The sequence below is a fragment of the Taudactylus pleione genome, unplaced genomic scaffold (genome assembly GCF_031769625.1).
Source record: "Taudactylus pleione unplaced genomic scaffold, aTauple2 ptg000021l, whole genome shotgun sequence".
In the NCBI taxonomy this organism is placed as follows: domain Eukaryota; kingdom Metazoa; phylum Chordata; class Amphibia; order Anura; family Myobatrachidae; genus Taudactylus; species Taudactylus pleione.
In genome coordinates, this window is record NW_028284423.1 from 18,751,421 (window position 1) to 19,039,778 (window position 288,358).

Consider the following 288,358-nt stretch of genomic DNA (forward strand, 5'->3'; position numbering starts at 1 on the left):
AACACAGAAAATAATTTTTTTTTAGGTTTGGACTGGAGTGTACTTTCGGGGGTTACAGCACCCTTAACGGTCAAGCCAGCCGGCCCTTTACTTATGACACAGGCGCACGCTTGGCACTACTTTGTTGATGCACGTGCGGCTACTGCGCACACAATTCACAAACACAGAAAATAATTTTTTTTTGGTTTGGACTGGAGTGTACTTTCGGGGGTTACAGCACCCTTTAACGGTCAAGCCAGCCGGCCCTTTACTTATGACACAGGCGCACGCTTGGCACTACTTTGTTGATGCACGTGCGGCTACTGCGCACACAATTCACAAACACAGAAAATAATTTTTTTTTAGGTTTGGACTGGAGTGTACTTTCGGGGGTTACAGCACCCTTAACGGTCAAGCCAGCCGGCCCTTTACTTATGACACAGGCGCACGCTTGGCACTACTTTGTTGATGCACGTGCGGCTACTGCGCACACAATTCACAAACACAGAAAATAATTTTTTTTTTGGTTTGGACTGGAGTGTACTTTCGGGGGTTACAGCACCCTTAACGGTCAAGCCAGCCGGCCCTTTACTTATGACACAGGCGCACGCTTGGCACTACTTTGTTGATGCACGTGCGGCTACTGCGCACACAATTCACAAACACAGAAAATAATTTTTTTTTTGGTTTGGACTGGAGTGTACTTTCGGGGGTTACAGCACCCTTAACGGTCAAGCCAGCCGGCCCTTTACTTATGACACAGGCGAACGCTTGACACTACTTTGTTGATGCACGTGCGGCTACTGCGCACACAATTCACAAACACAGAAAATAATTTTTTTTTGGTTTGGACTGGAGTGTACTTTCAGGGGTTACAGCACCCTTTAACGGTCAAGCCAGCCGGCCCTTTACTTATGACACAGGCGCACGCTTGGCACTACTTTGTTGATGCACGTGCGGCTACTGCGCACACAATTCACAAACACAGAAAATAATTTTTTTTTGGTTTGGACTGGAGTGTACTTTCGGGGGTTACAGCACCCTTTAACGGTCAAGCCAGCCGGCCCTTTACTTATGACACAGGGGCACTCTTGGCACTACTTTGTTGATGCACGTGCGGCTACTGCGCACACAATTCACAAACACAGAAAATAATTTTTTTTTAGGTTTGGACTGGAGTGTACTTTCGGGGGTTACAGCACCCTTAACGGTCAAGCCAGCCGGCCCTTTACTTATGACACAGGCGCACGCTTGGCACTACTTTGTTGATGCACGTGCGGCTACTGCGCACACAATTCACAAACACAGAAAATAATTTTTTTTTGGTTTGGACTGGAGTGTACTTTCGGGGGTTACAGCACCCTTTAACCGTCAAGCCAGCCGGCCCTTTACTTATGACACAGGCGCACGCTTGGCACTACTTTGTTGATGCACGTGCGGCTACTGCGCACACAATTCACAAACACAGAAAATAATTTTTTTTTAGGTTTGGACTGGAGTGTACTTTCGGGGGTTACAGCACCCTTAACGGTCAAGCCAGCCGGCCCTTTACTTATGACACAGGCGCACGCTTGGCACTACTTTGTTGATGCACGTGCGGCTACTGCGCACACAATTCACAAACACAGAAAATAATTTTTTTTTTGGTTTGGACTGGAGTGTACTTTTGGGGGTTACAGCACCCTTAACGGTCAAGCCAGCCGGCCCTTTACTTATGACACAGGCGCACGCTTGGCACTACTTTGTTGATGCACGTGCGGCTACTGCGCACACAATTCACAAACACAGAAAATAATTTTTTTTTTGGTTTGGACTGGAGTGTACTTTCGGGGGTTACAGCACCCTTAACGGTCAAGCCAGCCGGCCCTTTACTTATGACACAGGCGCACGCTTGGCACTACTTTGTTGATGCACGTGCGGCTACTGCGCACACAATTCACAAACACAGAAAATATATTATTTTTTTAGCACTTGGGGGGAGCACCCCTGATGGACAGAGCACCCCCTGGACAACACTACAGCACCCCTTTAGGACTGGGACACTGCACAGGACTTTGGAGTGGACACAGCCCCTATGGAGAACTGACTGCACAACACAGTCCAGCCAGCCCCTATGGACTTTGAAGTAGTGGACACAGCCCCTATTAACAACAGCAGCACAGCACAACACAGCCAGCCCCTATGGACTTTGAAGTAGTGGACAACAGCAGCACTACACTACACTACACTACACAGCACTAACTCCCACCCTCCCTCTTCACTGTCCACAGCCGAGTGAGAAAATGGCGCCGACGCGGGTACCTTATATAGGATCCAAAACCCGCGAGACTCGGAAGGCGGGATGATGACGTTTTGCCTCGATGTCAGATCCGAGTCAGGCGGGAAAAGTCGAGCCTGACTCGGATCGGACTCGGATCGGGGGGGCTCGGGGGGGTTCGGATTTCAGAAATCCGAACCCGCTCACCCCTAATTTATATATATTATTAATAATTTGGAGTTGTGCACCTGAGATTTGTCTGTTTCTGTGCCTGCAATTAGTCTCATCAGGTTGCACCTCCCATCATATATATGGTCAGGTTGTGCAGTCCAGAAATCTTTCCCACCTGAATACATGATAAGTAAGTCATGTTTGATATTTTACTGATCTGCACTCTTTCAACAGCATTTTGATATTGTCAGTGTGAAGATCGCAACATGCATTCTCAACTTATGGACTGCAGAGACTTAAAGCACCGAAATGTACATTATATGACCAACTGTTAGGATGTGCATGAACAGGAAACCAGAGACCACCAGTTGTTAGAGGCTGGACTGTGTCTATTTGAATCATCTTGTTAAATGCTCTGCAACAGATGCATCCTCCTGGGAACCAATGGCATCAGCGGCAAGCCTCTCTATTGTGTTGTCTGTTTCTGTGAGAGTATAAACGTGTGTGTTGTGACCCCAGTCTGAGTCTTCTTGCTGAATGCTGATAGACCGGGGGTTTCTTGCTGAAGCCTACATCTGGCCCAGTGCACTGCGTATGTATAACTGTACTTGGGTCTGTATAATTTCTTTGCGCTAAGATTATATGAGGATCACAGCGTGTAACTGACTGTACTTTTACTTGAATAATACTTTGTGCTTGGGAACCACAGGTTCTAGGTCTGGGTCTTTATTTACTGTATGACTGCGTGCGCAAAATAGCGTCATCCTTAGAGGTTTATAGGCAGGATATGAGAAGGTATAGGCAGTGGTATTTAGAGGTTCAAAGTCAATATCCTTAGTTGCTGGCTCATAGTGAAGTCACTTACCTACTCACACGATACATATGGTTATCGATATCTCACCAACGGGTGGAGTGGCCACATGCAGGGTTTACCTGCAACCGCTCGGTGCTGAGAAATCGCTACCCGTTTTCGTGTGAGCCAGGGACGCTGACTAGAATCCAGGGACAAGAGAGGAAAAAGTTTGTTTTCCTTTGTTGATAGAACCTTATGTTTAGAGGGGTGCCGCAGTATTGAGCACGCAGCTGAGTCGCAGTTGTGCACACAGTCAAGACGCGTTTTTGTGTACGCAGCTAAAGGTTGTCATACGGTTGTGTGGTAGTCGCATTATTGTGTATGCGACTGGTCGCACAATAGCGTATACGTACTTCCGGTTGTGCTGCCAAATGTTTAAACAAAGCCATTAAGTTTACATTATCAGTTGTTGCTAAATATCTGGGTTAACGTGTATTTTTCTGCACAGGAAAAAAGTGTGTAACTGTGTGTATTTGTTTAGGGTGTAACACGGGACCTAAATGTTAAGGGTATCATAGGACCCTTGAGTGCTAGGTGCAGGAGTTGACCTAGTGACTCAGTAGCAGCTTACCGTTTACTTTACACATGGCAGGTGTATGGTTTGTTATTTTTGTTAGGGTTCGGCCCCCAGCGTGATTATAGCGTTCAGTAATCAATGTGTGTGATCTGTTAGGCTTATTTGAACACTATAATTGAACCGCATAATCTTGGCTAGATTGTGATTGTGAGCTGGTGGGAGAGTGGACGAAATCAACTGGAACAAAAAGGGTACTTTGATGCCCCCTAGCAGTTGAGAAGTAGTCAAAAAGGGATTGCTGAGCGGAAGCGGCCTTTGCTTCCATAGGTGAGTGGAGGCGTCTAGCGGTCCTCCATAAGGTTTGCGAATACGCCTTTTTTCCAAGACATTCGCAGGTAAGTGAAAGTATCTTGACTGTCTTTCACCAGTTTAAATCTTTATTGAAAAACGTAGTAGTTGTCTCAGAATGGGAGCCACGCAAACAGTAGAGATGTTAGACAATGATGTGCTGCTAATGGAAGCGCCGTTTGGATCGGCCAGTCGTATTATGCATACTAAGTACGGTACTTATGTAATAAGGTATTGTGATGTATGGTTTAAAATAATGATGAAGAGTGTTAGACCGTTTCCCAGAATTGGTAGTTTTGATAAAGATGTATTAGATAATGTCCGGGATCACATCAGTCTGATGTGCTCCCGAGAGAAAAAGGTCAAATATTATGAATGTTTAAAGTTGTGGCAGCATGAAGGGGATGCGTGGCTTAAAAATGCGCAAGCGACGCAAACTAGCGTTGCGAGCGCATTGCCAGAAAATACACCCGAGGTGCTAAATTGCAATGCATGCGAGCCACAAAATGGCGCAACATGCGGCAAGGTAGCATTGCGGAAGGTATTGCCAACAGTTCACGTGCACCACCTCCACCTTATGTGGATGGAGGTGCAAGTACAGTTATCAAAAATACCCATAAAAATGTAACAAGCAATTTGTACCCTCTCTTAAGCAACTATAAAGAAAATGTTCATGAAGTGGATGATGAGCCTATTGTAATATCTGCCATTTCCCATGCTGTACAAATGATAGATGCTATGCCACGACAATCACAAGTGGTGCCGCCATCTCCATCGGTAACAGCAAGGGAAATGCTAACACCCTCTGCACACGTAGAGGAAGTTGTTAATACCATACGTAACAGCAGCAGATTAAACCCCCAGCCAGGTAACAAGGTCAAAGGTAGAAGCGCTACCGGTCTGCATCCCATTCGGACAATAACTGTTCCGAATGGAAATGCAGATGCGAACGGTGTAGTGCCCACGAGGGAAGTGGTAATGCATTGTCCTTGGACAAGAGCAGAACTAAATTCCATCATAAATGATTTCCCCAATCCCAAAAAGGAACTAGCCAAATGTCAAAGATTTTTGAGGAATTTGGGTAGTTCTCATGAGCCAACTAATAAAGATTGGTGTGTGGTGTTAAGGGCCTGTCTACCACGCAATATCGACGTGACAAAATTTATCACGGATTGTTTATTGGATGGTGACGTTCCCTTAACAGACCAAGTAAACCAAGGTAACATTTCCCACATTGTAACTCAATAACTGGAACAAAATTTTCACCATAAAGCAATAGGAGAGTGAATCTGCAGAAGATTATTGCGACCGGGCTCTGCAGGCTATCACCCAGTATACTGGGATAGAAGATATTAAAGATAGCACTCACCACAGGGGAATGATAGTCACGGTACTCATGGACGGTCTTAAAGAAAACTTAAAGACTCGGGTTCAGACCTCACAACCTGGCTGGAGGGGAGTCACAATAGATACCCTCATAGAATCTGCCATAGAACATGATAAGAACATCTCAAAGTAGAGAGAGACCCAGAGCGAAAAACTAATGGCTGTCAGTATCCAGGCTCTGGAAGGAATGACGGTAACATCACAGCCAGCAGACACACTTGCATCTACACACACACTTACACCTGAACAGTTATATGCCCTCATTAATCCAACGCAACAGCAAACACAGCTCTATTCTACTAATCCTACACATCCACAGGTCCCATACTACTCACAAACTTCATACCCCCCACAATACCCTTATCCTCCATTTCCCTACTCATATCCATCACCTTTTCCCCCTGCTCAAACCTCACAACAACCCGTGTCTTCATCTGATCCACGAACATGTTTTAATTGTAACCAGCAAGGACATTTAATTAGAAACAGCAGAGTAAAAAGGGTAGGACCCTCAAATCAGGGAAAACCTGCATATCCCCATAAGGGATATGCACAAAGGCCAGCAAATATCCAGCAAGCACCAGCTCCAATTGTGGCCGTTAATGCTTTATTGGAGAATTTTAGCCAACGCTAGGGGTCAGATCATACCTGTAGTCTACAGATAGTCAGGTTAACGGGAAGTACTAGGGAAGAACCGGTCATGATGGTTGATGTAGCTGGTACTGAATATCCTTTTCTTGTAGACACAGGGGCGACCAGGTCAGTGATAAAATCTCCCGTTAATTTACAGGTGACCAACCAGACAGTACCAACAATGGGTGTAACAGGTAAAGTGGAACATTATCCTTTAACAAAGTCCACAGAGGTTACTATTGGGCCGTTGCATACCAGGCATTCTTTTCTTTTGGCTGCTGCGGCTCCTACTAACCTGCTGGGCAGAGACTTGTTATGTAAGATGGGATGTGTTATATATTGCACCCCTGATGGTGTATTTTTAGATATCCCTGAGAGATTTGCGCACGAGGTGCGGGATATGTTAGACACTCCCCAAAGGATAATGTATCACTCTACCAGTTTAAATGAAAATCCATCCCAAGGAAGATCAAATGTTGTCCCAAATTCCAGATTCCCTTTGGACTAAGGATGGACAGGACACTGGATTAATGGCAAACGTAAGCCCCGTAATGGTAAATTTAAAAGGCGGTAGGCAAGCTCCAAAAATTCCTCAGTACCCACTAAAACAGGAGGTAGAATTAGGGGTTTTCCAATAATTGAGCGATTATTACAACAGGGAATTTTAGTTCGTACAGCTAGTGCAGCCAACAGTCCCATCTTTCCGGTGAAGAAGAGTGGTGGGAGGGGTTATAGGCTGGTATAGCATTAGAGGTGTTAATAAGGTAGTAGACAGCGAATTCCCCGTAGTGCCAAATCCAGCTGTCATTCTTATGCAGATCCCTCCAAACGCAACCCATTTCACTGTCATTGACCTCTGTTCTGCTCTCTTCTCTGTGCCTCTCCACCCTGACTGTCAGTATTTATTCGCATTTACATACAGAGGTGTACAATATACATGGACACTGTTGCCCCAAGGTTTCATAGACAGCCCCAGTATCTTCTCCCAGGCCTTGCACGACTGTTTACAATCTTTTCAACCTGCCAATGGATCTGTTCTAATTCAATATGTGGATGATTTATTGCTATGTTCTGATTCGTTTATGTCATGTTTGAATGATACTAAACTTTTGTTGCTTCATCTCTCGCAGACAGGACACAAGGTTGCTAAGGACAAACTACAGCCGTGCCAATCCAGAGTAACATTTTTGGGACACTGCCTAACCCAGGGGTTACGACATCTCACAAATGATAGAATCCAGGCCATACAGAACATGACACTGCCGCAGAATCAACAGCAAATTCGTACCTTCTTGGGAATGTGTGGATACTGTAGAATGTGGATCCCAGGTTTTTCTATTTTGGCCTTGCCTTTGCAGGACTTAGGGCCTGATTCAGAGCCGGTCGCTATTTGCGGTCGTTCGTTCCAAAAAAAGGGGTGGCTATTCAAATGAACCGTTCGCTCTTTGCGGTCTGTTCACACCTCTATGTCTGAACAAGTGAACAAAACTTGCGGTCGTTTTTTGGATAACTACGCCCCCTGGCTGCTCGGATCCTACGTCATGTCTGCTATTTATTAGATTAATCGAGTACATCGACCAGCATATGAACTGCTCGCTATTCTTGTGGTTGGTTTTTGCTACCACAAATTTGCGAGCAGTTCTGACTATAAAATAACCCAGTGACGTGGTCAGTGACGCTGCTGTATTAATTATGCACACCCATAAAACGCCCGTTTTGACCTTTAAGCACGCCTGCGTTCTGATCTCCACTCCCCGTTTTCAAGCACCTTCCCCTGTTACCACCCACATACGCCTCCTCCTGTCACTCATATTAGCAGGCATTCGCTATTTAGCGAACAAACGAGTTTCTGCCGCACTGACTGGTTCGCGCATGCGTATTACGATCCGTACGCATGCGCAGTTGGGCAAACATCGCTCGGAACGAACAAGCGGCCGCTTACTAGCGGCTCTGAATCAGGCCCCTAGTCTCTTCCTCAAAGCCCGATCGTGTCATACACACAGAGGAATCAGAGCAGGCTTTCCTTAATCTTAAGGATAGTCTGACAAAAGCAGCTGCATTGGGAATACCTGATTATGAAAAACCTTTTGATTTGTATTGTACGGAAGCCGATGGTTGTGCTGCAGGTGTCCTTACACAAGAACATCGTGATGCCAGTAGGCCCGTAGCATACTACAGTTCCCAATTGGACACTGTGGCGAGATCACTCCCCACCTGTTTGAGAAGTGTAGCAGCTACCGCTTTATTGGTGAGTAAAAGTGAGGACGTAGTATTGGGTTGTGATATGATTGTATACACTCCCCATGCTGTATCTGCTCTGCTGAACTCTGCTCAAACCAGACATGTCTCTTCGGCTAGGTTTACCAAATGGGAACTAGCTCTAATCGTACCTGCAAACATCACTGTTAAACGTTGCAGCACGCTGAATCCAGCAACGTATTTACCATATGTACAACATGATGTACAACGGGTGGAAGGAGACGAGTTGCTGGCGGAGGGTGAGTTCTGCGGATATAATGATACACACGATTGTATGGAATATCTGAATCAGACCTTTACTGCTAGACCTGACATACATGACACACCTTTAGAGAAGGTAGATGTGACTTTTTACATGGATGGGAGTAGTCATAGACAAACAGACACAGGTGAGTTATGTACAGGTTATGCTGTTGTAAATGACACAGACATCATAGAAGCTAAACCTCTTGGTCCTCCTAACTTAGCCCAGGTGGCAGAGTTAGTAGCACTAACAAGAGCGTGTGAATTGGCAGCAGGCAAATCTGCTAACATTTACACTGACTCTCAGTATGCGTTCGGGGTGGTGCACGATTTCGGGGCTCTATTTCGTCTGAGAAATTTTATTACAGCAGCAGGCACACCAGTTGCACATTCCCGACACATAAAACATCTTTTAGAAGCAATCCAACTGCCCAAAGCGGTGGCAGTAATTAAGTGTAAAGCCCATACATGTGAGGATGATCCGATGTCACAGGGCAACAATAGAGCCGATGAAGCTGAAAAATGTTTTCTCCAACTGAACAAATTATGTCTTTTCAAACAATTGATATGCTGAAATTAATTGAGATGCAAAATTTGTGTTCAATCCAGGAAAAGTCCAATGTGTGTTCAATCTGGAAGTCTAAGGGATGTGGGCAAGAGTCCTCCAGGTTCTGGAGGGACGGACAAGGTAAGCCAGTAGCCCCCAAGGCATATTACCCCAGCCTGGCTGAAGCAGCACACGGTCTGACTCATCTGGGAAAGCAAGGTATGTGCAAGTTGGTGAGAGCATACTGGTGCGCACCAAGTTTTTCTTCACAAGCAGAAACGATAGCAATGTCCTGCCTGACCTGCTTGAGGAAGAACATAGGGAAAGCGATCCCTACTGAACCGTCCCACATTCCACCGACTGATGAACCTTTCCAGGTGATACAAATTGATTTCATCCAATTACCACCCTTCAGGAATCTTAAGTATGTATTAGTGTGCACTGATGTATTTTCTAATTGGGTTGAGGCCTACCCAGCGGCCACTAATACTGCTGCATTTACTGCCAAGAAAAGAGTTCAGGAATTTGTATGCAGATATGGTATCCCTAAAATTATTGAGAGTGACAGGGGTACCCATTTCACAGGTGATGTTTTTCAAAATATGTGTAAACTGATGGGTATTAATAGTCGACTTCACACCCCCTACTGACCGCAGGCCAGCGCCAAGGTAGAGAGGATGAACGGGACTATTAAAAATAAGTTAAGTAAAATCATGGCAGAGACTGGACTAGGATGGCCAGAAGCGTTACCATTGGTCCTGCAAAGCATAAGGACCATTCCTAGACCCCCTCTAAATCTGCCCCCCTTTGAAACACTGTTTGGTAGACAACCCCATTTGATTATAAGTCCACAGGAAGACTTGAAGGGTAACAATGAGGTAATTGTAAAGTATCTTATATCAATAAGTAAACAGTTAAAACAGCAACAGCAGAAACTGAAATTGTTGTCCCATGATATGCCTGAAACTAACTGTCATGATGTTGAACCAGAAGAATATGTTATGATCAGAAATTTCTTGCGTTCAGGTTGTTTGACTGATCGGTGGGAAAGTCCATACCAGGTGCTGCTGACAAGTACTACATCTTTGAAGGTGGCTGAGAGAGATACCTGGGTCCATTCCACTCACTGCAAAAAGGTAATTCAACCGGTGGAGAAACAAGTCGGAGACAAGGCTGATAGCGTGGACCTGTCGCTCGCGAACTTGTTATGGGAGGATTGAAAAGGTTGTAGTGAGATACCTGAACTAAAAGAAATCTGCAGGTCTTGTTGTGGCAATGGACGGGCCTGCTGTGTTTATTTTCATGTTCTCTTTTAGAGTGTTCACCATCCTGGTCGGTTCGGGAATGTCCGGTTTCTGTGAAAGGGGACCGATTGTGGAGAGGGGAGTTGATGGCAGTGCTGATGGAGTGGAGTCAGAAGGAGTGCAGTGCCAATCAGGGAAGTGTCTGATCAATCTTAGTACTGTTATTGTTAAGAGAGCTGTTATTCCGGATACTAGTTATGACCCTCACATATGTTGAAATGCTTGGTATACATAAAAACACACCATCACCATATCTTCACACGCAATTTGAACACAGAGGCAAACAAAATATGATACCTGGTGACGTGCATAAAGCCACTCAGTTAATTAGTGAGACAACTGGTTTTCAAGTTTTAGTCGCATTGGATTCCACCAGGATCGCTCGGGGTACATTAAATTTAGGTATATTCAGGAACTTGCTAAATTAATTGATAATATCACCGAGATGTACGATGACACATTCAGGTATACAGGGAGAGAATTGCAAGCGTATAAGAAAGAACTGGTGCAACACAGGCTACTGTTAAATTATTTTACTGTTGTTACTGGAGGGTATTGCGTAACGTTGGCCACCCAATTTGGAGTAAAATGTTGCACCTATGTCACTAATGATACCAGCGACCCCAAGGAGGTGATAGACTAAAAGATGGATGAAATTCTGCAGCTAAAATGGGAATTTCGTAAGAACCATAATGCTTCATTGGCTGAAGTAGGGGAGAAGATAGAAGGATGGGTTTCATGGCTGAACCCAGTAAAATGGTTCTCAGGTCTAGGGGAATGGGTCCAGGAAGTGATCGCCAGCATAGGCAAATTCTTAATCCTTATACTGATTGTCATCATAATAATTGGCCTATGTGTCCGGTGTGTTCCTACTGTGTTGAAGTGTGGAAAATGTAAAAATAGAGTAAAATGAAAGAACAAAATTATGATGGTGGTCAATAATGGCAATATGAATACGGAGGTAAATATAGAACTGCATTACAACCCTGAACTAGGAAATACTATCATTTAATGTATTATATTTAGACATGCATAGAATGTATTATTGAAATGTTATTTTTAAAACACCTCAGATAATGTAAAGTCTCAAATTCCCCTTCAAGACTGCCTTTATAGGATTGGTGTATCCCCACACCTTTCACATGATCTTCCAAGATCTGCAGTGTGCGTATAATAGTAGTTTTATGTCCCCACTCAGAGACACATTATTGGTGGATTAAGAACCACCTTGTGCCATCCCATAATAACACTAAATAATATATAAATGTAAGCCTAAATTAATTTTTTTTAAATCAGATTATGATAGCATGTTGTTCGCTATCAAAGGGTGGACTGTCGAAGCTGGATAATTGGCTGAGACAAGATCAGCTTAAAATTAGATTGTAAAGACGCCATCTTGCGACTGGCTGCAAGACGCCATTTTAGAAAATGAGATCGCAAGATGCCATTTTGCGAATGGCCGCCCAAGCACCATTTTAAGTAAACTCACACTTAACTACATATGGCGACATTACTATTAGCATTATGCGATTGCATCTTTCACCATTTCTCATACACACATTAATATGCACAATTGCGCTGTTAACTAGTCGCATATTAGCGAATGCATAAGATCCTGTATGAAAATGCTGTTTATTAGCTTCATGCGCACGCATCTGCCCCAAGTTAACTAGCGTCTTTCTATCAAACCCCACATACTTATACGGTACATATTCACATAAAAGGTCTCATAAGCTTTAAAGTATAAGATTCAAGTTTGTTCATTTATTATAATTGCTGTGAAATAAAGGTTATTTAGTAGCTAAGGTTTAATACATGATAAGTAAGTCATGTTTGATATTTTACAGATCTGCACTCTTTCAACAGCATTTTTATATCATCAGTGTGAAGATCGCAACATGCATTCTCAACTTATGGACTGCAGAGACTTAAAGCACCGAAATGTACATTATATGACCAACTGTTAGGATGTGCATGAACAGGAAACCAGAGACCACCAGTTGTTAGAGGCTGGACTGTGTCTATTTGAATCAACTTGTTAAATGCTCTGCAACAGATGCATCCTCCTGGGAACCAATGGCATCAGCGACAAGCCTCTCTATTGTGTTGTCTGTTTCTGTGAGAGTATAAACATGTGTGTTGTGACCCCAATCTGAGTCTTCTTGCTGAATGCTGATAGACGGGGGGTTTCTTGCTGAAGCTTACATCTGGCCCAGAGCGCTGCCTATGTATAACTGTACTTGGGTCTGTATAATTTCTTTGCGCTAAGATTATATGAGGATCACAGCGTGTAACTGACTGTACTTTTACTTGAATAATACTTTGTGCTTTGGAACCACAGGTTCTAGGTCTGGTCTTAATTTTCTGTATGACTGCGTACGCAAAATAGCGTCATCCTTAGAGGTTTATAGGCAGGATATGAGAAGGTATAGGCAGGGGTATTTAGAGGTTCAAAGTCAATATCCTTAATGGGCACTACTAGGTGTATGTGTGGGGGAGGGGGGAGTGGTATGTAAAAGATGGGCATCACCAGGAGTGTGCACGGGGGGATGCAGTACATGGGCACTAATAGGTATGTGGGTGAAGTGGGGGATACAGGAATCGACACTATCAGGAGTGTGAGGTGGATATACTGTAGGAGATGGGCATTACCAGGAGTTTGAGGGGAATACAGGAGATGGGCATTAGAAGGAGTGCAGTGGGGAGAGTGTAGGAGTTGAGCACAACTAGGAATGTGTGAAGCACTGAGGTCCAGTGGCGTATCTATAATGGGTGCAGTGTGTGCGGGGCGCACACAGGCTCCCGGGTCCAGGGGGCCCAGCACCGCACACCCTGCACCCATATTATTTTAAACTTAACCTGTCCGGACATTTTTTCGGTGTTCTGCGAATGCGCCGTAGACTCCGAGCACACTCTAGTGCCCGCAGTCTACTAATGCTTTGGTGGCTGGCCAGCCGCATCAGTCGGCTGTCGGCCACCTGGAAGAGAGGAGGGGGCCTTGCACAGGGAGTGCACACGGGCCCCCTCCTCTCTTAAGATGCCCCTGCTAAGGTCATGGGTACAATTTCCACCATGGCCCTAAATGGTGTGGTATATTGTCCCTGTGCTTGCGTGGTTTCCTCTGGGTACTCCGATTTCCTCCCACAATCCAAAAATATACTGGTTTCTAATAATAAAAAAAATGAATCCTAGTGTGTACGTGTGCGTGTGCTTAGGGAAGACTAGATGGGCCAAGTGGTTCTTATCTGCTGTCAAATTCTATGTTTCTATTACATCACCCTCCATGTTTTTCTCATCCTCTGTTATTCTGGGGGTAAATGTATTAATGTGTTTTATTTTTTCCTGTAGGGGGGAAATGTATTTGTTTTTTTTTCCCTTGAGGGGCTAATGTGTGTGTTTTTTCCTGTGGTTGCTAATGTGTTATGTTTTTTCCTGTCGGGGGCCAATGTTTGTCTTTTCTTATTGGGGCCAATGTGTTTGTTTGTTTTTTGCATCATGCATCCTGATAATGTTCGTACAGAGTCACAGTACAGGATCGGACGCATGCACGAAGTAGTGTATTAGAAATGTGCTTTGTGTACTGTACTTGGGTGGTTACTGGGGGTTGGCTAATCAAATGCAGATGTAACAGAGTGTAGGTGTTATTAGAGTGACACAGGCATGTTGTTGATAGTGGTTGAGACATGAATGACGCTGTAACTTACGTCAACAGTGCAACTGATGGGGGGGTTAAAAACGCACAAAGCATGATTGCAGCATCTGTAGACATTAAAAGTGGCTGTCTCAGTCCTGCACATTCAGACATATGGATATACACCAGGGAAGGGCTCTGTAGCAGCATTAGCATTAAGTCGCCTACGCAACTGCAGCAAAAGACGCAAGGAAAGCCACCACTACATCCAACTCAGAAAATGTCCTTCCCTCCCTCCGCCACCTCCCTCTTGACAAACCCCGCCCCCTCAACAGACCCCTCCTCCATTAGGGCTGCTTTAAGAGATTTCTCGGGCTGTTTTCCACCCCAATCCGCCCCTGCCTACAGTGAACACTAATCTAATCTAATCTTCTACAACTGCTAGACTAGGGCTTTGGAAAATGCCTTCCCCTTTCTTTGTGTATGACCTACACCAGTGCCAGCTTTACCCATAGATATCTGCCCAATCTGTCTGGTGGGAAAGAAAATCTGGTCCATTTTCCAGCTTCTGGGAGTAAATTTTTATTGCTATTTGCTCCCATACATTCCCAGATTTTCTGTCCCACTACACAAATTGGACAGATACATCTATAGGTGTGTACACAGCTTAACAGAACCAACGCAATACCAAGGGCCAAATGTAATAGGGTGAGAGTTTAGAAAATGTGAGAGAAAACTCTCACATTTTTAAACCCAGCCAATGTAATAAAGTCACAAAACATGCAAACTTGCATGTTCTTCAGACTCAAAAAACTCTCAACATTTAAACTCTCATCCAGGTGTTTCCTGTTTTGAAAATAAAACTCAATCAATGTATTAGTGTGAGAGTTTTACTGCTAAACTCTCACTTTTTCTAAACTCTCACCCTATTACATTTAGCCCCATGTTTGACTCCTCTGCAGGATGTGCTCTGTTGTATGTATTTTAATAGAAAATGATGTGCACTTGTCTGTTGTTCTAATATTAATTTTATATGCAAGAGCATAGACTAAGAAGTGGGAGGGGTCAGGAATAGTAAGGGGAGGAGTCTATGCCAGGAGCAAGATGCTGAAGCAAGGTGGGCCTGTGTGCTCTTTAAATGCCAGGGCCTATTTTTACTCCCAGTCCGGCCCTGGTTCAGACAGATTGGGATGTGACAAGAGGAAATTATAGGTGTCTGTCACAGAGTATTTAAGCACATTATCTGTGAAAAGAGAGGCACATAAACCAGTATTAGTGATCTATAGTCATCTGCTGACTTCTACCGATGTTTATATACCATAAATAGAGTAGTTAATTATCATACTCCAGTGTGTATAATATGCGATCTGTGGTTCAGACAGATTTGGAGGTGACAAGAGGGAATTATAAGTGTCTGTCAGAGTATTTAAGATGTATATAATGTGTCACACAGAGGCAGTGACAAAAAATCTTTGAGATGATATCAAAAAGTATTGAACAATGCCTCAGCATGACGCATATACTATAGAACACCGTCCATCATTGCCAGCGTTCAAACACACATAGTACATTCAATGTTAGTATTGAGCATTAATTTGAATTAATGAGATTGAGGAATCAGCAGGGAAAAACATGTATATTACAAAAAATGATAATGGGAGTAAGAGATAAGGTATCACAAAAATAAAGAAAAGCTACTCCCTTGTAACACATCTAACGGGCAGCTGCTGCTTGCTGTTTGACACATACACATAATACAGCAGGTGAGCGTACCCCCCAGGCGGTCATAGGATGTAAATGAGTGTCACGGGCATCTGCTTTTGTGACGTAGGTCTTAGTGGGCTCTGTTAATACAGCGCAGAGCCCTCCCAGGCCACCGACTCAATGAGAGTGTCCCAGGAAATTACAATAGTATAGAAATAAAGTATAGAAAGATACAAAAATATATAAAAAATGCCTATCTTAAATCAGCAGTGTATGCTGCTGCTCTCCATCTGCTAAATATATTATTGGTGGAGAGTGAGCGGTACATGCTGTATTTGACATGAGAAGGAAGTTTATAGCAGGTGGGGTGTAGTGTTCCAGGGATATTGGGGAGACCCTGATGCCACAGTGCATTGCAGGGTACTCTCCCCCACTCGTCCTGGCCAAAAAACACCCACCTGTGAATGATATCTGGAGTGGTCAACGGAATCTGCATCCAGGAATCCCATTTAAAAATCAGATGCTGGTGTAATGCAAGGAAATGTCAGGTAGTGGTATTCCCATAAATACCACTGAAGAAGCATTACAGCGAAACGGCCGTCTGGACTACAGGCACCAGCTGTGCACGAGCTGGTGGCCCAGACTGAGCAGTAGCACTACCTGACATTTCCCTGCATTACACCAGCATCTGATTTTTAAACAGGATTCCCGGACGCAGATTCCGGTGACCACACACAGACCCTATACAGTAAAAGTTTAATACACACATACCTCACTCACACATACTTACCTGCTGCCAGATGTTCCCATGAAGAAATACTTGAGGAATGACCTGCACATACACCGCTAACCGGCTCCCGACTGTTCAGTGAGAACTGTCTGGAGCCACCAGCCAATCAGCAACCGCTCTATAGTTAGTGGCTGCTGAATGGCTCCGGCTCCTGACAGTTCCCACGTGGGCTGGTCAGTGGCCGTACTACAGTTAGGGGGCGCTGATTTTACTGTATACGGTGTGTGTACTGTCTTTATGTAACTTTATTTTACAGTGGAGGTAGGGGTGCCGGCCGCCTGCTGGCACTTGTAGTTCCATAAGTGCAAAAGGGCAGGCATGCTGGCACCTGTAGTTCCACTGTAAAATACAATAGTTTACTTTGATTGACCACTTTTTTACCCCTGTACCCACAGCACAGGGGTGCGGGGAAGAGCCCCGTGGTTCAGACCAAGCCTGGGGTTTTGGGAGAGGGGAGACCTTGTTTTTTGGGGGTCCTCACTTCCCTGAGATCCCCTGCTTGGCCTGAGCAACTTGGGGTGAGAATGCTTTGGCCCTGGAGACCCGGTAATAGGGTCTCCGGGCTGTGGTATTACACCCCGGTCGTTTGGGGTTTGATGCTTGTTTTAATTATAAGGGGACCGCTACACATTTTTTCCCCCCTATAATTAAAACCAGGACTGGCCCTGCAGCCTGGTGCTGGTACCTAAATTACGGTGGAACCCTTCTCATTTTCTTCCCCATAATTTTAGGTACCTGGACTGGCTGACAAGTCCAGGGCTGGTTAGGCTTTTGGGGAGGGACCCTACGTCATTTTTTAAAATATATTTTAACCCATTTTTTATAGTTACAACACACAAGTAGCTTACACATATCTCACTGATATGTGCATGCTGCTTGTTCAGGTGAGTTTGGCAGAGAGAACACTGCAATCTCGGGTGAGTAATCTCATCTAAACTCGCAAATAGGGGGAGAAATCTCGATCTGATTCACCATCGGAAAACTCACTTTCAGCTAAACTCACTTCTTAGTAAATTTGCGAGTTGTTAAAGGGTAAACTCACCCAAGTTTCGGTGAAGCAAAGTGAGTTTAAAAAATAAAAGCTCGACCAAACTCGATTCTTAGTAAATTTACCCCCAGGAAGGGAGAATGGATTGCTGATAAACATATCCTAAAATACCTAAAGGGTATAAGGGCCTGATTCAGAGCCGGACGCTATTTGCGCTCGCTCGTTCAGAAAAAGGGGCCGGCTATTTAAATTGAGCGCTCGCTCTTTGCGGTCTGTTGACGCCTCTATGTCTGAGTGAGCGAACGAAACATGCGTTCGCTATTTTGTAAAGACGCCCCCTGGCCGCTCGCATCCTACGTCATCTCCGCTATTTATTAGATTAATCGAGTGAATCGAAAGGCGTCTGAACTGCTCGCAGTGCTTGTGGTTGGATTTTCCTACCGCAATCATGCGAACAGTTAAGGCTAAGAAACAACCAAGTGACGTGGTCGATGACGCTGCTTTGTTAATTATGCACACCCTTAAAACGCCCGTTTTGACCGTTTGACACGCCTGTGTTCGGATCTCCACTCCCCGTTTTCAAGCACCTTCCCCTGTTACCACCCACAAACGCCTCATCCTGTCACTCAAATTAGCAGGCACTCACTATTTTGCAAACACACGTTTTCTGACCGCACTGACTGGTTGCCGCATGCGCATTACGACCCATACGCATGTGCAAATGTGCGAACATCGCTTGGAGCAAACGAGCGGCTCTGAATCAGGCCCTAAGTTCCTTGAAATTAAAGTTTGCAAAAACTGGAAGTTTGGATCTACAAGCTCACTGTGACGAGGATTAGGGATCACATGACGATGATACACACATACCTCATCTGAGTCTTCATACATCTCACATGTACGGTATCATTTATCCATCTGTCATCTGATGACACATTGTGCCCAGTTGTGCTTTCTTACACCGGATCCGCCTAACTCTAATCCCAAAACAAGGTAAAATGTCATCCTCCTGCTGTTGGATTCTCACGGGTTTTAGATTCTATAAAGGTACCCGTCATCAGTGCCATTTCACTCTGGCTGTGGAGAGTGAAGTGACCAGACGTGATGTGTCTGTCCAGTGGGTCTGTCCAGGGGTGCTGTGTCTGTCCAGGGCAGGGGCTGTAATCTCCATCAAGGGGTAGTGTCTGCTGTGACCATCCAGGGGCTGCTGTCTCCTTCCAGGGTCAGTGGCTACTGTGTCCATCCAGGGGCTGCTGTGTCCATCCAGGACAGGGTCTACTTCGTCCATTCAGGGGCTGCTGTGTCCATTTAGGAGCAGTGGCTGCTGTGTTCATCCAGGAGCTGCTGTGTCCATCCAGGGGCAGTGGCTGCTGTGTCCATCCAGGGGCTGCTGTGTCCATCCAGGGCAGGGGCTGCTGTATTCATCCAGGGGTAGCTGTGTCCATCAAGGGCAGGGGTTGCTGTGTCCATCCAGGGGTTTGCTGTGTCCATCCAGGGGTTGCTGTGTCTATCCAGGGGCAGGTGCTGCTGTGTCCATCCAGGGATGCTCTGTCTGTCAGTGTAAAAAAAAAATAAAAGCTAATAAAAGCTAAATAATATAATTTTTTGTGCTGTACCCCAATGTACTATATTATTTTTTTACTGTGTTGCTGCCAGTTAGACCGCAGTGTAATATTCATACACATATTGTGACACTAAGTCGTAGCACAGTGTAATATTCTTAAATGTATTGTGACACTGTAAGTGTAACTGCAGTGTAATATACACGTATTGTGACACTAAATGGAAACGCAGTGTAATATTCAACACGTATTGTGACACTGTAAGGGATAGCGCAGTGTATTCATAAAAATTATTGAGACACTAAGTGGAAATGCAGTGTAATATTCAACACAAATTGTGAGTCACTGTAAGTGGTAGCGCAGTGTATTCATAAAAAATATTGTGACACTAAGTGGAAACGCAGTGTAATATTCAACATGTATTGTGAGTCACTGTAAGGGATAGCGCAGTGTATTCATAAAAATTATCAAGAAACTAAGTGGAAATGCAGTGTAATATTTAACATGTATTTTGACACTAAGTGGTAGCGCAGTGTACTCATAAAAAATATTGACACTAAGTGTAACTGCAATGTAATAAATACATATTGTGACACTAAGTGGAAATGCAGTGTAATATTCAACACGTATTGTGACACCATAAGGAATAGCACAGTGTATTCATAAAAATTATTGAGACACTGTAAGTGTAACCACAGTGTAATATATACATATTGTGACACTAAGTGGAAACATAGTGTAATATTCAACACATATTGTGACACTGTAAGGAATAGCGCAGTGTATTCATAAAAATTATTGAGACACTGTAGGTGGAAATGCAGTGTAATATTTAACATGTATTTTGACACTAAGTGGTAGCGCAGTCTAATCATAAAAAATATTTTGACACCAAGTGGAAATGCAGTGTAACATTCAACATGTATTGTGAGTCACTGTAAGTGGTAGAGCACTGTATTCATAAAATTATTGTGACACTGCAAGTGGTAGCGCAGTGTATTCATCAAAAATATTGTCACAGGAACCACATACTAGTGCTGGAGCCAGTGCCACCAGTCATGTAGATACTTGTCTGTCTAAGTCATCTACTAAAGCCGATGCCCAAGGGCATACAGGGCTTAAGGCAGGGCATCTAAAATCAAAGAACCCATCTTTTACAGTGGTAAAGAAAAAAACATCAAAAGGAAAGTTAGCTGAAGAAAGACATAAAATTGACATTATGCCTTTCACCACACAGTGGCAAGGAAAGGCTAAGGCCTTGGCTTTTATTTATGACTTGTAGTTCTGCCTCTTATGATGATGTAAGCCCTTCTCCCTGGAGACATTTCATAAAAATTAAACTTGCTAAGGCACAAAAAGCAACTTGCGCTGAGGAATGTCACAAATCCCAGAGGAGAGTCTAAGTGTTTCGGCGGGTGCCTGACCTTTGCAATACTGTACTCAAAGAGTAGCCTGCTTGTGGGGATGAGCAGAACAAGTCAGTATACTGACAAAAAATTTGAGGATGCTTCTGTGGACATGCAACAGGATGAGGAGGATATTTGTGTAGCTGACCCTAATAAGGATGTTGATGATGGGGATGCTGATGAAGAGGATGTTGTTGATGAGGATGCTGTTTGTGTAAATCAGGCCCCAGTGGAAACAGTTGTTGCCCGTGATAAGAAAAAGCCCATTGTCATGCCTGGGCATAAAACAGAGCCATTTTTACAGTCTACACAGTAGAAAGCACTGATGTCACAGTGATATTATTGCAGCCTATGCAGTAGAAAGCACTGAGGTCAAAGAGCTATTATTGCAGCCTATGTAGCAAGTACTGTCACATAGCCATTATTGCAGCCTACACAGCAGAAAGCACTGATGTCACACAGCAATTATTGCAGCCTATACAGCAAGTACTAATGTCGTAGAGCCATTTTTACAGCCTACACAGTAGAAAGCACTGATGTCACAGAGCCATTATTGCAGCAAGCACTGATGTCACAGAGCCATTATTGCAGCCTACATAGTAGAAACTACTGAGGTCACTCAGCCATTATTGCAGCCTACACAGTAGAAAGCACTGATGTCACAGAGCCATTATTGCAGCCTACACAGTAGAAAGCACTGATGTCACAGAGCCATTATTGCAGCCTACACAGTAGAAACTACTGAGGTCACTCAGCCATTTTTACAGCCTACACAGTAGAAAGCACTGATGTCACAGAGCCATTATTGCAGCCTACACAGTAGAAAGCACTGATGTCACAGAGCCATTATTGCAGCCTATGCAGCAAGTACTGATGTCACAGAGCCATTATTGCAGCCTACACAGTAGAAAGCACTGATGTCACAGAGCCATTATTGCAGCCTACACAGTAGAAAGTACTGAGGTCACAGAGCAATTATTACAGTCTACACTGTAGAAAGCACTGATGTCACAGAGCAATTATTGCAGCCTATACAGGAAGTACTGATGTCACAGAGCGATTATTGCAGCCTGCACAGTAGAAAGCACTGATGTCACAGAGCCATTATTGCAGCCTACACAGTAGAAACCACTGATGTCACAGAGGCATTATTTCAATCAATACAGTAGTAAGCATGGATGTCATGGAATTAGCAGATAGAGATGCAGCATATTTAGAGCTCAGTCTAGTTATAGTATCTAAGACCTACCACTATTATACTAATATATAAGTGAATAAAAAAAGTACTCACATAATATGATTATAAAAAGACTCCCTGAAACTCCTTTTTACCAATAAATTAAAACTAAATCTATTTCTTTGGCATAATAAAGAGAGAATAAAATATAAAAACTCTAATACACAACTATAACTGCTCATTTGACCCCAGTGCTGAATGACATTCACTTTAATTGACTGGGAGGGCTACTAGCTACTCTGTCAAAAAGTAGCTATTGTAGCATGGGAAACTGCTTGTGATTTTAGTAAAAGTCATCACGATGAAGTTGTGCAATTTAATATGTGCATTAACACTTAAAATTGCACTCGAAGGCTCCAATGCTGCAATGGCGGAAGCATCTCTGCCTCTTGAATGATTGACAGATGCACAGTGTCTTTAGTCACTCCCTCTAGAACTCCCCTTTAACATTAATGGGCATCTTGCAGGTGATGGGCATTGACAGGCCAATTGATTGAAAAGTCCTGCTTTAACAGTAGGGAGAATCACTGTGATGGACCATTGGATTCTTTGGGGATTTTGACTGTAACGGAGTGATGCCGCAAAAAACATTAAGAAGAACTTTGAATTTTGTGTCATCTGTACTGCACAAAAAAGAACATTTTTAGTTTAAGGTGGAGTTACCCTTTAAAGAGAAAGACCAACATGAGTAGGGCATATACTCTGCTTTTCCTTTAGATAAGAGGTTCCTAAACGCACCCCGACAGTTCATGTTTTAGAGTTCTCCGTGGTTGAGCACAGGTGGTTAAATCAAATTGATTGAGGTACTAATTAAGTCACCTGTAGTCAAGCATGGGTATCCTTAAAACCTGCACTGTTAGGGTGCCTTGAGGATCGAGTTGGAGAACCTCTGCCTTAGATAATTATATATATAGTGCAAATTACATTTTGAATTGATATACTAATATTAAATCACCAACATTATGAAAAGCATGTAATTGGATGTTTATTATAAATGTAACTATTACATATAACCATAAATAATATTATCCATAAATGGCTACAGTTGTTTTCATTCTAGTATATATCTCTTGGAACTTCTGGTCACTTTTTTTTTTTACAATGTTTGAACTGTCAGCACAGTTGCCAAACCTCAGGAGACAACCTAAGACACACTAGAATTAGACACTCCTGCAGAGTGGGGGGGATGCATCTGTACTTGGTAGGGGCGGTGAGCCTTCATAGCCACAATCATTAATACTAGTATAAAACACCTTGAGTTGAATACAAATCTCAGCATTTGTAAAAGGGACAGTATAAAAAGTGAGTTGTTTAACTATAGAATTAATTCCAATATTAGCCCAGAACTACAAGACTGTAACAAATAATGGTATAATGCTCTTAATTCCAAACAATAAGCACATGGCACTAAATGCCAATCATGGGGTTAAACACTGTGAGGCCTATTGACATTAACTGTCAACAGTACTGAGACAATGCTACTGAGATGTACCTGGCATTAGTTAGGCAGTTTATTTTTCTCACATAACACTGTTTTGGGCGACAGAGTGGCGTCCGGTTATTTCAAGTTGTTGTGCTGACATACTGCAGTGATGCTGAAGGCAGCGAGTCTGAGAAAATCTCATTAATCATTTTAAATTAAATCCAACCTTCCTGTCTCGCAGTGGCAAGAAGAAAGCTAACATTTGCAATTACAACTTCCCTGCAAGAAAGTTGTGTGCCCTTTTTTATTTTTGCTCTTCGGTTTAATTGGAAAAGGGGGGAAAATCATTGAGATTTGAAAAAACAAACAATTGCCAGGATATAAATTACATAGAAAAATGAATGAGACGATCACGTTTCCCTTCTGGAGAGAAAACCTTTGCTCCTAGATGAACATTTCCTCCCCTCTCAATTCAAAAAGTAACTGCAGGTATCAAATTTCTACTTCTGCAGTTATCAAACTATTTCAGCGAACTGCGGTCAAAGTGGTTTGTATAAACGTACAGTAACTACAATGGGTATTTTCTTGCAGGAAACTTTTTCCTTCTTCTTTCAACTCAGAAGTTAATTTACTTTGAAAGTGTTTAAAAGAGAAAAATAAAAGAATCAGCATTCAGTCATGCTGAGATTGTGCTTTTCTTGCCCAAGAATCCTGAAATTCCACCTTCTGTCAAACTGAAAGTATAATATACCCATGGGAGAAGCAGGAAATCTTCTGGGCCTGTCCTTTGTCTGCGTAATTGTATTTGTGAGATTGTAAAAGGACAATTATAAAGTGAGCCGAGAAGACTATATTAGAATCCACAAAGTCACTCTATAAATGTAGCTAGAGATTCCAAAATAACAAGATACTGTATATATGCAGCACCCCAAAGCCCCCCTGCACACACACACACAAATAGTTTTATAATATAAAAATGCAATCAATTCATTACCTGTTAAATATTTTTTTTTAATCATATTTAAGAAATAGATATTTTTTTACTAGTATCCACTGGCTTCAAAATCCTTATTATAAATGGAACATATCACAATATGCAAAAATATAAGGAGGCACCTCCCAATTATAGGACTATGAGCCTGATTCTAGGGTGGAAGTAAAGCAAAAAAGAGAAAGTAAAGCCGGGTATCCTCCAATCAATCAATAATTGTATGATCTGCTGGATAATTGTATAGTGTGTATGCAGGAGCGTTAGCCGATAAATGGCACCAAATGCTCCTGCATGGGTCGAAAAGGGATCTGATGTCATACTTGACAGTCTACTTCCCCGACCTCCCAATCCCATTGCTTGGTCTGTAATTGCTTGGTCTGTAAAGGTGCCCAATGTTCTGATAATTGATCAGTGTGTACAGGTGCACATTGAGCCAATGATTGCTCTGTCAGGTCAGTGTTTATCGGATCTGCAGAATTTACTTGCCCCCTCAATACTCCTTCTTTTCTGGCTCCATTGCCATCTTTTGCCCTCACCTCCCATGCAATGTGTGTGATAGGTGGCCCACTGACCTCTCCCTGCTTCCCATGTTGATACTACCTTGCCAGTTAGCTCCTGCCAGTGCAAAAGGGGTCCCATGCATTATTTACTCTCCAATTATTAAAAATCCCCTAAACCCTTTACATGTTGACTTAAAACTGTATTTCCCTCCCTCTCCCCTAATGTCTCTTCTCCATTTATAGAGGCAGATCCTCTTTTCCAACCCCCATCCCCCCAGGTTTGTCGGTTTCCTGCCCCTTCCCCTGGAGTTCACCATTCACCATTAACTACTTTTCTAGTAGTTATTTCAGACAATCAGGTTGCTGATCATATGACTCTTCATGACCCCTCTTTAAATCCCGAGGGTTTTCTGGACACTAGCTGACCAAGTTCTTCGTCCTGCGCCCTTTCCCGACGCACTGGGGCAGGTGGCGATCTCGCCCTTTCACTGATCATTTTCTCCCTGTTCCCCCAGGTTAGTTGGCAGCCAGCACACAGCCCTTACCCTCTTCTTCATGCTCACTGGTTTTCCCTCTGGTCAGAGCTTAGCAGGTAATGCACTCGGTGGCTCAGATCCTAGGTCTGGTCCATCTTACAGTGCTACAGTTGTGCATTGCTCCATTAAAGATTAGACTGCAAAAGATTCTCCAGTGGACCTTGGGTCTCATTCAGACCCGCTCGCAAGCAGGTCGATGTTGAGGCCCTGCACACGTGCAGCGGCCGCACTGCGCGTGCGCAAGCTCTGGAGCGAGAAATTCTCTTGCTCTGGGGCTCACTACAAAAGGGGCGGCTGTCAATGGTGATCGACAGCTCACAGCGTTTTGTAGGCGGGGTGGGGGGGTTGCTGGCCAAATGGAGGCGTTCCCAAAAGAGCACCTGCCGTTTGGGGGCGGCCCCACTGACATCACAAGTGATGTCAGTGGTAAGCTTCTGGCTCTATTAGAGCCGAAAGCTCACTGTGGTTTGCAGCAGACAAGACCCTACCACAAGGGTCTTGTCGCAAGCCCTGATGGTCGCAATGATCTTGACCATCGCGACCATCAACCTGGCCGCTCGCTAAAGCTGTGGGTGGTCACCCACAGCTTAGCGAATGGCCTGGAGGCCAGCTCATTACAGAGAAGCGGCCGACCTCATTCAGAGCGAGCACTCGCATTTTGCGAGCGAGAGGCTCTGAATGAGGTCCCTTGTGTATGTAACTGTCCTGGCTGGTCCTCTTTTGGGTGAGTTGAATCTGCTGAAGAGCACAGTGCAGTTTCTGGGTCAATTTTCAGCAGCAATTCTTCTGGGAAGGCTTAGGAAAATATTGTTTTTGTTAATGCAGCAACTGCGAGTGAAATGTTAGAGGTCACTCTAAAGGGTCCACCAAAGGTATAGTGACAGCAGAGGGTGGGGTGATGGGAGATGGTTCACTGCACTAATACTGCTATTTTTAGGGATGTGCACAGCATTGATGTTTGCTGCTACTGATGAGACCAAAAAAGTATTGGAGGCTTCAATGACAATAGACATTACAGGTTAGGAATTGTAGTGAAGTTAATTGAATTGTCTGTTGAGGAACTTTATTTTTGTAGCATTAATTGGATTTATGGGCAAGTGTACAATTCAATATACTGAAATACATGTTCATGGCAAAAGGGAATACTTGGTGTCAGTAAGATGAGACATTTAGAAAAAAAAACAGGAGTTTTATTCATTTTGGATTCAAGGATGTTGAAGTTTGGTTGGAAGTAAATCTGCATCGGAGCCCTCTGCTGGATGTTGAACATAATAGGAAACTGGTCAGACAGGGTAGACAAAGAGCCACCATCATGGTCCTGGGAAAGTGTTTTGCATTTATAAATAATGCAGGAAGGAGCGAAGTGTTGATATTGTCACTTCTGCATGCTTCTCTGACTGGAGACTGATCAAAGTTTCAGCTGGGACATTTACTATTAAACTTGCTCAGCTGGCTGTCCATTGTCAGACCTTTGTCCGGAATTTCGGGGCTGCTGTCCATCTGACTGAATTGGATACTTCACACTCTAGTGTTTGGAATCTTTCCATGTGCTGTGCTACAGATTTCTTCTCACACTCCCGGGTGTCCTGCTCCAGTGCTCTGTATTTCTCTGTGCGCTCTATTCATCTCTTTTCTGTTTGCCGGGTTCTAGAGTCCTAATCAAACACGTGTATACTCCTGAATTTCTGCAGTGCCTATGTATATTGTTCTCCAGTATTCCATGTTGCACCATTCCCTGCTAGGCTCCTGAGTTGTAATTAAAGAACTGTGAGTCTGCACCTGTATTCTTGAGGTGCCTCTGTGTACTGCATTCCAAGTTGCATCACTCTATGCTGTGTTCTAGTGATACTCAAAACACCTGTGCCTATACTTCTGCATTCTAAACTTCTCCATATTATGTTGTGTTCTTGGAATTTTATTATACACTAGTATGCAGTACTTCAGTACTCAGTGTATTCTACTCAGTCCCCTCAGCCACACCTCATATCTCCCCACTATCTCTCTTCCATTTCCATATAGTCACACCTGTAGCTTGCAAGGGAGGATGATAAAACATAACTTCTGTTGATTACATATAATAATTATTATTATTATTGACCCATCATAGATACAAAAACACACATGGAATGACACTCAACAAACCTTTACTCATTTAGACATTTAGGCATGGTATATTTTCATGTTTGTCCCATTACATACTCACCAGTTTACTAGAATTTGCACTCCAATTAAACCCATCCACAGTGACATCTAGGCATTATATACTTTTACTGGTACATCCTGTTACAGGACAACTGGTCCATTGCATAAAGCACTCCATCCTGGGATACCACAAGCAACCTCCAGGAAAACTTGCAGCATTATGAACTGACATTACTTGTCTCTATTCATTATGCAAGCATGTCTGTTGACACAACAGAATGAAATTTGTTTTCATTCAAGGACCACTCCACCATATGTGAGTGAAGGGGGCTTGACCTAAAGACATTGAATTTGCAACTGACAGTACAAGAACAGGACCAGACTCACCTTAAAGGGAGCCATCCAATCAATCCAAAAGAGGTATGCAAACTGGAAGTTCCACCGGACCGACAGAGCGTCTACCAGAAGAGCCTCTGTGTCTCTTGTTCTTGACCCGTACACAAGCAGCTTGTTGTGTCGAGAGGCCATAAGGTCTATCTCTGGAAGGCCCCACTTGTTCACCAGGAGTTGAAACACCTCCTGGTGAAGAGACCATTCTCCTGGATGCACGTCTTGACGGCTGAGAAAGTCTGCTTCCCAGTTGAGGACTCCTGGTATGAACACTGCAGAGATGGCAGGGAGATTGCCCTCCGCCCAGGCCAGAATGCGGGACACTTCTGTCAGTGGCGCCTGACTTCTTGTCCCTCCTTGTCGGTTGATGTAAGCCACCGTGGTGGCGTTGTCCGACTGCACCTGCACGGGCTTTCTGTGGAGAACGTGTCTTGCTTGCTGAAGAGCTTTGAATACTGCCCGAAGTTCCAAGATGTTTATTGGAAGCGCAGATTCTGCTGGTGTCCACCTGTCATGGAACAAGTGTGGACCCATCACTGCTCCCCAGCCTCGGAGACTGGCGCCCATTGTCAAAAGGACCCAGTTCGCCACCCAAAAGGGGCATCCCGTTTAGGTGAGCAGTCTGTAGCCACCAGGCCAGAGACAGACGTACCTCTGGAGAAAGCACCATGGTCTGTGTCTTTATCCGATGGGGCAAACCATTCGATCTGGAGAGGAGCAATTTCTGCAGACGTCTGGAGTGAAACTTGGCATATTCCGCCATGTTGAACATTAACACCATGGAGCCCAGTAACCTCATCACTGAATGGACACTCGGCGGCTCTAAAGGCAACAGCGTACCTTTGCCTGTAATGCAGAGATATTTTCTTCCGTCACAAATATCCTCTGTTGTTGTGAGTCCAACAGGGCTCAGAGATGGAGCATCCTCTGTGAGGGAACCAGGGAGGACTTCTTACAGTTTATCAACCAGCCGTGATTCTGCAACACAGATATTGTCAGTTACAGATAGCGCTGAAGTATCTCTGGAGACCCGACTATCAACAGAAGGTCATCCAGAAAGGGCAACAAGCGGACCCTCTGCATCTGCAGGTGGGCTGCCATGACTTTGGTAAACACTCGAGGCGCTGTGGCCAGACCAAAGGGCAGAGCCTGCAACTGGAAATGGTGGTAGAGTATTGCAAACCTGAGGAATTGCTGGTGCGCTAAGATAGCCGAGTCACATGACTCTCTACTGAATGAGGAAGTAAAGTTAAACTCCGGAATATTACTTATAGATCACGGTCACGTGACCTATTCTGATCACGTGAACTGGATCTCAGAAACCGGAGATACTCTTATCAATTGATTTGAGGTAATTTCCTGTAATAATCTATTAAATTTATGGAATATTAGAACATAACTTAGTAGTCTTGCCTTACATATATTGCTCTATGGGTATATATATATATATATATATATATATATATACCATTAATGAGACCTGGAATACATGCTCCTGAGAAAGCTGGACTTTATTATACCAGTGAAACGCGTTGAGCAAGTTTGCCATCTCTGGACCTGAAACCAATCATCCACCTTGGCATACCTATATGGACCCTGGAATTACCACGTTATATTGGCGGCCATAAAGATCCTTATTCTGTGCAAGTATCTACTGCTAAAGGACTGTGTGATGTTCTGATTCTCGGAATCGGTAACCCTTTGCTGCTTATGGAAATATATGGACATGCTTTAAAGACTAAGCCAATATCTGATGCCATGAAGTTATTATAAAACTCTAACAACCAACAGGTTCATTGAGACTGAGCTTTATTAATAATACATCTATGGTCTAATACATTTTTAATGTGCTTTTTATTGGAAACATAGGTTTTATGTGCTAATAAATGTTGAAATTTTGAATATTAACTGTCCATTTTGCATTTAGTATTCTAGCGCTGGTTGCACCTATATACAGTCAGGTGCATAAATATTGGGACATTGACAGAATTTTCATATTTTGGCCTCTATTCACCACCACAATGGCTTTGAAATGAAACAAGATGTGCTTTAACTGCAGACTTTCAGATTTAATTTGAGGGTAATTACATCCAAATCAGGTGAAAGGTGTAGGAATTACAATGGTTTCTATATGTGCCTCCCACTTTTTAAGGGCCAAAAGTAATGGGACTATCAACTCAAAAGCTATTATTTCATGGACAGGTGTGGGCTATTCCCTCATTATTTCATTATCAATTAAGCAGGTAAAAGGTCTGGAGTTGATTCTAGGTGTGACATTTGGATTTGGAATCAGTTGCTGTCGACTCTCAATATGAGATCCAAAGAGCTGTCACTATCAGTGAAGCAAGCCATCATTAGGCTGAAAAATCAAAACAAACCCATCAGAGAGATAGCAAAAACATTAGGTGTGGCCAAATCAACTGTTTGGAACATTATTAAAAAGAAAGAACGCACCGGAGAGCTCAGCAACACCAAAAGACCCAGAAGACCATGGAAAACAACTGTGTTGGATGACAGAAGAATTATTTCCCTGGTGAAGAAAAACCCCTTCACAACAGTTGGCCAAATCAAGAACACTCTCCAGGAGGTAGGTGTATATGTGTCAAAGTCAACAATCAAGAGAAGACTTCACAAGAGTGAATATAGAGGGTTCACCACAAGATGCAAACCATTGGTGAGCCACAAAAACAGGAAGACCAGATTAGAGTTTGCCAAACAACATCTAAAAAAGCCATTACAGTTCTGGAACAACATCCTATGGACAGATGAGACAAAGATCAACTTGTACCAGAGTGATGGGAAGAGAAGAGTATTGAGAAGGAAAGTAACTGCTCATGATCCAAAACATACCACCTCATCAGTGAAGCATGGTGGTGGTAGTGTCATGGCGTGGGCATGTATGGCTGCCAATGGAACTGGTTCCCTTGTATTTATTGATGATATGACTGCTGACAAAAGCAGCAGAATGAATTCTGAAGTGTTTCGGGCAATATTATATGCTCATATTCAGTCAAATGCTTCAGAACTCATTGGACGGCGCTTCACAGTGCAGATGGACAATGACCTGAAGCATACTGCAAAAGCAACCAAAGAGTTTTTTAAGGCTAAAAAGTGGAATTGTATGCAATGACCAAGTCAATCTCCTGACCTGAATCCAATTGAGCATGCATTTCACTTGATGAAGACAAAACTGAAGGGAAAATGCCCCAAGAACAAGCAGGAACTGAAGACATTTGCAGTAGAGGCCTGGCAGAGCATCACCAGGGATGAAACCAGGCGTCTGGTGATGTCTGGAACGCATAGACTTCACGCTGGAATTGCCTGCAAAGGATTTGCAACAAAGTATTAAAAAGTAAAAGTTAGATTTAGGATTGTTTAGTTTATCCCATTACTTTTGACCCCTTAAAAAGTGTGAGGCACATATAGAAACAGTTGTAATTCCTACACCGTTCACCTGATTTGGATGTAATTACCCTCAATTTAAATCTGAAAGTCTGCAGTTAAAACACATCTTGTTTGTTTCATTTCAAAGCCATTGTGGTGGTGAATAGAGGCCAAAATATGAAAATTCTGTCAATGTCCCAATATTTATGCACCTGACTGTATATTTGTCTTTACTGTTAGGGGTTGACCCCCCCTTACCAGCAGCTCTTATAACAGCTCTCTTTGTTATATTAAGCTATTTCACATCTTGATGACTATCTATGCTGGCCAGCTCATCTTCTGCAGCTAAGCTGCCTTAAACTAACTTCAGGGTCTGTCACAGCCCCCCTCTGAAAAATGGTGATCCGACTCAGAGCCGGGCACCTACGAAACAGATTTGCCTTGGCTCGGGGGCGGGGTATAGAAGAGGGACCCCAGTGCATCCTTGGAGACTGAAAACTTAACTCTCTGGTGCCCGATGTCTGCCGCCATCACCTATACCCCAAGGTATCCTGTGGATACCCTATGGACCCTGAAGTAGAAAAATTCTATTCAGTTGCAGTGTGGTGTCCTAAATTTTGCCTCTCAAAATGAACATGATCAGCACCATGTACAATAGAATCCTACAGGGAATTCTAAAATTCATTGCATCTGGTCTAGAAGATGGTTGCAGCAGGCTTATATATGCTGGCTGGAAAGCACCCCACTCCAAAGTTGAGCTGGTGTGTTGTTTGCATTCATCATATTTAGATGCGAGTTCTACCAGCGCAAATAGACGATTTTAACACCAAACCAATGCATGCATTATCCAGTAATTTGTAGTGCAAAAACCTAAACTGCCAGTGATGTGAGAAGCATGTTTAAGACCCATACATTGCCAGCGATTTGGGCTATCCGACTGTGAAAAAAAAAAAACCCTTCATTACTCTTTTTAGAATCTACATCTACTATTCAGAATCATGTTTGATCCTCTGGGACATTTACAACAACATACATGTACCTTTAACATTGAATGCTTCCTACAGTGATTTTTAAATATATGCAAAACTTAGGATAATAAAAGGCCTGAACTAGCACTAAGGAATAACCCCTGTTTAACTGGCCAGTATGCATACAAGATCATTTAAGAAAAAAAAAAGTCAATAAAGAGAAAATACTATGACAGAGATAATTTTTGCCAAATAAACAACAACAGAGAAGATTGTTGCATATGCTTGACAGATGATCATATACTAGAATAGTCTTATGTACAGATGTGTCCTACCTCATCTAGACTCAATACGTCAAGTGGCACAATATGCCAGTCGCGAGTGAGCTGCCAGGTCCAGTGCATCTCTTTTAGCTACGGGCGTCTTTTTTTTTTGCCGAAAATGCATCCTAGTCGCGCCACGATGCAAATAGGAAGCACAAGGAGACTTCACTGATTAATTTGATATGTGACACTTGAATATTGTATACGAAGCACAATGGAACTTGGCATGTAAAAAGGCTGTGACTGCTGCATCGTAGCACTTTGTACATCGTATACAGACTCAGAGACTTAGTCGCACACAGATATACAAAGTGTTGCAAATCAAATTAGTCAGCACAGTCTTCTGGTGCATCCTAGCCACATTGCGACTAATGATGTATACACACGGTCAGATTTTTCTTCAGATCTGAATAAGAGATTTAAAAAAATCGTTCATATCTGAAGGAAAATCTGACAAATCTGTCAGATGAACGATTTGAACGATGCGCGTTCCCGATGGTCAGAAAACGATATCTGACATCTGATGTGTTTGCAGTCAGACTTGGATGATTCCATTCATTTTAATGCAGTCAAAAATCGTTCATCTGACAGATCTGACAAATCTGACCGTGTGTATGCTCCATAAGACGCATTTTCAGGACAAAGAAGAAAAAAAAAAAAAAAAAAAAGATACCCCTGGCGCTAGCAGAGTAGTATGGGAGATAACGCACCAAGAGGGGCTGTTTGGCGTGACTGCAGCAATGATGTAGAAGGACATATCTAAGTATAATTTTACCAAAATATTGATATTTGCAATTTGCTGTTGACATTATATATCAAGGTACATTATTGTTTGTATGTGTTCTATTTTACTATTAAAAATCATTCAACCAAACTACAAAAATCAGGAGTCACAAAAACTTTAGTTAAAATACTTTACATATTTAATATTTATATTATTATAAATCTCTTTAGTTTAGTATGTACAAATTACAAGATATTTTTAAAAAACAAAATAATGCGTTGGTAAACTCTTTTAAAATACAAAATTTAGTGTTTAGATCCAACACCCTGAAGAAGGCCTACATTGTAAGGTCAGTTTAACAGTCATAAATGGCTAAGTCAGTCTAATGGCACGGCTATGTGCAAAACATGATACGCAAAACTATTAACAAAATAATAATTCTGCAGGAATTCCACTTTTCCAAGGTAGATTGCTAAGAAAGGACAGAACACACCATTAGATTGTAGGCAGAGGTTAGAATGACCAGCACTATCTTAACCCCCTTATTTGCCAACTGGGACAATGTTTTGGGGAGATGTAGTTACTAATGTAGAACATGGAGACTGCGTTTCTAGACAGCAACGTGGCCGACAAGATAAATGTTGTCATAAAGATGCCCTACAAATTCTTCACTAATGTTCTGAGCAGCACGACGTGTGTTTCTGATAAACTCTCTCTTTGACATTTTGTTCTTCACATGAGGACTGGCGAGGTCGATGGAAAGCAGAATCAAAGAATAGCACAGGACATACACTGCATCTAAACAAAAACATAAAAGAAAAAAACTAACATTAATTAAAAAACAAACAAAAAAAAACCATTGGCAAAAAAAAAAAAATGCTTGAACAATGCAGATCATAAATAATGTGACTGACAACATATACTTTAAATATTAAGAATTGACAGTGTATTTTGCTTGAGTACACACAATTGTAATGATAATGCAACAGGCCCCAACCACCTGCATATCACTGATTATTATTATTATTTTTTTTTTTTTAAATGATCAAATGCTTAAGAGAATTGCTAAATATTAAATGATTTTTGGAAATCATAAAAACTACCAATTAAGATACATAAATATGTTTTATAATGAAGACATTTTGAAGCACTAAACTGCACAGAAATCCTTATGTATATGCTATGGCAATAATAATAATTAGTAGAAGCTCTCTCTAGGTTTCTTTAAGCAGGTATAAGGTATTGGTAATATATTTCTTATTTTGCCCCACAAATCTTTACTAAAGAAGTATGCATAGAAGTGTATAAAAGTTTTGCTATTCTCCCAACAACAAAATGCAAACTTCTAGTACAAGATATTCAGCTGTCACCCCGTGCAATGCTAAATAAAGCTGGACTTTCCTGTTCCTGTTATTAAGCGTTATAAATCATGTTGGAGAAGCCGCTTCATTTGGAACTTGTCAAAAAAAAAAAAAAGACAGACATCTGTGTCAAACTATGACAAAAGACCACAATAAAATGAGAAGAGTTTTTTTTAGGGACATATAATCAAACTGGGAATTGTGACTGCTACTGGGGACTATATTAAAAGGTAACTTCAAATTTAGCTCCATGAAAATGTTAAATTAATGTACACACATTTCAATTAGCTGTACAATATTAGTAATGTGTATACTCTGAAATACACTGTATGTTAGGTATTGCATTGTGATGGTTCTGATCTCAGCTGTTGCTAGGACTTCAGCTATGGAGTGGAGGTTGGGTGTGATTAGGAAAGGCAAGACCCCATTTATCATTTTGCAAGAGCCTCAAGGTTTCAGATTGCACCATTGGTTTGGCCATTTCTAACTAACAAGCAAGGCTTAGAATTATTAATACTACAGGAGCACACTTCGGAAATGGGAGAAAGCAAACATTTGGCCTACAAAAAAGCACATACACAAAGACAAGCAAATATATACATGGACACTGAGCAACACCAAGAAAATAATGGTACGTAAAGTGTAATTTCTTGCAGTACAGTCTGGTAGTACCAGGAACATTGCAGCTTACACAAATGTCCTAAAAAACTAAAATCTACACAACATGGATAGGATAGCTTCAAAACATGAATAAATGGGTGCCACGTTTGGCATAGTAACAGAGGATGATCTTTGGAATGTGCTGGTCTCTAGTTTACAACTAATATTTTTTACATTTGACATTTTGCCTACTCCATATGTTTTCACTTTTATTCAAAATCAACTTGGTCTGTACCTGCCCCCACAGCTGCTGTAACACAATGACTCACAATTCAATAAACAGATTGAAAAACCAAACACAATGACCTCAGAATAATAAGAATATAAACAGCTTTATTTTCTTTAGTTCTAAAACAAACTTAATTTATTGTTGGGGAAATATAGAGGAAAGTCTGCAGTTAAAACCTTATATTTATTACAGGCTAGAAACAAACTTTAAGATATTAAATACTCTAATTTTATTTCAACTGAAGGGAATGATATGTACCTATTCTCTGGTATTCATGGCTAGAAAAAAAAATACATAGATAAATTATATAAATACATGGAAGATCCACACATCAGAAAAGGTCCAGAATTGTCGGAATAACCAGTTTATTTCCACTGTAACACATATGAGCATTAGTCTAAATTACGTTCCTTCTTTCCATTAAATGTAACACCAAAGAATGCACTGGGACTGTACAATCATCTACAAGAAGGTTATAACCCTCAACACTTGGTATTTCTTCTTCTTACCAGGGCTAAGGCCAAGGTCTCGTGCTAGAGTAGGGTTACAAGCACAAAATCGGTGAGAGAATTTCGTAATGAGTGTTTCGAGGTATTCACCGCGTTCTTCTGGTGCATGTATATGTCGGAAAAAGTCTCTCAGTGCATTTGGAAGAAACTGATTGCTGAAGTTGTGCAGTGTCACTAGATCATCCAATACATCTCGCCTAAAAAAAAATAAAAATATATTTATAAGTTGAATATGCTTTCTGGATATAAAACCAAAAGCGTTAAAAAAAAAAAAAAAAAATACACTATAGCTATTTTACGAAAATAGAGAACATGTGACTCCAGAACATTTCATCTCGCCATGCTGTAGGACATTACAGTATTTTGCACATAAATAATTATCACCACACCTTGCATCTATGCTCAAGATATGTAACCATTTGTTTTCTCTAATTATTCCCTTTAATATCCTCTATTTGTTGAGAGCATTGCAGCCTTGAAACAGATCAAAACCACAGAGAAGGCCTACTATTCATCAAATCTATAGACCTACACTCAACACATTTTCATTAGGTCATTCAAAAGTTCACCTGGTAAAAACTGAACATAAACAAACAAAGACTGACTTTGTATTTTTGGTATGCCTGCCCCAAACATATCAATACTTCATGCTAATATATAAAATAAATACATGATCATAGGGTCCATAATAAGCCCATGATTAAATTTTGCTATATGAAATTAATAAATATACATAATGATATAAAAACTAATGATGTGCAAATCGATCAGAGTGGCTTCTTTGCTCCGGCGTACGTGGACTTTCCACAAATCCAGGTGTGTTGTTTTCAGCTGAACTATTATGTATTTTTTACATTACACTTCGTAAAACAGTATGGTTCCTTAGGGTAATATTTAACATATTCAGAAGTCATATTATTTGTCATTTATTTCTGTAAAGAACAGATAAAGACACTTCTAAAACCCAATTTCATATCCCATGTCTCATCACACCTATCTTATAGATATCTATTTCAGTTGGGAGCGCAGTCTACAACCTTTCTCCTCTTCAAACAATTTTAAAATGTACCGCTTGATTAAACTCTTACTTGCCAGAAACAGATAGTAACTGTTCTTATAATGCCTTCTTGTTTATCCATAGGTAAATAAATGCCATGGAAACCCTGCTTGTTTGTAAGACTCCCACCACTGCCCTAAGTAAGTTTCAGCATGCTACAGTCCTACACAGTTCTTAAAGATTTTCAATTAAGCACAGGCTGACTATAGGCCGTATTCAATTAGAGGCGAAAAGCCGCAAACAGCGAAAAAGTTTCGCCTATTGCGGCTTTTCGCCTGGTAGGAACTTATCTCCAAATTCAATTCCAGACGGAATTCGCCTAAGCAGAAACTCAATGCAATGTAATAGGCAAAAAAGTTTCTCCTAAGAATAGCAGGTGAAAAGAAGTGCAAAATCTTTATTTTGGGGTGCACGTGGGGAAACTACCCAGATCCTTTGGCACAGTCTCCCAAAGGACAAATCTTGCAATAAAAAAAAAAAAGAAAAGAAAAAACCTAAGAACACCCGAAAAAAGTACTTTCATTTTTGGGGCGAAAAAGTAAAAAGTGGGGGGACAAGTATAAAAACTAGCGAAATAGACTTCTTGGGGGTCTGCAAGGATGGGTCAGGTGTTTTTAGGATTGCAGGTGCATGCCGCAGATGCGTTTTTGACGGTTTTTAAGAATTCACTTTAGAGACATAAAAATATGCTCGCACCCATTTTCAAGTACACCAAATTTGACTGGACTACTTTTGTTTTCGCCAAAAAAACACTGCTTTATGCCATTCTTCACCACTTATGCAAAGACGCTAATAAGAAGCAATTTAAACAACCGAAGTACACCAAACACTTTTAATATGGCTATTAGTACACATCTACATTGATTCCCTATGTTAGTGCATCTTTTTTTGGGGTACAGACAGATTTCCCCACTTCTGACAGTACTTTCTGCCTGTTCCGCTTTCGCCGTTTTCGTGTGTTCAGGAATTGAATATGGCGAAAAGCGGGGATATGCACGAAAAGTTTTCACCTCTGAAACAGGCGAAGGATGCAGAAAGTCGGACAGGTGAAACTTGTCCGACTTTTCGCCTCTAATTGAATACAGGCCTATGTGGTAAATGTAGTAACCTGCACGATACAGGCATCAGCGAGATCCCGGCGAGGGCCAATCATTAAATGGCAATAATTTAGTGATGGCATTCAATTGTTGCAAAGCTCCAGCCCTATTCCTTAGGTTTATTAATGAGATCTACAGGGAAATACTTATCAGTTTGTGGTTGTCTATTTAGATGTTAATGCTCATCTTTTCTAACAACCTTCAGTCTCATTGGTAGCACATAACCAAAGTTTTGCCCAATCTTTAGGCTGTCTATATTGTATGTAAACTTTAGACACGTCTTTGAACACACTTTTTAGAGTATATTGAGTCAGCCTCAGGTCTCCAGATGGATCCAGAGAAAATAGACATGATCATCAAATAGACAGTGCTTTCTTGGGAATTATTATTGGCAATTTATTAAAGATTACTTCACTTCAGTCGCTCCCATTCTGGTTATGATGCGAAGTAGCTTCAGAAAACTAAACTTTGGGATGTTGCTACTTTGCACCAATATATCGGCAACTGGATGCTACCTCTTCTTTCTTCTTAGAAGTTGATGCTTCTTTTGTTGGGATAGGGGTAGTATTGTCCTTAAGAGCCCTTTCTTGAAAGTGCCATCTCTGCGGGTACTATTCCAAAAACAATTAGCCTGCTGAGAGGAACGAGTCTATAGGTGACAAGAAACTTGTGGAAAGTCCATCACTAAAATTGGTGTTAATGTCACAAATTGCTATCAACCGGCATGTACATACCAAGGCTGATGCTGGTACCTGGTTTTTTGCCCCCTTGTTTATTTTCCAGATCAAGGATATGGTAGGATGTTCACTCTGACGATATCACAGTCCACTCTATAGTGGCAATCATGCAGTATCTTGGGGCTTTTATTGCTGTGGTCATTTGACTACTGAGAAACAGTATGGTGCCAGGATTACATTGGGACCCTACTTAAACTGCTTTCTGACTGCAAGAAAGCAGCCAGAGAATTTACTCTCCCAAGTCTCCAGAACTTCCAGGTCTCCAGAACTTCGGGTTTGCCATCCTTACATATTACTGTGTATTGACAGGCCTGACCTGCTACTGACTTCTCTCTGGACTCTCCTCACTACTTTGGTTCACTCTCTATATACCACACCTTGGTCATCTAACTATTCTCATCTACATGCAACATCAGCCTTCAGAAGTTTTCCAAGAGACATGGTATAGATTAGAAAATAGCAGAGGACCTAGGACTGAGCCTATTGGAACTCCACCTGATAGAGGAAGTGAAGAGGAGGTGGATTCTGAGAAAAGAACACTGACAGATAGTATGAGAAGCAGGATAGGACTGTATTCTGAAGACCTAATGATTGTAGTGTTTGTATAAGAAAAGAGTGGTCAACAGTTTTGAGTGCAGCAGAGAAATCTAGAAAAATAAGAAGCGAGTAACTGCCTTTAGACTTCGCAGTGATCAAATCATTCATTACCTTAGTCAGTTCAGTCTCGAGAATGTTGGGAACGAAAACCTTTACTGAAGTGGGAGAAAGTGTGTGAGGAGGGTGAAGGCAAGTCTCATGTAGCTTGGAGGGGCACAGAAGAGGAGAGATGGGACGGCATTTTGAGAGAGAGTTTGGGACAGAATTCTGTTTTTGTTTTCCAGACTCAGACTAATCACTGCATGCTTCAATAGTGATAGGAAAATACCAGTAGAGAGCGATTAAAGATTTTAGTTAAGTTTAGGATGAGCTCTGCCGTTTTGTAAGGGTATAAGGGTCAAGAGAAGAGGTAGAAGAGTAGGAGTAGGAGAAGAGTGTAGATACTTCATCATTTGCGGGATCAAATGAAGAGAAGGTGCCGGAGGGTTCAGGGAAGGAATTGTGCATGCTGTTGAAGAGTATATTGCCCCTGCAAACTGCCACCGGCTGTTTTACCGCTGCCCGCTCACTGTTTGCAGCTGCCAGGCCCAATCGCAGCTGTCAGCAGAGCTCAGATCATGGATGCTGTGCAGCGGCAGTAGCCACTGGAAGAGTCTTTGCTCAGCTGGCAGCAGGTCCCCCAGCCTTGCCTCCACCAAACCTCCACTGGCCCTAGGCGGGCTTGGATGCCCCTAGGCATTTCAAATACACTAGTCATTTGCTTAGTTTGTCTATGCCTAGGGCCGGCTCTGGATTAGGCTGCAGGAAACGTGGGTTGGGGGACAGTTAGGGGTTATGTCTAGTATACTTACCTTCGGGCTTCGTGATTCTGACAGCTGGGATGCCGCCGTCTGTATTGTGACAACCGGCATCCCGTACCCAACCTAATGATACATACGAAAGGAAAGTCACCCCCCCACCCCTCGTCTATTTCTTCCTTCTATAGAATGTAAATTACAATGAGGCCCTTATTAAATAAAATTATCCTGTGAACATTTAACATATAGCCAACATTATGGCTCTGCATTAATACACTTTTATAAAATAGAAAAAAAAAAAAACACCACAGATTCTACACACAAGTTTTCATAATAAAATCTGCACTTCAAAATTATTTATTTATTATTATTTATGCATTTATTTTTGTTTAAATGTAAGTGTAGGAGTAATGGAAGCAAGACAAGAAATACCATTTTTATATTGTGACAACTTGCCGCATCAATTTGGGGGATTTGTGTTTATTGATGCCAGTATGGGTGAGATGTGGGCATTATAACTACAGTACTAAGAGGGCAAATTGTTTGAAATATAGGATGGGGGAGATTGTACACTTTGGAGGTGTGAGAGTGGGTCTCTCCCACATTCTGAGGAAAGGATTAACCTCTCTGTAGCCAGGGAGGAACCACACCCTTACCTCAATTAAGACCAGCTAAGGTATAAAAACCTGGTAAGTTTAATTAGTTAGTGGAAATGTGAGGGAGAGGTTGCACCTTTAGCAGCTCTCTCTATGCTGGACAGTCTGAACCATGACTGTGCTGGGAATACTCTGCTCATTTGAACTGTTATCTCATGTAAGCTGAATTATTGTTTCTGAACTGGGTTTGCCTTATGTAAGAAGCGATTACACTGACTGTCTTTTCAAAACTGGAATAAAAAGCTTACTTGTTTGCATCATCCCAGTCTCCCACTGGTCATCCGAACTTACCCGCTACATTGTGGTGTTAGAAGTGGGATAAAGTGGGTCATGTGCCAAGGATCCTAAAGAGACCACCATGGAAGCAGTTTTATAACAAATGTTGGACTTCTTTAAACAGCAGCAAGCAGTGGTTACTGCACCAGTACTTCCCAAATAGCAAGCCTCAGATGATGTGGAGGCCTTTCTTACCACTTTTGAAAGGGTTGCTACCTTGCAAGCATGGCCCAAAGATTCCTGGGCCATATGGATTGCCCGTCTGCTAATGGGGGAGGCCCAAGCTGCATACGCAGTCCTCTCCCTGGAAGGTTCAAAAATATATGACCAAGTGAAGGCTGCCATAACAGATCGGTTTGGCCTCTATCCAGAAGCGTACCGGCGGAAATTCAGGTCTTGATGGAAGGCCATGCGTCCTGGCCCAGAAACTGGCCAACCTCGCAGTTAAATGGCTGCAGCCGGACCTACATAATTCCGCCTGGCTGGTAGAGTTGGTTACTCTCTAACAGCTTGTTGCACTTCTCCCTGCCAAAATTGCTCACTAGGTCCAGCTGCTTAGAGTTGAGAATTTGAATTCCGCTGTCTGGCTAATGGAAAAAGCCTTTCTGGCGCAGGATGGTATGGAGAACCTTTCTTCTTTAATTATGCTGGAGTTCCCCCATCTGTCTCAACATTGGACGTTGTCTCAGGATAAGGTGCCCCCACATATGGATTCAGATAGGCACCAGTACCCCTTGCAGATGATGGCTCCGGGGGAAATTAAGGCCCACAGCTTCGCCCTTCTCTTAACGTAAAGAGGGTTTTCGTCCCAGAAGTCGTTCTATGGGGAAGGTGATGGCCGTCCATTTTTCAGAAGATGGCGGTCCAGAGTTGAGGACTTCCCCAATAAGTCCAACACAAGTGTGTTCCTCATGTGGCCAAGGTGGGCATGAAGAATGGGCGTGTCCACAGATGGATAGTTCTTTTTCTGGTGTCTTTACAGCTATAGAGATCTGCCCTCTTGCACCTAAAATACAGGTATGTGTGCAAGTCAGTAATAGACTGGGCTTTGTGGACTCTGGATGGATCTGCTACTACCCTGATACAAAGGGATTTGTGGTCCCCAGAGGTGTTGTTGCCCCACAATCTAGTCCGCATCTGTTGTGTGCATGAAGATGTTCGGGCTTTCCCTGTTGCCATGGTCCCTTTGATGATCAGGGGAAAGACTGCCAAACTACGTGTGGGTGTGTGTCCTTGGTTACCAGCCCCTGTGCTAATAGGTCGTAACTGGCCTCACTTCTGGGCTCGTTTGGCTGGAGGAACAGGAGTCTGCAACAACCCTTGAAGAGACATTCCCCTTCACCCCTGATTTGTTTCTGTCTCGGGTAAAGGCTCCTAAATCTAAGAAACAAAAGGAGAAGGGATCATAGAGACTTGCTTGCTTGTGATGTTTTGTTGGGACAAAAGGTCTATTCCCATAATGCTACTGCTCGCAATGTGCCTGTAAACACTGATGTTCCTGTTCAATTCTGATGAACCTGTCATAACTAATGTGCCTATGTATGCTGATGTCCATGGTAATGCTGAGAGGTCTAGGAACACTGATGTGTCTAGCAGCCCACCTATTCCTTGCTTTGGTTGGGCGGCTTCAGGGCATCGCATTATAAACACATTTTCCTTTTTGCACTTTTAGCACCCTCTATTGTTTGTTTAATATATATGTATTATTATTAAACCTCTATTTTTCACCTTCTTAGATAAGAGCAGCTGCTGCTGCATATATATCTTATACTTTCTTACACTTCACCTTCTCTCAGAGTGAAGCCCTGGGGTGGCTCAGCTGGGCCTGTTTGGGGGTGTCTTGCGTTCTGGATTTCAACCCCAGTATGTTAGGGACCTACCCTCAGAGGTTACCTGGGCGCGGTGGGTAGGCCCATAACCATGGCCATGATTATGCTAAAACCTCTATGTATTACAAAATTCTGTTGCATAATGTATTAGGAGTTGTGCACCTGTACTTTTTCTTCTTGTGTTTGCAACAATAGTCTCCACAGGTAGCACCTCCCATTAAATATATTCAGGGTGTGCAGTCTAGGGCCCCCTTTTCTATATACCTTCTTGGGTTTAGCAGGCTATTACAGGAGGTTTTTGCTTCAATTTTGTACCTTAGTGGCTCCCCTAACAGATCGTTTGAAAAATTCTGCTCCAAATAAACTTGAGTGGTCTAGGGACTGTAAGTCTGCGTTCACCAAAATTAAACATCTTTTGTGTAAAGGCCCGGTTTTAAAAAGTATCCAGACTTTACCAAGCCTTTTGTCGTACAAACAATACACCTCAGATGTGGGCTTGGGGGCAGTTTTGTGTCAGGAGTTTGATGGCATTAAACACCCTATTCTATATCTTAGTAGAAAGTTGTTCCCATGAGAGACTAGGTATTCTCTAAGGGAAAAAGAATGCCTTGCTATAAAATGGGCTCTTGAGTCATTGAGATATTATCTTTGTGGGGCCAGGCTTACTGTGGCTACTGATCATGAACCGTTAACATGGTTACAGTCTATGAAAAATGTTAACCTAGACTGACAAGGTGGTACCTGGCTCTCCAGCTTTTTTCTTTTGAAGTCCGACACAGACCTGGACATCTACTTATGAATGCTGATTTTTTTTGTCCTGAACTGGGCTGGAGAGTCGGGCTTCCGCCGCGGGCAATTTAGGTTCGCCCTTTAAAGGTGGAGTTAAGTGACAGACTGAGTCTCTCCCACATTGAGGAAAGGCTTAACCGGTTAACCTCCCTGTAGCCAGGGAGGAACGACACTCTTACTTCAATTAAGACCAGCTACGGTATAAAAACCTGGTAGGTTTAGTTAGTTAGTGGAAATGTGAGGCAGAGGTTGCACCTTTAGCAGCTCTCTCTATGCTGGACAATCTGAACCATGACTGTGCTGGGAATATTCAGCTTGTTGAACTGCCGTCTCATTATTGTTCCTGAATTGTGTTTGCCTTATGTAAGAAGTCATTACACTGACACTGCCTTTTCAAACCTGGAATAAAAAGCTTACTTGTTTGCATAATCTCAGTCTCCCATTAGTCGTTTGAACTTACCTGCTATAGGGGGCGAATTCATTTATTGGGTGCCTTAACTAATGGGCGCCCAATGGACCAATTCAATTGATGGTCCGTTTGGGCACCCGTGCCTCGTGAGCGCACCTGAAAGCTTCGGGTTTAGCAGCACAAAGCGGCAAAACCTGTCTAAAGTACAGCTTTGGACACTCAACTCCCGTTACGGCTAGCAAAGTGCCGACTTCTCACAAATTTCTGTTCGCCACCTCAGGAGGTGGTCAGCAGAAATTAGTCTACTCACGGCTATGTGCGCCTGAACGAAGCAACAAATGAACTGCTCTGTTAGGCGCCCATTGGTTACGGCGCACAATAGAAAAATGGAATCGCCCCCTGTGAGTGCCCTCCCACATCTACTCAATCTAGCTTGCAGATGGTACAAAACGCAGCTGCCTGGCTTTTAACCAATCAGCCCCGTTCCAGCCACATAACACCCACTTTCTCCTCCCTTCACTGGCTGCCTGTCAGATGGCGAATTGTTTTCAAGATTGGATTACTAACTTACAAAGCCCTACATGACCATGGCCCAAGGTACTTAAAGCAGCTTCTGATTCCTTACCGTCCCACTCGATTACTGCGATCCGTTGACGAAGGACTATTAACAGTACCTAGATTCTCCAGGAATTAGTCTGGGGGTCGAGCTTTCAGCTTTGGTGCTCCAACCTTATGGAACGCACTTCCCCGCACAGTTTGAGAGGCCTCCACTCTAGAATCCTTCAAAAATAGACTCAAGAGACTTACCTATTCACCCAAGCATTTCACTAATGTCCCTTGTTTAAGCTTATTTTGTATGTTGTACTGTAAAGGCAAATGTAGAGCACTTTGAGTCCTTTAGGAGAAAAGCACTATATAAATAAACTTATTATTATTATTATCATCATCATCATCATCATCTAGTATTGTTCCAGTGCAGGTTTATATTCTAACTACTAAGGGCCACATCTTTTGAAAGAGGGCACAATCCTCTTTCAAATAAGGGTATCCCTGAGGTTTTTGAAGCTAGGATTGGGAAAATATTATCCCCATCCCTGGACATAATGATTTCTGGAGTGCAAGGATGTTTTCTGATCACACATGATCACCAAAGATTAAATTCTCTGGGTTCACACATTAATGCTCTCCTCCCTATTTCCTGGTTTTTAAAAATTTCTGAAGTGGTTTGGAAGGGTAGAGCTTTATGACTTTATCACTACCCCAGCCCCCTACTAGTTCTGAGCAACAGCAACTAAAAGGGAGAATGGGATGGGGGGTATGCAGTGCTTCAGATGCGTCACACTAAAAGGTGCCCACACACATACCGACTTTTCATCCAATTTGGCTGATTTCGACGAATCGTGACGACAGATCATGTAAAAAATGGCCAAATCGTGAGTTTCTACTCTTGATCACGATGCCGATGTGCGTCCCCGCTCGTCGTACCTCGCATCTTCAGATCTGCCGTGCTGTAGGGCAGATTAGCCAATCTAGGATACAATGCACTGGCTACAAGATAGATCTTAAGTCAGATTGAACATTTTTAACTCCAAGTCGTGACCACGACTGCCTGGGGAGAGTTCAGGGGAAATCGTGTACATCGGCTGATTGGGAGCAAGTCGGTATGTGTGTGGGCACCATTACCCTTACCATTGAAGGGGTTACAGAAACACTGGACGTGAAATGTAAGCTATTTTTAATTGTTTACTATTACATAGAACCACTTAAAAAATAAAATAAAACCACAGAAACAAAAGACTGAGAAACATTATACACTACGCTTACCTTTCATCAAGATATATCCTCAGTTTTTTCCAGTTGAGAGTTCTGGTAAAAAAGATAAACTTTGCTATTTCTTTTGGTGCATCATCTAGCATACCCCTGGATAAAAAATATTCAATTCCCTGAAACAAAACAAAAGACCATTGAAATTTGGCACAAAAATGTTACAATTTGCTTTTATTTTGAAAATTTAGAATTTTTATTTTATAGCTGTATGGTTAGCTATATTAATCCCACTCACACAACAACATGATGTTTAAAAACACATCAAGTACAAGGTGCGACACTACTACTCCGGATATCACTGATGTACGGTCACTACTAGGAACCATTTTGTTAACACACTTGTGGGGAAAAAAAAAAAAACACACACCATGCATAGTTTACATGAAGAAGCTGAATGCTTCTGCATGTAAATAGCAACATCATCTGATGATGAACAAAAAAAACAACATGCAAGTGTAGCGGGTTAGATTTAACCACTTAACTGACAATTTATTTTTTTCTAAATGCTGCTCAGAAATTTTCAGGGTTTTTTTATGAGTGAATTAGGTGAAGAACATCTATTTCGACTTATCCAAAATGATTTCATCAAAAAAATAAAGTTTTTTTTTTTTTTTTAAATATTTGTAAAAAATCGTTTTTTGAAACATCAGACCACCACCTTCAGAACATCGGAAACATTGCCAGTTTTCATTTCACAGCAGCTTCAGGCACCAAGTGTACTTGGGGGTAAGGGGAGGTTACTTTACCTTTTCCCAGCGACTGCTAATCTCCGCAGCTGCTGGGTGGGGGATCCTGTTGTGCTGACCGATCAGCAGTGATCGGCAGCACAGCAGACACTGGGAGAGAGTGCAGGCAAGCAGAGGGGCCGGAAGGTCCCGCTGAGAGCAGCAGCTGCGGGAGGATTTTCTTCCTGCAGTCACCCACACTGTTCATATGACTGGTATAATATTGCGGAAAAATGCGACCATGCCAGGCAAGTGTTTAAATGAACAATGCTCTCCATGCTTAGTTAATTTTTTAACATTGTTTGCGGCCTGAAATAATGGTCACTATCAGATATTCGATTGACTGCTATCAGCTCGTATTTGCAGTCACCTGGCAAACAAAAGCCCCAATATCACACAGATGCTCACCGTAAGGTCCAGACACCTGGATCTGTCAAACTGAAACCAGAAATGTGTATGGCCAAACTGTAAAGAGGACCCCATCAGTCGATGTGTCAGACTCTGACAGTGTGTGACCAGCTTAGAACTATATATTTACATTGTCATACAAATGGGAGGCCACATAGCATTACAAGAAGCTACACCAACTGTAGGACTACACTTATGCAAAAGCTTCGGGCGAGACAGCATTTGCCTTAGTTAATGCATGGAAACTAACAAAGATAGAACAAACTTTCACTTTTGTAGTACACACTACGGCAACTGGAAATCTTTGCAATGTAACATGCTCTGCTTTTCATGTGCTATGTAAAAAATGTCCTGTAATAAAAGGCTTATTATTTTACCTCATGTGGGTTAGCATTAAAGGTTAGACTTCCTTCATCCAGTCGCATATAGAGATTTCTAAAAGAAAATCCTGGCGGATGCCTTTTTTTGTATATGGAACAATGTCCCCAAGTAGATCTGCATAATCTAAACATAAGGAAAGATAGCATATTGTTATGCGTACTGTAGTTTGTACTTTTATCATAGGAAATCTGAGACATATAGGTATTATATCTGTGACATATAGGCATTTAAAAAATAAATTACACTCATTTACATTTATTCACAACTCACTGTAGTGCTGGATATTAGGTTTGCCATTATTTGGTAAAAATCATGTATTATGTATTTAGCAAATATTAGAAATGTGTACATTGTATCATTTAGCATATTCTGAGTTGATAAGCTTAGAATGGGACCTTTTCAAGATGTTCTGTAATACCTGTAGCTTTAAATTGTGATCACCAATTTACTAATGTATTCTGTACATTACAGTTGCATGGTGATCTCTACTGTTTCTATAGTTGTTGACAGATATGCTTAAACATACTTTCATGAAAGTCTTCATTGTATACTTTTAGATGACATTATTAACTAAAGCTTGGTGAATCCAATTTCAATATAAGTGGAAATGGTCCAGAATTGCAGGCAATTATTCAAAACCTCAATAGATCAAAATCAAGAAGATACTGAACTACAGTACTTAAATATTGCTACAGGAAATGAAGATATAACACTGCCAAATACAAACGTAATACAAAATAAAAACACATCACACACACTAATAATACACACCAGGGAATAGGGATTCTAGTGGCTGTTCCACTCTAACATTATAATTGGAAGTGTATCAAAACAGATGTTAGAATATGGTACACAGCGTTCATTTGGATTAATAATAGTTTGGATTTACCATCAATACATGAAAGGTGATTAGAAATTGGATACTTTTTTCTGTAACATTAGTATTTAAATGCCTGACACAACAAAAAGTACAGTAAAATATCCTTTGTTCTTTTTTCTCTATGCTCTACACTTTAACAGTAAGCATTGGCACAAAGTTAAATCAAAAAGGTTAATTGTAATATTTAAAAGGTAGGCTATTAAAACACACTGCCATTCCAATACAGCTCAGTTGGAAGACAAGCACCACATACAAAAGGTAATGTCCTTCTGACAGAACAGAAATGTAGGCTTCTTGCAAATGGGTGTTCAAATCAGGTGTTTAATATGCGTTCTTGTAGACTTTAACACGCTAGGAGGTAGATAATACAAAAAAATATTGTAATAGCCTTTTACACTCACAGTTCCTGACAAGTACTCATTGCACGCCAATTTCATCATTGTACAATACGTACCATGGAATATTATGGGAACAACTATTGATTGAACCTCTTTTCAAAAAAGATGGCAGAGGAGCCTGTATATACATATAGAATGGTTGACAAAGGGGTACGTACTGCCAAAAACGTTGCTGTTATTCTGCTTAAATAAACATTATTGAGTATTTGAATCTACTTGTGGAGTGCCATATTTCCTTTACTTCTATGTCATTTACCTCTGGTGCCCAATCTGATGCATTGGAATTTTAAAGAGCCCAACCTCCTACATTTGTGTGTGTATAATATAGTACGGTATCAGAACCTTGCATATCATCCAGCCTTTATACATTAACCTGGCATGCAGGCGGCTGAATTAGAGAAGATCCAGCTGTTCAGCCCCCTCGGCCAAGCAGAGGAATCACTTAGACCATTACAGAATGTCGACACGGTCTAAAGATAACGGCACACACAGGCAGGTGGTCATCTTTCGACCATGTTGTTATAAACAGGTCTTCTTATAATATAATGTTCTGATCAAGTTTCATATCAACATCAAACAGGTCATTAAAGGATGGGTTAACTCTGTAGACAGACATGTTCCAAAATGTCTATTATAGTAAGAGCAAGGACAGAACAGTATTGCAGCAGGACAGGTCACTGCAAAACTGTGATCAAACAAGGTCTGACAAAGAATATTATAAATCTTACAAGCAGCACTCCGTCCCTTCAGTAATCCACGACTTTAATGAGGCAGCAAAGCCTTTCAAAAAGGAAAAGGCCAGGTTAGTGTGTGAGAAAGGGAATGGAGCTAATGCATCCTTCTTTGGGAAACAATCCTCTCTGAACCTGCGTGCTTACACACTGCGCATGATCTGGGACTGAGCGCACACAAGTATGAGCTGTAAAAAGTAGTACGCAATTCAAGGACATTGCCACTCCACTGAAGTGTTGTAACTGGGCTGTAATGGATCAGTCTCACTTATACAAAGTTCAGAGAGGACTTGTCAATGCAAATGCAGGCTATGCAGAGGTGGATGTAAGCACAAGTCAGCCTGCTTGGAGGCATATCTTTTGCACCTAACATAGGGTAGGAGCAAGTAGGAACTTATAAGGATTATTAGGTTTATTTCAAAGTAATCATATATTTGCACCAGGCATCTATTATAGAAAAACCAATGCTGTTTGGAATTCTCATTTGCTAGGTAATCATATATTTGCACCAGGCATCTATTATAGAAAAACCAATGCTGTTTGGAATTCTCATTTGCTAGGTATACTGTCTTTAATATCTGTAAAATCCAGAGTAACTTTAAATGTAAATATCTAGTCAGATCTTATCTCCTAGCTTCATGGGATGCTGTTTTGGCTCTGCTTGTTTGTATTAGAATTTTATGACTTGTTTCTGGTGTGGATGAGGGTATTGAGGGTGGGTGTAATCAGTGACTACACATGTTATGCTTAACTATATAATCAGTAGGTTACAAGGCTTTAGGCTTGTACAAGGCTTCTAGGTTTATTTCAAAGTGGGTTTTTTTCTAAGTGGGACTACATGTACAGCATAACTTAAAGAGTTAGTCAGGAGTTAAGCAGGAGGAAGACAGGAGGACGACATTTTAAAAGAACTCTCTATAACTTGGAAAAAGCAAAGGATCTTCTGAGCTTCTGGAAACCCTGCTACTCAGCCGCCAGCTTCCATTATAACCTGGACACACCTTTTGCCAACACCCTGCTTCATCACTGTAAGCAACTACCTGCTTACTGAACATTTAATACTTGTATGTTTGTGTTTCTTCTCTACATTGTTTAAATCATTCCAATACCACTGTCAATTTATCTTTATACCACTGTAGTACCTACCATTGTTTCACACGTATACCTTTTTCTTTATATATATATATATATATATATATATATATATATATAATTCATACTTTAGACTAATTCTCAAGTCTTGCTACTTTAACAGCTCTAAACTCTTTTTTTGGTTATAATATACTATTGTAGTTGTGCCTTTACATCTTCCTGCACTGTTCTTCCTTTTATCTGATTTTGACCTTTGACCTGTACTGCTCCCTCATCTCACACTCATTACTACTACTGACTCCCCCCCCCCGACTGCCTCATCTACACGATGTCTCTTTTCTTCTACTCCTCCCTCACTCAGCTGCTACATTATTTTCTCCTCTACCACCAGTTTTCACCTCTTTACTCCATCCATAGTCCCCTCTACATTCTCCCCCTCCTCTGTCTCTCTTCATCACATATTAGTCTCTCAACTGCATCTCCCACAACTCCAGTATTATTCACTACTCTTCCACCATGGTCCTGCTGCACCACCACTAAACCCTGCACCCTCTCTTTTCTCCAAGATACTTATCCTTCTCCCCCCCCACACCACACTAAACCTCCACCTTACCCATCACCTGCTGTCACCCTTCCTCATTCAGAAGCCAGCCACATAACCCCACACTCCTTACCCCCCTTCTCTAGATCAATATCACCTCCACACTACATCAACAATAATAATCTCATTCTCCTCTCGCCTCTTAACTCTATCCCTCTCTCCTGTTCCTTCTGGAAAGCCAGTTTTGTCTATAATAAACTGGTCCCTGTTCATGAGCACTTCATCTGTAATGCCTTGATTCTCCTTGCCATCACCAAACCCTGGGTTTACCCCTCTGACACCACTGCTCCAGCAAAATTCCTCAATCACTTGGCTTCCTGGCTTTTAATCTTCAACTGGGCCCTCAAGACCCATTTCTTCCTCAATGCTTTCCAGTGCTCATCCTAACCCACTACTCTATGCTCCTTCCTCACTATCTAGCCCATCTGTGTCACCCCTGTTTGTCTGACCCTCCCCTCAGAATGTAAGCTCTCACGAGCAGGGCCCTCTTTCCTCACGTGCTTCTTCTTGCCTTACTTTTACTTTCATTTACAATGGTGCCTAAAACTGCTTACTGACACCCTGCTGCTTATTTAGGTGTTATACAGCATTGTTTATAAATCATGTGCTTGTCCTGCATTGTCTGTACTGTTAATAACTGTTGTCTTGTGTGCTCATTTGTTTTTGTACTTTGTAAGGCGCTGCGGAACCCTTGTGGCGCCATATAAATAAAGGATAATAATAATAATAATAATAATATTATTAATAAGTGTACACATAAGGGGTAGGTGCATCACAGGATGCGTACAACTCTGCATACTGGGGAATAGACGCATTTGTTCCACTGAACGAAGATATTACACAAAGCTTTATATAGTATTACATTTTATTTCATTAGCGAACAGTGTCCTGCTATCTTCTGTACCATTGAACGTTCCAGTGGTGTGTTCATTACATACTTAATTTGTATCCAAATAAATTCACTAAAGCATGTGTAATAAAAATAATAATCCTTCAGGACGGTTATATTACAAAATGTACATTTTCTCTTGTTACCAGTAAATTTATCCTAATGCAGTGGTTCCCAAATAGCTATACCCATAAAAGGATTAGATGCACCTTCATTGCTTTTGTCAAAACTGGATTATTGGCTGAGACAAGATCAGTTTAAAATTGAAGCGTGCGCGACGCCATCTTGCAAAAGGCAGCTAGACTCCATTTTAGAAACAAGAATCTGCAAGACACCATTTTGTGACCAGCGTCACGTCAAGTTACAACTCAGGAGCTAAGAACAGATGGCAATGTTTTTGTTAATCTACCAAGGACAACTGGAAGAACAAGCTTTCTGAGTAAAAGTAAATAAAATAGACAATGGGTATTTTTACATACAAATTGGGAATCCCTGGATGCAGACAAAGTATAGTTGTGGCAATTGTAATATAATCCAGGCATTGATCTACACAATTGGATTTGTCTGAATCCTAAACAGGTCTTAGCCCCACACACAGACAGGATGGCCCCAACTTCACAGCTTGAGATGATAACACAGTGTCCTTTGAACACAGGAAAGGTGGGGGCCTGCTGACAGAGGGCATGTGGAACTATCTGGCTCAGCATGTCACACTGCTAAAGTGCACCCATCTTCATACACACATTAATACGTCTTTATATCAAACCCGAATACTCACACATTACATATTCACACATAAGGTTTAATAAGCTTTAAAGTGTATGATTTAAGTTGGTTCAGTTAGTTTAAATGCTGAGAAATAAAGATATTTGATAACTAAGGTATTATACATGCTAAACAAGTCATGTTTGGAGTTGTACTGATGCATACTCTTTTTACAGTATTCCAGTGTTATCGGTGGGGAGATCGCATCATGCATTCTCGAGTTATGGATCGCAGAGCCTACGGTGGGGAGATCGCATCATGCATTCTCAAGTTATGGATCGCAGAGCCTACAAGCAACAAAATGTATATTTTAGGAACAGCTGTTAGGATGTTGCAGGGGGCGTGAAGAGGAAGATCCCCAGCTGTTAGAGGCAGTCTATTTGAACTAGCCTGTTAAATGTGCTGTAACAGATGCTTATCCCCTGGGAACCAATGACACCAGCAACAAACTTCCCTATTGTCCTGTTTATTCTGGGTGGGTATAAATATGTGTGCACGAACGCTGGTTCTCAGTATTCGTGCTGAACGCTGTATGACTAGGGGTCTCTTGCTGATGCCTATATCCGGGTCCGGAAGCGCCTGCGTATGTATACTGTACTTGGGTCTGTATAATTTTCCTTTTGCGCCTAAATTGTGTCTTGATCAATTGCGTGTAACTGTCTGAACTTTTACCTGAATAACACTTGTGCTTTGGAACCACAGATTCCACGTCTAACTCTTTATTTATGGTATGACTGCGTACGCAAAATTAGCGTCGTCCTTAGAGGTTTATAGGTAGGATTTTAGAAGGTACAGGCAGGGGTATATAGAGGTTCAATTTTAATATCATCACTTTTTAGCATGGTGAAGTTTTTTTGCAATAGAATAGATCACTCTCATTGCTCAAATGTAAAGTTAAACTCCATGTTTTATGAATTTGGGATCCCTGTATTTATTGATTAACAGTTATTTATATAGCGCACACATATTCTGCAGCGCTTTACAGAGAATATTTGGCTATTCACATCGGTCCCTACCTCAGTGGACCTTGCAGTCTATTACATATACATGTACACACTTTTTTTTTGGGGAGCCAATGAACCTACCAGTATATTTTTGGATTGTGGGAGAAAACCGGAGTACTCAGAGGAAACCCACACAAGCACAGGTAGAATATACAAACTCCACACAGTTAGGGCCGTGGTGGGGAATCTAACAAACCACCTCTGTGCTGTATGTTCACTGTGTTAGGCCTAACCCAGTGGCTGATTCAGGAGGGATGATAGGGCAAAGTGATGTAATATAGCCAGCCCCCTTTTCCATTCTGATTGGTGGATGACTAGTACCATCTACCAATCCGTGTTATATGGTGGCCGACTGCTGCAAGGCTGTGCTGGACAATAGGGCAGAGAATGGTACCCAGCTGCTTTGATGTGCTTAAAACATAATCAGAGCGGTCAGGCAGGATCCTCTCGCCTGCCAGTTATGATGAATCCGCAATTAAAATACAAAAGGTGGTCAGTTTGGTTGAACTGAACTGATCAACCAAAATCTAAGCATGTTCAAACATCTGGAGAACTGGAAAACCACCCACATTTATAGCAACAAAAATATATAGTTTCCCTACTATGCAAGAACAATATTAAAACAGTTTTATTTAGCGTTCCCGCTAGGCTGTTTTAGCGGGGCGCGGCGCCCTGCCCTCCTTCTTGAGGGCAAAACGCACCCTGCCCTCCAGGAGGAGGGCAAAAAGCGCCCTGCCCTCACAGCCTGTGGGTGCCGTTCTCACCCGCGGGACGTAGTGTCCCGCGGGTGGAGAAACAAGCGGTGTCCCGGTCACCGCCGGAGAATAGATGCCGGGCGCATGCGCCCGGCTTCTATTCTCCCTTTCTGCAGCGCTTGGGGGCTGCCCGGCATGTCCATAAGCGCCGGGCACGCCCCCAAGTATGATGAAAAGGAGACGCGTCTAATAGACACGCCCCCTTTTCATGACCACGCCCCCTTTTCGGGCACGCGCGCATAAGGTTGCCCTCTCTAGCTCCGGCGCCCTGCCTGCCGCCAGAGCTAGAGTGAACACTAATTATTATAATAAAAAAGTAGTACTAAATACAATCTGTCCTTATTGATGCAAATAAACAAGAGTTTTGACAATTGTGGGCCCTAAAATAAATGCTTCCAGCTTCTGCACAAAATGTAGTATCATTCTTCCCAGCGACATTTCTTGAATTCTTAAATGGAAATCTTACATATATTGTGGCATTTAAGCCACATCTGATTCCAATCATTCAAGTTTCACATCAACCACTTTTGGTAATCCGAGTAGTGGGCTAAAATCATAGCGAGCACTTCAATGTTGCTGCTTTTTGGCTGACATAATTGACCTTTGACGTACACCTCAGATATTATGTGCCCTCTTCTGTGTATGTTGAGAATACAGTTTCCCACTGTTCTTACACATGATCCTACCTCTGTTCCCAAATAGCAGCAAACCACAAACCTCTCTGGAGAGTCTATTGCTCTCAGTTTTCATGAAATCAGTACCATGCGTTTATTACAAAAAATAATAGAAGGAAGAAATAGAAGAGACAGATTAAAAAAAAAAACACGTGCTAAAAAGACACTGGTTATATATATGTTGGCTTTACATTTTTTGTAAGGAATTTCACTGCGGAAAGGCTTGACATGTTAAGATTCAATTGAACACTAAACAAATCAGTAACATAGAACTTGCATTACCTCTACAGATATCGGAAAGAACTACATGATTGAAATACATTGAACTGCTTCATTGATTATTACATATCAATGTATTTAATGACAATCACATTGAGGGACGCTGGTGGGATAGCTGCAGTCTAATAAAAATCTCTGGAACTTAAACGTCAAATCGTTCATGTCTAACCTCTTGGCCATTTCCCATAGATGTAGGATCACCTTTCCCCTGGCTACTTAGAAGGTCAACCTGCTTCTATGTATGTTCAACGACTATCAATTCAACAACATTTTGCTAAACCTTTGCAGTTACTGATGACATCAGCCAATACTCGCACATAAGAATTAAAAAAAAAAAAAAAGAGTCAGAAGTTGAAGTACTGTACTAATATTATATTTATGGTTTATTTAAAACGAAAACAAAACCAGCAACGTTGGTATTCTTTCAAAAGGGTGTGAAACTGCAAAACGTTACTCATTTACCTCCATTATACGGAAGTTAACAGCAGTCACTGTATGCAGTTTAGAAAAAAAGTGTGCCAACATGCTTCATGACATTGATCCTATACGTAGAAAACAGTCTAACATTTACTAGCTTTCGGCTTAATAAATCTACTACATAAAAGCGAAAATTTGTCCTTCTGTCTTTCTATACAAATCCACAGTTTACAAGCCAAGATCGTGAAATTTTATATACATGAGCATATTAAAACACGGCGGAGGCATCTAAAAAAAAAATTTGAAATCAAAATGACTGTTCATTTTTAATTAATTAAAAAACACAATTTTTGCATAGCATTCGCCCTCTACAGGTCAGGTACGGAATTAGAAATGGATTTCGCTTATCTACTATTTTTTCTTTTCTGTCTCTACTATCTACTATATAAAAGCGAACATTTTTCCTTCTGTCCTTCTACACAAATCCACAGTTTACAAGCCAAAATCTCTCATGATTCTACACCTAACACACCAAAGAAGAATAAAAGCATTGTCCTGTTTGGTTTATTATTATATGCATACATTCTTCTTGGGCCATCTGTAAGGTCAATAATAGTAATATTAAATCTTTTTTTGTTTAATTTCATAATTTGATTTTATAACATGCATTTTGCTACATACTAAGGAATTATGGAATTTTATTCTGTAGCATATAATCTAAGTTTCTGAACATCATTTACTATGGCTCTCGCGTGGAGTTTACAGTACCTTTTAAATGCTGTATGAATTTATAACCACTATTGATATTAAGCCAGGCTTATTAGGAGTCTGAATATGGTAAAACTTGCTATATGCATCCATGAGGAGGAGAGATCCAAGATGGCAACTATACTGGGATGCAAAAACGCAGCTCTGCAGCACAAATTTTTATTTATACTTGCTCATGTAAGAGTTTACACAACTAGATGGTGTCAACAGTGGCGACCAAACTCTACCTCCTTGGTTGCTGGACCGCACTATGGAACGCACAGAGGCTACTTCCGGTTCATTCCTTTGTTAGCCCCGGAAGGGTAAAACCGATTGGATGAATCTTATACACCGTGGAGACCCTGAATGCCGGAACCAGCTGCCCAAGGAACTGGAAGTGGTTGCTGTGCATTTCATAGTGCGATCCAGCAACCTGGAAGTACACAGTCATCCTGGTATCAGAGCAACAGAAGCTCTTGGCCATGTTTACACTGTACATCCGACAAATTTTGAATGCTTCTATCTCCGAAGTTACAGGTCCTACTTCCTTCGGAACCTTAGGACTATGTATGGGGAAGTTTGTCACACTTTTCGTAAGGCCTGCCTAAGGAGAGGTTTGTTGGAGGATTATGTGTAAACAAACATTCTTAAAATCCCGGGCAACGCCGGGTACTGCAGCTAGTAAATAAATAAAAAAAATGTAAATAATGAAAAAAAAAAAAAAAAAAACCACGACAGCTTCCATATGCAGAATACTAAAAACAAGTTAAACATTTTCTATTTCAATTGTTATTCAACAGATGTGTTGGACAACTGGTCCAGATGTAGACCTCAGCCAAATGTGCACAACAGTTTCTACTACAGATGTGTTCACATACACCTATACTCAAAGTTGCAAAGCATATTTTAATAAAAAGTTGCATGGTGCGGCCAAGTTGCTAAATCCAGGGCTATTTGGCGCACCACGGACGTCGCACCACGCAACTTTATCTTAAAATATGCATCTTAATCAGTGACTATTTCTTTGCAACAAAAAGTACTAATCCTAAATACACTATAAGCATATTCAAATATAAAATTCTGGGTGAAAAAAAAAAAAAAAAAAGGCAAAAGATAGAGATCAGATACAATTGAACCGCACCATGGCTCATGCCATACATTGTTACGCTTAACCTGCGATTTTAAACCAATTCGTTTATGAACCTACTACACTAAGGCGTGATTCTACTCATTTGGGCACCCCTAGCTTCCGTCCAAAGTTCGCGTCCAGCTCGGAGGATGCATTTATGGCAGCCCCGTATAAAGTAGGGCTTTGGGGCTGGATACGAGTGCCTGGCACCTAGCACGGGTTATGTGACTAGGAAGCAAAATTCAGGAAAAAGTACCCAAGCACAGGAATCACGACCCGAGTCGTAGCATTAACGTCACACCAAGCATCTCTAGCCATATGGCATGAAAAGGATAGGTGTATGAGGATACATCTGCAAATGTACATAATTTATATGGATATGCCCATGGGAAAAATATAGCAGTAGAAATTTTTTTTTACATATAGCGAAATTGGTTAGACTCAAGTATTCTTTAAGTTGGGTATTGTGCCTTTCTAATTGCATGTATCTGTCAACAAGAAAAGATTGGGAGAGCTGGAATAAGAAGTGTTCATTCATACTGGCCAAAATAAGAGGTAAATAAATTAATAATTAAAGTAGTACACAAAAATGCAATCAATCTTGGTAAGTTTAGTTAACATGATATTTTGTTTTGATTTATGTTTGCTTACAACAGATTTTAAGGGCTCCAAAAGTGATTTCAGAATTTCAATTACTTGTAAGGATAAGAGGGAAGTTCATTCAAGTGTAGATCTAGGCACATAAGAACGATGATACTAAAGCCAAGGTTAATGGAGTTGTAAAAAGAATTATATAGACAGCAGTTCATAAGTGAAGGTCATTGAACTGGTAGAGCTTAAGTGTAAGCCACACACGTTATCTTCCTGGAAACACTGTGCAATTTACACTGTCCAATGTAATATTAATGGATCATTACGGATTTTATCCACTGAACTAGTACATTTTGTGATAAATATAGGAGTAAAATTAAAGCAAAAACTAAAAACATGTAATCACATTGGTGAGAAAGTGACACAAAAGGCCGAAGCTGAGCGAGTAAGCAGAGATTAAAAGGAAACATTTGGGATAGTACTCTCCAATCACACTATATGAAAGCATTTACAGAAATATCCGTAAAGCAGCTTTACATTTCTATATAGAGCTAAGAGGGTATAGAAGTCCAATCAAACGTGTTTCATGTCTGCAGAGACAAAAGGTAAAATATAGAGTTGTACATAGCAAGCAGCCATATACATTTGCTTCATTTTCTAAAACCACATTGAAAAACAAAACAAAACAAAAAAACACACCAAAAAAACCAAAGGGCTGTTGGATTGTGATGGATTGCTATGTGCTATGGCGCTTTTCTCCCTTGCCGCAGTTGTCATGAATGTCCCCTACTCTCAGGGCAGCAGTAGCACTGCAAGCTAAATTGCATGATGATTGCTTGTTGCTAACCCTCATAAGATTCCGCTTCCGGGACTCCACTCACTTCTTCGTGTATAGACCGTTTCTTTATACTTCTAAGGAACGGAAGTTTTAGTATGACGTAAGGAACAAAGGCACAAGTCTTGTATATGGGTTCCAAATATAGGAAGATTGGTGATGCTCTGTCCACTGTACCTGCAGTATTTCTAATTACTTATCAACAAAACCCTGCCAACTTGCTCTACCATACACGGATTATGGTTGCTGATTAATTTTAACTAAGTATCCATGATTCCTAGTTTTACATTCATTCACTGGACGGTTAAAAAATATACATAGAGATGTGTCCACATACATCTAGCCTCCTTGCACGTTAAACAGCCCTTGTGACTTTTTCCCTTAAAATGTGTCTTATTCACAAAGTTTATGCTAATTAAAATGATATGCGGCATGTCTATATTCTGTATGCAACTGCATCTGCATGCATCACTGTCACAGCCGCTGATACTGTCACGTTGCATTTCGAAGTGGTAACATACACAAGTATTTTAAACAAATTATTTTTCTTTTTACTTTTGTACCACTGATTACAGGACAGTATCAGCAGAAATGTTTCTTGGTAACACCCAGCCTGTCAGGAACACTAATATCATACAACCCTGCCAGAAAGGGAGTGTGTGGTGAGTGCTGTAGTAAATACCATCAGCCATAGGAATACAGTCTATTCATTTGTGCAAAAATTTTTATTAGTTATAGAATAGTTTACTATATGCAAACTCATATGCTACAGTTTAACTTCCCCATTCCCACTGTGACTCAATTGTTTATATATAAAAAAACTTACCCTTGCCAAAGCAATTCATCATTAGCCAGGTCTTGCCATACACACGATGCCAGGCACAAGTCAGTTGCATTGAGATAGGATAAAATAGTAAGGCTTAGCTCTGGTGGCAGCATTTCAAGATTAATAAATCCTTGTTCATCCTTTGCTTTTCTAGCTTTCAGTAGCTGATAGAGGTCTATGCCGCCCTGTGTGTGTCTTCGATAGTTCATATTGTTGTCATTATCTGCGGACAGGTAGCTCTGTTCAATATATCCTTGTTGAAATTGCTGGTTTCTTGCGACTCTCCAAAGACCTTGACCCATCTGTGAATCCTGCTGAATGCAAATGTAAAGGAACATTAGTACAATTACAAACATGTACTAGATTTGTTTCTTGATCAATTTAAAAAGAGAGAAACATTCAATAAGTGATCAAACAAGGCTTCATTTTTACAAAGCATAACTAGATATGCCAAAATACTGCATGAGTTACATATATGAAAATTATTGCTTTAAATTGCTTCAAGTCTATTGGACAGCCGAAATTCCAATGTTGTAGTTAATAGGCAGCACCTGGATCTTGATCATTTTGATTTTAGCAGACTGATTTATTTTATCTTGATGTCAAAACAGAATTTATACCTACAGTATTAGTATAAGTTTAGCTATCATCAACCTGCAGTAAGTGTCAGTCAATTCAATGAATCTAAAAATATACACCAACCTCCTAATGACAAGTACAAACATTCTTTCACTCAAAGCCCTCACCCAATCCTCTCCCATTTACATCTCACTTCGCTCAACAAATGCATGCCGCCTCTATTGCCAACTGATTACTTCCTCCCACTTCCGCCATCCAGATTTTGCCTGTGCTGCTCCCTACCTCTGGAATTCTCTCACTCTCCTTATCAAACTCTAAACCTCTCTACAAATCTTCAAATGGGCTCTCAAGACCCACTACTTCTTCACAGCCTTCCAGCTCTCATCCTAACCAGCTGCTCCATGCTCTTTCCTCACTGTCTACCCCATCTGTGTCACCCGTCTGTCTGCCCCTCCCCTTTAGAATGTAGGCTCTCACGAGCAGGGCCCTATTCCCTCACGTGCTTCTTGCTCATACCATAGTCTACTCCCAACTACCCACAATGGCACCTAACACCTGGTTGCTAATGCCCTGCTGCTTATTTGAGCGTTATGATCGCCATTGCAGCAATGTTTATAAACTATGTTCTTATCCTGTATTGTTTTGTACTGTAAGTCGCTGTTTTCTTGTCTGCTCATTTGTTTATGTACTTTGTAAGGCGCTGCGGAACCATATAAAGGATAATAATAATAATAATAATAATTATTATTATAAAGCAGCCCTGGGGCTTTAGTACTTCTTGACACAGCCAAGGCTTTCGATTCAGACTTTGAGCCTGATTCCGAGATGGACGCAATGCTGATAATTTTGTAGTTGGCCAATGTTTATTCTACTGCAGAAGCACCCGAGTCGCACTGCACATGTTGCGTGATGGATTTAAGATGGCAGTCGAAGGGTGGAATTTGTCGCAGATTGATTGAGGTAACGGGGGTGCTGAGTTGAACGCAGGCATGTCATGACAGTTTCATCGTAACAAAGGACATTCTGAGCAGCCACAGAGTTGCTTAGAGGATTGAGAGTGCGTCTTTGTACGCAAGCGCTGGACCAGAGACGCAGCCGATGGGAGTCTTTGTACAAATCCCTGTGACACTAGCTTATCTGGTCATGTCCGCTATGTAAAAAGACGCAGTAGTGACGGGATTTGCAACCACTTCTGAATCAGGCCCTTTATCTCTGCTCTTTGTTGAAGTTGTGTGGATAAAGGCTGTCCTTTATAACCTGGGTCAAAACTTTGAAACTCACTCAAAAGGCACATGTAGTAGTTAATGAATGGATCTCTGTGCCTAACGCTTTACCAAAGGCACCAGTCAAGGATGCCCAACATCCCCCCTTTTATATCCACTAGCTAATTAATTCTAAACTGCAATGACTAGGAAATCACCTAGTAGAATTGGACTTTAAAGCACCAGTACTAAAAAACAAACAAACAAAAAAAAAACACCAGCACATGCTGATGAAACGGTGTTCTTTAGCTCAACAATCCTGGACTTTCCCCATCTGAGATTCATTGGTGTAAAAGTAATGGAGATAAATTCCATATACTGTCCTTCCAATTAAAACTTCTGACTGTATGCAGTGAAGAGTACAACAAACCTCACAGTCAGTTGCTCATTGGACATACATAGAAATAAGAATTTCAGATCTCAAAGATGTGTCAGGTGCATAAATATTGGGACATTGACATAATTTTCATATTTTGGCCTCTATTCACCACCACAATGGCTTTGTAATGAAACAAACAAGATGTGCTTTAACTACAGACTTTCAGATTTAATTTGAGGGTAATTACAACCAAATCAGGTGAACGGTGTAGGAATTACAACGGTTTCTATATGTGCCTCCCACTTTTTAAGGGGCCAAAAGTAATGGAACTATCAACTGAAAAGCTATTTCATGGACAGGTGTTGGCTATTCCCTCGTTATTTCATTATCAATTAAGCAAGTAAAAGAGCTGGAGTTGATTCTAGGTGTGACATTTGCATTTGGAATCAGTTGCTGTCGACTCTCAATATGAGATCCAAAGAGCTGTCACTATCAGTGAAGCAAGCCATCATTAGGCTGAAAAATCAAAACAAACCTATCAGAGAGATAGCAAAACATTAGGTGTGGCCAAATCAACTGTTTGGAACATTCTTAAAAAGAAAGAATGCACCGGAGAGCTCAGCAACACCAAAAGACCCAGAAGACCACGGAAAACAACTGTGGTGGATGACAGAAGAATTATTTCCCAGGTGAAGAAAAATCCCTTCACAACAGTTGGCCAAATCAAGAACACTCTCCAGGAGGTAGGTGAATATGTGTCAAAGTCAACAATCAAGAGAAGACTTCACAAGAGTGAATATAGAGGGGTCACCACAAGATGTAAACCATTGGTGAGCCTCAAAAACAGGACCAGATTAGTTTGCCAAACAACATCTAAAAAAGCCATTACAGTTCTGGAACAACATCCTATGGACAGATGAGACAAAGATCAACTTGTACCAGAGTGATGGGAAGAGAAGAGTATGGAGAAGGAAAGTAACTGCTCATGATCCAAAACATACCACCTCACCTCATTAGTGAAGCATGGTGGTGGTAGTGTCATGGCCTGGGCATGTATGGCTGCCAATGGAACTGGTTCCCTTGTATTTTTTAATGATGTGACTGCTGACAAAATCAGCAGAATGAATTCTGAAGTGTTTTTGGGCAATATTATATGCTCATATTCAGTCAAATGCTTCAGAACTCATTGGACAGCGCTTCACAGTGCAGATGGACAATGACCTGAAGCATACTGCAAAAGCAACCAAAGAGTTTTTTAAGGCTAAAAAGTGGAATGTTATGCAATGGCCAAGTCAATCCCCTGACCTGAATGCGATTGAGCATGCATTTCACTTGATGAAGACAAAACTGAAGGGAAAATGCCCCAAGAACAAGCAGGAACTGAAGACATTTGCAGTAGAGGCCTGGCAGAGCATCACCAGGGATGAAACCCAGCGTCTGGTGATGTCTATGCATTCCAGACTTCAGGCTGTAATTGCCTGCAAAGGATTTGCAACAAAGTATTAAAAAGTGATAGTTAGATTTAGGATTGTTTAGTTTGTCCCATTACTTTTGGCCCCTTAAAAAGTGGGAGGCACATATAGAAACCGTTGTAATTCCTACACCTGATTTGGATGTAATTACCCTCAAATTAAATCTGAAAGTCTGCAGTTAAAGCACATCTTGTTTGTCTCATTTCAAAGCCTTTGTGGTGGTGAATAGAGGCCAAAATATGAAAATTCTGTCAATGTCCCAATATTTATGCACCTGACTGTACATCTATCCTCCGTGCACTACAAGCTGTGTTACACATAACGCATGAGCGATGTGTGACTCTGTAGTGCTGCACGTCTTTTGTTGCGACTTTTTAACCTTCAAATGCCTCTTGTTCGCACAGGAATGCAAATAAAACGCACAAGCAGCTTCTGCTGCTTAAAATTATATGCTGTATGCCTATATTCTGTGTGCAACTGCGGGTGTATCTGCATGCGAATGCTACGTTAGGGTCAGCGGCTGTAAAAAGTCGTACCAAAAAAGACACTCAGCGGTATCGAGTCACGCCATGGCATGGCGCGACTAGAAGGGCTGTTTAACATGCAAGGGGGCTAGATGTATTTGGACACATTTCTATACTCTACAGAGCCTACTAAATGTTTCCATGACACTATAAATTCAATACAGACCATCATAACAAATATCATAATTTTTAAGGGCTGTGCTATAACCCAATTTTGGGATGCCCCAAATTACAAGGCTTTGAGAAGCAGGTTTTCCATTTTGTAAAAGATGATGCTTATCAGGCATAGGCAACATGTAGCACTCTAGCTGCTGTGAAGCTACATGTTCAAGTATGCAGTCAGTTTTGTAATTCCAGGATTCTAGATTGAAAAAAAAAAAAAATCCCAATCCCGGGATACCCTGGATTGAATTGTACAAAGATATCCTTTCTTCCACTCTACTGCCCTTTTACCTTCCAACCTCCGTGCTTTTAATCCTGTTATACTCGGGATTTAATTATTATAATTCTGGGGATTTTTAGGACTCAAAAACATCCGGAAATTGGCTTCCCCAGTCTTGACTCTGAGGGATGCAGCATATTTACATATATTAAAGAGCAATTCCAAAACCGAAAATCTGGAGCTGGGTAGAATGCCACGTTTTAACCCATCTCCATAGTTTACTTGCCTGTAGTCCAGCAGTTATGAGATACAATGGTTCCTGCTTCATAGTGTTGGGAACCAACAAAATGCTACCTGTTAGACTGTTAGCAATGTGTAAGAACCAGGAGAGCAGTTGGGGGCAGGATGTTTGGAACCTAACATTCTTTGTGAACACTGCTCCACAGGTAGTAAAACTTTGGGGAGAGGGCTCTGACTACATCAAGTTAACGAAGAAAACGCCCTTCTTGTGGAGCCCAACAACAGTCTAAATCTGCAATCACAATATCCTGATTAATATAAGTAGGAGACACTGCCCTTGCACTATGTGTTCTGGTAGAAAGAAAGGGTGAACCAAATACCTCTGAATGAGATGACCAGTACCTGGGGTGAAGACCATGTCTGCTACCCCAGTTGTCTATGACTGAAATGAAAACTGCCATGACGGTTGGAACATATTTCTGCAGGTTTCTCTCATGGTGAGAGGACTCTCTTCCCCCCCCCCACCTGGTGGTTTCGATATGCCACTACCATGGCATTGTCTGACTGGTATCCTCTTACTAAATGCCCCCATACATCTGTGATGAAGTGGGGCAATTTTGAGTTTTACAGATGATCGTCCCCCAAAAAACCCCAGCATAAATGTATGATCAAAAAGTGATCATAATCACTAAATCAGGTTGTCCAACATGTTAAATTTCACTGATCAATGGGTGCTGTAGATTGTTAATGTACGGAGATGATCAGCCAATTTGCAAACTGTTACTAGTAAAATGAGAAGCCTTTTAAAATTGGCAGATCAGTGATTTGCTGGAAATGGTGTGGAAATCATTGAAAAATATCTGTAATGTACAGGTACAGATTGGTGGATTAGAGAATGTTTAAATCAGGGGTGAGGGGGAAATCACAATCTGGGAATTGCTTTTTTTTTTTTTTTTTTTAAGATTGCTGATGTATGGGAACCTTCAGGCATAAAACATCACATTTATCTTCAATACATTAAAAAGAAATCTTGATTTCTCCGGGACCAACAAACCCGACGAACAAACCTGAAGCCTGACTGTTCCCCAGTTACAAAGCTGGCATCTACTGTCACCAGCATCCAATCCAAACTGTTGAAGGGCTGCCCAAAATGAAGGATATTTACCCACAACCACCAAAAGGAGTGAGTGACATACTTGTGTCGAAAGACTGAAGATCTCACTGCACAGAAGATAGTGAAGTTTGTTCCATTACAATATGATTTGGAAATGGAACTCATTTGAAATAAACTGTACAAACTGGACCGCCTCAAAGATCAATGCCATCTTTTCCAAGTCTATCATGCGAAAATCAGACATCTGTTAATAAGCAAGGTCTCTCTTGTCCTTCTGCAGATACATTTGGGATCCATGCGGTGTCCACAACATGGGTCTGAAGCAAAGATGGGCAAGGTAAGAAATTAAACCATGGCCCTTTATGAACACTTGCAATAAAACCAAATAGAAGTGACATAAATTAGTAATCCCCAAGACAAGATAGCTATATTAGGCTTCCCACATCATATGTTCCCTGATGTCCATAGACACACCTGAGACATGAATAGTATTGATGGAATTCAAATTCAGAAAGACGAAGAGGAAGAGACTGGAGTAAAACTTAAATTTTCGGTACTGGAATGACAACCCTTGAGGGTAAGGACTGAGGGCCTGATGCAGACGTGGACTCAGTGGCGTTGTTTACGCAGTTGTGGGATTATCTGTGGTCTGCAAATGCATCAGAGTCTCACTGCACGTGTCGACTTTCATCACCGCCCACGGTTGCAGTGGGAATTTGCCCGCAGTGTGATTGACAGTCAGGGAGCATTTGGGGGAGGTAACAGGGGAGTGGCGGCTCAAACGCAGGTGTGTCACGACTGTTTTCAGGGCTCATTTCAGCCTGTGACTACGGTCCCATGCGCAGTACAAATAGTGGTGGCATCTCAGTTCCCACAGCCATTCTGCACGACCATAGGGTTACTCAGAAGAAGATTATCGACTGATCTGCAACCGATGCGATGTCAGCTGCTGCATACAAATTTACAGCAGAGGTGGCATTAGCGTCCATCTTTGAATCAGGCCCTGAATGACATCCCACATAGCAAAATGGGTTACCTTGTCCTGTGGTGAAAAACTGTCTGGGAGGGAAGTCCCTGTGACATATCTCCACATACATCTATCCTCCATGCGCTTCAAGTCGCGCCACACATAACTCGGGAGCTCTGTGTGCCTTGGTAGTGCAACTTTTTACCTGCAAATGCGTCTTATTTCCACAGTGACACGAATAGATATCATTTTAATCAGCAGAAGCTGCTTGTGCTATGTGTCATGCCTATGTTCTCTGCATCTGTGGGTGTATCTGTATGAAACGCTACTTTACAGTGTCAGTGGCTATAACACTGTAACGTAGCGTTTTGCATGCACCACATCCACAGTGGTTAAAAAGGGACAGATTTTGACCTATTCCAAGTTTTGAGAATCAGCAGACACTCCAGTTTGTGTAAAGAAGAGCGATCTGCAAGTACCATGACAAAATTGTGAACTCAAGCTGGATCCTCCTGGGGCTGCCATGAAACCATATTGTACTGGCCAATCAAATTCCTGGGATTTAGACACCAGCTGAACAATATGAGCAATGGAGACAATTATGGACCTGGCTCAGCTTGATTCAGCTAGCACAGATGTAGCACACGCTGGCATGGGCGACAACTCATCTGCAGGCTGCACAAATGGATGCAGCACCTAGTTGTCCCACTACCAATTTAGACTGACAGCTGGAGCAGATAGCACCTTAAGGGCCATATTCAATTAGAGGCGAAAAGTCCGGGGCCAGACTTTTCACCATCATCGCACGTTTTCCTGGGAATAAAGTATCGGGCGCGTGCCCGCGTATCCCCGCATTCAATTAGGATTCAGCGAAAACGGGACCCGGCAGAAAGGGAAGTAGCGAAAAGTCCTGTCACTTTTTGGGGAAATCAGCCTGTCACCCCCCAAAAGATGTACTAACATGGGGGATCACTATGGGTACCCCCGAAAAGCCCTGCTAAAGGCATTTAGGGTTTTTAAACGGTGTCGGCAGGTGCTTAAATGCATCTTTAACAAAGTGGTGAAGAATATCATTTATCAATTTAAAAAAAAAAAAAAGAAAACAACTAGTCCCATCAAATTTGGGGTACATGAATATGGATGCAAGCATATTTTTAAGTCCCTAAAGTGAACTTTTAAAAATAATTAAAAATCCACCTGCCGCAACCAACCGCATTCTAAAAAACACCTGCCGCATACTTGGGGATCCCCCCTGAGTCGATTTCGCTAGTTTATAAGTCTGTCCCCCAACTTTTTTTTTTTTGCCCCCAAAATTCAAGTAAATTGTTTGGGGTATCCTGTTGAACATTTTTTTTTTTTTTTTTTTTTTTTTTTACACAGAATACCTTTAGGGGACATTGCAAGGGGTGCAGGTACTTTTTTTTTTCTACTTTGTACCCCCAAAACACCAATTCTGCACTTTTTATCGCCACCTAATCATTGGTGAAAAGTTATCCCCAATTTTTGCCAAAGACTTTTCGCACCTGTGAAAAGTCTTTGAAATTGATTATGGGGAAAAGTAAAAATGGCGAAAATTACATCATCAGTGATTAATTATCGCCAATAATGGCTTTTCGCACCCTAAATGAATATGGCCCTTAATATGAATTTGGATTCCCCCTTCCCAGCCTGAGATCAGAAAAATAGCAGACAGCCACGGAACAAAAGAACACAAATCAGAAAAATTAAAGCAAACATACAAAACAACCCACACACAGCCCAGTAAATCTGAGGAAACAAACAACTAATTCGCAGAAAACAAAAAACAGTGTGTTAAGGAAAAACCCAAATGTTTACTATCTGCTATGCCTTGTTTTCTGGATATGACAAGGTCCTTTACGGGTCTAAAAGGGACCTACCCACTAGCAGCCATGAAAACGACTGCACGATTACGACATTGTAATCGTGCAGTCGTTTAGCAGTCTGTGATGAGCCTGCACTGAACGAGCAGTCGTTCAGTACAGGCTCATCCATCATCTGCAAACATTAAATAGATATGGACCACAGAGAAATGACTGGTCCATGCTTCTCAGAGTCTGCATTGAGTTCATACTGCAGGAAATGCTTGAAGTGAAGTATAAATATTTAAAGAATGTGTTCCAGAATGTAAACATTGAAGAATACTCAGTTCAAGAAAAAGTCTTTGAAGAGTCATACCCTTGTTTAAAACCGACATTGTATTAGATTCCAGAATATATTTCAGATTTAATAAAAATACTAATGTTAAGATTATGCCTCTAGCCCTGCAGCCACTAAATGACCCTGATCTGCATTAGCAACAATCATTACTCTACAGGTAGATAGGACAGCCTGTTATTGCACTATAATAGGTGTTGTCATGGCTTCAGAATATATTAGCCAATGTTTTACTTTAACCATGCAAATTTCCAGTTGGACAAACAGAAGGTTACATGCAGGGGTTTTACAAGGGTCACTAAAAAAGCTGGAATAAGTAGGAGGGCATTGAGACATATTTGCATAAGCAGAAATGTATTCTACTCCCACTTATTTTGCGATTTGGAAAATACCTTTATTGTCCTTTGTGTATTCACAGTTTATGAAAACATACAATACTTACCATAGAACTACTTCTCTATGTCTACTGTATGTAAAAAGTCCCGAAAACATTTATGTGGTGCATTGTCCTCGAAATAATTTGTAATGTATTATTTATTTTATGCTTGCAGTCTCTGGATTTCATGCAGTCAGATTTGGTACAGCAGGGTTAAGAAGTTTGCCGAGTGTGTGAAAACATTGGTCAATGTATTTCTGGGGCACATACAACTGGATGTGTATTGTCTCACAAACTGGTTGTTTTGGGACTAATCCATATGAGCAGTATGTAGTTAATGCAAATGCTAACTATCAATAGATGAACTAACTTTAGATAGAAATTGGAGTTTAGCTGCTGAATAACGTAAGTGTGTGACTGTAATTTCTATACATGTGCATTCTTCATTTTATATTTATTAATTCTACCCAAGAATCCTTCTGGGCTTTTTCGATTTCTCTGGTGCTTTCCTTAACAGAGATGTATAAAATGCAGATTATGTTTAATCCAAGCCCTCTGCAGTACAAATACGTGTAAGATGTTTATAAGGGTAGACGAGTGTGCTAAATATAGATCACAGGCAATTTGATCTTACAGAATTACCGCGTTAGTAGCCTTGGCTGGCACTTTTAGTTGTGAGACACTGTGCAGACCTCACTGTCCCATACATTTGTGACAGCCGAGAGAGGTGAAATGAGGTAGAGACCGTTTACATTTGAACAAGAGTACAATGTTGTTTAGATGGTAGGGGAAAAAAAAAAAAAAAAGAGGTACAGTAAACAGATGCAATTACCATGGTGAACAAAGAGTGAACTAGACTGAAAGCTAACAGAACTAAAAGCTACAGGCTGGGGTTCTACAAATATTTAATATCATTGAAGCAGATTCAGAGCCTTTGATAGGAAATGTTCTATAGCCACCATTGTCGGACTTTGTATTTGCAGTCCAGTTTATATCAAAAATACATATATTTGGCGTGCCCCAAAATAAACCAGATTTAGAGTAAAGTGTTCCAATCCTTTGGATATAGAGAAGATGGCTATTGTGTGGTATGCAAGCATTATTATTTAGGTAAAAAAAACAAACAAAAAAAAACTAATTTAAGCATGAAAGTAGGGGGTATATATAGCACCCCTTGTCTCCATATGTCCACATTGTAAAATTACCACCACCTCCCCCCTAGTTGTAATAGAACACCTATTGGTTTTACCCACTCATGCCATGTGCATAGGTTCCCACTGATGAATAGCGCCCGCTGACCAAAGTGGCAATAAGCTCCCTTTGTCAATAGATTTGTCTACTCCTCAGTGGTAATATTTCACTTTGAGGCATTTACCCAACCATCCTCTCAGTGGGCATAAATACCAGCAGTGGACAAAGATCACTCATGACGCAGAGCGCTGAGCATGTGGACTAAGCGGTTTTCTGCAATTGAATTTAACTTTGCTATCCGGCGCATGCCTGGAGGAGGAAATCCGTTCTACCTTCTGCACATGATTTTGTTTTAAAACATCGGGGGATGGAGGATATTAAGTCAGTAAAAGATAATTTGGCTGTGGTCGCCATTTACTTTTATTTTCCTTTAATAAAGAAAGTTCTGCAGAATATAGATTTTTCTGTACAGCATTTAGTTACGGTCTTATTTTGTCCTGACTAGTAATGTAAATTTTTAATTTTTTTTTGGGGGGGGGGGGATGTTAGGGGCAGGGGCTTGAAACCTGGGCTGAGCTAGACATAATATTTAACTGATTAAAAGTCATGTAAAACAGAAATAAACTCTCTCACCCGATCTACCGTAATGCCAAATATACTAGCATCCTTTGCCTTTTTGTTCTTGCATAACCGCAATGCAATATGATCAGACTATGGGAGTAATATAATAGGGTACGAGTTTATAAAAGTGCACATTTTCCTGCGATTTTGGTATAAGATTTACAGCATAGACTTTTTTGAATGGAAAACCAGGTTTATTTTCCTTTTAAATAAATCTGACACTTTTATGATACAGAAAAAGTTTAAAATAAATAAATAAATTTGACACTTTAGATTTTGAGGTAAATTCACCTTTCAAAAAACAACAACTTGTACTCCATTAGATTTCACCGGTCAGGTAGGGGATGCCGGCGCTTGTGATCCCGACAGGGTTAGGATACAGACACCCGTCGATCGGTATTTCACCCCTTCTCCCACCCCTCCTTCGTGCCCAAATCTAACTTCCCCCTCCCCGCACCCTAAACCTATCCCTCCCCCCTAGTGCCTAACCCTCCACCTAACCCCACTACTTACCTTCGAGATGCTGGCGGTTGGCATGCCAGCATTGTAAGTGCTGGCATCCACTTTGCTGGGATATTGACCACATCCCAGATTCCACCATATAACTGTACAATTCTACTGCGTGCAAGTTTGTGTGTTGCCGTCTTATGGGGAAAGCAGTGATTGAAAGCGCAGAGAGGGACTGATATAGTTGGTCTCAGCAAGACCACCGTCCTCTTTCATAGTACATTTGGTTATTTAAACATTGAGATAAATGTTATCACCACAACTGCACACTATACTGAAACAAGTTTTTTTTTTTTTTTCCAGTTTTCACAGATTATAAAACAGACACGCACACACACACAGTAGTGTCAAATAAGGATTTGTATAAATTGTTTGTGTCTTAAAATAATATATATCTTTTATTGAAATCACTTATACCTCACTTAGCACCAGAGGCACAGTTGGAAGTAAATCAGTTGTATTTTGTGATGATGTGACTGTATGTGTACGCTTATACCTCCTTCTGCTACATGGGAAGTTTCTGTCCTCCCTGAGCTCACCTTAGGACAGCTGCGCTACGGTTTGACAGGTGTACCGCCCCAGCCAGAATCCCCACCTGCCACGGTCGGCAGAGTGGGTCACGTGCCAGCCGGGTGAAGGGCCGGGCTACTGGAGCCAGAAGAGAGCCTGCTCAGGCCCCTCCCTTCCCCCCGCGTGTAGTCATCACGGTCAACTAGCACCTGCTCTATACTAGGTGCAAAACATATGCCACTAAAAAGGTGAATTTTCATTCCATAGGAAGCATTTGTGTAAATGCGCCCTCACAGAATTTTGTCTAACCCTAAGTCACCCCCCGGGTGCCCTAAAACTAACCCCCACGCGGCTGTCCGCTCGCGATGCCCGGCATCCCTTCGATCGGGATGCCGGGCGCCGGCGTCGGGTAAATGTCAGGCGTCTACATCTAGACACCCGGCATTTCACCCTCGCCGGGATATGACAGTCGGGAAGCCGGCTGTCGGTATTAAGGCAGCCAGCTTCCAGATTGTATACCTTCTATACTGCTCACAAGTTTGAGATAAACTTTCCATACACATTTTACTGTATACATTTGAAACTGCATGGTTCCTCCTGTGTTCTGATATTTACAGGCTACATCCTTATGGCAATAATACTCCACTGCATCAACAGGGGAATCGCCACCACATCAGATAAGCCTGCTACTATTTATTCACATGCTGGTGACTATTAACGGCACCTATTATAAAAATGACACCATTTTGCAGTTTGTCATAATATTTTTACTTCTTACTTTTGGATGTGGCTGGCAGCAAAAGGAGACAGAGATGAATGAAAGTCAGATTTTCATACACTTATGCACCGGAGCCGAGCATACAAATCAACGAGCGATTCAGAGTTGTAAATAACTCAGTCGAATCTCCAGTTGTGGTTGAAGGGGTGTTACAGGACGTTTGAACATATGCAAAGTTCAGCAAGGACGTGGAAAGTTGCAGGTATGGGAAGATACGTCGGTTTTCAGATAAATTTCTAGCACCAAGGGTAAGGTTGGTGCAAGTGTGCACTGATAATGATAACGGCTACGAAACCAAGTGTTTGGATAGGGGTAGTGCGGCAACATTGGTTCATACAGGTGCAAACTCACAATTCTACATGCGTACACAACTGCATTCAACTCCAGGGTTTCTACTATTGTTTGTATCCTCCTCCCAGGTATAGTAACAGCAGTTATGGGCGATCCACCTTCTGCTGTTGTTGGCTTCTCTTCTTGCTGGACTGTGAAGTCCTGCAAGAAGTAGTTTTATACAGTATACAACAACAACAACACACACACACACACACACACACTATAGTGATGCCTGAAAGTTTGTTAGCCCTTCAGAAAGTTCTATATTGCTGCTGAAATTTGGCCTAAAACTGCCTTTTCACACAAGTCCTAAAAGTAGATAAGGAGAACCAAATCAAACAAAGGAGACAGAAAAATTAGACATGTTCATTTTTTTTATTGAGGAAAATGATCCAATATAACTTATCTTTCAGTTTTAGGCCAAATTTCATCTGAAATGTAGAAAACTCTGAAGGGTTCACAAACTTTCAACCACCACTGAATATACACACATACATGCATGTATGTATATAGGGACACATGGGGGAGGGGTTGCTATTACTAAGAGGGTGGGTACTTATGGACACTGGTGGGAGGGAGGGATCTGCCACTGGGGATCCCTTTCCACTAGGGAGGCAGGGAAAATACCAGCGAGGACCTACTGCCCTTGGGGAATCTGTTAACACTTGGGCAGTGGGAGGTACAATTACAATGGCAGCCTATAGAGATGGTGGTATGAAAGATTCCACAAAAATATTTTTTTCAATAAAATCTTTAAATACATTTTCAATCCATTCTAAATTTAATTAAACAAGAAAATGAAAAAATAAACAATTTTTAAACTTGGAAGGGGGGGAAATTAGCCAGTTCAGTGGTTAAAGCAAGGTTTGTCTTTAATAATATTGCCCCTTTAAATCCAGTGGCCAAAACCACCAAAAATGCAATGAAAAACATTAATGCAATGAAAAACTTTTCTTGACAACTGTATACCTGTCAATCCAAAGTCAACTTACTTCAAATGGCATGTAATGTTGCAGCTCCTCAACACGTGTTCATGCTCTTTTGATGGTCTACCGACACTGACCAATCACCATGACTTTCATTCTAAGCTCTAAAAGAAAAACAAACACACTTCATAAACAGAACTGCACACTGAAAGTGTAACCCAGACACAATAAAAGCAAAAGATTTAAAAGCTGTAGAAATAAAAAATTATTATAAATTCAAACTGTTATATTACATATGATCATACATGAAAATGAGCAAGTGTGAGTAGAGGCATGAAGGCACCGAGTCATTCTCTAATAAGTCTAAAGGTAAAACATTATGGACCCGATTCGGAGTCAGATGCAAAGCTGCTGCAAGAGCCACACTCACTACTTTATGCTAATACGAGTGTCCATACGGCTTCATGTACTGATTTCAGTCCACGGCCATCATCATTAGTATCGGCACTTACACCTACGCCATGCTAGGTGCAAAAGATCCGCCAGAAACAGGCATCCCGACAGCATACGTGCGATCATAATACCACGGAACTCTGGCTACATGCCCACGACACGGATCTCTTCTGTACGTTCGCATGGTAGGCCCAGTTACCACCCTGAAAAGCTCATTTCAAGGACAAAGACAACTGGTGGCACATGGAGCCTCTGCCAAGGTGAGTATGCATGGTATAGTGCATGTGCACGCCATCTATTCAGAGAGGGGAGAGCTTGGGGGCAGTTCAGCATGCTGGGCACGCCCCCAATAGTGATGAAAAGGGGACGTGTCTTAAAGACATGGCTCCATTCCTTGTGGCCACGCCCCCTTTTCTACAGTCCAGCCCCCTACCCCACGCCGGACCTAGAGTGATCACTAAATAATTAAAGATGATATCGCCAGATGAGTCTGCTTTTGGACTTACATGCAAATCAGAATCAGATCCTATGTAGGAAAGATTTAAATAAATAGGCTGCATTACTTTGATTCAAAGTAAAAGCAACATGATTCATTTACAACGTCTTCATGAAATAAAATGCCTATGTTACAACTCCACAGAAAAGGTATAATATCACGTAATTGGGTGTTTTACTGACTGAACTCCTCAATCTCAATGACAACAATGCAATAAATACAGATGGGAGCATGTAACTATTGAACCAAACATTTGACACTCGCTGCTCTACAATAAGTAAAAGAGAAATGGTATATGGGGGAACTTTTACTTCTGTGTACACAAGTATTTAGTATGCCTGGTGTCGGTTTTCTTGGTCTTGTTATACTGATGTATGACGGATAGGGGTAAATTTACTAAGCGCTGGTTTTTGTTGGTATTTCCCAGTAGTTTCGCAAACCCCAGATTTACTATAGAGAATCCAGTTTAAATGCTTGGACAACAGTTATTATTTTAGGGCTATATAAACGTTGCCTACATCATAAAAATTACCAATTAATGTTGCTGCTTTAATATAATCATTAACAAATATTACTCTTTAATGAGTTAATATTTTCCTCCCTATAATATTAATAAAATAATATTTCTCCAAAAAGTCCAATCAATGTTTTTGGCTTCCTTATTCAATACATAATTGTTACCTTTTATAAAAGTGTATTGTGATTCCTCTCCTGGAGAGCCAGATAAATGCAGTGAGTTTTTTTTTTAACGATACACCAGCAGTTTGGTCAATTGTAACCACAATGACCACAGCTTTCAAACCCCTTCAAAACCACTGAACAACGAATTGAGTGGTTTTCATGCTTCAAACTGCCTGCAAAGTCCATTGGTTTCAATCTCCCAGCAAACCTGCCACTTAGCAAATTTCCCCCCAGGTACTGTATCAGCGAATATCAACATCAGCCAGACATCACGAGCCTTAATCATGTTCTCCAGACATTTGAAGTGTACACATACCATTGGGCCTTGGGGTTAAAATGAAAGGGCAAGGTCAAGTTATTTTTATTCATGAAGGGAAAGAAGGCTCAATGCTTAAATTCTAAACCACGAGGAGTTTGTGTTTGCACTGGCATTTTTACTTGCACCAAAAAAAAAACACAAGAGCAATGCCAGTTGCGGTGCATACACACACACACAACGATTTTGTTACCAACGATTTTATGAACGATTTTCTGTCAGATTTTTTAAAGTGTAATGAACGATTTTTTTGAACTACAAACGATTTTTGCATATTCCCTTAATGAAAATTGTTGAGTTGACAAGTCTGAATGGACTACAAACGTGACCGTACATGAACGATTTGACTCAGAAAGTGAACGATTTTTTCAAACGATTATCGTTAAACGATATCGTTTAACGATAATTGTTCAAAAAATCATTGTGTGTGTATGCAGCTTTACCCTGCTTCAATAATATTTTCCTACTTATACTTCACATCAAAAGAATGATGGTTCAGGCAACATACCAACTGGCGGTAAGCTGCATATAATTAAGTAAAAACATGAATGAAATTGCATGGGTGACGTGTTTTCATTCACATTTTAACGATCTTCAGTTATTTTACCTGTGGACAGAACCCACAAAACGAACAGAAATTCAATGCCAGTAAAATGTGAGTGGGTATAGTAACATTAACAAATACTGATTTATATTGCCATGCCTATTTCCATTCACTATACAAGACAAGAGCACATCAGAGGATATGAATATTTAGGGTTTAAGGGGCCTATGTATCAAAGCTTGAGGATAGATAAAATTGTGAGAAAAAGTATTAACCAATCAGCTCCTAACTGTCATTTTTAAAACACAGCCTATAAAATGAAATTTAAGTTAGAAGCAGATTGGTTGGTGATTTATATCTCACATCAAGCTTTGATACATATGCCCCTATGTCAGTGTTGGCTAACCTTGACACTCCAGCTGTTATGGAACTACAGAACCCAGCATGCACTGCTACAGTTTTGCTATTAGGGCATGCTAAAACTGTGGCAGGGCATGCTGGGATATATAGTTCCACAACAGCTGGAGTGTCAAGGTTAGCCAACACTGCCCTATGTGTTTATTATGATAAGTTAACAGCTCACAGTGATCTATGTAAAGAGGTATTGGGTCTAATGCTGGCCATACAGCAGCACGATTGGCTGATTTCGACGAGTCGTACGATGAATCGTGTAGCAATCGTATATTTTTTTTAGTAGGATACGATCAGATGCGCACTCCCGCAGCTCCTAAAACGGATTGTATGATCAGATGTACAGCCCATATTATCCATCGTATCGTGTGCAGATCGTACTGTGTATTTTGTCCATGCGATGATGCATCGTGCATCCATTCATGTCATTTCAATGACTTTTCCCTGATGAGCGTGTGAGGCACACAATCGATCGTACAACAGATCATGTGCAGAGAAAAACAACAAATGGTTCCGTCGGGACTGCCAGGAAGCTCCGGGGAATCGTGAGGTGAATCTGATCTTATGCTGGTCGTGCAGGTGTATGGCCAGCATAAGAAAACCTAGAAAAGAGTCAGTGCTACTTTACAAAACCTTATACTGTAAGAGATACTACACATTTGCTTTCTGTTTTGCATCTTATCAGGTAACTCACATTCCTTTTATTTATTTTTGTCCCAAAGGTCAAGGTTTATTGTACAATGACTCCTTTTTATAGGCAGATACATGTCAGCAAGAGCTGTAGGTAGATAACGTAATTAACTACATATTTCTATATGTCAATAACCTAGGTATCCTTGCATAGTGGTATTGAGTAGTCGTATTGTCCAGATCTATGCGACCATTTGTTATTGTTCTTTTTATATCTTTGATGCCACAAGGCAGAGCTTCGCCATTCATAAACAAATGACAAGGCACAATGTGGGCTTAATTCAGAGTTACGAGCATAATAAAAAAGGAGCAAATAAGGAACGATTTGCATCTGAAACAATCCCTGTTGCAAAAGCATATTGATTTTGCATGCAGAGAATACAGCAAACAAATACTGGGTTGCTTTGTTTTTACACTGAAAAAACACTGAAATTTAGATTTAAGCTAGGACATGCTATTATCTACACTGATGGGTGAATTTACCAAAGGTCCATTGAAAACAGATAATCGGTGGGCTTTCCAAACACAAAATCTGCATACTTATCATCTGAAGGTAAATTTAGTCAATATAATCCATTGCGTATGATAAATGGTGCTCAAGCCAATCAGCTCCAAACTGTCATTTTCCAAACATAAGTCAGTTGGGAGCTAATTGGCTGGAGCACCATTATCATGCGCAGCGAGTTTTGTCATTCGTGAATGATATAACTCATTGATAAATGAGGCCCATAATCAAAGAAATTGTATCTACGGCTGTACCTTATGTTTATTTTATTGGTCTGCTGAACATAAACTTCACAGCAAAAAGCGAGATTCAACCGAATTGATTATACACTGTATATTAAATAAAAAATTGTTATAGGTTTTAGCAGAAATATTGGTGTTCCAATGTAAAAATGTAATCGAGAATGTATAAGCCGTTGAAGCATTCCTTAAAATCTTTACTGTGCAAAATACAGAAGATGATATTTTTTCCCATTATTTCATTAACCTACATTGAGCACAATCCATGTGGACAGCCTGTGTGCCATTAATCCATACCAGGATTTACAGTACATAAGCCTCTACTTAGATGAAGACTAGAGACAAACAAGCCTTCTCTCTCTGTGCTATGTGTTTCAGCCAATAGGCACAGGGCTACCTTTCATGTGGAAAAAATGCCTCAACACATTTCAGATAGTGGAATCATTTGCTTATTAAATATTGCACAAGTAGTGTCCTACTTTAAAAAGGTTTTCCAAGTTCAACCTTATTTGTATGTACACAATTTACTGTAACAGTTACTAAATTGTTTTGTCTTCTTTCCTTTTATTTTTTTCCCCACCCAAAACTTTATAATTACAGCAGCTTTATATTTTTTTTTGCTGTCCTTGAATATGGATAAAATTGTTCTGGGGATGAGAACATCCAATGGACACAGATGAGGAAAGCTGGGTACACACTATATGATGGATGTACCCAGCACTGGCACAACGGGATGAACAGATATAACGCGATGGCCGTACGTACTACAACTACATGGTCCGGTGTATGACTGCGTAATATATAGTTCCATGCTGCATTTAGCGGCATGGCGTCATTCATTGCATCGCTCCATCTGCTGTGCAGCACAACATACGGGACGATGCAATGAACGACCGGCGTGCACGTGTGATCCGATGTACATACTATATGATCCATGTGATATATCATTCTGATCCGCGTCGGAGCAGAGTATTGCAAGACAGATTGCATAGTGTGTATCCAGCTTAAGTCATGTACAAGGGAATGCAACATTTGGGGGGCAATTCAACAAAGTGAACCGCTTCCGAAACTTTGCAACCAGTATCTTCGCTAAGTTTCACCCCATAAATATGCGAGGTAAAATTACACAACACTGAAGAAAAGCAGAGAAATAAAGCAATACATTTCAGTGAAAACTGATAAAGGGAGCATATAGAAACATTAAACTCTACATTACCTAAAAGGAAGCCTATTTAATAGCTTGACATCAGATGTCACCGCCTCTAGGAGTATAGCATTGTTGCTTAACAGCTACGTACTTTTCTCATATCATTACTTAAGTGTTACAGTAAAGATATGTTGGGCCAAAAGGCAGCAGACGTGAGTAATACTAATATTAAAAAAAAAAAAAAAGTCAGTGGCAACAGTCCCACTTCAGACTACCCCTAGTAAATGGACACCTACGGTTCTAAAGGTCCCAACAAAGACGCCAAGTAATAAATCTGGTGTACTCATTACAGCTGAAGGAGTGTTCCTAGAGAATGACCTAGATTTAAGGAATGCTGAATGTAATGCAGGCGTCACATGGTCTATGCTATCATACCTACAAAAATGTAAAACTATGATGATATGAAAGAAAGGAATGATAACAATGACCTTCTGCACCAAATTATAAATAGATATTTTTCTCCAATGCCTGCAGAGGACAACAGCAAATTAGGAATTAGTCTTAGGTCTAAAATTAAATTATTCACTTATTTAAACACTGTCCAAGTGTATGTAAGCATTCATTAGTGCATGCAATTCAGGACCAGTTTCCACCTGAGGTTACTACAGAGCAGGAATAAATAGCGACAGGCCAAGTGATAACATAGTAGCCATCAGTCCATCATTTCTGAGGACTGTGCTGGATTTTTAAATGTTTGTTACTAGAGAAATCCATCCCTAGAAATTATCCTAAATTTTAATATTAGACTAGTTTACAGTTAAAACGCTCTTTTTCTATATATGATGCGTCATTCTTACCAAGTGTTCTTATTAAAGCTTTAATATATTATGTAAAATGAGTATTCCAAATACAAAAAGCATTCTGAGAAATACAGTGAAAATGGGGGATTGTAGCGTTTCACTGTTTATTAAAACAACTTAGAACATAACATGGGTGTATGAGGACATTAAAATGACCATGATTTACATGTCAAGTAAAATAAAAATGTAAGTCAGAGCAAGAGCTTTAAATACACTTTTTATCGAATGCCAGCACTATCAGCTTTCCTTTACATAAAGAAAAAAAAAAACACCAACACCACCCAGACCAACAAAGAACCCGCTTTGAACTACAGAGGAAGCAGCATACAAGAACTCTTTGAAATCACAGCTTTTACAACTGCCCTGCTGGCCAACACAATGAAGCCAATAATTCTGTGCTCCAGCTTTAAAACAGGGTTTGAAAATGTATCCAAAAATGATTAGCCAGTAATTTCGGAGAGAAAAATGACCCTCCTGTGCTGCCTGTGAGGTGCAATCCCAGGACAGTTGGGTAGCAGCATTGAGAACAGTTTTAAATTGACCAAATCTCTCCTGTGAGTTCCACAGTCTCACAGCAAATCAGAGTGTATCCCTCACCTGTGCCAGGAGCACCTCCGGTAGACTAGGCCTGACAAAATCCATTTGCCAGGTCACCACGGTGACTAGGATATACACCTTGGTAGTTACATTTTGCCAAACTCCAGATTAGAAGCCTAGCGGCATTGAGAAAATTACAGTTTTTTATGGAAACCATTACAAAGAGGAAGGAAGGAAGGAAGAATCATTACATAAAATTAAATAGACAGTGTAACAAACCAATGATATGGGGCAGGTAAGTTCCTTTACATAAAAGGGTTAAAATATACAGTTCTAAGGAGGAGTAAGCCATTTAAATTAAAGAAAATAAATACAGTAGAAATGGTTATATAGAACGCAAAGACCCCATTAAAAGTGGAATACTTGAAAAATGTACATAATATGCCATCATGTAACTTTTATGGGTGAATTATGATTCTGAATGTAAAATAGAAATTTCATGCTTTTTCTGTACTTATTCAGGCTTAACCAATTAACTGGCTCGTATTTTCTTCAGGATGTACCCAAAATAGTTTTGTAATAAAAAAAAAAAAAAAAAAGAAAAATGTTGGGGACATATGTAGCTAACAAACTCTACTAAGTTTAAGAAATGCAAAAAAATAAAAATATTAAAATAAAATGTAATATATACATACATATATACAGTCAGGTCCATAAATATTGGGACATTGACAGAATTTTCAGATTTTGGCCTCTATTCACCACCACAATGGCTTTTAAATGAAACAAACAAGATGTGCTTTAACTGCAGACTTTCAGATTTAATTTGAGGGTAATTACATCCAAATCAGGTGAACAGTGTAGGAATTACAACGGTTTCTATATGTGCCTCCCACTTTTTAAGGGGCCAAAAGTAATGGGACTATCAACTCAAAAGCTATTTCATGGACAGGTATGGCCTATTCCCTCGTTATTTCATTATCAATTAAGCAGGTAAAAGGTCTGTAGTTGATACTCGGTGTGACATTTGCATTTGGAATCAGTTGCTGTCAACTCTCAATATGAGATCCAAAGAGCTGTCACTATCAGTGAAGCAAGCCATCATTAGGCTGAAAAATCAAAACAAACCCATCAGAGAGATAGCAAAAACATTAGGTGTGGCCAAATCAACTGTTTGGAACATTCTTAAAAAGAAAGAATGCACGGGAGAGCTCAGCAACACCAAAAAGACCCGGAAAACAACTTTGGTGGATGACAGAAGAATTATTTACAGTTGGCCAAATCAAGAACACTCTCAAGGAGGTAGATGTATATGTGTCAATGTCAACAATCAAGAGAAGACTTCACAAGAGTGAATATAGAGGGTTCACCACAAGATGTAAACCATTGGTGAGCCACAAAAACAGGAAGACCAGATTAGAGTTTGCCAAACAACATCTAAAAAAGCCATTACAGTTCTGGAACAACATCCTATGGATAGATGAGACAAAGATCAACTTGTACCAGAGTGATGCCAAGAGAAGGAAAGGTACTGCTCATGATCCAAAACATACCACCTCATCAGTTAAGCATGGTGGTGGTAGTGTCATGGCGTGGGCATGTATGGCTGCCAATGGAACTGGTTCCCTTGTATTTATTGATGATGTGACTGCTGACAAAAGCAGCAGAATGAATTCTGAAGTGTTTCGGGCAATATTATATGCTCAGAACTCGTTGGACGGCGCTTCACAGTCCAGATGGACAAAGACCCGAAGCATACTGCAAAAGCAACCAAAGAGTTTTTTAACGCTAAAAAGTGGAATGTTATACAATGGCCAAGTCAATCCCCTGACCTGAATCCGATTGAGCATGCATTTCACTTGATGAAGACAAAACTGAAGGGAAAATGCCCCAAGAACAAGCAGGAACTGAAGACATTTGCAGTAGAGGCCTGGCAGAGCATCACCAGGGATGAAACCCAGCGTCTGGTGATATCTATGCGTTCCAGACTTCAGGCTGTAATTGCCTGCAAAGGATTTGCAACAAAGTATTAAAAAGTGAAAGTTAGATTTAGGATTGTTAGTTTGTCCCATTACTTTTGGCCCCTTAAAAAGTGGGAGGCACATATAGAAACCGTTGTAATTCCTACACTGTTCACCTGATTTGGATGTAATTACCCTCAAATTAAATCTGAAAGTCTGCAGGTAAAGCACATCTTGTTTGTTTCATTTCAAAGCCATTGTGGTGGTGAATAGAGGCCGAAATATGAAAATTCTGTCAATGTCCCAATATTTATGGACCTGACAGATATATATACACTTGTGTGTGTGTGTATATATATATATATATATATATATATATATATATACACACACATACATATACACACACACACACACACACACACAAGTGTATTAAAATTGGTCACAAAAATTCCAACGTTTCGGGGCTCTTGGGCTCCTTTATCAAGGTGTGAACAAGTGAAAACGTACCTTATATTGTGTGCAGGAAAAACAGACCGGCCTCGCCGTCTCCGTCCATGCTCCGGCGCTTCCGGGGTCGTGGACTAGTGACGTCACGCGTGTCAGGTTGCCATGGCTACGCGACCCCGGAAGCGCCGGAGCACCTACGGAGACGGAGAGGCCGGTCTGTTTTTCCTGCACGCAGTGGGCAGTCACTTCTTCACTCAATATAAAGTAAAATTTTCACTTCTTTCACACCTTGACAAAAGGAGCCCAAGAGCCCCGAAACGTTGGAAGTTTTGTGACCAATTTGAATACACTTAATTTCATAACATATACACACACACTCATGCGAGAAGGGCCCTCTAGCCTCTTGTGCTTCTCCTTCCTTTATTTTCATCTACTTCTTACTCCCCACTAGGGCACCTAAACACTTGGTTGCTTATGCTCTGTTGCTTATTTGGGTGTTATGGTCACCAATGTAAATTATCCTTGTCCTGCATTGTATTGCACTGCAAGTCACTTTTTTGGTTATGTACTTTGTAAGGTGCTGCAGAACATTTGTGGCGCCATATAAATAAACAATAATAATATATTAGCTGAAGTACACGGTGTTGCCCGGGTTTAAATCTTCAAGTTATTAAGTTTTATTATGTGATGTCGTCCAAATCCATCCAATGTAAGGCCCAGAACTGGCTCCCTGGATCAAAGCTCTTCTCGGCGCATTCCGCCATGAGGTTCAATCGGGACCCCAACCACTCCATTAGGCATCCCAGACCAATTGCCACCCCTCTTCAAAGTTTTCATCCAAGTCTATCCAGTGGAAGGCCCAGAATAGGCTTCCCGACTTAAAGCTCTGGCCAGCGTCCCAATGGGAGGTCCGACCAGGACTTCACCCCCCCCTAGTGTGTCTTCTGGGATCCAATGTTACCACTCTGGAAAATTTTAGTCCAAATCCATCCAGTGGAAGGCCCAGAACAGACTCCCCGAGTCGAAGTTTTGTCCAACAGGACCCTAACCCCCCTAAAACCTGGCCAGGATACAACTGGACCACCTTGCATTGGTTTCATCCCAATCAGTGCAGTGGTGTCTGAATACATAACCAGACAAACAAACAGATCAATAAAATATTATAGCATTATATATATTTCCACTTGAAAGAAGCAGCACACACTTAAAAAATTAATAAAGGATTTCAAGGCACATAAGACTACTTCTTCCAGGACTTTACAGTTCTGCAAGAAGAGAAGCCAGCATCACTGCTGTGGCTCTGCCTGGGAGGAGGCGCAGCTGCAAAGAGCTCAGAGCATCAGACTGTGGGCATCCATATTAGGATCACCGATCACAGTCTGGGTGGCTGCCCTGAACCCCTTGAGGTTGGGCTGCAGAAAGGATCTCAAGGAAAGAGAGTGAGTTCTGACAGTTGTGGGAAAATGGAAAAAAAATCCTCCAGAATACCTAATAAAATGGTATAATAGTTTTGAATGAATGCAGGACCATATTTTTTGGGGGGGAATATCAGAGGAGCAGGATTGTGGTCACTCACTTACAGCGGGTAAAATAAGTATTGAAGACATTATTTTGCTCAGTAAATATATTTGTAATGGGGCTATTGTAATGAAATTTTCACCAAATGTCAACAACAAACCCATGCAATCCACACATACAAAGAAATCAAACCATAGATGTCCATAAATTAAGTTACATGTAATAATGTGAAATGACACAGGGAACAAGTATTGAACACGCTTACTGAAATTTATTTAAAACTTCGTACAAAAGCCTTTGTTGGTAATGACAGCTTCAAGACGCCTCCTGTATAGAGAAACTAGTCGCATGCATTGCTCAGGTGTGATTTTGGCCCATTCTACCACATAAAGTGTCTTCAAATCTTGAGGGTTCCGTGGGTCTCTTCTATGAACTCTGGCCCTGATTCAGAGCCGGACACTCTGACAGAGCGCTCGCTCTGAATCAGGGCGTCTTTTTTTTTATTTTATGCCACCCACAGCTAATGCGAGCGGCCAGGATGATGGTCGCGATGGTCAAGACCATCGCGACCATCTGGCTTGCAACGAGACGCTTGTGGTAGGGTCTCGTGGGCTAGCGACGAGCCCCTTGTGGTAGGGTCTCGTGGCCGCAAGCCCCAGAGAGCTTTCGGCTCTAACAGAGCCGAAAGATCTCCCACCGACATCACTTGTTAAGAGCTGATTGGTTGGTGATTTATAGCTCACAATTTTATCTCTCATCAAGCTTTGATACATAGGCCCCTATATTCTCCCAGTATTTCACAGGCTTGTCCAAATGTTGTGCAGCAAACTTTAAAAAAGCTTCAACATGCTTTTTCTTCAGCAATGGAAGTCTTGCATGGTGAGCGTGCATACAGGCCATGGCGGTTGAGTGTATTACTTATTGTTTTCTTTAAAACAATTGTACTTGCTAATTCCAGGTCTTTCTGAAGTTCTTCACAAGTGGTCCTTGGCTCTTGGACAACTCTTCTGATAATTCTTTTCACTCCTCTGTCAGAAATCTTGCAAGGAGCACCTGGTCGTGGCGTTTATGGTGAAATGATGTTCTTTCCACTTCCGGATTATGGCCCAAACAGTGCTCACTGGAACATTCAGAAGTTTAGAAATTTGTCTGTAACCAATCCCATCAGTATATTTTGCAACAATAAGGTTGCAAAGGTCTTGAGAGCACTCTTTGCTTTTACCCATCATGAGATATTTCTTGTGTGACACCTTGGTAATGAGACACCTTTTTATAGGCTATCAGTTGGACTGAACCAGCTTATGTTAATTGCACTGACAAGGGGCAGGATTGCTTTCTAATTACTGATAGATTTCAGCTGGTGTCTTGGCTTTCCATGCCTTTTTGCACCTCCTTTCTTGATGTGTTCAATACTTTTTCCCTGTGTCATTTCACATTACTTAATTTATGGACATCTATGGTTTGATTTCTTAGCATGTGTGGATTGCATGGGTTGTTGCTGACATTTGGTGAACTTTTCATTACAATAGCCCCATTACAAATATATTTACTGAGAAAAATGTTGATGTGTTCAATACTTATTTTACTCGCTGTATGCAAATTTTATATATGTGAAATACTGATTTAAAATTTATTTTGTAAAATTTACATTTGTATACTCTATAGAAAATATTCTGAGTTATTGTAAACTGTGAAATAGATAACCTCTATCCAAGGTTTAAACATCTCCCTCCTTAGTAATGTCAATATATTTTTTGCTATAGATTAAACAGCAAAAAATAAATATAAAGTATATACAAGAGAAAAAAAAGTTAATATGCCCCTTACAATAAGAGGAATAAAAAAGCTACACATGCCATGTACACAAATACTGTGCATGCCATACCATAAAGGCCATATAGCCAGGAATAGAGCTGGTAGCAGTCACTAGGCTGGAAGGGGGAGATCAGGTGATGGGTGATATATGGGGCTGCTCTTGCTATAGTGTATAACAACTTTGCCGACCCACAGGGCAGTAGTTGATGGCATCTTGGACAGATGTGTTACCCACCCAACGGGGACACACTCCCAGGGCACAGTGCAAGGTAGTAGTGTGACAACTGGCCCGTGTAAGGGGTAACCTATGTGATGTTTACCTCCCAGTATACTCCTGTGTACAGTACAGACAGAAACAACACATAATAAACACAGACACGCGACTTCTTGCAGAGAGATGCAAACTTACACCGATCCCGTCGGCCGATCCCTCCTCTGCTCCCCACTCCCTCTCTCCTCTCTGCTGTCAGCAGCTTCTTTAAGCTCCCACTGGATTTTTTTTTCTCCTTTACACAAAGACACGTGATCGTGATGTCATCCGGCTACGAGAAGGTGGTTGGGTCAAAAGTGTTCGTTCCTCCAAGTCCGCTGTTCACATTGGTTGCTGCTAGTGTCAGGCTGCAGGAAGCCTCTCGCTGTGTTGCCACGGTAACGCTGCCCCAAGCAGCTCTCCATGTTGTTCGTTGTGTGTCATCAGGAGGACTCCGCCTGCTGTCAGTGTACATGCAGGCGCTTCCAGCTCCGCTCTGTGTGACAGGCCACTTTATGCTAGCAGCAGGCAGGGCAGGAAGTAATGTCCTGGTAATAGCAAGGATGTGATGTCAGTGGCTACACACCTTTTTAGTTTGACAGGAGCACTCCCTGTGACTTGAAGGAATCACATCTATTCCATACACCCTATAACTGCATAAAACGAAACCCCAAAACTGAACGTGATAAGCTGACTATATACAGCAACTTTCATCACCTATACTCAGGGCCGGATTAAGGATTGTGGGGGCCCCGGGGCAACTAAATTGTGGGGGCCCACCAAATAAATTGACATCCCACTGTCACTATGCTTCTCAACTTGCCCCACAGTGTAAAGTTAGAATGTTTCACAGAACATAACTCTGACGCTATGATCTTACTTTGCCAGAGTCTGCTTTGCAAAACTATTATTGCTCCTAATGATAAGGGAGTAAGCCCAGGAGGAATCTACATATGTGATGGTGCCACTGTACTGGCTACTACAAATAAATGGGAGGCAACATCCCTGGATAACCTCGTCAGCTATTATGATCAGTAGTAGATATGAGCCAGAGGTTGTTAGATATGAGGCACATGGTAACAACCATTTATTTTTTTTACCACCGGTGAAAGGCATTGTGAAGAGTCTGGCACACACAGACACCAAGGGGATGCCTACCTTATATGGCTATCGCCACTGGAAGTAGTGTGGGGAGGACTACTCATCCCCTGTCTGTCTGGCACCGCGCACTAACCACCGGCCGCTGTCACTCACTGCTGCTGCTCCATAATATTCTGCATGCTCAGCGCATACAGCGCTCAGCGGCTCCCTAGTTCCCTCATGAGCATCACGGACGTGATGTGTCACGTGATGCTGGAGAGGGGATTCTGGAGCCACTGAGCGCTGTATGCCCTGAGCATGCAGTACATAGCCGCAGCAGCTGGGCAGCCCCAGTCTGAGAACAGGTACCGCAGGGCACTTTTAATCGGCAATTGCTGGGACTAACCTTGTGTGGGGGCCCTTCTGTTGTGGGGGCCCCGGGACGACCGCCCCTGTGCCCCCCCCCCTTAATCCGGCCCTACCTATACTTTCCCAACTGAGTTCTTTATAATTTTCCACAAGTGGGGCCATAATGTATTAAATACTAAAAAAGAGATTGAATTATATCGTGAAAGCACAAACATTCTTTAGAACAATGCTTTGCTCAGGTTTCGTGAAAAAGAACAAAAAACACATACAAATTATATACATGGGTCATGGGGCAAAAAGATTTTAAATTTGACCCACCTGTAGTGCAACATGGTTTTATACAAAGGTGCAAAGTAAAGGGGCCCATACACTAGGCCAGTGTTTCCAAACCTTGCTCCTCAAAGCACACTATAATACCCCATTTACACCAGAGCTAAAACCCGGGTTATTGCAGGGTTAACCCAAGTAGCTCTTGGTGTAAAAGGGGACAGGGTTGGATGCCCAGGTGGAGTGACCCGGCAATCCAACCCAGCAGGTAACTTGCAGGGTTTTACACAGGAATGACCGATGAAACCCTGCAGTGTAAATGGTGCGATCCGGGTCACGATGATCTGGATCGTGCCCATGCTTGCCGATTGGCCGGCTTCAGTGGCATTTGGAGATGACGTCATCTTCAAGTGTCCACTTCAGCACCGGAAAAGCCGGGTCACTGCAGACCCGGCACCGGTGTGAACAGCGCCAACTCATAAATATCCTGGGTCAGCGCCGGGGAAATTTCCGGTTCTGAACCGAATTGGAACCCTATTCCAACCTCCACATCAGACCCAGAATTTAGTTATAATAGCAGTATAACAGTCCAGGTTTTAGTGATATCCATGCTTGAGCACGAATGGTTAAATCAAAATAACAGGTACTAATTGAGACACCTGTGCTGAAGTATGGCTATCCTTAAAACCTAGACTGCTGCATACACACTGGCATATATGTTGGCCAATCAATTGATTGGCCAATATATTATATGTCCGTCAGCCAGTGTGTACCAGCGATATGTCTGTGACTGACTTCGTTCATAGACATATCGCGTCCATCGTGCTGCATGTACGGGCGATCAGCTGCCCGCAGCGGGGAAGGGGTCGCAGCACAACCACCAGCCAGCGGGACCTGCGGACAGTAGGAAGGTGATGGTTGCTCAGTGTGTATGAACAACCATCATCTGAAGATCACTTGATCTGCAGATATATCTGCTAGGTGTGTACCCACCTTTAGTGTGCCTTGAGGACCATGGTTGGGAACCCCTGCACTAGGCAACTGTTTGGCCGATCCTGCAATCGGATCCGCCAGTCAGAAATGGCGACTGGTGGCCATCGATGTTCCGCAATCAGACGGAGGATCGGTGAAATTATACATGTTAAATTTCACTGATTTGCAAATCACTATCATATTTTGGAGTCAATCCAATTAGGGGGGAATGGTACGATGTGCCGTTGCAACAGCGTTTAAACGCCGGCAAAGGCATCTCATCTCGCATCCTTCGCTACCCGACCCGAGCCTGGATTCGCATAATTTTGCTCGGAGCCCTATGGGGCTGTGAGCAATATTGGGCAAATCCGGGCTGCCATAAAGTGCGGCCACTGGCGCGATGACTCGCACACGAGATTATCGCACCTAATAGGATTGACCCCTCTGATTGTGATTGGCAAATCAGTGAAATCCAATAGTGGCGATCTGTCGCTTGTGTATGGGGGTCTTAACGTGTTTCATTTTTTTGTTTTGCTTTTTTTTGCTTTGCTCCCAGCTCTGAACCAGCCTCAACAGCGCCGCAGCAGGACGGCAGTGCGCTCTGCGCCCCCTCTCCGTAAGCGCTTACCCCGACGGGTGGAGGGCGGGGATTCCTTTAGCGTTGCTCTGTGCGAGCCTTGTTGCACTCCAGGAGGTCTCTTCCTGCAGACCTCCGAAGCCGGGCAGGCAGCGGCCGGTGACCTTGCATGACTACGGCCATGAGCCTCAATAATCTGTAATTAAAGAACAAGTATTGCAGAGATGTGTTCCCTTAATCATCTAATTTAATTCAATCAATCTGAGTAGCCTAGTGCTGATGTCACAATTTAAGTTTTTTTATAACTTTATTACCAGACATAGAGGGGTATTCAATACCCACATCGGAGATTTTTCAGGGATAAAGTATCGGGCGTGCGCCCACTTTATCCCCGTATTCAATATAAAATCTACGAAAACGGGACCTAGCGAAGTGGGATTTGCGATAAACTACAAAATTTTTATTGAAAAAATTGTAGGACCCCCCTAAAGTTGTAAAAACATGGAGGATCACTATGGGTACCCCCGTTTTAGCCTGCAAATGAAAGTCGGGGATTTAAATAGCCGCAGCAGGTGTTTTTTTCCCGACATTGAAGAAGTGTTGCAGAAGAGCACTTAGGTTATTTTTTGAGTTTTTTTAAGTGGTCCCATCAAATTTGGGGTACATGAAAATGGGTACTAGCATATTTTTATGTCCCTAAAATAAGTTTTTAAAAATTCTGCAACTATGCACCTGCCTCTAATAGCCTATTCTAGAATACACCTGCCGCATACTTGCAGAATAGCCCTGAACCTATTTCCCTATTTTTAAACACTTTTTTCCCATTTTTTTTTTCCATCCCAATTTTTTTATAAATTTTTTGGGGTGTCCCTATTATTTTTTTTTTTTTTTTTTGCACAGTTCTTTTTAAAATGTCATTCCCAGGGGTGCAGGCTATTTTTTTTAAGCCTGCACCCCTAAACCCCAATTCTGCACTTTTTTTCGCCACCTATTCAGTGGTGAAAAGCTATCCCCGTTTTTTTTCAAAGACTTTTCGAACCTGCGAAAAGTCTTTGAAATTGAATACAGTGTAAAACTAAAACCTGCGATAATGACGTCATAGTTGCAATATTAATGCAAAAACTGAGTTTTCGCTCCATATTGAATTCCCCTATGAGTCAGCTGAAACTGAACCTCTCAGGCCCCACAAAGCACCCTAGTTAGAGCACAGGTTTTCAAAGTCGGTCATCAGGACCCCCAAACAGTGCATGAAAAAAATATTTATTTTAAATAAACACTCCCCCACACACTCTCATTCACCACTATTATTCAGTCAGATGCATATAGTCTCCTCTTCATTCTATGTAGGTATCCCAGAATCTTGTCAAACAAAAAAAAAATTGGTCATATACAGTAGACCAGTGATTCTCATACTCGGTTCTCAGGACCCCACACAGTTCACATTTTCTAGGTCACCTAGCAGGTGCACAGGTGTATTAATTACTCACTGACACATTTTAAAAGATCCACAGGTGGAGCTAATTATTTTACTCCTGATTCTGTGAGACCTGGAAAACATGCACTGTTTGGGGTCCTGAGGACCGAATTTGAGAACCTGTGCCCTATGCCAGAGGTTCCCAAACGCGGTCCACAAGGCTCCCCAACAGTTCTGGTTTTAGAGATATCCATGGTTAAGCGCAGGTGACTTAATTAGTACCTCAGTCAATTTGATTAACCTGGATAAATTTACATAATGTGTTAGTATTAGGGATGTTAGGGACCCATCTTATGGGGTTCTCCTTGATGTGGTGGATGGGCAAACATTTTGTCCAAACTTGTACTAAGAACCTCTTATACTCCATTTTAATTGTAGAGTTTATTAGGATTATTTTGACTATCATTGTTCTTAGTACTCAGAGTGTGCACCTGTGTTCTTTGTCCTCAGCATTGTAGCACTTCTTATTATGTTATGTTTTAAATTAGGGGGTGCTGTCCAAGCCCCCTTCCCCTTTCCACTATATTTGCGTATTTTGTACACTTGGAGGCTGAGACTCCTTCTGCTTGGTATTTGCACCCCACCCATCTGCCCTTCTTTATCAAGGCACCAGGGAGGCGTTGAAACACATAGGTGATTAACCAGACTGGCCTCCTCTCACCGACCGGGCAATACCTAATGCTGGGCATACACTATGCAATTATCTGTCAGGTATCTGTCCAATCTGGCTGGTTGGAATGAAAATCTGGTAATGTATGGGAGCAAATAACAATAGAAATTTGCTCCCAAACACTAGAAAACGGACCAGATTTTCCTTCCCACCAGACAGATTGGACAGATATCTGACAGATAATTGTAGACTGTATGCCCAGCAAAAGTCTAGTCCAGACTGCCCCGATGTTGTGCCTCTCTAATTGATGTTGCTGACTTAATGTCTGACTTCCAATTTAATTCTCTGCGCTAATTGTAATGAACAGAAAAAATCGCTAGCAATGAAAATATAATTTAAACAAATTTATTTAATATCAGACATTAGTATAATATATCGATTTTGACCGGTCAAAAGTAAAACAAAATAATATATACACATATACAATAAAATATATAAAAAAGGACATCAAGGTGTCATGTACACTGCAAATGCTATGAAAAATCACAGATAATAGCTTTACTATATCTAGAGGTGGATCCTAAAAAAGAAACTGGTATATACTAGTATTCAATAGTTATAGTCCGCACCTGCAGTGTGACCAGGATGACATACAAATAATGGTATACTCGATAGAATGTCTCTATGTTTCATACATAGTGATTGAATAGGTAGGTTTCCAAAACAAATCACATTAGGTCATGCACTCAGGAGAAAGAGAGGAGAAATAAATTGAACACTGTCACTTCTCCGGGGGAAGGTATCCGGCAACAGTAGTAGATGTTGCTAGTAGGAACCGCTCAAGCTGGGCATAAATGTATTAGAGGGAGGCAATATCTCCAACGGGAGTGTCTGGGGCCGCGACTACCTTGCAAATGTAAGACATCCTGTAGATCGCGTCTGCATCCCCGCCTCAACCTCGGTGTTATATGAGCGTCCAATTAAGCTGTGCGGCGTATAACTCTCCGGATCTCCTGGGATAATGGCAGGTGACTTCAGGTAACAAATATGGGTCCAGTGTCCCAGCTCTGGCGCATTTCGCACTGCTATTTGGGGGCTTTTTCACTTAATGTCTGACTCTTCAGTCAAGAGTCCTCCGAAAGAGACTCATATATAGGGGACTTTTATTGGATCCACGAACATCAGAGGGTACTGCCCCCATCCTCCCTGCACCAAAACTAACAACTCTGGCAATAATTACATTAGCCACTGAAAATCAACAGTTTTCTCTGCAGGGAGAAACTCGCTCTCTGATTGTGGGTTGAGCAAAAACACTGCAAATCCTAAGTACCTGGCGTGCAGTGCATGGAGAACCAACAGGCAGTGTCCCCACAGTGAATATTACGCTCCCCAGCTGTGGGTTGAGCTGTGTCTATAAATTCTGAGGACTCGATATTTTAGTGTGTGGCTGCTATGAAAAGGATTGGTGACAGGAAGCTATTACAGGTACAGCTCCAGACTGCAGCACAATCTCTTGTATGGGAGAGGATTGCCTCTACACATATGTGACTTTATGTGTTACTAATATCATATTATCTGGAGGCTTAAGAACTTTTTATTAATTACTGACAGTGGTTGTATGTTTAAGTAATTACATTTTAACTTATTTATAGCAATAAATACTTCTTTTAGTAAGATACAGTAAACACTTGTTACTTGTACGCATTCCCTGATTCTTAAGCTGCTTTATATATTGTTTCTTTCTTGTTTGGGATTGACTACCCCATACAGCTTTATTGAATCAGGGTGTGTGCTTTAACTCTTAAGCACCTGAGCTTCTATTTTATCTTTTAGAAGCATAGGAGCCACCAGTTATACCAAAACGAGGGTTTGAAATCTGATGCAAAAAAATGCACCAAAAAAGTGTTGTCTCTGAGGAGTTTTGTGTAAAGTTTCGGAGTGTTCTAATGCATTCCTAAGGCAGTGGCCGGATGTGAACTTTCATTCACGTGGGCCCTATTAGAAGTAGTTGTGTGCCGTCTATATCACAGGTTCTCAAACTTGGTCAGGACCCCAAACAAGTGCATGTTTTCCAGATATCCTCACAGAATCAAAAGTGAAATACTTAGCACCACCTGTAGATCTGTTAAAATGAGTGAGTGATAAATACACCTGTGCACCTGCTGGGTGACCTGGAAAACGTGAACTGTGTGGGGTCCTGAGGACCGAGTATGAGAATCACTGGTCTACTGTATATGATCGATTTTTTTTTTTTTTGCCAAGATTCTTGGATACCTACATAGAATGAAGAGGAGACTATCTATATGCATCTGACTGAATAATAAAGTGGTGAATGAGAGTGTGTGGGGGAGTGTTTATTTAACATATATATATATTTTCAGTGTATGTTTGTTATAGATTTTTTTTTCAAAATGTGCATTGCAGGTCCCAGAGGGCCCTGTATGACAGGTAATGCTGGCACCTGTGGTTCTTCAAGTGCAAGCATGAATTTGGCATGGCTAGCTGCGACCTGTAGTACACCAGTACAGAACATTGTTAATTGTACTGTTAAACAATTTTTATTAACCCCACACTGGAAGTGGTACATTTTATTTTTGAATGCCAAATTCCCCTAAGGATTCCAGCCCCGTGCTGACCAGCCTAAAATGCATCTCATGCTGCATAAACACAGTACAACCAAAGATATCCCTGATAGACTTCCCTTCAACTTTCTGTAGTGCAGGGAAAATGATTTTGGGTGTACACAATGATAGATATATCATGAAGTCATGTCTTTACAGGCAAATCTTGACAAAATCGGCCAAGTTGGCCTGCATGTACGGTCGACCATAGATATAGTTAACGTTCATGTGGGAACGCGCATCGTCGGTCGATCGTTCACTGCATAAAAATTAACGATATGAATGATTTATCATTGAACGATATCGTTATCGTTCAGGAAAATCGTCCCGTGTGTATGCAGCATAAGAGACAACTTATTTCTTGGGTTTTTTTGCAGTGGGTTTGTCGTGGGATCAGGGTTTAGAAACATGCAGCAGGTTGAGTTTTGAAGGTCAAATCAACCTTTAATAAATGTAGTGGTTTTGACCATGAACTTGCCGTCAGGTGCATACAATGACCAACTGAGATTAAAGTATACTTGCTGCCATTGTGTAGCAACGCTGCTTTTGAGACTTGAGTGAGTAAAGAGCCTCCACTCATTCACGTTGTGCTCAATGTTGACGTTTTGCATCAGTCCAATAACATCATTCAGTCACTATCTTAAGAGATGTATGGGATTAAATCTTTTTTGTACCAAGCAAGAGTTGCAGGCAACCAATAATAATCCCTTTATAGTAAGCTGTCAAATAATACTAAGGGCCTGATTCAGAATTGTACACTATTACATTCACGATCATGCTCGCATTTTATGTGTGAAAATATACTAATGCCTGCCAAGACTCCCCTTCTGAAATAGTGTGTAACTGTTGCTACAACTGCTTTCCATATCTGCAGATCCACCATCGACGCCATATCAGACATACATCGACTCCTCGAATAAGTCCTGGGCTGAGCAGATTCCAGGGCAACTTTATCTTTAAAAATGGCTCTGATATAGTGGTTCTGCAATCAGGAACACAGCCGTGTTTGCAGGAATACCCATGGAACTCCCATAACACGCCCTCAGACTGGCCTCATTTTGCAAACACCTCCCTGACTCCACCCAGGAATGCCAATGGATCACAGAGGTCTACTCAGGACCTTGGAATTACTGAGAAATTGCTAATGCCGTCTCAAACTACAGCTCATGCGTGCACAGTTAGACATTCCTTGGCGGTTCACGCATGTGCGGTAGCAAAAATCACTCAACTGCGAAAACATCGGCATAGCGTACAACTCTGAAAAAGGGCCTAGGTATATACATGATGGATGAATTAATGGATAGCAAAATTAAATGTTCCTTTTGTAGTATGGCACATGATGGTATTTTCTGTTTTAGTCATTTTACTAAAGTAAGAACCCAAAAAATCCAAAATTGTAAATATTTTTCAAATAGTAAAAAAAAAATTCAATTGGACTTGCCCAGCAAGTCCATGCGGCTATGTCACATGTACAGTAGCTCTGGATACACAGATTTTTGTTTGCAGCAATACAGGATGCGTACAAAAATCCCAAAGTCCATGGCAAGACTGGGCTGCAATATAAGGTGCCGTTACCAGCATTTCCACGCCATTGCAACTTTAACTTGTTTCGCTTATATGAATCTGGCGACCAAGCAGCTAATTGGTAAGCCAATACACACTTATCAATCTATTGTTTGAAATGTCTGGGCTGCCATCACTGGGTGGGGATTTAAATTTTGGCCACCTAATTGAGATGTCAATTTCGTCGGTCCCTGCAGCAAGTGCATAGCTGGGTACACACTAAACGATGTATGTACCCAGTGATCTGACGGACGACCCTCCCCCGCTGACATATGGAACGGCCGATACACATTAGACGATCTAGTGCCTAACATGTCAGCCCCTGCCGCATCCCGCTGCATGGGGTCATCAGCCACATTGTCAGGTTGAGCTCAGCCTGTAGGACCGACCTGATGAGGCTGATGACCCCAGGGAGCGTGCACTGCCAGACATAATAGGTACACACTGCACGATTTGTTGTTCCGATCTGTCGGAATCGGGCAAATCATTCAAGACCTCGCTAATGCTGGCCACACACATGGCGATCTGCACACGATCAGCCGATGTGTACGATTTCTCCTTGAAACTCTTCCCGGCAGCTCTGCAGATGATCTCCACACAATTTGGTGTCCAATCTTCATACAATCTCTCCTGCATGTAGATCTCAAAGAAATAAGCAGCGCTTGTAGCATTCAATTAATAGAGAAAAAAGAATATATTTATTTATATATAAATCAAAATATTGAATATAAAATATATATAATTTTAAGCAAGCTAAAACAGGAGAAATGATTCCCCACATGTAATTAAAAAGTCACAGCCTTTGCATATAATAATTCACTGAAGGGTGAAACAATAAAAGGAGATGAAAAAACACCTGCATATATTCAGTTTCTAATATTCTTATGTTTAGAGTTTATATCGGAACAATTCCAAAGGTAATAATGTCTCTTCTGTTGATAACAAGGATATTTTACTGAATAAAAAATAGAATTTTTGAGCTCCAAACAATGTCCCGGTAATTGGAGAGCAATGGGGGATAAATAAAGCCACTGTACAGCCCCGTATTAGTCCTTTATATAAGGGTAGGTGTCTCACATCCAGGTGGGGGGACAGTCACCTGGGATAAATACCTGTATTGTCCCTGGTGTAGTTATCAGATGGAGCTGGTAGTTGAGAGGCTCAGATTCCAGTGTAGTCGGCTACACTGTACTATAAATATATTCTTTTTTCTCTATTAATTGAATGCTACAAGCGCTGCTTATTTCTTTGAGATCTACATTCTATATATCACCAGGACACTACCTGGATATTGTTTGCAGCAGCTACAGCATCCAGGAATAGAGGAATTTTAGAATACTCTATATAGCGCTACCTTTTTATTGTTTAATCTCTCCTGCATCCAGACTTTCACAGCGCATCGCCTCCTAGATTGTCAGATCTGCCCTACTGCACAGCAGATCTGACGATGCAATGTGCGACCAACGGAAACGCACATCGCATGTGAGGACTCACGATTTACTCAGGATTTTGCCATATTTTACACGACCTGTCGTTCCAATGTGTCGGAATCTGCCAGATCAGGTAAAATATCGCTGTGTGGCCAGCTTAAGTGTGTACCCAGCTAAACGTGCCAATCTGCAGGATAAAATATGAGATATGGTAAGAACTTACCCTTGTTATCTCTATTTCTACGAAGTCCATAGGGTTCCACAGGATACCTTGGGGTATAGGTGATGACGTCAGTCTTCAGGCACCACAGAGTTAAAGTTTTCAGCCTCCCAGGATGCACCTGGGTCCCTCTCCTATACCCCGCCCCCGGGCCAAGGCATCTCAGTTACGTCACAAGCCATAGGCCGGAGGAGGAGAAGAAAGAGAGAGAAGAAAAAAAAAAATCTGGACACTCACAGGAATCACATTCTCACCATAGGGAGACGGAAAAACCGGTGACCAGAATAAAGCCCATCTGCAGTACAGGTGCGACAGGGCGGGAGTCCTGTGGAACCCTATGGACTTCGTAGAAATAGAGATAACAAGGGTAAGTTCTTACCATATCTCATATTTTCTACTTCAGGGTCCATAGGGTATCCACAGGATACCTTGGGGATGTCCCAAAGCAGTATCCTTTAAGGGTGGGGACGCTCCTGTGCTGAGAGGAGAATCCGCCGCCCGAAGGAAGCATCCTGAGAGGCAAAGATGTCAAAAGCGTAATACCTCACAAAGGTATTGACAGAAGACTACGTAGCAGCCTTGCAGATCTGAACTGCAGAGGCACCACGTCTAGCTGCAAATGAAGGACCCACAGACCTAGTGGAATGAGCCCTCACCAAGGAGGGAACTGGAAGACCTTCATGATGATAAGCTTCTGAAATTGCCATACGAATACAGCCTGCCAAAGTCTACTTTGAAGCAGGCCAACCCTTTTTACGGAAGCCATAGAGGACAAACAAGGCGTCCGACTTCCTAAAAGAAGAAGTGCGGTCAACATAAATTCTCAATGCCCGCACAACATCCCAAGTGGCGTCACCCACTGAAAGTCCAGGTGAATTGAAAGCCGGCACAACAATTTCTTCATTGATGTGAAAACTGGATACCACTTCGGGAAGGAATCCCGGACGAGTGCGAAGCACCGCCCTATTCCTATGAAAAATCAGAAAAGGGGGTCTACAAGAGAGAACCCCTGAATCCGAAATCCGTCTGGCCGAGGCAATGGCCAGAAGGAATATGGTTTCAGCTGTAAGCCATTTAAAGTCCACTGAGTCCAGTGGTTCAAACGGCGGCCCCTAGAGAACTCTCAGGACCACAGCCCAATTCCAAGGCGCCACCGGTGGAACAAAAGGTGGCTGAATGCGAAGAACATCTCGCATAAAGGTGTGCACATCAGAGAGCGCAGCAATCCTACGATGAAACCAGACTGACAGGGCAGACACCTGCACTTTCAGAGAAGCCAGGCGAAGCCCATGATCCAGTCCAGCCTGTAGGAAAGCCAACACCCTAGACAGGCGGAACTCCCTAAGGGAATACCCTCTAGGTCTACACCACCGGAAGAAAGTATGCCACACACGATGGTAGATTCTTGCCGAGGAAGGTTTACGAGCTCTTAGTATGGTTTGCACCACGGAGCTAGAAAAACCCTCTGGACCTTAGCGTGACCGTTTCAACAGCCACACCGAGTCAGGTCCGGGTGAAGACAAGGACCCTATGACAGCAGATTCGGTCGTAATGGTAACCTCAGAGGAACGTCTACTGACAGACTCTAGAGGTCGGAGAACCAGTGCCGTCTGGGCCACTCGGAAGCTATCAACAGTAGCGTACCTCCTTCTTGATTTGAATTTCCGTAATACCCGCGGAAGAAGGGAAAACGGAGAGAAAAGGTAGGCAAACTGGAACGTCTACTAGACGGACAGGGCATACACCAGAGACGCCTTTTCGTCTCATGTTCGAGACCCGTACACCGGCAACTTGTTGTTGTGCCGGGACGCCATGAGGTCTATCTCTGGAAGACCCCACTTGTCCACCAGACTCCGAAAGACGTCCTGGTATAAAGACCACTCTCCCGGTTCCTCCTTGCTGGTTTAAATAGGCCACCGTGGTGGCGTTGTCCGACGGGACCCTGGAGAACCGGCTGTGCCCGCTGGAGAGCTCTTGACACCGCATGGAGCTCCAAAATGTTTATTGGAAGCCCCGCTACCGCCCGAGTCCACCTGCCCTGAAACAAGTGTGGACCCGTGACAGCTCCCCAGCACCGGAGACTGGCGTCTGTTGTTAACAAGACCCAGTTCGCCACCCAGAACGGGCGACCCTTGTTGAGGTGGGTCGTCTACAAACACCAGGTTAGAGACAGGCGAACATCCGGAGTGAGCCCCATCGTCTGGGACTTGAGACACTGAGGCAATCCATTCCATCTGGACCGGATCAATAGCAGCAGAGGTTTGGAGTGACATTGGGCGTACTCCACCATGTCGAATACCGACACCATTGAGCCCAATAACCTCTTTGCCAAGTGTATCGACACTCGACGACACTGCAGACAACTGCGCACCCTCAACTACAAAGCAAGGATCTTTGCCTCCGTCACAAAGATCCACTGCTGCCTGGAGTCCAATAAGGCCCCGAGGTGCAGGATCCTCTGAGACGGGGTGAGAGTGGACCTCTGCCAGTTTGTCAACCAGCCGTGACCTTGCAGTACCGCAATCGTCAGATCCAGATGGTGTAAAAGAAGCTCTGGAGACCCCGCTATCAACAGGAGGTCGTCCAGATAAGGCAACAGTCGGACTCCCTGCGTCCGCAGGAGAGCCGCCATGACCTTGGTGAATACCCGTGGAGCAGTCACCAGGCCAAAAGGCAGTGCCCGGAACTGGAAATGTTCGTTGCAGATTGCCAATTTGAGGAACTGCTGATGGCGCAAAAGAATAGGGACATGCAGGTAAGCGTCCTGGATGTCCAATGACACCATGTAGTCCCCAGGTTCCAGTGCCAGAATAATGGACCGCAGGGTCTCCATCAGAAACAGAGGCACCCTCAAGGACTTACTGAGGGCCTTTAGGTTTAGTATTGAACGGTAAGACCCATTGGGTTTCTGCACCAAAAATAGAATGGAATAGAAACCCAGGCCCCTCTGGGAAATTGGAACATGCACTGCGACCAGCACCGGGCGAACTAAAGCAGGCGCACCCCACTTTGGGGTCCCCCAAAAGGAGGCCTGGACCGTCAGGCCGCAGGTTTGTTATCTGACCTAGGAGCCGGACGTCTGGTACTCCAGACCTGTTTCTTGGGCTTGGACAATTTCTTGGCCCCAGCCTGCCGTGGAAAGGACTGTACTTTAGGCCTACCTTGGGCCCTGTGAGGCCAAAAGGACGACCCACCAGCACTAGAAGGAATCGTAGCAGTCAGAAGACATGCAGATTTTGCTGCTGCCAACGTAACTACAATTTTGTCCAGATCTGGACCAAATAGTACCTGTCCAGACCTTCTAATCCCTTTTTGGAATCCGCGTCCGCTTTCCAAGAACGCAACCATAAGGTGCGACGAGCAGCCACAGCTGCAGAGGAGATCCTAGAGGTGAGCATACAAATATCTAAAGCCGCTTCATTAATGTAAGTGGCCGAGTCTCGGAGATTGCCCACCAACTCGGTCTGTTCAGCCGAACAGTCAGAGTCCAAAGACGCCTCCAAATTATCCGCCCAGCGCTCCATAGCTCTGGCTACCCAACACACGGCCAGAGCCGGTCTGGATGCTTCCCTGCAAGGGAATAAACGGATTTGAGGCAGATCTCCACCTTGCGGTCAGTGACATCCTTCAAGGATGACATCGAAGGCATAGGCAACGTGGCACTTTTGACTAGGCGTGTGACATGTGAATCCACTTGCGTAGGGGATTCCCGCTTAGAAAAATAATTGACCGCAAACGGATAAGCCACGGCTAAGCGTCTCTGGGGCTGAAACCGTTTACCTGGATTTTTCCACGCCTCCTCTAAATGATCCACTAATTGATCAGAAAGAGGGAAAACCGTAGCCTCACCCTTAATATCCTTAAAAAGGCATATATGAATGTGGGCACCAAAGGATCAATATCCTCAATAACTAAAGCCGAGCGGACCGCTCGAATAAGACCAGGGATATACACCTTGGACTTAGCGTCCGGCTCTTTGGTACGGAGAGGTTCTTGGTCAGATAGATCCAGAATCTCCCCATGATCTGACGTCTCATTGTCATCCCCATAAGGAGCAGATAAAGACGCCACCGGCCGTTATGAGGCCGCAACACAGACTCCCCCTGTAAAACATCGGACAATTGCTGAACCGATGTAGTTAAGAGTATTAACCCACGCAGGCTCCGGAGAAACCTGGGAAGGGACAGGGAGACTGTGGGGTACCATCAATTGTCTCGGGAACTCCCACATGGGTGACGACACCACTGACTGCTGGGACAAACCCGTCTGGGTAAACGCAGGTGGCGGAGCTAGCTGGCCCACAAGGGTTGTAAGCGCCTTAGCGAAACAAGCCCAGGGAGCTTCCTGTACCGGGACCATAATCGGCCGTGACAGTGCCAGGCACTGGGGGCATAACCCCTCCGCGTTACCCTCCCCCTCCGCTATTGGTACCTTACATTTAGTACACATGAGCTGGAGAGGAAAATCAGTCTCAGACATGATGGTAAGTATGTGACACTCACACCTATACGTATTGGTATAGTGTGAATAACACCCTGCACACTGCGCACCGCAAGGGCTTTGAGCAGAGCAAGATCAGGGACAGTAATAAAGCTGACAGTAGAAAGTGAAAGTACAGACAGCAGGCTAGCAGTTCAGTCACATACAATGCAGAAGAAACAAATCCCTGCACTATTAGCGCTGATTCTCAACTACTCAGACCCTCAGGCTGGTAGGACTCAGCGCTGCATACACTGACCTGTGACAAACAGAGGAGAGGTATGCTGGGGGACCCAGACCGCAATGCCACCGCTCACAGGCTTCCAGCAGTGTTCACCATGCTTTAAAGATGGCCACCGAGGAGCAGAAGATGAAGGAGGCCGGCCTGGGGAGGACAGCTGACACACTGTGGCCAATCAGGCAGAGCAGAGAGGCTGTGTGCAGCAGGGGAGGCGCCGGCTGTGAGACAGGGAAAGCGCTCTCCCCTGGCATGCATTTAACCCCTGGGACGCCGCAGCGCATGCCGCTCAGCAGCGGCCCGCTGTCCCAGGGGGTAGTGGAAGCGCAGGTTGGTCGCCTGGCTCCACGCTGCAGCCAGTCCCCAGGGAGCCCCCTGCCTGGGGACTCAGGACCATGTGACCAGCGGGGACCCACCGCGGGACCCCGCTGCTTACCTGCATCCCCTTGGATCCGGCCATGGTCCAAAACATCTGGGGACACCGCTAGCCGTGACCCCAGATGTCTACCAGTATCCCCGGATCAGTACCGGCGTTCTGGTACCGGCGGGGTGTAGGGGAGACGGCATGGACGTCAGTACTGACTGTCCATGCTGTACTCCCAGATGTGCAGCCAGCGCTGCCTTTAAAAGAAACTTCAGGGGCTCTTCATAGCCCCCCTCTGCACAGTGCCTCCGACTCCGGCCAGGCACCGACGAAACTGAGATGCCTTGGCCCGGGGGCGGGGTATAGGAGAGGGACCCAGATGCATCCTGGGAGGCTGAAAACTTTAACTCTGTGGTGCCTGAAGACTGACGTCATCACCTATACCCCAAGGTATCCTGTGGATACCCTATGGACCCTGAAGTAGAAATTGGCTGTTCTGCAGGGCCAATGCGATATGTCTGTGAACAACGTAGTTCAGACGGGATCTCGACGGTCAAAATCCTGGCACTGGCATCCCAACAGGGTGAGGATACCGACACCTGTCAGTAGGTATCCTAAACCAGCCTTATCGGTGCCTGAACCTAACTCCCTCACCCCAAAACCTAACCTCCTCCACTACTTACCTTCGGGATTCCAGCGCCAGCTTCCCGTGTTGGAACACTGACCATATCCCTTCAGAAACATACCTTCTCTACACAAGTACAGGTACACTATATAATGTATTGTTTGTCGGCTGTTTGAATGACACCTGACATAGGGCCTGATTCAGAGCCACTCGTAAGCAGCAGCTCGTTCGCTCCGAGCGATGTTTGCCCAACTGCGCATGCGTACGGATCGTAATATGCATGCGCCAACCAGTCAGTGCAGCCGAAATTCATGTGCTCGCAAAATAGCAAATGCCTGCTAATTTGAGTGGCAGGATGAGGCGTATGTGGGTGGTAACAGGGGAAGGTGCTTGAAAACGGGGAGTGGAGATCCGATCGCAGGCGTGCTTAAAGGTCAAAACGGGCGTTTTATGGGTGTGCATATTTAAAACAGCAGCGTCATTGACCACGTCACTGGGTTATTTTTTAGCCAGAACTGCTCGCAAAATTGTGGTAGCAAAAACCAACCACAAGAATAGCGAGCAGTTCATACGCTGGTCAATGTGCTCGATTAATCTAATAAATAGCGTACATGACGTAGAATGCGAGCGGCCAGGGGGCGTAGTTTCCCAAAAAACGACCGCAAGTTTTGTTCACTCGTTCAGACCTAGAGGCGTGACAGACCGCAAAGAGCGAACGGTTCATTTGAATAGCCACCCCTATTTTCTGGACGAGCGAGCGCAAATAGCGACCAGCTCTGAATCAGGCCCATAGTGTGTACCCAGCAGTAAATGGAGTAAAATACAAATATATTATTTTTGGAGAAAATCTGCAGCAATGTGGAAATTTTTTTCTGACCCAGTAACATCTGGCCATGGGAAGCCTAATTCATGACTGCTAGTGACAGAGCCACACTGGCTATTATACATGGCTGACTCAGGCAGGGAAGGGGCTGCACACAGAGACAGGCGGCACCGGCTCCGAGCCACCAGCAAGAAGAAGAACGAATGATTGATTGATTGAATGGCGCCCAACGGTCAAATATCCAGCAACCACTCCTCCCAACTGTCGCTGTATCTCTAACCAATCGCAGCACTTCTTTCACATCCAAGCAGTGCTGGAGTTTGCTGTGAAATGGATAGTTATTGGTAGTTCATGGACAGGTTTCTGATTGGCTGTGAGCGGTGCGGGGGGTGGGTGAAGCACAGCGCTGATTCTTCCGATACAGGCAGAGAGAATACAGTGGCAGCTTACTAGTAATAATACAGGCCGGGGTCAGCAGCAGGTAAGTCCTGATCGATGTCAGCAGTATTATATTCTGCTGGGCTCCAGCAAGCAAGAATTGTCCAGGCGTAGTAGATACGAACATGCTGGGACTTGTAGTTCCATCACTTTGTTGTGTGACTAGCTGTGCCTTCCTGCAGGCTTTGTTGCTGCAGGGTGACGGTGACGCTGCCATCACAGTGCATGGTGCACACCTGTAGATGTGCTGTACACCTGAAGGATGTATTAGGACCTTTTCTATCATGTGTCCTGCAGAAATATCTGCAGCGCCCAAGTGTCCAGGGATGCGCAGCTAACATCTGTCTGGCTCTGCATAGACAGTGTACACACCTTAAGGGTGCCTCGAACTGAGAAAGTCTGGGAACCACTGCACTAGAGCTGAGCTTAATGAACAAGCAATCCAAACTATAATCAAAGATGGATAAAAAAAAAAAAAAAAAAAAAAAACTTTACAATAAAATGTATGGCTGGTATCACTATGTACCATTACCATGGAGAGTTTACAGTTATCTCAACTGCTACATTTCCATGTAGTAGAGATCGATTGGTCCCTTTCTTATGCTGGGTACACATTAGACGATCACTGATAGTGGCCGATGGGACGAACGATGTAATGATTCACCGGTCGCCGTTACACACAGAACGATTATCTGCAGATATATCTGTCAGGTTTGTACCCATCATACCACTTCTAACAATATTTCTGCTAGAATCATTTTTGTTTTGATTAACGCACCTCTTCGCCCATGTTCTGCTAATCTGAGGAATATAAAAATTGTAGCGTTTACACTGGAGCTGGCAGCCCACGCAGCAGGGACAGCACTGTCCCTGCTGTTGGGGATAGGGCATCGCCAGGATGAAGCTGTCGATAGCAACAGCGGGCGGAACGGTCAGGCGAACTGACCGTTCATACATTGCCCAAGCTATAGCAGCGCCGATAATGACAGGGGCGCACAATGCCCCTGTCATTTACCGCCAAACCCCGCGATCGGCACTTCTTACATCTCCCCCAATGTCACATGTAAGTTGGGTGTTTAAATATCTAAGAATGATTTTTATTTTTTTTCAGGAACTTTTTTTTCTCAAAAAAAAAAGTGAAATAAGAAACCATGACCACCGGGGATGTTAAAGGTGTTGTCCGAAAAATAGAACAAAGACTAAGATTGCTCAATTATCCAAGAGATGTGGACTATTCAGGGTCAGTTACTTTCATTAATGGTAACACTTCTTCCAGAAAACTTGTTGAATTTGCTTTTCTGCACAGTAAAGCAGAGGTGGACATTTAATATTGTGGTTGGGTAATCCCGACGCTGGCATCCAGACAGGATTAGAATACCGACACTTTGTTGGTCACTATCCCATCCCTCTACCTACCTTAATCCTCCCTCCCTGGTGCCTGACCTTAACCTCCCCCCCCAGTGCCTACACTTAACCTCTCCCTTCCTGCACCACAAATCTAACCCTCCCCCCCTCCCCTTCTTGTACCTAACCCTAACTCTCCCCCTAGTGCCTAACCCTCCCCCCAACCCTGCTACTTACCTTCGGGATTCTAGCGGATGGGATGCCGGCTCAGGGATTCTGACAAGTGTCGGGATTCCGGTGTCGGCATTCTGACCACTAGAATCCCAGCGGTCAGGATATTGACCGCATGCCATAATATTGAATTGAGTAATTATTTCTGCAGTGGAGCAGTAGGCTGTTATTTTTAAGATGGGTAACCACATCTATATTTGTATGTTTTTTTTCGTTGCGTGCCAAATGATTACCTTCATGATAATAACACTTCTCCATGGACGAAAAGTGAGGCAATAGAGTTTCATCATGGCAAATTAAACATTAATTTAAACTGCCACAAATGTCAACAATCTATGACATTATTTATTAAAAATAATAATTATAAATCCATCTATACTGGCATTTTAACATTTCCGTATTTGAGATGTTTCACTCTACAACACAAAACTAACACAAAAAGATATATCTACTTCCATTAACCAAAAAAACTAACGTTCCATTAAAAATGACTTAACTCTGTGTGTTTTAGAATTATATCATTTTATTGCATCAAATTTATTTCTAAAAAAAATATATATTTTTTTTTAAAAGGTGTTTATTTTTGATTTTCAAAAATCAATTGACTGGTATCTTTTAAGTTCATTTATTTACTGTATTTATTAATTCTGACATTGTTTCTTCTTTATTATTTACCTATAGGTTGGTCAAGGGAGATCCTGCAGCATCATTGCCTATTATCAGCTACACATTCACTTCTTATTCAACATACATTGCAGAGATCTTAGTTTCTTTGGAAATTGAACTTGCTGGAAAGAGTGATTCAAGATTCATTGATGCGGTTTACAAGGTAAAATTATTTTCTTCAATAGCTTAGTACAGTGGTTCTCAAACTCTGTCCTCAGGACACCACACAGTTCACATTTCCAGGTCACCGATCAGGTGCACAGGTGTACTCATTACTCACTGATACATTTTAAATAAAATTCACAGGTGGAGCTAATTATTTCACTTGTGATTCTGTGAGGAGTCCTGGAAAACATGCACTGTTTGGGGACCTGATGACCGAGTTTGAGAACCTGTGGCTTAGCAAAATGTCAGCTTGCTCTCTTAATATCATGATCAAACTAGCTAAAGCAGGACATTATTTTTGACAGGCTCTTCGTAACAACCATCCCTAAGTAACATACGTAAGTTTATGCGCCCCTGCTCGTGTTACATGTTTCACTGAAAATGAGAATAGTTGCACATCCGCAAGATACAAAGTTAAACAACACAAAATTCTATTTACATTTGACATTAATGTTAATACTTATTTTTCTTTTTTTACCTGGTGGACTGTATAAGATGTCAATCAAGCAAAGCTATAATAATTATGTAGTGGAATAAATACTCTGACCCTTCTAACCTATACTCTTAACAACCAAGCAGCTGACTGAAGACGTGAAAATAATGATAATTGAATGTACAAAGCAGCTAAAGGCTTCCAAGTTGGAATTTCATTGTCAGAAACTTCATTAAGAAATAGAAATAAAGGGGATCTGTTGAAGTCCAGGCAAGATCTGGAAGACCAAGAAAAATCTCTACGATTAATCTGGGTATATATTCAAAGCAGACGCTGCATATTACTGCAAGAGCCCTGCACAAAGCTTTAGCTGACACCAGAGTAGTCCTCTACCATACTGTGTTGCTTACAGAAATATCTTCTTGGGAGAGTTGTCTGATGAAAACCTTTCCTGCAACCTCAACAAAAAAAGGCAACATCTGTAGTATGCAAAACAATAATTAGAAAACCCCGAAACCCTTTGAGAACTGCGTGCTGTGGACTGGTGAAAAATGAAACTCTGGCCACCACTACAAAAGATCCATTTGGCAAAGAAATTGAGGACCCCTTAGAAGAAATGCGTGGGATAGATCTGTTATTCTTTGGGTTGTGTGGGACAGGACATATTGTCTGTGAGGAAGTAAGAATGAATCCTGCTCTTGTCAGCAAATCTAAAAAGCTGCTGTGCAAGAGTCAGGGAAGAAACTGGTGCTCAAAATAGGTTGGATATTTCCCCAAGATAATTATTTTAAACATCAACCATGGAATACTTACTGAAATGATACATTAAGGTTTTGGAATGACCTCAACAGTCCCCAGATTTAAATATCTATTGGGACCTCAAACATGCTGTCTGTGCATGAAGAACTAAATAGTTTTCAGAAGGGCTCTACAACAGAGTGAGCAAAAGTTCTTAAAGCAAGGGGGTGTCACTACGTACTCACTGACCAAGTGATCAAACTTCGTACAAATGGTTTTATTTTTTTAGTATATTATTTTAATTAAATAGTAATTTTTGAATTAAAGGAAGTGATGCTGAGGTTGACTTATGCTTGGCAGAACGTACCTTGCATATTTCAAAACTGCTCATGTTGTATAACAAAGTGTACACAAATACAGATGATGCACCGTCGTACCCATGTTGTTCTCATCTCCACTGTCGACTTAAGGAGAGTGATTGGGTTGTAATGGGGTTTTCTCACATAGGCAAAATGTAAACAGTGGTGCAAGTGCCTGATGATGATGATTATCACACTAAGCATGTGAATAGGGGTGTGGGCCCTGCAAATATCTGTGCACATAATGCTGCAGCAATTATGGCCGACTTGTGTTTAACTCTGTTGACCGATGGATTTAAAGTGGGAGTAGAAATAATGGCTAAACCAGCCTGGTTCTGCATTTATTTCTGTTGCCTCTTTAAATTTACATTTAACATTTACGTAGCAGCAGCTTTTGTAAGACTCCGCTTCTTGCCGGGGTTGGACTGAAAATTGAAAGCAACATTCAGTGTAAAGCCCATGGTACTTTACACTGACTGAGAGTTCCGCTTCAAATTCCCAGCTCCTTCTAACTGCCGAGAAGTGGCGGCTTACAAAAGCCACAGGTTCTTAAATATATGCCAATGTCTTTTATATTTTAATTTATATGACAGCTGTAATATTGAGTGCAACAAAACATTCATATGGATCAGTGTTGAAATGACTAGTATTGTGTTTATATAGTCAAAAAAAATATATATGTGTGTACAGATGAAGCCTCAATACGCCATGTGGTGCGAGATGCTTGGTTCGAGTGAGCCGCCATGTCCTGTGTGACTCTGTTAGTGCCAAGCGTCTTTTTTTGTGTGTCTTTTGCATCTGTTTCTCCTGAAACTGCGTACTTGTCGCAATGCAATTAAGATACACCACAAGATTGCAATGATCCACATCGACGTGGATTTGTATCTTTGCTCCGCCCAGACGTGTTTTGTCACTCTATGACTTCATCACTGATGATGTGTCTGTATCTCTCTATATAATATTTTTACACAGAGTTCGGAAAGTCCCTTTGCAGTGACTCTGTGTGACAGTCCATGATTTTAATAGGGGAGCCACACAAACTGCCAGTGAGTCCTGGCCGGCGATATTTGGGATGGCAGTTGGTGTGGCTACCCTATTTGAATTTTAGACTGTGTTGCAGCCCCACCTCTGGAGCCCCTACTGTTTGTCACACACTAGTCACTCAGCTTTCTGCAAGATCCTTGTCAGCAATAGATCTATAAAGCATAACAACAAACACAAAGCAGGAAAGAGCTCATAGGGAGGTAGTTATAATCCAACAGTGAAATGATAACTCATATTGTGAGTACTTTTAGAGTAATTAAAGCAGGCTTATCTGATTGCTCCAAATTAATTGTGGTCATCACAGCAATGGAATCAATGGCATATAAGCAAACTCCACTAGTTTAAACTGTTGCAGCAGGTCAAGACCCAAGAGGAAGAAGAGATAGAATACACTTCACAACAACACTCAGATAGTGGGAGCTCAAGTTGTGATGCAAATTCCAATGTGCTCAATGGCAGGATAACAACCGTAAACAACCAACGCGTTTCGTATAACGCTTCTTAAGGGATGTGGTTCAATTGCAGCAAAATAAGATAGGCCTGCTTTCATTATTCTAAAACCTGTTAGTGTATTAGAAATATTTTACCTACATAAACACTTTTATACACTAAACCTGCTTTATGACTTAATTTTTACATAAAAATTATTTTAACATTAACAAATGCATAGCTAAAAGTTTTTTTTTTTTTTTTCATCATGATACCATAATGTAATCTGTACTCAAGACATTATGACTGACCATTGAGCCGCTGAAGGTGACAGCTGTCCGACGCACAGAAGGTTTCTTTATTGTCATCAGGAAGTAATTTACATGAACTATTGAATCTGAAGGGAAACTTTGTGTGGTACATATTATTTGGCAAGTAAAGAGGATTTCATGCTGATTGTTATGATTTTCAAAAACATTTTGAGAATAAAAGTAAAAAAAAACAACTTCTAAAAATGTGTCAGGAAAAAATAATCTGGTTAAAAATGGTCTCATGCATTTTTTCTTTGCACCAATTTTAATATTTTGCCACCCCCATATGTTTTATGTGATCTTCTTTGCTGGAAGATATTAGATAAATCATTATTATGTACATATGCCTACTCTGTTTTCTTGCTTATTGACATTGAAATGTCCATTTTGAAACTTTGATTCTGCAGGTTCTCAGAGATGTATTTCATTACAAACCCGTATTAACAAAGCAGCAGTTTCTTCAGTGTGCCTTTTCTGAGAGGAAGATACAGACAGTTTGTGACATTATCGATTGTGTACTGAAAAAACACAAGGAAATTACAAGTCAGAACAAGGTATGACATGCAATATTTGTCTTCTTTGCTTTTACAGATGCTCCTTGCTTAACGACCGAGTTCCGAACCTATGACCAGGTCGTTAAATGTATCGGTTGCTAAGTGAGGTCGTATAGTGTGGTCGGGAAGCCGCAGGACCCGGGGCAGAGAGTGACGTGTGCCTCAACTCCTCCGAGACCGTGCCACATCCCCATCCGTTCTTTTCCTCTTGGCAGGCAGGATCTTCTGTGTGTCCCGCGGCACAGCAACGCCCCCTCTCTCGCGGCAGGGTCTGTCCTTTTATGTTTTTTTTGTATCCTGCATCTATTTTGGAACTGCAGTGCAAGCCACAGTTAGCTGGTCAGAGGGCGAGTCGTAAGTCCGAGCAGTTGCTAAATAGGTAGGTCGTTAAGTGGGGAGCATCTGGAAAATTATTTTCTAGATTTAAAGGTTTTTCATGCAACAATTAAACCTAAAAAATCCTAAAAAAAAAAGCAATTTTACCAAAAAAACAAAGCAGTAAGTTATACATGAGCTAAAATGTATAACACACAGACATACTCAGTACACCTCACCGTTAATTCAAACATCTTACCAGCCAATCAAAACAAAAAAACATCCAGTGAATGGTAGTTCTGTGCACAATACGTCTTGTTAATCAGAGAAGATAAATTAAATTACAAAAATGATTCAAGCTGACAGGTAAGTGACAGTGACTGAAATAACCATGCATTACAACAGTGGTATGCAGAAGACCATCTCTAAATGCACAGCGTGTTGATCCTTGAAGTGGATGGGTTATAGCTGCAGAAGACCACACTGGGTTCCACTCCTGTGTGCTGAAATGAGGCTCACCAAAACTGGGCAATTAATGATTGGAAACACATTGCCTGGTCTGTCGAATCTCCATTTCTACTGCAACATGCAGATTGTAGTGTCAGAATTTGATGTAAACAACATGTATCCATAGATCCATCCTGTTCTGGGTGGTGGTGTAAGAAATATCTTTTGGTGCACACAGTACCAACTGAACATTATGTGGCCATGTGCATCACTTTATGGCCACGGTCTACCTATCTTCCAATGACTACTTCAATCAATATAAAGCATCTCAGAAAGCACACGGCATCTCATGCTGGTTTCACAAACATGATAATGAGTTCAGTGTACTCCAATGGCCTCCTCAGTCAGCTCTCCTAAATCCAAAAGAAGACCTTTGAAAAGTGCTGGAACGTCAAATACACAGCATGACAAATATTGAAACGTAAACCAGAACCTCACCTTGTATCCATGCCACAAAGATTGCAGGCTGTTCTGGTTGCAAAGGGAAGGTTCTACTCAGCACTGGAACGATGTACCTAATGTTATTAGTACTAGTTATTTATATAGTGCATACACATTCTGCAGCACTTTACAGAGACTATTTAGTCATTCACACCAGTGGAGCTTAAAATCTATGTTCCCTACCACATGCACACATACACTAGGGTTGTTTTTTTTGCTGGGAGCCAGTTAACCTACCAGTATATTTTTGGATGGTGAGAGGAAACCGGCGTACCTAGAGGAAAGCCATGCAAGCATGGGAAGAATATACAAACGCCACACAGTTAGGTCGGTGGTGGTTATCGCACCCAAGACCTCAGTGCTGTGAGGCAGTAATGCTAACCATTACACCATACGTTCTGCCCAGTAAAGTTGTCTTGATTTTGTGTGTGTGTGTTTGTATAGATATCTGTAATTTGAGTTAAATCGGTAACGGCGCAAAGATCAGGAATTTTACAACCTACAGATATAGAATAGAAGATTCACCTTACTTCTCAAATTAATTCTTTAACTTTAATGTAATGTAGTTTGGTGTTTCTCCTGAAGAGATGTTCTTCTTACATAAGATTCATTTCACCATAAATAAAAAAAGAACAATAAAAATTGCAAACAGAGTAGTATTGTAAAAGGGTTATGTTTACTAAAGTGTGGCTTTTTAGAAGTGGAGATGTTGCCCATAGCAACCAGAATCTTCTTAAATGTATCTAGCACCTTCAGGTAGAATCTGATTTGGTTGCAATGAGCAACATCTCTACTTGTAAAAACCTGCACTTTAGAAAATGTACCCCAAAGTCTCAATACAATGTCCACATTATCTGTTATTTAAATAGGAAACAGTGTGTAGTTCCCATCAACAATTCCAGATGAAAGAAATAGCCACCAACACTGAAATGATTTTTAAGCAATTGATGGAATGATATATCTGTATCACATTGGTATGTGTGTACACACAATATGTCTATGAATGACATATTGCATGTAGCACATCGATGCATGTGTATACGGGTGAAAAACCGACCGCCTATACAATGGCTGCAGGGATCGCCTACACTGACATCATAACTGGGCGGGCAAATTGGTATGCCCACCCAGTGGTGATGTCTGGCCAAACATATAGACCAGCTGATAAGTAAGTGTGTATAGCTTAATAAAATCGACGACTTGGTCAGCATTACTAGAAACATGAATGTGGAAAGCTGTCCTCTCACAAGATCACTCATTTCTTATCCTTATGGGACATTCCATTATAGTCATGTTGATTTTTTCCTTCTTGTTCTCCTCCTTTTAACTGCATGGGAAAAGGGAGAGTAAAATCTAATGCAACATTGTTTGACTGTACACAGAATTTATTCAGACAAAATAGCACCCACATATGAATAGATAAAACCGTAGCAATAAATCAACCATAAGTTTAGTCCTTCCCCTTGTATGTCAGTTTGAGTAATTAGTACATTGGATTAAATAAGTTTTGGAAGCTCTTGTCCATGATCAAATCCAGATAGATCTTAGTTTTCCCGCTAGACTGCGGGCAGGGTAGGGCGCTGATGGTGCCGGCAAGAAGCCTCTGCGTGTGCCGAAAGGGGATGTGGTCGGTCGGGGAGGGGGCGTGTCCTAGTGACAAGCACCCAATTTGTCACACTTGGGGGCGTGCCCAGCACTTACAGTGGTACTGGGCTTCCCCCAAGCTCTCCCCTCATGATGAATAGATGCCGTGCACATGCGCACAGCGCCTATTCAGCCAGCTGTGATTGTTTACTGCAACTTTTCCCATCCGCGTGACACTGCGGCCCGCAGGTGGGGAAACCTCAGGGCAGGCTGTCTTAACGAGGTGCCGGTTAAGGGGCAGGGTGCATGTTGACCTTTTAAAATCGGGCAAGGTGCGGCGCCCCGCTAAAACGGCCTAGTGGGAACACTAGATCTCTCTCTTAAGCTGTCGCCCTGTTCTCTGTCGGTTTGTCCCCTGCAGCTTCCTGTTGTGGAAGTGTGTTGGAAGGATACAGGTATAAGATATACAGTATATATTTTTTATTATAATTATTTTCAGTTTAAATTACAAAACAAACCACTCTCTCAAATATTGATTAAATGTAACCTGCCTTCAGTTGATGTTGCTATTTACTTTAGGTGATGTATATATTTTTAATGTGCAGCAACACAGGAATTGAAGCACCTTCGTTATGAATAGGCACTACTTCTTTGTCCAGTTGATCTGGAATTCGTTAGCAGTTGATGAAATTGTTTGTGGCCTAGGAAATGTCATTTTGTTGTAAGAAGTACATGTGTTCACAATCTTCCCATTAACCTCGCCTTATTATAGAGAGTGTTATCTGCAGTGCAGGACTTCCAAATTGAAAGAATGGTAAAGGCACAAGTATTTGTTTTTATTTCTTTTTATGTAATTTACATAGCAAACAAAGCTTTTAGTGTGTCTGTATGTTCTGGGCCTAATCTGTTTTGTCATATACTGGCCTGCAAATTGTTGTGTGGAGTGGGAGATTATCTAATGGGTGCCTCTTCTAACTATTAGTCTACTGTTTATTGGAGTCCCTGGGGGATCATTTATTCCATTGGTCGGGGAACCTGGGGTAAATTACCCCACATGGGGTAAAACTGAAATTCCTGGGGGTAATGGATGGTAATGGATGCCGCTGCACCCGGCGCCAGTGACCTCCAGCCCGGCGCCACAGGGAGACTCTAAGCCGGACGCCCGCTGGCATGTTACTACCCGCGTTAGCCGGAGGCTGGAGTTCTCTTCTGAACTCCAGCTTCCAGCTCTCCCCATGCGCATTATGGGAGAGACGTCATGACGTCTCTCCCATAGTTCCGAGGAGCAGCCGGGCGGACAGGACGGCGGCGGATGCAGGAGCAGGGAGTGGTTTTTTTTTTGTACAAGTGGCACTACAGGGGCATAACTATGGGGGCACTGCTACAGGGGCATTATATGGGGACACTACTATAGGATTTCCTTCCTTTCAGATTAAGGGGGTAACATCGGCGTATCAAAATATATTTTGGGGGTAAAAGGTAAAAAAGTTCCCTGACCCCTGATTTATTCCTTGTTCATGTGGTTAATTGTACAGCACAAATTAAACATAAATGTCAGGCCTGTGTGTTTGTAGCTTTGTTCATGATAGGCAAAACACTTACTTTGAGAAGAGACATACTGTACCCAGAAATAATATCACAGCCTACAATTCTCTAGCAGAACAGCAGCTGTGAGGAGTCCGGGGCCACCTCATTTATGAGATTCGTCTACTCAGGTGCCTGCTCAGCAGCCAATGCTCCTGGGAACAGGCTATGTCTAATTTTAAAACCTTTTAAGACCGTTACTAATTTTCTTTTCCCTAGAGAGCAGACTGTATAGTTCTGCCGCTGTGTGATAAGGAACAAAAAGATGTCACTTTTTATTTTTCCTTAATTAAAACCTTTAACACAGAAGCACTGCACAGATCACACTGATCTGTGCAGTGCTTCGATCGAACACGCAGCTCACAGGCACATCTATTGATTTCTTCTATTCTACGCTGTGTTCTATCGTGTTTTTAAACACAATTCTTAGTAAGTCCGTGAGTTGTATTCCTGTCTATGGAAAGTACTTGCTTGTTGGTTCAATGGTCTATAGACTTCTATTTGAGTGTTGTGTCAGTGCGGAATAGTGTTTTTGCACGTATATTTTCCAAGTTTAAAAACATATATTATGATAATCTAAGTTCTGTCCTGTCTCAACATGCAGGTGCAGTGGGAGCAAGGGTGCATGCCCCTCCCTCAATGGCTCACACTGCTAGAGCAACGGGCAAACCTTATCCTAAGCACAATGGAGGAGGACCCACTAGGAATGGGAAAGGATGCAGCCACAGGATGGAAGGACTGGGATGGAGAGGGTGGGCTGATAATGGCAGAGTGGGTGTTGGGGGGAATAGAGCAGGGGGCTGGGCAGAAACCTCAGTAAACAGAAATTGGCAGAGCGGGACAGCATTGGACAGAAAGGGGGCACCATGGGTCAGGGCGAGGCAGCAAGCAGATTGATGTGACCTGGCATATGCTGGGTCTTGCCACTGGTTAGTAATAATAAAAAGGTTATTTATGAATTGCAATAGTGTGCAATGTTTGCAAATGCACCTAATTGACCACCTTACCCACAACAAAGAGCATGCCTTCATTATGGATATTGGAGCTTCGCTCCTAAGACAACATTTCACTGGAAATACATATGGCAGTGGTTCCCAAAATGTCTTGAATCACGGTGCCCTAGAGTATCAGCGTTTCTTTCACAGCCCCCAGAGGCCAAAAATTTCTTATTGAGAAATTCTGAAAAAAATTATTAAAGTAATTTGTGCTTATCTATCATCCTAAGGTTCAGTTTTGTGGTGGTGGACAGGGTTGTGCGTCTGTTTGTACACACGTGTTGATTGGCAGCAACCAGCACTTTTTTTTGCCTATCTCACTGATCATAAATAATTTAATTTGATCCCAGGCCACCAACCCGAGGCACCCCTGCAAGTGCTCTGAGGCACCCAGTTTAGGAACCACTGGCATATGGTAAAAAGAGTGAAACTGTTGTTTAAGTTCCACTTTAGGACCACCCCTTCATTAGTTCAAACTTTTTTTTCTCTGAAAATGCTATTCTGTGAACTTTTTAGGGTAGTTCAATTAGCGGGATGTGCTGCCTAGCTTTGCAGCAATACTTAGCTGCACAAATATCCAGCGCTACCTCTATCAGGTGCAAAGAAAAGTAATATAGCTGGCCATGATGATCTGTTCCATAATGGCACTGTGTGGCCATGCTGTTAACTTGAATCGCCACATATATGTCTTAATAGTCATATGTGTCTTCATTATTATATCATATACAAGCTGATGTACCCGTATTTTTTTAGATATTTACGGTTTCCATTTCCCTCCGACCACTCCAATAACACATTAATCCTTCATCTCTATAGTAATGCATCACTACTATAACACATTCCCTTTCCTCACCTGTGTACTGACACATTCCCCTCCCTCGCCCGTGTTGTAAAACATTTGACATTCCCCCTCCCTCATGTGTTTTAAAACAATCCTTTCATCACACCTTTATTAACACATAACCCTCACTCACACCTGTAGTAACTTATTCTCCTCTCATCACCACTTGAGTAAAACATTACCCTCGCTCTCCCCTGTAGTAACACATTCCTTTCCCTCAACTCTATAGTAACACATTCCCCCTCTCTTGGCCATGTTGTAACACTTCCTTCCTTTACCACGTAGTAACACATGTGACATTCTCCACCCTCAACTCTAGTAACACATTCCCCTCACTATTCAAATAGGGGAGACACACCAACTGTCAGTGATGTTTGGCAGCACTTGGGATGACAGTTGGTGTTTGAATATGATCTGTGCTACAGCCACAATGAGACAGTCAGTCAGGACATTGCATAGTAAGAGGAAACATTTTAGCCCTTTTTCACCCCCTTAGGAGTCGAATTTAAAAATCCCTTCTTAGTGGGCACCTATGTCATGGAAGGAATATATTCCCCGAGTTTCATGTTTCTAGGTGCAGGGGTTTGTGCTGGGCGTTGATGAGTCAGTCAGGACATTTGATTGTATTATAAGGCTGAATCGAATAAACTGAATTCTCCCATAGGGAATTCCTGAGATGGGGGCATGGTGTTTGAGGGGCTACATCTCAAAAGCTATTGGACGTACTGAGCTGAAATTTGCCAAATTTCAGGTCAATAAAATGAGTAATTGGGAACAATATAAAGTTTAAACTGTCAGTTTTTCTTCTTCTACTTCTGGTTTGGTCAAAACTGCCACTTTTCTGCTTTAGTCTATGGGGGATTTTTGTGTAGGCATTACTCAGGGTAGAGAACGAATTAGGGCTTGAGGTTTGTTTTGTTGGGTAGCTCTTGTTCCAGTGTAGGGCCTTTTGGAGTTCAGATAATTGAGAAATTTAGTTTTTTTCAACAATTGGCCAAAATATGCCCCATTTTAGAGATGGGGAATGTCAACTTGCTGCGCATGCTGAGTAGGTGACCTCCTGCAGGGGATGTACTGTGGCTTCACTTGGTTGCACAAACATGGCTACCTTTTAACCCGCATCCCGTTTTTCAGGGCATCAGGAGACTTTCTCCTGGTCGAGGAATGTGGCACAAAGAGTAGCCTTGTCAGTTCATGATCCCCGCCGCCGTGTACGGGCTCCCGTTGCTGCTGTAACATTATGTGACGGCTTCTGCTGGAGTGTCCGAGAAGGACACTACTACTGCGCTTTGTGCCTCTGATCCCCAGCAGCGCCGCTGTCACTTGCCGGGATGGAGCACTGGGCAGCAGGGAGATGGACTCGGGCCTAGTAATCGGGTATCTCGCTGCAGCATTTGTGACCGCTCAGTGACCGGCCACTGATGAGCACGGCATGGGGTCAGCTTGTTACCTGCTCTACAGTCAGCGCCAAGCAGGGAACCATCGGCAGCCGCGTGTATGCAGTGGTGCAGCACTGCTGCTTCCTATATTTCCGGCTGGCTACTTCTACAGGATCCCTGGCTGGCAGCGGCTTCCCAGCCTGGCACATTGCTGTCGGACAGGGACCCAGAAGAGTAAGCCGGCCGTGTGCTGGGCTGCTGCTGTGGAGGCACACAGAGGAGGACACAGCAGTACAACTCCAGGGGGCCGCTTTTGTGTGCTGGAAGGTGAGAATGGGGGCGGGTGCTCCTGTCTGCTGAGTAGTGGGAGGGGAGAGGGACACTGCTGTGTGCTGAGGAGTGGGAAGGGGGGGATCGGTCTGATTGCTGGAAGGTGAGAGGGGGGCGCTCCTGTGTTCTGAGGGGTGGGAAGGGGGGAACATCTCTGTTTTTTTGGGAGGGGGGGGCTGCTGTGTGCTGGAAGGTGAGGGGGGAGCTGCTGTGTGCTGGAAGGTGAGGGGGGAGCTGCAGTGTGCTGAGGGGTGGGAAAGGGAACACACTGTGTGTTAGGGTGAATAAACTGTGCTTATACTCTACATAGGGTAGGGGTGCTGCTGTGTGCTGGGGGGAATATACTGTTCCTCCACATATATAAATTATGTATGTGTGTGTGTGTGTGTGTATATATATATATTTAATATACAGGGACAAAAGCAGGATTTACTTGGGGTGGTTCGAGAGAGAGAGGCTTGTTAAAGTGCATAAACACTTGGTTTATTGATTACACAAGCAACGTTTCAGACCCGTGTCTCCTTGTCTTAATTCTAGCACCCTGCAGCTGTCACAAACCGTGCAGTTCCTTTATCGTGCCAGGGGGTGTCGCTTACTGCTCTGGTGCTTCTAGCATACACAGCTGATGCAACAAACTCCCGAGATTAAGCAGTTTGTGTGCTAGAAGCACCTGAGCAGAGAACGACATTCCAATCAGGAAAGAGCAACTGCCTGGGTGTTAACTGGGAGTGAACAAAATTCATCCCATTAGGAGGGTTTGAAGGTAAACAGAACCCCCCGCGTTACTCAACACATTCAAGCATTCCGGGGCTGTCAAATCCTCATTTGGGGGTTTGACCGCATTTCTCCTGTTGCTGCATCCCGCCATCTGTGTCCAAACTTGTTCTGCGGCTGGCAGCGTAAAATTCTGGATGTATGCACAGTGTGACTCAGACGCACCGACCACTTGCGTCCGACATTGATGCTGCATCCACCTCTAAATCAGGCCCATTATATGTGTATGGGAATGTAATGCTGATATATCAGGTACTGAAGGGGAAAGGCTACTTATCACCATCTGGTACAGAGGCCCATTATATGTGTATGGGAATGTAGTGCTGATATATCAGGTACTGAAGGGGAAAGGCTACTTATCACCATCTGGTACAGAGGCCCATTATATGTGTATGGGAATGTAGTGCTGATATATCAGGTACTAAAGGGGAAAGGCTACTTATCACCATCTGGAGATGGAGATAAGTTTTTTTTTTTTTTTAAAAAGAGAGAAATATATCCTCCAGTTTTTAGAAATATCTCCTGGAGAAAGCCCCCATTAGATTCTATGGGGGCACAGTGTTCTCAGGAAACTGAAAAGTATATGTCAGCAGAGATTTTTCCATACTTGTCAATGCACTTAAATATGGTGAAAACATAAATATCACATTTTTCAGCGTTTATGTTGGAAAAATTAGATAATCATGTTTAGTAAATAGCCCCCTATGCCTGGGCAGCCGCTAAGTGCACCACCAGGGGTGATAACACCGCAGTCACTGGCAGCTCCAGACTCTGACACTGCTGGTTACTTTAGAACATACATAGCTGGCACTGCCAGGCAGAGGTCACACATAGCTCTCCCTGCCATGGACGACCCCCCTCCAGTCCTAGCTTCTCAGATGCCTTTGAACTTGCCCCGGGGAGCTGTTGAACATGTTTCCTTACTCCGGGCCTTTTGAGGCATATTTTTTCACAAGTTGCTCATTCTGGCTGAGCTGGGGAGGCATTGAATAAAGCAGTTTCGGGATCGTGTGTCTTAAAGGTGCAGGCTAGGGACTGAAACACAGCTGGTAAACTTGTCGCACTTTATTCTAGGCAGTGTATCTGGCCACTATGAAATGTGCAATATGTGAGCAGGTGGTGCGTGTTACCAAACCTCAAAAAGCTGAAGGCCCAAATGCGTATAGTTTTATGTTACTTTTGCATGAATGAAGGGATGTAGTGAACACATTCTTGTCATATTATTGTAATTGTTAAAGTACTGTGAAGATCACATTTACTAATGTGAATATACTGTATGTGAAGCCCAGCAGGAGACAGGCCGGAGTGAGAGCATGGGGGGTCCTACTGCGAAGGTGAAATATACTGGAGTGCACAGGGGTGGGAGTACTGGGATGAGAACGGTGGCAAACAGTACTACAGTACACATGGGTGAGGATGATGCTGAGGGACTTCTAATAGGGTACACTTGGGTATCAGGGCTGAGTATTGGAGGAATAATATTGTGGTACACAGAGGTGAGAGCACTGCACAAATAAAACTGGGGTACTGTGGAAGTAATACTGGGTACACATAGGTGAGAGTACGGGAGGACAAATACTGGTGTACACATGGGTGAACGCTCTGCCGGAATACTGCTGGGGAAAACATTAGTGAGACCATTGGGGCAATAATACTGGAATACACAATGACACTAGGGAAATAAAACTAGGGTATACATGGGTAATGGCACTAGAGAAATAATACCAGGGCACACATGTGTAATAGTACAGGAGTATTATGTGACCGAGACATGGAGATGTACCGTACTGGTGGTACATGAGTAAGGCAGGTTATACTGGGGCAAAAATAGGTAAATTAGGATTATACCTGCAAACATGATTGATATGACATAGATGCCAGTTTAGTCCTCCTAGCTCACTCATGGGGGTAGATGGGTGGTCTAGGAGATCTATACTAGGGGAAAATTTTATTGATATGACATGGGATTATACTGGGGTACATGAGTGAGCTTGGTGGTTTATACTAGAGTAAATTAGGATTTTAATAGAGGCACACATGATTGATATGGTTTATAAATTAAATTAAAAAAAGCAATGAAATTCCATAGACAAAAGACCTTATGGTTTCACATGTCCCATTAAGGCTTCTTAGATCTGATATTTTACAAAACCAACTGAATTTCTGCCACTCAAACTCAAAAAAGCAATGGATGTGTTCCTTGCGCAATACAGATATGGTATGCCTTCACACCCTGTGGTTAACTGAAGATTCAGCACTCACAGAGTAAGATTGCTGTCACTCACAAAATGGTGGAGCTGCTAAGTCACAGAATTGTGTGCTCATTGGAATACACATATGCAGTCTATGCAACTGAGGTCTGAGCACTCCATACATCCATCTCATTCAGAATACACATTCAGGCATCCCATTAGCAGTAAGGGCCAATTGTTGGTACTTTACCACACCATACTGAGCAAAGAACAACATTTAAAAGTTTTTTTTGTCTCCACCTATTTAATCTGTTTTAAACAGTGTCCCAAAAGTAAACTGATTGTAGTGACTATTTTTTTTTTTTTTTTGGTGTGTTTCCCAACCCTGCATTAACAGTACTTTTCTGCATCAATTATTCTGTGCGACTTTCAGTATTTGCAGTTAGTCAGATATCGCTGCTGCTGCACAAGTCATACAAGCAGTGTTTAGTCTAAACCACAGGTTCTCAAACTGTCCTCAGGGCCCCAAACAGTGCATGTTTTCCAGGTCTCATAGAATCACAAGTGAAATAATTAGTTCCACCAGTGGAGCTATTAAAATGTGTCGGTGAGTAATGAATACAGCTGTGCACCTGCTGGGCGACCTGGAAAACGTGACCTGTGTGGGGTGCTGAGGACCGAGTTTGAGAACCACTGATCTAAACAGACCTGTCTGTGCTGAGACTTGTAGCTGAGTGGTGATTTCATAGAGCACCCCACCGTTCATCTGTAAGGCATGTCAGCTCTGTGAGTACCGAAATTTCTGCAAGGCGCTTGCAGAACAGTTTGCAGATACAGTATGGTAGTAAACATTAAATTTTAAAAATATATACTTTTAGATAAAATAATATTCATTACAAAATCACATTTCTTAATGCCCCTGGCCTTAATGGGAATCAAACCCAAGGTAACGGCTCTGTTAGGTATTCGCCTTAACCACTGACCCATGGAGGCTACTAGCAAGATGATTCACTCCTGTTATCTATGACTTGCTCTTCACTGCCTGTAGTAGCAGTTTAACAGGCAGGGGATACACGACACTTCAAGTGTCAGAACCTCCTTTTATTGAATGTTAGAATGGAGTGTAGTGAATATTTTTTTTTTTTTGGTTCGTTTCCTAACCCTGCATTTACTTTTCTGCATCAATTACTGTGTGTGTGTGTGTGACAACTGCAGTTATGCAAAAGTCGCACAAACAGCGGTTAATCTTAACAGACCTTTTATTGTGCTGAGACTTGTAGTTGAGTGGTGATTTCATAGAGCGCCCTTCAGCCCCATATTCATTTGTAAGGAATGTCATCACTGCGTGAGTGCCGCACATCACTGCCGCACGGGCAATGTTTAATAAAATAATGGTTATCGTGCTGAGACTTGCAGATGTAAAAAATATGTCCACCATAATGTAAGATACTGTACAATATACAGTACTGTATTGTACTATACATTGGATACTTTTTTTTTAAGCGACACCTGATTGACGAATAGCAGTATTGCACTCACTGGAGTGTTCGTACACCCAAGCTGTGACTCAATTCGCCATACTGCGACTGAATACGCCACCCTGCGACCAGCTGCGGGCATACGTAATGAGACTAGTTTTTCGCACTACACATCTGTAGAACCCAAGAGGCTGTGTAGGAATGCAGGGTGCAGCAGAAAACACACTGATCCGTTTCGCCCCTCCTATATGGAGGTTTATCAAAGAGAAATTGAATTGTTGTATTTTGAGGCAATAATGCAAGTTATATATCAAGAAAAAGGTATATCTTCTAGTTTTAAAAGTCTATGCACTTATGCTGTTGAATGTAGTGGCACATCTAGAGGTGGTGACAGAGGGAGGACACAATTTAGCAAAGCCCCAGCCCCCTTCTTCCACTCCAATTATTAGAATATTGGTGCCATTGATCAATCATTGCGTTATAACAGCTGTAATTTGCATGGCTGTGCGTGAGAAGTAGACCTCAAATGCTGCCCGGCAGTATCCTCTGTCTATCTCTTGACAGCCAGACACATTTATGTAATACGCTGCTACATTAGGTACCTTCATCCCCTGATTACTTAAGGTTTATCCTAGATGTACATCACTGGCTGCATAGAGGGGATTTATAGCAATGTTTTTGATTCTTTTTTAAGCTGTGATGTCCTAAGATGATAGACAGACCCTAGAAATAAACTTTCTATTCTGTATAGAATGGCCACCCAGGGTAGGATAATGTAGGAGTAATAGTTTCAAGTGTTACAGACTATTATATTCTGAAAAAAGTGCATAGGAATAATGTCATTTTCCATATATCTGATATTTTTGCAGTTTGCTATCTACTCTGTAAATAGGAGCTGGATAATGTCTCCTTTTTTACTGCGACATTAGGTATTGTTAGAATAATTGTTACAATAGATTCACATGTTCCTACCTGCTGATACGCACTGAGCTTGTTATGCTAGTGATAACATCTTAGAACAGTGGAATAATCCAGTAAAACCCTCATTTGTTTCTGTCAGTTTAAAATTAACTGTACAGTCAGACTTGGAAAGTTCTGTTTAACTAAAAGTGGAGAGCTAATTATTCATGGCTTCACCTTAAGTTGGTGTATATGCTTTGTACAAGATGTTCTAGTGTCAGAAGAGGACACTTTAAAGGCATGCTGTGAGCTACTTCTTACATACTAGCAAGTTATTGAGATAGAATGATCATGAATAAATATTTGCATTGCTTTTTAAACTGAAATGTATTCACTGTTCGTTGTAAGTTAGGATTTGTACTACTGCCTCTTCTCTTTCCCTTCAGTGTGCTACCACCTGTGTGTCGTTTTAATTATCAACTTCATTTATTCAGGCAATAGTGTAGGCAGCAGGCAATACAGAGGGTTGTGACACATTGACACGGTTTCAGCTGTGATTACATAGTTAAAATCAGCTTGGAATATGCTGAAAGTGTTTTACCATATACTTGTTTATGCTATGAGATGTTACAAAGGTGATTTTAATCTTGCGTTCTGCTTTCAATAATTGCTGTCATCGATTTAGTCCAACCATTTTAAAATCTTTTTTGATCTGACGAGTATCTAGCACACACAGCGTAATTGCGAATATTTTGGGATGTGGGGTTTTGTTTTCTATGTTTGCTTATGGGTGGGAGATAAATGATTACTATGAGTACTCTAGGTACCACACATTTCCTAAACACACCCGACAAAATAATATGGAATGCTCACATTAGACGTTAATATGGCGTTACATCACCACCTTCTTTAATGACAGCTCGCATTTTCCGAGGCATGTTATTAATATGACTCTGGATCACATTCATATCGCATTGCGCCCATTCCATGACCAAGTGGTCCTTCAATGCTGCCAAATTCGGAGGATGTTTGTGTTTCTTCGGCACAGCCCGTTCCAACATGTCCCATATTTTCTCAATAACATTGAGATCTGGCAAATTGGAGGGCGATGTGAGATGTGGCACGTCAGTGTGGTGCTCTGCAAACCAATCCTGCACAATCGTAGCCCGATGGACAGTACAGTTATCATCCTGAAATGGTGGTTCCACGAGATGGTCCTCTTCTTTCAGAAAATGGACAAATGGCAAAACTGCGTGATCCAACAATGTCACCTAGTCCACCACTTTCATGCGATTGGATACTTCGACCTAGGGTCCAGCACTCAAATTACACCCTAACCCATGGCATTTTCACCTCCTTTCTGCACAGCTCGTTGGACACAGTCTGGTTGGAACGCTTCCTCAGCCCTACTCATTACTCTGGAGTGGCCGTCATTGGAATATAAGCAAAATCTGGATTCATCAGACCGTATGATGCGTCTCCCCTGTTCAATGGTCCAGTGACGATGCTGTTTGGCCTATGTCAGATGCTGTTTCTTTTGGATGGTTGTTAACTTGGGACGCACCCAGGCTATACGACTGAAAATTTGAAACCCATGCAGTTTACGCCGGTGTTCGTTCTGATACTGTTTGGCTGGGTCCGACATTGTTCTGTTGGTGCAGTTACCGATGTGTTTGGAAATGATTGGTTGCTAGGCGCTCTAAATGCCTGCGGTCCCGATTTGTCATTGACTTTCGGTCACTTCTGCCGCTGAGATTGTTGGTGTCCATGTTTCTTTCACTGTAGATTGATACTACTCACTGCCTTCGAGTGCACAACAACAAACGCTGCCACCTCTTCCAGGCTATGACGATGGTCTCGGCCAAAATCAATGGCTCCCTTTTGACACTCAGTCACGTCACATGTGCGACCCATGGTTCCACCTGAAAAAGAAACCATATCTCAACAAATAACATTGTATCAATACCTCAGACATTCACAGTGATCTTCCAATAGTTTGTGTCACCATCTAGACGCATGTTCACATTCCGTTTCATTGAACTTGTACCACTTTGTGTCTCCGCATTCCATATTATTTTGTCCGGTGTGTTCATGTCCACAATTAGTTTCTGTATGGGACAAGCTTGTTGCAATAAAACAAAGTTTTTAAGAGGATGTAATTTTAGGGGAGTTCCTTTCTTTGTCCACTTGCAGCACTGTAATTCTTACATTTTGCATCAAATCTCAGTTGATCATACAGGAACTGTATTTTATATATTTTAATTGGCCTTGTTTTGCACCTTGCAGTTGCTTTTTGGAGAAGCGCATTTATACCAACATTTTGTCCATTGAAAAAGTAATAGCCCTTTAAACACATTTAAAATGTCATAAAAACATGGATTAGTGAGTCAATACCCTCACTCCTGATTAAAATAAACTATAAATGAGGCTAAAAACCAAAACTATACAATTAATGAAGGGATGGTACTAAAATAGTAGGAGGTTAGTCTTTGACAGTTACACATTTATTTTACAGTGCAACACTTACAAATCTTTCCCTTCCTTGTAAACCTAGGCACATTTGTAGTTTGCAGAGTTAGAGGGCGGTGGATAAGCTTGCGCTGTGTGGACCATCTATCAGCACCAGTTTGCAAAGCAAAAGATACAGTATTTGTATTGCACATCCAGTGTGCTTCGTAAATGAGGTCTTGTGAAGTCCAACATTGATCGGTGATCCGTATTGCAATGATCTCTTCAACATGCAGCTAAATGCAGCTCGAGACGCATGTCAGGCACTGTGGGCACATGACCCGTTCTATTGTACCTGAAGTAAAAATGGCAGCTAATCCTGTTTGAGTTGTCCACTCAACGGATATGTTGCAAGAGTGACTTGTCCAAACACATATGCTACTGAACTGAAGTTCCCCATCCTCCCCTTTGTTTTTTTTAGCTGTGTGCAATTTTTTGATATTTTATTATTATTATTTATTTCTTTTTCCGCAGATTTAACAATTTCCTAATCTACCAAACTACAACCATACATTAGATATTTTAGAGTGATTTGCAGATCACTTTCATGAAAAGACAGATTTGACAATCTTGAAAAGCTCAGCATTTCACTAGTAAAGGTTGTCAAAATCGGCTGATCATTATCATACACGAGCGATCTGCAGCCCAGATTGGTCGGTGAAATCCAACACCCTGCATAAGCTGATTTACCAATTCCGATCACTTTTTGGTCTGAATCAGCTATTGGTGTACTGGCAAAAAATTGAATATGAATAATTATAACCACTATTCCAAAAACAAATAATTACATATAGAATTCCAAAGAGATATCAGGTAGTGGAGGTGCTCACTAGAGTTAATAATATGTTTACAAATAGAGAAGGAGAAAAAGAAGTCTATTTTGTGAGTACTGTAAACAAAATGTATGTATTGTGATTTTTAAAATAACTTTTAATATATCATCATCAATAAAATTTAAACCCATTTTGTACTTTCAATTTTCTTCCAGCTAAATAGCATGATATTGAAAAAATCGGTTTTATCCCCTGTTGCACAACTTAAGCAAATGTCCCAGAACTAAGAAAGTCAGAACATAGAAGCTGCCAAACCTCATTCTGCTGCTCCTCACTTGGACCTACATCTATCTATGAGGAGTGAGAGATTGCTGGAAAGGCAGGTTGCCCTTAGAAACAACAGTCTAACTGCAGTGTTACTCAAGTTTTCGTTTATGCTGTTGAGGGTCTTACTAAATAGCACTGGACCCCCAATGAGAGAATTACTCAGCTTGAGATAGCCGTCAGTTAATACAGAGATAGAGAATTAGTTTATTAAGAGACATAAGCTGAGAAACAAATGATAACACATGAACCACCTTTAATGTCACTTGGTAGAAGTAGTGTGTTATACACAGTAGATAATCTTAAATGAAATATCAGTGGCTTACTTAAGCTTGTATCAGCCCTCTATCATTCTCTCTCTCCTAATGACCACTATTGGTGATGTTATCATTTCACAGTAATCTTACTGACATAAACAGATATCCCATATATTAAAAATAATAGTTAATATATTCTTTAGTATTACATCAAAAATTGACAGCATCTATAGCATTTCAAATGACAGATATACCACTTGCAATCTGTTTAAATATAAACAGATATATCTGGCTATAAATTTAATGTAAATTGGCAGTCTAGTATATACAGCATAAGTTCTAGCAGATATGCCACTTACACCGTATTTGTGAACAAATGATTGTAGCTGTGTTCTCAGTGCAAGTTCACAATTTAAGTATGTAGCATTCACAGAAATTTTTTTTTTATAAAGCAGAAATAAGTTTCAAAATATATAGATTCACATGTTACAATAAAATTACCATCCTTCTTTAGCAAGATAACAAGTACAGATTATTGTTGTAATCCTAATGGCTTATATTTATACAAGCCACATGCTGTAAAAATAATCAAATTCCCAACAAGTGCCTTTTACAAGGTTTAAACACTGTATTCCTTTTGTTGCAAAATAAATAGCACATTAGCTTTTACTCTGCAATATCTAAACTGCCACAATGTCATATATATATCTATCAGAAACAGTTGTATCATGTGTGCAATTAAATAAAATAAATCCAATACTATAGTCACCGCAAGTAACCTCTGTCATGTCAGATGTGAAAATTAGTGTAATCATATTTAGGTGAAAAGAGAAGGAGAAGAAGGAATCTATATGAAACACAATAAGTATCAATAACCATTATGATAAATGAAAATGTCAAGTTTACATAAGACTAGATCAACGCTAGTGACGGAGTGTGCCATATTAAATACACACACACACACGGACACTCCTCTCCTGCCCTACTACCATAACATAGCAATCAATATATAGTTTCTAAAAGCTAGTCTGTGGGGATACAAGACCTGATGGCAGAGTGTTCTGTATCATGCATCTGCGGACACCCTCCTGCTGCCTCTGCTGCCCTGCCATGAATTGGCAATTAATAAAGGGCTGGTAGGAAAAAAGTCTGCGGAGATATAAGACCTGATGGTGGGGTGTCCCGTATCGTGCATGACGGACACCCTCCTGCTACCTCTGCTCCCGACGCGTGTTTCGCCATATCGGCTTGTTCACGGAGGGAATAGTGTGGTAACGGAGTGCCTTACCTACCCGGATTTAAGAGGAATGAAATTGAATCACCAATCATCTTCTAATTGGCTGTGACAGACATGTCAATCAGCCAATAAATTGCGGCATCTAATGTTCTAAATTTAAAAACACCTTGTTTGTAATTTCACTGAAGTCTGACCTTTATTAGACAAGCATTCTACAGACATACATACAAATCCCTTATTACCACATAATTTTATGTGTTATTGGCATTATCAATAACAAGGGTTCGAAGGATTACAAAAATAATTAGTTTATTCCTATAGTAATAATTATATATGAACAAATAATAAACTATCAGTGTGATGATCAATATAGATATAAAAATACAATATTTTAAAATAAATGATTAAACCTCTGAAATTAGTGAGTAATATAAATGAATATAAATTAAATTGATTGTAAATGAATAATAATTAATATATCATTAGAAAATCTTCTTAGAAAAAATAATAATAAAAGGAAAAATAAATAAAAATAAATTATTATCAATATCTTAATTAATAAGTGCATAATCCGATGTGAAATAACCCATAATATTTTAATGACATTGAGGTGCTAAATATTAATGTATGTGATAAGTAAGATTGAAAATTTATTTATATTAGTGACCTAAATATCCATATATGTAAATAGAAAAATGAATAAGAAAGGTGTTAATGAAAACCAACATGCATTGCTACTATAAATGTGATGTAAGTGTAAATTGGTAAATGATAAACTAGTGTACTAAGTGACATAAAAAACAAAAACATAAAGTGGACATATAATGTTTACTCTAATAACATCACAAGTCAAAAATAAAAATTATATAAGAGAATAATAATGAACCCACAAAGAGGTTGAATAATTAATCTTATTAGAAAAGAGGGGGAAGAATGTAAGTACATATGAGGAGTATTGTCAAAAAAGGAAAGACCATAATTTATAAAAAAGGACTAAAACTATTATACTCATTTAATCCTCCTGGAATGAGTGTACCCAATTTAAAAATCCATTCTGTTTCTTTACGTAACAGAGTTGTGTTTAGATCTCCTCTCCTGATGCCCATATGAATCTTTTCAAGACAGAAAGCTTTCAATTGTCCAGGATTGCTGTGATGTTTTTCATTTTGAGAGCATCTGTTCTGGCATTTCTGAAATTACATGCATGCTCCAAAAGATGTAGTTTAAAGGTACGTGTCGTCATACCCACGTATTTGTAGCCACAAGGACATAATAGGCAGTAAACAACTCCTATTGTGTTACAGTTGAAATATGCTCGTATCATTATCTTATTCCCAAATCTGTCTTGAATTTCATTCTTGGTCATGATATAATTACAAGCTTTACACCTGCCACATGGGTAAGTACCATCCACTTTGGATCTTCTTCTAGGAACTTGTTCATAGTGACTATGGGTAAGTAAACTCCCCCATATTTTTGGCTCTCCTCCAGCTCATGGCTACCTCAATTTCTAAATATTCCTGCAGAAACGAAAACAGCAGAAACGAAAACTTGAGTAACACTGCAGTTAGACTGTTGTTTCTAAGGGCAACCTGCCTTTCCAGCAATCTCTCACTCCTCATAGATAGATCTTGGTCCAAGTGAGGAGCAGCAGAATGAGGTTTGGCAGCTTCTATGTTCTTACTTTCTTAGTTCTGGGACATTTGCTTATGTTGTGCAACAGGTGATAAAACCGATTTTTTCAATATTATGCTATATAGCTGGAAGAAAATTGAAAAACTGTTAACTGTATATATTTCGCCATCTTTGATAATAGGAGGTTTTTTTTGATTTGTATAATAATTATCCTAAATGCCTTCTATATTTATATAGTGAATACCCGTAAGGGATTTATGTCTGGGATATAGTGTGTATCAGACTAATACTTATAATATTAATTTTTCTAGCATCGAATATGTGTTTTGTACAAAATGGGTTTAAATTTTATTGACGATGATATATTAAGTTATATTTTAAAAATCACAATACATACATTTTGTTTAGAGTGCTCATAAAATAAAGTTCTTTTTCTCCTTTTCTATTTGTAAACATATTATTAACTCTAGTGAGCACCTCCACTACCTAATATGTTTTTGGAATTATATTTGTAATTATTTGTTTTGGGAATAGTGGTTATAATTATTCATATTCAATTTTTTGCCAGTGCGACGTATATCCAGTTCCCCTTCCCTTGAAATTGACACGTCACTATTTCTGAGTAACTCTCAGTTTCTAGATACTGTCAGCGCGGCCTTCATTTCAGTTATTGTATATTTGTATACATTAATATATATTTATATACTGTTGTACAAAATGGCTAGCTTTAATCTTAAAGAGGAACTCACTGCAAAACGGAGGACACCTGAAGATTTAGACAGTATTTTTTCAACATCTGGAATAGATGTACCAACGGAGAACAATTGGGAAGAAGATTTTGCATATTTAAAAACTGTATTACAAACACAGCTTAGGACTGATTGGGATGTTACATCACTGGAGAATTATCAAAAGCATAAAATATCCCCCAGGGGATTAAGACCCAAAGTTTTTCCGTCATTTAATCTGAATACGATTAACCTTCAAAAAGAATGGGAGTCTTGCTTACTTAATTGTTCCCAGGTTCTTATCACTATATTAATTAAACATAACCATCTGGTGCTCGAAGAGTGTAGTAAGGAAATTGAAAACCTAGGGAAGAGATTATCCCCATGGGAACATGATCTATATTTTCAAAAATGCTTTGAAAAAAATAAGAAAGAACTGGAGAATTATGAAAAAACCATTATTGAACGTAAAAAATCCAAATTCTTAAGAGACAAGAAGGCTTTCTTGTCAGAGAAAATCTTTAAATGGAATTTGCCGGTAAAACCTACACTGAATAGACGAGAAAATTATTATTATTCCTCATCTGAGACAGAATCCTCGGGAACAGAGGAAATATCTGAGTCACGCCCAGACTCTAGATTTGTTTCTTCACACTGCGGTCTATTTTTTAGAGGACATAAGGGACCAAAGGGGAAGGTATCGAACAGAAGGAATACGAGGAGAGCGAGGAAGAAGTACCCAGAATTGGGAGATACCCTTACCCCAGAGACAGTCAGCAAGGATCAACAGGAGAAGATAGATAATTCACAATATGAAGATGAATTAAGGATAATTAATCTCTCTGATAAGATTGACAAATGCACAAATTTCTTTATTGAAAAAAGGTCTTACATTCTCCCCGGATGCCAATTTCAATCGGTTTCTGTAGGAGAAAGATTTACATCTATTTGGAAGCTCCTACTGACTAAATTTTTCTCTAATCAGGAGAAAGCTAAATATTTACATTCTCTATAGTGGAAGAAGGTACCCCTTCACCATTATTAAATGTGATCGATGAAGTTTCTTTGGATTCAGAACATGATGTAGAGACACTTCAAATATTAGAGGAACTAGCAAGTACCTCATCATCTACTTCTACTACTCTCCATGTGAGACCTACGTGCGAGTGTAAATCTACCTTTTTTCCCCCAGATAATATATGTGTTCCGGTACAAGTATTCATGAATTTAGTATCACAAGATATGGATAAACTACTTGAGACCAAGTCACTTCTTTAGACCAATACTCGTAATATTACTCAATTCGAGATACAAGCACTGAAGCAAATACAGAATTGGGACAGTATTATTATTAAACCTTCAGACAAGGGGGGTAATATTGTACTTTGGCCAAAAGACATGTATGAAAAAGAAATTCTAAGACAACTATATGATACATCATGTTACTCTTTACTCATGTTTGATCCTACAGAGAAATGTCATAACATGTATAACAAAATGATTGAAGAAGCCCATCGTGAAGGCATGATCACTAAGAATGAGTTGGATTTCTACAGGTCAAAACACCGAGAATACTTACTTTTTATGCACTTCCTAAAGTGCACAAGAATGCTGAGAATCCTCCAGGGAGACCCATAGTCTCGGGTATTGGAAGTCTCACCGAACAGGGTAGTAAATTTGTAGACCTACACCTGAGGGACCACGTCCATACTTTGCCTTCATATTTGAAGGACACAAGGGACGTTTTGCAGAGGTTACATGATATAAAATTGGAGAATCATTATTTACTTATCTCAATAGACGTTGAATCCCTTTATACATCCATAATACATCAGGACGGTCTAAAAGCAGTAAGGTACTTCCTAGAGATGATAGGAGTCAGTGATTTCAATGATTTTATTATTCATCTCCTGTCTTTTATCCTCCACTACAATTACTTTACTTTCAAAGGTAGGTATTACCTACAAACCAGGGGAACGGCTATGGGCTCCACTTGTGCTCCCACTTATGCCAATTTGTTTTTGGGCTGGTGGGAGCGGGAGGTAGTCTTCTCAGAAAACAATGAGAAGTATACACAGCACATTGTACAGTGGCTACGTTATATTGATGACATCCTTGTTATCTGAGGAGGTCAAGAACATGAATTTCTTGAATTCATGGAAATTCTTAACCAGAATCAATTAAACCTGAAATTTACCTGGGATATGAGTGGCAGCAGTATCTCATTTTTAGATCTAAGAATCAGCAAAGGAAACGATGGAGAAATAATTACAAATCTGTATAGAAAATCAACAGCAACCAATAGTTTGCTACACAATAAAAGCTGTCATTTCCCACCAACTATTTCCAATTTACCAAAGGGTGAATTTCTTCGGCTGAAACGTAATTGCTCGGATGAGAGTGATTACAAATTGCAATGTATAGATCTGTCGTTGAGACTTAGGAATAGGGGTTACAGCAATCGCTCTATTAAAAGAGCTAAATACACAGTTTCCAAAATTAATAGGGATACTCTCATATTCCCCAGAGTTAACAACAAAGAGGAAATTAACACTGTCCGATTTGTGGCAGACTTCTGTAGGGAGTGGCGAGATCTACAAGGGATCTTACAAAAACACTGGTCAGTCCTTCTCCTTGATAAGGATCTGCAGGAACATTTAGAAACTGAGGTAGCCTTGAGCTGGAGGAGAGACAGAATTTGGGGGATTTACTTACCCATAGTCACTATGAACAAGTTCCTAGAAGAAGATCCAAAGTGGAGGGTAATTACCCATGTGGCAGGTGTAAAGCTTGTAATTATATCATGACCGAGAATGAAATTGAAAACAGATTTGGGAATAAGATAATGATACGAGCATATTTCAACTGTAACACAATAGGAGTTGTTTACTGCCTATTATGTCCTTGTGGCTACAAATATGTGGGTATGACGACACGTACCTTTAAGCTACGTCTTTTGGAGCATGCATGTAATATCAGAAATGCCAGAACAGATGCTCTCAAAATGAAAAAACTTACTTCAGTAGCCAGGCATTTTTTGCAAAAACATCACCGCAATCCTGGACAATTGAAAGCTTTCTGTCTTGAAAAGATTCATATGGGCATCAGGAGAGGAGATCTAAACACAACTCTGTTACGTAAAGAAACAGAATGGATCTTTAAATTGGGTACACTCATTCCAGGAGGATTAAATGAGTATAATAGTTTTAGTCCTTTTTTTATAAATTATGGTCTTTCCTTTTTTGACAATACTCCTCATATGTACTTACATTCTTCCCCCTCTTTTCTAATAAGATTAATTATTCAACCTCTTTGTGGGTTCATTATTATTCTCTTATATAATTTTTATTTTTGACTTGTGATGTTATTAGAGTAAACAATATTATATGTCCACTTTATGTTTTTGTTTTTTAAATCACTTAGTACACTAGTTTATCATTCACCAATTTACACTTACATCACATTTATAGTAGCAATGCATGTTGGTTTTCATTAACACCTTTCTTATTCATTTTTCTATTTACATATATGGATATTTAGGTCACTAATATAAATAAATTTTCAATCTTACTTATCACATACATTAATATTTAGCACCTCAATGTCATTAAAATATGATGGGTTATTTCATATCGGATTATGCACTTAGGGCCTCATTCAGACCCACTCGCAAGCGGCTGTCCGCTCGCAAGTGGGTCGATGGTGTGCACTGCGCATGCGCACGACGGAGGGAGCTCCATCGTGCGCATGCTCCAGACGTGACGAGCGAAGGACTTTCCTTCGCTCGTTGTGTCTGATCAAAGGGGGCGTGCTGTCGATGTTGATTGACAGCACGTCCCCTTTGGTGGGCGTGCCGGGGGTGTGCCTGCCAGATGGAGGCGTTCCCAAGGGAACGCCTACCGTCAGAAGCCGGCCCCACTGACATCACTAGTGATGTCAGTGGGAGTGATTTTGGCTCTGATAGAGCCAAAATCACTCCGGGCCTTGCGGTTGAGAAACTCAACCGCAGGCTCCGGCTCGCAGTGGCGATGGTCGCGATGGTCAAGACCAATCGCGACCATCATTTTGCACGCTCGTATATGCTGTGGGTGGTGACCCACAGCTATACGAGCGTCCAGAAGGACGCTCCATAATTATGGAGGTGGGCCCTGATTCAGAGCGAGCGCTCTGGTCAGAGCGTCCGGCTCTGAATCAGGGCCTTAGTTATAAAGTAGGACTCATTAATTAATTTATTAATTAAGATATTGATAATTTATTTTTATTTATTTTTCCTTTTATTATTATTTTTTCTAAGAAGATTTTCTAATGATATATTAATTATTATTAATTTATAATTAATTTAATTTATATTCATTTATATTACTCACTAATTTCAGAGGTTTAATAATTTATTTTAAAATATTGTATTTTTATATCTATATTGACCATCACATTGATAGTTTATTATTATTTGTTCATATATAATTATTACTATAGGAATAAATTAATTATTTTTGTAATCCTTCAAACCCTTGTTATTGATATTGCTAATAACACATAAAATTATGTGGTAATAAGGGATTTGTATGTATGTCTATAGAATGCTTGTCTAATAAAGGTCAGACTTCAGTGAAATTACAAACAAGGTGTTTTTAAATTTAGAACATTAGATGCCGCAATTTATTGGCTGATTGACATGTCTGTCACAGCCAATTAGAAGAAGATTGGTGATTCCATTTCATTCCTCTTAAATCCGGGTAGGTGAGGCACTCCGTTACAACACTATTCCCTCTGTGAACAAGCCGATACGGCGAAACGCGTGTCAGCAGCAGAGGTCGCAGAAGGGTGTCCGTCCTGCACGATACGGGACACCCCACCATCAGGTCTTATATCCCTGCAGACTTTTTTCCTACCAGCCCTTTATTGATTGCCGATTCATGGCAGGGCAGCAGAGGTAGCAGGAGGTTGTCCGCAGATGCATGATACGGAACACTCTGCCATCAGGTCTTGTATCTCCGCAGACTAGCTTTTAGAAACTATATATTGATTGCTATGTTATGGTAGTAGGGCAGGAGAGGAGTGTCCGTGTGTGTGTATTTAATATGGCACACTCCGTCACTAGCATTGATCTAGTCTTATGTAAACTTGACATTTTCGTTTATCACAATGGTTATTGATACTTATTGTGTTTCATATAGATTCCTTCTTCTCCTCCTTGTCACGACCCTGTCTAGTTGTCACCTTTTTGCCTTGGGACTTACCCCTGTCAGCTCCCCCATGGATCTGTGTGTGTAATTTACCTGGAGGATTTGCTCTGATTATTGCACCTGGCCTCTCCTCTGTCTGTGAGCACTGCTAGCCCTGATTGGAATCACAGGTGTGGTTCTGATTCTCAGAGCTGCAGAGATGAATACTCCCTCTGCATGTTGTGCCTTCCACCACTCAGAATGCTACTACCAGACCACCTGTCCGTATCCACCAATTGCTGCCAGACCCATGGTATATATATCCTCTCCTGATAGCATTCTGGGCCTGAACATCTCGTCTTCCCGTGGTGTATGGTTCATGCATTCAAGTCTGTCCCTGTAACCTGCTACAGCAATCCCTGGCGCTATCCAGAAAACCTGTTTCAGCTGTACCTGGCAATCCAGTAAATCTGCTGGCAGCAACCCCCGGTGCTTCCAGAAAACCTGTTACAGCCAAGCCTGGCAATCCAGTAAGCCTGCTGACAGCAACCTCTGGTGCATCCCGAAAACCTGCTACAGTAATACCTGGCATCCAGACGTCCTGTTACAGCAATACCTGGCCTGTGCTCTGCTGCTAGTCCTACTCCTGGTTGGTCCCTGGCACTCTGTAAACCTGCATCGTGTTACCCTGCCTTGCTTCCTGCTGTGGATCAACTCCTGCCCCTGTTACCTACCTATTCCCTCCCTGAGCCTGCAAATTCCCAAACCTGCCCATTCCTTCCTGAAACCTGTTATTTCCAATTATCCTGTCCAGCCTGCAAATTCCCAAACCTACCCATTCCTTCCTGAAACCTGTTATTTCCAATTATCCTGTCCAGCCTGCAGATTCCCAAACCTACCCAATCCTTCATGAAACCTGTTATTTCCAATTATCCTGTCCAGCCTGCAAATTCCCAAACCTACCCAATCCTTCCTGAAACCTGTTATTTCCAATTATCCTGTCCAGCCTGCACCTGTTCTAGCCTTTGTCATAGTAATTCCAGATTACCCTGTTTAGCCCTCATCTCAGCATTACCTGACTTTGTTCAGTCCACATTGTTCCAGTCCAGAGTCAAGTTCCAAGCTCATCAGTTCAGTCCACGTTGTTCCAGTCCAGAGTCAAGTTCTTAGTTCATCAGTTCAATTCAACAAGTCTTCCTGCCGGTCCCAGTCCGGTCCCTCCAGTTCCTGTCATTTATCATCAAAGGCAGTTTTCACTGCTACCCAAGTCTTGTAAATAGAGCTATTTACATTATCTGTGATTCCAGTCATGCCGGCCTCCGTTGAAACCCGATCACCACCTGAGACAGGTAACTCGCAGACACCAATTGTGACAGAATGTTTAGGCCCAACGATGGTGGCGGATCAAGCACCTATTAAGGGACTAGATGCTTTCCGTAACCTGGTCACCCGCTTGGATTCACAGGAGGCCGTACAGTATAAAGTGCTACAGCTTTTGCAAATCCTGAATAACCGACTAGATGTTACCCAAACCTTACCTGAACCCCTAACTACCTTCCATCTGCTGCTGGAACAGCTTCAGGCTCTACTCAGCAAAATTTTTCAGATAATTCCTGAATTTCTTAGAGCTGCCTCTGTCTCGACTAAAACCTCCACCTTGGAATCCCTAAGAAACAAGGATTCTTCTGAACCAAGTAATGTCAGACATCGTAGTTACCCACGCCCCAAGCTCTCTGTGGCCGAACGCCAGCGGCGCAAAGATTTACAGCTCTGCCTCTATTGTGGGAGTTCTGACCACTTCATTAAAGACTGTTTCCTTTGCAACTCCAGCAGTGGTTCCAAGTATCAACATCTCAGTGCCCGTTCCGGTCCCAGCCCGGATTCTGCCCGTTCCGGTTCCAGCCCGGATTCTGTCCGTTCCGGTCCCAGCCCGGATTCTGCTTGTCCCAGTAGGGGACTCCAGTCAGCAGCCCCAGGAGGGGGTCTCAAGTCTCGCGCCCCAGGAGGGGGTCTCAAGTCTCGCACCCCAGGAGGGGGTCTCAAGTCTCGCACCCCAGGAGGGGGTCTCAAGTCTCGCACCCCAGGAGGGGGTCTCAAGTCTCGCACCCCAGGAGGGGGTTTCAAGTTCCTGTTATAAGGGAGAAGTGTCTTGTGCTACAAAATCTGATTATGGTTCCTGTTCACCGTCTCCTGCATATATTGTTCCAGAAGATGACAATCTCTGTAGTCTGTTCTCAGCTTTGATTGTTGATGCTACTGTCTCTAGCTCCTCTGGACTCCTTCCAGTTCCATCAATTGGTCCGAATTCCGAACATCGGTCAGCTTCAGTTATTTCGACTCCTCATCAATCGGAGCATCCTCAAGTTTCCTCCAGCCAGGCACCTGAATGTACTTCACAATCCGTGAACACACAGGATTCATCGGATACTCTACCATGCATTTATTTTGATGGGGACTTATCTCAATACTATGCTGTAATAAAGCAATACTCCGCCATTATGGAAGCAGATCCAACTAGTGGTATCACTCCTACCAACATCGCTAGGTTCCTTCTTCTTTCCTTTAGTGGCAAAGCGTTAGACTGGGCCAATCCTATCATCGAGTCCAATGACCCAATGCTTCTAAATATAATGACTTTCAGTGAAGCTGTTGTCAAAGAATTTGGTCCTTACCCTGTAAACCAAAATTCTAGCGAAGTTCTCAGTTCCAAAATATTGTCCAAGCACTCTGTTTGTGCTACCAAGAATTCGTCCTCCACTCTGAAATCCGAACAAGGTCAAGTTTTCAAGGGCCAGCGTGCCGAATTCCAGGCATCCCAAGAGAGCAGTACTTTTGAATCTGTAACCCAGAACATGACTTGTGTACACACCTCCTTGTCCCCTTTCTGCTACTGTTCCTCCCAAAATTCTGATCCTGTCCTTCCCAGCCACATATTTCCACAGGAGTTGCCAAAGATTCCTGGTCCGTTGGTTGGCACAAAACGTTCTCGCAGCAAAAAGAATCGTCGAAGGTCTTGAACTATCTCCTTTGTAGACTTTCCACTCCAAGTATCCCAAGAAATTGAGAATTGGGAAGATGTCTGAAAGTTTTTGTTTTGGTGTCCGGAGTCCACCCATAAAGAGGGGGGTACTGTCACGACCCTGTCTAGTTGTCACCTTTTTGCCTTGGGACTTACCCCTGTCAGCTCCCCCATGGATCTGTGTGTGTAATTTACCTGGAGGATTTGCTCTGATTATTGCACCTGGCCTCTCCTCTGTCTGTGAGCACTGCTAGCCCTGATTGGAATCACAGGTGTGGTTCTGATTCTCAGAGCTGCAGAGATGAATACTCCCTCTGCATGTTGTGCCTTCCACCACTCAGAATGCTACTACCAGACCACCTGTCCGTATCCACCAATTGCTGCCAGACCCATGGTATATATATCCTCTCCTGATAGCATTCTGGGCCTGAACATCTCGTCTTCCCGTGGTGTATGGTTCATGCATTCAAGTCTGTCCCTGTAACCTGCTACAGCAATCCCTGGCGCTATCCAGAAAACCTGTTTCAGCTGTACCTGGTAATCCAGTAAATCTGCTGGCAGCAACCCCCGGTGCTTCCAGAAAACCTGTTACAGCCAAGCCTGGCAATCCAGTAAGCCTGCTGACAGCAACCTCCTGGTGCATCCCGAAAACCTGCTACAGTAATACCTGGCATCCAGACGTCCTGTTACAGCAATACCTGGCCTGTGCTCTGCTGCTAGTCCTACTCCTGGTTGGTCCCTGGCACTCTGTAAACCTGCATCGTGTTACCCTGCCTTGCTTCCTGCTGTGGATCAACTCCTGCCCCTGTTACCTACCTATTCCCTCCCTGAGCCTGCAAATTCCCAAACCTACCCATTCCTTCCTGAAACCTGTTATTTCCAATTATCCTGTCCAGCCTGCAAATTCCCAAACCTACCCATTCCTTCCTGAAACCTGTTATTTCCAATTATCCTGTCCAGCCTGCAGATTCCCAAACCTACCCAATCCTTCATGAAACCTGTTATTTCCAATTATCCTGTCCAGCCTGCAAATTCCCAAACCTACCCAATCCTTCCTGAAACCTGTTATTTCCAATTATCCTGTCCAGCCTGCACCTGTTCTAGCCTTTGTCATAGTAATTCCAGATTACCCTGTTTAGCCCTCATCTCAGCATTACCTGACTTTGTTCAGTCCACATTGTTCCAGTCCAGAGTCAAGTTCCAAGCTCATCAGTTCAGTCCACGTTGTTCCAGTCCAGAGTCAAGTTCTTAGTTCATCAGTTCAATTCAACAAGTCTTCCTGCCGGTCCCAGTCCGGTCCCTCCAGTTCCTGTCATTTATCATCAAAGGCAGTTTTCACTGCTACCCAAGTCTTGTAAATAGAGCTATTTACATTATCTGTGATTCCAGTCATGCCGGCCTCCGTTGAAACCCGATCACCACCTGAGACAGGTAACTCGCAGACACCAATTGTGACACTCCTTCTTTTCACCTACATATGATTACACTAATTTTCACATCTGACGTGACAGAGGTTACTTGTGGTGACTATAGTATTGGATTTATTTAATTTAATTGCATACATGAAACAACTGTTTCTGATAGATATGTATATGACATTGTGGCAGTTTAGATATTGCAGAGAGTAAAAGCTAATGTGCTATTTATTTTGCAACAAAGGAATACAGTGTTTTAACCTTGTAAAAGGCACTTGTTGGGAATTTGATTATTTTTTCAACGTGACTTGTATAAATATAAGCCATTAGGATTACAACAATAATCTGTACTTGTTATCTTGCTAAAGAAGGATGGTAATTTTATTGTAACATGTGAATCTATATATTTTGAAACTTATTTCTGCTTTATAAAAAAAATTTGTTTCTGTGAATGCTACATACTTAAATTGTGAACTTGCACTGAGAACACAGCTACAATCATTTGTTCACAAATACGGTGTAAGTGGCATATCTGCTAGAACTTATGCTGTATATACTAGACTGCCAATTTACATTAAATTTATAGCCAGATATATCTGTTTATCTTTAAACAGATTGCAAGTGGTATATCTGTCATTTGAAATGCTATAGATGCTGTGAATTGTTGATGTAATACTAAAGAATATATTAACTATTATTTTTAATATATGGGATATCTGTTTATGTCAGTAAGATTACTGTGAAATGATAACATCACCAATAGTGGTCATTAGGAGAGAGAGAATGATAGAGGGCTGATACAAGCTTAAGTAAGCCACTGATATTTCATAAAAGATTATCTACTGTGTATAACACACTACTTCTATCAAGTGACATTAAAGGTGGTTCATGTGTTATCATTTGTTCTCAGCTTATGTCTCTTAATAAACTAATTCTCTATCTCTGTATTAACTGACGGCTATCTCAAGCTGAGTAATTCTCTCATTGGGGGTCCAGTGCTATTTAGTAAGACCCTCAACAGCATAAACGAAAACTTGAGTAGCACTGCAGTTAGACTGTTGTTTCTAAGGGCAACCTGCCTTTCCAGCAATCTCTCACTCCTCATAGATAGATCTTGGTCCAAGTGAGGAGTAGCAGAATGGGGTTTGGCAGCTTCTATGTTCTGACTTTCTTAGTTCTGGGACATTTGCTTATGTTGTGCAACAGGGGATAAAACCGATTTTTTTCAATATTATGCTATTTAGCTGGAAGAAAATTGAAAAACTGTTAACTGTATATATTTCGCCATCTTTGATAACAGGAGGATTTTTTTGAATTGTATAATAATTATCCTAAATGCCTTCTATATTTATATAGTGAATACCCGTAAGGGATTTATGTCTGGGATATAGTGTGTATCAGACTAATACTTATAATATTCATTTTTATAGCATCGAATATGTGTTTTGTACAAAATGGGTTTAAATTTTATTGACTATGATATATTAAAAGTTATATTTTAAAAATCACAATACATACATTTTGTTTAGAGTGCTCACAAAATAGAGGTTTTTTTCTCCTTTTCTATTTGTTTTACAGTTTATTGCATTGTTAAATTATCTATTCATAAAGATATTAATAGTGTTTTATGTGCATATACTTGGACCTGTTCTGTATTATCCCAGTATTGCACCCCTTCAGCTTTTTTCCTGATCGTTGATTGTTCCCGAACTTCACTGTTACTGCAAAGACTCATTCTCTTTTGTTGTCTTTTGTAGAAGTTTCCAAACTTTCTTGTTTTGTAAAACCTACACCATGGCCATTGCATGTGAATTTATTGTAAAAGATCTCCTATTGTAATTGTATGTTTGGATTTCATTGTTACTGTAACTTAAATTAGAACTTTATTTCGAGCTAGTGTGTTATTCTTTCCCCTCAGTAACTGACAGGTGGCTTTCTATGTTTTCTTTTAAAAGGTTAAATTACAACCAATTAAGAAAATAGTTTCTGTTAAAGATAAATGTGAAGCATTTTATCCTGAAGAGTTTTGTGTGCAGTCAATGAACACCGAAAAGCTAACCCAAGTAAGTAACATGTTCAACTCCTGTCTTGAAGCAAAATGTATAGATATCCCTAGAAAACTGGGCTCCTCTGAGAACTTGCAAGATAAGCTGGTATTTCATTGTGTGTGTGTGTGTGTGTGTGTGTGTGTGTGTGTGTGTGTGTGTGCGCTTTATGTCAACACCATGGAATTAAGATTTTTCTTTGCTTTAACTGTACCTATCACCTACACACAGCCGATGTAACCACTTTGTGTGCTGAACTATTAGTAAGTCTATGAATTCATTGTATAAACTAGGAGTCACAGGAACATCTTTTTATATTGGGTTATTTGCATTTTCTCTTAGGTGTTTGAGGTCTTAAGTTTCAGAATAGTGGAGTCCTGCTCTAGAACATGAGCCTCCTGCTTTTTTTTATTCTACAGATGCTGCTCATTGAAGTATTTCTGTTCATTTTGCTTTCTTAGCCTTGTAGCTGCTGCTAAGAGTAGGTTCTGGACTGTCTGTTCTTATATTCACAGAATGTGCTGGCATGTAGAATACCTGTTGTGTCTTACCGGTCACAACTATTCTCACTGTGGCCGCTCAGGAGCTTAAAATGTACATATTGTTTGTGTAGAGTAGTTTACAGACCAACCTTAAAATGAACTGGTCAGTCACACTTTGTACAAGCAGCCATTGTGTGGACTAAAGTAATATTCATGAGAATGAAGCCTGACTTCAAAGCACCTTGTGAATGTAAACCAGGCCTTGGAAATAATAATAAAGCTGTGCCTTGATGACATCACTGGTTCATAGAAAACTGATCTATTCATTTTGGTTCAACCCACAGAATCGATGCATTCACTGTCTGTTTTTATGGGTCCACAGATAAGAGCAAAATGGCTGTTATTTGATCATATTAAGTCCTAAGCATGTGTGAGGGACTTCAGCTGTCTATGATGGAGGGGGAAGCGTAGTTTGTAACAGAGCTGTAGTGTAAAGTGAGGTTAAAGCTGAACAATGAATTTTACTTTCATGGTTTATATGTGCAAATAGAATTGTTGGGCGTATAATGAACTATTGCATAAAATCTAGAGTATTTATTATTCAAGATTTCCCAATAAGCTATATGAAAAAACATTTATTTCAAAATAAAAAAACTTTAATAGGAAAAAGAAATATCAGCTCCATTTTCACATCCTATATTGGTGGAGAAGAAAACTTTCCATACTTTGGCCCAATGGCTGGATTTGCTGCTATACCAGTGTTGGCTAACCTCGACACTCCAGCTGTTGTGGAACTATGTATCCCAGCATGCCCTGCCACAGTTTTAGCATGCCCTAATAGCAAAACTGTAGCAGTGCATGCTGGGTTATGTAGTTCCATAACAGCTGGAGTTTCAAGGTTAGCCAACACTGTCCTATACTGTAGATCAGCCCTTTTATCTTTGGTTGTTTCCTGGTTTTCTTTATTGTACAATGCATCTTTTCATACCACCCATAACTCCTCTCTCATTATCTACTTGGTGACCTCTCAACTCTTTAATTTATTTTCTTTCAGGAATACATAGAGATTTAATTTTTGATTGGCATTCTAATTTTATTTTTCTATTACAGTAACCTAAGAATTACAGTGTGAAAATAAACATTTCCCATGTAGGGAAAAACATTTTGCAATATTATTATTTAATAAATTATTTTTTTTTGTGTTCATCCTGAAATCATTGTTTAGTAACAAGTTATGTATCTCCTTACACACTGTATTTATTTTTTGTACTCCATAATTTTATACTCTTCCCTCCGTTTTTTTTTTGTAATGATTTTCTATATCCATTGTCTATATGTATATTTTATTTGACATTTTTGTTACAGAAAAAATCCCTTGTGGAACGTCATACAGGTAGAGATCTTGATCTTCCATCTTTGTCTGCAGCAAATGAAATATTTGTATCCCAGACAGAAAATGTTTATGGGTCAGATTCTGAAGCAGAAAATCAATGTGAGAAAGTGGTAAGTAAAAACAGAAACGATGAATAATGATATTAATTTAAGTAGCTACAAGAGGATTCACTTGAGTGCAGTGAACTTATATTGGTGTTCACCATAGAAATCAACCAATTATGTAAATTACTGTTTCTATTTAATGCACCCGTGGAGCTTGTCAAATGAAAGGCAACAGGAATCTGCTAAGTCAGGCTTTTTTTTTAAATATTCCCCATGTTAGTTACTGGCTCATGTTTGGTTACATGTTGTTCATTATTATAAATCTGAAGTAAGGGTATTATACTGTATTTTTGACCCTGATGTCTGTACTTGCAGTTTTTCCTTGAATAGTCACATTTTTTGAGGTCACCAAAAGATTACAGAATAAGGGACACATTTGATAACTTGTACACAAAGCAATAAAGTTCTTTTGCTCACATCAGCCAATCAGATTCTGTCATTATTCTCACGCAGTTTAGACGCAATAGTAATTCGCTGAGGTGTTTCTAAGGGCAGCACCATGAATTATTTGTCCTGCCTTTTAAAACGGTTACTCAATATGTAACCCAATGTTAGAAAGTCTGCAACATGTATTTCTGCTAATAAGCAAATATATTTATTTCCAAGTCAGTGACTTTAAAACGTAAATGATTTGCATATAAATATGGCTGAAAGCAACTTTAGGTTTATTCGGACCTAGTTGTTTCTGACATTGATATTAATGATGGAACGTATCAACCTGTGCTGTAATGGTGCTTCCTTTTATATGACAAACTAATATTCGTTTTAAGGGGGGAGTAAATGTAAAGCTGCTGTTTCGTTACAGGTGACAAAGGACTCGCAGATCGATTTACTAAAGGCACAGGTTGCTGAATGTCAAGAGAAAATTGCAAGGCTTGACTGGATGGAGGACAGACTGCAGACATTGGAAGCCAGTATGAAAGGGAAAATAATTATTGATGAGGTCGACTGGAATAACCTCCTCAGTCGCGTTCTTCTTTTGGAAACAGACCGCTTGTTGCAATCAAAAAAGGTCTGTAGAAAATAATAACAATGCATCTAAAGATACATGCATTTTAGTTATGTGCTGAAACTTCATCACTTCCCTTCCTTAATTGTGCCTAGAGTGGAGAAATCATATTCCAGACACTATTTCATGCATAGTGCAGACATTGGGAGTTGTGACTGCCACCTCTTTGCCTATTGTCTTTCATAATGTCAGGATTCTGGGTCCTGGGCACGCTCACTATAAAGTTATATCTACTCCTTCCCACCATGCCATTCCCCCAATCATTGCATTGTGAGGGGATTTATCACACATGATTAAAGCTGTCAGGAAGGCTCTGGGATTATAAAACAGACGGAAAGAATTGTGGGTTACTGAATAGTAATCTCTGCACGCAGGCTTGGTAACACCTTCATAGAAACACCTGTAAAAAGCATATGATCCTGCCTTCATCTGTACGTATTCCCAATAGACCAATACAAGGGGCAAAGTGAGGTTGAGATTACATTTTATGGTTATTAAGAGTATAGTAATACATAGATATTCTCAAATAAAAACATGTAATAAGGGGGTTTCCACTAATGTATTGTGTCAGAAGTTTCAGCCCGTCCGGTCCTTTGTTCTGCGCTGAGCTGCAGATCCTGCCTGCAGGTAACCATATTGGTCCGAGGCAGAGCATTCACCCGTTTGCCATAATTGTGGGCTGTAATAAAGTTGACATCCTTCCTACATGTAGCTATAAAATAATACTTGCATTTTATTTACCATGGCAACTCTGTTGGATTTATACATCATACTTTATAGTTTAGTATATCTCTGTATAAATATTCTAATAAATGCCCATTTAATTTCCACATATACACAGTCACACTATTAGATTGCGGCATTGACTTATTATAGACCATGGGGCTGATGCAGAGTGAGTACCAGTTTAAGCATAAATTGGCACCACACACATGCAGGTTTGGGTGATTTTGGCACCTATGCCCATTTCTTACTTCATCATCCATAGGTGCAAACAGTGTATCATGATGATGAGTCGCCAGCACGGATTGCAGAATTGTGAATTTTTACTGAACAAATTTTATTTGCCAAAGATTCCTGAACTTTTTTAATGAATAAATAAGTGTTACACATTCCTGAAGACTTGAATTATAAAGCAGTTTTCCCCTGTTCCAAGTACAGGTTGAGTCTCTCGTATGCAAATATTCCGAAATACAATTTTTTTTTAGCATGACTGAGATAGTGAAACCTTTGCTTCTGGTGGTTTAATGTACACAAAATTTGTTTAAGGCACAAAATTATTTAAAAATATTGTAGAAAATGACCTTCAGGCTTTGTGTATAATGTGTATATGAAACAAATGAATTTCATGTATGTACACAAACGTGAAAATATTGTATAAAATTACCTGCAGGCTGTGTGAATAAGGTGTATATAAAACATAAATGCATTCTGTGTTTAGATTAGGGTCCCATTCCCAAGATATTTCATTATGGTATCCAAAATACGGAATATTCCGATATCCAAAATACCCAAGCATTTTGGATACGGGAGACTCAACTTGTATGAATACTTGTTGTATGAGAAATACAATGATAATTTCAACTAATTTATTCCATACATGTTTCCTGTGTAATATATTGTGCCTCAATATTCTGCAGCGAAGTCTCTCCCATTCGCTAGATTTCCACTATCATTTTCGTCAATGGGTCATACAGTAATAAGAGTCAGGCTTATGTATAGCCAATTTTTTTTTTCTAATTAAAACTATGCATAAAGCCATCTGAGCGGAGCAAGTCCTGCTGGTAATACACTACTATTACAGGTATAGTTTTATATATATATATATATATATATATATATATATATATATATATATATATATATATACATATATACATACATACATACATACATACACACATTCCAGTGATTAAAAAAAAATACTACTAATTAACAAAAACATTTTTTTTTCTTTATTTCCAGAAGGATTTGACATCTGAGTTCACCTCCATATGTGAGGAACGTACATCAAGCAGAATGACAAATGAAGCTTCCCCAGGCGAGTATAATGCAACTTATTTATATTTAACTGCAACACGTTCTGCTTAATAATTAAAGATAACGCAGCTTGATCCATTTGATCCATCAATCTTCCCTAACTCACCTCTATTATCCAGAATAATTCAGACTTCTGTCCTTGTATCCACATTGGTGTCATAGTAATTTAATGACAGTACATAAGGGCTTGCATGCTTTTTTACATTTATTTTTATTTTTTAATTTAAGGCCCCTATACACAGTGCGATATGCACCTTGCGATGCGACGATATATCGGGCGGCCCTCACACCCTGAGCGATCGGATGGCTGACCGTCCGATATGTCGGCACCCCCCTCCCTCACCCGTATAGCGCTGCATGGGATCGTACATCGCATCACCAGATCAATTGAACATGCAGAAAGACCTGGAGGAGCGATGTACGATCCCACGGGAGATCGGATTGGCTGCTATATCGCACCGTGTATGAGGGCCTTTAGTTCATTTTTAAATTGATCTTTCCTGAATAATATTCCCAGCATTATTGCACTAGTGAATCAAGAGATCTGGTTCTAGGTTTACATCATGATAAAGTTTATTTTTGATAAACAATTTATTGCTATAAGGAACTGTTTCATATAAGTTAGTTTTTCTCTAAGAGTCAAATTTGTCTTGTAACCCTAGTACATCAATTCTGTACATTGTAGATAATGGATTCCCAGTTGATCACATTTATGTTAGACTTTAATATCTCTGCTAGTTGAGGGGGAATCCAGTAAAATAGAAATGTAATGAAATTATCATTAATACCGCTGTTTTTGCAGATTTTGACATGAGTATTTTTAAAATAAAATCCCCAACACCTTAAAATGACAGAACATTACAAACAGCATTGTAAGTTATAGAACAGGGAACTCTAGCATACATTGTCCTGAACTAAAATAATCTGTCTAATACCAAGGAGGGTATTTTTGGTGATTTTCAGGACAATGTCATGAGGTAGAGAAAATAAGTGGGATTTGGTTAGGCAGGCAAGGTACAGCTTATGATGGAGATGACTGGCATTTATATGCTGCTGTAGTAAATGTGGTATGGTTTGGAATGAGCAGAGACAGTGCAAGGTGAGGACTTGACAGATGAACTATTTATTATTATTATTATCAGTTATTTATGTAGCACACACATATTCCGCAGCGCTTTACAGAGAATATTTGGCCATTCACATCAGTCCCTGCCCCAGAAGAGCTTACAATCTATATTCCCTACCACATCCACACACATACGCACTAGGGTTAATTTTGTAGGGAGCCAATTAACCTACCAGTATATTTTGGAATGTGGGAAGAAACCGGAGCACCCGGAGGAAACCCATGCAAGCACAGGGAGAATATACAAACTCCACACAGAGCCGTGGGGGGAATCGAACCCACGACCTCAGTGCTGTGAGGCAGGAATGCTAACCATTACACCGTCTGTGCTGCTATTATGGAAATCTTAAGACATTCAGCTACTGTCCTTCATTTATATCAACAAGACCACTTGATTCTGGGAAAGTCTTTCTTGTGCTGTGTGCTGTTTATCTGCCAGCTCGATGTTACTGCGTGCCTGGTATTTTTCTATGGTATTATGCTAGCTGATGGACACAGAGCCAGGACCGTTGTTTCTCACATTCATAGAATATGTGGAAAGCCAAGCAAGCAACGTTAAATTCTATGAGTGCAGCTGAAATGTGATAGAATGACAGTAGATCTTTTAAATAACGTCCTGTTCGTTGTGATGGCACTTTTCTGCATCACCATGTAAATTTCCCATCACCATCACATATTTTTTAACTATCTTATATTTATGTGAAGGTGATTATATGTGAGGTAGCATTCAGAAGTGATGTAGCCATCTCCAACTGAATGCTAATTTGATAAATATACTGCTCACTTCTCACATCCTAAGGAATTTTGCTTTTTTTTTGTCCTTGCATAACATTAAACTTTATGAAAAGGGGTGGGGGTGTTATTCTCTAGTTTAAATTTTGCCTTTTTTTTTGTTTTCAGCATTTTTTATTTAATTTTTTTAAATCTAGATTAGATTGTTTGTACAATTAAATTAATTTAAATGATTTATGGAAGTTTTATACTACAGAAATTTTTCCCCCTTGGTATCACTATTGCAGGATGTAGTTCTGCTGCCATCTAGTGGTTTAAATAATAAATCCAGTGTTTAGTTCAGTATTATACAGTAACATTTGGACACATTAGAAATCATGATTTAAAATGTGTTAACAACATACTAGTTCTGCGATTATATGTTTGCACTGCTTTAAATTCTATAAAAATAATATGCGGTGGTTTTAACAGTATTCTATGTTTACCTATAATAGCAGGAGTGGTTTTCTTATCTCTAACAATGATCAGCAGCACATTCTTGAGGTTAGAGGTTTGGATTTCATGTTGTCTGGGCGACTTGGTATTTCTCTCTGTGTCTATAATTTAACACTGAGAACTGTAGGAAAACTCCAGTTGGACCAGTAGCAGTAGTGTTTCACATAAACACAGTATGTTGTTATGAGTGCAGTAAATCAAGTTGTGTGATAGTTAAACCTGTAAATAGACAAAGATTATTTAAAAAATTAAATACAATTTTTTTTAATTTTTTTTTTACAGATTTGAACGTCAAGACAGATAGTCCAGAGAACAATCACCAGTCATCTGGATACAGCTCTCTGTTATCTGCAGACACGTCTCCCATAACTATTGACATAAATTATAGGAACTTTACAGAAGACTCAACAGTAAGTAAAATAGGCAAATGATTCAGTGAATTCCATTCCAGGGTCAAAAGAACAAGTAAGCATTAATGCTGATAAATGTTTTCTAAACCGTACTGGTTTTCATGTTAATTGACACTAATGGGCAGTGTATACAGTGCCTGGGCACATTGTTTTAATTCTAAAGACACATGCCAAACTGCACCTAATCATCTGTAAAATCATCATTGCACTATGTTTAGTTTCCAGATGCAGCATCCTCTTGTGCCAGCCATTAGCCTAGGTCATACCTTTCATTCTGTTTGCTGTAAATGAACAACTGTATTTGTGTTTACAGGAGACCACAAAACAAAGGATGGACAGATTAACTAAAATGTAAGTGACAGAAGAATTAATTTGTCTATTCAGTACAGTGCTGTCTAACGTTTCCACTGTGAGTGCCAGGTAGATAGCGTGCCACACAGTTTATGGCATTTTCAGGAAATGATATGGCTAGCCAACATCTAGGAGCTATGGACAAACATTAGAAGCAAGAAAGTATGTAAGAAAATAGGTCATATATATTATGCTAGAAATACAGGACACATGTTCTGCATTGTTTACCTAAGCAACATCTCCACATTTTGCCAGCACTGCTAACCTGAACAGTATACAAGTTTTAGTCAGCACAGATGGTGTAATGGTTAGCGTTACTGCCTCACAGCACTGAGGTTGTTGGTTCGATACCCACTACGGCTCTGTGTGGAGTTTGTATATTCTCCCTGTGCTTGCGTGGGTTTCCTCCGGGTACTCCGGTTTCCTCCCACACTCCAAAAATATACTAGTAGGTTAATTGGCTCCTAACAAAATTACCCCTAGTGTGTATGTGTGTGTGTGATAGGGAATATAGAGTGTAAGCTCCACTGGGGCAGGGACTGATGTGAATGGCCAAATATTCTCTGTAAAGCGCTGCGGAAAATGTGTGCGCTATATAAATAACTGGTAATAAATAAAATAATAAAATAAATAGTCCTCTAGTATACCCACTAATGTGCTTTACACACTAAACACTGGGTGCTCCAGTGACTCCCACACTCAAAAGACATCCTGGGAGGGTAATAGGCTACTGACAAGAAAAAATAATAACCGTAGTGTGAGTCCATGTGATAGGGAACATAGATTGTAAGCTCCACTGGGGCAGGGACTGATGAGAATGACGTATTTTCTTTAAAGCGCTACAGAATATGTGTGTCCTATATAAATAACTGTTAATAAATGAGCACATGACTGGTATCCAATACTACCATCCCGGATGTACCCAACAGCCATATAAGTAATGAATAGTAATCCACATATATGCTAGCTGCAACAATATGTGAAGCCCAGGAACGCAGCCTGTTCAGAAAATGTGAAAGTTACACTAATATAGCTACCATATCTTCTCAATAGGCCACTTCCCAGTGCTTGTTTTGTACTAGGTATGAGATAAAACCGCTGTATCACCCATTAAATCACTGATGGCCATTAGGTGTGCAGGAATTGTAACCTATTACAACGGGGTTAATGCCCTTCCAAATTAGGTTGAGACAGGTATTTAAAAAAAAATAAAAAATACCCCTGGAAATACACTCCATATGGATATCAAGGATAAGGTAAACAGGCAATACATATTAAGAAGTGTCAGAATTAGTGCCTCCTCCACTATCTCTCTCTGCCAGTTCCCATTTTTTCTCATCTCCTCAATATCTCCCTCTCTTCAGGCACTGTCCCTTCTGCATTCAAGCATGCCCTTGTTTCCCTAATTCCACCACCCTTGATTTTAACACTCTCTCGCACTACCGACCCAAATCTCTCCTCCCTTTTGCCTCCAAACTCCTTGAGCTGATTCTTTACAACCACCTTTCTTTCTTCTTGCTCCCTGCTTGGCCCATTTCAGTCTGTCTTCAGTTCTCTCCACTACACTGAAACTGCCCTGACGAAAGTCAGCAATGACTTCTTTGCTGCCAAGTCCAAGGGCCATTACTCTGCTCATTCTTCTCAACCTCTCTGCTGCTTTTGACACTTGGAACACCCTCTCCTCCTCATGCAAATCCTTTACTCCCTTGGTTGATGTGATACTGCCCTCTCCTGGCTGTCTTCCTAACTCTCTGACCGCTCCTCTGTCTCCTCTCATGACTCTACTTCACCCACACTTCCACTGACAGTAGGTGTCCTGGTGTGTACCCAGCTTCACAGTCTCTGCTATCTCTTCCTGGATGTCCCAGCATTTTCTTAAACTTAATATGTCTAAGACTGAACTGACCATCAAGTGTGCTATCTTGGAGTTATCCTTGACTCCTCCCTAACATTCAGTACCTTTCGCAGTTCTGCCGCTTCCGTCTCAAAAATATTTCCAGGATTAGACCCTTTCTCACCCAGGATGCTACTAAGACCCTCACCCACTCACTGGTCATCTCCAGATTGGGCTACTGTAACCAGCCTCCTATATGGCCTCCCTGACTCCCACCTCTCTCCACTCCAATCTGTCCTCAATGCTGCTGCCCGGCTCATCTTCCTCTCTAAACTTAATACATCTGTCTCCTCTCTCCTACAAGCCTAACACTGTCTCCCCTTCCAATTCAAGCTTCTCATATTCACCTCCAAAGTCCTCACCCATTCCCCTCCCAGTTACATCTGACCTTCTCTCTCTTACACTCCCGTCCGCCTTCTTCTCTCTGCTAATGAATATCGCCTCTCCTGCTAACTGATTACTTCTTCTCACGACTCCAAGATTTTGCCTTCCTTCTCCCTATCAGACTCTCCACCTCTCTGCAAAACTTCAAATGGGCTCTCAAGACCCACTTCATTAAAGCCTTCCATCTCTCATCCTAACACTCCACCACATGCTTTCTATTTACCCCATCTGTGTCACCCCTGTCTGTCTACCCTTACCCATAGAATGTAAGCTCTCACGAGCAGGGCCCTCTTCTTTCATGTACAAAAGTTCATACAGATTTACTTATGAATAAAATATATATAGTCTTTGTTGTATCTTTTGTCTTCTTATCAGTCTTCCTCATATATTCAATAAATTGCTCTGATGTTAATCCAATATTATATCACCAGGATATATGTGAAAATAAAGAGACAGCGCTATATAGTGTAGTAGATTAATAAACTTATGATAACCAAAGATGAGATAGAATCTCAAAGAAATTCCACAACAATCAAGAAACTTTTGTGTAATTATCGTTTCACATATAGCATGCTCTGAGGTCAGTCAGAATAAAAAATAAATATATTGTACCATTTTGGTCTTGACACCTGTGGTTCTGTGGCTTGTGAGATGCTTTAGGAAGAACCATTGCCTCCACCTCCCTGTCCAGACCTGTTGCTACAGAGTCCAGTCTTTTACACAAATGTGCAATCCTGAATATAGAGGATGATGAACCAGCCTCTAAACCTAAAACCCCGTTCTTTAAACGTCAGAAGGTAGTTAAGGCTGAATTCCCTCAATCAGAACAGCTCACTGAGCTCATGGGAGAAGCTTGGAGTACTCCTGGCAAGCGATTCCAGGTCCTAAAGAGACTTGCGTCTTTTATCCTCTCCCTACTAAGGAGTGTACCAAGTGGGAAGTCCCTCCCACTGCTGATTCGCATGTGGCATGCTTAGTTAGAAATTACGCTGCCATTACCGTCTACATCCTCCCTTAGGGAAACCACAGATAGAAAGCTAGCAACTTTGTGTCTACTCGCTTTCTGGCGCTATCACTAGGCCAGCTGCGGCTGCGGCATATGTGGTTAAGACTATCGAAGGATGGGCAAGGGCACTGGAAAAGAGCCTACCATAGGACGCTACCAGGGAACAACTGGACTACATCTCCCATATTCAGGAAGTGGCTTCTTATTTGGGAAAAGCTGCAGTGGATACTGGACTCCTTGCCTCTCAGGCATCTGTGGCTTCGGTAGACGCACGCCGGGTCCTTTGGCTACGGTCCTGGTAGGCGGACCTGGGATCAAAGAAGGCACTCAAATCCTTACCTTTCTCTGGAGACAGGTTGTTTGGCAAATAATTTGACAAGATTGTGGCTACCGTGGCAGCCTCTAAATCTGCCTTTCTGCCATCAGCAACTGTCTAAGCCTAGGCTGTCCTCTTATCGGTCCTTTTGCCCCCAGGGTAAGGCAAGAGGACAGTCTTTTCCCAGGCCCTCTAAGACCACCAAGCCGTGAGTCAAGCAGCCTTCTAAGCTTGACGACAAACCTTCCTCCTGCTGGGGGATCCCAGGTTGGGAGTCCGACTTCTTCAATATGCCGAATCTTGGTGTCAAACAACAACAGACGCCTTTGTCCGAGAAGTGGTGCCTCAGTGGTACGCCCTCACTTTTTTGAGGCATCCTCCCCATCATTTTTTTTGTACAGGTCCCCCCATCAGACCCTATCAAGGCCCTGGCCCTCAAAGAGGCCATTCACTCCCTATTGTGTTCAGGGGTGATAATAACTGTTCTTTTGGCTCAGAGAGGAATAGGTTTTTATTCCACTCTCTTTTTGATTGAGAACCCGAATGGGGCTCATCGGCCTATTCTGAATCTCTGATCCCTCAACAGGTTTATCAGAGTGCCCAAGTTCCATATGGAAACTTTACGATCAATTCTCCTGGCAATGGAGCCTGGGGATTTCATGGTGTCTCTGGACAATCAGGATGCATACCTGCATGTACCTATTACTCCAACCCACCAGCGGTTCCTACGATTTGCTGTTCTGCAGCAACATTACCAGTTTCGGGCACTACCCTTTGGTCTGGCAACAGCCCTCGGGTCTTTACCAAAATAGTGGGAGTCAGAATTCTACCATACCTAGACGTCCTCTTAAGCTCGGCAGACTCACCAGTAGTGTTACAACGCCATCTGCGGCTGACCATGGACTGTCTGCAAACACACGATTGGATCATCAATTGGAAAAAGTCCTTCCTATCTCCGACACAGAGGATGATACATTTGGGGGCACTCCTGGATTCTTGAATTCAGAGGATCTTTCTGCCAGCAGGCAATATTTTATTACTACACTGTCGTGTGCGCAGCTTGCTCCACAATCGGGGGGTATCCATTCACTCTGCAATGTAGGTCCTGGGGTCCATGGTGTCCACCTTCGATATGGTGCAATACACACAGTTCCACTCCAGGCCTCTGCAACAACTGATTCTCTCACGGTGAAACGGACAGTATCATCTGATCTGGTTCCACACGATCCTCCTCTCCCTGGAGGTTTCGGCTGTCCCTCTAATGGTGGCTACAGACGTCTCATCTGGACAATGGTCACCACTTCTGGGATTCCAGATTGAGAATGTCTCACGACAGATGCCAGCCTTCACAGATGGAGTGTGATAATCTGTCATCCTTTCCTTCAGGGGCGATGTACAATTCGGGAAAGTTGCCTGCCCATAAACATTCTGGAGCTTTGAGCAGTGTACAGAGCACTCAGGCACAGGATCTCCTCCATGGAGGGCCAGTCCAAATCCAGTCCGACAACGCGACTGCGGTAGCCTACCTTAACCATCAGGGATGCAGGCAAAGTCGGGCAGCCATGCGGGAAGTGGCAAACATTCGGGTCTGGGCTGAAGGTCATCTCCCAGCAATCTCGGCAGTATTCATACCAGGAGTCCTCAACTGGGAAGCGGACTTCCTAAGCCATCAGGACATACACGCCGGAGAGTAGGCTCTCCACCCGGATGTCTTTCAACTCCTGGTGGACAAATAGGGCTTGCCAGATGTAGACCTCATGACCTCACGTCACAACCACAATGTCTCCAGGTACGGGTCCAGGACCAGAGACCCCTCAGCCGCCTTCATGGACGCTCTGGCAGTGAGGTGGGCTTTTAATCTCTCATATCTCTTTCCCCCTATCTCCCTCCTCCCAAGGGTGCTTCGAAAGTTCAAGCAAGAAGGCGGCACGGTGATACTAATAACCCCGGGCACGGTGATACTAATAACCCCGGGCCCGGCCCAGGCGACTTTGGTTCACTAACCTACGAAGTCTCTCCATAGACACTCCGTTTCCACTTCCTCTATGGCAGGACCTGTTGAGTTTTCCTTCTTTGGAGCAAAGGGTTTCTCTCACTCTGTGGTCAGACGATGCTCGGGGCGCGTAAGTCTGCCTCAGTCCGCATCTATTACAGAGTTTGGCACTCTTACTACCAATGGTGATGTAAATAATTAACCCTAGTATGTATGTCTGTGTGCATGTGATAGGGAACATAGATTGTAAGCTCCACTGGGGCAGGGACTGATGTGAATGGCTAAATATTCTCTGTGAAGCGCTGCGGAATGTGTGCGGCACATAAATAACTGGTAATAAAGTAATAATAAAAATAATAACGAGGCATATTTGTGCAATGTGTACTGTATGCCCAAAACACATACAGACGCAAATGCATGAATGCAGAGTTGGATGCATTATAGAAACAACAAGCCTTGTAACCGGAAAGGCAGAACATGGGTGTGACGCATCATTGCCACGTAGTCAGAATTTAGTAAGGGTCATTTTATCATATTCAGCCAGCAATAATGCGCATACACGCCTGTTCTACCTGCTATAGGGCGGGTGCAAATACAAGGTGATGGCTTGTGGGAAACTATGCTACCCATAGATGTTTTTCAAGATAATATGTACGGTAATACTAATTTTGTTCTTCCAATATTTCTCAAAGTAATTTGCTCTTATTTTGCTACCAAGTCTTCGCCAGCCCCAATTTAAACACATTATAATTTGTAGTAATCTACGCAAGGAGTATGAGTATTGACATTTGGTTAACAGGCTGTTGTCTTTAATCAGGTGTTTATAAGTATATTTCTAGTTCAGATAAACTGCAGTATGTTTAGCATAGTTTTGTTTTTGCAGATAGCTTTATAATTTGCATTTTCTCTTTGTTTTTTTTCTTTAGGCTGGAGGAGACATCAACACTCTTGAAATATTCAAATAGTTCATAGTATTTGGAAATTGTTGTATGCACATGTAAATGTTTGGAAATATGTACAATTAAAGTATTTTTATGAAGACTAATCTGCAGCAACTGGTCGTGTGGTAATGTTTTTTCTGTGTCCTAAGGAGAGCCATGACTTAAAATGTATTGAAAAATTGTGCTTAAGCCTAAGGACAATTGATATAATAGTAATAAATTGCAAACCTACCAACCTGCTGTTCCAAAAAGGGAAACGGCATGGAGCACTGTATGTATGAACCCCAGAAATTTATTTCCTGTGAAAAGAAAACCCCTTTCCTCAGTTTCCCTTGCCTTTTTTTCCTTCAACACATGATTTAATCTGCACAGCAAGATAGAATAGTATTCAGCATTTTTTGTTCGGCCCTTTGGGAGATAGTCAGTAAAATGCCTTTTGAGTCCCAAAAAACATTGCCATCACCTATCCTGCTAACCTTGAGTCTTGAATTTCTTTTGCCGTGGAGAACGCGAGTGCCGCCACTGCATGGACTGTTGTTTTGTCTCTATATTGTAGTGATGTAACCATGTTTCATCAACAGCGACAAGTCATTGCAAAAAATCAACACATGATCGCTCAAAATGCTGCAAACCCAACGTGGAAGGGGTCCACTCGTTTTCGTTCTTCATCTACGTTTAAACATCTGGGCATCGACTTGTCTGACATCTTCTGCATATCCAACAGCTCATGAATTATGAACGCAACACGTTCCCTGAATATCTCCAGTGTCTCAGCTATTGTTTTAGCAAAAATTTGCTGATCTGTCAAAATCAAGCCATGAACATGATCAACAATTTTGTGTGTGGTCACTGGTGAAGGCCTGCCAGATCTTGCTGCATCTTCATTCTTGAAATCTCCACACTGAAAGTTGTCACTTAATATTTGCATCATACACTCCATGGATTTCCTTTGCAGTTTTCTTCTGCAGGAACAGAAACTTCATGACAAACCAGAGCTCCACATTCAAAAATTCAACACTTTGCATTGACATGGTTCAGTTTAGGATGTCAAATACCTGCCAAAAATAACGCTATTAGTCAGAAAATTGTCATTTAACAATAAAACAAGGATGCTCTTTCTAGCTGCAGTGACAAAATAATGCTACGATTGCAGGAAGTGGCTTAGGCCGAGGACTTATCAGCATCCCCTTGTAGATTAGAAATCCTGCCATTGATTTTCACGAGATTTCCTGGACCACAATTGGCAAAACAGCCCCAAAAGTATCAATGATCCAACACCAAATTTGACAGTGGGTATCAAATGCTTTTCTTTGTATGCAGTCCCTTTTTTCACCAAAATTGAAAATGGCATGCATGGGCAACATCATATTGTCTCATCTGACCACATCACACAATTCCACTTGTACTTCCAATGACATTGTGCAAAGTTCAGGCTTTGCATTTTGTGTCCTGCTATTAGAAAAGGCTTCTTAAGGGATCTTGTCCGTGATATAGGGGTCTATGTATCAAGCAGTGAAAAGCCTGGAGTAGTGGACCAGTGGAGAAAGGGCGGCGACTTAGACTGTTTCCCAAAACGAAGGTGTCGTCTACATTTTGTGGGAGTGCTGAGGCCAGGGTCTGCGTCCTTCAATCCAGATTTCCTGCCCCTGGGCGAGGAGTTCCGTTGCCCACTCAGATGAGTGATGACTGTGGCCATCACGACAAATGGTTGCAATGGGTAAGCTTGCGAGCAGGGCCTTCCTAACTATATATCTGTCTGTTATTACCCAGTTTTGTTCTATTAATGCTTACAATTGTAAAGCGCAATGGAATATGCTGCGCTATATAAGAAACTGTTAATAAATAAATAAAATAAATAATGGCGAATCAATGCTGTGTTCAGAGAGATGGCATCTTTTTTTTCTGACTCCTTCTATGGCATTGGCATATTTTAGCATTGCTGCTGCACCCAAAGATGCAGCAGCGATGCTATTCATGCACAACTCCTGAATCAGGCCCATTATGTCCAAATTTTTGGAATTCGGTAATTAAGCTTCAGCCATTCTGCAGTTAGATCTTTACACAATGTGCTTGAGCGTGTCTGAAAATCCCAATCTGTCTGTCTCTGGTCCTCAAGTGTAAAGTGTGTACAAGTATAGTTTAAACTGTTCATACTAATATCTTGCTTGTTGCATCAAAATCTGGGGCCAGAATCAATGGGGTAAATGTAATAGCTTGCGTGTTGCAGGCAGCCGTGAGATTTCTGCTGGTTGGCCACTAGATTTTAAATGGTAATTTAAAATAAAAAAAACAGGTTGGATTTCCTTTAAAATTATTGCATCTTTAAATCTAGCGGCTAAACTGCAGAAATCTTGTGGACATAGCTATATAGTTTCACACATGTTAATTTTAAGGGGCAGATTCAGATGTCCTACGTCAGCATTATCTGCGGAATAGCTACTTTTTTTTTAAAATCGCTTGGTGGTCATTTTAATTTGTCCACTCTGTGTGTATAATTTACAGTTCACCTTCATTTATGTAATAAACCATCAGTTTTAATAATTGAGACAAGCACTATAATATCTAATTATGCATTTTGTTCCTGGCATTGTTTATTAATTTCATTAATAAAACATCATATCAATCCAGTCATCATCAGGTATGTGGATGGCATGGCAAAGACCTAGATCTGTACTACAGTGTCTCAGATAATAACCCTCTCTTCTAAATTACAAAAATATATTTTAACATTTCTACAGCATTGGTGAAGATGGATCCACTAAACGTGTCCTCATACACCTAGCGTTTTTGTGCCATATAGAGCGATATAGATGCTTCACCGCAGATAGCGATTCCTGTAACTTTGTGAATTTTGCACCGTCTCTGCATCACAGCTGCACAACTATTCGCTCATAGGACCTCATTCAGAGCTGCTCGCAAAATGCGAGCGCTCGCTCTGAATGAGGGCGGCCACATTTAAAAAATGATCCGGCAACCTGGCCGCTCGCTAGGCTGTGGGTTACCACCCACAGCCTTAACGAGCAACCAGGATGAGGGTCGCGATGGTCAAGACCATCGCGCCCATCAGGGCTTGCGACGAGACCCTTGTGGTAGGGTCTCGTCTTCCACAAGCCCCAGAGAGCTTTTGGCTCTAATAGAGCCGAAAGCTCTCCCACTGACATCACTGGTGATGTCAGTGGGGCCGACCACAAATGGCAAGTGTTCGCTTGGCAACGCCTCCGTTTGTGAAACCACCCCCACACCACTCCTACAAAACGGGGTGAGCTGTCAATCAACATCGTCAGCCGCCCTTTTGTAGTGAGCCCCGGAGCAAGAGAATTTCTCTTGCATAGCCAAACATCGACCCACTTGCGAGTGCTCCTTAGGATTACTATTAAAAGGAATTGGTATGAAGTTTCAGATTAAACATAACAATTCATGGTGTGGGTCTTTGTCCTTTTTACCCCGTTTAGCAAATGATTCACACACACAAGCTATATGAAATGGCAGCATCAGTAATACAGTGTATCCCTGCATTGTACTTTTCTCTCATTAGTGATGCGAATAAGGCACATATTTTTAGTGAAAATGTTTCTAGCAGGACCCAATGCGCAGCTAAGTTCCGCAATTGGTGACATGCCAAACAGGGCTATTTGACGCAATTTGAGGTTACGTGTATTGGAACACACAAGTAGGTTTTATAAACTGCCATTGTCAATTTATCAGAAGCCCCAATCACTGGTTTACCAAGAAAGAACTGAGCCCTAAAAAGTCATCGCAGAATTTCAACATCTCAAGTAAGGTTCTTCCTCTTATCCAGTTTTGCAAAATCCAGATCCCCTTCATCCTTTCTTCCTTGAAGTGGGTACTTCCTCAATGTGCCTTGGAGCCTTTCTCTCACAATAAATTTAAATCTGGCAAAACTCATCCTGTGGGTTATTCTCCAAAATTCTCTACCAGCACAGTGAAACTATTTTATTCCTAGCTTTAAACTCTCTAAAGTAATGTAAACACAGGATGTATAGAGGGGGGTTTACAAATGCTTGATTTCAGAAGAAAGCAAAAAGAAAAGGGCTTACAACAGACCCTTTATTGTGGTCAAATTGTTTTATGCAAATAACAATTATGGCTAAGTCACAGTGTTGTTTATTCATGTACTGCAAGATGTTATTTATAAAAAAAAAATAAGACTTGCAATATTAAGGTTAATTTATATTATGCTTTTGAATGCAATTCGTGAGAGAATGCAGTTGAGATTGCATTAGCGTAAATCTCGGAATCAGACCCTTAGAATGTAAACTCCATGGAGCAGGGATTGATTGATGTCAATGATTAAAATAGTCTATGTAAAGTGTTGTGTAATATGGTGGTGCTATATAATAAAGCTCTAATAAATAATCTTCATTTTTCAAGAGGCTTTTCTACAATATGGGCAAAGGTTGGTGTTTGTCTATTCATCAAAGGGTGTTTTTTTTTTATTTGTGTTTTTTTTATTTGCATGAACAAACCCTTGAAACTGTTTTGTAGCACACATTGTTATTTATGTTAACAAATGTGAGAACTATTTGTAAAGCTGCATACACACACAACGATTTAGTTAATGAACGATTTTAGTAAACAATTTTTTCCATTGAAAAAATTTACTAAAATCGTTTACTAAAGTTGTTCATTTACTAAATGTAATGAAAGATTTTTATGAACTACAAACGATTTTTGCATATTAACTTAATGAAAATCGTTGAGTTGACAAGTCTGACTGAACTACAAACGTGAACGCGCATGAACAATAATCGTTCATCGTTTGACTCAGAAAGTGAACGATTTTTTCAAACGATTATCGTTTAACGATAATCATTCAAAAAATCGTGTGTGTGTATGCACCTTAAGTTTTACATTCGAATTAAACTTTATTTTCTACATGCCATCCACAATCCAGTAGACAAACCTCAATAGTGAACTCTCTCCCTCTTCCTAGCAGACTCTCCACCTCTCTACAAATCTTGAAGTGAGCTCTCAAGACCCACTACTTCATCAAAGCCTTCCAACTCTCATCCTATCCTACTGCTTCATGCTCCTTTCACTCCTGTCTGTCTGCCCCTTTCCTTCAGAATGTAAACTCTCGCGAGCAGGGCCCTCTTCCCTCATGTGCTTCTCCTTCTCTTACTCGTTCTATCGTCTACTCCTAACTCCCCAGAAGGGCAAGTAGCACTTGGTTGCTAATGCCCTGCTGCTTATTTCAGTGTTAGGATCACTAATGCAGCAATGTTTATAAACCATGTCCTTGTCCTGCATTGTTTTGTACCGTAAGTTGCCGATTTCTTGTTTGCTTATTTGTTTATGTACTTTGTAATGCGCTGCGGAACCCTTTTGGCACCCCATAAATAAAGGATAATAATTAGATATTGGAATAATACTAAGAATGTATGCTTCTGCTCATCAGGGTTCGGTATAGTGTTGATGTTGAAAATCATGGTAAAGCAACATGTTTAAAGTTCTAAAGCCATCACGGTTATAATGCTTTAAATTACATTATTACAGTGTCGACATGCCGTATTCAACATTCCTATGTCCCCATTGTTAGTGTTGACATTGACAAATTAACTACATTCCGCTCATCGTAATGCTGGCTTACCTGGGTGACGTTAATCCATCACAACCAGTTCCATGACTCCACTGACTGAATAACGTTCTTCATTTTCTATGGTGCCCCTCCCAATATGCATAATCAGACTTCTTTTATCTTTTTGGATTTTTTAAAGCAGGTTATTCTGTGACACATCTCCAGTTTACTAACTGTATGTCCAAAGACAGCAACATCAAAATGCAGTAGGAAGGTGCTTCTCTGGATACCTGTTAACGGTTTATGACTTTTTAGTAAGAGCATTGATGTATTATTGGGCCATATAAAATTTGTCAAACCAATCTACTTTCCTTCCAACTCAAATTCCTTATGCGTATCAGGCCTTTGGTAGAGCCCTGTTTGATCGACTGCTTTTCTCTTAAGTATTGTCTAGGATTTTCATAGACAATAAAGTGTTATTAAAATGCAATATATTAATGACTGCAACTTTTTTTGTGGGAAGTTGAATGGAAGGGTTGTGGGCAATATTACAGTCCCCTAACTTTTATTGCCCATTTCTGATTACAACAGAAAATAATTCCATTCCGCACAACCTTACAAACATACTGGATATCTAGTGGTTGTCCTTAGGAGGAGGTGGGAACTGTATCAAACCTGTCTCTCTTATAGCTGTTTTTACTTATTAACAGTTTATGATGAAGATCATACATCCTGGAGCCTTCTCTTGCTTGAATTTTTAATCTAGCTCTGCTTGTGCCTTTGCAGCAGGTTTGGTACTCTAGTTCTTTATGTTGTATTTAGATTTTTTTTTTCTGTCTCTTCTCTCTGTGACGGTGTTTCTTATGGTGCGGTCGTCTCTCACCCCTACATCTTTTGCACACAACACAGTAGAATACTGTTGAATACAAATATATTTGCCCGTATTCAGAATTGTACACATCTGTGGCCAGACTGGCCTTATTTTACTCTTGCTTTTATAACTATCATAATTATCAGTGTCACATGTTTCAAGCCATAATCCTGATGCAAAAGATACCTCTCAAAACAGGTTTATTTAAACTTAAGTTTTCCTCTGCAAAGCATGACGTTCCATTGCCATGTATTCAAAGAAATTTGCCTAAGTAAGACTGTCCCGGTACAGCCCAGTTGCTTCTTTTGGAGATGCACACTTCGTTACAGAGCATGTGCAGTGCAAAAACACACATAATATGTTCCACAAACGAATCTACGTTCAACTCTGCTTAGGCTCCGTGTGTGTGTGTAGCAAGACAAGCTTGGCAACTGTGACCTGTGGATTAATGCCGGCACACACTAGACGATGTGTAGTGTGTACCGACTTTGTTAGGGACAGGACATGGCACAGTGCCAACATCGGCAAGTGCATACACACCGAGGCCAGCAGCGACGAAGTGACCTATGTGCCTGATATGTTGCTCCGATCCGCCGGATCAGGCGACATATCGTTTAGTATGTACCCAGTATTACTCATGGATGAAGCTCTTGACTCACTTGAAGGGATCATTGATGAAAATTTTGGTTACTAGAGACCCAGTGCTCCTATTTAGTCAGTGCAAATTGATATTGGCAATGCAGATTCACATGTGGGCCAAAAGTTAAATCAAACTTTGTGCACTGTCCATTAAAAAGTTCCATCTATATAGTTAAAAAATATTAACTTGGGGGAAAAAAATGCAAACTTCTAAAAAATCTAAGACATATAGGGGGGAATTCCACTGTCGGCGAAGGATAAGAATTTCCATTGCTGCGCCGATTAAACGGCCGGCTACGGCATCCCGTCTCGCACCCTTGCCTTGCCAGCTGAATGCCCAATCAGCACAAAAGTGCTCACTACCCTATGGGGTAGCAAACACTTCTGTGCAAGTTCCCGCTGATGTGCAGATTCACCATTAAGCTGGGCATCCACTATACAATTATCTGTCCGATATCTGTCCAATCTGGCTGGTCGGAATGAAAACCTGGTAATGTATGGGAGCAAATGACAATCATTCACTTGCTCACAAACACTGAAAAATAGCCAAAAATGGTCGTTCAGACAAATTGGTTAAAACAAATGTAACCAATTTGAACAATTTTTTTTTGTCCTTTTTTTCAGTGTTTAAAACCATATGATCGACTGTCATTTGCTCCCATACATTACCAGGTTTTCATTCCAACCAGCCAGATTGGACAGATATTTGACAGATAATTGTATAGTGGATGCCCAGCATTAGTTGAATTCCCCCATATACTGTATCTACAGTATAGTAGTTTGTATCTTTTTCCTTGCTACATAATAAATTGCCATAATGAACACTTGTAGAAATACAACAATGACTAAAGTGGCATGGTAGTACAAATTATTGTGTCTGGGTAACTGTTGTGGTATAAATGCAAGAATCTAGAGCGATAAATCAAATAAATATGCTATATGAAGTGCATTAGGGATAAGGTGACCATATTAAAAAGTTTGACTATAATGTAATGTATCACTATAATGTGTGTGTATAAATAAACGTGCAATATATATATATATATATATATATATATATGTGTGTGTGTATATATACAGTATATATATAATGTGTACATTGCACAGTTATAATAAGCTAATCGGCATATACAGCAGTGTCTGTATGTTGTCTGAGTCACATATGTTACTGGTATGTGTTATAAACTTTGCAAAGGTGATTTGTTTAAGTTTAGTTGACCCAGTTGCTCTATTAAAGTAACAGACACAGTTCAGTATAATGACACATTTCTCTAAAAGAACAGACGTGTACAGTAGGGATAAGCCAGGAGGATTCATTTTGCGACAAAAAAGGCAAAAACTAATTTGTTTCCATTAACCCGGGGTTATCTTTATTCTTGTTTAAATAGATCAGCATTAAAATATGCCCCGAAACAGTCTTGTTAAAATGCACTGGTTCTCTTGGAGGAGGGGGGAAAAAAATAACATCCTGCCCTTTACAAGTCACAGGATTTATAAGAGGATTATTCTCTCTGACTCCCCTAGTAAAAGGGTCATTATACAAAGCAGGGAGATTTACCGACTTAGACCTGTAGATTTCTTGCCTAAAGTGAGCTCATAAATTATGAACCATGTTTTCCATTGTCACTTGGTTTATTGGTTAGTTTAGAAATGTTTCCGCTGTCACATGTATATTTAAATCCCCCTGGTTTAACATATAAAAGAAAGGCTCACAGATAAATAAAAAAATTGTTTTAACAGCATTCAAACTAGTATAACAAGCAAAATGAAATAAATTAATATATGCAGTCATTTGTTGGATTGTTCAATATTAATTCTGGTTCTCTTCCTCTGTCTCTACTACTGTTATTAACAGAGTTGTTTTAATCTATTAGGGAAATGACTTCCAGTTTATATACAAGACACAAATGGAGTAGATTGCTATCACTGTGCACATATATTAATGCCATACTGTTATCTGTTCACATGCACTTCAAATCAGTCTTTTAACTCACTGTAAAATCTGCAAGTTTATAACTCACATTTTCTACAGATGATGATTTTGTTTAACATATAAATTAAGAAATGAATTTAAAAAGGCAATTGCTCATGTTTTAATCAATATATGGAATATTTAAAAGGGTTGCACAGCTTCTTTTTAAACATCAAACCCAGATTTTGAAATGGGCCAGCTGCAGATCTTTGAAAGGGAAAGAAGGCTCACTAATAAACGTATATACTGTAGCCGCAAAGAGTATTAGGCACCCGGAAGTTTAATGAGGCCTCCACCAGGGCAGAGATAGTGGTCATTCATAAAGAGCGACTTTCATGTGCCAGCTATATGCCGATATCCCTTCTAAATGTTGACTTACATTTTTTTGCAATGATTCTAGATGCGTGTCTTGCACTTATTATTCCTTCTTTAGTTCACCTAAATCAAGTCGGCTTTATCCCTGGTCGCCAAGTCTCTGATAACACACGTAAGCTTACTGACCTTATTCAAATAGCTAACGAGAAATCGCTCCCCGCCCTGCTGGTGGCCTTAGACAGGGTAGATTGGAGCTTCATGCATCTGACCTTACAAGCCTTTGGCTTTCGGGGTAACTTTGTGCGCGGTGTCGCTTCTTTATATTAAAATCCTTCAGCCCTTGTCTTAGCAAATGGTTTTGTCTCCTCTGCGTTCATTATTCAGAATGGCACCAGACAAGGCTGTCCCCTTCGCCCCTCCTCTTTGCCTTAATCATGGAACCCCTAGCTGCTAGATTGCACTGTAATCTCTACATCATGGGTATCCAAGTTGGCCCAACCATAAACTTGCTTTATAGTCAGACAATGTTTTTGATGAGATCCGTGCTTATGGCTGACTATCTAATTTTTAGATTAAGCAAGATAAAACTGAAGTTCTTCCTCTGCATATTCATCCCAACACACTCCTCCAGTTGCAAAATGCTTTTGATTTTTGCTGGCGTACTCACTCCCTAAATACCTGGGGGTACAGCTTACCAACTCCTACAATAAGTTGTTTGCTGCAAACTTTTCCCCTATTTTAGAGAAGATTGGTTGTGATCTTGGGACTTGGGGAACTCGCTTCATATCTTGGATCGGCCATATAAACGCCATTTAAATGAACGTCCTCCCAAGATTTCTATATCTCTTCCAGATGCTACCAGTTAGAGTCCCCCCCTCTTCTTGGCCACCTTTCAGCGATTAGTATCTAGATTTGTATGGTCAGACAGAAGACCCAGAGTGAGATTTCGGATACTATGCATCACAAATTTTCATATATATTACTTAGCAGCCCACCTAACTTAAGCAGTTCTTGTGCATGCTGATCTTCACTCTAAAGATTGGGTAGATCTTGAGGCTCAGCTTGTCAATTTTCTTCTCATTCTTTACATTTCTGAATGCAGCCCATGAATAGACCTCCCTTGTCTAACCTCCCTCCTACTCTTCACTTTTCCTTGTCGATTTGGGACTATTGTAGTAGAGCTGTCTCATTGGTTCAAAACCACCTTCTTATGACCCCTCTATGGAACAACAAAGAGTTACTACATGTCTCGATCCCAAATCTTTTGCTCCCTGGACTAATCATATAAAAAAATTTATTTTAGACATCACCCCTTTGCGAGTTTTCCCTGAGTTTTCCACCCTTCATGATAGATGTGGATTACCTACCAAATGCTTTCATCAATATCTCCAAATCCGCCACCTCTATACATTGCTTTTGGGATCCCGATCCTGTCCGACCTAAACTCCCTTAGAAACATTTTGTCTCCTCAGATCTGACTCAAAGCAGGGCCGGACTGGCCATCGGGCACTTCTGGCATATGCCAGAAGGGCCGATGGCCTAAGTCCGGCTCGAGGAAGGGGAAAGAAAGAGTCCCCCGCTCTCCACCCCACGGCTCCGGAATCACTATAATATCATGGAGACGGAAGGGGTGGAGGCATGGATGCCCCGGCCCAGCTGCTGTGCTGGGCCGGGGAGAGAAGGGGGCGTGCTGCAAGGCCAGACACGGTGACACGCAGTACGCCTCCTTGATTTAACCACGCCCCCATTCACACGCAAGTGCAGGGTGGACTGCCAGGGCTGAAATACAGCCCCAGTCTGTCCCTGACTCAAAGGGTCTCATATCTACTCTTGATCGCCAACAACTAACCCCCCCAAAAAACCTCATGACCTGGCCTGGGAGAGAATCTGGAGCGGGAGGAGTGGGCTAAAATCAAGAACTTGCTGTTAAATCTTCTATTTGCAACAGAATCCGGGAAAACACTTATAAATATTTATATAGATGGTATCTAGTACCTACCCGCATTCGAGCTATATTTCCCCAATCGTCGGATAGATCCGCTGTGGAGAGGAGGGCATTTTTGCACATATCTGGTGAGACTGCCCTAAATGTGCTTTTGGGACTTGGTACATCATCTGATTCACGAACATCTCCTATTGTCTCCTTCTGCGGCCCATTCCCAATGATGATATTCGACACATTCTTAATGCAGCTAACTATGCCATTGCATCTCACTGGAAAAAGGTAGACCCCCACCTCTTCTGCTCTACACAACTCTATTTGGCACACTTACCATTTAGTACATATCACTGGCCGTTTGCATGAGTGCCCATGCAAATTCACTGAAATCTGGTTTCCCTGGATTTCTTATCATGAAGCTTGTACTTGATATTCCATAGTTTCTTGCTTTGAGCAGCGCTTGCCAACAGTCCCCCTTCCTTCTCCCCTTCTCTCCCTTATAACTCTTTCCTACTTTCCTGCCTCCCTTTCCTCTTTATACCCTCTATCCTACCTTCTCCTCCCCGTCTGCCTGCTCAAAATTTTCTGATATTTTCTGGACAACCATTTTGCTGTATTTCGCTATATTTGTATGCCAATTTCAACATTGAGTGTTCATTATTTGATATCACTTGCATATTGTTTTATTTCCGTATGCTATTGTCTGCCTGACATAAAACCTCAATAAATAATTTTTTTAAAAAAAAGTAATAAACGCTATTACAGTGGTTATACCATCATATGTTAATCTGTAACTTAAACAATCACCTACAAATATGATATATACCAGCAATACTCCAGGAGTAGAGGTGCAAAATCAACCAAAATTAGATTTATTACAGTATATGCAGATCTTTTGCAAACAGCTTTTCAAATGCTAAGTGGCCTTTAGCAAGCAGCAGTTTATGTATAAGATACAAAAGATGACATTGGGAAAACCTGGCATATTCATCAACTGTCTCATCGTAGCAAACTGTAATATTCACAAAATAGTGTCAAGACAAAAGAGGAAATATCTGTGACAAAATTCATCCTTTTATACTGATAAAGTGTGAGCATGTGCAGTGTTCTCCCCAGAAAATGTTGCCAGCTCGGTGGCATTAAGAAGTAGCCGGATGGGGACAGTTTAATATGTCGCAATAATGAAAAATATTTATATTCTTATATTGATTTGTACTAGAGTTTAACGATTTAAAATTAAATAATTCAATACATTTTTAAAGACTTGCAGATATTTCCCACTTGCTGGTAGGACACAAATATACAGAACATGCATCCAGCAATACATGTAGAGACAAAGTGCACATCTACTCTCTGTCTACCCTTTCTGCAATGTTTCCGAAGTCCAAACAGCTCCCTGCCTCCTAAAGATAGAAAGCGATCTCTGATACTGGGCCTTTCGCAGTAACATAGGCTCAGTGCATATCTGATTTTGGCCGTTAGAACCCTGAAGCAGGATAGTGCCGGGTGGCATGTAAAAATAAAAAGCCGGATTTACACCTATGTAATTCAGCCTGGGGAGAACATATGTGACGTGTAATAAAGATATATGAGGGCTGATTGAAAAGTAATGAGATTTATTTATTTTTTATTCAGAATGATTCCACAGGATCTGAACATTTTTCTTTTTCCAAGTAGCGCCTTCATATTTATTACATTTTTTGCAGCGTTTCAACAATGATTCAAAGACGCGCAGTAGATGTTTTGTGACATCACTTTTAGTGTTGCAGCTCTGGCATTTTTCACTTCGTCATCTGTTGAGAACTTCTTTCCGTGCAATTGTTTTTTCAGGTTTGGGAATGCCCAGAAATCACAGGGCGCTAAATCCGGGCTGTATGGAAGGTGTTCCAGTGCTGTCCCATTAAGTTCAGTCAGTGTTGCCACTGCAACAGCAGCAACATCTGGTCGGCCATTGTCTTGGAGCAAAAACAACTGTTTCATCAGCAAATTTGGTCTTTTCTTCCTCATGGCTCCACGCAAATGGGTTTTCAGGACCTTTGCATAGTAGTCGCCATTAATTGTCTGTCCACGGGGAACCCAGTGCTGTAGGATCATACCATGCACATCAAAGAACAGCATAAGCATAACTTTACCCGTCGAAGGAATCGCATGGAACTTTTTGGGCGGAGGCGAATTTGCGTGTTTCCATACACTGGACTGTTGTTTGTATTCCGGGACATAATGACGAATCCACGATTCGTCACACTTTACAATCAATGTCAGGAAATCGGGTATCCATTTGAACGGTTTTCAAGCATGATTCAACTCGTCGTCGCATCTGCTCTTCAGTGAGATTTCTGTGTACCCACCTAGCACACACGCGATGCATTTCCAGTTCTTTTGTCACAATATGCTGAACCCGTTCGAATGAGATGCTAAGTGAAGCCGAAAGTTTGCATAAAGTTACCTTCTGTCATTTTGCAACATCTCCTCGCTTTGGCAATGTTGACATCTATCCGCGGTGGATGGTCTCCCAGAACGCACTTTGTCAGTCACTTGCATATTACCCTCTTTAAAATGCTTCCACCACCGAAATACTGCAGCATGGCTAATTGTTTCTCCACCATAAGCTTGCCGTAACATTTCATGGGTTTCATTTCTGCTTTTCCACATTTACCTATGGGACAGAAACACAGCCCTCGTACTATTCTGCAATTGTGTTATATAAATAGCAGACACTGCTCCAAAGAGAAATATAATTGATTTATAATTATATAACTTTATACCTTAATCTGGATATGTTATATCCCTAACAGAATAGGTCATACCCACTTGGTTTTATTGAAGGTGTTTCTTTTCAATGACTACTCTGAAGGCTGTGCATATACTTTTTATTCTCTGGTAGATTAATGTTTATGCTCACTGACTGTTCATCTGTTATTTTTTTGCATCTAGGAACTACATTTTGCAATTACAGAACGTATCAGTGGTAGTGGGTATTCGTTACATGATTTCTTAATTTTTTTTAAGCTTTGTCTATATATGCGAATATGAATACTTTGTGCTTTGACGTGACATCTCCAGCACTTGGTGCTGCCTCATCCTGTGATCATTATTTGCCACGATTTTTACAGCAAATGGGAGATCTACCTTCCAAAATATCACCTATATAGACGCCGCGATCCATAATTGTAGGGATCCCCTTAGTCTGTAATTTCTCACAAACATGGCCTTTCTCCCATTTCCTCTATGACTGCAATATCCCTGTCCCCAGTATGCTCCCAATCATGGTCATTGTCAATGATACTTCTGTCTGCCCACCCTAGGACACTGGGTCATTGAAGTTCACTTATATCACAATTTAGTCTTTCCCCATATATAGGTAACCTCCAATATGCAAACATAAAGCATGGTAAACATGCTTTATGCATAAAGTACTGGTTGGTAAAGTAATCAGTCCTCTATAATGTGAAATAGGCTCTTCAAAAGGATGGTTCATTAGTATTAAGGTAGTCTTGTGATTTTCCGTAGGCAGCAACCTTTGGTTGCCAATAGTATCAGGGGTTACCAACAGGAGTATTCACATATTAGCGCAATCACAGATGTAGACTAACCTGTAGAATATTACATTTATTGTTTACAAAAATATTATTTTTACTTTTTTATTTTAATATTGACAGGTCCTGCCAGATTTTAAAGAAAATTCATTATAGAACAGTGTCTCCCAAAGGATCAATTGGAACAATGTATCACTAAGCAATAGCTATATCGCTGATGATGCGCGCTCCAGAGGCCGGGTCCCGTCGCTAAAGATGTCAGGCACACTAGATATAGTCTAGTGTGTACCTGGCTTACAGTAAGTGTAAAATGACCCAAGGTGTATACATTGTAGCTTCAGAATCCCTTTCGAGCATTTTGATTTACAACCTGTAATTGGCTGCACTTCTACAAAGTGCTGAATATACTAAATAACAGACACAAGTCAATGCTATGCCCTTAAAGATCTTTTAAGCAAGTTACTTTAAGAACACATTTCTCTTAATAAAATATGGGGTTTTATTACATAGGTATCATAGCTTTTGTGGGGAAGAGAGAAACCTGACCATTATCCAGGGTTAAGGAGCCCACAGGGATCCCTAAAGCAATAGTGCAGCAGCAGGCCTATGTAGATCAGTGTCTGGGATAAGTTTGTTTAACTACTGCATATGTACGTGGAAATAATACCTGGCACACGGACGGACCAATTTCATTAAGCAAAAGCAGCATCCTGTCACAGGTAACTTGCCTATTTCTAGTTCGATGGACTGGAAAAGTCAGTCATTACAAAACACAGTTTGCCTTTATGCGTTTTAGGTATTTATTTGTGTAAATCGCTACTCTTCAATTTAACACCAGAAAGAAACGCTGTCATTTATCATCCCCTTGGCCCTAGCTCTAAATTTCTTGATAACTTTGCTTCAAACTCCTAATCTTCAAAGCCCCACTTCTTCCTCATAGCTTTTCATCACTCATCCTAACTCACTGCTCAAAGCTCCTTCCTCACTGTCTACCCCATCTGTGTCACCCCTGTTTGTCTGCCTCTCCCCTTTAGAAGGTACCATATATACTCGAGTATAAGCCGAGTTTTTCAGCACATTTTTTGTGCTGAAAAAGCCCCCTGTTGGCTTATACTCTAGTGGCCAGTTCTCCCTCGGCTTATACTCGAGGCTGGTTCTCCCGTTACGCAGCTGAGTAGGACGCCACATATTGGAGGGCGCCTCACTCAGCTGCGTACCATGCGGGGCACGGTGCAGACTGTGTCTCTGTGACACAGCTGCACCGCGTGTGTAGCGCTGACCGGACGGAGTTTGGTCACCACTACACATTGCCAAACACACAGCCGCCGGCAACGACAGCTGTGTGTTTGTTGTAATTAGCAGCCGATGAGAGTCTGTCAGACTCTCATCGGCTGCTGCTGCTCCCACTGCGGGAGCCATCTTCCGGCTCCCGCAGTGGGTAATGGGATAGATGTCATGACTACTGGGGGCACTACCAGGGGGGGGATATTACTACTGGGGGCACTACCAGGGGGGGGATTACTACTGGGGGCACTACCAGGGGGGGATATTACTACTGGGGGCACTACCAGGGGGGGATATTACTACTGGGGGCACTATCAGGGGGGGTTACTACTGGGGGCACTACCAGGGGGGGATATTACTACTGGGGGCATTACCAGGGGGTGTATTACTACTGGGGGCAGTACCAGGGGGGGGATTACTACCAGTAGCTACTGCATTTCCCACCCTAGGCTTATACTCGAGTCAATAAGTTTTTCCAGTTTTTTGTGGTAAAATTAGGTACCTCGGCTTATATTCAGATCAACTTATACTCGAGTATATACGGTAAGCTCTCATGAGCAGGGCCCTCTTCCCTCACGTGCTTCTCCTCGCCTTACTTATACTATCATTTACTGCTAACGCCCCACAACGGCACCTAACACTTGCTTGCTGACACCCTGCTGCTGATTTAGTGTGATGCAGCAATGTTTATAAACCATGTCTTTGTCCTGCATTGTTTGTACTGTTAATAACTGTTTTTCTTGTGTGCTCATTTGTTTTTGTACTTTGTAAGGTGCTGTGGAACCCTTGTGGCGCCATATAAGTAAAGGATAATAATAGTATAGAGGGGGACATATTTTTGTACACAACCATTGGAGGGTATTTGGCTCTTGGCCTGGGTCACCAGCAGCACAGCCATGCAGTAACAGTATAACAACAAGCTGGAGCAGTAACTAGACATTTTAGCACTTAGGTTGAGAGAGCAACCCCCCCCCTGCCTTTTAATGATCTCCTGGGCCAGAGGTTCCCAAATGTTTTAGAATCAAGGTGCCCTAGAGTATTAGCATTTTTTCCATGGCACCACTGGGCCAAAAGTTTCTTATAGAGAAATTCTGCAAAAATTAAGTAAATTGTGCTTATATGTCACCCTTAGGTTTAGTTATGTGGTGGTTGAATGGGCTGACAGGGCTGCACTTCTTTTTGTCCATATCTTTTTTGATAGGCAAAACCAGTGCTAATGGCTGCCAATCACACTGACTAAATTTTTTTTTTATTTGGTACTGGACCACAAACCCAAGGCACTGCTGCATGTGCCCTGAGGCACCCCAGGGTGCCACAGCACACAGTTTGGGAACCACTGTCCTGGGCAGTGACAAAATATAGTTTCTCATTCTCGGAGTGCTCTGCATTGGACACCCTAGTGCCGCACTTCTACTTGCTTTCTCTCTCTCGTGGCGCACACAGCACACTGAGCAGGCCCCATTTTCTGCTACCATGGCTCTACAAGAAATGCTGAGGCTGCAGATTCTGCTGGTTGGAGCCACGGTCGCTGGGGAGCAAAACTAAAACTAGTGACTTCCAGTCTCCATTAAGGTGGGAGCTTGGCTGTCTCCTCTACTTCTATTCTCTGTCTCCCCTAACTGTCCTGTCTATCTGTGTCAGGCAGTTGACTGTTGTGCGTGTGGATGTTAGCTGTGTCTGGCTGTGTGTAAAATGGCAGCTAAGGCAGCTGAAAAAACTTCACAAAAAAGATTTGCTTGCACTACGTGCAAGAGAGCTTTCTCATGCCCACTCTGAGGGCTCTACCCTATGTGATGTATGTGAAGCAGAACCCTCTGTTGCCCGCAGGGTGTGAATACTCCACCCTGGATGCAGACTTTCACTGGGGTTATGGCAGAGGTAACACATCCCTCCCAACTTTTCAAAACGTCCAAAAAAGGGGCGTGGCTTACGAAAAGGGGCGGGGTCAACTGAAAATGGGGCGGAGCCTCACGGCTTCCCCCTGTTTTCGTCACTATAGGGGGCGTGCCGAGATGCTGGGCAGCTCCCCAGTCTCTCCCTACGCTAGTGAACAGATGCATAGCATCTGTTCACCTTCTGCACACCTTCTGCAGCGGGTGTGCTCTCCCCAACTCCTCCCCCACCGCAGGACACTGCGGCCCGCGGGCGGGACAGTCCCAGAAAAACGGGACTGTCCCAGTTGAGAGGTATGGTTAACGTCTGATTTAGCCACTTCCAGGAAAGAGAGGGAAGCTACACGGGAAGCTCCTGGTTCTTCTCAGTCCTCCCTTTTAGCCACTGACTGGGCTCAGGGGTTAACCTGTTCAGTTGATAGCTTAGTTCAGCTGATGAGTTCTTCCAAAAGAGGAACATCTAATGTCGATATCAGCCGACAGCCAGAAAACGAACCCTCACTGCAGTTCTCCAGTCTAAAGAAGAATCTAATAATTCGAGGAAGGCGAAAGGGTGAAGGAGGAGGACATGGAGATTTTCCTGGAACCAGAAGCCCCGTCTCAAGGTATGGAAACATTGATCCTTGCGGTTCGGGAGATTCTTCATGTATCGGTTACAGAGGTACAGGAATCTGGATGCGGATCTCTTCGGTAAGAACCTTAAACTCACGGTTACTTTTCCTGTCTCACTTAAATTAGATGAAGAGATGACGGCAGCCTGGAAGCATCCAGACTGGAAATTCCAGCTTCCATGTCGTTTTCTGTTTCTGTAGCCTTTCCCTGTAGATAATAGAAATAAAATGGGAAAACCCTCCACCAGTGGAATCTTAATTTTCACGCCTTTCTTAGAAGGCTACCCTTCCTGTACCAGGTGCTATGACCTTTAAAGAAGGGGCTGAGAGTAAGACGGAGATCACTCTCAAGTCCATTTACATCGCAGCTGATGCCCGTCTTAGACTGGCCCCCGTTGGCTCTTGGATCAACAAGGTGGTTAAAAAGTGGGCTGAGCAACTAGCGGAGGGTCTACGATCAAAGTCTACCAGATTGAAATTCATCACCCTTGTGGAACACATACAGGAAACTGCAGTATATCTGGGAGAAGCTTACCATGACATTGGCCAGGTAGGCTCCAGGATTTCAGTCTCAGCTGTTGCCGCTCGTCGAACCTTGTGGTTACGTTCCTGGCAGGCGGATGCAGAATCCAAGCATGCGGTGGAAGGACTCCCGTGTACAAGTGAGCTGGACAAATGGATTTTTTTAGCCACTGGTGGAAAAAGGTCACTTTTTGCCTTCTTCGGCGCCAACTCCACACTGGTCCTTTTAAAGGACCTTCCTTTCATTCCTTTCACATTTCTGCAAAATTCCAAGACAGACCAAGGGGTGTTTCCTTGGCTTCCAGAGGAGGTCATGCTAGAGGATGCCAGGCTGCCAGCTCCCGTCGTCCCGATCCCAAACATGCAGACAAGCCTGTCACATGACTGGCTCCAGTCCCACCTGGGGGAACCCAAGGTGGAAGCTCGTCTTCTCCAAGACATGTCCAGACTCCTGGGTGTGTAATTTGGTCATACAGGGCTACAAGATTGACTGTTTTTCCTCCTCCAGTTCGTTTTTTCACAACAGGTCTTCCTGTTGATCCTGGAAAACAACAGGTCCTTAAGCAGGCAATCGACAGACTTTTGAGCTCCGAAGTTCTGGTTTCAGTTCCAACTTCACAAAGGACACAGGTATTTTACTCAAATCTTTTTGTGGTTCTCAAACCAGATGGTTCGGTTTGAATCATCTTGAACCTGAACAGATTCAAGATGGAATCTCTCCATTCGGTTATTGCAGGGTTGGAAGAGGCGGAGTACATTGTCTCCCTGGACATCAAGGATGCGTATCTACTAGGGGTGAGCGGGTTCGGATTTCTGAAATCCGAACCCCCCCGAGCCCCCCCGATCCGAGGCCGATCCGAGTCAGGCTCGACTTTTCCCGCCTGACTCGGATCTGAAATCGAGGCAAAACGTCATCATCCCGCCTTCCGGGTCTCGCGGGTTTTGGACCCTATATAAGGTACCCGCGTCGGCGCCATTTTCTCACTCGGCTGTGGACAGTGAAGAGGGAGGGTGGGAGTTAGGGCTGGCTGGGCTGTGTAGTGTAGTGCAGAGTAGTGTTGTGCTGTGCTGCTGTTGTCCATAGGGGCTATGTCCACTACTTCAAAGTCCATAGGGGCTGTGTTGTGCAGTCAGTTGTCCATAGGGGCTGTGTCCACTCCAAAGTCCTGTGCAGTGTCCCAGTCCTAAAGGGGTGCTGTAGTGTTGTCCAGGGGGTGCTCTGTCCGTCAGGGGTGCTCCCCCCAAGTGCTAAAAAAAAATATTTTTTCTGTGTTTGTGAATTGTGTGCACTGTGGCTGCACGTGCATCAACAAAGGAGCAGCGCCAAGCGTGCGCCTGTGTCCCATTAGTAAAGGGCCGGCTGGCTTGTCCGTTAAATGGTGCTGTAACCCCCAAAGTATACTCCAAACAAAAAAAATATATATTTTCTGTGTTTGTGAATTGTGTGCGCAGTAGCCGCACGTGCATCAACAAAGTAGTGCCAAGCGTGCGCCTGTGTCATAAGTAAAGGGCCGGCTGGCTTGACCGTTAAAGGGTGCTGTAACCCCCAAAGTACACTCCAAACCAAATAAAAAAATATTTTCTGTGTTTGTGAATTGTGTGCGCAGTAGCCGCACGTGCATCAACAAAGTAGTGCCAAGCGTGCGCCTGTCATAAGTAAAGGGCTGGCTGACTTGACCGTTAAAGGGTGCTGTAACCCCCAAAGTACACTCCAAACAAAATAAAAAAATATTTTCTGTGTTTGTGAATTGTGTGCGCAGTAGCCGCACGTGCATCAACAAAGGAGCAGCGCCAAGCGTGCGCCTGTGTCCCATTAGTAAAGGGCCGGCTGGCTCATTTCTTAAAGGGTGGTGTAACCCACAAAGTGCACTACTCTCCAGCAAAAATAAAAAAATATTTTCTGTTTGTGTGCGCCTTAGCCGCACGTATATATCAATATAACATAAATGGAGGACCAAACTTTCTCCGATAAAAATAAAATAGGGAAAGATCAAGAACCACTTCCTCCTAGTGCTGTTGCTGCTGCTGGGAGTTGTTCATCATCCCAGAGAGGAAGTAGGAACACCGCTACTTTTACTAAACAATTGACCCTCCAACAGTCCCTAGCGATGAGAATGAAGTACGACAGCAGTCATCCTGAAGCAAAACGTATAACTGAGGCCTTGACTGCTATGTTGGTGTTAGACGTGCGTCCGGTATCCGCCATTAGTGCAATGGGATTTAGACAATTGATGGAGGTAGTGTGTCCCCGGTTCCAAATCCCGTCTAGATTCCACCTGCATCCTCAAAGCAGCAGCGACAAGCGTGCGTCTGTCTGTTAAAGGGTGGTGTAACCCTCAAAGTGCTCCAAAAAATAAAAAACTATTTTTTTTATGTGTTTGTGACTTGTGTGCGATGTAGCCGCACGTGCATCAACACAGTAGCATGCCAAGCATGCGCCTGTCTCATAAGTCAAGGGCCGGTTTGGACATCTGGTCCGGACTGAAGGACGTGCCAACAATTTCTGACAAGTCTACTGTCACTGCATATGATACTGTCCTCAAAGCAGCAGCGACAAGCGTGCGTCTGTCTGTTAAAGAGTGGTGTAACCCTCAAAGTGCGCTCCACAAACAATAAAAAAAAAATTCTTTTTTTTTCTGTCTTTGTGAAATGTGTGGGCTGTAGCCGCACCTGCATCCTTAAAGCAGCAGCGACAAGTGTGTGTCTGTCTATTAAAGGATTACGTCGGTGACAGCATCCATGTAGGCATGTCAGACAGTCCGTACATGTACTGGCAGGAAAAAGAGGCAATTTGGAGGCCCCTGTACAAACTGGCTCTATTTTACCTGAGTTGCCCCTCCTCCAGTGTGCACTCCGAAAGAGTGTTTAGTGCAGCCGGGAACCTTGTCAGCAAAAGGCGTAGGAGGTTGCTTCCACAAAATGTGGAGAAGATGATGTTCATAAAAATTTATTATCAACTTTTCCAGGGAGACCAGCCTCCAGAACGTACAGAGGGACCTGTGGTGATGGATTCCAGCTGGGACGAATTAATACTCTGTGAGGATGAGGATGTACACAACACTGAAGAGGGTGAGGAATCGGTGAATGGGGAGGATGAGGACGACATCTTGCCTCCGTAGAGCCAGTTTGTGCAGGGCCAGATTAATTGGCAGCTTGTTTTGTGGGGGCCCAAACGAACCAATCATTTCAGCCACAGTCGTGTGGCAGACCCTGGCGCTGAAATGATTGGTTTGTTAAAGTGTGCATGTCCTGTTTATACAACATACGGGTGGGTGGGAGGGCCCAAGGACACTTCCATCTTGCACCTCTTTTTTTTCTTTGCATTATGTACTGTTTGGGGCCTAGTTTTTCAAACTGCCATCCTGCCATCTGCCACTGCAGTGTCACTCCTAGATGGGCCACGTGTTTGTGCCGCCCACTCGTGTCGCTTAGCATAGTCATCCATCTACCTCGGTGCAACCTTTTGGACATAAAAACACTATTGTGAGGTGTTCAGAATAGACTGGAAATGAGTGGAAATTAAGGTTTTTGAGGTTAATAGCATAGGAGCAGAAAAATCAACACATTCTGTGATTTTAGCTGTTTTAATGATTTTTTTAAAAAAAATACAGATCCAAAAAACAAAACCCAAAACACCGAAGGGTGGTTTTGGTAAAACCAATCCAGATCCAAAACACGAAGAAAGATCCAGATCCAAAACCAAAACACAAAACACGAAAAGTGGCCGGTGCACACCCCTAGTATCTACACATCCCCATTTGGAAGCCTCATCAAGTTTTTCTTCGCTTTGTGATCCTGGATTCCAATTATCAGTTTCAGGCCTTGCCGTTCAGCCCATCTTTGGTTCCCAGGATCTTCACCAAGGTAATGGTGGTGATGATTGCATATCTTCGCTCTCACAGTGTAAATATTGTCCTATACTTGGATGACCTTATACTCATTGCCTCGTTGAGGGAAAGTTTATTGGAACATGTAGCTCTGACACACCAGTTACTCATACAACACGAAAGGATCATCAATTTCCAGAAGTCCCAGTTGATACCATCTCAATGGCTTTAGTTTCTGGGGATATTTCTGGACACTGTGTTACTCCAAATTTTCCTTCTTCTGGACAAAGCACATGCCATTCAGGAGTTGGTACTGTTGGTCCACAAGCCCAAATAGGTATCAATACACCTTTGCCTACGACTTCTAGGGAAGATGGTAGCGTCTTTTGGAGCAATCCAATTCGGAAGGTTTCACTCCAGAACTTTCCAGTTGGATCTTCTGTCCAAATGGTCCAGGTCTCATCTGCATATGCATCATCTGGTAGCCTTATCTCTGATTTACCTGCTTCGGTGGCTAAGGACGGATCATCTGATGGCAGGGCGTCAGTTCGGCACCTGGATTTGGACCTTACTGACCACGGATGCCAATCCCCATAGTTGGGGAGCGGTGACCTTGAATAACTACTTTGAGGGACATTGGACACGCCAGAAGTGTGTCTTGCCAATCAATGTACCTGTACTAGAACTCCGAGCAGTCTTTTACGCTCTTCTTGCAGCGGCTCCTCTGCTACTGGGAACACCGGTTTGAGTCCAGTTGGACAACGCCATGGCTGTGTCGTATATTAATCGCCAAGGGGCTTTTCACAGCTGCACGGCAATGCAAGAGGCCAGAAACATTCTGAACTGGGCAGAAAGAAATATCCCGGATAGCACTGCGATCTTCATTCTGGTAGTGGAAAATTGGGTAGCAGATTACCTCAGTCGGCAGAACTTTCATCCGGGAGTATGAGCTCTTCATCCCAAAGTCTTCCTGTGATTGGTGTTCCGGTGGGGTGTACCACAGATAGATCTGAGGGCCTCCAGGAAAAATCACCAACTACCTCTGTATTGCTCCAAGACGAGGGATCCCAGGGCAGTAGGAGCGGATGCATTGTCTCTGCCCTGGGCAAACGATCTGGTGTACCTGTATTCTCCGTTCCCTCTGATGCTCAAATGCATTAAATGCGAAACAATGACAGTTATCCTGATAGCACCGGATTGGCCCCACCGAGCGTGGTACTTGGATCTTCTATCCCTCCTGGCAGATGAACCTTGGCCTCTTCCGCCTTGGTCAGATCTTCTGCAACAAGGCCCCTTTTGAACACAGCAATTTAAGTCGTCTCCTTTTGACGGCATGACTGTTGAAACTGCCATTTTAAGGAGTCGGGGTATTCCGAGGAAGGTGATTCCAACCATGCTTTGGGCTCATAAGCCGGTCACCCCGACACATTACCATAGAATTTGGAGATCCTATGTGTCCAGGTGTGAGCTGCGTGGTTTCTTCACTTCTTCCTTCCACTTACCTCGTCTTCTTTTTCTACAAAGAGGCTTAGATGCGGGGCTTCAGTTGGGTTCCCTTAAGGTGCAAGTTTCTGCTTTGTCCGTTTTCTTTCAATGTCATCTGGCGCTGCTTCCTGAGATTCAGACTTTTCTTCAAGGGGTGCTTCGGGTTCAGCCACCCTTTGTCCCACCTACCTCTCCTTCAGACCTTAACCGTGTACTTATTTTTCTTCAATCTGCGCTCTTTGAGCCTTTGGACGAAATTGACTTAATTTCTTACCTGGAAGCTGATCCTGTTGCTGGCACTAGCGTCCGCTAGACGAGTTTTGGAACTAGGTGCCCTTTCTCACAGGTCTCCTTATTTGGTGTTTCATGAGGACCAGGCGGTTTTGCATACCTGCCCTTCATTTTTACCTAAGGTCGTGTCGGTCTTCTACATAAATCAACCTATTGTGGTTTATGGACTTAATGATTCATCGGGAGCTTCGCATTCTCTGGATGTGGTGCAAATTATTTGAATTTATATGTCTCGCACTGAAGTTATACGGAAATCAGATGCTCTTTTTGTCCTCTATGATTCAGCCAAGCGGGGTTGGCCGGCGTCTAAGCAGACCTTGGCTAGATGGGTTTGCCTGACTATTCATCATCTTATTTGTCTAATTCTCTGTCCCCGCCTGTTTCCATTGCTGCTCATTCTACGCGGTCTGCGCACAGGGGAGCCTCCGCTTTTCAACAGTGTAGGGCGGCTACTTGGTCCTCTCTACATACCTTTGTAAGATTTTACCAGTTTGATACCTTTGCAGCCTCTGATTCTAGTTTTGACCGTAGGGTCTTGCAGGGCTTTGGGACGTCTCCAGTGTCGTTTCTTCAGTGTCCCCTAGTGGATGATGGAGAAAACAGGATTTTGGTGCTTGCCAGTAAATCTGTTTCTCCGATTCCACAGGGGACACTGGACGCCCTCCCAGCGCTGCTCGACTGTTTTTCTATTATGTGTAGTTGTTGTTTTTTTTCTCTGCACATCATTGCTGCAGTTCATTGTTGTTGTGGTGTGACTGTTTGTATGGCACACAGTCTGTTTCACTGCTGTGCTCATTTTCTTCCTTAGCTTCTCCTTCTTCTCTTTGGTTAAGTGTTTGCTCCGTCTCATCTCTGGCTCAGTTGTATAACTGGGGCATAGAGGGGTAGGAGCCAGTCACATCTTTAGAAAATCTTAGTGTCAGGCCCACGTCTATACCCCAGTGTCGTAGCTCCAGTGTTCCCTGTGGAATCGGAGAAACAGATGTACCGGTAACTACCAAAATCCTGTTTTTGCTACCAATTTGTAAACATTATTTCTAAAAAGAAATATATTTATATCGTAAATAAACTATACGAGAGTCTGGCCTACTATCCTTCACTTTATGATGGACTGACAGATTAATGTGAGTTTTGTCCACTGCTGTGAGATAGATCGAATGGTGTTTTGTTTATTCTCTCAAGGTGAACTTTAATATGGGGAGCACAGAAGGATAACTATTCTCTGTGTGTGGTAAAACAAATCCTTATAACCTGGGCTAATGCTCAGACTGTCACCCTCACTAGGACAATATTACACGCCAGGGAATATTACTCAAGGGAAGATTTTTAAAAGTTGCATGTTTAGGGGACTGATGGCATATAAGGGGCACGTGGAGGGGTTAGATAGTACATTAGGGACATGTGGATGGATCAGATGGTACATTAGGGGTATGTGGAGGGGTATTCTGGCATATTAGGGAAATGTGGAGGGAACTGATGGCTCAAAAGGGTGGCCCTTAACGTGCATGTGCAGAGCTAAATTGTCATAAAAACCCTATTTTTTTTATTTTTTGTTCTAAAAACAAATTGAACAATGGTAAAGCCACATAATCCTGTGTTTACTACTTTTATTATATAATGGGATGAATATCAGTCATTTATACCATATGCATTGAAATATTTTATTTTACAATGAGTTTATCTGTCACTTTGTGGCTATATGTGAGACTATCGAGTGCGTTACTAGTTATTTTAATTAAAATATCTTAATTATGTAGCAAAAGTAACTTGTAGGGACAGTGGTTTCTAGTACCAATGGCCTTACATCCCAGCCACATAGGAGGAGTCTTTTACATTTCGAAAACTCCTGAGAATCTGACACTGCACATGTGCACAGTGTCAGTTTCTGGAGCCGGACGGAGGCTGCCGGAGAGTGATCATAATATCCCTTTCCTGCAATACTGCCTCCATAGGCATAAATTGGCTTACGCCAGTGGTTCCCAAACTGTGCGCCGCGGCACCCTGGGGTGCCTCAGGTTGGTGGTCCAGCACCAAATCAAATTATTTATGGTCAATGTAAAGTAAATATGTGGACAAACAGAAGCACAAACCTGTCCACCACCACATAACTGAGCCTAAAGATGACAGGTAAGCACTTAACTTTACTACTTCACTACATTTTTTCAGAAATTCTCAATAACAAACTTTTGGCTTAGAGGTGTTGTGAAAACAATGCTGATGGATTAGGGCGCCGTGATTCAAAAAAGTTTGGGAACCACTAGCTTATGCCATCTAAGCATGCCATAAACCAACAGGGCAAACCTCAGAAAGGCAATGCTTTTTGGAATTTGGTATGTTTGCAAATATATATGTGATAAAACATATGTTAATAGAACTTTATATTTATAAATATCTAAATATAGTAAACAAATATTATTATTGATTTATTGATGATTCAATCTTCCATAATTGGCACCCCTGATTGATAAATACAGTATAATATAAAAAAGATTCCTCTACAGGAGTTAGTCTGTAGCCCCCATTGAAAAAATTGTGGACTGTGGTCTGCAAAGCTATTTTTTTTTTTGCAGGAGAGTTTTTGTGAAGGCTACATAGTGGGGATACATAAGTGTTCTCTTCTTGTCGTCGTTACCTTTTAATTTACTTAAGCTGTACTATACTTTATTTACAATAACTGGAAGGAACACAGCATTTTAAAAGTTTAGGCATTTCTTTTTGAGCGTGTGGCAGAGTTTTACACAGTGCCATCTTGGCACCTGGACTGGAGGAGGTTATAGCCCAGAGGGCACATAATGATTGCATTTTGAATGTAGACTTGAAAATAACTTGAATAAAATGTATGAATATTAAACAGTTATATTCACAAATTGTTTAATATAGGTTGACATCACCAGAGTAAGTGATATGGCAAGCTAAAATATATATACTGAAATGGTCCTAGCATAAATTACTATGTTAGTAAATTATCTCACAGGGTAAGGCAAAGGTTCCCATTCCCTTCAAAGATTATGTAAAGTAATATATTGTTTGTTTAATGACGCAAGTAATAAATATATTTATTTGTTTACCATTGTATTCAAACACTCAATTTTCATACTGCAGTCCCCCATTTAATGAATAAAATCCCCAATAATCTAATAAATGGATATGAGTAACAACCTTCAGCCAAGACCAAGTGTAATCCTTTCCTAAACACTGATCTGCTTCCCAGCAAACCTATAAAATGCTTTATATGCTGAGATAAGTCTATGGTTTTCTTGCAAGTTATGTTCTGCTAAGAATTACAGATGGTGTATGTATTAAAGATTAGATCAATCTTTCTATATCCCAGAACCTGTTTAAGTACATACTAAAATGTTATTCTTTTCATTTCTCATGTGAGCCTTTTAAATATTGAACTTTAGACATAAAACTGAAGCTGTCTGCTAAAAGCACCCAATTATAACTTCAGTAGGAGACTTAGTTTACCATACCAGGCACATTTTTAAATGTTAAACAAATATTCAGCTTGGTAACTACAGCTTCCAGCATCAAGTATGAATACATTGAATTTTTGTTTTCTCTTTTTTAATTTTTTTCATTTCAGATATTGGAATTCATTTATTGATCACCCCACACAAAGGCATGCATTTCAAGGTACGTGTCCCTTCTTTCTATGCTTCATAGCAACCTGATTCTTTCTCCTAAAATAGTGCTCCATTTAGTCTTATATACAGTATAGCTAAAATTATGGGGACATCAAGATTGTCGTAATGGATAGTATTACTCCCTCACAGCACTGAGGCCTTGGATGCAATTCTTACCATGGCCTTAACTGTGCTAGATGGGCGGTAGAACTGCGCTCTCGTTGACATGGGGGTGGTGTGTTGTGGTTTCGGGGTGCTGCACCTTTGTGTGGGAGTACCTTTCCCACACTGAAAACGTATGGGGGTAGGGGGGGTAAGGTGCGCTCTTCCTGCTAGTAATGGTGATGACTTGTGTGTGTTTGTGAGTGGTGTTAATTAGAATGTTTCTTCTGGTGGTGGTGATGTTTTGGGAGTGAGGAGGGTGTGATTGGGTTTGGAGTGTAGTTTGGAGTAATGTGAAAAGGGGAATGGAATAGGATCAAAATGAGGCCAGCGAGACACAGTAATTTTGGGCAAAATCTTTTATTGAGTAGTCACAATGCTGCTCTGTTAAGATCCCGGGCAGGTGGGTGGGGTTCAGTGATGAGTGGTGATGAGACTGGGGAGGTAGGTGGACCCTTTTAGGGGGCTCCTTCCCATGCGGTTCAGTGAACTTGCACATCACCCCTGCTGGACCTATGGTCAACAGTCTAGGAAGTCTCGGGGGGTGGGGGGATTTGCAGAGTGGGTTGGAACACCTGTGCGGCGTCCCGCGTGTTGGTGTGAGTCTTGGCAGTACTTACCTACCGGTAGGTTTTTTGTTATGGTGATGTAGGTCGATGTTGCGGCCGTTGCAGATAGGTTGGAAGCTGCAGGTTTGTTGGTGAGCTGGATCAGCGTGTTGCTGGTGTGCTGCAAGTGCACGGCTGTTCTGATTGGTCTGCGGAGGTCAGCGACCGTAGTATGCAGCTGAAATTGGCTCTTGGTCGTGCCGCTGGTGGTGCGGAGCCAGAGGTGTGGATGGGTGAGCTGCTGGGAGGCTGGGTTGCAGCGTGTGTACTGGGACCACCCCTGGGGGGTGGTCTGCCCGGGATACTGATTCAAAAAAAGCCAGGGAGGAGGGGGGATGTGGAAAGTGTGACCGGGATGGAGCTGGTCACTGGCGATGTTGGCTGGGTGGACTTGTGGCCGGATGTGCAGGATGCTCTTATCACTGACGGTCCCTCGTGGAAATGGAGATCGACGGTGGAGACACCCCTGGCCAGGAGTGAGTTGCTGAGCATGCCTGGGAGCAGGGGGGGGGAGAGGGGCTGGTCCGGGGTGGAGCCGGTCTCTGGAGGTGTGAGCGGTGCGGACCAGCAGGCGGGTGGTCTGAGAGCTTTCTGCACTAGTGGTCCCTGGTGGGACACCTCCTTGAAGAAGGCACCTGTGCCGAAACGCGTTGGAGACCCTCACATCAAACCCGACACCGATCCAGGCTGACCTCCACTAAAGATCCCCATCCCCACCAGGGACCACTAGTGCAGAAAGCTCTCAGCCCACCCGCCTGCTGGTCCGCACCGCTCACACCTCCAGTGACCGGCTCCACCCCGGACCAGCCCCTCTCCCCCCCTGCTCCCAGGCATGCTCAGCAACTCACTCCTGGCCAGGGGTGTCTCCACCGTTGATCTCCATTTCCACGAGGGACCGTCAGTGATAAGATCATCCCGCACATCCGGCCACAAGTCCGCCCAGCCAACATCGCCAGTGACCAGCTCCATCCCGGTCACACTTTCCACATCCCCCCTCCTCCCTGGCTTTTTTTGAATCAGTATCCCGGGCAGACCACCCCCCAGGGGTGGTCCCAGCACACACGCTGCAACCCAGCCTCCCAGCAGCTCACCCATCCACACCTCTGGCTCCGCACCACCAGCGGCACGACCAAGAGCCAATTTCAGCTGCATACTACGGTCGCTGACCTCCGCAGACCAATCAGAACAGCCGTGCACTTGCAGCACACCAGCAACACGCTGATCCAGCTCACCAACAAACCTGCAGCTTCCAACCTATCTGCAACGGCCGCAACGTCGACCTACATCACCATAACAAAAAACCTACCGGTAGGTAAGTACTGCCAAGACTCACACCAACACGCGGGACGCCACACAGGTGTTCCAACCCACTCTGCAAATCCCCCCACCCCCCGAGACTTCCTAGACTGTTGACCATAGGTCCAGCAGGGGTGACGTGCAAGGTCACTGAACCGCACAGGAAAGAAGGAGCCCCCTAAAAGGGTCCACCTACCTCCCCAGTCTCATCACCACTCATCACTGAACCCCACCCACCTGCCCGGGATCTTAACAGAGCAGCATTGTGACTACTCAATAAAAGATTTTGCCCAAAATTACTGTGTCTCGCTGGCCTCATTTTGATCCTATTCCATTCCCCTTTTCACATTACTCCATATCCAATCACACCCTCCTCACTCCCAAAACATCACCACCACCAGAAGAAACATTCTAATTAACACCACTCACAAACACACACAAGTCATCACCATTACTAGCAGGAAGAGCGCACCTTACCCCCCCTACCCCCTTAACTGTGCTAGAGTTTGTACATTCTCCCAAAGCCTCAATGGATTTCTACTTTGGTTTACCCACAATCCCAATATATACTGGTAGATGTATTGGCTCCTGAGCTTTTGTACAGCCGTGGCCAAAAGTTTTGAGAATGACACAAGTATTGGTTTTCACAAACTTTGCTGCTTCTGTGTTTTTAGACCTTTTTGTCAGATGTTACTATGGTATACTGAACTAAAATTACAAGCATTCCATAAGTGTCAAAGGCTTTTATTGGCAATTACAGTAAGTTTATGCAGAGAGTCAATATATGCAGTGTTGACCCTTCTTTTTCAAGACCTCTGCAATTCGCAGAATTTGTGGGTTTTGTTTGTACACCCACCTCTTGAGGATTGACCACAAGTTCTCAATGGAATTAAGGTCTGGGGAGTTTCCTGGCTATGGACTCAAAATGTCGATGTTTTGTTCCACGAGCCACTTAGTTATCACTTTTGCCTTATGGTAAGGTGCTCCATCATGCTGGAAAAGGCATTGTTCATCACCAAACTGTTCTTGGATGGTTGGGGGGAGTTGCTCTTGGAGGATGTTTTTGATTTAATTTAGTAATTTTGCTTCAGTATACCATAGTGACATCTGACAAAAAGGTCTAAAACACCTGAAGCAGTAAACTTTGTGAAAACCAATACTTGTGTCAATCTCAAAACATTTAGCCACGGCTGTAGATTCGGATCAGGAAGCTTGGAGTTAGCTTTGTTTGTGGGAGAGTAGTTGGAGCTAGAGGCCTTGTTAGAGATCCTACTAATCTAGACCACTACTAGAAAGATATGTATGGGTGCTTGTGAACGAAGAGATATTATACAGTCTTTTAGGAGAATACGGGATAGAGTGCTGGAAGCGCAACAGGTACTGTATAGTCTCTTGATGATATTGTACTCAGAACTGTACACAGTGAAGTGCCTGTAGTACCACTGCCAGCCTGCAGGAGATAATGATAGTGAAGTCTGCAGATTACCAAGAGTATAATGCAGATGAATTAGCTGAAGATTGAGTCTGATACAGTACAGTGTGCACTTGAATGCAGAACACTGAAGACTGAGTCAGATGCAGAAACCAGAACAGAGCTGGAAGCCACTGCAGCCAGGAGACTCTTCTCAGGGAGAAGAGTGTTGTTCTGGCAATGAGGTGGACACAGAAGATGGTTTAAATAGGCTGCTCCCAGCATCTATTAGCTGAGCAGGTCATGTGAGCATGGCTGCTGGAATCTGGTTGGCAGATGTCATCATGTGGGAAAATCCAAGGTAGCCCTGCCCACGCTCCACAGCTGCAGAAACTGAAAGGAGGGTAAATGCCAGACACACATGATGCAGTGCCAGCGCAGGTCTCAGGGATGCCAGAAGTGACCAGGGAGAACATTGTTGACGGTGATGTGACATTTAAAATTCGACTTAGCTTCAGACTGTGCTAATATAGTTCTTATTGTGAGAAAGCAGAATCCACATACATACAAAGAATAGTCATGGCTGTATATGTGTGATACTGTAGATAGATTGTACCTGTCAATAGCCGTTTGTAGCTGTACTGTGTTATACAAGCGGCCACCGGGGCTGGGCTGACGTTGCATCAGCAAACTCTTTGTCTCCCTTGATCGTCCGCTGGGCACGCTGTGAACGCTGGGCTGGAGCCTGTGTAGAATCACCTCCGTATAATGCTGCTATGCAGGACAGTATCGGCTTGGTGTTGTGAAGATGGTACATCCAAAATGAACTGGCCACAAACAAAAGGTGCTTGCAAATTGGGGGGCAGCTACAAACGGCTATTGACAAGTACAATCTATCTACAGTATCATGCTCATCTGGCCAGATTATTTGCACTTGACACTTTTGGATACTAATTTGGAACTCCAACTGGACCACTTATTCAGTATCTGGTGTTAACGACTTACCTGATCTAACTGTCCATAATTTCGCGATGTGTTAAATATACAGGAGATCTCTTAAGCGGTGGTTTTAGCATTAATAGTGTTACACTGTTTATTTAATGCAAATAGCGTTTTATTGTAATATGTGAGACAATTGTCCTTATTAACCTGATTTATAATTATATAATAAAAATTTCTATATATGTTTTTAGTTAACGGATCCATGACTATTCTTTGTATTTATGTGGATTCTGCTTTCTCACAATAAAAACTATATTAGCGCAGTCTGAAGTTAATTCGAATTTTATGTGTCTATGGGTATTCACAAATCCCAGTTTTTAAGATCTGGTGCTTTAAAGTTATCAAATTCATTAGGAATATTTCTGCATGTATAGAATTTAAATTGTTTCTTGATAAGCGCCAGGATCATTGGTTTGTTGAGTGATGTGACATTGCCAGACCAGGTAACTGGGGCTAAGACCCTGATGTGTGACAGCTAGTGTGTATGTGTAGTAGGAAATATATATTGCAGGTACTGATGTGAATTTCCACATTTTCTTTGTAAAGCACTGCAGAATATGTATGCTATAAAAATAATAAATACATTTGTGTGTGTGAGATTTTGTATTATGTGCTCATAGTGCACTTAGAAATGGCTTTCTCAACTGGCAGATATTGGTCTCATCTTATATTTTTAGTAATACTCATATGGTGGAGAAACCCATTTGAAGATGCACTCTAAACAATATAGCACACTTCTCAGTGCATTGTTTAAAGTAAATACTGTATAAAACTGGGCTTTCAGAAATTCTCAACTTGCTCCAATACTAAACTTGAACAATAAGGTGATTTTAAACAACAACCAATATGAGTACAGCTGGTTAATACTTAGTGATCATACAGTGCTGATATAAAAAACATTTATGTATTTATTGATTACTGTAACACAAATCATATTTGCACATGAAAATTGCATGCTAAAAAAATACATACAATAAGCAGACAATTAAAAAAAATCCACTCAATTTTGATCAAATAATAACAATAGCCATTGCAGTTGGGGAATGAGTGTGGATATTGTGAATATCCTGGCATTGTTATTCCAGTGGTGGATCTAGAGGTAGCTATTGCTAATATTAAGGAATGAAGTTCTAGTAAGTAATTAATAGTTAAAGTAAATGGGATAAAAATTGAGCTCTTAGAATGGTGATTCCAGTATGCTCCAACATAATGCTGAAAAATATTGTACTGTTAAATGTTACTCACAGGTCTTGCAGATTAAGCTATATTGGGTGGTAGGTGGGTGGAGTGATGGTTGATACCCAGTGGTGATCTGCATTCAAGCAGATGACTTTCCCGAGGCTGGTCTGGAGCTTTAGTATTATTCCTCAGCTGACATACAATGTCAGTATAATGAGATTGTCTGAGACAGTGGTAAGTAATTCGGTATAGTGTTGCTGATCACTTAGGATTTGTCTCCAAAGGTTAGTCCATCCACCACATAGTGATTGCAGCGCAGCAAGCAGGTACCCCCTGTACAATAATCCATAATCGAAGGAGTCCACTGATTAAAAGATTATGGGCAGTATTCAATTAGAGGCGATGACGTCAGTTTCGCCTATTTTAATTATCCCAGTATTCAATTACAAAGACTTTACGCCAGTGCGAAGTCTTTGTAAAAAAAACAGGGATAACTTTTCACCACACAATAGGTTGCGAAAAAAAGTGCAGAATTGGGGTTTAGGGGTTGCAGGCTTAAAAAAAATAGCCTGCATCCCTGGGAATGGCCTCTAAAATTAATGTGTCAGAAAAAACTTAAAAATAAAATCGGGACACAACAAAAACTTAACTTGTTTTAAAGAATGTGGGTGGTAGCAGCAGGTGCATTTTTTAAGAGTTTTCAAAATGCATTTTAGGGACTTAAAAATATGCTTGCACCCATTTTCATGTACCCCAAATTTGATGGGCATAGTTTTTCTTCCCTCAAAAAAGACTAAGTGCTATTCTTCACAGGCGCAAAAAAGCACCTGCCGCGGCTATTTAAAAACCCTACTTATCTTCTGCAGGCTAAAACGGGGGTATCCATAGTGATCCCCCATGTCAGGACATCATTAGGGGGGTCCTTGGATGATTTCCCGAAAATTCCCCTATTTTTCCCGATACTTACCTTTCCGCAGGGTCCCGTTTTCGCCGGCTCCAAGTTGAATGCGGGGATAAAGCGGGCATGCGCCCGATACTTTATCCCTGCAAAACCTCCAATGTGGAGCGAAAAGTCCATCACGGACTTTTCGCTCCCAAATTGAATATGGCCCTATAACGCGTTTCTCCATCATAACAGCTGGTGCTTTCTTCAGAGGGAAGTACATTGCTCTCATTCAGTTCCTTACGAATGTGCAATGACCAAAACCTTGACTTAGCTATGCAGACTGAGGTCCATGTCTGATCCAAAGGTGCTTTTGTGCTGTGGTGCTGCCATTTGTTTATATAACCCCCCATTTAATTTAACACCTACACTATACTTTTTATACCAATATAGGAGCAGATTTATCAAGCCTTGGAGAGAGAGAAAGTGGAGAGATTAGCAAAGCAGCCAATCAGCATCTTAACTATCAATTATCTAGCACAGTATTTGAAATGACAGACATTGATTACTTATTTTGGGCGACGACTCCAGTTAATCTCTCTCCAAGGCTTGATACATCTCCCCTACAGTTCATGTTACTCAGACCCTGTACATGTATTAATATAGATAAAACAGGAGCACATTAACTTCCAAGGGGTTATTTAGTTGATCTGCTTACGCACTGCAGTTGGCCAATTGTAGCCTGTAGCATATGTATCTTTTTACAGAACTAGACCATGTTTATTTTATTTCTATTCAGTTGCCATAATCTGGCCACTGAATAGAATGAGCTGTCCAACAGAGCGTATTCATGATTATCCTCCACACATTAGCCAAGTACAAAATAATTGTTGTAAGTGGTTTTATTTTTATTATTCCTTTTTAGCCAGCATGTATCTGATTCACAATCTAAGTTCAATGCCAAGATACACATTCAAGTTTACAATCATGTAAAGTATTCTAACAAAAATATGCATATTAATGTTTTATAAATGTGTCATTTCTATATATGTAAGTTCACTGCATTTCTAAAGAGTCATCCAAGAAAAAGGGGAGAGTTACAGAACTATCTGTCTATCCTCAGTAATAGCTTAAAGAAATACATAGCTGGTATAAAATGCAGCAGCCAGGCACATTCCTGCCACATAACTCCCATTCTCTACTCGCTTCACTGGCAGTCTGTAAGATTACAAATCTGTTTTAAGATGCAGTAATTGGTATTCAAAGTTCTACATGACCAGGGTCCAAGGTACATGAAGTAGCTTCTGATTCCCTATATTCTTGCTCACTCACTTTGATATGCAAATGAAGAACTACTAACTATCTACCATCTCCCATACATCATATGAGTCTCAAGCATTTAGCTTTGCAGCCCCTACTGTTGGAACTTGCTGTTTCTACACCTGCCTCCTGAAGAAATTATCCTATGTGACGGGAAATGACATTGCTCCTCTAATGTAGCCGCTGCAATCTGTTACACATAACGCCACTAGCCGCCTTTGCATTGTTGGTATTAGTGTGTGCTACCTTTCTCCGCTGAGCATGTCTTAGTGCAGGAAATCTAGGCCTAAGGCTGGGTACACACCAGAACGACATCAGCATGATATGTTGTTTCTGGGCAAATTGGAACAACATATTTTGCATGTCGTTCAATATGTACCCTCAATTTCGTGTTCCCACGGATTGTACATGATATCTTCTGGTTGGCAGTGCTACGATAAGAAGATATTGTGTACGATGCCATGCTGCTAAATGCACCATGGCATTATACTTTACGCCGTCGTACCCACGGCATTGTGTAGTGTGTACACACAGTGCGACATGTCGGGCTGGCAGATCTACGGCCACTGGACATTGAGCCCTGGAAGAAATAGGCAGCTGCAGCTTCCGATGCGGCCACGCAAATATCGTCTGCTCTCATATATCCCGTGTATCACACTGTGCTATCAGCTGCACCTCTGCTGTTGACGCACTTTCCCTGTGAGCACACTCCAGTGCAGAAGTCCAGGACCAAGGCACTTACTACCTTCTAGCAGTGAGCTTTACCTTCTCTGGTGTCATCAATATATTACTTTAAGAACCTATCATTCATTTATGCGCTCAGCTGCACCATCTCTGGAAATTACATTGTGTCACTTATTGGCCTCAGTGAGTAATTTCTATCAAGTATCAGATACATTAGATAGTGTTTCCACTCCCACTTAATGCAGCAGAGATACAGCGAGTATTACTGTTTCTATGGTTCATGGATGGACAGCAGCATATCTTATTTGTACACATGCAATTTACTTATTCTTTGTGGCAATATTTTTAATGCTTTCATATTGTGTTTTTATTTATGCTAAGCTCCACTCCCAGGAGTTTATTTACTACAGTGTTTATTACATTTATTTTTAGTCTTTATTTAATTTAGCAGTCTCAGCTCCCAGTGCTACACTACACTTGTTCTAATGTTGGAACTCACTGCTTAGAAATTCTTCAAGAACAGACTCAAGACTTACCTGTATACTTAAGCATTTCATTAATACAGCTTCATTTTATTTTATGCTTATCTCTTTTTTTCTGCTAATTCTTTAGATGTTTATTTTGCATCATGTTTTTTTTAATCTCCAATCTTAAATTCCTAATGGGGAAAAGTTCTATGTAAATATAATACTTAGTGTTATGATTGTATATTTAGGAAAATAATGATAAATAGCAATGGAAGGCAAAGTTCTTATACTGTAGTTCCACAACAATACTTTATATAATTTTTGCAATAAACTATTACACCGGTGCCTTACTGCTGAGAGATGCAAGAAAAAGCCTCAGTTCTGTTCAACACGGCTGGTTTGCTCAACGGGGAAGAATGCATGTTTTTCATGGGCCCATTTCCCCATGAGAATTCTGCTCAATACACCAGGATGGACTAATACCACATTATGCAGTTTACTCTGTTATGTGTCTGTGATCAGCCTGGCCTGACATCCCAGTACTGCTTTTGCAGGGGAACACAATGATCATTTCAACATGGTTTTATTTTTAATAGATAGGTGCATTATTAGCAGGAGTAATACACGTATGTATTCATGTCTCTAATGTACAAAACCTGCACACCTCCAATCCAGGTGTATGGAAAATAGAAGTTATGTTCAGCTTTAAATACTACTGCACGTGTAGTAAAGCAAAGTGTATAGGTCAGTATCCAAATCAGGCCCAATGTAAATATTTTTTTACTGAAAATGTGCTCTTTATTTGATGTAATGTACTAGGAACTCAAATCTTTATAAGGGGGAAGAGGGTAGAAATGACTGAATTTGCTAATGGTTAATCACTGACTACAACATTATCCTTCTCTGCTCCAAGCTCTATGCAGCAGATCTGGGCAACACGGTAAGATTTATAAACAAAATCCTACTTATTATTTTAGTTTTCAAATATCTGAAGTTCAGATATATATTGTGTCAAAGTTGTACATGAAATTATAAATATAGGAAATTGTTACTTGATAGGATAGTGTATACCAAAAATGGAGACATTCTGTTACTTTTGTATTCTTATAAGCAAATAACAAGTGTGATAACGTCAGCCACTCACTCCTTCACCACAGCAGAAGTAATAACGTTCTGTAATCTACCTCCTTCCGTGAGATACATCATATTTCTGCAGATGGATTTGATATGATCACTTACACATGTGCAGAATTTCATTTTTGAGCATTACCAAAGTGGAACAATATAGAGGAATGATAGTTAATGCTCAGAGAGAAGAGGCCCACTTTATAGTCAGGTGTACTGTTCTATATGTTATATTTTCTGTTTATTATTTCAAATAAACTCGTAAAAGAGAGAGGCTCTTTGAAACGGAGTGTGTGCACTATCATTCTTACACAATCCTTCCTGTGAGACTACTATCACCTACTCCATTTGTTTAGAGGTAAAGTTCTTTTTGTCCCTAAAGCCCCTCTGAATTTATTTATTTTTCATGTATTTGGATTTCTGCATATGGTTTATACTTGTACACCTTATTCACTGAGGGCAATTTACCAAATAGTAGTGAAGCACCAAAGACTATATTTTCTCTGTGTGATTCTATTTGTGTTGCCTTTTTATCTCTGATCTGGGATTTGCAGGTCAAAATAGTGACTATTGCAACATGTAGATTGCAGACAGGCAGCCCTGGTGCAGTTCTTTAAGGAGCATAGGCAAAACTAGACATTTAGTAATGGGTGGTCCCAGTTCCAACCCCTTGCCTGGACTTATGTTACCATCAGTGGTACAAGTGTATAATACCTGTGAAAAGTGTAAAATACCTGTGAAAGGGACTGTATGCATGCGTGTTATGAGGGGCGTGGTTACTCAAAATGGGGGAGTGTCATCATGACACTCCGCCCATTTCGCATAACTGTGGGAGCAATCCTCTACATTCCGTTCCAAATACACCTTACCTATATGGTGGTTTCTCTGCAATATGTAACCTCTGAAGAAACTAATCCTCCATGGGCAGATCTCTTTAGTTGGTATTCACTATTCACGTATGAGATCACATGGTACAGCAGATGCCTGTTTGTGTAGAAATGTAACCAATGTCCTCATAATATAACAGAGGTTCAACCAGACTCGTGCCCCATGTATCCCCTCCAGCCTACTGCCCCTTGTGTCTCTCCAACTTCCTTTCTTTACAGCCGCCTGCTCCATATCTCCAGCTTCCTGTCATGTCACTACAGCCTCCTGCCCGTGTCTCTCAGCCTCAATTCCTCCCCTGTGTCCCTCAGCCTCCCCCTCACCCTGTGCCAGTCAGCCTCCCCATGTGCCAGCCAGCCTCCCCCCGTGTGTCAATCACCCAGCCTCCCGCTATGTGTCAAGCAATCACCCAGCCTCCCCCGTATGTGAAGCAATTACCCAGCCTCCCCCGTGTGTCAAGCAATCACCCAGCCTTCCCGTGTCCTAATCAGCCAGCCTCCCCCCCTCTGTTTCATAATCAGCCAGCCTCCCCCCGTGTCATAATCAGCCAGCCTCCTCCCTGTGTCATAATCAGCCAGCCTACCCTCCTGTGTCATAATCCGCCAGCCTCCCTCCCTGTGTTATAGTCAGCCAGCCCCACCCCTGTGTCTCCAATCCTATGTCGCTGCAGCCACCAGCTGAGCGCAGCCCACACTTACCTCCACCTGCTGCTACTTGTTGCTTGGCTTTGTTCTCTTCCTACAGTGCCGCTCATGCCCAGTCCTCTCCTCTGCGTTTCAGTTTAAAGAAGAAGCATGCGGCGTGACGTCACGTTGAGTGAGGCCCGTTGAATTGACTGCTAGTTGCAGCAGGGGAGGCGGAGCTCGTGAGGTTCTAAAAAGTAGTGTTAGTCCTCCCAATCCTTACCAGGCCGGTGGATGGTAAGTGCTTTACATTTGTGGCAGGCTGGCTAATGGATGGTCCGGTGCACCCCCAGACCAGCCTTTAGTTTCGCCTATGTTCAGGAGTTATATAAAACCTAAACCTGGGCTAAACGAGTGTATTGACAAATGCGTATTTATAGAGTGGATGTACTGTGTAATTTAAGCTCTTTATAACCATTGATGACTGATAGCGGAAGAATATATACTTGATAAAGATGAGTCAGGGTATAAATATTGATTTGAACATCAATATTTATACTAAAATCAATTTATCAATAATCACAGTCCAAAAAAATACACTTGCTTTTTTTTTTTACCATACATTTTTTGTGGGTGCAATTCCTCTAGCGAATTACTCTCCTGAGACCTGCATAAATTATGAGATGTAGATCCCTATTAGAGTGCAGTCAGCCCAACCTGACATAGCGTAGTGCCTGTTCCACTTTTGTGCAGATACCTCACACTCTGTGTTACCCTGCATGAACGATAGCCAGCCCAACCACATGGTTGGGATAGTCATATTAATATAAGTAATTATCATATACTCTGCAGTAGATCTATCACTGTCCACCACTAGGAAAAGTTCCTCTAACAGTTTGCATTGATTAGGTATTGTGAGTGCAGCAGTTGTATGACTTGGGCACATGAGTTACCTGGATAAAGAAACCCATGGAATATGATTAGTTTTTTTTGCAATGTGCCCTGATACAACCGTATACCATCTCTGGGATTCCCAATAGTACAGGTCTATTCTAAAGTCCTTCCTTGCATAAGCATATCTGACAATTTTAGAATAGGTAAAATACAATAAACAAGTTATATGTTTGTTCACAGTAGCAGGAAAAGTGTGTAGAAAGATAATTAACTTTAAAATAGGGGGCCCCATTGCAAAACTGTCAAGCCGCTTTACCTCCACTAATACTCTTTTAGATGCATTGCATCCCAAAACCTGGGACTTTGCTAAAATATTCATACTGTTATTTGATATACTCGTGAGCTATAGGTTTATAGTCAGGCATGCACTTTACACTTTTCCCATTGGAAAATCTTTTCATTTAAGCATGGGTGAGAATGGAAAAGAGCTTTTAAAACGTGGAAGAGGGGAAAATATTTAAATGTAAGTATAGGGAAAGGTAGATGGCTCTTCAGAAATCTGGATGATAATGTGAGCTTTCAGTTTCAGCGTAGGGTTAGGGTAGCAGTTAATTATTTAATTGTGGATTGCTCTTGATTTATTGGAGTGGGGAGATGGGACTATTAGTTTGATGCTGGGGTGGTTTGAATGCTATTTATCGAATGTTAGGCTGAATATTAATTAATATTTAAGAGGAAATATGTTTATTTTTTAAATGTGAATATTTAATTTTGGGGCTATTTGCAATTATGAAGATATGATTATTAAATGTGGGTGCTTCTAATTTAATGTTGGGTCTGTTTTTGGGGGATGGAAGCCTATACTCACTACTAGGTTTTCCATATTTATGTACCTATCCCTTAGCCAAACAGTGTCCCAAAATTCCAGGATTCAGGAAAGCAGCTACTGAGTTTAAGATATGAACAGAAACTGCTAGTGAAAACTGCAAGACAGGAAGGAGAGTCTGCCAACTGGTCCTGATTCAGGGGGGTCAGCCCGATTTTGGGTGACTGTTCCACTAAGTCAGTACTTCGTCACAACTGCAAAGACAGTCGGGAGGTATCGCTGTCGGGAGGTATCTCTGCTCCATGCGGCATGGCTTGTGAAGGGTGCACACAGCTCTGTCTTCAGGAGCAGCAAAGTGTGAAGCCGCATACACCTCCAACTGCCCTTACAGTTGGGACAGAGGACCTGATTCAGACCTGCACTCTAGAATCTGAGATACGATCGCTCGTAGCTGGCCGATATTTGCAATCAGCGCATGCGTATGCATCACAATGCACATGCGCGAACCACAGCTACAGATCGGGAAGCACTCGCTCGCACAGCATAGTCAGCCCAGTTGAATGAGTGACAGGAGAGGCCATTTATGGGTGGTAACAGGGGCAGGCCACTAGAAACGGGGGAGTGGTGGTACAAATGCGGGCGTGCTTGTGTGTTTCAACACCGTTTCATAGGCATGCATAATTAACAGGCAGCGTCATATAACACGTCACTTGGTTGTATTTCACACTGAAGTGATCGCAGTGCTTGCAGCCAGGTCTAGTCAACCTCAAGCGCTGTGATCACATCCGATGTACCGATGCTTTCATGCACTTCCTGGAGATGATGTGTGCAAGTGGGCATCTTATGAATGGCTGGTGGGCGTATACATAGACAAAGTGATCGCTCGCCAAGTGGGCGTGCTAATGCCTTGCCGTGTGATTGTCTGCCTTGCTGGGCATGCACTGGATTTGCATATGCTGGGAGCAAGCGATTGCATCTAGCAAGTGGCTCTGAAAAGTTCCAAGTGAATGGCACAGTTATCCAAAATCTGGATGACATACATTTCCTATGTATTTCAAAGGGATAGGAGCAGTTGGAGAGCAGTCCAACACTGTTTAAAATAATAACTGTTCCACTTGCATGATGGTCATGTCTACTCTGGCAGTGTGGCGTGGAAAAAAATCTACATGTACATCTGCTGAGAAGCTGCAGGAAATGGGGCCTATATGCCTGGATGAGAAGATGGTGATGGATGGCATTGTAAGATACAAAAGAACATGCACTCCCCAATAAAGTACAGTAGTATACAGTACACTGCCTGACAAACACAAAATCTTGGCAAAGCCCATAATGAAAAGTGGTGCAAGATGGAATTGTCCTCGGACCCTTCCACCCACCCTTATGTTGTATATTAAAAAGGACATGCACAGTTTAACAAACCAATCACTTCAGCAGCATGCACTGCCACTTTTGTGTCTGAAGTGATTGGTTTGTTTGGGACCCCACAAAACAAGCTACAAATGGGCAGCTGACATTTTTGGCAATGATCTCAAGATATCGTTGCCATTATCATCCTCAACCTCACCAGTGTGTACATCATCTTCACACAATATTCATTTGTGCCCACTGTAATTCACCATTACAGGTGCCCCTTTACTTTGACATCATTGCTGGTAAAGGTCTTCCTCATGGAATTTGTAGTTCATTTTGATGAACACAATCTTTACCACATTTTGAGGAAGTAGTCTCCTACATCAATCACTAGCAAGGTTCCTGGCTGTGCTGAAGTCTTTCAGAGTATACACTGGAGGGTAAGCAGCTTAAGTAAAGCAAAGCCAGTTTGTACAAGAACCTCCAAATTGCCTTTTTTGACTCCCAGTAGTCAAAGGGACTGCCTGACATGATTATTTGGATGATATCATTAAAATAATCCTCCATCATTCTTTGGATGGTGACAGTATCAGATGATGTCACTAATTTTAAGCAATTCTTCCAGATGTCAAAATGTTGTGTTGATGCATTTCTTAAGATCTGTGTCCATTGGAAAGAAAGACACAAAGGTATCACTTAAACCTAGGATCAAGTACAGTCTCCAAAAAGTATTGATGCAGACAACCCCTGGATCCCGGTGAAACGAATAAAGGACTTGATGTCCAACCAACTTAGTGTGATCGCTTAATTTCATCTCCTTCAGTTTCTCGAGCTGCTTTTCCAAAATGTAATCAGGGAAATCACTTTACTCAAGCTGGCAGTGTCTAAACCAGTGGTTCTCAAACTGTGCACCATGGGTCCCTGGGGTGCCTCGGGACACTTGCAGGGGTGCCTCAGGTTGGTGGTTCAGCACCAAATCAAATTATTTATGGTCAATGTAATATAAATATGTGGACAAACACGCATACCCCTGTCCACCACCACATAACTACACCTAAGGATTATAGGTAAGCACAATTTACTTCACTTTACTACTTTACTTCATTTTTTTCCTGAATTTCTCAATAACAGACTTAAACTAAGGGGTGCTGTGAAAACTATGCTGATACTATAGTGCGCCGTGATTCAAAAAAGTTTGGGAACCACTGTTCTAAACTCATGTCACAGGTGCTTTGAAGGATTTCAGCACCTTGCGCAACACAGAAAGTATTCTCCACTACACTGGAGAAAGGTACATTCTCCCTATGTCATGGATCGTGTGTTATGATTCCTGGAGGGAATCGATGATATAACTGTAGAGCCAACTGATGACAGCCTTGAGGGCTGGAATGTATAGTACTAGTTGTGCTGAGGGCAAGAAGTGCAACGCAGCCTGTGGGCTGTGGGAGCAGCCTTGGGGGCTGGTTGTGACCTTTATAGTTGTAGCCAAGGGACTGTTGATGTAAAGCAGCCTTGGGGCTGTTGGAGCAGGCTTGGAGGCTGATTGTGACCTTTATAGTCGTGGCCAAGGGACTGATGGTGTGAAGCAGCCTTATGGCTGTTGGAGCAGATGCTTCTGGGATAGGAAGTGCTCCATGCTGCCCAGATGGTACAAGCAGCACGTGAGGATGGGATGCAGGTGAAGCCACCTGGATGGAGTAAACAACACACACGAAACACAGCTAGACTGACTCAGGAACTCGACTGACAAGCAGGAGACAGGAACCGGAAGTACAAAAAGAACTTCTATCACCGGCATGGAGTGATGGACTGGCTGGAATTTAACAGGTACAAGGCCCAAACAGAGCAAGTCTCCCTTAATGATAGACCAGTGTGCAGCTGTGCACAGACGGGAATTAATTAGCATGCACCTGACACTGCACACAGACAGGCAGTAATTAGTGCAGTGCTTTAGGCTGGGAGCTGCAGATCCTGACAGTACCCCCCCTTGATGAGCGGTTAAGGAACCCTTAGCTCCAGGTTTTTCTGGAAAATCTTGAAAAAAATTTACTAAGACAGGAGCATTCAATGATCTCATAGGCACCCAGAAGCGTTCTTCTGGCCCATACCCCTTCCAATGGACTAGGAACTGAAGGGCCCCTTGTGAGAGTCTGGAGTCCAGAATTTTCTCCACCACAAACTCTTGATGTCCTTGGACAAGGACAGGTGGAGGTCTTGCTGGCCATCTAGAGCTGTACCTGAGAGAAGAGGACACCGGCTTGAGTAAGGAGCAGTGAAACGTATTGTTAATCCTCAGGTTAGCAGGCAGCTTCAGACGGAAGGCCACAGGATTGATACGAGAGATAATCCTAAATGGTCCAATGAATCCGGGACCTAATTTCTGTGATCATTGATGGATATTAATATTCTTGGAAGACAACCACACCAAATTGCCCACATTGAAATTGCACGGTCTTCGATGTTTATCCGCCCAGATCTTGGCACGACCGGATGCTTTTATCAGACATTGGTGAACTTTTTTCCAAACAGAGGATAGCATACCAGCTGAAACTGCCTCAAAGGAGTTTGCTCTAGGGTGCAGCCCAGAGTTGCAGAAAAAAGGTGAAACTGATGAAGAGGAGTGACAAGAATTATTAAATGCAAATTCCGCAATGGCAAGAAGAGACACCCAGTCATTCTGGTACTTGGAAATGAAGAATCGGAGATACTGCTCCAATGACTGGTTCATCCGTTATGTCTGCCCGTCTGACTATGGATGGTACCAGGAAAATAGGCTGATGTTGATACCCAGGGCTGAGTAGAAACTTCCAAAACCACGTTACAAACTGAGTCCCACGGTCGGAAACAATATCCATCGGTAAGCCATGAAGTCTGAATATGCTGAGTACAAATAGTGAAGACAATTCTTTAGCAGAAGGCAGTTTGGTGAGTGGAACAAAGTGAACCATTTTGCTAAAATGATCGACAATTGTCCAGATGACAGCAGCGGGAGGAAGATGGTAGGTCCACTATGAAGTCCATGGCAATATGGGTCTATGGCCTGGAAGGAGTAGGAAGAGGAAGCAGGAGCCCGGACGGAGCTGTGTGAGGAGACTTGTTGCGAGCACAGACATCACAAGCCAAAATTAATTCCCGAGTATCTTGACCCATAGATTGCCGCCAGACCGAAAGGGACAGCAATTAAGTAGTTTTTGCAATTCCTGGGTGCCCTGATGGCTTGGAAGAATGGAAGTCCAATAGCACCGCTTTCCGAAATCATTCCGGAACGAACAAGACCCCCGGTGGTGTTTCTGCTGGAGCTTCTGACTGATAGGTACAAATAAGATTTGCAAGATCCCTGGTCACAGCAAAATGGATATTAGAGGTAGGGATGATGGGTTCTTCCAGTCTGGTGAGTGTTTGAACTGGTTGAAAACTGCGAGACAGCACATCTGCCTTAATATTCTTGGAGCCATGCCAAAACAAGATGACATAATTAAAACGAGTAAAAAATAATGCCCACTGAGCCTGTCTGGTGTTCAACCTTTTGGCAGTCTCAATATAAGAAAGATTTTTAGGGTCAGTGAGCACCGTGATTACATGAGGTCCTTCCAGCCAGTGCCTTCAATCCTCAAATGCCCACTTGATAGCCAACAACTCACGATTCCCTACATCGTAATTCCTCTCTGCTGAGGCAAATTTCCAAGAAAAATAAGCACAGGGATGGAGTTTGCCATCTTCAGGATCCTTCTGAGACAGTACGGCCCCCACACCGATCTCTGAGGCGTCTACTTCAACAACAAATAGGAGGTCAGTATTAGGATGCCAAAGAACTGGATCGGAGGTAAAGGCAATCTTTAAGGAGTCAAAAGCTTGAAGAGCTGTGGCTGGCCAGTTTGCTACGTCTGCTCCTTTCCTGGTAAGCTCCACAATAGGTGCAGCTATGGACGAGAAGTAGTCAATAAATCTCCTATAATAATTGTCAAAGCCCAGGAAGTGCTGTACTGCTTTTAGATTGGTGGGCTGAACCCAATCTGAGATGGCCTGACTTTGCTCGGATCCGTTGAAAATCCTTGAGAGGAGATAATGTACCCCAGGAATGACACTTCTTGAACTTCAAAGTCACACTTCTTTGGTTTCACATATAACTGGTTCTCCAGGAGTTACTTGCCATTCTCACATGCTTGCGGTGTATCTCAAGGGAGCTGGAGTAAATTAGGATATCATCGAGGTAGACCACTGCAAATACCCCGAGATACTCCCTCAACACGTCATTAATGAAGTCCTGGAAAACAGCTGGGGCGTTTGACAGGCCGAGTGGCATCACTAGATATTCATAATGGCCGGAATGGGTGTTAAAGGCCATTTTCCACTTGTCGCCTTCTCTAATGTGGACCAGATTATATGTGCCTCTGAGATCTATTTTGGAGAAGATGGAGGCCCCCCGGAGCTGATCGAATAACACAGAAATCAAGGGCAATGGATAGGAGTTCTTCACCGTGATATTATTTAAACCTCGAAAGTCAATGCACGGTTGAAGAGAGCCATCCTTCTTTTGCACAAAAAAGAAGCCTGCTCCGACCGGTGATGTGGAAGGCCAAATGAATCCCTTCTCCAAAGCGTCCTGGATATATTCTTCCATGGCCTTGCTTTCAGGAAGGGAAAGAGCATAGAGTCTGCCTTTGGGAAGCTTAGCATCGGGAAGGAGATCAATCGCACAATCGTAGGAGTGGTGAGGAGTAAGGGTATCTGCCTTCTTCTTAGAAAAGACTTCTGCCAAGTCCTGATACGGAGTCAGAATCCTGGAAGCTGATTTGGATTGGACAGCAGCCGCTAGGCGGACAGGGAGAGTAAGGCAGGTAGAGGCACAGGAATCACTCCACTGGAGAATTTCTCCAGTCGGCCAGTTGATGACAGGGTTGTGTCTTCTGAGCCAAGGAAGATCTAACACTAACAGAGCCAGCGGACACTGGAGTAATAAGAATGTGATCTCCTCAGAATCTAGGGCTCCGATGGACAACTGGATGGGAGATTTTTGAGAGACCAAGACAACTCTGGAACATTCTTCTCCATTGAGCCCAACTACCGAGAGAGGTTGTATTAATGGTTCAGATGCTAGTCCCAATGATTTGAAGAAGAAGATGTCCATAAAATTCCCTGCTGCACCGCTATCTAAGAATGCTGGAACGGAAACTTGGCCTCCTTTTCCTTGAATAATGGTGGGGATTGGGAATGAATTTGCAGGAGAGACAGATGCAAGGCCTTGGTGTAGCTCTTCTATGACACCTAGAACCTGGATTTTCCCGATTTAACAGGACAATTCAAGGCTGTATGCCCTTTTCCTCCACAGTATAAGCAGAGTCCCTGGGAGCATCTTCTTAATTTCTCTTCGGCCGAGAGCCGATAGGCACCCAACTGCATGGGCTCTCCAGGATCCAGCTGAGTTACCCAAACTGGAGACCAGGAGCAGGTGTAGGAAGCTCCTTCTTCATTCTACATTCTCGGATGCGGCGGTCAATACAAATGACTAGATGCATGAAGTCATTCAGTGTCTACAGAACAGTATGATGGACAAGGATATCTTTAATCTGGTCTGAGAGACCAAGGCAGAATTGACTTCGCAGCACAGGGTCATTCCAACTAGAGTCATTTACCCACTTACGAAACTTTGTGTAGTAATCCTTTGCAGCTCTTTGATTTTGTGACAGGGACCGGAGTTTTGATTCTGCTAGAGCCAACTTGTCTGGGTCATCATAGAGAAGGCCTAGAGCACTATGAGCCTGAGGCAAACCAAAGGCCCAGGTATGAGGGTCACATTGGAGCAAGGAAAAAATAATTCTGACCCATTGCATCTCTGATCAAGAAGAAGCGGGCTGAAGCCTGAAGTATTGCCGCTGGGATGACACTGGCGACGGTGTACTAATTTGCGCACCTGGAACACAGAGTGGCTACCAGTGTCGCCGGGATGACACTGGCGATGGTGTGCTAGATTGCACACCTGGAATGCATAGCTGCTACCAATGCCGCCGGGATGACACTGGCGATGGTGTGCTAAGTTGTGCACCTGGAATGCAGAGCTGCTACCCCCGGGATGACACTGGCCACCGGATGGTGACAGATGCTTCTGGGATAGGAAGCGCTCCGTGTTTCCCAGATGGTACAAACAGCACGTGAGGATGGGATGCAGGTGGAGCCGCCTGGATGGAGTAAACGGCACACACGAAACACAGCTAGACTGACTCAGGAACTCGACTGACAAGCAGTAGACAGGAACCGGAAGTATGATAAAACTTCTATCACTGGCATGGAGTGATGGACTGGCTGGAATTTAACAGGTACAAGGCCCAAACGGAGCAAGTCTCCCTTAGCGATAGACTAGTGTACAGCTGTGCACAGACAGGGGAATTAATTAGCATGCACCTGACACTGCACACAGACAGGCAGTAATTATTGCAGTGCTTTAGGCTGGAAGATGCAGATCCTGACAGTGTAGCTTTGGATGGCTTTGCTGTTCCTCCATCCACTGAAGCATATAAAGGATGGTTCCACCTTGTAACTACCTCTTCAGCTGGTGGCATGGCAAATTGAAATGTTCCTGCAGGTGCTGCAATCTTCTACATACAGCTAACAACAAAAGCACATAGGGAGCGCAATTAAAGATAATGATGCGGATTGGGGCGGCGACTGAACAGAGCAGATGCCTTTGCCGATATGGGGAGGGAGACTGCGGCTCTTGTTGAAAGCAATGTAAGGTAAATTGTAGTCACCAATGTCCCAGACAGACAATCATAGCTCCAAGCAGGCAGTGGAGATGATAGCTGATTGGAACATATGTCATCTTTTAAAATAAATGTGGATCTCTACTAAAGCTATACAATACCAGAGCTACTAATTTAAAGTGAACATTCTTTTGCTTTCAGGACTATATATTTTTTATATTGGCCACAAATAGGTGTTTTTGTATTATTATGTTTATATCAAATTGTTTGTGAACAAGTATTTTTATTAAAATTATGATATAAGGTATCTTTAATTGCAGTCCCTATTGGATGCACATCCATTGGAATATTGGATGCACATCTAATACCAGCATAGGTGTTATGGCATCAGTGATCCGCTGTGCAACTGGGTGACAGCTGTCATTCTTGCTTCCTCTAGCAAAGGATTGATTAACAGTCAATTGTTTTTTTATACTAGTAGTCTTCTTGGACCCCTTCTGAGATGAAGATCCCCCCCCAGCAGCAGCAGACCTAGTGCTGAAGGATTCTTCTGAGGAATCCTGGATAGAAGAGGAGTCAGTTAGCGTTATCCTATTGGATGCAGGACTACTTCTTTTCATGATTGAGGATATTGATGATGAAGGTGTTGGTGATGGAGATGGCAGGTGCTTGGATCTAGCAGATAGAAGGGAGCTAGCTAACACTGGAATGCTTGTTACTTTTTAAGCATGTTTCTGATTTTGACAAAAGCTTCATGCATGCGCTGCAAAAAACAGGGCGATGGTTCCTAGATTCCTAGATGGTTAAAGTTCCAAACTCAACTTACTGTGGCTTTACAAACACTACAGATGGCAAGACATTTGTTGCCAGGATTTGGGTAATAATAATTCTATAAGATGTGGATTTTTTTTCATCTTATGTCTAGGCATGACAATGGTCTTCTTTTTATCGTGGGCAAGAACTGCTTTCACTGCTGCCTCACTTACACAAACGACATCCTCAACATCATCATCAAACATCCTCATTTGCACTGGCATCAGCTACACAAATATCCTCTTCATCCTGTTACTCTTCCACAGTAGCATCCTCAATTTCTAGGTCAGCATTTTCTTAACTTGTGCTGCTCATCCCCACATTGGTAGAGAGTGGAAGGAGGCTTCTCTAAGAGTACAGTATCAGAAAGGTCAGGCTCACACATAGCATTTGCAGTTTATCTTCAGGGTTTTGTGCCATTTCTGAACGTACAGTTTGTTCTATTGCCTTAGTGTTTTTCTCAGCACTGATATTCCCGTTTTCATTTTTTTGACACACCTAGGGATAAATTTACTAAAGTGAGAGTTTTTAGAAGTGTGTTTTAAAAATGATGTTGCCCATAGCAACCAATCAGATTCTAGCTATTATCTTCTAGAAGGTGCTAGTTCAATGTTAAATAGAATCTGATTGGTTGCTATGGGCAACATCACTTTTAAAACTCACTTCTAAAAACTCTCACTTTAGTAAATTTACCCCCTAGAGTGAGACAGTCTTGCATCATCGTATGAGGCAGAAGAAGACGCCTGACTGACAGCAGTTGTAGAACCACCACTCAGAAATAAAGGACAAAACCTGAGCCTTTCCTTGGCACTATGTGTGGCGTATGACATGTTGGCAATTTTATGCTTTTATGCAAGAAACTTTACCTTTATTAGAGGTGTCTTTTTCTTTAGCAATGTAAAATATGGTTTTGATTTTAGATGCCCCGACTGAAACCCTCTATGCCCTTGAGCATTGATTTTAATAAATGGTGTTGAAGCAATATAGTCATGACTGGTGGTGGCAGCACCAGCTACAGTGCTAGTGTTTTGTTGCTGCTCCTGCTGTTCTGTTGATTGATCTTCGTGATCCATATCGACGCCTGAAGTTTTTGAACAAACACTTTTCTATAGAATATAAAACTGCCTAGCGACTGCGACGCACTGAGCAGATAATATTAACTAAAGCGGTGGCCCTTGACCTACTGACCGTTAGTGTTTTCTTTTTAAATCTAACACTATAATGGGCTGAAGTGTTTTGAGCAAAATAATTAAAAAAACAAAACAAACTGCCCACTGCCTGCGACGCACTGCGCATATAATATTAAGGTGGCGACCCTTGATCTTCTGACCGTTAGTGTTAGACTTAAAAAAAACAGCATAACGGCCTGAATTTTTTTTTAACAAAAGCACTTTTTTTTTAAACCACACACAAGTAATTATTATTGCTATAGTTAATAATATAATGATGTTCCTATACTATATATAAATATTACATTTTGCTGACTCCATTTCCAAAAAAACTAGCTCGACCAGTATTACTCTAAAGGCTCATACACACTAGATGATAAATTGAATGATATGGATGATAACAATATCGTTACCATTCGTAGCGTTCAATATCCTCAAGTGTGTATGCACAATATCATTAACGATTCGCGCTCTTTATCTTTCACCACCCGAACATGCAGTCCAACCTGATGATCTGCCTCATGCAGGTGATGCCACTGCTCGATATCGTTCAGTGTGTATGCACAATGTCATTGAGCCGGGTGAAGGGAAAGCACTTAACGATATCGCTCATGGAGCATATCGTTAAGTGTGTACCTGGCTTTAAGGAAATGTGGGTGCCACTGTCCATCAAAGACAGTATCGTTGAACTTGAAGAACTTGAACTCTGCAGCTCCGCTCAGTCTCTCCTATCTCCTGTGGTCCTGTGACAACTGATGCCGAATCACCGAGGGAGGCACTTATATCAGATCCAAAACATGCGAGATCTGACACTGTGTAGATGATGTTCTGCCTCATTTTGGAATCCAAAAATGGCGGGGATAGATGAGCCGTGGCTCAGATCAGGTTCAAATAAGTTTGGGTTGGTTCGCTTTCCTGGAAACCGGATCCACTCATCTCTAGTTATAATGAGTAAACATTCCCACGTTACGGGTAAAGAGAGTTTGGTAATGAAATGCAATGTAAGGTAAGGGTTTTTATTTAACAGGTGTCTTTGTAGAAAGTAGAATTTGGGACTTGTCAGAGGGGAACATTTACAGTGGGAACATTTAGATTCTCAATCCACTTAATAACGGAGTCATGCCAAACCTGACACAAATTAATTAAATAATTTCAGGCTACAAAAAAAAAGGATTACTTTGGAATTCTTCTATTTCAACCAGAGGAGAATGTATCTCTGGAAGGTACTCATATCTCATTTATTACAATATTAGTTGCTTTTTCACAGCTGTATGTCTTATTTCTCATTAGACAACGAGCTTGAAAGAAAATATGTCACAAACTTTGCTTTTAGCCCTGACGCCCATTCTTCAGAGAATTGGCCTGTGCAAACATCTTATGCACTCTAAAAGAAATTCAACCAGATTTGGGCAAGAGCAGTGTCATTTTTGATTACGGAAAGTGGTTTGAAAACACCTGGATACAAGATTTATGAGCATGTGTAAATCCTAAAAGCCCCAAGGTTTTATGGGCCTTTAGAGGAAAGACAGGAACTACATTAACACTTGTTAGTGTAACGGTTAATGGATTGCTTACCTCAAGTTCAAACGACCTTAAATGATGTCAAAAAATTAAATAGGGAAGAGAATACTTTCAACGTTAGATTCACATTTTATGCACAATAAATCAGCATTTGCACGGACTCCTATACTTACAGTTTCACAACAATATGACATATGTTTAATACTTTTAGGTCATGATATTTTAAGACTTATTTAAGAACATGGGGCAAGAAGTGTTGTTACCCATAGCAACAAATAAGATTAGCTTTCGTAAGCTTAGTGTTAATTAAAGTGTTACACGGCACTTTGGACTGAGCTTTTTAATGTGCATTCTCATATGTCTGCATTTTGACACTTTACATTAAGTAACTATTCTCTTTTTTTAAATTTTGCAATCATAAATATATTCCTTGATTATGATTGCTGGGAATAATATAAATATAAAAACAGGTAAATTTGTGTTGAGTTGAAATAAAAATTTATATTGTAATTGCAAATCGTAAAAATTACACTAAGTGGATTGTTCACCTACATACTTAATAGCTGGACAGCCAATCGGGAGCCGTCTTTCATTTCCCATGCTGTGTAGCAAGGCATGTTACAGAAAGGAAAGAGGCTTTTTTTCACCCTACCTCATGTACAATAAAGGGGCCAATGTATCAAAGACTGGAGAGAGATAAAATTGTGAGAGATAAAGCACTAAACAATCAGCTTCTAACTTACATTTTACAAGCTGTGTTTGAAAATTGACAGTTAGGAGCTGATTAGTTAATTATTTTCCTCACAATTTTATCTCTCATAAAGCTTTGATACATAGGCCCCAAAACCATTTTACATCCACTGGTTTGCCTTAAACCAAGAGGGGTCCGTCACAAATTTAACAGTGGTTTTGGTTTCCACCTTTCAAAATCCTGGTGATGTTTCAACACTGCCAGAAAATCATGCTTTGCTAAATTTTCATCCTGACTTAAGCTAATGTTTGATTTAGGGCTTCTTAGATTTAAAGTCTTAATTTAACATATCTCTTTGAAATAAGGCCCCTTGTCTTCCTAGGACATGTGAAGGGTTACAACCAGATCATAGTGTGCGAACTGTGCGGTCACACAGGGCCCCAAGATGACACCGTTGCTGCCCCATGGTACCTTCATCTGGCTTACAGGGTGCCTGGAAGCACTAATGCAGTAGTGCTACTGCAGAGCTGCCTGGAGCGTCCAAGGGATGCCTTCGGGCAGGTATGCTGCAACCTGTATAACTGCCTGGAACATCCTTAGGACACTTCAGGCAGGGCTCTACTCCCCAGAGCCAGCGGCCCCACTCCCTAGGCATGGCGCCATGACATCATTGGTTTAGAGGCTGTGCCGACACAGGGCACTGGTTGAAACAAAAGATCTTTTAGAACTTCTACTGTATCTCGGCTCCAAGATTTTGAATATATAATAGTGGACTTATTTCAAATTCTTTTTCCTCCTTTATTAAAACTACTGCAGCCACAGACAGACTAACACAGCAGTAAGACAGGGAAATAGTAGCCACCACGACTTGAGGTATCTGCCCCCTACTCATCACATTCACAAGTATAAGGGTATAGTATTCAACCCACATACATTGTAATGTATAAATATGTGCCCCCCTGTATGCCAGTTATCATTGGCCTATACTTTTTGAACACTGTTTCTCCTGTACATATTCAGTACTATTGCAGTCTTTTAAACAAAACTAATCAACTGTTTATAGTAATGTATTTCATTTTGAGACACATAATCTGAGTCATAATTACTATAATTCGCCATTATTGTAAAAAAAAAACTAATTGTCAAGCAGATATTAATAGATATTACATTATGTAATGTAAATTAAGTTTTACTTATACTTCTTTATGGGCTAAGATACCACGGGTTAAAGTGGGGTGGAACTGCGTTCTGTCTGTTCCATTTGGAGGCAGAATAAGTTCCGCCTCCTACCCACCTTACCCGGCCAATCGCCTTGCGCTGCAGGGATGCTCCATTTGCCAGGTGCCCGCTGAGATTTTATTTCCAGCGGGAGCCCAGCTCCTTCCCCACAGCGGCAGCCGGAGGCTGGAGTTCACTCCGGCTCCCACAGTTGGCACTGTGGGAGAGGGTGTCTTGACGTCTCTCCCATAGTTCCGAGGAGCGGTCGGGCCGGATGGCAGCGAATGCAGGAGCGAGGCTTAAGGTAAGTATTGTACTACTGGGGACATTACTACTGGGGGCACTGCATAAGGGGCACCACTACTGGGGACACTGTGTAAGGGGAACTATTACAGTGGGCATTGCATAAGGGCCACTACTGCTGTGGGCATTGTGTAAGGGGCACTACTGCTGTAGGCATTATGTGTATTAGGGGCACTACTACTATGGGCATTGTGTATGATGGGCATTAATGTGGGCATTGTGTAAAAGGGGCACTACCATGTGTCATAACATGAATAAGGGACACTACTATGTGGTGTAATGTGAATCGGGCACTATGTGCGGTGTAATGTGAATAAGATTGTGCTACTGTGTGGCATAATTTGAATTGGGGATACTATTGGGTAACCATGCCCCTTCTTTTGAGACCACACCCTTTTTTTATGGGGCACCCCTACTGTGCTTGCTGTCCCTTTATTGAAAAAGCGCCAAGGACGGGGGGAGGAGTTCCACCGCTCCTTTACGACCACTTTAAACACTGCAATATACAGTATGCATTAGAGGAATGTGAAGATTACAAATAGGAGACCCCAACCTGCTATAAAAAATGAACATTAGAGAAATAAGATATTTTTTTTGCAGAGTCAGCATATTAAAATTAGATACTTTAATGAAGTTAAAAGGTGCATGTTCCTTGATGTCTGAAGGGGTGCGTGGTTTTCCTCTCTATAAAAGAAGTCTTTGAGTCTCATTCTCTATATTTAATGGAACCGTTTTGCAGCTTCATGTTCAGCATTCTGCGGAGCATGTTTGTGATGTCAGTGGTCACCTGACCACTACTGTAAAGCTTAGTGAGTGATCTCTAGTTAACAAAGGCTGGAGTTAGCACAAGAATCATTCTGAGACCTGTGGAAGGGAGGGCAAAGAGCAAGCAGAAGACATCAAATGAAGGACTCTGTAAGTAAAAGCCAGATACAGTGTGCTATGTCCCCTGTTACAATGATACTCACTGCCCCCATCCTACAAGCTTTCCTCATTTCATGCCATTCCTCTGCTACACTTATTGATCTTATACTGCTCAGATATTGGTATATCTGGTCACAATATCTAAATATTAATAGCAGAAGGATGACTTTTATGAGTGACATATATTGGAGTTGTAAATGGTTGCTTAATTTTGGAGATATGTGGCAAAACAACTGCCCTCCATTTACAATTCATAATAACCAAGCTCTGGAAAATGTGACAGTTGGTGAACTATCCCTGTACATCTGCTGGATGGCCTGGAACATGACCTTCTGGGTAGTCTGGAAACTGTGACAGGTATTTGAAGCCACATATATCAGTGCGTCTTGCAGGACCTTTATCACTGATTGCTGTGTTATTTAATTATTCACTTCACCATGCATTTTTTACACCAAACATGCCTGGAGGACGTCAACATTGAACTCTTACAGGTCACGCAGTTCAAAGATCTTAAACAACATATAACAAAGTCAACTGATACGCCACTTGCATTGGACATGACATATTCACCACAATATTACTCTTTGGGTCCTATGGACGTGCAATTTGTGAACTGTGGTGCTCTACACTTGGTTGCTGTCACAATGGAAAGGTTTTGTTGCCCAATGTGGTTGTTCCTCCATATTTAGCAGAACTCTTTATGAAAAATACCCTCAAATTATGGACTTGCTATCTCTATTATATCCTCCGTAACTAATATCCATAATATCCTCCATAACTAAGGCAGTTACCTCCAGAATTCCCTAGTATTTATAATTAGTATTATATACAGTACATCATATATATTTTTAATAGTTATGTGCCCCATACACACATGTAATAATTATAATGTGCCAAATATTTTTTTAAACAATTATAATGTGCACACTATGTTTTAACAATTTCAATGTCCCCCTTATTATGTTCTAAAGGTGGCAGTACCTATAGTCTTCAACATATTCTTTAGTGTAGAGGCATGTCTATATACTTATCTACAGTCTTCCCCTTGTCTTAATCTTACATAATCCATGGGTTTAAAAAGAACAAGTTCACTGTAAGGACACAGACAGCATAAGTATAAAACTCTATAAAACATCCAAATCTGCATAGGCAAATATGCATGTGCCCACTTTTCTAGGCATTAATTATATGCACAGCATATTCAGATACTCCCTGCTAACTGGCTTACAGGCCCTTTGTGCTTGGAGTTCAATTGAAGAACACTGGAATACATTGAGCACCTATAATGGAACATCCTAAAGAACTATATCTTCATTCAATTTAATTACAAAAGAAAATGCAATTTAAAACATTGTCTTGTCGCTGATTTAGAAATAGAGAGAGAGGAGCGGCATGAAATGATTCATACACTTCACAAATTGGCTATAAACAGTTTTAATAACTAATAAATAAAATTATAATACATTGACCAGTCAAATAAAATCACAATAACAACCTATAATACATACACAAATATATAGAGAAACAACATTGCAAATTTTATATTAATAAAAACATTTAGCTTAAATAGCAGCACTATATTTGAATAGGATTGGTTCAAGGAGGTGGATCATAAACCATCCAAAAAGATTTTTCCAAAGTCCAAAGAAAAGTAAGAAACAAAAAAAGGGTATAATTTCAAGTCATCCACATCTGCAGTAGTTGTGATAAGCAATATCTAAGTGTATCCAAGTTACAGCTCACAGTCACACTTTTACTTAATAAAGATTGTAACAAGCTCCATAGAACTCCATACCAGCACCTGAATGTTACCGAATCCTTGCAGAGTACCCCACAAAGAATCCACACTGGGGCTATGTAGCTGAGACGTAGTGGCGGGGGGGGGGGGGGGAGAGAGACACAACCTACTTAGGGGAGAGATAGTGTATGGCGGCTAACCTTACAAGGGTATAATTCCTTCCAGCCGTATCTCAATCCCAGTCTCAACCCCTGCGCCACAAATGTCCAGATAATGTACTTCTCACATCTCTCAAGTCTTCCAAATACTGCAGGTAGGTGTAAGAATTATCCCAAGTGGGTCCAATGTTGTCCTCTAACCGGTTTCGCTCCACACACACCATGGGGCTTTATCAAAGCTGCTGGGTCTGACAGTTTAATTGAAGCTGGGCTTCCTTTTTTGTTTTAACTTGTCACTGACTACCTATAAACAGTATAAACTGTTACTAAATAAGTCATTCCAAAACTGGTTCCAGTATTATTATTTAAATTGGCTGATGAAATGACTCTTACTAAACCTATCCGCATAGTGTAATCTGGGCCTGCCAAATAATTAATTAGCATTAAATGAAATACTTGGGCCTGGAATCTTGATATATCACAAATGAAGGCAGTGGACCAATATATATACTGTAGAAATCATTGTTTTAGGCCTCTTTTTATTTTGCATCAAAATATTATAGAATTAATGGCCCTTCGTTTAAAACAAACTAAATTAAAAGAACTCCATTTTGAGTAAGCATGCATCCTATCTCTTTTCAATTGTTATGAAATTATTTTGTAATGTATGAGGTTAATATGTTATACTAGATGACATTTTTCACTCATGAATAAATAATAATTACAATTATCTGTGTCTGTTTTATTTAAAGCATAGGTAATGTATAACCAAAGACTGACTTCACTTTAAGTATTTTTTTTTTATTTTTTTTTATGATTTTTTTTAACCTAGTGAACCTAAGAGAATACTGTCATATAGGATAAATGTCTTCTGACTTTGAAATAATGGTGAACACATTTGAGATTTTCCTGGACTGGGTAGGTGGTCTATTAGTGTGTCTGATAATTAGAGACTTTGTGCTCCCTACATTTTAATATAGCCAATATGCAGCTTTTTATTGGCTTCTATGTTTAACTTCTATTCGGCTACCATGACATATATTTTAATAGGGTTACATTTAAATTAATTAGGCCTTTTCTTAGAACAGTTCCATGGGCCTGAAGGTGCTTAGCAAGTAATGGGGTGATTATTGGAGAAATGCAAAGACCTAATGTAAAGAAGTACAAGGGCCATAATTTACACAATGCACAGCTACAAGACCACCAGAGCAGAAGAGATCAACCTTGTTAAAGAAGAAGGAATTTGCCTTAAAGTCTTAAATCAAGTGCTTTTTGGACTATTGTTTGGTGTAACAATTACGTTCATTTCCTCCAAATGCTATCTATCTATCTATCTATCTATCTATCTATCTATCTATCTATCTATCTATCTATCTATCATATATTTGTGTGGATAGATAGATCTAACAGGTATGGTTTAGTAATTTGCAATTACAGTATATATTGTATGTCTCAGCCTTTCAGTAGTGCATTATAATCAACATTTAATTGGAATGGCCTTGGGCATCTTGTATAATACTGTACAGGACACAGATAATTAAACATTAAACACAGAATCATAACTAGTGTAATAAACAATTAGACATTTCACTAAGGAATTCCAGACACATTTTCAGAAACAAGGCAGTAAATTTTGATTCTTTAGATGAACCTGCAATAAATATGGAGACGTGTGAATGTACCAGTAAATCCCAAAGAATGGCATATAGACTGCAATCCCTAATAGGTGGGAAAGTCATTTTAACAGGCAACTTTTTCCAGTACCAAAATGAACCAGTATGTTGTTAAGAGTTGGGATGAGTATGTATTATATACGGAAAGATTGTATGACTTCATAAAAAATATAGTATGTTATGTATATTTTATTTGTTCTTTATTCATTATTTATGATTAAGCTTTTGACTCTCACCTATGAATATATTTACCTAATGAGCCCCTTACCACTAGCTGGAGCCACGTGGGCTGCCCCACATGTTCCAGAGCTGTCTTGGTTTAGTATAATAGAACTAGCTGATGTACCGGGTTTCACCCAGGTAGACCTTACATATTTACTGTTTCCATTTCCATCTCACCAGTCCAGTAATACATTAATCCTTCACCTCTATAGAAATGCTATAGTAAGACATTACCCTCCCTCACCTGTGTACTAACACATTCCACTCCCTCACCTCTGTAGTAACACTTTTACCTCCCTTGCCTGTGTTGTAGCACAATTGACATTCCCCTCCCCCACCTGTGTAGAAATACAATCGCTCCCTCCTATAGTAACACATTACCCTCACTCACACCTGTAGTAACTTATTCCCCTCCTTCACCTCTGGAGTAACACATCTGCCTTTCTCACCTCTTTAGTAAGACATTAATCCCTGCTCACCCCTGTAGTAAGACATTTCCCTCTGTCACCTCTGTAGTAACATTACCCCCTCTCACACCTGTAGTAACACATTCCCCTCCCTCACCCCATAGTAACACATTTGACATTCCACTCCCTCACCTCTGGAGTAACACATTCCCCTCCCACATCTGTGTAGTAACACATTTCCCTCCCATATCTGTGTAGTAACACATTCCCTTCCCACACTATTCAAATAGGGGAGCCACACCAATGCCAGTGATGTTTGGCAGCACTTGGGTTGACAGTTGGTGTTTGAATTGAACTGTGCTGCAGCCACGATGAGATCAGGACATTGCACAGGGGGAGGAAACATTTTTGCCCTTTTCACCCCTTTAGGAGTTGAATTTTGAAAAAGTGCTTCTTAGTGAGTACCTATGTCATAGAAGGCATATACTCCCCAGTTTTCATGTTTCTAAGTACAGGGGTTTGGGCTGGGCATTGATGAGTCAGTGAGTCAGTCAGGACATTTAATTTTATACATATATGTAGATTGGCAAATCAATAAAGCTCACTATGTTTAAATGGTGAATGGGGATTCGTAAGTGTGAGAACCAATCACAAACCACAATTTCTTCCTCCCCACCACCTGTTTTCAAATGAGGCTATGAGACTAAATGGAAGAGCATCACAAAATATTACTGCATTTCAAGTAGGTTTGTGGGGCACATTAAGATTTTTTTTTTCTTAAGTGATAGTGCAGCTTTACATTACATTTTAATAGTAAGTCTTTGTGGAGGATGGTATTTTATCTTGGTTTTGCACACCCATAAAATATTAAGGGATAGTGACACTCTGATCTAAAAAAGAGTGTAGACCCTATTAAGTATGAATGGGTTTGACATATGCTGTCAAGATCTTCAAAGATAAAACACTAGTAGACCCCATAGGAATTGGTCCAAGGTTTTGTCAACTCAAGACGAGTGATTCTACCGTGTAGCAATGGCAGAAGCTGTCTGTTTAGATTCCAATTTAGAATAGACTTAACCATCATGGATATATTTATTTTCCTAACACTTCCTGGCTACAGACAATCCCCTAGTAGCTGGGGTTATATAAGACTGGAGATCCACACCCTGCATAAGTTTTCTTATCCAGCTGTTCCTGACTCTGCTGCTATAACTTCCTGAAGTTAGAAATTTTTTTTCATCTGAATTTCACTGTGGCTCTGTTTACCCTGGCTTCATTTGTGACTCTGGCTTTGGCTTATGCTTTGGTTACCATAATCAGACTCTTGTTTACCTACCTGGGTACCAAATTTCTCATTTTGATCCTTTGTTTAATCCTTAACTACCAGCAACTGGGAATATTATATCTGAAATGACAGCACTGCAGCCTTCCAGCGGTAGTTCACATGACATATGCAGCCTTAAAAAAGGGAGGGCCTGAGGCCAATAGAAATTGATAATTGTAGAATGTAGAAATTGATAATGAATTAATAAATTAAGAACAAACTTCTCCAAGCAGCAAATCTCATATTACACCTATTAGTATTTCCATATATTTGGTTTGGCTAAAATAATACGCTGACTTTTTTACCATAATAGTTTACATGTATTAATACTGTCGCCATCACAACTCACATTCATTGTACGGGAGCATAGTGGTAATAATCACATAGAGACTTGTAACTAGAGATGTGCGCCGCCACCCCCCATGTTTTTGTTTCGAATTTGTATCTCCTTGTGTTTTGGATCTGGATTTGGTTTTGCCAAAATCACCCCTTGCGTGTTTTGGTTTTAGATCTGTATTTTTTTTCAAAAGTTTATAAAAACAGCTTTTTTTGTTCCTACACTATTATTAACCTCAAGAACAATAATTTCCAATTGTTTCCAATCGTTTCTAGTCAATTTTGACCACCTCAGAGCTCACAATATTGTTTTAATCTGGTTTAGGCCCAAAATTTGCACCAAGCTAGCTGGCTGACTAAACTAAGTGGCAGCAGTGGGTGGCACAAACACATGGCAGTTCAACTTCCAACATTGCACATTAGGAAACATATGTTTTCATTAAACAAGAGGCCAGAGGGGAGTTGGAGTATGTATGTAGTTGAAGGCAGGGACAGGAAGGGTTGATTGGTAGTAAATTTAATTTAATTTTTTGATTCCGAAGCAAATTTTTGAGGGAGGAGGGGAGAGTATGAGTGAACAATATGTCCCATGTTTTGTCCACAAAATCAACTTGGTGGTTCAAAATATTTTTTTTGAATTAAAGGGGCATGCAGAAGATGCTATCTCTAGCCATAAACATTTGTGGACATTTTCGGCATTCAGCAACCGCATGTCAAAGACTGCAGCAGCAGTGGCAGTTCAACTTCCAACATGACACATCAGGAAACAAATGTTTTTTATTATTCAAGAGGCCAGAAGGAGTTGGAGTGTGTATGTAGTTGAAGGCAGGGAAAGGAAGATTTGATTAGTAGTAAATGTAATTGGATTTTTTGATTCCGCAGCAAATTTATGAGGGAGGAGGGTAGGCATTTACAAAAAATATTTTACTCATTCACATCAGTCCTTGCCCCAGAAGAATCCTTGAGTGATATGTCTGCTGCTGCTGGGAATGGATTTTTATCTCAGAAGGGGACCATGAAGACTACTAGGAGTACTTTAAAAAACAATTGACTGTTAAACAATCCTTTGCAAGGGGGAGCAAGTATAACAACAGTCACCCAGTTGGACAGTGGATCACTGATGCCATAACATATATGCTGGTCTATATGCTGGTTACCCCAGCCTATACCATCACCCCAGATTATACCAGCACCTAAGCCTATATTGTCATCCCATCCTGTGTTGTGTATAAATTACAGCTGCGCTCCCTGTTAGATTGGGGATTCATTGTCCACTTTAGTGGATGTGAGCTCCATTATCATCCATATTACAACAACCCCTACACATCTTCTGACCTGGGCTACAGGAGGAGCAGCTGCACTTTGGAATATGGTTGCATGGAGTTGCCACTCTGACTCTCTGATATTCAGGTAGAGGGGTCATGGGTAGGGACACTATATCAGAGAAAGTAGTATTAGCAGCTTTACTCCTTTTTAAACCATATCCTCTAATTCCACCTTTTGAAAATGTTTATTTGCATCTTCTCAGCTGAGGTGTTTGTGATGTCATTATGTTTTATATATTATGCACATTATTTAGAACTCTGTTGTGGTCTTGTAGTCGGCATGTACACTAATCAATAATTCATGATTGAGAAAAGAAGTGAATAGTTTACATTTTTTATTGCTAATTTTGTGTTATTAAATTGTAAAATTGTGAATATTACACTGCGGTTCCACTTATAGTGTCTCAAGATTTTGTATGAATAAGAAAAGAATAACACACTGTGCTACCACTTACAGTGTCACAAGATTATTTATGAATAAGAAAGGAATAACACACTGCGCTACTACTTACAGTGTCACGAGATTATTTATGAATAAGAAAAGAATAACACACTGCACTACCGCTTAGTGTCACAAGACTAATTATTTATGAATAAGAATAACACAGTACGCTACCACTTACAGTGATGTAATTATGTTTTATGTATAACGCATGTTATTAAGCACTTTACTGAGGTCTTGTTGGTGGCGTGTAGAGTAATCATTTATTCACAATTGAGGAAATAAGTGAAAAGTTGAATATTAGACTGCGCTACCACTTACAGTATCGCAAGATTAATTATTTATGAATAAGAATAACACACTGCGCTACCACTTATAGTGTCACAATACATCGATGATAAACTGCAGTCTGGCCGGCAGTGTCACCAAACAATATAAGCACAGCTAAGTTGCTAACCCACACACACAAAAAAACTATATTTTTCTTTTTGTGGATTGATATTGACATTCATTTAATTTCACTTTTATTTTTTTCACACTGGGGAAGAGAACCTCTGAATGAGACAGCAGCCCCTTGATGAACAACACAGACAGCACCCCTTTTTGATGGACAACAAAGCACCCCTGCCGACTGCAGACAGACCACCTGCAGAGTCACAAATACGTGGAAGATAAACTGTGGCAGTGTCACCGTACAATAATAGAGCAGCTATGTTGCTAACGCACATTTATTTTTTTTACACTGGGGATTAGCACCCCTGAATGAGGCAGCAGCCCCTTGATGAACATCACAGACAGCACCCCTTCTTTATGGACAACAAAGCACCCCTGCCGAGCGTGGAGAGACCACCTGCAGAGTCACAAATACATGGACGATGAACTGCGGTCATGCCGGCAGTGTCACGAAGTTGCTAAAGCACAAAAAAAAGCACTTTTATTTTTTTTTACACTGGGGAAGAGCACCCCTGATTGACAGAGCACCTTCCCTGGACAACATAGCACCCCTTTATGGACTGCAGCCCTAGCCCCTTGATGGACAGGACAACAACAGCAGGCCTTATGTATAAAAACTCAGCAGCAGCCCCTTGATTGTGAAGTGACACAGCAGCTGCAGCACCCACTGAAGTCCCCCTTTATATATTGCAGCTCCAGCCCCTTTATGGACAACACAGCAGCAGCCTTCAGCCCCAGACCCCAACAGGACAAGTTGGTCAATACACTGACACAGACAGTGGCAGCAACATGTCTGTTCAGTTCACCTTCCACACCCGGAGTGAAAATGGCACCGATCACTGGGCCCTTTATTGAAACCAAAACCTGCAAGAATCCAACAGTGGTAGGATGATGTTTTACCTTGTTTTGAGGTCTGAGTCACGTGGGAAAACCCAAGCCTAGCTTGGTTCATGCCTCGGATCTGGAAGTTTGGGTGGGTCCGGTTCTCTGAGAACTGGACCCGCTCATCTCTATGTTAAGAATCCCAAATCCTGCTCCATGAACTACCTAAAACCCATGCTAGCGAGGTCTTCCACCAATAGCAACCATCTGCTGTTCCCTTAGAACTATGAAACGTTCACCGGTACTTAGGCGGCTGCCTGATCTTATAACTCAGGGTAATAGAGGTTCACACAGAAATACAATGGTATTCAATGGAGAGAGGAACAACAGGAACTGGTATCCAGGAGACTTGAGAGTCAATGATGTAGCTGATGAACCAATGGTGCGGTTAGGAGACGATTGTAAAAGACAGTACTCCATTGATGCGGCTTTGGTAGCCGATGGTGAGGCTTGGAGATGGTTGTAAAAAACAGTACTCAATTGATGCGGCTTTGGGAGCCAATGGTGCGGCTTGAAGCCGATTGTAGAAGAAAGAAAGCAATTGATGAGGCTTAGAGAGCCAATGGTGCAGCTTGTAGCTAGTAGCAGAAGGAAATACAATTGATGTGGCTTGCGAGCCGATGGTGTGGCCTGTAGCCGATTGTAGAAGAAAGTAATTGATGAGGTTTTGAGAGCCATTGGTGCGGCTTGGAGCCAGTAGCAGGAAGAAGTACACAATTGATGCGGCTTTGTGAGCCAATGGTGCGGCCTGAAGCCGATTTCAGAAGAAAGAAAGTAATTGATAAGGCTTTGAGAGCTGGTATGCAATTTAGTGTACAATTTAGTGTACAATTCTGTGTACTTCGGCTTTGAGAGACGGTACGCAATTTAGTGTACTTCGGCTTTGAGTGCCGGTACGCAATTTGATGTACAAATTTGTGTACAATTTTGTGTACTTCAGCTTTCAGAGCCGGTACACAATTTAGTGGACAAGTTTGTGTTGCGTGATTTTGAATTGATGACAGCACAGGAGCTACTGATGTTGCCCAGGAGCCGAGAGACAGACAGGTGAGCCGGTGGCAGTTCGATAGCTGCTGGTGCAGCTAGAAAGGCATAGGATAGACAACTGAACAGATGGCAGCACGGAAGCTGCTGGTGCGGCCAGAGAGCCATAGGAGAGACTGGTGAGCTGATGGCAGCATGGAAGCTGCTGGTGCGGCAAGAGAGCCATAGCAGAGACATGTGAGTCGATGGTAGCACAGAAGCTGTTGGTGCGGCTGAGCAGAGTGGACCTACAGGAACGCTATAGTCGGCGAGGTGGCAAAAGTCCAGTGTGTACAAATAGGAAGACCGCCCAATCACGCAATGACATGGATTGCATGTGATGTCCTGAGGTGTGCCAATCGCCTAGCAGCTGAGGAAACCGGAACAACAGCATCATGCATCGGAGAACTTCTGGAGGGAGACAAGTCGTGACTGCGACTTGTAACACTCTACTTGTAACCTTGTCTTCATGCAGTCAGAATTTTGCATTGAATTAATATCATTTTGATTTGGGGTCAAAACCCCCAGTAAAGTACAGTAATAATAATAATAATAATAATAATAGTATATGCTGCCTGTCAGAAACTTTTGTGGCTGAAGTGCTTGGTTTTTTTGGGCCCCCACACAAGTAAACATTTTGGTAGTTTTGTTAAACTAAGCTACCAATGGGCTTCAGTGTTAATCATCCTCACAGTTGGAAGATGTCATCATCATCATCTTCACCACATCATTGTTGTTAATATAAACACAATCATCACACAATATTAGCTCAACCCCACTGGAATCAACCATTACAGAGGTCTCTGTACTTTGTTGTAATTGGTAGCAAAGGTTTTCCTCATAGAATTTGTAGTTCATTTTATGAACATCAGATTTTCTACAATTTTTGAAAGAAGTCTCCTACATGATTGCTTACAAGGTTCATGGCTGTGCTAAACACTTTTTCCGAGTACACACTGGAGGGTGGGCAGTTTAAGTACACCAAAGCTAGTTTGTTCAAGATGCTCCAAGTTCCACGTATTCAAAGGGATTGTTTGAGATGCTAATTTGTACATTATCATTATAGTAATCCTCCACCATTCTATTAATGCTTACTGTTTCAGATTGAGTCACAGTAGAGTTGTTAATATATGTAGATAATTCTTTTAAGCCTGACCAGATGTCATAATATTTCACTCTGGTGAGCTGAGTTGACATCATCAACACCAGTGGGTTTTTTGCAGGAGAAACTGAATCAACTGATGTTGTGTGAAGTAACACTTGAGATGACAATTTGCTTGTAAGGTGCTCCCTGCATCTCTTAAAAGAGGTGTTGGTTAGAAAGCAAGACATTACATAGGACGTAAACCTTAGGTCAAGCATGGTTTCTAAAATGTAATGATCCAATTGCAAGGTGTTGCAAAGACGTTTGGTCCTGAAAAAGCAAAAAAGAATTTGATCTACAAGTCCAACATACTTAGCGGAATCACTCTGCTTCATCTTCTCCAGCTTCTCTAGTTGCTTTTCCCATATTTTAATTAAGCGTATGACCTGATTCAGGCCGGCAGTGTCTAAACTTGCTTTATATGTTTCAATTTCAAATATTTCAGTAGCTTGCATAAAACCGAGAGTATTCTCCACTGTGCTGCAGTAAGATGGTAATTTGTCCCCCCCTCTCTATCTCATGGCTTGATGTGTACATCATGATGGCTTGTTACTGTTCCTGCAGTCTCTGAAGCATATAAAGTGTGGAATTCCACTTGATTACTACCTCTTTCTTCAGTTGGTGGCATAGCAAAAAAAACTTTTCTTGCAGCTGCTGCAATGTTGTTCATTCGGTTGTTAAATGCCGAAAATGGCCAGAGATTTTATGGGCCATAGCCAGCAGAGACCTGTAATTTTTTTTAAAGAAATTCTGAAACACCAAATTTATTGTGTGTGTAAAACATGGTACATGTCAAAATTGGCTCAGTTGTAATGCTTGTTACAATGTTACTTACGTTATCTGAAATGATGAATCCTGATGTGAGTCTTAGCAGAGTAAGACATTTTATTATCACTTCTCTGAGTTTTTCCAACTGATTGACACTGGTATGTTTTGTAGTGAAGCCAGTGATACAGAGACTAGCCTGACTGTGAATGAGCTGGTGTTGTCAGTTAGGTGCTGAAGGCAATACACTCACCCAGTGGGCTGTCACAGTTGTGTAATCTTTAGTCTGACGAGACACACATATCTGTATGGCATTTTCTAGACAAACAGTAACTTTTTGTTTAATGCCCTAGTACAGGTAAGGCATTGCTGTTCTCGTAAAATATAAATGAGATGGAATTTGGTAGCGTGGAAACACAACTTCAACTAATCATTCTAAAACCAGATGCATTGATGGTGGTTATTGGACACAGAGCTAATGTTAACATAGCAGTCATTGCTTCAGTAATCCACTGTGCAAAAAGATGGTGGATGTTATACTTGGCTCTCCTTGCAAATTATTGTTTCATAGTCAATTGTTTAAAGCTTTGAGTATTCTTGGACCCCTTCTTTGATGAATATTTACCCCCAGCAGCAGCAGCGGTAGCTAAGCACCATCAGTTTGCATTTGAGGAGGTTGATGATAAATGTGTTGGCGATGGAGATTGCATGTGCTGGTATCTATCCATGCTGCTGGTAGCTGATGCTGGACTGCTTGTTTTTATTATTTTATATTATTTTCCAAATTTTGATGAAACATTTGAATGGACTTGCTGAAAATTACATAACATGGAGGAGGAGCTTAGATGGTTAACATCGCTTTCTCTACATACTGTACTTTTGGCACTACAAATGGTACAGATGCCTTAACAAATATCGTCAGGATTTGGGTAAAAATTTTCCACATGAAAGAGGTAGCTTTTTTGTTTTTTGCCCAGACATGACAAAGCACTTTTTATTATTATTATTATTATTGTTATTATTATTATTATTATTATTATTATTATTATTATTATTATTATTATTATTATCATGAAGTACTGCCACTGGTGACTGACTTACTTCGACACAAACATCATACTTCTGAATTTAATCAACTTGTTCTTCTTGTCCAGCACATTCATCATCATCATTATCGTTAGTGTCAGACACACAATTTTCGAGCTCATCCTATTGTACTTCCATAGTAACATCCTCAATTTCTTGTCTAAACCATCACCATAATTGTTTTTACTACTACTCATTCTCACATTTGCAGGAGGTTCAGAATTGGTAGAAGGATAACAGGCTCACACATAGTGCTCTTGGAACCCTTAAATCAAAAACTCAGTCCTCAAGGCACGCTAATGGTCCAGGTTTTAAAGATAACCATACTTGGGCAAAGGTGACGTAATTAGTACCTCAATCTTTTGGTGTAACCATCTGTGCTCAACCATGGATATTCTTAACACTTGGTGCCTTGAGGACTGAGTTTGGGAACCTCAGGAATCTGTTTTTCAACCTTTGTGTTCTTTTAGTGCACTGATTTGCCTGTTTTAGATGTAACAAATCTAGAGTCAGGTTGTGCATGTGACATTACAGAAGATGCCCGACTGTGTTTGGCCCTGGCTTTTGCAATAGGCATTCTAGTGCATGAAACAGCAGTAGCAGGACCACCACTCCTAAATAAAGGCCATGGTCTGAGCTTTTCCTTGCCGCTGAAACGTTGCCCAACTCCCACGGGTACTTAAAACATACTGGCTTGTGGGGAGTTGCAGAGGGGAGAAGCTTATATTTAAAGTTGTAGGATTTATTTTATTGCCAGCTCTTTTGTCCCTATCCGCAAACCCAATGTCCATTGTCCCCCAACCTGTTTAAGAAAAAGATTCAATGGTAAATGACCAAAAATACTTTTTTACATTTAATTATTTTGGGGTGCAGCTAATGGGGCCGCAGCACCCACTAAGTACAGTAATATACACTGACTCTTAAAAACACAGAGTCTTCCATTTAAATATATCATTTGAATTAAAAAAGATAAGATCTAAATAAAAATAAAAAAATGTTTTTTTAAATGTACATTTTTTTTAGGGTGCAACACCCAATAAGTACAAAAATATACACTTCCTCTCAAAAACACAATCTTCCCTTTTAAATATCTAAATATAATTTAATTACCTGAGAATTTTATTTAAACAAACTTCCCACCGACTCCATCAATTTACAACACTCAATGGGGGTAAAGTTACTAAAGTGAGAGTTCTTAGAAGTGGAGATGTTGCCCATAGCAACCAATCAGATTCTAGCTATTATCTTCTAGAAGGTGCTAGTTAAATGTTAAGTAGTATCTGATATTCCTCCTTAAACTTAAACACTACACCATATAGAGGTATGCTCTCAGTCACATATATGCATTCACCCGGAATGAGTAGCAGAAAACGAATGGTTCCCAAAAAAAAAGTGTGGAAATATGGAAAGCAACCTCCAAATATTGCAGTGTCCCCCTTTCTAGCACCAACGCATTTCCGACCTCCTGGGTCCTTCCTCAGGGTGTAAGGGGTTCACCTCAAAAGATGATATTTATACCCTAGCCATACCATAAGGGTGGGACTAGGTTCAGAGCAAACAATAAAATATGGAACAACAAGCAGATACAACATATAATAAAACATAGCTCCTAGTAACTAAATATAAATAAAAATAAATAAAACCTACATATCCATAGTAAAAAACACCTTCCAATATTATACCTATGAGTGATCAATAGATCATAGGGAATGAAAAGCACACATTAATAATCACACATCCATGTTCCAGTCCATAGTTTGTAAATACCACAAATAGTGGTTAGAAATCCTCCCGTCATGGTTGGCACTGCATAACAAGTGGCCCGCGGAAATCTCCCATCACATGCACCGCTGGAACGCACATCGCGTGTCATGTGACATCCGCTTCTGGGTTGAGATGTCATGCCGGTGCGCGTTGGACCACTAGTGATTCTAAGCGCCCATTTTGGATATCACTAAAGCATCTCTTGAGGGTCAATCTTCTTACAAATTTATCAACAATAACTAAGAAAAAGCGGGGAAAGAGCGGAGGTGCTAAAAGCCACCTAGAAAGAGGAAAATAAAAACTCATAAGAAGAAAACTGATGGGGCTCTCAATGAAAATAATCCCAATACTAATAAAGATAGTGACGAGAAGGGTATAACTAAAATTTACAATTTGAGTCAATACCAACTGAATTAGCATGAACAAAGGATCCTGGAGAGGGGTCTTAAATTCGCTCCATCTAGCCGCATAAATGATTTTGAGGTGTATGTGGATTTAAATAAATTTGTAAGAAGATGGACCCTCAAGAGATTCTTTAGTGATCGCTTGGAAGCTAATCCAGCTATACTGGACAATGATAGTTTTTCTGTATTCAAGAAAAAATCTACGTTCTATCCCACCCACAAAAAAAGTTGTTTTATTGAATTGTTTGAGCGTCTAGTGAAAGATGATTTAGAGAAAGCTGAATTTAAACCAATTAGAAATATGAATATGACAAAGGAAGAAAGAAATGCTATAAAAGCCCTTAGGGAAAATAAACAGATCATTATGAAACCCGCTGATAAAGGGGGAAGTGTGGTGATTTCAGATGTAGAGGAGTATAATGCTGAGATTATCAGACAATTGGCTGATAGCTCTACTTATAAAAAAATGAGAGGAAATCCCACCAACACAATATGTAAAAAATTAGAGGTGTTTTAAAACTCTATACATCAAAGAATATTATCACTGAAACTGTCCAGGAATATATTCAGATTGATACACCATCTATACCTGTGATATATATCTACCAAAAATACATAAGAACAGGGAAAAAACCCCAGGTCGACCTATTGTAGCGGGAACAAATTCAGTCTTGTCAAATCTTTCCCATTATTTAGATCATCTCCTACAGCCTATGGTTCAGAGGACGCTCTCCTACTTGAAGGACACAGTCTCTATTATTAAAGAACTTACTGATATAGAGTGGAAAACAGGGTACTTATTAGAAACTGCGGACGTCACGTCCTTATATACCATTATTAGTCACCAACTAGGTATAGAAGCAGTTAGATTTTTCCTAAATGAGGAGGATGTATCAGAAGATTACAAGGATTTTATAGTGGAAGGTATTGAGATGATTCTTTATAATAACTTTTTTTGGTATGATAACACATTTTACCTACAACTGAGGGGCACAGCCATGAGCACCAGGCTGGCACCGTGCTATGCCAATTTATTTATGGCATGGTGGGAGGCACACTCTGTTTGCAGTGGTCACCCATTCGGAGCCAACCTGGTGACCAGGCGTCAATATATAGATGATGTCTTTTTTATTTGGCGTGGAGATCAAGCTTCTTTGGATTCTTTCTGTATATATATTGATAATAATTAATACAGTCAGGTCCATAAATATTGGGACGTTGACAGAATTTTCATATTTTGGCCACTATTCACCACCACAATGGCTTTGCAATGAAACAAACAAGATGTGCTTTAACTGCAGACTTTCAGATTTAATTTTGGGGTAATTACATCCAAATCAGGTGAACGGTGTAGGAATTACAACGGTTTCTATATGTGCCTCCCACTTTTTAAGGGGCCAAAAGTAATGGGACACACTAAACAATCCTAAATCTAACTTTCACTTTTTAATACTTTGTTGCAAATCTTTTGCAGGCAATTACAGCCTGAAGTCTGGAATGCATAGACATCACCAGACGTTGGGTTTCATCCCTGGTGATGCTCTGCCAGGCCTCTACTGCAAATGTCTTCAGTTCCTGCTTGTTCTTGGGGCATTTTCCCTTCAGTTTTGTCTTCATCAAGTGAAATGCATGCTCAATCGGATTTAGGTCAGGGGATTGACTTGGCCATTGCATAACATTCCACTTTTTAGCCTTAAAAAACTCTTTGGTTGCTTTTGCAGTATGCTTTGGGTCATTGTCCATCTGCACTGTGAAGCGCCGTTCAATGAGTTCTGAAGCATTTGACTGAATATGAGCATATAATATTGCCCGAAACACTTCAGAATTCATTCTGCTGCTTTTGTCAGCAGTCACATCATCAATAAATACATTGGCAGCCATACATGCCCACGCCATGACACTACCACCACCATGCTTCACTGATCAGGTGGTATGTTTTGGATCATGAGCAGTTCCTTTCCTTCTCTTCTCTTCCCATCACTCTGGTACAAGTTGATCTTTGTCTCCTCTGTCCACAGGATGTTGTTCCAGAACTGTAATGGCTTTTTTAGATATTGTTTGGCAAACTCTAATCTGGTCTTCCTATTTTTGTGGCTCACCAATGGTTTGCATCGTGTGGTGAACCCTCTATATTCACTCTTGTGAAGTCTTCTCTTGACTGTTGACTTTGACACATATACATCTACCTCCTGGAGAGTGTTCTTGATTTGGCCAACTGATGTGAAGGGGTTTTTCTTCACCAGGGAAATAATTATTTTGTCATACACCACAGTTGTTTTCCGTGGTCTTCCGGGTCTTTTGGTGTTGCTGAGCTCTCCGGTGCTTTCTTTCTTTTTAAGAATGTTCCAAACAGTTGATTTGGCCACACCTAATGTTTTTGCTATCTCTCTGAAGGGTTTGTTTTGATTTTCAGCCTAATGATGGCTTGCTTCACTGATAGTGACAGCTCTTTGAATCTCATATTGAGAGTCGACAGCAACTGATTCCAAATGCAAATGTCACACCTAGAATCAACTCCAGACCTTTTACCTGCTTAATTGATAATGAAATAACGAGGGAATAGCCCACACCTATCCATGAAATAGCTTTTGAGTTGATGGTCCCATTACTTTTGGCCTCTTAAAAAGTGGGAGGCACATATTGAAACTGTTGTAATTCCTACACCGTTCACCCGATTTGGATGTAATTACCCTCAAATTAAATCTGAAAGTCTGCAGTTAAAGCACATCTTGTTTGTTTCATTTCAAACCATTGTGGTGGTGAATAGAGGCCAAAATCTGAAAATTCTGTCAATGTCCCAATATTTATGGACCTGACTGTATAATATCAATCTAACTTTCAATAGCAGCCCAGAGAAGATGGATTTCCTGGACCTCACCATATATGTGGATGGGGAATAATTAAAAACTATGAATTTTGTCAAACCTACTGACTGTAATTTGTTCATTAAGTTTGAAAGTAATCATCACCATAATTGGTTAAAGAGTATCCCCAGCAGCCATTTTCAACGTATAAGACATAACTGTACAGAGATGGAGGTGTATAAACAACAATCAGAAACACTCAAAGAACATTTTGTATCTAAAGGTTACAACGTTGAACTGGTTGATATAGCAAGGAAAAAGGGTGAGGATTTGGGCAGAAAGGAAGCTATCTTTAGGACTAAACCATATAGAAAGACTACTGGAAAAATGGGGATTCCCTTTATAACACAGTATAATAACCAATATAAAGAGCTAGAAACAATTATCAGAAGACATTGGAAAATTCTTGCTAATGATCCTTAGTTAGAGAGGTATATAGAGACATGACCTAGGTTTGTGTATAGAAAGGCTCGAAACATCAGAGATAATGTAGTGAGAAGTGCTATAAATACTCCAATGAATATGAACAATATCAAATCAAAAGGTTTCTACAGGTGTGGAACTTGTAGCATGTGTAAAACTTGTAAATGCAATGAGAGTAAAATTTCTAATTATAAATCGACTCAAACAAATAGGTCATTTATTATAGATGATTTTATAACCTGTAATTCTAAATACTGTGTGTATTTGTTGGAATTGCTTCTGCGGGAGTCAATATGTGGGTAAAACCACCAGAACAATAAAGGAGAGACTCGTGGAGCATGTGAGAAATATTAAAAAAGGACTAGAATCACACAATTTCTTCCTGCATTTTAAAAACACACATGCATGCAATATAACTGAGTTATACCAACTTAATACCTTTTGTGGTATTAAGTTGATAAAACCAAATTGGAGAATGAATGATAGGGACATTAGGTTGGCTAAAATGGAGATGCAAATGATATATTCATTAAAAACATTGATACTCAGAGGTCTCAACGCTGATTTTGAAACCAAATGGTTTCTATAACTTTCTCTAAATTTTAATGTTATTGATGGTATGCATATATTTATATTTATCCTTTTTATTTATTGTTCATTTTAACGGATTTTATGTTCCTCTTATTGATTTTTTTTTAAATCTTTTTATGTACTCATCGTAATTACCATCACCAGCGCTCCTGGCTCCAGCAATTCCAGTTCAATCCCGGTGTCCAGCATTCTAGTTCAATCCCTGTGTCCAGTATTCCGGTCCAATCACAGTGTCCAGTATTCAAGTTCAAGCCTGGTGTCCAGTGTTCCATTTTAATCCCAGTTCCAGTATTTTGTTTCAATCCCGATGTCCAGTATTTCAGTTCAATCACAGTGTTCAGTATACTGGTTCAATCCCAGTGACAGCATCCTCATCAGTTCTATCTCGGAGACTTACCAGTTCCACCAGCTCTGTAATCCTGATCTGATTCGGTGCATCACAGGTCCTGAGTCTCCAGCAACTGCAAATCTAGAACTGTCTTATCTGTGTATTGCCAGATAGCTATTCACACAGTTCTTCATTGTCCAGCTGTCTCGCTAATATCTTGCCTACATTGGTTTCCATCCAAGCGTCACAGACCACATTCCATCCAAGCCTCACAGACCACACTCCAGCTACAATACCAAGTCAGGATTCACAGCTAAACACGTTCATGACACTGTGATTCTGCAGCCTAGGATAATTGTCTAATTAAGCAGCAGTGGCCTGCACCTGTGTCTGTCTGATTTATACCTGCTTCACAATCCTTCCTTTGCCAGATCATCATGTCAGAATCCCTGTGTCTGTTTATCATGTCAGATCCTCTGTGTTAGACTTCCTAGAGGTGACTTCAAGCTCTGTGTTCTGGTTCCAGATTTCTGTTACTATTCTAAATGCTTTCTACTAGCAGTCTTCAGACATCTGGAAACTCTTCGTTACTTACTCCAAGTTGCTTCTGCTCACAGTCTGTTGATTTCCACTTATCCTATTGTGTTTATCTCAGTGCCTTCTATTGTCTGCTATATTCTCTTCAGTCTGCAAGTTGCAGTACCAGCTCCTGACGAAAGTACTTTTAAGTACAGTAATGTGTTGAGCTGTTGAGAACCTTTGAGGGAAATTATATACTGTGGGGCACTTTTGCTACATCTTTGCTGTAGGTCATTCCCCCATTAACATCAGACAAAATTGGGAGACCTTACTGATGAAAAATCTTCCACAACAGGAGACGAGGCACCAGATCACCACCAGCCGGCAATACATCTTATAAATGTGCACACCTCCGACACCACTCTCCTGACTGGTTACTATTGCCAGTAACTCTAGCGATCACTCCCGACCGCAGCAACTACTAAAAGCCACACACAGGATACACCAATCATCCCGACAACCCATGGAACACCTCTGATTCTTAGCCTCGATCTGGTTAAGCAGAAACTAGCTACAAATTTCAGTGACCATAACGGATCTCACACGGGATGCACTCCACCATCCCACCTAGTACGGAGCTGTCTTAAGGGGCCTATCCATTACCCGACTTTGTGAACAATCTGACCAAAACCAGGAGGTCATGCAATGGATAGTCAGCAAGGACCAGCGATGCATGTGCACGCTGGGACCTTGCCATCCCCAACTGTCTACTGAACATGCCCATCAACCTGACGACGCTCGTCAGGTTCGGAATGTTCAGGGATAGGAGGTCGGGCTCCTTCACTGAATGACGTTCAGTGAACGCCGTACAGTGCGGGCACCGCACCTCGGCGACCTGAAGGTCTAAATGCTAAATGTTCTGACTTTCAGGTCACCTAATGGATAGGCACCTTAAGAGCAGAGGACCTGATTCAGACCCGCTCGCTAAGGTGCAATTGCTCGCAGCTGCGGCTAGCGAGCAAATGCAAAGCGAGCGATCGCTCACACTGCACAGCGCAAGCGGGTAAACACCCATCACAATGAAAGCACACCTACTGGATCATGTAACAGAATGAGCGACGATTACACTTGTAGTAGTCTGACAGACATAGCCGTCACCCTACGCGTCCATCGCGATTACTTGGCAGAGTCATGTTTTCTCATCTGCGCTTTTGATGGACCCTTTAATTGCTTCTGATGCAATTGCAATCAGTGTAAATTCGCACCTATTGTGGTTTTTTCTTTCAATTCTATATAGGCTGGAGTTAGCAAATGATGCTGGATTGACAGCTGGATCGGTTTGAGACCGATGTTCTGACTCGTTTATGTCTTCATGTCTTCATGTCTTCAACATCGGATTCAAATCCATCAAGTTCTGCAAAATATCAACATCGGTCTCAAACCGATCCAGCATCATCGGTCCCAATCCGATTCTGCTAATTCATTCAGTATTATCACCTCCAGTTCTCATCCCAACCTGCTGTTTAATAAAGACATTCTATTTCTGTCCTCGCCTTCAGGTCCATCATCCACTGCCATATATCTATCTCCTTACATCATTACATGAGGAAGTCCTGGCTCAAGCTACCCAAGTTCCTTCACGCATCTCTGATCTCCCCTTCAACCTCCCATGCCTGTTCCTACCCAAACCAACCCTCAGACATAACACTGCTCACCTTATCCAGACATGAAAAGGAGAACCAAGATGTACATTGAGACAGTGGAATGTCCCTCAGTGTGTGATGCACCCACTGCAGCTTGACTCAATGAACTCTGAAATTCCCTAGAACTTGCCACTATGCTGATGCTCAGATCCACCACAACTGAAGAAACCTGAGGACTCATAACAGAGGCATTTGGGACAGCAGGTAAAACCTCACCTATAACAGGGGGTTGAAAAGTGGGGCAGGAGGAGCAACCAGTGAAGAGGAGACAGAAGTGGTAGCTTCAGGAGGTGGAGGGGAGGGCCAGACAGGGGGGCAACACTGGCAATGAAGGGCCAAATGCAGGTAGAGAAAAGCACAGCTGTTCGATCAAAATGCAGCTGAGCCACATGATAGTACCCGTAAGATGACGAGTCATAGGCCAAACAATGCCTGAGCTCAGATAATTTCAATGGAAGCTGAAAGGGTGGGGGGATTAGGGACAGTTGAGAACATTGAGTAAATTGGGAGGCACGAGGAGGGAGACTGTCCTGAAAATAAGGGTACCAACCATTATGGAGAGTAGGAGACAGCAGGCAATGCAGTTTGCATAGAAAAAAAGTATCATGAAGGGAGCTGCATAGATGGAAAAGCTACTCCCAATGCAGTAACAGTGCTGGGGATGGACCTGTTAGAAACCCTAATCACTGCATAGGAGCTTCACGCAGGGGATACAGGTGCCAATTAAGCACCAGCAGCAGGGTCATGGAGGGGCTCATTACATCTTACCTGCTGTGTTAACACTGGGGAAAGTCCCCTGTCCCTGAGGCAAAGGGGGCTGAAATGTGGCAGCTGCCATTTGCTTGCAGATATGAGATGGCCTTCATGAGCAACAGTGACCGGGAAGCAGGGCAAGGAATGCCAGCATGGCTCGTGGCACCCCTATTAAGCCATGACGGTAAACTGATCATGGCAATCCTGTAGCAGCAGGCAATGACGCGGTGACGTGGCTGCACAGGCCATGCTCCACGTCCAGCTGTTGAAAGACTGGGAAGCTGTTGAGAGACCGGGAAGCCTCCACGAACAGAGGGCTTGATTCAGCAAGGATCTCAACTGCAATTACGTACGCAATTGGCCGATTGTGATGTATTTGCATGCGTAGAATGTTACAATGTGCATGCGCGAACCAGACACTGCGATCAGGACTGTGATTGCAGTGACTACGCAGACCCATCGCAGAGTTACAGGAAGTTCCATTTGTGGGAGGTGACGGGCGTGCCAGTGCATTTGAACGCCATTGCAGGGGTATGAATAAATTATCCACTGCGATGCCATATGCAGCTCGAGTACTCAGTGCGTGCGATGAGGTTAGCAATTCATGAGTAAGGTCAGAACTTGTGGAAGTGTGCATGAGGCTCCGATTGTACTCTATTTTACTGATGGTTTCGCAGTCTTCCTAGACATTACGGATGTGTGTAAGGTAAGGTGGGCGTCCTTATGCTGTGCTGCGATGGCAGAGCGATCGCAATGGATTAGCATATCATCACAGTGAGACTGCATGCGTAATCACAGCTGCGATTTGTAATGAATCAGGCCCAGAGTCTGTGTGTGTGTGTGGGGGGCATTATGGTATGACTGGGATGGGGCTTGGTGAAAATGGGAAAGGTGGCTGGAAGGGAGAACTGGAGACAGGAAGGATGGGCAAAATAAAAGCCAAACATGGGAAAATGAGTACAAGTGAAAAGCTGACAGGTGTGAAAGGATTAAAGGAAAGAAATTGTGAAGGAATAGAAAACAAAGCTAAGAGAATAGAACTATCGCAGTGTGATACTGATGAACTTAACCAGCCGGGATCACAAACTGGAAAGAGGAAAATGGATCTATTTCCAGGTTACTTATATGGGATACCTATACTCCACTCCTATAGAAACGAATAGGCTGCTAAACAAGATCGACAGCTAACTGGTTTCATAGTCTAACATTTAACCCTAACAAGCCTGGCAGTAAGAGTACATAAAACAATGGGTGCTTATATATCGTCATCCTTAGAGGGGTATTCAATATGAAACGTTAACTTCACTGTCGAAGTTAACGTTTCATATCGGAGTTTCTACCTGCGTTAAAGCATCGGGCGCGCTCCCGCTTATACCCATATTCAATATAAAATTAACGAAAACGGGAAACTCCGAAGTTGGATTTGCGTAAAGTTACGAATTTTTCCTTAAAAAAATTGTAAGACCCCCCTAAAGTTGTAAAAACATGGGGGATCACTATGGGTACCCCCGTTTTAGCCTTTAATTGAAAGTTGGGGTTTTAAATAGCTGCAGCAGGTGTTTTTTTCCCAACATTGAAGAAGTGATGCAGAAGAGCACTTAGGTTATTTTTTTCGTTTTTTTAAGTGGTCCCATCAAATTTGAGGTACATGAAAATGGGTACTAGCATATTTTGATGTCCTTGGAGTAAAACTGTGACTACATTGTAGCACTCAATATTACTATTGTAAAACTTGTACAGGATTATTCTATTTAGAACAAAATCTAAATCACTGCTTCCACATAAAACAGTTTATTGCTCAACCACAATTATAGAGATATTATCAATGGGCAATACACCCTGCTAATAGAATATAACAGATTTTAAAAGAGGTGAAAGAGGACAGCGTTCCGTTATGGGACACACATTGTATACAGTAATATACTGTACTTCAAATTTTACTTTTATTAAACACATATAGTAAAAAACTATTTAATTGAAAAAGTGAAAAGTACGTGACTGTTTAAAAGACGGTTGTAACATCTTTAACCCTGCTGTTCTGTTCGGGTCTATTTGACCCGAAACGAAATTTGTTTCGGTGTCAGTTCGTTATTTATGTAATTATGATTTCCATATTTTATTACTTTTATTTTTTTGGCCAATAGTTGTTATAATTAAAAAAAAAATTTGTTTTATTTATTTTTTTCTTCAAGTTATGAGTAGTTAGTACTAATGTACTGTTTGGGTCAATATGACCCGATTTTAATATTATACTAGGGAGTGACCGTAAATGTTTCAAAAAACACATAACTTCAACAATCAAAATTCAGAAAATTATGAATACAGTGTCAGTTCTATGGTTTACATTTGGATTATGTCATCTTTTCACCTTTTTTTATCAAGTGCAATAACCCTGCTCTACTGTTGGGATCTATTTGACCCGAAACAAAATCTGCTTTGGTGTCAGTTCGCTCGTAATTTTTGTTTGAATGTTTATTTACTATAATAAAAGTCTGGAGAATATATATCGTTTGAATATTAGTAAAAAGCATCATTTTATGATACGGGTCATATTGACCCGACCAGTACATGAGTATAGTAGACCCGAGCAGAACACCAGGGTATCCTCCTATTGATTCAATGCTCTATATGATAGTCATATACAAAGTAATAAAGATAATTCATAAACCTTATTTAATCACTAAATTAATTAGTGTCAATCACTATAATAAAGTAACATACTGTAGTAACCAACCATTAATTACCACTATCCAGTGGAAGTTTTTAAAAACTGCCTTTTATTAAGTGGTTCATTATCACAATTAGAGGAAAATTCTAAGAAACCCCAATGGCAATCAAGAGAAATGATTATACAGTATGGTATACTTAATCCAACTCCATAATTATAAAGAGAGCAGGATTATAGTAACCCTTGTAATCAGCTGCTTATACTTATAATAAGTAGTATATGTACATACTGTATGGACTATTTCCATGAGATAACCTCTCCTTGTGCTGGTTACTATAGGATCTGTTACATAGTTGTTACTAGTGCCCTGACAGATATAAGAGGTTACAGTTGTATCCAATACAGTTTCTTTTACATTCAGACACAATTTGTAGAGTGGCTTAAGATATTTTGTTACTTTGTTTATATATGATGCCCTCTGAATCGCTTTGTTTGATACAAAATCAGTTTTCAATAGTACTGTCAAGATTTGGTGTGTACACGTGGTATGACGCGGGGACAATCAGATAACGATAACAATAGTTATCTGATCATCCTGCATGTGTTGGATGATCGTTATTGATCATCCAACACATGCTGCCAGCCCCTTACAACTATAACGACCCGCGATTAACGATTGCGGGTCCCTATAATATGGGAAAGATTTCTGGACTGCACAACCTGACTATATATATGATGGGAGGTGCTACCTGATGAGACTAATTGCAGGCACAGAAACAGACAAATCTCAGGTGCACAACTCCAAATTATTAATAATATATATAAATGCAATAACATTTTGCAATCAATAGAGGTTTTTAGCATAATCATGGCCAAGGATTTGTCTGTTTCTGGGTCCCTATAATAAACAGGCTAACCTGGTCGATATCAACCAGGTATGCCTGCTTGCACGGATGATGGTCGATAACAACCATTCGTGGCCGTGCATCGAACATCGTTTGGTTGTTTGCAGGGGCCAGAAGCTGTCAGATTTTAACGATAGGATCGTTATTGTTATCGTACAATCTGACAGCTTATCTGATGGTGTGTACGCATCATTAGTGTTTACTCTTATAAGCAATAGTAATATTAACAAATTCAATTTATTACTGAGTGGTGTCTGATTTCATATTCATAGTTAGATTCTGTAATTAATTAGACCTACCAGACTGGTATGTTATTGACCCATCAAACAGTCACATATGGGATCCTGAGGATGGACAGCAAGGCAGTCATTTGAAACAACATTGATCTGTTAAGTGTCTTCTAAGTGTCGCCCTACTTGTGGTTACAGTCTTGAATACATAGGCTTACCATAATATCCCTTTAAACCGGGACACCCATGAATTACATATGTTCTGTGGCTGGTTGACTTGAAATCTGCATTTCACATGGATTTCATGAGTATCCCAGTTTAAAGGAATAGTACGGTAACCCTAGTAATACACAAACATCAGTATTATCAGCGCTGTTCTAGTTATCATATAATTTCTTCTTTAGACAGGCTGTGATTATCAGCTGTACCGCTATACTACTTTACTAGGATAGCGATACCTGTGAATTCAGTCATACATTCTATTGCTGCTGAAGGAGAACAAAAGGAGGTAACATTAAAAGTATTCTGCTGCACTGAGACATATTTTGGATTGGCAGAGAGGTACTGATAATAGTATGAACCATGGCATTTTAAATGTTTCCTTTAAATTTTATCATTTTGGATTTTATTTGCAGCCATTCAACTGGAGAATAAATTTTTTCCCCACTTCTACATGGAGTCTATGTTATCATTTCATATTAAAAATCCATTCCTCATGCAAGGTTCTGAATGTATACTGCAGTTATTTGTGTGTAGTATACTCACTAACCAGCACGTAGAGATTTTATATAATTATGTTTGATTAACTTTTGACCTTGAGGGAATTTGCCCTTATTCTGAAATTGTGGTTTAGCATCATTTAAATTATTTTTATGAACTCTGTTGTTTCATATAACTGATGGGCAATGTTTAGTTAATGTGTTAATGTGTTTGACTTATCTTCACAATAAACATAGGATAATTCCATTGCACCTATGTTGAGTTTCTGACCATCCATTTTACTGGATTCTACACTCAGAAAGCAAGTGATATTGTCAACAAAGTCCAATGAGTGTTCCCATTCTGTATTGGATTTCTTGGGTTTAGATTATATGTCTCCGAAGCGGTGTAAAAATCAAGTTGTATACTAAATCAGGAAGATCTTCCTAAACATGCAGTCACCATCCCTTGAAGTTGACTATAATATTTAGGAGAGGATTTACAAAGTGTCAGGTTTTGTGTGGTATTAAAAATGATATAAACGGAATTGGGGTTTAAAGCACAAACAGCAGTTTTTATTAGAAAAAAATATACTCTATACAGTGGCGGAACTAGTGGCGGTGCAGCCGGTGGCTTGCACCGGGGCCCGCTGTGTTGCAGGGGTCCATAGCCACTGCTGCATCCATTGCTAGTGTCCCCTGGGCCCCACAAGTGTAGTGCAGACCGCAGTGAGAGTGGTCAGCACTACACAGTAGCAAACACACAGCCACCAGCGGCCAGACAAACTCTCATTGGCTGCTGCATCCAAGGAGGGAGCCGGCGCTAGCTCACTCATGAGCTCCGCCTTCCGGCTTCCCCCACAGCGGGTGATGTAGGAGATGTCATGACATCTCTTCCATAGTGCAGAAGACGGGCCGGGAGGAGAGGACAACGGCGGTTGCAGCAGGTGCGGAGATTCAGGTAAGTTGTGTTTTTTGTGTGTGTGTGTGAGGTGGCATGGGAACTGACACTGGCACAGCATAGGGGGGCACAACTGGGGGCACTGTATAGGGTGGTGGCCACTACTAGGGGCACTGTATAGGGGGAGCCACTACTGGGGGCACTGTATGGGGAGGATTACTACTGGGGGCAAAGCATAGGGGGGATTACTACTGGGGCAATGCATAGGGGGGACTACTACTGGGGACACTGCATAGGGGGGACTACTACTGGGGACACTGCATAGGGGGGACTACTACTGGGGGCACTGCATAGGGGGGCTACTACTGGTAACAATGCATAGGGGGGACTACTAGCGGGGGCACTGCGTAAGGGGGACACTAGGACCACTACTGGGGGCACTGTGTAAGGGGGACATTAGGACCACTACTTGGGGGCACTGTATATTGGAGCACTACTGGGGGTAATGCATAGGGGGACAACTACTGGGGCACTGCATAAGGGGGGCACAAACCATATTCTTGCACCTGGGCCCACCACTCTCTAGTTCTGCCACTTACTGTATACAGTTACTAAATATATAATATGCCTGATCCCTGCCTCACCTTCATTGCTAAGGGCACCAGCTGTATTTCCATATAAGTGCACTATTATGAGTGCTTGTCCAAACCAGTATAATTCTGAATACTGTTTATCCAGCAGAAAAGAAATATGGTTCATATTTTGATCAACACAGTTATGCTAAAACCTTCTGTCAAGAGTCCTTACATTCATCTACACTTCATAATACAACAGCGAAATACGGTTAATATCATCTGCACTTATGTGACTACATAGGAGGATAAAATGTGGAAGACATTTAATTTTAAACCACACCTCAATAACCAGGGGCACCACTCCATTTTTTGGTTGGATGGGCCAAAATATAATTTAATTTTGGTATCTATCTATCTATCTATCTATCTATCTATCTATCTATCTATCTATCTATCTATCTATGCTGGAAGAGGGGGGGTCAGGGATGCCCCAAAGGGGGGGCAGGCGAGGGAGAATTGGGTGCCCTGAATGGGTTGGAGAGAGAAAGTATGAAGATGGAGCTGAGGAGAAGGAGGGGAGAGATATATAAATTAGGAGGGGAGAAGGATGCAGGGCTGGTCCCAGAAGATGGGCCAGCCCACAGTTAGTGGCCACTGTAGGAGTCACAACTAGGTGGGAGGAGGGGGAAGAGGGGAAGAGGCAAGCAGAGAAGGACTGTGGGGAGGGAGGAGGTGTAGCAGCTGGAAAGGGGAGAGCTGTGGTGAGCCAAAAGGGTGCGTGGCCTCACTGGTAGGGGATGTGGCCTGGCGGGTAGGGGTGTGGCCTTGAGGCCTGAACCCCGGTTGTAATCCTCTGGCTCTGCCAGCTCTCTCACTGTATCAGGAGCTGAGTGCTGACTGTAATGCTACAATGCAGCACTTGGCTCCTGTCACTGAGAAGTACTCAGCATTTTGGTGTCACCCCTCAGCAGGTGACCCCTGGGTGCGGCCCGCACCCCCCTTGTGATGCCACTGGATATAAAAAGTATTTAGTAGAGATCAGTGGTTTGGTTTTGCTGAAAACCGAACACACCTGAACTTTGGGGTTCCTAGTCGACCCGAATCTACGCCCAGATCACTTTGAGGTTCCGGGTAGAACCAATTCCTAACTCGGGTCAGGAATCGGTTTGAATCTCAAATATGGAGATTGCGTGTAAGTCCCTCCCTCGTTATTTCAGATGCCATTTCATAAATTGAGAGTATATGGAGAGGTTGTGGGCTGTGGTTCATGCTGCAATACTACATATATGTCATTATTAGAGAGGGCCTGATTCAGATCTGGATGCAATGCCGATATTTACGCAGTTGAGCAATTATCAGTCGACTGCACATGCATCACGGCCGCACTGCGCACGTGCCCATGTACCTTTGCAATGCAGTGATGGGGAGTGGTGGCAAAAACATAAATGTGTCATGACCATTTTCAGGGCGCGTATCTGCGTACACCTGTGATCCTATATGCAGAAATATGGCGCCAGTGTCTCAGTTGCCTCGCCTATTCTGCGTGACCATAGATGGTTGATTATAGAAGGATCTGCAACCACTGCTGCATATTTGTACGCAGTTGCTTGGATCTGCGAGTCCGTCAGTGTATGTCTCCATACATATCCAGGCGGCTGTAGCATTAGCAGATTTTTGCATGGTAGCTGAGTACAAAATCGCAGCTGCATTTTTTAAAGAACGTTATATAAAATATGCTGGTGCTATATAACTATTTGTTAATTAATATTTGTTAAAAAACTTCAAGAGAGATAAAGTGGAGAAGCTGTACATAGACTGTGCAAGATAAATGACAAAAGCTGATAGGTTACAATGTGAAACTTCTCCAATTGATGTCTCTCAAAGGTTTGATACATCTCTGCGAGAAAGAGTAGGGGGCTTAGTACTGATTCACATGGAACTGTTACAGGCAGAAGTAAGGAAAATACATCAATCAATACATCAGTGAAAGAGAGATTTAAGATTTAAATCAGGAAAGTGAATTGTTAAAGACCAATTAAAAAAATTGGCATGATCGACTGTGTTGAGGTATCAACAAAAATGACAATAGAGAAGGTTCTTTCGACTTTGCTGTCAGAGGTTATTTGATACATTAGTCAGTTCTGTCTCTATGGAATTATATTGTTGGAAATCAGAACAGAGAGGATCAAGTTAAGAATTTAAAGAGATACAGTCAGACAGACTTTTTATCTAACAGGGAGGTTAGATATGGTGCAGTGACTAGAAGGATTAGATGGATAAAGAGTATTTCAAAACGCTGATAATGAACAATACATATTTACATGCAAAGAAAATGTGCCATTGTATTAAGGTCATTTTGATACATATGTGAAAACTGTGTATTTGGTTAAATAAATAATTGTCAAGGATAAAATGTGTATCAAAAAGATCGGGGTAGTTTTTTTAAAACCTCTATAAGGGAAAAGTGAAGTATTGCCCATAGCAACCAATCAGATCCTAGATTTTAATATGTGTTTTCCACAAAACAATAACTAAAATCTACCCCCCAAGTGGTCAGGTAGTAGTACATGAGGAAGTGACAGGGTTTTGTGATGAGACGTAGTTTAAATCTCGGCTCTTGGGATGCCGGCACTCAGAATCCCGGCACTGGAATTCTGACATCATTAATAATCCTTGTGCCACCATTCCGACCTCCAGTATCCTGATGGTAAGTAGTGGGGTTAGGGGGAAGTAGAGTTAGGGTTGGGGTAAGGGATAGGCACTAGGGGGAGGGTTAGGGTTAAGCAGTAGGGGGGGAGGTTTAGGCTGCAGGAGGGTTAGGTTTAGGTTGTGGAGGGGAGGGTTAGGTTAGGCTGTGGAGAGGGTTAGGTTTAGGGGTAGGGGTGAGGTTGGGGGTTAGAATACTTACCAACAGTGTCGGTATCCTTACCCTGTCTGGCTGCTGGCATTGGAATTCTGACCGCCGGGATCCCAAGCGACGGCATCCCGTACTCAACCCCCTGAGACAGTAGATGTAGAAGGAAACTGAAAGCTGAGACAACTTGGCATGGATTGAGTGTGTCAATCAAAGAAATAAAACAACTGTTTAAAAAGAGAAATTATTCCATTTATTTTGAAAAATAAAACGTATTGGGTTATTGGATTCTGACAGTTTTCCTGTTTGTCTGTTTCTTTTATTTTGTCACTTATTTTCTTTACATATATATTTCTGGTCTGTAATTTTTCAGATAATTTCCATAAACTCCATTTAGTATCAGCCTAACTTCCAAAATGATAACATCGGACTCTGCGGCTAATTTAAAGGTGGAGCGATCTTTTGCTACTGCACATTCCAAAGCCGGTAATGGAGTAGCGATGGCGGTCACAGAGAGGATTTGTTAGCAAAGTGAGTGACACACGGCCCTAACTAGAGTGGTGCGACATATGTCATGGCACAGAGCGCCATAAGGCAGGGAGTGCTGTCCAACCGCACCTATCAAGTTTCTGTTTTAATCGTTCACACACACTTGCGGTGCTTCTCTTGATCCCTGTTCATCTCCTCTGAGGTGACCCTCAGATGCTGAGTCAGTTTATTAATTGGTTACTGTTTATTAAAGAGGAGTAGTTCAAATGCAGATTCTATGTACAGTCTGTTATAATCCAATGATCTATACATGACATGATGAGTGATAGAGTCCAATGTCTACTAGGTCAGTATCTCATGAGACATGACTAGAGGAACCGGCTCAGCAGCACCGTTTATTTGAAAACTGATTTTTTTAATTGTTGGCAACTATTACTTAAAAAATTCTAAGTTCCCCTCTCAGGCACATTGATTGTGAAAGTACGAACCGAGATTTCAGGGAATGATGCAGCAGATACATTGGGAATATGGCACCAACTGATTTGCAGAATAATCTATAATAATGCAACAGAAACAATACAATTAAATATACAGTATATTTATGTCAAGCTTATATCATACAAAATGTTTGGAATCTATGACTTGTACTTTAGCTGACTGTCACAGTAAATGATGGGACTCAGCAATTCATAAACAGGTGATTAGATTTTTAACCGTCATCTTGGTTACTCCTATTTATTGTCTAATAGCTTAGCCTACGTGAGTAATAACCCATATGATTGACACTTAATATTTTATATAATTGGCAGGTATATGCTTTTAAGTCATTAGATGTATACCTGTATGTCACAATGATTTTTTAAATGTTTATAAACATCAAAGAATTGTGTTCACATTGAAAGCTCAGTGTTCATGATTCTAATTATTTTAGTGTGAATGCTGGAACTTGTGGTGAATTTTACACCGAAATTCCGGGTCTGACTCGGAGTTGTAACAGAGGGCCTGATTGAGAGGCGCCCGCCTCTGAATCAGGGCGGGCACAGGTTTTTTTAGTTGTTTAGTTTTAGTTACCACCCACAGCTATTGCGAGCGGCTATGATGATGGTCGCGATGGTCTTGACCATCACGACCATCGGGCTTGTGACAAGACCCTTGTGGTAGGGTCTCGTGGCCGCAAGCCCCAGAGAACTTCTGCCTCAAATAGAGCCGGAAGCTCTCTCACTGACATCACTGGTGATCTCAGTGGGGCCGTACACAAACGGCAGGTGTTTGCATGGGAACGCCTCCGTTTGTGAATCCACCCCCCCGCTACGCCTACAAAATGGGGCGAGCTGTCGATCAACATCGACAGCCGCCCCTTTTGTAGTGAGTCCCGGAGCTAGCGCTTTTTGCGCTCGCTCTGGGGCTCGTGCACACGCAGTGCACACGCTGCATGTGCACGCTGGGCCACCATCGACACGCTTTCGAGCGCAATGCGCTTGCAAGTGGGTCTGAATCAGGCCCAGAGTTCCAACCCAGATCAGACCCGGAATTTTCCCCGGCGCCGACACAGGATATTCCTGAGTTGGCGCCTTCCACACCGGAGCCGGGTCGGCCTTTTCCGGGATTGAAGTGGAAGCTTTGAGATGACATCATTTCCAAGAGCCACTGAAGCTGGACCAATCGGCCGGCAAGCGGCGCGCTCCAGGTTATCGTGACCTGGAGCGCGCCGTTCACACTGCAGGGTTTCACAGGTTATTCCCGTGTTAAACCCTGCAACATACCTGGGTTGGATTGCCGGGGTCACTCGACCCGGCAATCCAACCCTTTACCCTTTTACACCAAGGAGCTACCCGGGTTAACCCTGCAATAACCCGGGTTTTAGCTCTGGTGTAAAAGGAGTATTAATATATCTTATATTTAGCCTGTAAACTTCCTTGTCATTAGTAGTAAGTGGCAAATGGAAAGTTTTTGTTTGCCAGCAGCTTCTGCACCAGTATCCCAATAACTGCATATAATATTAATATTGCCAATTAACTGGGAAAGTTGTAGAAGAGAAAAAAAATCAAGTTTATCACATTTTTTGTCCTATACATCATATTTCTTGTGGTCTGAATGAATACACATGTAATAACACATATGGTTTATTGAATAAAGAAATCATGGAATTTATATCCTGTACGTCTTATGTGGTTATGAAATATGGATCAGCTGAGAATTGTATTCTGGATGTGTTGCAAACATGACAGGAACAGATGTGGTGGCTTATCTTAAATAATGTTTCCTTTACAGGCAGGTTATCCTTCATCCTTACAGGGTATTTTCTCACATGATCCCTTTGTCTTACAGGCATTGGGAGAAGAATGATAGTTGGTTGCGGTTTAACAAGCTGCTTGTATACATAAGTGAGCTATAATCCCACGTACTGTGAGGAAATTTACAATATGTTTATAGGAGAGGATAGTACATTAGCATTGAGACTTTCTACAATTACTGCGTGAGAATTACTGTGTAATAAATTAGTAACACATTGGTACAAGATAAAACAATCATAAAAGTTACATTAGAATTACAGTAACTAAACTGTGACTTATTCTGTAATTGGATTTAGGGGTCTATTTATGGAACCTTGATGAGCCCAATCTCTGGCTACGTTTTGCATAATTTACCAGTTTGTAACCCTCAGAAAACAATAGACTTGCATAGACTTGTAAAGGCAACAAACAGCTTAGCTTATCACTGCAAGCTACTGTAGTCCCATCTCAGGATAGCATTAGCTATACATATCGTACCACTTTATACTCTCACCAAGAGCATAAGGCTGCCGATGACCAGAAGAATGCCCTCTCTGAGAACAGATTGGCAGTCTCGGCAGGTCCAGGGGAATCCAAGGGCTGGGAGAAATCTGATATTAACAGACCCACCTCACCTCTATGCCCCTGCGCCACAATAAGTACTAATAGAAATATGACTAAATTAATTTTTTGATTAGTATACTTTTTTAACGACTGAAAACATATTGATACTTAACAGCTGTGTTTTCTGTTATAATTTTAGAAATAATTTAGAGGTTGCTAAGAATAAATTTAATATAAACAGTGAGATGAGTAATTCACTTCTAAGTCACATCCATGTCTGGGTTATTTGGCAGGATTTAAATTTACCAAAGCACAGAAGAGAGGAGTGTAAGGTGCATCCAGTATGTCTGATGGCAGCATTTAGTGGAAAGCCAAACAGGAGGATTTCTAACAGACTGAAGAGCCTACGATGGTAGTGTGTGGGCTTTGAAAATGGATTTGTTATTAACAGACGTCAATAAAATATTCAGAATATTCGATTAACTTCTCATTTGGGTACTGGAAGTTGGCCACAAGTGTTTCTTACCTGTAAAATTTTGTTAACCGGAAATCCACCAACCACACCACAGATCAGAATGTATTTGCACTGGTGACATCCCAGCTCTATTCATCATTTCTGTGAGTGGGCAATGTGGAATCGAGAATTAAGGAGCTCATTCTGGGCCTGATTCAGACCCAGACACTAAGCCACGGACGCACGCTATGGGCGATTATCGCACGTTGTCGCATGTGTATGCGTGAAAGTACGCATGCGTGAACCAGTCACTGCGTCCAGTAATTGTGCGCTCGTAGTACACAGACTGGACGCTACTTTGAGTGACAGAATGTGCCTTTTGTGGGTGGTAACAGGGGAAGGTGCTTGTGAACGGGGGAGTGGTGCTGCATACGCAGGCGTGTCTGGTTGTCAAAACTGAGTTTTATGGATGTGCATAATTAGCAAAGATACGTCACTTGGTTGTATTTCAGCCTGCAGTGATTGCAGTGCTTGCGGTGGGGTAGGGTCTACCTCAAGTGCTGCGTGCAGCTCCGATGGCTCTCAATGTTACATATTAATCATGCACTTCCTGGAGATGACGTGTGTTAAGAGAGGAAAGTGGGCGTCTTTATACTGGCGTGCGTTCGCTCTGCCGTCGCTCTCTAAGGCATAGAGGTCGTCCTTACAGCTTTGCATACCCGACTCCTTTGGCTGCGAGAGAGCGCAGCTTAGCGTCCGGGTCTGAGTTGACCCCTCAGACCCGCTCACTAAGATGCATACTTGTGCTGCTTCCAATGGTATGCAGTGTGTATGCATTGTGCGCATGCGTACGCATCGCAGTGCGCATGTGCATACCTTAGCGAAAGTTCACAATGCACTCACTCGCTGCGCATAGACAGCCCAGCAGAGTGAGTGACAGGGGAAACCGTTTGTAGGTGGTAACAGGGGCTGGCCATTGAAAACGGGGGAGTGGAGGTGCAAACACAGGCGTACCTGAGCATCTCAACAGCGTTTTAGAGGTGTGCATAATTATAACACAGCATCATAGTACACGTCACCTGGCTTGTTTTTACACTGAAGTGCCCGCAGTGCTTGCGGCAGGGTATGGTCAACCTCAAGCGATGCGATTGCATCCGATGTACCGATTGTTGCATACACTTCCTGGACATAACGTGCGCAAGTGGGCGTCTTAAGACAGACTGGTAGGTGTTTGCATACACTATGTGATCGCTGTCAAAGAAATACTGGGCGTGCTAATGCATTGCACTGCCTACACAATTTGCATACACATCGTGCGAGGGATCGTATCTAGCGAGCAGCTCTGAATCAGCTCCTATGAGCAGATCTCAGATATTGTATCATTGGAATTTCTTTCCTATGTAAAACAACCTATTCTTCCAGTAAAATGATTCTGCACCTTTGCTCCTCTCTAGATTTAACTGGAAAAACAAATGTAAGAAAAAGTCAGACAATTCCCTCTTATTATGAATATATTATACATTATGCTATTTGCCATTTTTGTGCAGAATATATTTATAATCTGAACTTTTTCAGCTAGCCTATACAGCATAATAATAGTATTCTAATAATAAGGAAAATCTATATTATACTTTACTAACTTATCTGTTCGTTAGCTTCCATATAGTATAGTATAAAATTAGTCATGGTAAATGATGAAAGCTGTATACAGATGGTATCATTTAATGAATAGCTACAGTAATTCCATTGAAGTTACAAGGTTTTGGAACACAAATGACTTGTTTTCAGGAAAGTTTTACATATGCCAGCAGAAGATATGTTTTACTCTTATACAGAGATGTATGAGTGAGACATATGTTTTCATTAAATTATAAATTGACATGATGTTGTGAACAGGCTGACAGTAGGGAGGGGAACGAGGTTTTATTTAACAGAAGTTTTAATTTATTTTTTTTAGAAGCTTTATTTATTTTTTTATAAACAAGTCATTATGAGGACAGAGGACTCTGGGCTAGGTCACAGGGTGACTTGATATGGATACTATGAATATTATAATGACAGTTGGTAGCGTTATAGATCCTTCATGTTGTGATCTAGTCTGTCTAATGAGAGCGTAGGATTGATTGTTTTTTTTTCTGGTAAATTAGTGACCGCTCATCCTATTAAAAAGGAGATTTAGATAAATAAAAGCAACAAAAATGTTAAAAACTGTTCTGTGGAATTTATTACTCATTCCTGATTTGGCAATACAGTATTTTGTGCAGAATTTGGCATTCAGTGTTCTGAGTCTTAGCCCAAACGCACCACACAGCAGAAGGAATTGATTATTATCATCCCAACTCTAGTCACAGACAATTACTCCCAGGAAAATATGAATGTACAAATGAAGTGCAGAGTGGCAAAGCAAAAACTCAACTCAAAGATTGTATTTCTGATATTTGACAACTCTGTGAAATGGCCTATTCTGCGGCAAACATCGATATACATGTGTGTATTCTTCAGCTCCTTCTAGCCAGCTGACTTCATGGCCACCATAGATCATTATTTTCTTCTTCCATTTGTGTCTATGCCATGAGATTTGTCTACAGTGTGGATTTAACTCTTGATCACTCTTGGAGTATTGCCCTGTTAAGATGATCCTTATGTGATTCATTTGATTATTATTTCTTCTGAAACAAACACAGCCAGGATAAATACCCCAGTTGTAAACAATGGGGTTGAGTGTACAATGTCTGAGGATGGGTCTTTATTTGCTACTACTGTATATGACTTTTTGTTTGAGACTTTTGTCATGTTTGTTAATAACTTACCTGTTTTGTTTCTTCAGCAATCATATTTATTTTATGTTTAGTCTAATTTGGCTTTTGGTTGTGACAAGAGAAAGATTGAAGCAGTTGGCGAGCATGTTTGTATTTCTCTAATGAACCATCACTGGGATGAACCACATAAGCACATTCTTTTTTTTTAGGACCTATAGATTTTAATGTGTTGCTGCATCACCATCTGCAAGGCTGCCCAAAGCAGAACTGCATCATCCCAGAGATCCATGTTATCACCCAGAAATTGCACTCCACCTTCTTAAGAAAGGTTGGAAAATCATCAGTATTTTATAAGTATAAAAGGAAGTGGCAAAAGAATGTAGATGACGCTGGGAACAGATGTGACATATTGTATAATGTGGCTTCATGTACATATAGAAGAAAACATTGACCACTATAATATAATCTATTCTGTAAAATATTCTGTATTGTATGTATTTCCATGGAATTGGTATGATATCCCAGCTGCCGCATGGCCAAGAGTTCGAATCCCGGCAGCGGCAGCCCGAGAAAACAGCAGAGCCCGGCAGCGGAAGCCCGACAGCGCTGGAAATCCCGATCGTGGTAAGGTAAGTATCAACTAATCTAACCTAACCCCCCTAACTCTCCTTAGGGGTGCCTAACCCTAACCTCCCCCTGTGCCTAACCCTAATCCCCCTCTAAGAGCCTAACCCTAACCCCCCCTTCCTCGCTGCCTAAACAGAAGTCCCCCGGGGGGGGTGCCTAACCTTAACCCTCCCTCCCCCGAGCCTAACCCTAACCCTCCCAGGGGGGTGCCTTACCCTAAGTCACCCCCGGGTGCCCTAACCCTAACCCTCCCCCACTGCAGCTGTCCGCTCGCGGCGCCCGGCATCCCTTCGATCGGGATGCCGGGCGCCGGTCTCCCGGCGTCGGGGAAATGACAGCCATCTAGATATAGACACCGGTCATTTATCCCACGCCGAGATAAAGGAGTCGGGAAGCCAGCTGTCGGGATTCCGGCAGCTGGCTTCCCGATTGTATACCATTTCCACTAACAATGCAGTCTGGGGACTGGTGAAGCTTTGTATAATAAAGGGGACCACTATATTAAAGGCATCTTCAGTGATCAATTGCGTCATATGCCTCTGGTCTAGAAAATTGGAAAATTTATTTATGTATTAATATTTATTTAAATGGTGCCTGCATATTCTGTTGCACTTTCCAAATGTGTACAAAAATTATTGATTAAAGTTTTGGGGACTGTAATTTGGAGGATAGTTGTTAAGGAGAGTTTACCTTGTGTTTAAAATTGTATTATCAACTAGAAGGGAGCACCTTGCTACAAGAGGTCTGTGACATCTATTGTTTTGTGTGTGTATTATAGATGTGTGCTGACCCCCATCTTTTGGTTTTGGATCTGTTTAAAAGAAATGATTAAAAGATTTTAAAAACAGCTAAAATCATGTAATTTTTGCAATCAAAACAATTTAAAATCCAAATTCCAAACAGCGGGAAGATCAGAACCATGACTTGGATCTGTCCGGATTCATGAAATTCGGGTGGATTGGAATTTCTGGAGAACCAACCGCACATCTTTAATATGTGTATATATCTATCTATATATATATATATATATATATATATCCTGATGAAAATGCGTTGAGCATTGAAACGTCGATTTTCCACAAACTGTGGTCCTTGTCTTCATTGCTGGTCGTCTTTGAGTGCCGCCTAACGTTGTTATATTTGTTTTTTGCACCCTGCTGGGGAGGTAATTGGAGGGCACCGGACGCAAGTAGCTTTTTATAGGACAGGAGTGCCGGCTATCTGCGTTTGTATTATATATATATATATATATCTATCTATCCAGAACAAGTCCGCACTCACCTCCTCATTCTAGGCAACATTCGGGGTGCTCCCCCAAAAGAGTCCAAGATAGCACAGTCAATTGTAGATAAAGGGGCACTCACCAGAGTAGATAATAGGCAACAGTACAATTTAATGCTTATATTCCAAAAGCAGATTGTCGACGTTTCGGTCAAACATGACCTTTATCAAGACCATCAGCAAAACAGCATTACATATCAAAGGAACAGCATCATAGATCTCCTTACCTGAGTCCCCTTAAATAGCAAATAGGCCCACTTGCCACAAACCAGCGTGTGTCCAGACCAGAAATGGGGTGCGTTCCACCATCTGGAACGCATTTCCGCAGGAACCAGAAGAGCACGTGTGTTTAGTCACATGCTGATCACCGGGTAAGTCCAGTAGTCATAGCAATGGTAAAACACAGTACACAGTGCGCAGCACTGACCCCGGGAGACTGTTAGCAACGTCTCCAAGGTAACCATACACACTGAGTGAAGCCCGTCCTTATCAGTGGGAAGCCTCCCATTATGAACAAACAACGGGCATCCTGTGAAGGTTTATGCACCAAAGTGCTAACAATGTAAACTGAATGCTGGTGTAGCATCAAGGGCAATATGTTATCAGGCAGGACCCAGGGGAAAAGAACATCTAAGTAAACACAATACTAAATTGCCCATTATTTTTATATAGGCATACATATCACAATCATAAGAATATTATATTAGAAAAGTTGATAATAGAAGAATTAACGCACCCAACAATATGTAAAATGTTTAGATACTATATACTAAAAAGAATAAACACCAGATAAACCTATACCCCTAAGTACATATACAAATATACAAATAATATAAAACAAAAATTTTAAACAGGAGAAAAAGGTTGTTAAATGCACAAACAGAATATATAAACAAAAAAGACTAATCATAATAACCAAGGCAGGTAACTTATTTCAAACAGACATTAAGCAGATTGAATTCATTTAGGCCCCTGGAGGACACAGTGGGCCTAATTCAGACCCGCTCGCGAGCGGTGAGCGCTCGCAAGCGGGTCGATGGTGCCCTAGTGTGCATGCGCACGACGGAGGGAGCTCCGTAGTGCGCATGCGCGAGACCCGCATAGCGACAGCCAAGCTGTCGCTATGGGTCTCGCACCAAAGGGGGCGTGCTGTCGATGGTGAGTGACAGTATGCCCCCTTTGGTGGGCGTGCCGGGGGCGTTGCTGCCCAGATGGAGGCGTTCACATGGGAACGCCTACCGTCTGGGGCCAGCCCCACTGACATCACTAGTGATGTCAGTGGGAGTGCTTTTGGCTCTGATAGAGCAAATGCACTCCTGGGCTTGCTGCAGCGAGACCCTACCGCAGGGTCTCATCGCAAGCCCGATGGTCGCGATGGTCTTGACCATCGCGACCATCTTTTTGGCCGCTCGCATAAGCTGTGGGTGGTCACCCACAGCTATGCGAGCGGCCTGGAGGCCGCTCCATTTTTAGGTAGGAGGGCCCTGATTCAGAGCGAGCGCTCTGGTCAGAGGGTCCGGCTCTGAATCAGGCCCAGTGTCCAAAGAGAATATCCATTTGGCCTCTAATTTGCGAAGGCATAATTCACGGTTCCCTCCCCTAAGTGATTTGGGGACCCAGTCAATGATGCAGCATTTTAAAGATGCCACTTGGTGTCCTGCTTGTAAAAAGTGTTGTGCCACCGGTTTGTCAGAACTACCAGACATAATGGCCTGCCTGATGGAGCAACGGTGGTTGGCCATACTTTCCCGAAAGACGCGGGTGGTTAGGCCTACATACAGATGTGTCCTCATACACTTTTCCTTTTTTTCTTCATTTGGTACAAGATGCCGTCACGGCTAAGATGCACCACGACAAGTAGCAATTAGATAAATCCCCAATTTTTTTTCCTCCAAATGTATTCATATAAAGTATCACATTAAAGTAGCAAATTTCAGTTGATAATATACAGATTCAAAGGCATGGCAAATTTGGTGACATGGCTCGATTTTAGGAAAGGTGTATGTGGACACATTTGTATACCAGGTCACATGGGCAAATAAGTAAATAGATCACGTGATCCAATAGACAATAAAGTTTGTACTTCAATTGAATTGACTTCCCACTATGTGGGTGTGGAAACGTAGGACCGGTAAGTAGTGATCTACACGTCACACAATTCGTGCACTTGAAGCACCCTGGTTTGGCTCTTTGCAGCCAGGTTTTAGTAGATCTCACTGGGCGACTTGTCGGGCACATCAGTATCTCCTTCAAATTGCGTCCACGACGAAACGCCATTAGCGGTGGAGCATCACTTTTGCCCTTGAATACCGGGTCTGAGGCCACAACATGTCAATCATCTTTCACCGATCTCCATACTTCCTCCATACTAGTCAAAGTGGCTGACAAAGGTCATCCTACTGTTGCCTGTAACCTTTTTCTTATTGGTCAATCTCATACGAGCTCTGGTTAAACAACTCTCGATCACGTTGTTAGAGTAACCCCTTTGTTTAAATCGATTTTTCATTTCCGCTGTGTCTCTGCCACATCCATTTCACTGTTATTGCGTAAGACGTGGAGAAGCTGTGAAGTCGGTAAGCTGTTTATTAGCTCAGGGGGGTGGTAGCTTGTGGCAAACAGTAATGAGTTGCGGTACGTGTTTTTGCGGAAAAGGGACGTTCCCAACGAGGATTCCTTCCTTAAGATCGTCAGATCCAGAAAGTCCAGAGATTTAGTATCTACTTTCATAGTAAAGCAGACTGGGCTCTCCAACTGGTTTAGCTGTTCCACCATACATTCCAGACCCTCCATTGTGCCGGTCCAAATCAAAAATATATTGTCTATATATCTCTTATAGTGATGAATATTTCCTCCAAACATTGGCAGAATATTGCTCTGTTCATAGTCATGAATGGTTATGTCTGAGAACCAGATCTAGCAGATCTTGAATGAACTCAGTAGGTGGACCATGCACAGGGTTAGCCTGTAAAATTTTTCTGACTGTCATCACTCCCTGATCATGCGGGATAATGGTATAAAGCGATGATACATCTAGAGATACTAGTAATGTATCCTCGGGCAGGTCTGAAATATCCTTAATCATATCCAAAAAATCCCCTGTATCATTTACATAACTTGGAATAGACACTACAACTTCCTGTAATTAGCTGTCAACGAGTTGAGCAAGTGGCTGGAGGAGAGAACCACGAGCCGAGATTATAGGACAACCCGGAGGGTCTATTAATGTCTTGTGCACTTTTGGCAAGGTATAAAAGATAGGACATACAGGAGAGTCCACTAGTAAAAAATCAGCTATCCTCTCATCCAGCCACCTATAATGTACAGCGTTCGCAACAGCCAATTCAATTACTTTTTGAATTGCAGGCATAGGGTTTTCGGATAATTTACGATAAGTCATAGTGTTGGACAATTGGCGCTTGATCTCACGTTCATAGACCACCAAATCCTTTATCATGATAGCCCCACCCTTATCAGCGGGGCGTATCGTGATAGATGTATCATTTCTCAGAGACATTAAAGCATCCCTCTGTTCTCTGGTGATATTATCAAACTGATACCCCGGTCTCGCATCAACAATATCACGGGCCATTAAGCGCTGAAATGTATGGATACTGGCGTTAGTTGTTTGGGGATCGAATGTGCCTGGTTTCCAGAAAAGTGGTTTCTTCAATTCATCTGATATTTTTTTATCAGAAAAAAATTCTCTTAGCCTTAACTTACGACTAAATTCATACTGGTCTATAGTTAAGTCATATCTATTATGTTTGGAGAAGGGTACAAATGACAGGCCCAGGGATAAAAGGGACGTCTCTGCCTGGGAGAGTATTTGGCTAGATAAATAAAAAATTAAGTCTAGGTCCGCCCCCTTCTGCCTCTTCTCCTTGTACTGCCCCTCCTCGGGTGGGGCCTACGTCTAGGACCTCTACTGGGGATCTCTGGGTTAATCCTATAAAACCTTTTGGCGGTAAAGAGGCAGATGGTTTGCTGTCTGAGGCGGACTGTGACAAGGTTGTATCAATCGAAAATGCCGCCCTGCACCTGTATGTTTTCTGCTGTCTAGAGGGACCACTAGTACCACCAGATAACCACCTGTACACCTGGTGGTTGGAGTCGTCGCTGTTAACCGTTTTAAACTTTTTATTTTTAAATGCTACCAGGTCTCTTTTATACAATTCGATCTGACCTTGCAATTTTTCACACCAATGTATAGTTTCAGCTGATGTCAGTAACTATAAACTAGAAGCCTCTAGTTTTTTAATGTCTTCACGGTTCTAACCCAACCTCTTCCACCACCAGCAGAATTAAATCCAGTGAGCATTTGTTTAAGACTCCACACCACTTGGGTACTGGTTGTGGTTTGTTTAAGACTCCACACCACTTGTGGTACTGGTTGTGCCAGTGGTGGGAATGTTGGTGACCCTAAAGGCCCAGGGGATTTTTTTAGATCTATGGTATTCAGAGAGAAACTGACCGTGTAACACCACCTTTATCTACAATTGAAACATTGGAACCATGCTGTGATTTTGTTTTTGATTACACTTTGTTGAATTTCTAACAAGACCCTGAGTGCTGCTGCTTTTTCTAGTCTATATATATATATATATATATATATATATATATATTATCTTATAGGGGTGCACTCACCAGACTGATGCAATGATTTTCAAAACAATGACATAATAGATCAATGACATCAATATCATTTCAGACAATGGGTTAATATAGACCACATCAATGCATATTATCATTATTATTTTTATTATTATTATTATTGTTATTATCCTTTATTTATATGGCGCCACAAGTGTTCCGCAGCGCCTTACATAGTACATAGAACTAATAAGTGAACAAGAAACAAGTAATTTACAGTACATTACAGTGCAGGACAAGGACACAACTTATATACATTGCTGAAATAGTGATTAAAGCACTCACAATAAGCTGCCGGGAGTTGGCGGTCCCGTGTTAGGTGCCCTAATGGGGAGTAGAAGAAAATGTAAAGAGAAGCACTTGAGGGAAGAGGTCCCTGCTCATGAGAGCTTACATTCTAAGGGGAGGGGCAGACAGACAGGCGTGACACAGAAGGGGAAGATGGGAAGGAAAGAGCATGAGGTGGGTTAGGAGGAGTGCTGGAAGGCCTTGATGAAGTAGTGGGTCTTGAGAGCCCGTTTGAAGATTTGTAGAGAGGTGGAGAGTCTGATAGGGAGAGGGAGAGCATTCCAAAGGTAGGGAGCAGCACGGGCAAAATCTCAGATGTGGGAGTGGGAGGAAGTAATCAGTTGGCAAGAGAGGCGGCATGCATTAGTTGAGCGAAGTGGGCGGGCGGGAGTGTGAAGGGAGAGAAGGTCAGAAATGTATGCGGGAGAGGATTTGGTGAGGGCTTTGTAGGTGAATGTAAGAACCTTGAATTGGCATCTGAAGGGGAAGGGGAGCCAGTGTAGGGCTTGAAGGAGAGGGGAAGCAGATATAGAACGTCTGGAGAGGAAGATGAGCCGAGCAGCAGCATTGAGAACAGATTGTAGAGGAGAGAGGTGAGAGACTGGGAGGCCAGCTAGGAGAAGGTTACAGTAGTCCAATCTGGATATGACCAGTGAGTGGATGAGGGTTTTAGTGGCATCCTGGGTGAGGAAGGGTCTAATCCTGGAGATATTTTTTAGGTGAAAACGGCAGGACTGCGAGAGGTGCTGAATGTGTGGTTTAAAGGAGAGGGAGGAGTCTAGGATAACTCCAAGACAGCGCACTTTGGGGCTAGAGGAGATAGTTGTGCCATCAATAGATAACGAAATTGTGGAAAGTGATGTAGTGGAAGAGGGTGGGAAGATGATCAGCTCAGTCTTAGACATGTTAAGTTTAAGAAAGCGCTGGGACATCCACGAAGAGACAGCAGAGAGACAGTTGGAGATACGGGTACGGAGCTCAGGGGTGAGCTCAGGGGTGGAAAGGTAAATTTGAGTATCATCTGCATAGAGATGATATTGGAGGTCAAAGGAGTTAATGAGTTCACCTAAAGAGGATGTATATAGGGAGAACAGGAGAGGTCCAAGAACAGAACCTTGGGGAACTCCTACCTTTAGTGGAAGTGGAGGGGAAGAGGAGTCATGAGAGGACACAGCGAAGGAACGATCAGAGAGGTAGGAGGAAAGCCAGGAGAGGGCAGTGTCACGTAAACCGAGAGAGTAAAGGATTTGCAGGAGGAGAGGGTGGTCTACAGTGTCAAATGCAGCAGAGAGGTCAAGGAGAATGAGCAGAGAGTAGTGGCCCTTGGATTTGGCAGCAAGGAGGTCGTTGCTGACTTTCGTGAGAGCAGTTTCCGTGGAGTGGAGAGATTGGAAGCCAGATTGAAATGAGTCAAGGAGGGAGTGGGATAAAAGAAAGGTGGTAAGGCGGTTGTAGACAATACGCTCAAGGAGTTTGGAAGCAAAAGGGAGAAGAGAGATGGGTCGATAGTTTGAAAGTATGTTAGGATCAAGGGTAGGTTTTTTAAGAATGGGGGAGACAAGAGCATGTTTGAATGCAGAAGGGACAGTGCCAGATGATAGGGAAAGATTAAGGAGGTGAGCCAGATGGGAACAGGCAGAAGGAGACAGGTGGGAGAGGAGACGGGAAGGGATAGGGTCAAGAGGGGAGGTGGAAGGAGGGGAGGACCGGATGAGGGCCAAGACTTCCTCTCCAGAAGCAGGGGAGAAGGATGTCAGAGTTGGTGAGACAGAAGGAGAGGGGGTGGTAAGGGCAAGGAGGGAGAGGAGTGCTGAGGGTCTGATGGGATATGATGTCCTCACGTATGGAGTCAATTTTAGATGTAAAGTAGGTGGCAAAGTAGAGGGCAGAGAGCTAGGAGGGAAGGCCAGGAGGGGAAGGGCAGAGTAGGGAGTTGAAAGTGGCAAAGAGACGCCGGGGGTTTGAGGACTGGGAGGAGATGAGGTTCTTGAAATATGTTTGTTTGGAGAGAGACAGGGTAGCACTGTAGGAGGAGAGAATAAATTTGAAATGGAGGAAGTCAGCCTTAGAGCGTGACTTTCTCCACTGACGCTCTGCAATTCTTGAACACTTTTGTAGGTATCTGGTGCATTTGGAATGCCAGGGTTGTGGTGTGGATCTGCGAGGGTGAGTGGTTATTGCTGGAGCAGCAGAATCAAGAGCAGAAGCAAGGGAGGAATTGTACAGGGAAGTAGCTTGTTCAGGACAGGAGAGAGAAATGATAGGGGAGAGAAGAGAGTCCAGCAGGGAGGAAAAAGCAACAGTGTCAATAGCCTCAATATTACGCTTAGTAATGGTAGCCTTAGGAGTTAGAGGAGGGCAAGGAGAGAGGGATAGGTTAAAAGAGAGAAGGTGATGGTCAGAGAGGGGGAATGGGCAATTGGAGTAATCAGAAATATCACAACGGTGCGTAAAGACCAGGTCAAGTGAGTGCCCACTCACATGGGAGGGTGAGGAGGTCCATTGGGCGAGACCAAATGAAGAGGTGAGGGTAAGGAGTTTAGCTGCAGAGGATTCTGTGGGAATGTCAATAGGAATATTAAAATCACCTAGGATAATGGAGGGAAGATCTGAGGAGAGAAAGTGAGGGAGCCAGGAAGCGAAGTTGTCAAGGAATTTGGAGGGAGAGCCAGGGGGACGGTAATTGACAGCTACTCTGAGGTTTACTGGTTGGAAGAGGCGTATAGCATGAACCTCAAATGTGGGGAATGTAAGGGATGGTTCAGAGGGTATTAGCTGGTATGAGTAACTGGTGGATAGAAGGACCCCAACACCACCACCATGGCGACCCCCAGGCCGGGGGGTGTGGGAGAAGGCGAAGCCCCCAGAGGATAGAGCAGCAGGAGAAGTGGTGTCAGAGGGTGAGATCCAAGTTTCAGTGATGGCTAGGAGATTCAGAGAGTTGGAGATAAAAAGGTCATGGGTGGGGACCAGTTTATTACAGACTGACCTGGCATTCCAGAGGGCACTGGATAGAGAGATAGCATTTGTGGGGGAGATGTGAATAAGATTGTCCGGGTTGCTGTAACGTGGAGGTGAGATTAATTTGGGGGACCAATATGAATAGAGTTTATTGATGGTGCGGGCACCTGAGCTGGAAAGGGAACCAATAGGAGGTGGGCAGGGAGGGAGATGTGGATGGCAGTGGGGTGAAGTGACAGGGAGAGGAATGTAGGAGGAGGGTTTGGTGGTGGGGTAGTAGGACAGAGGGGGGGTAGAACAGGAAGAAAGTGGAGTAATGGGTGAGGAGTGAAGAGTAGGCAGACAGAGGAGGGGGGAGAAGGGGAGGAGGAGGTGGAAGAGATAAGGGGGAAAGGATAAAGGTGGAAGCAGGGGGCAGAACAGAGGATTAGGTAGAGACAGAGTGAAGGAGGGAGTTGACGAAAACCTTGTCATGGTGTTTATAAGTAAACAAGAGGAATGAAATTTGGAAATGTAAATGAGATATGAGTGCAAGAGATTTGTAGGAATGCAAGTAAGAAAACAGTGACGTATCAAAGAACAGTGTATCAATATGTATGCAGATTAACAAGATTGTTATAAGGAGGAATATCATGTATAAATATTGATGTGGAAAAACAAATATTCTATATCCAATATCGCTCTAGTGATTGTTAACATCGATGGTTCAGTGTATCACAGATCCAAAAAAGAAAAAGAAAAAATATAAAAAATAAAAAATAAAATATAAAGAAAATTTTTTTTTCTCTCTATGCAACAATAAATCTTGAGAAGACATTCAGAGTGCACCCCTTATAGGAAGATATTATAATGTATTGATTCATTAAGTCCTCTGGGCCAAATCGTGTCAAGTTTTTCAATCCACATTGCTTCTCTTCTCAAGAGGATTTTGGCCCTATCACCCCCTCTCTGTAAGGGCGGTGATAGGGAGCAAGTGCCCTGGACCACCTGTACGTACCAATCCCAAGTCATTTCTTATTTTTTTAAGTTCTAAACCCACCTCCTCGATCAAATGTGTCAATGAAGAACACTGATGAAGGGTGGCTATCTACATCTAAAACAGGGTGCTTTAGGTGCTTAAATTGCACCACCTGTCGAAGCATGAACATTGGGACCTATTTCTCACATCCACATAATGGACAAAAAATTGAAATCAGACACTGTCTATCTTGTATGTCTGATTTTGTGATCTATTTACTTATATGTCCGTGTTCATTAATGTATGTAGGCAAAACCATTCGACCATTCCGTGAACGCATTGCCAACCACCGTTCATCAATACGGTTGGCCTTAAACATGGGCAATTCAGATAAACCAGTGGCTCATCACTTTTCACAATATAGGCACCAATTGGCTTCCCTTCGATGTATGGTTATCAATAGGATTCCACCCTTACAGAGATGGGGTGATAGGGCCAAAATCCTCTTGAGAAGAGAAGCAATGTGGATTGAAAAACTTGACACGATTTGGCCCAGAGGACTTAATGACTCAATACATTATAATATCTTCCTATAAAGGGTGCACTCTGAATGTCTTCTCAAGATTTATTGTTGCATAGAGAGAAAAAAAATTTCTTTATATTTTATTTTTTATTTTTTATATTTTTTCTTCAGACCCTCCATTGTGCCGGTCCAAATCAAAAATATATTGTCTATATATCTCTTATAGTGATGAATATTTCCCCCAAACATTGGCAGAATATTGCTCAGTTCATAATCATGAATGGTTATGTCTGAGAACCAGATCTAACAGATCTAGAATGAACTCAGTAGGTGGACGATGCACAGGGTTTTGTTTGTCCATCCTTAGATGGACAAACAAAATTTCTCAATATATTTTAGAAATGTGTGGTATTACGTACATAATAGTCTGTATTCTGGACAATAGAAAATCCACATATTGTGAAATTGGTTGACATAAAGACCAAAAGAAATTATCGGTCTACCTGGTGGACTAAAGAGAGATTTGTGTATTTTAGGTTAAATGTAAAGTAATGGGATTATAGGATTTTAGAAAGCATATCATCCACCCAATAATTAGATATTCCCATGTGGATGATACTCTCAATCTCTCTCTTGTACCTCCAGGTAGGGTCACTCATCAGTTTCTGATAACATGTTTCATCTTCAAGTTGCCTATAGACCTCTTTAATATAGTCCTTTATCGGCGGGCATATGATTATGTTTTTATTATCTCGCAAGGATTTAATTACATTGCAATCCCATTACTTTACATTTTACTTAAAGCGAATAGCTCTGCACAGATCTTCAATGCGAAAAGCATTTGTTGGAATAGATAGCAACACTTCACCAGTTGCTAAACATTTTGTTGAAAAGGGGCATAGCCTCCTGTACTTTAAAGTAATGCCCATTGACCATATACCCCCATTAATAAGAGAGGGAGACCGTAATAAACTCTTGCTTCAGAATGAGTGATGTTGGATAAACGATCTACATACAGTTTCACCTGGTGGACTAAATGAAGAACTTAACTTGAACTGCTTTTTATAAGTAGTTTTCACATATTTAGATATGTCCTTTCCCTGTGTTTTTTCCATTTTGCTTTTATGTTTAGTATTGTCTTAATTTATGGGTGTTTGTCTTTATAGCATCTCTGAGACCAGGCTTGAACCTTCTGGGGTTGATGTAATGCACTAAAATTAATTTATATGTTATACAAATTGCCACAATGCATAACAACCGGAATGTAATTTCCGGTGGAACTCAAGCTCCGGCGGAACGCACACGTCACTTCCGGTTCCCCGTTGGATGCATGGTTCCACACTCCGGAGGTTCCAGGAGAGATGACTGTCTACAGGTGAGTGCTGTTGATTGACACAGATTGTTTCAGGTGCCGGCTATCAGGTTGCTATAAGACAAGGGGCCTCAGTGTATATGGCAGTGCCCTAGGAAGAAGGTATCGGAGGGTATTGAAACAGCTGTCGGGCTGGGCCATTCTTTGTTGCTACAACGAGGGTTCTACTAAACGATGAGTATCTTGCTGGAACTTCATTATTTGACTGCATTTTGCATTTTGAGTCACATGAACGGACATTGTTAGCTGTTGGGCTAGTGATGGTTTTTATGGATTAAAACTATTTTTGCATTTGAAAAGGGTGTGCTGGTCGTCTGGTGTTCTGGACATGCTATTATCAATATTTATGATCTGGCACCCTGAAGATTTCAACCAGTTAGAGTGTTCAGGAATCGCTGCTTTTTACATATATATATATATATATATATATATTGGGGATGTGCGCCGACCCAGTGTTTTGGTTTTGGATCTGTATTTCCTTGCATTGTGGATCTGGATTTGGTTTTGCCAAAACCTCCCCATGAGTGTTTTGGCTTTGGATCTGTATTTTTTGTAAAAAAAAATTATAAAAACAGCTAAAATCACATAATTTGGGCCTGTTGTTGTTCCTACAGTATTACTAACCTCAATAACATTAATTTCCAGTAATTTCCAATCAATTTTAATCACCTCACAGCTCACAATATTGATTTAATCTAGTTTAGGGCCAAAAGGTTGCATCCAGCTAACTGGCTGACTAAGCTAAGCAACAGCAGTGGGCGGCACTAACATTTGGCAGTTCAGCTTTCAGCATGGCACAGAATGGCATTGCAGTGGTAGACAGGACGGCAGTTTAAAAAACTATACAACTCCTTGGAATTTTAAAATCCAAGAATGTTTTCCTTAACTAGGTCATAGGCCCGATGGAGTTGGAATATGTTTATGGACTGAAGACAGGGAAAGGACAGAAGGAATAATTAGTTTTTAATTTATTTATTTTTATGTTTTGATTCTTAAAAAAATGTATGAGGGAAGATTAATCTAGGATCAAATTCTTCAGTTCCTAATAGACATCGTTGATCTGGTGGAGGTGTTTTAATTTTTTATACATCTAATGGAAATGAAGTGGCCTTGCTTGTGGAGGTGCTCCTGGAACATACTGTAAACAGACTTTTACTTTGTACTCAGGGAGGTTGTTAGGAATAATGGGACTAAGACTTGCTGTTTACATCAGAGGAAAGCAGCCTGTAGTTCTCTGGCTGAACTAGAACTCCCAGCATCTGTGATGTTTGCTGGGCCTATTGGAAGTTATTTGTCAACTACAGGTGGTGTGCTTCAGGATATCCTCAGCCTGCTTTACGCACTGTATGTACCATGTAAATATGTATGTATGTGACCAATATACACAATTAATTTTATTATTAAATGTATTTGCACTTTATTGCACACATTCTAGCAGGAAGATGCTCTGTGCTGCTGCTCATATTTGCCCACCCCATCAACTTGGTGGTTCAGAATTTTTTTTTTTTTTTAAATGAAAGGGGCATACAGGAGATGCTGTCTGTGGCCAATAAGATTTCTGGAAATTCATAAACCATAAAATTGAAAATGTCAGGCAGGAATGCCCCAAATAGCACATACAGTAATGCAAAGAAAAGAGGTGCAAGATGGAATTGTCCTTGGGTCCTCCCAGTCACCCTTATGTTGTATATATGAAACAGGATATTCACAGTTTAACAAACCAATCACTTCTGGGACAGGGACCACCACTTGTGGCTGAAATGATTGGTTTGTTTGGACCCCCACAAAACAAGCTACCAATGCGCAGTGGACATTGGTGGCAATGATCCCATACACAAACTGGCTTTACAACATAGGTAAGATCAGATGTCGTCATCCCCATCAGTGTGTACATCCTCTTCTTCACACAATATTAATTTGTCCCCGCTGGAATCCAACATTACAGGCGCCTCTGTATTTTTTTTTACTTTGTTGCTGGTAAAGGTCTTCCTGGTGGAATTTGTACTTAATTTTGATGAACATCATCTTTTCCACATTTTGGGGAAGTAACCTCCTATGCCAATCACTGACAAGGTTCCCAGCTGTGCTGAAAAGTCTTTCAGAGTACACACTGTAGGGTGGGCAACGTAAGTAAAGCAAAGCCAGTTTGTGTAAGGGACTCCAAATTGCATCTTTTTCCTGCAAGTAGTGAAACGTACAGATAAATTTGCATAAGTAATGCAAATAACAAGGAGTGCAATAATCTTAAAAATCTTTACTAAATTCATTTAAAGTGTTCAATATCATAAAAACATTGGATACATTATAAAAAAAGACATACAAAACATAATTACATTAATTGGCATCAAAGTATCCTCTGTCCTGCTGGTTATGCAATCAAGAGTAGTCATTTTGTAAATCCTGCAAATAGATGGATAAAATTCTTGTGAAAGAATATACTTGATGTGATTGCTCCTTTAATATAGAAAACTTTGGGGAGATCTTTTCATCCAGATTGTATATTATGCACAGTCCAGCCTTTATTTATCCCTCCAGAGGGAATTGTTTGCAAATCCTGTTAGATATATTCAAGCAGCAGAAACATTCAAGAGCACTACCACCGCCCCCTTCTTTTGAACCACTTCGGTAATTACTGGAAGCCCTCTTATGTAAGTGGAGTGTTGTCAGTTAAGTGGGGGAACTAAGCGTCCCAAGTTCTTACTGCTCCATATGATAGATGGGCACCTCACAAAGTTAGGGAGTATTCTCCTTTGCAGCGGGGGAGGGAGTGTGCCGATTGCCATTAACAGAAAGATAGATCAGCGGCGTAGTCTGCTTAGCAGTTAGGATATATGCATGTGTGGCTGGTCAGGTCCCCTTTTTCCCTTGATGGGTTTCTCCGCTATTAGATAGTAGTGGTTTCTTCAGAAGGAATCATGTGTGAACACTGATTTCCTGGAGAGAGCATGTATACTGCTCCTGACCAAGCATTAGTTTCACAGTCTCCATACACCTGTTATCAGCCTAATTGGCTCTTCCAGCATTTTTAGGTATATGTAGCCCTGAATCTTGATGCACTCTTTACTCTTTAGTAATTAATTGTATAACATGATAATGCAGAGAATATATATATATATATATATATATATATATACGGAAATCATTTAAAAAAGCAAGTAAGATAATACAATAAAATGAATCAGTACGTCTATGGCATCACATATGAAGAATCATACTCAATTGGAGGAATATGAGTAGAACTTAAAATATAGTTAAAATTATCATTGAAATAGATCCACTCAGTAGTAGCAGCGAATTTACATTGGATACTACATATACAGTCAGGGGCATAAATATTGGGACATTAACAGAATTTTCATATTTTGGCCTCTATTCACCACCACAATGGCTTTGAGATGAAAAAACAAGATGTGCTTTAACTGCAGACTTTCAGATTTAATTTGAGGGTAATTACATCCAAATCAGGTGAAAGGTGTAGGAATTACAACGGTTTCTATATGTGCCTCCCACTTTTTAAGGGGCCAAAAGTAATGGGACTATCAACTCAAAAGCTGTTTCATGGACAGGTGTGGGCTATTCCCTCATTATTTCATTATCAATTAAGCAGGTAAAAGGTCTGGAGTTGATTCTAGGTGTGACATTTTCATTTGGAATCAGTTGCTGTCGACTCTCCATATGAGATCCAAAGAGCTGTCACTATCAGTGAAGCAATCATCATTAGGCTGAAAAATCAAAACAAACCCAGTAGAGAGATAGCAAAAACATTAGGTGTGGGCAAATCAACTGTTTGCAAAATTCTTAAAAAGAAAGAATGCACCAGAGAGCTGAGCAGCACCAAAAGACCCAGAAGACCACGGAAAACAACTGTGGTGGAATATAGAAGAATTATTTCCCTGGTGAAGAAAAACCCTTTCACAACAGTTGGCCAAATCAAGAACACTCTCTAGGAGGTAGGTGTATATGTGTCAAAGTCAACAATCAAGAGAAGACTTCACAAGAGTGAATATAGAGGGTTCACCACACGATGTAAACCATTGGTGAGCCACAAAAACAGGAAGACCAGATTAGAGTTTGCCAAACAACATCTAAAAAAGCCATTACAGTTCTGGAACAACATCCTATGGACAGATGAGACAAAGATCAACTTGTACCAGAGTGATGGGAAGAGAAGAGTATGGAGAAGGAAAGGAACTGCTCATGATCCAAAACATATCACCTCATCAGTGAAGCATGGTGGTGGTAGTGTCATGGCGTGGGCATGTATGGCTGCCAATGGAACTGGTTCCCTTGCATTTATTGATGATGTGACTGCTGACAAAAGCAGCAGAATGAATTCTGAAGTGTTTCGGGCAATATTATATGCTCATATTAAGTCAAATGCTTCAGAACTGATTGGACGGCGCTTCACAGTGCAGATGGACAATGACCCGAAGCATACTGCAAAAGCAACCAAAGAGTTTTTTAAGGCTAAAAAGTGGAATGTTATGCAATGACCAAGTCAATCCCCTGACCTGAATCCGATTGAGCATGCATTTCACTTGATGAAGACAAAACTGAAGGGAAAATGCCCCAAGAACAAGCAGGAACCGAAGACATTTGCGGTAGAGGCCTGGCAGAGCATTACCAGGGTTGAAACCCAGCGTCTGGTGATGTCTATGCATTCCAGACTTCATGCTGTAATTGCATGCAAAGGATTTGCAACAAAGTATTAAAAAGTGAAAGTTAGATTTATGATTGTTTAATTTGTCCCATTACTTTTGGCCCCTTAAAAAGTGGGAGGCACATATAGAAACCATTGCAATTCCTACACCGTTCACCTGATTTGGATGTAATTACCCTCAAATTAAATCTGAAAGTCTGCAGTTAAAGTACATCTTGTTTGTTTAATTTCAAAGCTATTGTGGTGGTGAATAGAGGCCAAAATATGAAAATTCTGTCAATGTCCCAATATTTATGCACCTGACTGTTTGTGAAAACTGTTTTTTATATAGATCTACTTTTACTTATTTTAAGCACCTGAAAATTATTGTGTTTAAGTATTGAAACGGACTGTCTGACTTGCCTATTTAGATGCTATCTCTAAAATAATTATCCACCATTCTTTGAATGGTGACCGTATCAGAAAAAGTCACGGTAGACATGTCACTAATTGTAGGCAGTTCTGTCAGACCTAACGAGATGTCGTTAGGTTTAGCTGACTGATCTGCATCACCACCAGCAGTGGGTCTCTTAGGAAAATACAACCAAGTAGAAAGAAAACACACAATAGGGCGCTCCAGATAATATTTGTTATATGATCCAAAAGCTGCTCACCTAAAGGATAGGCTAACCCTGAGTATGTGAAACAAAAGAAAGAAACAGGGAGTGCTAATGAGAAAACAATAATAATGTCAAACTGATATATAATAATCTTAAATCCGAAATATACTGTATTAGGATAAAATTAAGATCTTTAATAAGATACTGTATATTGAAAATGATTGACCGAGATAGGTCTGCTCGTTAAACTATACACTAAAATCTGACATCAAAATTACTGACATGCGAGCATAAAAAAAGTCCTATTATTATACACAGGGACTAATATATTTCGGATTTAAAATTATTATATATCAGTTTGACATTATTATTGTTTTCTCATTAGCACTCCCTGTTTCTTTCTTTTGTTTCACATACTCTTAGGAAAATGTAGTTTTTACCTGGCAGCCACAGAAACTGCAGAAACTGAAGGAGGAGATGCTGCCGTGCTTGAGCTGACAATTTTTTCACCAACAGCTCTTTGCATCTCAGAGTTATGTCCGTCGGAAAGAAAGACACAAGGAATGACTTAAACCTAGGATCAAGTACTGTATGATCGACAAAATATAGTGATCTGATTTCAAGAGAATGACAACCCTTGGATCCTGGCGAAGCGAATGGAGGGCTTGATCTACAAGTCTGACATACTTAGTGGAATCACTCCGTTTCAGCTCCTCCTTCAGTATCTCCAGCTGCTTTTGCAAAAGTCTGATTAGGGGAATGACCTGACTCAAGCTTGCAGTGTCTGAACTAACTTCACATGTGGCAAAATCAAAGGGTTTGAGAACCTTGCACAACACGCTCCTTTCTCTATGTCATAGACTGTTGTGTAGCCTTGGATGGCCTTTTGCTGCTACTCCATCCGCTTAAGCATATAGAGGGTAGAATTCCACATAGTTATTACCTCTTGCTTCAGCTGATGGCAGGGCAAATTCAACAGTACTTGCTGGTTCTGCAATCTTCGACATGCAGTTGCTGAATGTCGAAAATGTCCCGAAATCTTTGGGGCCCCAAGAGCATCTCCTGCACGCCGCTGTCATTTTTAAAAAAAATGTTGCACCACCAAATTAATTGTGTGAGCAAAACATGGGACGTGTTTGAATTCGCCCAGATGTAATGCTCACACAATATTGGTGGAATTGTCAGGAATCACAAATCCCGAGGAGAGTCCAAATGGGGTAAGCAATTTTGCAATGATTTCCCTGAGTTTTTCAAAGGCAGGCCATACACAGTGCGATAAAAAGACGTACAATATGTCTTATGAGATTTCCCTTGAAATTTCCCCTTGAAATTTTACATACGATGTGTTCAAAAGGTGTACGATTTTTCATATGATCATACGATCTGATGCTTTGTTTCACGATTACAAATCGTAAACGAGCGATCGGTTGTGCACATAACCATGACGATGAATCTTGGTGGCATAGTGCTATATAAACAATGGCAGGGCCAGAGGGGGACAAATGTACTGAGTGCCAAGATATATACTCACTTCAACACACGCACGCTGAGATGTGATGCTGCTGCTCAGAACAAAATGGAGGAGGGGAGTGGCTAGGGATTTTTATACACCTTGTAATCAGACATCGGATCATATTACCTGCCAAAAGTCATACGATGTGTGTCACATCATGGTAAGATAGGTTGCCCTCGTACAGTTTTCCAGTACGAGAGGCAATACAAATATACAATTGTGTGGATGTGCATCGCCTTCGTGTGTACACCAAAACAACATATGTGTATGATTGCTCGTTACTATCGATCGAAATCGCACACATCGAATAAAAAATCTGGCCACCCTAAGAGGTTCTCAGCGGTATGCCTCTTAGTGAAACTGGTGATACACAGAGTAGCAGAGTAGGTGATACACAGTTTGTTAGATGCTGCTGCTGCTGTTGCTGTTTGCACTGTTGGAGGCAATACACCTACCCAGTGGGCTGTCAGTCATGTAATCTTTAGTTTGCCCTGTCCCGCTTGTCCACATATCTGTGGTTAAATGGACAGTGGGTACAATGGCATTTCGGAGGACACTATTAAGGGTTTTTTTAATGTCCTTGTGCAGACTGGGAATTGCTGTTCTAGTGAAGTGGAATCTAGAAGGTACATGGTAGCAGGGGACACAGGACCTCGATTAACTCTCTAAAGCCCACTGCATTAATGACTGATACTGTATGCACATCTTTTACCAGCATAGCTGTTATGGTGTCAGTAATCCGCTGTGCAACTGGGTGACTGCTGTCATACTTGTTCCCCCTTGCAAAGGGTTGTTTGATAATCAATTCTTTTGTAAAGCTACTAAAGGTAGTATTCTTCCTGGTCCCCTTCTGGGATGAAGATCCACTCACAGCAGCAGCAGCAGCAGCAGCAGCAACAGGTGTAGCACTCAAGGATCCTTCTGAGGAATCACAGATAGGAGAGGAGTCAGTCATGCTTATGAAATTGGATGCAGCAGGACTACTTCCGATCATGAATGAGGATGATGATGAAGCAGGTGTTGGCGGTGGAGATTGCAGGCGCTTGGATCTAACAGAGAGAAGGGAGCAGCTAGGTGAAGCTGGACTGATTGTTACAGCAGCAGCAGCCACAGTTAATTGACAGGACAAGTGACACAGCAGCTACAGCACCCACTGAAGGAAGCCCCCCTTTATATACTGCAGCTAAAGCCCCTTTATGGACAACACAGCAGCAGCCTTCAGCCCTAGAACCTGACTGGACACACACACTGAGTGACTGACAGTGACTGACCACACGTCTGCTAGCTTCTCTCTCCACAGCCGAAGTGAAAATGGCACCGATCATGGGGACCTTTATATAATCCAAAACCCGCAAAAATCCGACAGCGAGAAGATGACGCGTTTTGCCTCGTTTTTGGATTCGAGTCAGTTGGGAAAACTCGAGCCAGACTCGGATCTCATCTCGGAATACGAAGTTTGGGTGGGTCCGGTTCTTGGAGAAACAGACCAGCTCATCTCTAAAATATATATATATATATATATATATATAATTGATTGTGTGCAAAGTTATTCAATGATCTTGTTGATCTCATAACAGTGGGAATTCTCTGTGCAAAGGATTGCTCTATACTTCCTACCCCCTGCTCCGTCAGTCTAGCCTCCTGCCCCGTGTCTCTCAGCCTCAACCTCCTCCCCTGTGTACCTCAGTCTACCCCTCTGTGCCCCTCAGCCTCCCCCTCACCCTGTGTCTCTTAGCCTCCCCCTCTGTGTCCCTCAGACTCCCCCTCTGTCTTTCAGCCTTCCCTTCTGTGTCTTAGCCTCCCCCTCTATGTCAATTAACTTCCCCCTTTGTGTCAATCAGCCTCCCTCAATGTCTCTCCTTGCTTCATGCTCTGTCTTCACAGCCCAGCCCAGTGCAGCCCACACTTGTTGTTGGAATGAGACTCATGTTGCGATTACTCTTCATTCTCTCTTGTCTGAGACATATAGTTGTGACCCATTGATCGCTCGCGCATTCCAGTAAGGCTTTTACATTTTCTTTTTTCTTTTTGCTGTGGGGAAGAAATTCTGTTATGGGTCAGTAAGCAACAGAAATGTGTATGTCTGTCAGTATGACAGGGATGTGCTGCTGGAAGTGAGACAGGGATGTAATGCTGTCAGTGAAGCAGGGATGTGCTACTTTCCTGTGAGTCGTGTCTGTATGAGTGATGCTGTTTTTTAAAGTTGGATTTGTTTACAGACTGTTGTATGACAGTTGGAAGTAGTTTAGGTGAGTGGTTATGCTGGGAAGTGTGCCGCCGGAAATAATGCACAGTCATGTGATCCAGTGTGTCCAATCATGTTAGTGGGAATGCTGTCGTTATCACACTCACTTTACATGGGAACTTTGCCATTTGCCACATTCTCTTCAACTGGCACATCTACATGGTAAAACCTTTATTTTGATACCACAACCATATTTTTAAATTTAGTCGTTCTCTCAAAATAGGTCTCACAGTAAAAACCTTAATTAGATTAAAATTAATATATAGATTATGTGTGTGTGTATGTATATATATATATATATATATATATATATTGGTAGAATAAACAGGTGGCGTTGTTAAGTCACTGGATCTGTGCTGTGATGGTAGGATCCGGCCTAACAAGTTTATAAGGGGGTGTAACCACACCTATCTGCTGCCCAGAGGATACACCCCAGGTGGTGCAGTGGAAGCCAAGCCAGGCCAGGAGGTCAGTGTAGGTCTGTGGAGGTCAGGCCAGTGGGTCATACCTGCAATAAGCAGGCAGAACTCTGTTACTTTGTGCGGAGTTGTGCGCAGATTAGCTGTCCTTGATTGTTAGGCCTGAAGAAGTGAGGTAGTGCTCTGAATGGGGGCTAGGCTGTTACTTATTTTCTGTTGCTTAATACTGATAATATTAAAGCATCATTTTGTCTGTTTAACCTGGACAAGCTGTTTGGTGACCATTATTTGAGCACCCAAACACTGCACCACTGACCAATCTACTGAGCAAAATACCCCAGAATGTCACATGAAATATATATTATGACAACACTTAGAAACATTTCTGATACATGTGGAACCTTCCCCAGTATGAAGCATTCTCTATTTGTGTAAAAGGAGTGTTAGGTACAGTGTAAAGTGACCTTTAAAACACTGTTCCAATAGTTTTACTGCTTGCATTAATGGGTGGGTTTTTAACATTTGTGGCCAAACAATCAGACACAGTCATAATAATCGGGATACGTTTAGGAAGCCAGCGGCCGCAATCTTGACCGACGGCTTCCCGAATCCTCTATCCCGTCTAGGGTTAAATGACAGGCGTCTAAAATCTAGACGCCTGTCATTTTCCCGACGCCGGGAGACAGGTGCCCGGCATCCCGATCGAAGGGATGCCGGGCGCCGCGAGCTGACAGCCGCGGGGGGGAAGGTTAGGTTTAGGGCACCCGGGGGGGACTTAGGGTTAGGCATCCCCCCAGGGGACTTAGGTTTAGGCAGCGGGGAAGGGGGGTTAGGGTTAGGCACTTAGAGGGGGAGGTTAGGGTTAGGCACCCCTAAGGTAGGTTAGGGTTAGGGGGGTTGGTTAGGTTAGTTTATACTTACCTCGATCGGGATTTCCAGCGCTGTCAGGCTTCCACTGCCGGGCTCTGCTCTTTTGTCAGGCTGCCGCAGCCGGGAATCGAACTGCGGTCATGCGGCAGCAGGCTTTTCATACCGAATGCGTAATAATCAATTACATAAGGGTCAAAGCACAAGTCAGACGACTCAGGTATCTACAGTAAATTTCGAACTTTTTGCCACCCATTTTAGTCACAATTCACAACTACTGTGCATGCCCAAACCACGCCCTAACTGTACTTTAGCTACTCCGCCCACTGTCCATATATCCATGCCACCTCTATACCCAGTGGAACCTGAAGAAAGGTGTTATGTCAGACTCTAAGGCCCCATGTGAATTAATGATGCTTATTAGGAATCTAATTGACAGAACAAAATAACAAAACAATTTATGGGGGTTATTCCCAGGTGAGAAGTATTATTATCTTATTTGAAGATACGCAGGGCTTCCATATGTTATCCCTTAAAGTTTGCAGACTATAAGAATTGTGGGTAACCATGGTGGGGAGAATGCTCTGAGGAATTGATCTTTAGCCTTAAGGGTGTCCATAAAAAGAATCTATGGTCATTCTCAACTTTGCAAAATACATGAAGCCAATTATGGTCTGCCAGAAAGCTGCATACTGTATAAAAAGTCCTTACTGTTCTGTGTGGCAGCATGAAAAGTCTCATAAATATCACATTAAAATTCTCTGATGCTGAATTGTGGAACTATTCTGTATACTGTCATTATCCTATGTTATGCACGGGAATCCAAAATATGGATGATGACAGGGTATGGCTGTTTAACTCATTCAAGTCCCAGCCTATAGTCCCTTTTAGTCTGTGGAGGTTCTGTCTCAGGGACAATACCCAAAGGTCCTTGGCAGAGTTACACTTGTCGCTTGACTGACTCGAGCATAACAAAGAATCTCAAGTTGTTTCTCCAGTATCTATTCCCAAGGTCTATTATATTCTCCACTGACTGGAATCTTTGGGCCTGGAACTTCAGAGTTGTCATGACCAGAGTTGTTGTACCTGGCGAGTCGTGGTCGCGGTCTTATCGGTGGGGGTGGTGGTGTCTGGAGGTTGGCGTGAGGTGTGCGTGGATGTCCAAAGGGTACAGTCCATGTGGTGACAGGTGAGACTGGCAGCGCTGCCGTGCTGGGGATTGCTGGGCACTGCCATCTTGGTTGTGGACATGTGACCTGAATAGGCCAATCAGGTTAGAGCATCTTGTGTGTACTCTCAGCAGCCTATCGTGCTTCTTCCCATGGTACTTAAGGGTGTTCAGCATGCCCTCTAGTTGCCAGTGCAACGTATACACAGCGCAAGCTGTGTGAGAGTTCTCTTTGCTCCTTAGCTCGGTGTGATAATTGCAGTCCCAGCAGTGCTCTGTTTCCTGTTCTGCCTCCTTCACAGGCTGTTCCCGGATACCCGCATCTACCCTGCTATACCCCATGGTTTGTGTACCCTCCAGCACTCCGGACTCAGAACCCACTCCAGTACTTCAGACCTCTGTTCCTCAGTCACACCTCCATTGGACTTTTGTTATTTTCTGTCTGACACCTGCTCCCAGCCTCACTAATTGGACTTTGCTTTTTCTGCCTGACACCTGTTTCCAGCCTCATTAATTGGACCTTGTTTTCCTGCCAGACATTTGTTTTCAGCCTCACTTCACTTGGACTTGTTTATTTTCTGCCAGTTTACATATTTATTATCACTTCATGAATAATAATACTCCTATTAAACCTGCTGCATTCCAATACTAGAAACCCGTTCCTGTTTCTTCTCCTGCATCCACCCTGGGTTCAATAAATAATCCAGATCTGACAAGAGTATTCTGGAAAATAATTCACCAGAACCTCCATGTTTCTGGACTTTCATTCAAAATTGCAAATCCTGAATATAGTTCTTCAGCTGCATTAAAGGTTGAAGAGCTTATTCAATTAAGGACATAATTATCTTCAAAATTGAATTGGTTATTTTGTGTACTGTGCAACAGGAATGATCGCAAATTAATTGCCATGTTCAGTGTGTGGTATATTGTATTTGGGTTCTGGAGGTGGTGGTGAAGGAGCAGGGGCTGGCTGGCAATTTTAAGCCTGTGGGCAAACACATGCATGTGGCCCTCAATTTTCTACCAAATAACTGCAATGGAAATAATTGCATAATAAATTTCTCAGAGGCGTGGTGTATCTAATGTGGGTGTGGTCAGAGGCGTGGTGTATCTAATGTGGGTGTGGTTTAAATAGCCATAGAAAATACTTGTTATGTCAAGGAGCTATAAACAAATACATAACCTACCAGCCCCATCTGACAAAACAGTTCCTATACTAGTATCCTCTCTTCAATACGAAGACCATAAAAGTGACCTCTATAGAATAATTAGACATAAAACCAGATCCACAATCTGGCCACCCCCCTTTTTAAATTAGACCACAGATTTTACAGACCCAAACCTCAATTATTAAAATTCCTACCCCAGGTATGACCCCCCCCCCTCAGTAGTAGTGCCCCTAATACAATGCCCACAGCAATGGTGCCCCTTACACAATGACCCCGGTAGTGGTGCTCCCCATGCAGTGTCCTCATTAGTAGTGCCTGCAGTGGTAATGCCCCCATTGGTAATGCCCACAGTAGTAATGCCCCCAGTACATGCGGCTCCATTGGTAATGTCCCCTATAGTAGTGGCCCCAATAGTAGTGCCCCCAGTAGTAATGCCCCCTATAGCAGTGCCCCCAGTAGTAATGCCCCCTAAAGTAGTGCCCACAGTTGTAATGCCCACATTAGTAGTACCCCCAGTAGTAATGCCCCTATAGTAGTGCCTCCAGTAGTAATTCCCTCTATAGTAGTGCTCCATTAGCAATGCCCCCATTAGCAATGCCCCCATTAGTAGTGCCCACAGTGTAATGCCCCCATAAGTAGTGCTTCTAGTAGTAATGCCCCCCTATAGTCATGCCCCCAGTAGAAATGCCCCCTATTATAATCCCCCCAGAAGTAATGCCCCCACTTGTAGTGCCCACAGTTGTAATGCCCCTATTAGTAGTGCTCCATATAATAGTGATGCCTCCTATAGTAGTGCCCCCATTAGTAGTGCCCACAGTTGACATGCCCCCCTATAGTTGTGCCCCCAGTAGTAATGCCCCCTATAGTAATCCCCCAGTAGTAATGCCCCCTATAGTCGTGCCCCCAGTGCTGGTGCTTCTGAAAAAAAAAAAATTAAAATACAAACACAATACTTACCTCCTGCGTCCGCTGCCATCCGGTCCGACCGCGGCTCCATGGGTCTATGGGAGAGACGTAATTACGCCTCTCCCATAGTGCTCTCTGTGGGAGCCGGAGTTCAGGAGTGAGCTCCAGCTCCTCAATCTATGGGAAAGACGTCATGATGTCCCTCCCATAGTGCTCTCTGGGGGATCTCCAGCTTTTGGCTGCCGCTGCAAGGAGGGAGCCAGGTGCCTGCTGGTAAAAAATCTCAGCAGGCGCCCGGCAAATGGAGCCTCCCTTCAGCGGCTAGCGGGGGGGGACCGGTGCTGTTTTGTTTAGTTTTTTTCTTGTGGGATTTTTTTTTCCTTCTGGGGACTCAGTGGCGCCCTCTAGGGGGCGGCGCTCCAGGCGACAGCCCTGTAAGCCCACCCCTAGAACCGCCACTGCACAGTGCATAACTCTAACCCTCCCTTCCAATGTCTAACCCTAACCCTCCCCCTAGCCCTAGTACTTACCATTGGTATACCGACGCCGGGCTTCTGACTGGTGTCAGGATTCTGGTGCAGGCATTCTGAATGTGGGTATCCCGACAGTCTGCATTTCAACTACCTCCCGTGCTGTATATCCTAGCAACAGTGAATAAGTAATTCCAGATCTAGGCTGTAGGCCTTCAATGATGGTGTAACAGTGTATAGAAGTGCTTGATGGCTGAGGATGCAGAACTCGGAGCCCTTGTAAAACAAGATCACAGAAAGAACCTGGATAATGTAATACAAAGATTTGATTATAGTAAAAAAATGGTATTAGTCTTAGCATTTGGAAATTAAATCACACAATAATATGTAATATTGTCCAGGCCTACAAAATGTCTTATTGTTAAATGTGCACCTACACAAATTGAGAGATGGAGCAGCAACATAACAGATTCTGGAAAAATATAGCTTTGGAAACTAAAATATGCATTGTATACCCAGACATTGTTTGCTAAACAGTGCAGGATCATGCACTGTCACTTCCCATGACAAAGATTGTGACTTCTGAACACATATAATGGCTATTTATCAAAGGCCGAAAGAAGGGTGGTGCAGCCATTGCTGTTACACAGGGTGGAGCACATTGGGGGCGGCACCATTGTAGTTCCTCAGCCCCTGCATATGGCTAGCAGGGTGCCTGGAGCAGCACCCTGCAGCCAGTATCGGTGCAGCAGTGCTGACCAGAGCATCCTTCAGGCACTCCAACCATGCACCCTCCAGTCTGTACAGCTACTAGGAGCATCCTTAAGATGCTGCAGCTAGTGTGAGCTGCTCTGGTCCTGGCTCTACCATTTACCCACCTCCTAGAGCGCAGTCTTATGATGGCATGTGTTCAAGGGGAAGTGGCGGCAGCAGCACAGAGTGCACTGAAATCCTGTTAAAGGGCTGATTTAGAGCACTTACAAATTGTTAATAAGAAAGCCAAAATGAGACCACCAACTATTTGGGGGAGATTTAGGTGTCATTTATCAAGTACATTCTATAAAATGATAGCTAGAAGCTGGTTGCTAAGGGCAACTGCTCACCTGTCCTCTTTAGAAGGTTAAACTTCTAGTCATCTCCTTTCTGCTCTTACGGGCAGATACCAAATTTATGTTTTCTAAAAGCATTCTTAACCATTACAAGCTCTCTAGAATTGATTTATACTTTTCATTTTTTTTGCAATCAGATTTTATTGCGTACCCAAAAATATATAATACAAGGCACAACACCACACAGGTATTCCGCAGATAAAAAATGCCAGAGAAAATGGTACAATTTTAACATTTACTGAGCAAATAACCAATAAGAACATACGGTAGTAAAAGACAAGCAGAAAGTAAGAAGAATGAAAATAAAAAGCAACAAGGAATAAGAAAAAGAAGAGGGAAGGGAGGGGAAAAGGGAAAAAGATGCTTACACAGGAGCCATCAAAGTGCAATATTCTGGAGGTAAATTCATGATGTCTATCAAGGGCTGAAAGGGTGATATCCACTATGTCCATGTACAAGTTGATACAATAAAACCAGTCCTGGATAGGTGGAGCAGTGGGAGATTTCCAGTACATTGGAAACACTGCAAATGAATAATAAAAAAAAAGCAGTTATTCCCGGGACATGTTCACCAAATATCAGGTACAGAAGGAAACATAGAATGTAATACTGTGGGGCAGCAGTGCCATATAAAATTAATTTGTAGTGGATTTCTATAACCAATGTACTTTGGGAACTGCTATGGATGAATTTAAATTGTTTTTCCCATTGGGAGTCCAGCAGAAAGAACTGGCAATCTTTATGCCACGATGTAGTGAAATCACGTAGATTGGAGTGTAAGTCCAACAATTGGTAAAGCCAGGAGTCTGAGGGGTGGATGGGAGTTTTGGGGACACCACAATTAAAATGGAGTTAGTTGTTGATGCTAGGGTGAGGATTGGGACAACGCTTTATTACAGTGCCAAAACTGGACATAGGGCCTAATTCAGCAGCGATCGCAAATGGAAATTGGAACTACGTACACAGATCAGGTGATCATTTGCTATTGTGCATGTGTATGCACCGCACTGCGCTTGTGCTGCTTTCGCACACTGCGATCACGCATGCAGGCAGGAATCCATCGGAGAGTGAGTAACAGGTTGTCAGCATTTGGGGGTGGTGACGGGGGAGTGGTCGGAGAAACGCAGGCGTGCCTGTTTGTTTGAATGCATAAATTAGCCACTGCAATGGCATACGCTGCTTGAGTACTCACTGTTGTTGTAAATGCTTCTTGCACTTCGGTGGTACCAATGCCCATGCAGAGCTGAAAGGGCATCGGAGGACAGAGCTGGAGATGGGAACAACAGCAGCTGTGATCCATCATGGTGATTGTAAAGCAGAGTGGACGACAGGTGCAAACAATACCACTGAGCAAGTTGTGTTACACAGGTATGAACGCATGTATACTCCTGCATATTTTGGCCAAATGTGTGAAATGTACTGTACTGTCTTCAGAATTGTTCTCATTGCACTTTTACTCAATGCGAGTTATTAGCACAAATCACTGAGATTACAATAAACAATGCTACACATTTCCCTCACCTTTGCCAAGAACATTTCTAAACTTGTTACAAAATACATGTTTTTTTATTTACTTTAAATGTACAGTTTACATTTCTTTGTCATGGTATCCTCATTTAATTTGAAATTAACCATATTTTGTTGTTAGAATTTATTATGTATAAATCCAAACATGTATTATGTATAAAACCAAAACATGTATAAAAACACTATATAATGTGTATATTATTAAATGTCATACTTATATAATCTTACACACAAGGGGTAGAATTAGGGATATTTAAACATAAAAACATATGAGTGTGTGTGTCAAATATATTTTTTTATTTTTGTTATTAAAGGGTTTTTAAATTATAAATTGACGTAACATAAAATCAACACAAAAACATTGGACTTTTTCCATACTAGAATTTCCAGAAGGATTTGTAGGGGTAAACCACTTGCAGTTGTCTGAGGTGCTGCTGCTGCACCACATGTTCCTCCTCCACTCCTCCAACACAATAATAACCTCCAAATGTTCTGCCAGAACTACAACAGACCCAACATATTATGGCAACATACCAGTGCCAGGCATTAGTGGGAGGGAGGCACATCAAAGAGGCAATGTCCAGATTTCATAGTAGTCCAAAGTTCAAATAGATCATGGAATGCTCTGGATTGAAATTACCAAAAAAGTTTATTCTGTGTGTAGACGCTTCACAGCAGACTCAGGACCTGACTTTTCCTGGATTTGGGTGGACCGTCATGTACCCTGCCCAGAGCTGCTTTCTGGCTGGGCAGGGAACAGGTCTACCTCTTGCGAGTTCGAACTTGGTCCAGGTAGTTTTTTTTAATCTCCCTCAGATCTTGATGAATTTCCCTTTATAACTGAGGTTCTCTCTGCATGCTGGTCTGGATGGTGTAATGCATTGATTTAATGGCTGCAGTCTCTCTCTCCACTTCCACCCTAAGCCCATTGATAACTTCTACAAGGGTGACAGTGGTGGGTGGGGGTGACACTGTTGGTGTAGTTTGTGCCTCCCCCATCTGACTGCTGCCCTTGATCTTGCTCTTCTCCTGAAAAATAAAGAAAAGAAGAAACATTTTTAAAATTTGTTTGGTAAAGATAGATAGATAGATAGATAGATAGATAGATAGATAGATACAGGGCCGTCTCTTCCATTGGGCTTCTTGGGCAGTTGCCCAAGGGCCCAAAGCTTCAAGGGGCCCACCAACCCAGGCCCGACAGCCGCTTGGTATATTTGTAAGATTTCTAAAAGTACTGGATCCTGCAGTGTTCCCCCCTCCCCGTGATGAGAACCATAAACCCCCCCTAACCCCCGCGTGCTGCGTAGTCTGTAGGGGCGGATTGGGAAGCCGGGCCACTTCCTGCTGGCTGCACTGAGTGCTGCCAGCATTCTCTCTTCAGTGGCTTCACTGAGAGCTGTGCTTAAGGCACTGCTCTCTCTGCATGCAGCAGTGGAGGCGAGGACTGGAGGTGTCAGCCTGGGCACTGTGACTGACGGTACCTAGCGCGCGTAGCGCAGCCTCTACGGCCACCACGTTTGGCCCCGCCCCTTCCCGTTCTCTCTTATCGTGGTTTGCAGCTGAAGTGCTGCTTACCCCTGCTCTTACTCCATGCCATCCACGGGGGGGGGGTGAGCCTGTACTACGGAGCTCAACCTAAAACAATGACCCAGCCAGCACACTACACTACACCGGGGCTGAACCTACACTGCACTACACCGGGGCTGAACCTAACACTACCAAAGTGGGCTGCACATATCAGCCCTCCCCTTCCTGTTTACCTGCTCCTTGCCTGAGTCACTGCATTTTTTACAGGAGAAAAGAAAAGGAAAAAACAGGTACCATAGGGGGCACTCTGTGTATTGGAGGGGTAACTCAGGGGCACTTTGTGTATGGGGGTAATATGGAGCTGTTGTGTGTACTGGAGGTTAAATGGGGGTGCTGTGTGTACTGGGGGTATTTTGGGGGTACTAATTGTACTGGGGTAATACGAAGGCGCTGTGTATACTGAGGGTAATATGAATGCGCTGTGTGTACTGAGGACTAGTGTGGTGGAGGACACTGCATACTGATAGGTATTATGGGGGTGCTGTGTGTACTGAGGCATATTAGGGAGGCACATATTGAGGGGTAATAGAAATGTGTTGGGCGATCCTGGGTGGTTATAGAAGGTTGGCTAATCAGACGCATATGTAGCGCAGTGTGGCGTGTTATTGGAGTGACACAGGGGTCTTGATGAAAGTGGCTGCGTACAGAGACGCTGCATTGCTTACACTGGAAGCCATACTCAGACAGATGATCTGCACCTAGCAAAACTAGTGCAAGTTTTAATTGTGCAATTGATGATTGGCATGTACAGAAGCACAAAGCATGATTGCAGCCTCTATAGACACTGACACTGGGCGTCTCAGTCCTTGCTCATTCGGGCACATAGATGTACACCAGGGAAGGGCATTGTAGCGGCATTAGCATAAAGCCGCAGATGCAGCAAAAAACGCAAGGAAAGCAGCAATTACATCCGACTCAGAATCAGATCCTATGAGGAGGAAGTATCCCGCCCCTCCACAGACCCCGCCCCTTCTGCAAACCCGCCCCCATTAGGGCTGCTTCTAGAAATTTCCCAGGCTGGTTTCCCATACCAATCCGCCCCTGCTGTGTGGTGTCCAGGACTGGAGGATCCGTCGTCCCGCCCCGTCTCAGCCTCCTCAAGAGATTCCTCTGCCAGCCACTGCCCCGGCGACTCCCGATCCGGCCACAGGCGCATGCACCCACTGCACTGCAAAGGTAAGGGCTGAATCAAATCACTGCGCAATCCTATAATTATAATAACATGACAAAATCTCAGTATGACGGAGCTTATTGCTGCAATAATACCATATCATACTATGATATGGTATAATACCATATTATAGTATAATATGGTATTATTGCAGCAATAAGCCCCAGGGCAGTGTGAGAGACATGACTGCTCATACATGGCAGCCTATCTCCATTGCAGCAGCGGGAAATTGATTTACATGTGCGGGAAAAAAAATTGCAGGTACATCACATGATTTGACTGCAAGTCATTTTGGGTAGCTGTAGCCTATCTATTACCCAGACAGAGTATATTTTATTCCCATGAATGGGTGGGTAGGGGCCCCGATGCATTGCTTTGCCCAGGGCCAACACTGCTGTTAAGACAGCCCTGGATAGATAGATAGATAGATAGATAGATAGATAGAAAAACTTTAAATATAGACAAGTATCAGACACAGCATGAGGGTCATCAATAGCATCCACCGCAGGATGTTCGAGGTGGGCATCTGCCAACAACCCCCATTCTAAGGTCTATTAAAAAATTTTTTTAATAGACCTTAGAACGGGAGTTGTTGGCAGATTTGCATTTTAACACGTTATGTATATGTTGTTTACAACAAAAGCAATATGCATATTTCACAATTAGACTGTACACAAGTTCTAAAAATAATATCTGTTCACGCACTCATTTTATTTTTATTGTGTATTTTAAAAAAATCGTACCATTTCCGCAGATATTTGGCAGTATATAAAGTGGAGCTCACAGAATTAACTTTTTTTGTCACTTCAATCCAGATTCTTCCACAATCTTTAGGCCGAACTTTGGTCCCACAATGAAATCTGGACATCGCTTCTTTTATAAGGAAAAACAATACAAACTACACACAAAAAATGTAGACCTTGTGCCAGATAGTGGAATAAATGATACTAAAGTTATCTAATCAACCTTATGGTGAAAGAATTGTGTTAATTATAACTAGCTGCACACCTAAAAAAGATTTTGCTGAACTTTTCACAATGCCAAATAGAAATAACTAAAAGGTAGCGCTAGGCAAAGAATGAATATAATTTTAATATTAATAAAGACCAAATATCTTGATTCAAAAATACACAATAACAACAATACACATGGATAGTTTAAAAATACATGTATAAACTAAGTATAATATATATATATATATATATATATATATAATCTGTTTTTTGGATAATCATTTGACATTTTTTTTGCATCTATAAATTATTTGGATATAGGGTCTGATATTTATGCAGATCTATTAAACCATTGCACAGTGGGCTAATTGTTTTTAGGTTATATATTATTCTTAGTTTATACATGTATTTTTAAACTGTCCATGTGTATTGTTGTTACTGTATATTTTGAAATCAAGATATCCCCTAAAATTTATGGGATTAGAACATATAGGAATAGACAAAAAAGGTGGTGATCATGAAAATAGATTAGCCAAAAAAGAAACCTTTTGGATAATCACATTGAACTCATTGTACCCTTTGGGGTTAAATGAGGGGTTTGAAATTACCCCTTTTTTGAGATGCTAAATTATTTCCCTTTTTTTTCCCTTTTGTGTCCCATCTGTTTTCATATATGGCTATATTTACATTGTGTGTTTTTATAAAATATATATATATTTTTTATTGTTTTTTATTTTTGTTGTTGTTGTTTTATAGGTTCGCTCCTGGACCATTTAAAGAGACAGTATGTGTTCTCTTTGAGATAATAACATGAAAACACTTGCTATCTGTAGATGCCTTCATGTGATCCATTTTAAGATTGTTTTTTACATATATTTGTGATGGTTTTTATATGCGTGTTTATTTTATTATGTCTAGCAAAATTTTGTTGGCAATACATGTGATAGGCACTGTAATTAAATATATAAATTGTTTGTATGTACAGCAATGGTGTTTTACGTGCTAAGTTACATTTATTGTATTTTATGTGCTAAATTTTATTCTTTCATATTTTCTGACTTGGTTTGTAACATGATATTTTGTAGCAATATGTGGTGGATACAATGTATTGTTTCTGTTATTGTTTTTATTATTTTATGTGCTTTGTATTTGTTTGCAATATTACAATGCAATTAATTACAGCTGTGGATATTTTAATGAGGCCAGTACCTTTCAATGAGGCCGGTACTATTTAAAGAAATGTTTGCATAATGCCAGCCAGCCTCCTGATGAAGTCCGAGTGACGAAACCGGCATGGTTTGGCATCTGAGATTGTGGTCAGAAGCAGCTCCCGCAGAGCCGCTTGCAGACGTCCAGGTCAGCGGCCGGTGATTGCCTTGTTCCTTTGTTATATGCTGTATACACTTGCGGTGGTGTAAGACCGCCCTTTCTGGTACGCTTAATTGGTTATTGGGAAGATTGCAATAAAAACTGTTATACTTTTAAAGCACTATGTGGCACCCCCTGTCTCTGTTTTACTCACAAGCGGCTGTGCAAATCCATCCATCTCAAATGCAAATGCAGAAGGAGGTGTCAGACACATCCTTGATGCATCTGCGTAATCCCATTGCTGCAACCGAAGTGGCTGCCTATAATCACCATTGGTACATTCCTGACAATCAATTGCGATTATTGTCCCTGTGGCCTAAAGCTACCTGCAGCAGGACTGGTGCCTGGTCACGCAAGAGGCCAGGAATCTGCCTCCATAGACACAGACCCTGGCCTCCTCCCTCTTGAAAAATCGAGACGACGTGTCTCTGTTTCCGTGAATGGGGCCCAGACAAGCCCCTATGCTGCAGTTTGTCAATCATGCTGCAGGTTGGGGGGTCTGGAAGGGAGATCACAGGACCCATTCATCACATGCACATAATGTTATGCACAGGCACATACCCCAAAACATCGGAGATGTGCGTTCATCCTTCAATGAACGTACATCTCTGAATCAGGCCCTTAATCTATAAACAAATCATAATTTGCTCCTAAGGGCCTCATTTATCACCAAGTTTGTAACATTCACAGAGAGTGTTCTAACCTGTTGTGTATGATAATGGTGCTCCAGCTAATCAGCTACCAACTGTCATCTGTTTGCAAAATGACATTTGGTAGATAATTGGTTTCTACACAATTTATCAAATGCAACAAGTATTATGACTCATTGTGAACATTAAAACTCAATTATAATTGAGGCCAGAAAAAATGTACATGCGCAAAAACCATTCTGAACATGTACAGAACGGGTCCAAGCAAACTTATACCCCTTCTACACCACAGCTAAAACCCAGCTTCCTGCTAGGTGTAAAAGGGGCAGCAGTCTGAAGGGGGTATGTCCCAGGTCTGACCCGGTTTGGAACCTTCTTCGAAATACTGGGTCTG

The 288,358-nt window shown here is 41.9% G+C and overlaps 2 protein-coding genes across 3 annotated transcripts; one reads left to right on the forward strand and one right to left on the reverse strand.

Annotated features, from left to right (window-relative positions):
• Positions 1-33,399: 33,399 nt before the first annotated feature.
• FBXO8 (F-box protein 8) lies at positions 33,400-87,753 on the reverse strand. 2 transcript variants are annotated; one of them, XM_088448468.1, is made up of 7 exons: positions 87,459-87,753; positions 74,493-74,590; positions 60,151-60,461; positions 47,534-47,660; positions 46,021-46,139; positions 35,953-36,149; positions 33,400-33,991 (listed from the first exon to the last, which is right to left on the reverse strand). In XM_088448468.1, exons 2-7 carry the CDS (start codon positions 74,502-74,504, stop codon positions 33,804-33,806), a joined length of 954 nt encoding a protein of 317 aa, XP_088304594.1. In that variant the 5' UTR covers positions 74,505-74,590; positions 87,459-87,753; the 3' UTR covers positions 33,400-33,803. The 2 variants fall into 2 exon arrangements, with proteins under 2 accessions (XP_088304594.1, XP_088304593.1); XM_088448467.1 differs by having other exon boundaries at positions 60,151-60,464; positions 87,459-87,752.
• Positions 87,754-105,350: 17,597 nt separating this feature from the next.
• CEP44 (centrosomal protein 44) lies at positions 105,351-160,608 on the forward strand. Its single transcript, XM_088448470.1, has 11 exons — positions 105,351-105,492; positions 106,561-106,689; positions 107,706-107,853; positions 111,577-111,723; positions 144,060-144,167; positions 145,997-146,134; positions 146,934-147,140; positions 149,103-149,178; positions 151,813-151,940; positions 152,254-152,291; positions 158,811-160,608. The coding sequence occupies exons 2-11, from the start codon at positions 106,601-106,603 to the stop codon at positions 158,854-158,856; spliced, it is 1,125 nt and encodes a 374-aa protein (XP_088304596.1). The 5' UTR covers positions 105,351-105,492; positions 106,561-106,600; the 3' UTR covers positions 158,857-160,608.
• The last annotated feature ends 127,750 nt before the right edge of the window (positions 160,609-288,358 follow it).

Coding starts and splice junctions, on each gene's coding strand:
- FBXO8 (XM_088448467.1), bottom strand. Junction 47,661..60,150: donor GATGAATTGCTTTGGCAAGG/GTAAGTTTTTTT, acceptor CCTTATGTTTAG/ATTATGCAGATCTACTTGGG. Junction 33,992..35,952: donor AGACCTTGGCCTTAGCCCTG/GTAAGAAGAAGA, acceptor GTTTTTGTTTAG/ATGCAGTGTATGTCCTGTGC.
- CEP44 (XM_088448470.1), top strand. CDS start 106,601: ATGACCACCGGGGATGTTAAAGGTGTTGTCCGAAAAATAGAACAAAGA. Junction 144,168..145,996: donor ACACCGAAAAGCTAACCCAA/GTAAGTAACATG, acceptor TTTTTGTTACAG/AAAAAATCCCTTGTGGAACG. Junction 151,941..152,253: donor ACTTTACAGAAGACTCAACA/GTAAGTAAAATA, acceptor TTGTGTTTACAG/GAGACCACAAAACAAAGGAT.